Source organism: Arvicanthis niloticus, chromosome 24, assembly GCF_011762505.2.
Source record: "Arvicanthis niloticus isolate mArvNil1 chromosome 24, mArvNil1.pat.X, whole genome shotgun sequence".
In the NCBI taxonomy this organism is placed as follows: Eukaryota; Metazoa; Chordata; class Mammalia; order Rodentia; family Muridae; genus Arvicanthis; species Arvicanthis niloticus.
In genome coordinates, this window is record NC_133432.1 from 26,961,056 (window position 1) to 27,198,619 (window position 237,564).

Sequence of the window (237,564 nt, forward strand, 5' to 3'; positions counted from 1 at the left end):
TGTCCCACAGAAGGAGACAGAGCCAGGGCTACAGGGAGTGGGCACCTCAGGCAATCTCTGACACCCACTTCCTTGAGACTCTGTCTGATAGCTGGACCCGCCATACTGCAGGGGTCCTGGCTCACTAGAGACACGGGCAGTCAGTGCAGAGGTCAAAGGGGGATCCCACGGGTTAAAGAGGAGGTGCGTGTGGGAGGAGCATTCACCTTCCTTTCTCTTCATTCTTTCTTCATCCCCTCTCTGAGCCAGAGTACAGTGGTGATAAATAAAACCAGTTAAAACTGCATTGAGTTCAAGAGGAACTTATGAGATCCTCTTTCAAAGTGAACAGTAAAAATGTGTCTGCAGTTGTTGCTCAGAGGTAGAGACCACCTGACTTTACTCCCTGAGTGAGGGGCTGGGGGCGTGGCTCAGTGGTAGAGCCCCTGCCTAGAATCCCCCAGTGAGGGGCTGGGGGAGTGGCTCAGTGGTAGAGCCCCTGCCTAGAATCCCCCAGTGAGGGGCTGGGGGCGTGGCTCAGTGGTAGAGCCCCTGCCTAGAATCCCCCAGAGAGGGGCTGGGGGCGTGGCTCAGTGGTAGAGCCCCTGCCTAGAATCCCCCAGTGAGGGGCTGGGGGCGTGGCTCAGTGGTAGAGCACCTGCCTAGAATCCCCCAGTGAGGGGCTGGGGGCGTGGCTCAGTGTAGAGCACCCGCCTAATCTACTTGAAGGCCTGGGTTCAGTCCTCAGTGCTGCAAAACAACAACCACAAAACAGTTTAAGACCTTCTCGATGTACTTCTACCGTCTGTGCTGCTTGCTGTGGACACAGGACCTTTGCTTATGCTAGTTCTTCTGCTTGGAATTTCCTTCCACTCTTTCCTTCCACTATCTTACTCCATCCTGGCTACCTGGTTGCAGCTCAACTCAGCCCTGACACCTGCAATAGGTTAAGGACCTTTCAGAAAATCAGATACTGAAAAATGTGTATTATTACTGTGTGTATGTGTGTGTTCATGCCCACACACCTGTTTGCATGCTCATGTTGATGTCAGAGGACAATGTGTGGAAGTTGTTTTTTCTCCTTCCTTAGGACAGAGTTCAAGTTGTCAGGCTCTTGAACAACACCTTTCTCTACTGAGACAGCTACCTGGCCCACCAGGTACTTCTGTTGGAGAAATGTAAGTCCAGAAGAGTGGGAATCAGATGGAGTTTTGATCACTACAATACCTCTAGACCCCACTGTAGGGTCTGGTGTGTGACAGGCCTAGTATATGGTAGAGTCAGAATCTACCCAACCTTCCGATACCCAGAGAATTAGCCTGCAGTGAGGCTGCAGCCAGGCCCAAGGAGGCCGCTGCAGTTATGTGCCCCATGTGGCCAAAGTTGGTACTGCATTGAGTTCCAGAGCCCTCCCTTGAGGTTCACCTAGCCTACCGGGCCAGTCTCTAGTCTTCAGTCTCCCCATAAGAAGAATGAACTCAAGTGAATCTTGGCCTCTTAGGGACTATCATGGCTCAGGGTAGCAGAGAATCCAAGACTGAAACCACTTTTCTGTTTTTCTTATAAACTGGCCAAACTGGATCTCCTAGAATGCCTGGTGAACCCTGATCAGACCTGGTAGGGGATGGGCTGCAAGCCCAAACAGGCTTTTGGGTCCCCAGAGAGCTGGGGTAAGAAACTGGCCCTGCCCTGGGCCTCAGCCCGCTCCCCCAACCAGCTGTATCTCATTGGGGATAATTAGCCCAGCCAGACGCCTGGCTCTCGGCCTCTCATTTTCCACTCAAGATCCATCCGCCGGGGGCCTTCGGACAGTGGCCCCACATATAAATCAAGAGGGGGTCGCTGTTAAGAGAATGGGGACATTCTTTCCACCCGTGTGGCTGGCTAAATTGTCTCCAAGAGCAGATTCTGTCTTGGCGCCCAATCAAGAATGGTCAAGGCCTTTGAAGGCCCTTCCAGCAGGAACCCCAGGGGTTTGAAGCTGACTGAGCAAGTGGGAATCTCTGTGGGAGCTTCTGCTGACCACAAAAGGGTGGGGCCTCTAAAGATGGTGAGACAACGTGATAGAAGAGGGACAGACCTTGCCTGACACGAGGCACCTCCATTATGGAGTCTCCATAGCAACTTTGGAACTGACTATATCTCGCTATATTTTTTGATTGTACGGGGAAATGGAACCCAGAGTCTCTACATGCTAGGTAAGTAAGGGCTCTGTCGTTAAGCCACGCCCCCAGCTCCTTACTTGGGGGCTCTAGGGCAGTGGTCTACATTGAGCCACACCTAGCCCCTTACTGGGGGATTCTAGGCCAAGTGGTTTATCAGTGAGCCCCACCCAGCCCTTGCTGGGGCACTCAGGAATTCTCCCACTGTCTCTCTTTCCTTATTTTTGCTGTGACTGAGCTGCACCATGAAGACCTATCTCAAAACTAAATAAATGTAGGGCTAGGCGCACATCTCAGTCGTAGAACATGTGTGAAGACCGTGGATTTGCTCACTGCCACTCCAAAAAGAAATAATTAAAACCAATAGATACCCACAGGTTGATATTAGTAAAAAGATGGATGTATATTTAGCGAGAATAAAAAAATAGAATCATGAACGTGACGGACCTAGGCCCTCTGCACATGTTACAGTTGGGCAGCTTGGTCTTCATGTAGGCTGCTAACAGAGGGAGCGGGGCTGTCTCTGACCCCGTCGCCTGCCTTCCGCACCCTTTCCTGCTACTGGGCTGCTCACCCAGCCTCAATAGAAGATGCACCTAGTCTTGCTGCAACTTGATATGCTAAGGCTGATTGACACCTATGGGAGGCCTCTCCTTTTCTGAAGAGAAAGGGAGGAGGAGTGGAGGCGAGGTGGGGAGTACTGGATGGAGAGGAGGAAGGGAAAACTGTGGTCGGGATGTAAAGTTAATTAATTAACTAATTAAAATAAAACAATCATGAAAGTGGAATGGGAATCACTGAGGTTTTGCCTGTAAGTTCTAGAGAGAGACTCTGTTGAACGAGGACATTTTAGAATTTTCTGGAACACTGCTTCTAGAACTGTCGTACTTTCGCCACTGAATCCGAAATTTTGTCTCAACACTAAATTTCTTTTTTTAAGATTTATTTTTATTTATGTAAATGCGTGTATGTTTGAGGGGGGTGTGTCTGTGCACATGGGTGCAGTGCCCGTAGAGGCCACAAGAGGGCTCTGTCTGCTATGGATGTTGAGAACTAAACTTGGGTCCTTTGGTAGGGAAGTACATACTCTTAACCACTGAGTCATCTTTCCAGCTTCCTGAACCCAATTTCTTTCAATAGTGAAGTTCAATCCTGAATCCCACAGTGTCAGGTTGGAGCCAGGGAACTGTGGCTGCTTACAGACAGACAGAAAGATTCCGGGTCATGTGGAGTTAGTGGTCTGGTATCAGCATAAGCTTGGAGTTGATCTTGTAAACTAAACTTTCTGTTGAATTAAACACCCGCTCAGGGCCGTGGAGTCGAGCATTTTGCACACGACACCTGGCTATTCCTTGAAGTTTTTTGAAGCCACGCCCCAGTCAGTACCTCATACTCGCTCCTAGTTTGCTGTGGCCCTGGCTCTCTCATGCTGACCCCATGCTGGTTGGATGGGGCGGGGTGCGGGTGTGATTGGGGGATGAGGAGGGTGGGTGGGTCCAGTGTCCTGAGAGTGGCATGACAGGGTCGTAGCATACCTTTGTTTTTATATCTTCGACTTGTGTCCCCTAGTAGCTTAGCTCGGTTGCCTCAGAAGACAGGGTTATATTGGTGGCCGGGTAGGGACACAGCCCTTGGACAGCTCTGACACTCCTCAAACAGTGAGATAGATGTCCTCAGTGCCCTCTTAGCCTTTCCGTGATCCAGCTACAATCATGGAGTCCACAGCAGGCAGGGACAAAAGGGCACACATAGTGGCTCAGGGACAAGGCTCAGAAACCAGCTCAAGTCCCAGCTGCTGCCCTCCTACGTCCTTATCCAAGACCTGTTGTCCGGGTGCTGGGTGCTAATGTCTATGTTTGGAGAGGGTGGGGCATTGGGACCCAGACTTCTTGGTGCCATGGGGACACTGGATGGGAGCGGCTGGTGGGCACACGGATAGGAGAAACAGGCCATGTGGAGCTATGGTAATCCAGAATTTAGCTTCAAAGCCCGTGCCTTCAATTTCATTGGAATGTCCACCCACAAGGGTGGGGACAGGCTAAGTCTGGCTCCCATCAAACTTCAGACAGTTACTGTGTCATGTTTGCCTGGGGACTGAGGAGACTGTCGCATGGGGTTACAGATCGGGGATCTCAGTTGGGGTATATAGGGTCAGGAAACCCTAGTACAGCCTCTTAGGCCATGTTACCTCTAGGTCACTGACTACCTGTTTGGTCCCTCATCTCGCCCCCCACCCCCCACCCCCACCCCCGAGAAGGATGAACGTCCCACCCACCCTCCACCCCGCTCACTCCCTCAGCTTGCTGCAGAGCTTGGCTCCTGGGTTAGGGACTCCAGTTGGCCTCGGGTGTACAGGACGCACGTAGGCCGCTTTTGTGGCTCCACAGCGCCATCTACTGGTGTCTGCGCCACCCTGCCGGGCTTCTGTTTCTCCCAGGCGTCTAGTCAACGCACAGAGTTTTAGAGTATAATTTTGAGGCCAACAAGTCTGAATGAGAGTTGCGGCTGCCTCAGCTACTGCTGAATCACAGGTTTAACCTCTCTAAGTTTTCTGTAAAAATAAAAAAAAATAGCTTGTGGGCTGGGCTTAGTCGGTAAAGCTTGCCTTGCAAGTGTGAGGACCTGAATCCCATCCCTAAAACACATGTAAAAAGCCAGGCATCAGAACCTGTGCTTAAGGTGAAGACAGGTTAAATCTTGGGCCTTGATGGCCAGACAGCCTAGACTGATTGGCAAGTGCTGGGTCAATGAGAGACTCTATCTTATAGATAGATAGATAGATAGATAGATAGATAGATAGATAGATAGATAGATGTAACTATGTCCTTCAGGAAGGCATGAGGGTTTCCTCTGGCCTCTCCATGCTCACGCATGGGCCCTCACATAGATGCACCTTCACATGCACATACACAAACATGCATTTAAAACTAGCTTGCAAACTTATAGCGTGGTCTTTAAACTTTCCACTGTGTGCACACAAGACCACATTACAGCCCTGTAATTACATCTCTAACTTTGGGCAATAAGAACATTGAGGAGCTTTTACAGATACCCAGGGCGTGGACAGAGGCTGCAATGATACATGGATAGAAGGCACCGGATTGCCAAAGCCTGCTGGATGCACACTTTCCCACAAAGTCATCCGCTTTCAGCATCTTTTCCTCCGGGCTTCCAAGGACCATGGCACGTGTCCTGGTCTAGTCTCCGACTTGGAGCCCCAGCTGATTCCCGTGACAAAGGCCTGCCTTTCTCTCTCTCTCTCTCTCTCTCTCTCTCTCTCTCTCTCTCTCTCTCTCTCTCTTTCTTTTCTGAGAGGATTGTGTGTGTGTGTGTGTGTGTGTGTGTGTGTCCCTGGCTGTAACGGAATCGATCTGTAGACCAAGCTAGCCTCGAACTCAGAGATCCTCCTGCCTCTGCCCTCCCAAGTGCTGAGATTAAAGGCGTACACCACCACCATCCCACTTCTCAGTTTCATCTATTGCTGTGATTAAAAAAAATTAAAAAAAAAAAATTCTGACAAAAGCAACTTAGAGGAGAGTTTATTTCAGTTCATGGTTCCAGGGCTACCGTCCATCCTACGGGAACATCACAAGGGCAGGAACACCCAAGACAGCTGGTCACATCACATCCATAGTCGGGGGTGGGGGTGGGGGCCGGAGAGGAGAGGGAGATGAATGCGGATGCGTGTACTGCTTAGCCCACTTTCTCTAACAGTCCAGGATCCACATGGTGCTGTCTGCTTTTAAGCTGGGTTTTCCCACATCAATTAGCACAGTCAAGATAATCTCCCACAGACATGCCCACAGGTCAACCCGATGTAGACAGGTTCTCACTGAGATGCTCTTCTCAGGTGACTCTGGGATGCACCAAGTTGATAATTAAAACTAACCTGCACAATGGGCATGGGAGGAAGTAACCCATTTGGATCCGTATCTCTCCCCAGTGGAGCTCCCCAGTGAACAGCTCTTCTCTCCGTGATTGCTGGCTTCTTGTGTGGCGGGTGAATTGTCAGGGTCATTTTGGCCGCTTCTACTGTCTAAGCCCTGTCCTGCTTCTCACCCTACTGTGGGTGAGGAGGTAGAGGACACACAGTGGGAACCAGGAGCTCAGGACAATTCTCATCCTCACCCCACTCCCAAAGCGGGGGACTGTGCATCCTGGAGTCCAGCCTGATTCAGCTTGGTGATACCCCACCTCTCTTGGAAGTCGTGTCTGCCCCGCGTCACCTTCCCCAGCTCCACGTCTCCTTCTTGCTAGAGCCTTTAAGGGGCTCCGGGAACAAAATAGCTTTAGGGACCCACTTCCAGTGGCCTACTTCCTCCAGATAAGCCCCGATTCCTACAATGCTCCTCCTCCCCAAGTAGTGCAACCACCTGGGGGATGTAGGCTTTAGCACGGGAGCCTGAGGCAGGGATTCCACATTCAAACTAACTTGACCGAGGCCCCCTGCTGTGCAAGGCCTTCAGCTTGTCTTCCTGCTGCTGGGTGCTGTCCTGCTGTCTTCTTGATGCCCAGGGACTCTGGTGTGGTCCCGGGTGAGAGAGGTGTAGTGATGCAGAGCAGTTGACACCAGAGTGGACAAGAAGCCAAGAGAAGCCATCGGCCTGTGGTGGACAGGAAGCAGCAGGAGACTGTCCTCGGGTGGCATGTGTTCAGAAAGTAAAGACTGTATCTGTCAATAGGCCGTGGCATGGCTCTTAATATAGAGTCCCGAGGGTATAGGAGGTAGAGAAGTGTTTATTGCTGGAAGAGAAGGAAGCCAGCCTAGGTACTGATGAGCAAGGCTGCCAGGGAGCCAGCAGCCAGACTGTCACTGCTGCGGCTACTCAAGTGGTAGGAGGTGGGAGCCGGATTGAGCAAGGCTCCCAGAATCAAAGACGGGCTCTGGGGCCTCCAGTCAGTGCCAAATGGTCAAAGCCCCAGGAATGTATAAGACAGCTTTGACTCCCCAGAGGGGACAAATAGGAGGCACATACATCAGTCTGCAAAGGTGGTGACAGGGGCCACTGATACACACGGGGAGATGGCAGCACGCGCCCTGTGAGGACTGGAGACGGTGGAGGTTGCTAGCTGTCCCTCAAGGGTGCAGCTGTGGGGCCATTCCAAGAGGACAGAGGGAATTGGTTGCTTAGCTATCTGGGTTCTTTGCGTGCGTGCGTGCGTGCGTGCGTGCGTGCGTGCGTGCGTGCGTGCGTGTGTGTCTGTGTCTGTGTCTGTGTGTGTGTGTATCGTGTCTTGTGGAGAGCGTGTGACTGTGTGTGCAGTGTGCCTGTGAATGTGTACACGTGACTGTGGAGGCCAGAGGTCAACCTTGGGTATGGTTTCTATGGCACTGCCGATCTTGTTTGTTTGATACAGGATCTCTCGCTAGGACCCGGGGCTCACTGATTACATTAGACTGGGTGGCCAGTGAGCTACAGGGGACCCCCCCCCCCACATCTCTAGCTTCCTAGCACTAGGATTATAAGCATGCAACACCACACCTAGTTTTTTGGGGGGAGGTTGGTTGAGTCTCACAATGTAGCCCAGGCTGGTCTCAAACTCACATTCCTCCTGCCTGAGCATACAGAGTTCTGGGGTTACAGGCCTGTGGCCTCACACTTGCTTATTTCCGGTCACATTAAACCGTGAAAGGCACTCATACCTGATGACTTATACAGAAGCCAGTAAGATGGCGACTGTTTGAAAGAATCCTGTGACTAATATTTTTTAAAGTAAATGAATACTTAAAAAAAAAAAAAAAAACAACCAAAACCTTGGCAAGGGATGTGGCTCAGTTTGTGGAGTGTTTACCTGGCAGGCAGGAATCCCTGGATTTCATCTCAGCACTGAGGAGGTGCAGGTAGGAGAGTCAGGAATTCAAAGTCATCCTTGGCTCTTCAGTGAGTTCAGAGCTAGCTTGACACATCTATTTATATTAGGGCTGGAGAGATGCATCAAGTGGTTAAGAAGGGTTGCTTCTCTTGTAGAAGACTGGAGTTAAGTTTCCAGTGGCTATTTCTGGTGACTCACAATCACCTGTAACTCTAGCTCTGTGTGTGTGTGTTTGTGTGTGTGTGTGTGTGTGTGTGTGTGTGTAGGGGTCCAACTTCCTCTTATGGCCTCCATGGGTCTGCACACATGTGGTACACACACACACACACACACACACACACACACACACACACTCAAAATAAATACTTTTTTTTTTCTTCAAGACAAGGTCTCACATGTAGCTCTGGCTGTCCTGGAACTTTCTCTGTAGACCAACCTGGCCTCAAACTCATAGAGATCCTGCTGCCTCTGCCTCCTGAGTGCTGGGATTAAAGGTGTGTGCCACTATGTCCGGTCACATGTTTTTTTGTTTTGTTTTGTTTTGTTTTAGGAGAATTAAAGGTTCCCCATTCAGGCTCTGCCCACATGGGAGTCATACCCTGCACTGTGCATGGACTCTGAGCTGGAATCTTGGATGCAACTACACAAGCTGAACCAGGAGCTTCTCTGTACTTTGGATTTTTCTTACAGGGCAGCTTCCTCTCTGAGCTCTGGCCAAGATAACCAGAACATAACAGCTGCCATTGTCACTTCTGATTGCTTGGCCTGGGTCTTTGGAGCAGGGTGGATGGGAAGCTTCACTTGGTATTCTTGGGCTCGCCCGAGTTCTTGTCTATGAAACAGGCCCAGGTCTCCTGAGGATTCACAGGGCTAAGGTGTTCAGTGGTAGTGACAACAGCTCAGTCCAGTCACTAGGTCCCCACTTGGTAGCCCAGAGACTGACAAAGCAATGTTTAATATATGTTGGATGACTGAATGCACCCTCAAATTCCCGCAGCTTCCCAAAAGTGCAAACAAAGGATGAACTGGGCAGAACTGAGTGAGAAAAGTGCTTTCCATGAAGGCCTGGGGATCCGAGTTCAGCCTCAGAAACCAGGGAAAAAGAATGAGCCTGGTGAGTACAGTGAGCCGTGCCTGTAATCCGGCACTGGGAGGCAGAGGCAGGACAATCCCGGGTGCTCTCTGGCCAGCCAGCCTAGCCAAATGTTTTGCCAGGTTTAGTGAGAGACTGCCTCAGAAAACAAGTCCGTGGTCTCTGAGAAACACCACCAAAGCTTGTTCTGTGATCTCCAAACTCATGGAAATTTATATGTGCCTGTACACACACAGACACACTCACACATAGACATAGACACACAAACACACTTACACACATACACAACACACACACACTTACAAACACATACACACACATAAACATACAGTCACTCACACACATGCACACAGACACATACTCACACATAGACACACAGACACACAAACACACTCATACACATATACATATGGAGACACACAGATACACATACTCACACATCACACACATAGACATACACACACTCACAAACACATACACACGGACACACAAACATTCACACACAGAGACACAGATACACACACTCATACACAAAGACACATATACACATATAAATCAAAATTTAGAGGTTGGTGAAAGTTAAACGTTTGGAAGGCACAGGTTCAAGACAGGAGTGAGGCTGAGACTTGTGGTCACAAGGCTGGCCCTTTCCTCAGAACTCTTGGCTTGCCGTCCCCCTCGGGGCCTCTACCCAGAGGAAGCAACAATGGCGAATCCAGAATGCAGAGTCTAAGGGTCAGCTGAGTCCAAGCTGTGCCACTGGGGGTGTATAACAGAAAGATAGCTTTGTTTGTTTGTTTGTTTGTTTGTTTGTTTGAAAGCACATTTGGTTTTAGGCCTCTCCCTCTAAGTTGTGAGGGCATCATAAGGCAGAGGTTGGTAGTGTGGTTCTGGGTCCAGGCACAATAGCTTCCTGGTTACTCTCTTGAGGTGTGTGTGTGTGTGTGTGTGTGTGTGTGTGTGTGTGTGTGTGTGATAAGAGTGTGTGTGTCATAAGATCTCATATAGCCCAGGCTGGCCTCACACTCAACATGTAGCCAAGGATGGTCTTGAACTTCTGATGCTCCTGTTTCCTCCTTCCAAATTCTGGATTAATCCCAGTACTTGGGAGGTGGAGGTGGGGGATGTCTGTGAGTTTGAGGCAAGCCTGATTTACAGAGAAAGTTCCAGAACAGGACAACTAGGGTTACACAGAGAAAACTCTGCCTTCCCCAGACCTGAACAAAACAACAAACAAATAACAACTCCACTACCTACACCAGTAACAAACCAACCAAACAAACAAACAAAAGAACACCCAAAACCCCTAAAACATCGTCTTGTAACTTGTTGCTTCCTGTCTCCACACACACTCAGACACTCTGTATTAGTTATTTCTGCATTGCTGTGACCAAATGTCTGAGAGAAGCAGCTTGTAGGATGGAGCTAATTTGGATCATTGTTTCGAGGCCTCCGTGGGCATCCCGTGTCATGTCCTTGAGCGGAGCCCCCACCTCCTAAAGTTTCTGGATCCTTAAAAAAATAGGACCTCTGGCTGGGAACCAGATCCTAATTCCTGTGACCCCAGTTGCTTAAGCCTTTTTGAAGGGAATGACCTGTCTACACCACAATACTCTCCTAGTTGGATCATTTGATGGGTGAGTGGATGGATAAGTGGGTGGACAGACTGATGGAAAGATAATGGATAGGTGGGTGCATAGATGGATTATTGAGTAGAGGTGAGGTGTGTGTGTGAATATGTAATGTGGGTGGATGGGTAGACCAGTGGATGGATGGACAGATGGAAGGATGCATGGATGATAGATGGACCATTGGATGGGTGAGTAGATACATAGCTGGATGGATGGACAGGTAGGAAATGAATGTGAGCAGATGCATAGATCGCTGAATGGGTAAATAAATAGAATGAGTAGCTGGATGGGTGAATGGATGGGTAAGTGGATGGCTGGATGGAGGGATGGATGGATGGATGGATGGATGGATGGATGGATGGATGGGTAAATCCCTTGGTAAGCGGATGGATGAGCAGAGGGACGGTTAGAGGGGACATCACCTCTTGATACAGTTGCAGACCTCCCTCAACTCCTTTACTGTGACTTATCATCACAATGGACTTCAGAGTAGGGATAGACTTACCAGCCCCATTCTATAGAACAGAAAACCAAGGGTCAGCAAAGAAAACGACCTTGTTACTCACACAGGGAGTGACTGGAGCATAGATGTGCCTTTTGAATCCTTGCTCCTGCTGGTGTGTGTGTGCATGCACACATGCATCACTCCCCCTTGCGGGATTTCTGATGATTGAATTGCCAGGCTTGTCACTCACTGTCCCACCATGTTTTGGGGATATGAACTGTTACTGAGAGCTGCAGCTTACTGGCTGAGCTAGACTGTCTGGCCAGTTAACTCCTGAGAATCCTCCTGTCTCCAGTCCCCCAGTAGTGGTAGCAGAGATGTATGCTCAAGTTTCTCTTCTGTCAGTCATGGGGATCGAACTAGTATCCCCACGGTTGTGTGGCAATCACACTGCACACTGAGTTAGTTATCTCCCCAGCCCTCCTGGTGTTTCTTCTAATTAACCCTACGATTCCCTCTTTATTTATCCAGACTGCCATGGTGGCTGGCTATTGTGGACACCTCTCCTGAACCACCTGGTGCTGGGTGAGCTGGAGATGGAACCCACTCTCTGGGGAGTCAGCTCCTGAATACCCAGGGAATAGGTCAAGTTGATGGTTTTGCCTAAACGCTGGTGACATTGTGGGTTCATGTGGGTGGAATCTGACCTTATCCTTGGGAAAGGAGGCAGAGGAGAGGCTGTTTGTGCTTGGCAGGTATAGAAGACCTTGTTAATGCCAGGCCAAGGCTGTGTAGGACCCGGGTCACCAACCCAGCTTCTATCTGTGACACTGAAGCAAGAGGTGGGCAAGACCTGAAGCTGTGCGTATGTGTGTGTGTGTGGGGGGGCGGGGGCGTTATCTGCGAGAGGTGGAGAGCGTCCCCACAATGACAGGAATAGACTGATTCCCATCCAGGCCCCCCTCAACCCTCTTATCCATCCAGCGAGCCCTGGGCAGGGAGCCACACAAATTGCATGACCCCACCAGGCCTGTGGTCCCAGGTCCCGCCTCCCTAAGGCAGCGGAAAAGGCAGCCAGGGCCATGGCCCACCCACGACTGCCCACCTTGGGCGCTGCCCTCCGCCGTCCTGGGAGACCTTGGGTTGGGTTGAAGGCACAGCCTCAGAAGTGGCCTCCACGGGCGCCAGGTGCAGCACGGTGGCGCTCATTAGGCCTCGGAAGGCGGGCCAGGCTTAGAGCCCAGTCTTCTGAGAATCCCCAGAGAAGAAAGGAATCAAAGGCTGGGGATTGGGAAACAAGGATGAGGAGATAATGAAACAAGATTCCTATCTGAAATAATTTCCTCTAATTGCTGGTAAGAAACATTCATTTTCCTTTTGAAGCTCCCGGGGCCCCGGGGCGTCCTGGGACGTGCCAAGATGGCAGCCCGTCTAGCCGGATCGTCTCAGTGCTGCCTGCGGGGGCTGGCACTGGGCCACGGCGGGGCGGGCAGCAGGGGTTAAGCTCCACTTGGATGGGGTGCCCAGCTCTCTGCCTAGGGTGTGCAAGAGGCCTTGGGAGCGCGAGCCTTTGCACCAAACTCCTGGTTTCCCTTTCCTGTTTGAGATGGACACACTACTCTGACCCCGTCCCCTACTTTGTGCACCCACTGGGTGCACTGCTAGGTGAAGATTGATAATCTGCTTTCCCCCACCTTTTCTACTGATCACTACAAATTGTGGCCAGTAGGGTCATGCCAGGATGAGAGAGGTCCCAGTGGGTGTCTACATGCCCACAGCGCCCCCTAGCTTCTCCAGGGGAATTGCAGACTTCGTGGTGCTGCCCGTTTTACAGATGAGGAAGTTAAAGTCTATTCCAAGAATAGGACTGGACCCACTGAGAGGCATGCTGGGTGCACACACTCTAGCAGTGTCTTAGGCTCCAGCCGTCTTAGAGTCTGTCTTTTGATATGCACAGGTTGCATATCATACCGGGTGTTGCAGAGAAATGACGCTCACTTGAGGCTGTGGGGTGTGGTGCTTCTGGGGGAAGGAGAAGGAAGCTCCCTGCATCTCTCCCGTAAAAAGATTTTTCATTCTCTTTGATCCCTGTTCATGTATGAAGAATAGAATGCACATGTTCCTGGTTACTGTCTACAGAAATCATGGAACTATTGACTGATTTTTTTTCTTGAGGAGTCATTTTTATGTGAACATTTCTTTCAAAAAAAATTTTTTCCCAAGCATCTTTGCCCAGGAAGCTGAAGGGCTTCTTTGCTTCCCATGAGACAGGATGGGGCAGTGTTACAGAAAAGACCATAGTGTCCCTGCTTCTCTGGAATTTTGGGACAAGGCCAGAGGGCTGCCTGGAGGAGGTGTTACCTGGTGATAGACAGACTGCTTCCAAGTCTAGGTTCTTTAGCTTACCTTCAAAATGTCCCCTGGGTCATTCTCTTCTCAGTCCTAAACTGGCTTCTCCAAACTTGCAGTTACTTCCAGAACATACTAGTTCATTCCTGTCTCCATCTTTGTACAAATTCCCCCCTCTGCTGTGAAAGTATTCTTTGCTTTTGGTCCCAAGTGAACTTCTATTCTTCCTTCAATACCCGGGCCCAAGTGCATGCCGTCTGTCCAGTGCATACCTCACCTCCTCTTCTAGGCAGCCTCCTGTATTTGACCTCAGCATACAAAGAAGGGATTCCTCATTTGACTCAAGGACCTTGGACGGTACCACCTGTGACCTGCCCCCAGAGTCCTCTGACCAGAGTGTGCAAACGCGAAAGTGGAGAGAAAGTGATAGAAAGGCTTAGATGAATCCTCCCAGATGAAAGCTGAGTCCTCCCAGAAGAAAGCTGAGTCCTCCCAGAAGAAAGCTGAGTCCTCCCATGTGAAAGCTAAGTCCTCCCAGATGAAGCTAAGTCCTCCCAGATGAAGCTAAGTCCTCCCAGATGAAAGCCATGCACATTATTTATTTTTGGTATTTTATTGGAGGATGAGAGATGGAAAAACAGAATTCTACCGTGACAAGTCTCAGATCTCATCATTAGGGCGGGGGGGAGGGAGATTTAAACACAGCCCCTGTGGGACAGGACTAACCCTCCCCCATCCCAGATCTTGCCTGCAGCCAAAGTCCCAGGGATACAGCTGGTGCTTAAATCACAGGGGAGGGTCCTATGACTCACATCCTCCCTCCATTCCTATATCTAGACCGCAAGAGATTTGTAGCCTGTAGAATTGATGGGAAGAAGCTAATCCTATTTTACAGATAGGTAAACTGAGGTCTAGATATGCTGGGTCTCTGTGACTTGCTTTGAGAAAATGCTGCCGTGAATTCTCACTGCCACGATTGGCCCTGATATTCCTTGTAACTAACCATGAGCCAAAATGAGTCGTCCCAGGAAGGGAAGAGAGAGAGGAAAGGAAGGGGAAGGGGAAGGGAAGAAAAGTTGTGCTTGGGTTCTGGTCCTTGTCTCGCTGCTGACTGAACAGGTGGCCTTGAGTCTACCCTTTACATATCTTGACCTTGGACCAGCCATGTCCATAATATTGGATTGAGTTTCTGAAGCTAGTGAGGAACTGAAGGAGTGACTCAGTGGTAGAGCCCCTGCCTAGAATCCCCCAGTGAGGGGCTGGGGGCGTGGCTCAGTGGTAGAGCCCCTGCCTAGAATCCCCCAGTGAGGGGCTGGGGGCGTGGCTCAGTGGCACAGCATCTGTCTAGCAGACACATGGTGTTGAATTCAGTTGCCAGCACCTGGGGGGACTTGCACATTGCTACTCAGCAGTCAGACTTGTGTGAACTGTGATGTGTGTGTGTGTGGGGGGGGGCAGGAGTGGCTTCTTTCAGCTGTTCAGAACTTATCAGGAGAGTCCTAAGACTCAGCAGACACTGGGCCCCCCAGGATGATGGTAGGATGCAGTCAGCCACATGATGGACGTGCTGGGGACAGGAAGACAGTGTGGGGGGGCTAGCTGTCCTGTATGGCACCTGGTAAGTAACGGATGGCAAGTAGGAGTCATGGGACTGTGGGGAAGAAGGCGGAGATAGGTCCTGATTTACAGTCACTGGGGAGGGAAATGCAGGCAAGATTTATAGACACTCGAGTGACTTGTTGGAGCCGAGTTTATTATCCATCACAGGCATCTGGATGTGTATTTATGGCCTTCCGAACCATCCTGTCTCGAAGAAAAACCATCCACAGCGACAAATCTATAGAGAGGGCCGAGGCAGAGTGAAGTTCAAGGCTTTTTCATGGTCTCTCGGGGATGCCCCGGGCTCGGGTTTCGGAAGCAGACATTGACCAATGGGCTCTGGTCAGGATCCTGTGCAACTGCCTGGGTGCACACAGAAGCATGCTCGCTGCGGCCTTGCCAGCGCCCGCTGTACCAGGAGCAGACCGAGGGACTGCAGCTGTACACACTGACAAGGCGGGGGGGGGGGGGGGGGGAGGGGGCGGGGGCCAGCGCAAGTGAGGACAGGAGACTGCTTCCTCCCTCTCGTTCTTTCTGCTTCCCTCCCTCCCTCCCTCCCTCCCTCCCTCTCGATTTCTTTCCTTCCTTCCCATCTCCTCTCTTCTCTTTTTCTTTCTCTCTCCTTCATTCTCCCCTTATTCCGTTTGAGACAGGGTCTCAGGCATCCCAGGCTGGCCTCAAATTCACCAAATGACTGAGAATGACCTTGAACTCCTGGTGTTTCTGAGTACACCTCCAGAATGCTGGAATTCTAGGCATATCCAGCTATTGCAGCGCTGGGGTATAACTCGGGTCCTTCCTGTATTCTAGGCAAGATCTCTACCGACTGGGCTACACGCCCAGGCCCCTTAAGACAGAGTCTTGTTATGTAGGCCCCGAACTCATTATCCTTTCAGACTCTGTCTCCAAAGGATGACTGACAGGTGTGTGCTCAGTCTCTTACCTCTTAGTTCTGTCTCTTATGAGACGTGAGATGGCCCAGGACGGTCTCATCTATGCAGGTGGACAAATAGTAGCCATGTGCATGCTGCCTAGCCTGTCTAAGTCTCAGTGTGCTCACTCTGAAGTTAACAGTAACTACCTGGGCAAGGAGTCCTGAGGCATACAAGATACCGCATGCACGGCCCTTACCACAGTGCTCTGGCATTCAGTAAACCCCCATAAATATTTCCTATCCCATTATCTTAGTTATTACCCAGACATCCCAGGCCGTGTTTGGCACAACCTGACCACCAAACAAGATGAATTTTGGCTGCAGCCCCATTCAGTGGAAGGCAGACTACTTAACTGCTATGTTTGTCCGGATTCCAGAGAGGTAGATTCTGGCCAGTCTAATACCCACCTTGGTGGCTCTGACCTTGGAGCTTGGAAGACGGGTGAGAATGGGGACCTTTTGTAGATATTTTGTCTAGACCTGAGCTTGGTGCACATAACAGCAAGAGCTGGCATTTTGCCAGCAGCCCCCCCCCCCCGTCTTTGTATTTCCCTTTGTGTGTGTGTATGTGTGTGTGTATGTGTGTGTGTATGTATGCATATGTGTGTGTGTGCATATGTTTGCATGCATGTGTGCAGGTGTATGTGAGTCTGTGTGCTGTTCACCTTGGTTTTTTTTTTTCCTTTTTAGGGGAGGTTGATTTTTTAAGCAGTTCTTTGAGAATTTTATACAATAAGTTTTGACGATATTCACCCCTTCCCCAAGTCCTCCCAAAGAGGCAGGGTCTCTCCCTGGCCTGAAACTCACCAAATAGGCTAGGCTGACTGGCCAGTGAACCCCAGGAATGCCCCTGTCTCGACACACACACACCCATATTAAGTTTACAAAGTGCACACCACCAGACCTTGCTTAAACTTTTAGAAATTACATTTATTTATTTATTTATTGTGTGTGTGTGTGTGTGTGTGTGTGTGTGTGTGTGTGCATGCGTGTGTGCCACAACATACTTGTGGAGGTCAGGGGAACAACTTGTGGGAGCTGGTTCTTTCCACCATGTGCTCCCCAGAATCGAACTCAGGTCATCAGGCTTGGCAGCAAGCACCTTTTCCCACTGAGCCATCTCGGTGGCCCGTTCTTTGAGTTTTGCTTTCCGTCTTCAGTTGACTTCCTCAGTCTGCAGAAGGCTGCTTTGTGTATTCTCAGACTTTTGTTGTACTCCATAGGAGAGATAGGGAGGCATATGTTTACACTTCCTTGACCTGACACCGAAGTCCTGTGGCTGAGTTTTGCACCCTAGTGTATTCATGTCCTTGAAGTTGATTGTCTTAGATTTTTAATTTTTCCTTCCCTCCCTTCCTCCTTCCCTCCCTCCTTCCCTCTCTCCCTCCCTCCTTCCCTCTCTCCCTCCCTCCCTCCCTCTCTCCCTCTCTTCCTTTCCAGTGTTGAAGCTGGAACTTGGAGTCTGGCACCCTCTACCAATCAAGTTGTATTCCCAGCCCCCAGGTTTTTTTTTTTAATGCAAAATAATATCAGAATAACAATTCAGGGTTCCCCCACCCCTTTTCCCCACCCCACCTCATGCCATTTTCTCATCTTGCTGTGGGGTTTGGCAAACATGTATTTTAGGGTTCACAGCCCACATGGCTTCTGTTGGATCTGTTCCTCGATGCCCAGTGCTGTGCTACAGTGGCTTACATAGGCAGTGCGTAAGTGAGCGGTCATGGCCGACTTCCAGTATGACTTGATGCACAAAATCCCTCCCAGGAGATCACAATGGGCATGCCTGGAATCTACTCCTTTGCAAAGGTAATGGAAACACTAACATAAACAGTCATAATCGATTTTTTTTATAACTCTGGAAAATTAGCTAAAACCTTTCAAGAAGTCAAATGTTTCTATTGTTATTTGTTTTCTTTTGTTTTTTTTTGAGACAGGGTCTCACTGCAGCCTTGGCTGTCCTGGAGCTTTCTATGCAGACCAGGCTGGCCTTGAACTTGTAGAGAACCCTCTGCCTCTGCCTCCTACACACTGGGATTAAAGGTGTGGCCACCATGCCTAGAGACTGTTAGTGTATTTAAAACATGGGTCGAGGGCTGGCAAAAGGCACAGCTAGCAAAATACTCACCATGCAAGCATGAGAACTGAAGTTTGGATCCCAGTCCCTGCTTAAATGTTAGTGGGCGTGGTGGCCTGTAATCTCAGTTTATGAGAGGTAGAGGCAGGGGATCCCCAGAACAAGCTAGCTAGCTTGACCGGCCCAGTCAGCAAGCTGTGGTTTCAGATGGGAGACTCTACTTCTACTTCAATAGGTTAAGATAGAAAGCAATCAAAGACACCAGTATCAAATTCTCTCTCTCTGGTAAAATGCACCCGCTCCTCACCTGGCCCACAGGGTACTCAAACACATGAGGAAAGCCTCTTCACCTCCATTCTGTCTCTGCTCCTTGTCTTTGGGTCAGCTACTGTACGAATTTCTTTGCCTATTTCTATGACAAAATAGTTAAGGGAAAGAGGCTTGTTTTAGCTCACAGTTCAAGGTAAGATCATTATGGCAGGTCAGTCTAGGTGACAGGAGCTTGAAGTAGCTGTCCACACCCACCATCAGGAAGCAGAGGGAGGTGAAAGATTGCTGCTGCCCTTTCTCCAGTCGCACACAGCCAGGGAATAGTGCCGCCCACAGTGGGCAGCTCTTCCCACATCAATGAACATTGTCCAGATAATTCTCTACAGTCGTGCCCCACCCATCCCAGGGCAGGGTGGGGCTCTTCCAGCTGATTCTAGAACCAGTCAAGTTGACAGTTAACAATAACCACCATAGTCATTTATAGGCATGTCAATCACTCACTCTCTTCCAGACAGAAAGTACAGGGCAGAGTCTCACTGAAGACCCTTAGTGTTAGCGTCACACAGTCCCATTCCAGAACCCTGGAGACTGCTTATGCTAAGCCTATAGTCACCTTGGACTGTAGGAACAGCAGAGGCTCACAGACAGATCACCCCATGGTGAGATCACCCCCAAACAGGAGTGATCATGCTTTGAGAAGCAGCTTGTCCTCTCAAGCAATAAGGATTTAATCGGGTCACCCTACAGAATCAGATGATGATCAACATGACCCAGGACATGCCCCTGTCCCCTGCTGCAGTTTTTTTCCATCTAAACCTACATCTCTTGTCAGAGCCCTGAATATTGACTCGGGGGTCACTGAACCCCTTTATCTTCTCTTCCCAATGTGGAGACACTGATTAAATCTCCCTTTTCTGCTTTTTACCGTTAGTCATTTCTTTAATTAGAGAACTCGGGCTGGCGAATCATCTAGTCTCTTGGTGGCTTTCATAGCTAGAGTTTACCTTAAACTCCTGTAACAAGGAGCCAACAACCAGTTGGGTGGCAGACGACTGTGAAGCTACCAGTCACAGGCATAGGACAAGTGAGAGGGCCTGTGAGAAAGCAGAGTCCATGAGGCTGGAGACACAGGGTCATGAGGAAGGACAGAAAGAGTGTAGGACCTAGAGGGGCCAGCAACCTGCCTCCGTGATACTCCTGTTCCAGCCACGAAGGTCCCCTGAGGTCCTTGTGGCCTACAGAAGTCCCTACGATCGTATCATCTTGGTTCCTTCCAGGAATTTCCTTATTCCCTGACTTGAGACAACACGGTTTGTGCCTAAGGACCTTCTGGACTTGTGCTATCCCCTCTAAAGTCCCAGAAAAACAGAACAGCTCATGAGCTTCAGTGACAAGTGCACTCATCCGACAGATGATGCATAGGTAAGTGGATAGACAGATAGATGATAGACAGATGTTTTGTCTTGAGATGTTGTGGTGGTTTGATATGTTTGGCCCATAGGGAGTGGTCCTGTTAGGAGGTGTGGCCTTGTTGGAGGAAGTATGTCACTGTAGGAGGTGGGCTTTGGAGGTCTCCTATGCCCAGGCTCTACCCGGTGCACAGAGGAGCTTCCTCCTGGCTGCCCGAGGATGCCAATCTCTCCTGGTTGCTTTCAAACCAAGATGTAGAACTCTCGGCTCCTTCTCCAGCACCATGTCTGCCTGCGCACTGCCATGCTTCCTGCCACGATGATAATGGACTGAACCTCTGAATCTGTAAGCCAGCCCTGGTTAAATGCTGTCCTTTATAAGAGTTGCCTTGGTCATGGTGTCTCTTCACAGCAATGGAAACCCTAAGATAGATGTCATCTTGCTATGTCCCCTGGATAACCTTAAACCCTCGATCCTCCTGCCTCTGCCCAAGTCCTTGAATGACCAAGTATGTGCCACAATCTCCCAAGAGCTGGTTTTTCACAGGCAGCCTGCTCAATCCTGAGTCTTCCCCCCAACATCACCCTTACTTAACTCTTATACATCAAGCCAATGTCCCCCTGTCATAGACCTTCCTTTTGCCAGATATGAGGCAGGTTGACTAAAACTTGGTATGTAGCTGAGGATGACCTTGAACATCAGATCATCCTGCCTCCATCCCTCTAGTGCTGGGATTGTAGGTGTGTGCCACCAAGCTACATGGTGTGGGGCTTGAACTCACAGCCTCGTGTGTGCTGGGCAGAGATCTAGCAGCTGAGCTAAAACCCAGACCCATCACTGGAATTCTAATTGGGCCACAAATCCTATCAAGAGGAAAGTGGGGCATGATGAGAAGCTAGTCTGGGCTATGTAGTGAGTTCTGGAACAGCCTGAGCTACATATAAAGAATAACATTGGATCAGATATCAAGGTACTCGGTGAACCATAGAGAAGATGACCAAATTGCCCTTTGCTGTGTTCCGTCGGGAGCAATAACCAATAGTTCCAGGTGCCTGGAACCCTGAAGGAGACCCTGTGACCCTCCTCCAGTGTTGGGGATGCTGGACACACGGTTGTCAGCTGTAGAGGGAGGGACATGTATCCCAGCTCTCTACCTCAGCACACATGACAGGCTCATCCGCTTCACCAGCCCCCTCCGGAAAAGGTATTTAATTTGCCTTTTACAACGTGCCAATTGCGAGTTAATTAACTGGCAATTGAGAGTTATAGGGCGGCATTAGAATTTATTAATAACATTGGAAGTAAATCTCCCTGGGAATTCAATTAATTGAAAAATCTCGTGAAACTCTCCATAAAGCAGGTCTGTGAGAGACTGTGGTTAGAACTGCAGGTGCTGGCTCTCCTCGGGGTGGGGAGGGGTTTGTGTTCTGACTGGGGCTGCTTTGGGAAGCCTTTATCCCTCTCTTGGCCCGGCTCCTTCTCACATTGCCTTAAGGGGTCTGGACAGGAGGTGATCTCATTGCCCAGGTCCTGTCAGGTAGGGGGTCAGTGATCTGACACAGTGGCTCACTGTGTTGTACCCAGCTAGCCTGGGGACTGAGGACGGGGACATATTCCTGCACCTGGACATCCACAGTTGAGCATGGAAGGGTGAACTATGGGGTGATTTTTGGTTCGAGTGAGTCACAGGCTTGGTTGGGGGGTCCTTGGCTATATCTTTATTACCCCTGCTGGGACCCAGTGCCCAGCTGTTTCCACCCCTACACCTCATGGTTTGGGGGAAGGCTGAGAAGAAAGGACACAGGTGAGACCTACTCAGGATCAGCAGTCTTTGAGCGTTCGCGGTGGCTGGAAGCTGTGGAGGGCCAGGTGGGGTTTGTGGTTATGGAATAAGCAGCTAAGAAGTTGTGTTCAGGCCATAAAGCTGGGCCTCTCCCCCAGTCCCCCTTGCAGGAGCTCCTTTGAGCCTCACAGCGTGCGCATGCACATGCGCATGCGCATACACATGCAGGGTCATGGAGGAAAGGCGAGGAGGGAAGAACATAGGTTTCTGAATCTCTTGCCCTCGGGAAGGAACAAAGACGTCTGCCATTCTCCATCCATAACATTCTTGAGCTTCCTGTTTTCTGTCAAAGTTCAGCTTCAAACACATCCTCCCCCTCCCCCGCCACCCCACCCCCGTCTCCCAGTACTGAGTGATCCTGGGCTAGCTGGGTCCAGGACCGGGCGGGTAGAGGAGAACCACACACCTACCAGGTCTGGGAACAGGTCTATAGCCAACGTTCCAGTACAGGCAGGTGACATTCCCAACCGTGTGTCTCTTGGTCTCCCTCATCTTTAGCTTTTGGTTCCGGACTCTGTAGCTCAGAGCCTCTGCTTTCTCCATCACCTGGATATTTGATGTCCATCTTCTTTGCTAGATTTGAGCTCTGGTTTCAATGTTAGCGGACATCAGCTTTGGTTTGCAGAGGACGAGGCACACAGCAAGAACTTGATGGTACCAAGGTGACCCAGCAGCCATTCTTGACCCCACTCTGATCCAGGGACCTTGCTTCTTGAGTATTTGGGTTTTTCTGAGGTTCTAGCAAGGAACTAATTTATTTGCTGAGCCAGGCCTGGGCAGGAACAGGAGACAGGGTAAAGGGTGCCCTGGTACAGCCCTAGTCGGAATAACTCTGCCTCACAGCAGACCACTTTTTAACTGTCCTACATCCCAAAATGTCACAAAAGCCATCTCTCCCATGACTAGACATTGCTTGCCGAGACGAGACCAGCAGACTCCTTGAAAGAGCAAAGGCAGATACCATATTAATGTATAGTATTCCTAGATTCTGAGTTTTAAGTTTATATTATTATTATTTATGATGCATTGTGGGCTGTACATGTCACAATGTACATGTGGAAGTCCGAGTTGTCACAGGACAATGTTGTGAAGTTGGTTCTCTCAGCTCACCTTTATGCCGGTTCTGGGGATTGAACTCAGATCTCCAGGCTTGTGCAGTAAGTGCTTTTCACACTGGCTGCATAGTCTGGTTTACTGTGTTTGGTGTGGTCTGAGGTCAGCGCTACTGCTTGGACACTGAGTGTGTCCTACACTAGAGCTTGAGCAAGTTCTGTTGACACTTAGAGCCTTGTGAAATCAGAGCTTGGTGGGCGGGTGATTGACAGCTAAGAAGGTGGAAATGGAGCTGTCTGTATTTTCCCTCTTCATAAACTCATCAAACTCATCAAGATAAGCTTGCTTGAATCATTCTTTAGGTTGCTGAGCTGTCGCAGTTAGGAAGCAGGTGTTAATTAAACACACCCGCCCGGAGTCATGAAACGCCTGGCATCTCTCAATTTAACCCTCCACCTTATAGACTTATAGCATGGTGACATGTGCCTTTAACCCCAACACTCAGGAGGCAAAGGCAGGTTGATCTCTATGAGTTCAAAGCCAGTCTGGTCTACAGAGTGAATTCCTGGTCAGTCAAGTCTTCATGGTGAGACCCTATCTCATAAAACAAAAACAAAACCACATTTCTGCATTGCTGGGCTGGGGCCCCAACTTAGTTCAAATTCAGCCTCTTCTTTTCTTTCTTTTAAAAAAATTTATTTTGTTTTTATTTATGTATGTGTGTTTCTGTGTGTGTTCAAGTGTATTTTTCATCCTCACGTAAGTTTGTATGTGCACATGTATGTGGATAACTGTAGAGGCCACGAGAGGGCATTGGCCAGCCTGGAGCTGGAGTTTCAGATGGTTGTGTGCCCAACGTGGGTGCCATGCATGGAACTTGGATCCTCTTGCAAAAGCAGACAGCTGTAGTAACAACAGAGCCATCTCTCCCGCCCCATCTTAAAATATAGACATATCGATTCTTTTACATGTAGCAGTGCACATCTGGAGGTCAGTGCACATCTGGAGGTCAGAGGACAACTCGCAAGAGTCAGTTCTCTCCTGTCACATGGGTCCTGAGGATTGTACTCAAAGTCACCAGGCTTGGTGGCAAATGTTTTTACCTATGGAGCCATCTGGGCTACTCTGAGAGGCCATTTCTGAGGGCTACCTCCCCTAGTCTACTTGCTTTCTTGGGTTCCTCTGCCTCAGAAACCTTAAAGTTGCCTGGAAGCTGGACACAGGTGTTTATCCATTCTCTGGCATTAATTATCTGGGTGCAGTCCAGCCTCCCCTCCCCCACAGCTGCCAAGCTACACAAAGACCACAGTGGAGAGAGCACCTTTATTTAAAACAACATCACAGGCCCCTGATCACCACTTGGAGACAGAGAATAGCTCAGGGAGAGCCTACAGGGCCCAGTGGGATCAGGTAACAGCCTCGCATAGCACCAAGGACTTTACAGACGGTCACTCCTGCCAGGCAGGGAGACACACCCGAGGGTGGCACTTTCTGTCCTCTGAGTGTCAGGGCCATGGCCCGGTTAGAGGAGCACCAGGGTAGGGCGGTCATAAGAGACCAAGCACCAGCCAGAGAGGCCTTCCGGGCTGTGGAGCCGTTCTTATGTGGAACCTGCCCGGACCCCAGCCTCAAGGTGTGTGGGCGTGGCCTCTAGCAAGCCTAGGATACAGGCAGTTTGACTCTGTTAAGGGGACACGGATTTGTGTCGTCCATCAAAATAGGAGGCTCTAGAGATAGTCATGAAAGAGTGACTGTGTGGAGGTTGTAGGTTCCACCCTGGATGGATGGTCTCCTTAAATGGTCCTTCCTTCTCCATGGGGGAGGGCAGGTAAGGACCAGAGGGCTCAGCAAGACTGGGAGACATTAGGGAGCATCGCCCAACAGACTCAAAGCTCTTTGCCCTTCTCATTCTCAGTAACTCTCCCTCACGGCCCCAAAGTCCCCTCTTGGAAGAGACCCCTACCCGCAGCCCTAGGAGATGACCAGAGGAAGAGAGACAGGCCCAAAATTCTGTAGTGTCCTGATGTCTTTCCAGGTGGCCCTGCCTCCTGGCAGCCCAGCTGCCTCAGAAATCCTCTGGGCCACATACCTCATGGAGAGGGATGTAGGTCATGGCTTCAGCAACAGTGAGACCTGGGTTAAAATCCACCCCTGACACCCTCACATCCAGAATCTGGGTCATGTGTACTCTCTGCACATCGGTCCCCAGGCTGAGTGGGAATCACAGACCTACCTTTTAAGGGTTAAATGAGACAATATAGGGAAAGCGTCTGAGCTGGCCCCAACCCTGACTGAGCAGGGGCTCAGCCATTGAGAGTTATGATTTTTCTCCCACCCATCCAGACCCCGTCTCCAGCGGGAGTGGGAGGTAGGGGGCAGGGGCAAAAGAAGAGCTCTGTCAGGGTGCTTGTCAGCACTGGGCCATGCCCCTTGGAAGCACCATCTCTCCCCAGGGATCCCAGGCTCCCAGTGTCCTCCACAATCGTCCCTGCCTGCTGCCCAGTCCCACATGGGGAATCTTCAGGATGCAGCCGCTGTTCCACTGCAGGGCTGGGCTCGCACTGGAGAAAGGGACTCTTACTTCTTGTCGCCAGCCTGGTCTGCACTCTTTTGTGCAGGGTCAGGGCCCAGCAGGGCAGCCAGGATGCCATCAGGTCGAGGGCCTCCTCGCTTCATCTTGAGGTTGGCTCTCAGGGCAGCATCCTGTCCAGACCCCCCCTCAGGGGAGGCCAGGGGATCTGGAAGGAGGACAGAAGGAAGAGTTGCTCAGGACAGTCTAGGTGTACACAATGGCCTCTGCTTCCGGTGAGAGGAGGCAAATAGGCTCTGTTCCTCATTCATTCATTCATTCATTCATTCATTCATTTATTCATTCAGCAGCATACACATTCATTCATCTATTAATTTGATCACCCATTCACACATCCAGGTCCCCATTCATTTCCCCATTCATTCATCACCTTTCCCATTCATTCATTGTCTTTCCCATTCATTCATCTAGTCATGCCACCATTCAATCACTTTGCCATTCATTAATTTCCCCATTCTCTCATTTGTTCATCCACCAGCCCATTCTCTCATCCACCCACTCGTTCTCCCAGTCATTCATTCCCCTGTTCATCCATCTGTCTACCTACACATTCTCCCACTCATTTATCCACCTTGGCACCGTCCCATGTGTTCAACCCTGCATTCATCAGATCTCTGCACCCGCTCACTTGTTCTTTAGCCAATAGCAAGTGGCCTGAGCTCCAGACCCTGCAGAGTCACCAGCCACCCCTAGCTTGTACAAGGGGTCCCCAGGGTATCAGGAAGACACAGGGAAAACTCATTCCATGATGAGAAGGGAGATAAGGAGAAAGAAAGCTTCCCCAAGGAGCATGTGCTGATGTGGGAGTTAGCGGTTAGCAAGTGGAGGGACTGGCCAGAGCGAGCAATAGAGATGGGAGGCAGGGCATGGCTGAGTGTGGCTGGTCATGTGATGCTGGAGATTAGGGCTTAGACCCTGATTGTCCTTAAGCAGATGGGGGATGGGGAAGCAAAACCAGAGGAGCCATTGGCAACAACAAGGCGGGGTCCCTGAAGCAGGAGACCACACAGCTTTAGCAGCACCCCCCACGGGGGTAGCGGGTCATGGGAACGTGGGAGGCCTTGTTGTTACTCACCATGGACTCCAATCATGTGTTCCAGGATAAGGACCCTCTCTGCCAGGATCTTCAGGGCCTCACGAAGCTGCTGCACACCTTCTCCCTGGTGGGAATGAAAGGCCAGGTTCAGGGTCTAGTCAGCCTGGGGTGGGCACACACATAGGCTATGCAAACACAGTGGGCATCCTCACAGCCCTGCCTCTCCTGCAATGTCCACACCGCTACAATCCGACGTCAAAGCTCAGCGCTGGCTGTGGACCAGGCTGGTGCTCCAAAGAGGATTCACCAATGAGAAACCTGGAATCCAGCCAGTAAGCATCTCCACAGTTACCCAGCATGAACTGGCTTGGGCTTCTACTCTAGACCTGGTGGGCTCAAGCCTGTTTTTCTCCTGCCATGGTTTTTCTAAGGACTCCTTCCCAGCATGCCCTGGGATAATCTTTATTTTTGTCAATATGACACAAGCTAGACATATCTGGAAAGAGTAACCTCAATTGAGAAAATGCCTCCATCGGATTGGCTTGTAGGCCAGTCTGTGGAGTAAAATTAATCAAATTGATGTGGGAGGGCAGAGCCCACTGTGGGCGGTGTCACTCCCTGGGCAGGTGGTCCCAGATTGTATTAGAAAGCCAGCTGAGTAATCTATGAGGAGCAAGCCAGTAAGCCGTGTTCCTGTATGGTCTCTGCTTCAGCTCCTGCCTCCAGGGTTCCTGCCTTGACTTCCCCCTGATGATGGACTGAAACCTGTAAGGTGAAATTAACCCTTTCCTCTCCAGGTTGCTTTAGGTCATGGTGTTTATTGCAGCAATAGAAAGCAAACTGACATGAGTAGCCTGTGCTCTCAGCTGCTGAGCCATCTTCCCTGCCCCGATTCATCATATATTCTTGAGGGACACAGTTCAAGCTCCAATTCTCACCATGTAAAGGATTATCTCAAAAAGGTCATGGACCTGAATGTAAGAGCCCAAATCATAAAGCCTTTAGAAGGGAACGTAGGTGTCAGTAATTGTAACCTTGGATTAGGTGATGGTTTCCTTGAGGTGGTACTTAAAGTACAATGGCAAAAAAAAAAAAAAAATTACAATGTCCAAGAACAAAGTAGACAATCAGATGTCTTAAAAGAGGTTTTTTTTTCTTTCATAATGAGGAACAGTAGCAGAATGAGATCTCACTCATAAGATGAAAGATAAGTTTGCAGTTATTGGACACCATATTGGACTGGTTTTAATCCAGGATATATGAAGAACCCTTTCAACTTTGGCCTCCCGTGATGACGGACTGTAGACCAAAAGCTCGTGAATCTGTTCTGCAGACAGTGTTTACCACAGTGGTGGATCAACCCAGAACACCCACCTTCCAGACAAGACCAAGAGGCCAGAGCACCCAGCTCAGAGGCCTGCAGGTGAACACCGAGATCTGCACCTGCCTGGGTTGTCTGTCTGAGAGCACTGGCCAGATCAGCTTTGTGGAGTAGGCTGGGTCAGGCCAGAAAAAGACTAGAGACAGCTGAGCCTCCCCAGGCTGCTGGTAGGAGCTAGTGCCGGGCACATCTCCAGAACCCTCCTTCCACGGGGCTTTGAGTACTTGACCGCACAAAGTAGGCTGCTGACTTTTGAGACACAGACACCAAGGCAGAGGCTACACCAGGTGGCCAAGGGGCAAGGCCCCCACCCCAGAGCAGCACAGGGCTGGTGTCAGGGCAGGTGTGTGGTTTTGCCTGTGGAACATAGGGGTTTGCTGTTCCATCCAGAGTCAAAGATTGTTTATTAGATGTTTAGAGCGAAGTTCCCACCAGGAGACAGAAGATAACTGTGTGCAGAATCCATGCCTCCTAGCTGGGGAAGGAGCTCTGGGTGGGGAACTGGGGTCTTCGCCGTCTCTCAGTCAGAGACCCAGAGAAGCTGTCCTCTCCTCTCCTCCCCTCCTTCCTTTTCTTTTCTCCCCTTCCTTCCCCTCTCTCCTCTTCCTCTCTCATCTGATTTCCTTTTTCCTTCCATTCCGTGTGTGTGTGTGTGTGTGTGTGTGTGTTTTAATTTTATTTTGTTTTTGAGACAGAGTCCCATTATGTGACCTGGGCTAGTCTTGCTTTTCCTAAGTCAGCCTCCTGAGCACTGGGATTTTCCTTTCCTTAAGTATAGCAAGACCTTCCTAAAGCCCCTACTCTGCCACGCTTTGGCTCAGCCTCACTCCTGTAGCCCAGGCTGCCTCCCCCCTGTTCCAAATCTCCCCACTGACTCTTGAAGCACACTTGACTTTGCCGCAAGCATACTTCCGGCACGTACAGGAAGTCCTCAGCAGGCGCATCCCTTCCCAAACTGTTTTTGTTCTTGTCGTTTATTTTTTGGCCCCCAACTCAACCCAGTCTTCCAAGGTCTCAGGATTCCCGTGCAGGCTGTGGACAACCTTGAACTTCACGCTTGTTAGGCAAGCGCTCTACCAGCAGAGCCACAGGCCCAGCCCTGTGTTTACAGCTTCCCCTGAGGACCCCAGCACCCCAGTTCCCGTTCCTCCCCCTCCAAGCTCTTGTCCCAGCTCCCACTGGCTCGCCCCAATCTTTTCCTGTTCCTATCCTCCTTCATTAGGGTTCTGAGTTGAAACCCCCGCCCCTTCTTCCACCCATTGAACCCCACGCCCACCAAGTCAGTGTGGCGACTGCTCTTTGTAACCGGGCTTGTTAAGGGGCAGTGTCTTCGCCACACGTTTATGCCCCGCCCCCACCAGCCACTCCTGGCAATGCTCCTCCCATCCCAGCATCCAGCCTCAGTCACCCCAGCTGAGGCAAGCCCACAATTGCTAGAGAGAATTCACTGTCACCTTGCTGAGCTGGAAACTGCCAGAGGAAAAAGGAGGACTCTGTCCTCGGCAGTCAGTACCCAGCTCAGGACTGGCCTTGGGTGCCTGGCTTTCACCTCTAGCACAGGAGACATTGCCAACAACCGTAGTTACCTCTGCCGTGGTGGCTTTGTCCTCTTCTTCCTTCACACGGGGCTCACCCTAGGAAGCAAATCTCATGGTCAAGACAGTGGGAGGGGCAAGGGCACCTCTCCACCCTCGGGAACATGCAGAAACTGAAGACAGATGGTCTGGGGTGACACAAGGGATGGAAGGCATAGACCAGGACATTACTTGTTCAGTCTGCCATACGGAGGTATATAGAGTCATCCCAAAGATTGCTCTGAAACACGGGGACTTGGGCTTGGAACTTGGAGAGCTCACATGTCAGCTTTTGTGAATGTTCATTAAATCACCTCTTTATCTCTGGGCTCTGTTTCCCAGTCTCTAAAATGGGGCCAGTAAAACCAGCATCATAGAATCCCATATATACGGCCAATGACTGCTTTGTAGCTTTGAGTGATGTTAACCTCTCTGTGCCGATATTGTTCATCTCTGAAAGGTGACTAGTAATAATACCTATCTTGCTGCTATGAAGGAGATAAGTAGATTAATACTGAGCCGGGGTTTAAACTATTCTGAGTTCCAGAAGTGTTGTCAAAGCTGGTGCCGCCATTGGTTACTAGACAGAGGCTTGGGAAGAGGCAAGCCATTGGAGGTTGACAGACATTCCCGAGTTCAAATCCCAACTCTACTGTTGTGCTGTGTGGCTTTGGGGAATTACTTAATCTCCCTGAACCACAGCTGTCAGTTCTGATAAATCAGTATAATAAACCATAGTCTGGATATGTGGTAGTGAGGCTTAAACACATGGTGACAGCTACTCCTATTGTATTAGTAGGTATTCAGCAGACATACATTCTCCACCTCCTGACCTTGGTTTGTGGCGTTAACATGAAGGATTAGCCTCTTTGTTTCATCTTAGAGACTGTAGCTGAGACCCATGAATCCTTGTGTCTGAAAGGGTCATGGAAGTCAGACTCTGGGAGGTCCAGAGAACCAGAGAGACCTTTCTGGTTACACAGATTGTGAATCTATGACTCTGGGCTATGCAGCATTAATATGAAACTCCAGACCACTTGGTACATTAACTTGTGTATAAGCTATGACTAGACCATCCCAGGACAACCCCCAACTTGAGGCCATTTCTACTGTTGTCACATTCTCAGGAAGGAGTCCCACCTCTAAAAGTTACCCCTTTCCTATTGGGACAGTTCAGGCTGTATGTACCTGGTTTGTGCTTTCAGATCCCTCCCCTAATTAGGATAGACAAGCCTATGTTTGGGGACACTATGGAGCTGGGTGTAGACATGGTCCCCAATTTCCCGGTGCCCAGCCCATACTTACAGCTGGCCTTGCCACAACCTGCTCATCCACCAGGCCCTGAAAATAAAAATCAGTAGTGTTCTTCTGTCTCGGATGTTTTCTGCCTCTAGCTCCACCCATACTGAATCCCAGAAGAAGAGGAAGCTAGAAGTTCAAACTTGGGAGCTGACTGGGTCTGCAGCCTCACCCACAGCAGAAGTCTGATACTAAGCCTTGGGTGAGCTTTTGGTCCAATCCATTGTACAATGAAGCAGTGCCAAGCATGGGCATCATGCAGAAGGGGGAAGCACAAGACTTAGCACTTGAGCAGAAAAACCTACAAGCAACGGAGGCAGAAGAATGGCTGTGTATGCGCTGATCCAGGGTTTATATGTGCCAAATCCAGGGCTCTCAGTCATATGCTTATGTGTGCAGCTGTCTCCTAACACCCAACTGCTCACAAAACACTGCTCAATCTTTCACTAAAATGAGACCCTAGTTCTGGCCTCACAGAGTGAGCCAGAGGGACCTTCTGAAAATGCAAACAGTAGCATGACTCCCAACTCAACCAGTGCCATCTATATGACAGAAACCTTCAGAGGTCCACAGATAAGACCCAGACACTTTACCTAGTCTCACATCCCACTCTGTGCTTACTACCAGCCTTGTTCCTAGATCAGGGCATCAGCACCTACCCTCCCTTCTCTAAACTGATGGACCACATGGATAGAGAGGCAGAGCAATTCCTAGAGTTTGGGACTGTCCAGTCAGGCTTCCTCTCCCATAGGTGATTCTCAGGAAAAGAACAAGGATTCCATTGTCACTGGGTGATCTCCTGAAAATGTCTGTGTGGCTTCCAGCAATGTCTAACCTCCCTGGGATTCAGCTTACCAACAAAATGAGAGTGGTACCACACTGGAACATTGACGTCCTGAGACTACACCCTATACTACACTAGAAATGATCGTGTCCTTACCTGGGATCCAGGTGCTCCTGGTGGTCCTGGGGGACCATGTGGTCCTGGGGGACCTGTAGGTAAAGTCATTGGTGAGTACCTGACATCTGAAAAGGCCACTGATCCCCCATCAGATATGAACAGAGACATTCCCAGCATCCTGACCCTGCCCTGGGTCTTCCCCCACTGGTAACAAATGTAAGTTTGATGAATGGACATCGTAAAAGACTCACATACTCCAAGCTTCCCACCCTCAGATCTCACACACTCACTTCTATCCACCCACGTCCTTCCATTCCTAATCCACATGGTTAACCTAATCCTAAAACCAGGAGATTGAACAGAGAGCTAATCCAGAGTGTCCCAGCCCAGCCTGTTTGTCCCCTGCCAATGTGGAAACCTTGAACCAGCCCCTCTGACAGCCTCCATCCATTTTTCCTTTTTTTACCATGGCTGCTCACCATGTCCATCCAAATCACACATTTAGAAATGCTCTGTTAGGGGCCTCTGAAGCCCCTGCCAATTCTGGATACCCTTATAAATATAGAAATAACTCTAGAGTCATATGAGAGGAGATGCCCAAACTAGACTGGTGTGTAGGCATGCCTGGGGGATTGTCCTAACTATTAATTGATGCAGGAGAACCCAGCCCACTGTGGGTGGCACCATTCCCTAAGCAGGTGGTCCTGGCTGTACAAGCCTGAACCGGTTAGCCAGCAAGTAGAATTCCTCCATGGTTTCAGCTTCAGTTCCTACCCTGGCTTCCTTCAATGGCAGACTATGCCCTGTAAACCAAAATAAACCCTGTCCTCCCCTAAGCTGATTTTTGTCACAGATGGCCATGATATTTGTCACAGCAACAGGATAGAAACTGCAACACTCCCAAGTCCCCACCAGGCCCTCTTCACCTCACCTCGCAGGTGCCCTTCTGGAAGGTTTCACTGGGCTGTTTCTTCCCATCAGCTGATAATTGTCTTCATTATTATTTCTTGGTTCTCTTAGCAGCACTGGCTAAGAGGAATCCCAGGACGTCTCCCTTTCCTCCTCCACATAAATCTTTGGTGTGGGCCAGGCCCTGCTCATGGCCACTGTGGGCTTCATGCCTATTTCCCCCAATAGCCCAGGGGATATCCTGAGGACCAGGCTTTCAACCCTTTTCCCTGCATTGACCTGCACTTCTTCAGTCTTAGGAAGTCTTCACTACAGTGTGCCCAAGCAGTCTCCTCAGGAGAAGACAAACCAGGCCACAGTCTAGTTATAAAACAAACACCATCTCTATATTCCAATGAGGCCAGAGATGTGTAGCATGTCCACCTGGAAGTCCTCAGTACCCCACGTATCTGCTGCCTCACCCTTCTCAAATATAACCTTCTGTGTGAACCCCACTCATCTTTACAAAGCTGCGTCTCACCATTGCTTTCTTCTGTTCTACAGAGGAGTGGGAAGGAAATCCAGGTCCTTGTGTATGTCATCACTGGGGGATTCTAGGCAGGTGCTCTACCACTGAGCCACGCCCCAGCCCCTCACTGGGGGATTCTAGGCAGGGGCTCTACCACTGAGCCACGCCCCCAGCCCCTCACTGGGGGATTCTAGGCAGGTGCTCTACCACTGAGCCACGCCCCCAGCCCCTCACTGGGGGATTCTAGGCAGGGGCTCTACCACTGAGCCACACCCCAGCCCCTCACTGGGGGATTCTAGGCAGGTGCTCTACCACTGAGCCACACTCCCAGCCCCTCACTGGGGGATTCTAGGCAGGGGCTCTACCACTGAGCCACACCCCCAGCCCCTCCCTGGGGGATTCTAGGCAGGGGCTCTACCACTGAGCCACACCCCCAGCCCCTCACTGAGCCATGGCCCCTGACCCCAGGACAGAGGTGAGCTGCAAGGAGGTGTCTGTTTACCTGCATTTCTACTCTGTTCATTTATGGAGCCCTTGGGGCATGGCATGTGCATCTGTGTACACGGAAGGTCTGTGAAGGATGGGAGATCCCCAGGCTCTCTCTTCCCATAGGAATCTCATTTCTGCTGTCTACTGTACACATGAGCTGAATTCTACTCCAAGGTTCCTAGTCCCCTCTGTTGCCCCAGCCTGGCCGTGGTCTGGGTTTGCATGGTCCCTGGTGCACCTCTCATTGTGGCCCCCACAAGGACAATCTGGGACCACTTCTTTCAGACATCTGTCCTGTTCTAGTAGACCTGTTCAGAGTTGATGTGTCCAGTTGTGTCAGGATGGGGATAGGGGTTCACTGTAGACCCCAGGTGCATCTGGACACTATAGACTGCCCAACTGGACTTCTGTTTTCCCACGACCCGGGCTCAGGGCTAAGGATGAAGTCGGTAGAGTGCTTAGCTGGGTTGGATACCTAGCACTACATAAACTAGATGTACTGGGGGCACATCTGCAATCCCAGCACTTGAGAGCTGGAGGCAGGAGGATCAGAAGTTGAAGGTTATCCTTGGCTACATAGTAAGCTGGAGGCCAGCCTGGGCTACATACCCCAACTTTTTAAAAAATGTAGGAAAAAAAAGACCTTTGTACTCAGGACAAACCCAAAAAGGAGTCTTTAATCTACTCACCAGGGGGGCCTGGGGGACCCCGGGGACCTGGGATGCCAGTCAGCACTGTGTCCACAACAGCAGGGTTCAGCTGGGAGTCTCCATCTGCAGAGAAAGTCAAATGATTGTAGTCAGGTGGAGTGGGGTAGCTAATCCTTAGGCTGAATCTGAGAGTCCAGCACCCCCCCCCACCTTGTATGCAAATGGACACACTTAACTGCTCAGAATTCAGAGTAAGGGGTGGGGGAAGTGGGCCAGTGGTTAAAGAACTTGTCACACAAGCATGAAGGTCTAAATTCCAATCCCCACCATCCACAAAAAAGCTGGGAGTGGTAGTGTTTGTAATCCCAACACTGGGGCATGGAATGCCAGACTTGCTGGGTTCCCAGTCAGCAATCAGCAAGCTCCAGGGGCAGTAGGAGACACTGTCTCAGTAACAAGGTGGAGGGCAACGGTGGAAGACACTCGATGTCAACATTCGGCCTTTACCGACATGCACACACGTATGCACACACACATGCGCGCGCACACACATGCGCGCACACACACACATGCACACGCGCATGCACACGCACACACAACATGCACACAGGGGCACGCGCGCGCACACACACCTCCACACACCCAAATGCACAGATCTCAGGAGGATCCTCTGTTGGGCTCATTGTGGCTTAGGGACATATTTCAGTAGCCAATAAGGTCAAGGGCAAATGTTCCTTCTCCCTAACTAGGAACATTTCTTCAAGGAAGCCCTGGCTACAGACCAAGTCAGAATGGGTTCCCTGCCCCACCAGGCACTCTTTGAAAGCACCTGGACTCCCATCATGCCTTGGGGCAAGCCTCTCTCCTACTGCAAGCGCTCAGAAACTGTGTCAGTCTCCAGAGTGGTTTCCTTAGAGAATATAGCCACCCAGCTTTACAACTGGGGAAACTGAGGCCAGGATTCAGAAACAGTTAACGGTGCCCAGGAAGGTTTGTGTTATGTATATGGGGTGCTGAACAGGGGTCTCCCCAACCCTGTTTCCATAACAACAGACCCATACTGTCAATCGTGTCACCAACCCATTCTCTTCTTCAAGATTTTATTTTTTGGGGGCTGGCAAGATGGCCCAGAGGGGAAAGGCACTTGCTACCAAGGCTGATGACTGGAATTTGATCTCCAGGACCCACACGGAAGGAGGAAACTGACCCCCACAAGTTGTCCTCTGAACTCTACACCTAAACTATGGCATGCCCCTATCAATAAAAAAATATAATAAATTTACTTTAGTGTACTCTTCTTTTTTGATGTAATTTATTTTTGAGGTATTGGAAATTGAACCCCAAGCCTCATTCGTACTATGTAAGTGCTCTACCACTGAGCCACGCCCACAGCCCCTCCCTGCGGGATTCTAGGAAGGCTCTCTCAAGTGCCCCAGACCTACTTTTTTTTAAATGTGCTTTTTTTGTTTTGTTTTCTGTTTGAGACAGGGTTTCCTTGTATAGCTTAAACACGTCTTGACTTTGCTGTATATCTCAGACTGACTTAAAGCTAGCATTGAATCTACTGCGACAGCCTCCTGAGAGCTGGGGTGTAGGCTTGTGACACCATGCCCAACTCCTCCACGATTTTAAGATAACCCCAGGGCTAGGGTTGGGGTGAGGTTAAGGTCAGGGTTAGAGCGCTTAGCCAGAACTGTTCCTTCTTGGCACTCTCTCCCTCATTCTGGTCCCTGAGATCCAGAGTCTCTGACCTCATGGTCTGTGTCCCCACAATTGAGGGGTTTTGTTTGTTTGTTTGTTTGTGGTCCGTGACTCACACAGGTCACACTGTGGTCCCTGAGAACAAGCAGGTTTTTTTTTTGTCACTTTGTGTCAGTAAACAGCTGTTGGGTATCTTACAGTGAGAGTCCATAGGGAAGGAAATGTTTCAAGGGGTGATCCTGGTGGGGGAGCCTTGTCAGCTGGTAGAGTTGACTGTAGGTGGAGGCGGGAAGTGTCAGACCGAGAACAGGGTTGGAGACAGTCTCCATGAAGGAGATCCTCTTCAGGACCCAGCCTCCTTTTCTGGATGGTCCCACATTGGTGGACACTCGGCTTCTCTGAGATCCTTCAGGAAAAGCTAGTTTCCCTCAACAGACAGCTTGGCTCACCCACCCCTGACCCAAGGCCCAGTACTCACTCTCCTTGTCTGTAGGTGTCTGCAGGGAATAGAGGACACCTTGGGGACTGTTTGGTAAGAGGCCAGGACTGCCAGCTGGGCCAGGAGGGCCTGGTGGACCAGGGCGCCCCATCTCTCCAGGAAGCCCACGTGGCCCTGGTGGCCCCAAGAGACCTACAATGGAGAAGAAAGGCTTTAGGCAAGGCAGCTATGATGTTACAGACAGAGGAACTATGGCCCTGAAGGCGAGAGGAGTGGCCAGGGACATTTGTCCAGCCAGTGACAAGTCTCTAGACCCACGGTCCTCCTGGCAGGTCAATGGGACAGCTTTCTCTTTCTGTCACAGGGACAGCAGAGGGTAGACATGATGGAGTTAGGAGTGGGATCGGCGCGGGCTCCAGTCAGAGATGTCTTGGGACTCAGGAGTAGTTTAGCTCAGGAGCAAGGATGGAGGGTGAGCCAGCCCTGAGGGGGTGTTGGTGCTCTGCAGCACGCAAAGGATCATGGGATTCCTGGGTGGTGGTTCAGGTGCTTGGAACAAACCTCTGGGCCTTAGCAGCCCCAGCCCCACCCAAAGGCCCTGTAGACTCTTGTCTGCCACACCTCTGAGGTTGGGGAGAGGAGGAAGGTGAGAGAGAGTAATGGATTTGGGGTAACAAGCAAAACTAGGGTACACAAAGTGTCACCCATGCACAGGTACAAAACAAACTCCAGTTTCTACTCCAGGGGACAAGGGCTCCTTACCTGGAGGTCCCACTGGGCCCTTCTCTCCTGTCTGGCCCCGGTCACCTTTAGAACCTGGAGGCCCTGCTGGCCCAGGTGGTCCCATCTGTCCTGGAGGACCTGAGGAGAGAGTAATAGGAGAACACTGTGGATGCCATGGAGGCTCCAGTTCTGGTGCAGATGGTCTACCACTGAGCCACGCCCCCAGCCCCTCACTGGGGGATTCTAGGCAGGGGCTCTACCACTGAGCCACACCCCCAGCCCCTCACTGGGGATTCTAGACAGGGGCTCTACCACTGAGCCACGCCCCCAGCCCCTCACTGGGGGATTCTAGACAGGGGCTCTACCACTGAGCCACACCCCAGCCCCTCACTGGGGGATTCTAGGCAGGGGCTCTACCACTGAGCCACGCCCCCAGCCCCTCTCTGGGGGATTCTAGGCAGGGGCTCTACCACTGAGCCATGCCCCCAGGCCCTCACTGGGGGATTCTAGGCAGGGGCTCTACCACTGAGCCATGCCCCCAGCCCCTCACTGGGGGATTCTAGGCAGGGGCTCTACCACTGAGCCACACCCCAGCCCCTCACTGGGGGGATTCTAGGCAGGGGCTCTACCACTGAGCCACTCCCTCAGCACTCAGGTATACTGGTCATGTGAGTTAACAAGCTGTCTTTCCCTGTCTATGATTCCAGTAACTGAGTTTGTTCGCCCCTTTTACACGTGGATAAATGGAGCAGCAGAGATACATGGCCTTCATCTCCCAGCCACAGAGTCAAACTGTAGCTTGTTTTCTCCACATCCTTTCTTCTTGCTATCTTCTTGCTCAGGGTCCAGAGCTGCTGCTGAGGCAGCTGAGCCCAACCTTAAGTGAACGGTCTTCAGGGTCAGGCCTTCCCCTTGAACCACCTCTGGAAATACGCTAGAGGCCTAAGTGTGCAACCACGGAGCTGGCCCACGTATCCCAGCACTTAAGAGACTGAGGCAGGAGAATCAAAAGTTCAAGGATAGTCTGGGCAAATAGTGGGACCTTGTCTCACTGTTAAATCAACTGAGAGCCGTGCAGGTAGCTCAGCATTTAAATTGCATTTGACGCTGGTCAGTGAGGAAGAGCTGGAGGATTCTGAATAGAACCTCTTGCTAGAAAAACTCAGGGAGGCAGGAAACCCGGGAGTCACCATTAGTGGGTCGTGTCTGCCACCTGCTGGCCATTCTTGGAACTTCAGGTTCTCTGAAAAAGTTCCAGCCAGGAGCATCGATGAGTTTTGAGACAACAAAGTGGATTTGGGGGGACCGGGATCAGGGACCGATGTGTAAATTCTAGAGGTGAATCCTGGGGTTCGCTGGGAGAGGAGGAAGAAGGTACTAGTTTATATCCTCGGGACCTCCAGGCACCTACCTTCCTTGTCTGCGCTTTAGTTGCTCTCTCTCTAACTTCGCTGTTCACAGGCTTTGATAAAACGTTGGGAATGGCACTTAGAGCCAGGCACGGCTGCCGGCACTTATAACCCCGCACTGTTGGAGCGGGGTGGCAGAGACAGGAGGATCATGGGGCCTTGCTGACCTCTAGCTTAGCTCCAGGGTCAGTGAGAGACCCTGTCTCAGGGGAATAAGGTAGACGGTGGCAGAGGACACATGATGTAAACTTGTGAACTTATGAAAATGTCTAGTGGGGACACAGTGGGGACAGTGACCCATCTAGAAGGATGTCTCACCCCCCACATCCGCTGCTGCCGATACTGCCACCTCGGTATACAGCCTGAGGCCAGCACGACCCAGGTGTCCTAGTTAGCTCTAACTGTCCATGTCACAGCCTGGAGTCAGCTGATAAGCTAGAAACAGCCGAGATAGGATTGGCCTGGGGTAATCCCGACAGTTGATTGATGTGAAGGACCCAGGCCACTGTGTGGTGGCGCCATCCCAAGGTCCTGGTTTGCCTAAGAAAGCCAGGTAAGCACGAGGCTGTGGGTGAGCCAGCAAGCAACCTTCTCCTGTGGGTTGTTTCCCATTCCTGCCCTGACTTCCCTCCGGGGCGGACTGATTTATAAACCGAAACCAGCCCTTACATCCCCTAAGCTGGTTTTGATTTAGAGTGCTTCATCAGACGACAGAAAGGACACCAGGGCAAGCTGACATGACAACTACAGCTGTGTCGGCTGTGAACAACGGCAGCACTCTGCAGCTCGGCCACAAGGCCTGGACCTCTGACCTCTGACCTCTGACCTCTGAGGAGAGTCTATAGGAAGGACATTTTATTTTTGCTCTTTACACGAGGCCAGGGATAGTGGCCCAGGTCTAACCTCTAGCACGCAGAAGGCTGAAGCAGGAGGATTAGGAGTTGGACAGCAGAGTTTAAAATGGAGCTACAGGGCTCCGTGTGTCTTAGGGGCAGCTGCATGTTTCCAGGACTTTTTTTTTTTCTTTTTATTTATTGCCATCCTGGGAGATGAAATAAATCTCCCAGGTACTCACAAATACTAGGCAGGGGCTCTACCACTCAACCCTTTTATACTTTTTTTTTTTTTTTGGTTTTTCGAGACAAGGTTTCTCTGTGTAGCCCTGGCTGTCCTGGAACTCACTCTGTAGACCAGGCTGGCCTCTAACTCAGAAATCCACCTCCTCTGCCTCCCAAGTGCTGGGATTAAAGGCGTGTGCCACCACCTCCTGGCTCCTTTTATACTTTGAAATGGAATAGGATTTTGCTAAATTTCCCAGGCTGGCTTTAAATTCACTCCATGGCTCAGATGAACCTTAAACTTATAATCTACCTGCTTCAGACTCCCAGGTAACTAGGATCACAGACCTATGCTACCAGTACTGGCTAGATCTTTCACCATTTTAAAGAATGTGAAATTCTAATATTATGCTTAATTTACCATTTTTTTTTTTTTTTTTTTAGTAATTAGTTCAAGTTTCAACACAGCACATAAGCAAATTAGACCCAGGAGGCCAGGCTGTGGCCTATGTGTAGAGGCCCTTGGTGCCCACTCTGACCTCATTCCCTGGCCAGACTTCTTCCCTGCGGCCCTGCTCACCAGCTGGACCTGTGGGTCTTCTCCTCCGGGGCCCTGGATGTGCAATCGGAATTGCGTCTGGCAGGAAGTCCTCGTTCCAGGTGGGCGGGGTGCTCTGTGGGGGTGGCAGGTCATTGTCTGGACTTGAAGGCTGCTCAGCTGCTTCCAGCAGGAGGACCTGGCCAGGGAGGGTAGACAGTCAGGCCTTAGCCAGCCAGGACAGGGGTAGACAATAGACAAGAAGAATGAGGTCCAGATACACGGTGGAGTATTATCCAGCCATCAAGATGAATGCCATTTGCAGAGAGATCGTCATATTTAGCAAAATAAAACAGACTCAGAAAGACAAGTACTGCATATTTTCTCTCATAGTCAGGATCTTCCCACCCCTTCTCTCTTGAATTGAATACAATTAAAATTACATAAAAAATGTAGCACCCATTTTTAGACAACTTTGGTAAAAAAAAAAAAAAAAAAAAAAGGGCTGGCGAGATGGCTCAGCAAGTAAAAGTGCTTGCTACCAAACCTGAGACCTGAGTTCGATTCCTGAGTCCCCACATGGTAGAAGGAGAGAGTTGACTCCTGCCTATTGTCCTCTGGCCTTCAAATGTCTGCTGTGGCATGTGCATGCCCCTACGACACATTCATAAGAAAATAGACAAAACGTTTTAAAAGACTTAATGTAAAAGAAAGACTGGGCATGATGGGAATACCCGTGTGCCCAATATTTGGGTGGTGGTGGTGGTGACAGAAGTTCAATTAAGAGTTTAAGAGTTTAAGGCCAGCCTGGGGTACATAGGCATTCAAGGCTAGCCTGGGCTACACGAGACAGTGTGTGTGTGTGTGTGTGTGTGTTGCTGTTGTTTGAGCAGAACAGGGTCATGGGTATACAGGGACACATGACATGGCCCCTAATGGTCCCTGAGACCAGTTGTCTCAGGGATAGATAGAAGGATGGATGGATGGATGGATGGATGGATGGATAGAGGAGTGGTTAGGTGGGTGGATGGACAAGAAAGAAGGAAGGTGAACATGGCCTGACTTGGTCCTCTGGCATCTCTTGGCACTAAATGGGGGCCGGGGCTCCTTTGTACCCCCTGCCCCGCCAGCTCCCTTCAGTGGAATTGGGGCTCAGAGATGACAAATATGGCGAGCCTGGTTTCCCTTGATTCAAGTTTTCAAGCGATGTATGGAAACACTGTAATAAAACCCATACTCTGTGTGATATTTTTGGAGCTTTTGTTTTTATCTTGTGTGTGTATTTTGCCTGCCTGCATGTCTATGCACCATGAGGTCAGAACGGGGCATCAGAACCCCTAGTAATAATAATAATAATAATAATAATAATAATAATAATAATAATAACAATAACAATAACAATAACAATAATAATAATAATAATAATAATAATAATAAATCCCCAAACCCAGTGAGCCCTAGCTGTTCCTGAAGTGTCCATCAGAGGGCGCTGTATACCTGGTCTGAACACAGGGCAACCCCTGCTCTGGGCCGCAGGTGTGGAGTCTGATGGATCTTAGGGAAGAGGGGTTACTCTGGCAATCAAAGGAACAAACAGCTATTTTCTCTACCCTGGAACCTGGCTAGCCTGAGGTTTCGTGGGAGGTATGCCTTTCCAATTCAGCTACCTGGAACTCCTCCCCACCTGGCTCTAGGGCCACTCCGCTAAGCCACTCTCTTTGATTCTTGAGTCAGGAAGGGTCTGTGCATCTTCTTCATATGTGACCTGGAAACCAAGACTCAGAGACTGCGCTTAACAACTCTGAGGTCAGCCAGTGAGCGGGTGGTCAGACCAGGATCTCAGCCTCGGATCTCCTGACACCCTCCCCGCCCCGCCCCCCAGATTTCCCACCAGAAAGGGAAGTTTCTGAATCCTGCTCAGCCTGTGGACATCCCAGAGCTCTGGCTACTGCGGGGATGCTGCGGCTGTAGAGGGGAAGGGGAAATAACGGAAGGAATGTGCGTCCGTGGGTGGCATGGGATGGGTGAGTCAGCACAGTAGACCATGGCGTGACAGAAACCTCACAGCCCAAAACAAAGCCTCTGTTAGGGATCGGGGAAGAAGGCTCAGTTTTGCTTGGTTACTGAGAACACAGAGTTGTGTCGTCCATTAAACAAGGTCAGCTTGGGGTGCAATTGATAAGCAGTTTGGACGCACTATATCCCAGCATCCTCCAGGGTCCTAGAGATGAGCAAGGGGACAAGTCTCAGGTACCTGAAGCTGAAGTAAGGCCATGTGGGAGGACAAGGGGGTGTGTGTGTGCGCGGGCCTGCGTGTGTGTGTGTGTGTGTGTGTGTGTGTGTGTGTGTGCGCGCGCACGGTGGCGGGGGTGCAGTGTGGAGGGGCGGTGCTGTGTGGGAGGTAAGATTGTTGGGGACCAGGACAAACTGCAAGCCAGAGGGATCCGAGAAGTGTCTACCCCATGCTGCTAAGAACTGACCAAGGTACTCTTCCTGCTAATTCTGGGCTTTCTCAAAGGGACCTGCCTTCAGCTCCTTGCTTTGTCACAAAATGCTTGGCTGGCTCCTTCTAGATGCTTCCACGTAGGCTCCATGGCCCACAGAGCCCCCGAACCTAGGCAGAGGTGTCCCGGCCTCGGTCAAATCTGAATCTGCCTCAGCCTGAGCCCCTGCACTCCTGGCTTGGCATGGCTGATCTCTTAGGTGGGGAAATCCATCCGTGCCCAGACTGGGTTTACAGGGGTGACATGGATGGAACACAAGTCCAAGAAAGCCAGAGTACGGGCTGGTGTGATGGCTCAGAGGGTAAAGGAGCTTGCTGTCAAGCCTGCGAACCTGAATTTGATCCCCAAGATCCACCTGGTGGAGGGAGAGAAGCGACTTCTGCCAAGTTGACTTCTGCTCGTTCACACACACTGTGGCATGCGGACCTGCACTCACGACCATGCGACCATGCGTGTGCACATGAAAGGAGAGGAGACAGAAGAGGAGCCAGGGCCCCGATGGCCTCTTGCCCATCCTGCCAGGGACAAAGGGAAGCCCATCCTAATGGCCACCTGTCCCTCAACTTTCCCTTCATACCTTGCTCTAGAGCAGTGGTTCTCGACCTTCTTGATGCTGGCACCCTTTTAACACAGTTCCTCATGCTGGGGTGACATGCCCCCCCCAACCATTTTCAGTGCTACTTCATAACTGTAATTTTGCTACTGTTATGAATCACAGTGTAAATAGCTGTGTTTTCCAATGGCTTTGGGTGGCCCCTGTAAAAGGGTCATTTGACTCTCAAATGGGTCGTGACCCACAGGTTGAGAACCATTGCTCTAGACTTTCCAATTGTGTAGTGTCTGTAGTGTGTGTCCCAGAGAGGGTTGGGGAAACGTAATTAGTGATCGATCACAGCTGCCTCTTTCTGCTTTGTCACATGCTCAGCTTCCTGGCTGGTGACCTCTGGCCAACCACACAGCCCAGTGTTGGCCCGTGAGACACAACGAGTCTGCTGGGCATTCTGTCTAACTTTTGCCTTTTCTGTATTATTGATCTAGTGTGAGGATGGGGCACCTTTAGCTGTGGCAGTCACTTTAGAATGTGTGGCACCACATGGAAGCTCAGAAAGCGATTCACTGGGAAGCCCGAGCAGGAAGAAGGCCATAGTGATCCTGGGTCCTTTGTCACAGGACAAATCCCAAGACCGCCAATCCCTGGATTCCATTTGAACAAACACTTAGAGAGTAAGCCCCTCTTTGGCTGTGTGTCTGTCTATTTTTCTGCAATTTGATGCGCCACACAGTGGTCTTGTTTCTTCTCCTTTCTTTGTTAGGAGTGCTCTAACTGCATATATGCCTGCAGGCCAGAAGAGGGCGTGGGAGATGGTTGTGAGCCACCATGTGGTTGCTGGGAATTGAACTCAGGACCTCTGGAAGAGCAGCCTGTGCTTTTAACCACTGAGCCATCATCATCTCTCCAGCCTCCACCACACAGCAGTCTTATCTGAGAAACTAGACGTCTTAGTCTCTAGGCCTGTGGCTCTCAGGCAGGAGACACATGAACACCAAACAGGAAGCTGGAAAATGGCTCAGGGGTGAGTCAAGGGTCCTCAGCCCTGACCTGAGCACTTGCGAATCTGTTTTAAGCATCCTGTGCCGAGGAGTTGGGCTCCGTCCCAGGGTGGGCCCCAGGCTCCCCAGATTCAAGCTAGTTCCTTAGGCATCATGACCTGAGCTTCTGGACACCCTACCTCATCTTGGAGCTGCCTCTTTTATGGTACCCTGAGGTCCCTCTGTCTCTTTGCCAGCCTGAAGGACAGAGGGCAAGCCTTTGGTGGTTGTGATGTAGGCTGTTAAGGTTCTATGTCCCCTGTGTGGGGAGTGGGGAGGTGGGGCGGGGGGGATTGCTCTCAGCCAGAGGGCATATATGAGAGCCAGGTGCGAGGGAGACAGCTGGCCCCCCAAAGCTGTGAGTTTTGACACCCAGAATGCTGAACTGGAGCCAAGCGGAGCCGTCAGTTTTTCTTCCGTGCCAAACCCTTCCCATGGCTTTGGAAACCGCCTGTCAGGCCAACCTCCTGCCCCTGCTATGAAACCTTAGGGGCAGAAGCTTGTCCCAGACTCTTCCCCAGCACCCTCCCTTTCTCAGCTCTGTACCCCACATACCCCCAAGTCCCTGAAGAGATGCTGACTCCAGAAAAAAAAAAAAAAACCAGACGGTCCCTACGCTCTCAACAGTGCTCTGGGGCTGTGCTGGAGACCCTGCCTGCTTCCATAGTGGTCTGATTACAGTGAACTGTACATGTCCTGGGGCCTTGAGAATTCTAGATTCTGCAGAATGTTTCCCACAACCTGTCCCTTAATTTGTTTTTTTAATCATGTGTGTGTGAGTGTGTGTCTGAGCTGTGATGGGGCACACTTGTAGTTGGAGGACAACTTGTAAGAGTTGGTTCTTTCCATCTACCATGTGGATGCCAGGAATTGAACTCAGGTCATCAGAAGCAAGTACCCACTGAACCATCTCACTGGTGTCCCTGGCCCATGTTTTTTTTCTTTCTATCTATCTATCTATCTATCTATCTATCTATCTATCTATCTATCTATCCATCCACCCATTCTTTTTTTAGATAGTCTTGCTATGTAGCTCAGCTTAATATTTATTCCCTCCTTCCCTTTTTCCCTTCCCTTCCCCTTCCCCTTCTTCCCCTTCCCCTTTTCCCTCTTTCCCCCCTTTCCCCCTTTTTTCCCCTTTCTCCCTTTCCCCCCTTTTTCTTCTTCCCCTTTTCTTCCCCTCTTTTCTTTCTTTTCTTCCCCTTTTCTCTTTTCTTCCCCTTTTTTCTTTTCTTCCCCTTTTCTTTTCTTCTTTCCCCTTTTCTTCCCCCTTTTCCCCCTTTTTCTTCCTTTTTCCCACTTTCCCCCTTTCCCCCTCTTTTCCCCCTTTCCCCTTCCCTTCCCCTCTTCCCTTCTCCTCTTCCCTTCCCCTCTTCCCTTCCCTTCCCTTCCCTCCCCTCCCCTCCCCTCCCCCCTCCCTTCCCTTCCCTTCCCTTCCCTTCCCTTCCCTTTCTGACAGTCTTGCTGCATAGCTCTGGCTAACCTCAGACTCACAATCCTCCTGCTCCAGCTTCCAGAGTGTCAGTGTGACAGGGTTAGGGTCAGGAGTGTCTTCTATACTCTTGCTCCCCAAGTATGCTCAGCATTCCTATTCTGTGCACACAAATATGTGGGGGTACACACGCATCTGTGCATATATGTATGTGGGGTACACATGCATCTGTGCATACATGTATGTGTGTGCACACATGTGCATACAATTGTGTGGAGGTCAGAGGATGATCTCAGACTCAGGTGTGTCTCAGGCCCTGCTCACCTTGGTTTTTGAAACAAGGTTTCTCTCTGGGACCTGGGGCTCACCATGTAAGCTAGCCTAGCCGGCCAGTCAGCCCCAAACATCCTCCTGTCTCCACCTTCCAGCATGGGATTATAGATGTACATGACTAGATTTTTCACATGGGTGCTGGGAATCAAACTCAGGCCCTCATGCTTACAAGGCAAGTGCTTTACTGACCGAGCCAGATCCTCAGCCTGCACCACTTGAATTTTGACTCGTTCACAAATGATGCAAATGGAAACTTCAGGCTGGGTCTTCCCTCTCCAGGCCCCTGGATAGACTCCTCTTCCTCTGGAGTTTAGGTGAGTCCTGTTAGCTCTTCCTAGACAGCCAGGCCACTACAGAAGTCCCTATTCCTTTAAAAGGTTCTGGCATCTCAGCGGGACACTCCCCAGCCCCTTCTTGCTCGATCACCCAGCCCTCTGGGTGTGGTGGGAACAGAATATGACCCTTTGAGGGACATGATATAGGCACCTTTGATCCTGCCCCCTGCTTTCTGGCCACAGAGGCACTGTAAAGCAAGGCAGGCCATGGGAGACTCTGGGGAAACCTCATCCCGTGGAGAACAAGAGAGCAGCTGGTTTGGAAGTTCCTAAGTAGGTAGACTTGAGCATGCGCTCCACAGCGCCCCCAGGAGGAACTGAAAGGTAGGGTCTTATCCCCTGGAAAGGATACTCTACCCTGCTAAGCTGCCTGCAGGCTGCAGTATGCTCCAGGTCCCAGCTCTGTGAGCTGTCACACAGCTGTGCTGGGCTTAGCTGTGGCAGCTCCCCTTGAGCCACCGTTCCTGTAAGTAAGCTCTCACCCACATTCCTGTGAATAACCCCAACAAAACTCACTGGCTCACCAAGTTACACCTTGGTGGGATCTGTACTTTGGCTTGTCCTGGGCTCCCTGTCTAGGGTAAGTAGATGTGTGTTGTGTCTCCCCAGGATGTCTTGTCACACAACCCCCCCCCCCCAGTGGAACCACAATGTGGAGCCCCAAGGCCTGGGCAGGTACCCAGTTCGTGAACACACCTGTCCTATGCACAGGGTTCCCTGTACCCTTCCTTGCCCTTTCTCTGCACGGGGAGGTCACAAGTCCTCGTGTCCCTAGGGCACCCACTGAGGACTTGACCCTCCGGTTGCCAGTCCCTCCTCCAAGTCTTTTACTATAAGTTCCCCTGTGCCCGGTCCTGAGCAGGTCCTTAACTGGGGAGCAGCAGCTTTGGAGAGCTGGTGACTGACTTCACTAACCCAGCTCCCTAGCATGCCTTGGGAGGATAGTGCCCGAGACCAGCCACATCCCCCATCTTCCTATCTCAGGAACTGAACCAACTGAGGTTACGGAGCCACAAAGGCTCAGTAGTTCTCAATGCCCGAGGCCAGGCTGCTCAGGCCAGGCTGGCTCCTTGGAAAGGGGCTTTCGTTAGCCATGTCCAGGATACATCTCACGACCCTCCATCCCCACTCACTGTCGGCTTCCCAGGCCACCAAGCTGGTCTAACCTTGGCCTCCAGCGTGGTCAGACGCTCACTCATGTCGCTAAGCCGGGTACAGTTCATACATTCTAAAAAGAGAGAGAGAGAATAAAGTGAAGGCACATTATTAGATGCCCAGGAGAGGGACCCTGGATATCCAGGCAGCCAGGATATCCTCTAGTGACAGATGGGCAAGATATTTTTAATAATATTTTAATAATATTTTGCCTGGAAAACTCCTATCCATCCCTCAGAACCTTATCCTTGAGGCCCACTCTTCTTCTTGCCATCTGCTGTGCCTGAGCCACAGCTACTGCCTGGGTAGGGAGGAGACAGTCAGGGAGGACACTATGGAGGTTGTGGTGTCTGATGGGAGGATGCGTGGTTGCTGAGACCCAAACAGGAGGAAAAGCAGGAATTAGCAACTCTATGTGGCCATCCTATCTGGGGAGTGTGGGAGATGGGGTGGTAATGTGGCCAGCATTGGGTTCTCACACCAGGAGGCCTGGGAGATGAGTTTGGCAGTATCCGGAAGCCTGTGGGTGGCACTAGAGGGCCTGGGGAGGAAAGTGAAAGTTAGGTTTTAAGGCTCCTTCTGTGGGCTGGGATAGGGCTCGGCCTGTAGGGCCCTTGCCTGGCATGCATGAAGACCTGGTTTCCACCTCCAGCACTGAGGACCAGGTGTGGTCCAGGCCTGGGATCCCAGCACGAGAGGTGGAGGCAGCAGGTGTGTTTAGGATCACCTCAGCTATGGATCAAGTTCAAGGCCAGCCTTCGATACGTAGGACCCTGACAAAAACCAAACAGCTTCCCCTCACCACTACCCCAGCCCCCATAAATCCCTCCGGTCTGTACATAGCAGCTCGTACCTATGATTTCAGTACTTGGAAGGCTGGACCACCAAGAAGTCCAGGCTAGCCTGGGCTACAGAACAACTTCCAGGCCAGATTGGGCTGCACAGCTAGATATCCCCCCTCCATCCTTCCCTTCCCCCCCTCTCTCTCCCACACACACACACTCACACACACACACACACACACACACACACTCACACACAGCCACCAGTCACAATGCCCCCCTAGGCCCTCACTCCTCTGGACTTTAATTGTCTGTTTATGTCTGTCTCCCCAGACCAAAGCTCTTTAATGTGGAAAAGAGACATTCAAAGCCACTCTGGAGAGCTTTGATTGCTTCGACCCCAAGGCTTGTCTCTCAGCCCCTCTCTCTTCTCTACCCAGTTCAAAGCCTGGATTTGCAGGAACCTCTTCCTGGAGAAACAGATGCCCCCACACTCGGGAGGCTTGGCTGTCTGACTCCATAGCTGCACCCGGGTAGCTGCCAGAGCCTTGGACACAGGCTGCCGTTGAGGAGGGGTGCGGAGGGGTGCGGAGGGGTGTGGAGGGGTGCGGAGGGGTGCGGGCAGGCCTGGTGTAATGAGTGTTAAGACAAAAGCACTAGTTCTCTGAGTGTGCACAGGCCAAGCTGGGCCACCTGCCTCGTGTGTCAATCAAAGAGTGAAGAAACCGGGCACAGTGGACTGGGACTCATAATCCCAGTCCCCACGGGGGGGGGGGGTGAGGGGAGAGAGGCAGGGGGATCAAAAGTTCAAGGCCAGCCTGGGCTCTATAAGCCTCTATCTTTAAAGTAAAGGTCAAGGAAGTGGCTCAGTGGGCTAACAGGAGGCCCTGAGTTCAAATCCCCAGAACTCTTGTAAAAGCCAGGTGTAGAGCCAATAGGTTGGCACACCAGGTAAGTATGCTTTCTGCCAAGCCTGATGACCTGGGTTTAAACACTGGGACTTACACACTAGCAGGAGAAAACCAACCACAAGTTGAACTACGACCTTTGTACACACACATGTGCACATACACAAATGTTAAAAAAAAAAAAAAAAAAAAAGCATAGTGCGGGGTTGCCTGTCATACCAGTAACCCCAGTGCTATGGGGAGCATGGCCTAGTCAGGGAAACAGTGAGCTCCAGGTTCAGTGGGAGGCCCCGCCTCAAGAGAGTAAACTGACGGATGACAGAACAGGACATCTGATGACTTCCGCTGGCCTCTGCAAGCATATGCCCAGGTGCACAAACCTGCACACACATGTGTACATGTGTCACACGCATACACATGCATAGAAATAATAAAACAAAATAAGACACCAAAAAATGCAAAAAGAAGACGAACACTAATAAGAAACTGAGAGAGGGTTTGACCATGCGCAGTGGGAAGAGGACTAGGTCTCGCGGTCACGTGACTCTGCCAGTCTTTGAGCTCTTGGCTTAAGGGAAAGGATTAGGGAAGGAAGGAAAGCCATGTGCTGTGGTCAAGGTAGGGTCTGGTTGGTCGCTGTCTGGTTCTGTGAAGAGGTCCAAAAAAGGCCCTTGTTGCTTGAGGGGAACAGACTAATTCTCAGATGCGAGTTACTTAAGCATTAAGCTGCAGCCTCCACTTCGTGGACTCAGGCAGGGGCTTTGTCCCACTTTTTCTGGAATTCAAGAATTCAAGGTGACTGTAGGTTTAAAGGTTTTTTTTTTTTTTTTTTAGATTTACTTTAGATTGTATGTCTGTACGTATGATTCTGTGTGTCTGTCTGTGTCTGCGCATGTGAGTGCAGGTGCCAACAGAGGCCAGAAGAGGGCGCCATATCTCGGGGAGCTGCAGTTACAGGAGGGTGTAACATGAGTTCTTGGAACTGAACTTTGTCTTTTACAAGGAAGACAAGTGCTCCTAACCACTGAGCCATCGCTCCAGCCCCATGACTACAGGTCCACAATGACTGGCGCCTCTGCCGGGTCTGGAACAGGAAGGTATATGTGCTGACAGTAAGGTGCCCTGTGACTCACCCGTTCACTGTGGACAGTGATAAACTAGATCAAGTATCACCAAGTTTTAGATGGATGCTCCTGCGTGATTAATGGACCTACAAGCAGAGGTAGCAGCTGACCCAAAGTAGAGGATGAGTGCAGGATGAAGACAGAGATACCAAGCTTCCAGCCTGCTTTTACTTAGTTGCCTTGTAGACCTGGGTGAGGAGTCTGTGCTTTTTAACAAATGAAGTGCGAGTATCGAACTGTTGTTTTGTCTTGTTTTTGACATACTGAGGGTTGGACTAGAGTAAGTGCTCTACCACTGAGCCACGCCCCCAGCCCCTCACTGGGGGATTCTAGGCAGGAGCTCTACCATTGAGCCACGCCCCCAGCCCCTCACTGGGGGATTCTAGGCAGGAGCTCTACCACTGAGCCACGCCCTCAGCCCCTCACTGGGGGATTCTAGGCAGGGGCTCCACCACTGAGCCACGCCCCTATATTATCTCACCAGGGGATTTCTGGGCAAGTGTTGTACCACTGAATTACATTCATAGCCCTGAACTACATTCTCGCATGCTGGAGGAAGGCTCCAGGGAAGTGCTCTACCACCAAGCTCCATCCCCAGGTCTCTTTCTACTTTGTATTTTGAAACAAAGTCTCACTAAGTTGCTCAGGATAGTCTTGAACTCATTCTGTAGTCCAGTCTGGTCTACAACTTTCCACCCTTTGCCTCAGGCTCCAGAGTAGCTGGGGTGACAGGCGTGTGCCACCTGGCTCAGCCCTAAGTGTCTGTTGTTTATGGCAGGATTCTGAGCATAGGTGAGTCAGTCTGTGTCCTCCACTCCTATCCTCCAGGCTCAAACTAAAAATCACTTAGCAAGAATGGCACCCGGCCCACCTCCTGCTCCCAGCCCTAGTGACTCATTGGAAGGAACTGTATGTCTTGCATGGAGAGCTCCCCGAATATCTCTCTCTCTCTCTCTCTCTCTCTCTCTCTCTCTCTCTCTCTCACACACACACACACACACACACACACACACACACACACACTCCTATCCCAGGCTGCTCCACATCAGTGGTTTATAAACAAGTTTTAGGAACAAGGACTCTTTCCCCTCTCCATAAAACCCTGTCGTTCCAATACAGAAACCAGATTAAAGAGCGGTAAACACTGACTATTAACACAAGGAGAGGAATGAGGAATGTGTACAGTATCCGAGGCGGGAACCAGACAGGACTTCACAAAGGAAAAGCAAGAGGAGGAGGTGGTTTGTTGTTTTTTTTTTTTTTCCTGGTTAAATGTGGTAGATTGAATGCACATGGTCCCTAGAGGGAAACTGGAGGTAAAGAAGGAAAGAAAAAAAAAAGAGCAGCAGCAGAGAGCAATGGGAGAGGCTATCTCAGCAGATGTCTGCACCGGTAAGCATCTCGTGAGATGGAAGGCAGTCAGGCGATCGGTCTCATCCTTGGAACCAGGAGCCAGGAGGTCACAGCCATTAGACCCTGCTGTGGTTGGAACAGAGAGCAAAGGGTCCTCTGAAGGAAGAGACCAGCCAGTGGGACCAGCCAAAAAGCAAAGGGCCATGGACACTGGAGTTCAGGGAGGGCCACTGATGAAACACTGGGTCCTGAGAGACCCGCCTACTCCCAGTGTCTCCTTCCTCTCTCACAGTCAGTAATTTCTGACCCTTAACAGGATGGGCAAGAACCGAAAGGAGCACAGGACCATCTGTACACAACTCCAGCCCTGCCTTGTGTCCTTGTCACCCAACCCTCATCCACCCCCCCGCTGAAGTCCTCACCCATGCCCACCCATCCCCATTCCCCGAGCACTCCCACTCATTCCTTACCCACCCCTAGCCCATGCCCCGCCCACCCACAACCCATGCCCCGCCCATCTCTTGTATTATCCGCTACCCATCCCCTACTTACTCCCTAAACATCTCCCATGTTTCTCCTACCCATTTGTCATCTGCTCCCTCCTCCCACACCTCAGACCCCCCACCTGTCCCCACCCTTATCCCCTATCCCCCCTGCCTATCACTCTTCCCTCACCCATCTCCCCGTTATCCTCTTCCTCCCCCATCTCCACCCACCCCATCCCCTCCCTCTTCCCCTCTCCCTACAACCCCCCCCCAATAGCTCCCGATCCACCCTGAGCTCTTTGCTTTTTTTTTTTTTTTTTTTTTTTTGAGACAGGGTTTTTCTGTTTCTCTGTGTAGCCCTGGCTGTCCTGGAACTCACTCTGTAGACCAGGCTGGTCTTGAACTCAGAAATCCACCTGCCTCTGCCTCCCAAGTGCTGGGACTAAAGGCGTGCACCACCACTGCCCGGCTTCCTGAGGCTCTGTAAAGTCCATAAGGCCTTTGGTGGAGTCATCAGCTCTAATGGCCGTGGGTTAGCAGGACAGTGTGTATGTGTAAGGGCCCGTTTTGTGTTGTCCAGACTGGCCTTGAACTCATTATAAAGACAAGGAACTCCTGAGCTTCCTGCCTCTACCTCCTAAGTGCTGGGACTAAAAGCATGCATCACCACACCCTGCTTGGCCCGTGTTACAAAAGTGATTTTCACCTTGAACCTTGGCAACCGCTTCTCAGACTAGGATGGCCCCACCCTACCCCAGGAGGCCATCATCACAAACATCCAGAAGGCCACAGTGGACCTGGCTCCGGGTAAGCTAGTGCCTTGGCCTTTCCAGGGATCTGGGCAAATGGCACATTCCAGAGGCCTCTAAAGGATTCTAAGGCTGTTTCCAGGGTCCAGAGCAACAAATAAGACCCTTTGCAGGAGCAAGGGCAGCTGAGGGAGAGAGCCTTAAGGTCTGCAGGGACCGGTTTCTGGAAATGTGTTAGGTCCAACCCAGTCCAACCCAGTCTGCTTTGGCTTTCTGTTTGGCAGGTGCACAGAGGCTTGGCCCTAGGAAGATACTGGGTGGGTGAGGTATGTTCCACTTTCCAGCCTCAGGGGGTGTCTTAGAGGTCCAGCCATCTTGGACACCCCTGGCACCAGCCTGAGCAGGCCTTGCACATCTGGTTGGTTTATAGCTCCCCTGAAGCATGTCACCAACAGGCAGTTAAAGCCAGTTTGTTTAACTTGTTCTAATTACTAAGCAGCGTAGGTGGGGCTGTCCCCTGGCTCTGGGACCCACCCAAAGACATATCTGCCTTGCTCTGGGCCTCAGTGGCCCTCAGTAAGATGCTGGCCTTAACTTTGAGGAAAGATTTTAGCTCATCCTGATTACAAGGCCGGCCAGGAGGAGACAGGACCAAGGACATTCCCAGGACCTAGAACAGAGATAGTCTGCTGGTCCCCATGAACCAAGCTGGGCTGAGGAGATGGTCTCTCAGGAAAGTGCTTGTCTTACAAGCATGAGGACCCAAGATCAATCCCCACGGGCCACCTAAAAAAAGACAAGCTTGAAGGTTGTGCCCATTTGTGGGCCTCTGAGGCAGACTAGTCACCTAGGTCACCAAACCTGCTACATTCCAGGCCGGTGGGAAGCCTTGCCTCAGAAAATCAAGTGGCCCATTGTGGTGGCTCATGCCAGTAGGACAGGTGGAGGGAGAGAGGCAGGAGGATTCTGAGTTTTCAGGCCAGCCAGGGGACTAGCAAGATGGCTTACCGGCTAAAGGTGTTTGCCTTTTCAATTCCTGGAACCCAAAATAAGGTGGAAGGAGAGAACTGAACTAGAGACTTGTTCTCTTCTGGCCTCCACTTGACCTCTAGCTTCACCCTCCCAGAGAGAGAGGGGGAGAGAGAGAGGGAGGGAGAGGGAGGGAGAGGGAGGGAGAGGGAGAGAGAGGTATCAGGTGGCTAACCATGGTAGCACACACCTGTAATTCCAGAACAGAACAATTACTGCAAAATGAAGTAAGCCTGGGCTAAATAGTATGTTTAAGGCCAACCTGTGCTACATAGTATGTTCAAGGCCAGCCTGTGCTACATATTGAGACCTTGGGCTTGAGCCCTCTCTTACTCACTGCAGGGTGACATCAGTTGCCCCGCCTGTAAAAGGTTTCCACATTGGGTAGCATCCAGGGCCTTGGGCAGATTCCTGAGGTCCCCTTCATCCTTGGCTTCTCATGAATACACTCTGGACACCCACCCACAGCAAGATAGGAGTTGCTACATCCTTTTGCTACCTCCGTTTGTCTGGCACTGCTGCTGGTGGTGGCTGTACTCTCAGAACTCAGTCCTCACCTCCTGTATGAGGCTGGATTCCTGAGGGTGGGCTCTGAGAAGGGCTTTGTCGATAAGGTAGGAGTTGGCTACAGGAGGAAGTTTAAAGGGGTAGCAGAATCTTACTATGAGACGTTAGTCATAGACCCTAATGGGTCGTCTAAGGGGACAGTGATCCAGCTCCCCGGAGGCCAGCCTCCTCTGTTAGAGGCTCCAGAGTAGATGCCCATGGGTGCCTTCAGGATGCTGTTACCAGCTGGTCAATGCAACTGAGGCATACTTCCAGGAGATCCTAAGACCAACACGACCCTCGATCCCAGTCAAGACTCCCAGGCCTTGTTGAGAGAGGAAGAGTCCAAGCAAGGCCACAGGAAAAGACTGTGGTGAGAGGATAACAAAGGAACAGGCAGCCTAGAGTGCGCTAGTTTCTCCAGCTTGACAGCCTGCAGAAGGTAGAGTGGCCTGTCTTAGTTCACATATGTTAGGCTTCATCCACCTTGCTGCATGGAGTCAGCTGTGCCCAGCCCAGGAGACCAATGAAGTGACTCTATCCTCCTCTTCCTCCTCCTCCTCCTCTTCCTCCTTCCCACTCCTCCATGGAGTCTCTGAGGACTTCCCTCTACTGGTCACCCTTGCTGGACAGCCTCCATGGTCCTCAGGAAAAAGTCATGGCCAGGCTCACTGTTCCTGTGCCTCCTCACCCCTCAGCCACCCTAAGGACGCCATGATGCCTTCAGCTGGGCTGTGCCCCTCCCTCTGACTCACGCTCTCAAAACTGGGCCACCTCACCATTTTGGCCACTGCTTCTCCCCCTACAACTTAATGTCACATCCCCTCTTACTTGGACACGCCCTCCCCATCTGGGCCACGCCCCCTCCACTGGGCTGCCGCTCCCTCTGGCTAAGGCACGTTCCTCTCCTTGGCATATGCACCCTCAGCACCCAGCTGTATCTCCTTCAGCTGAGCTTCACGCCTCCCAGGATATACCCCCCTTTAGCTAGGCCATACCTTCTTCCTTTGGGCTACACCCCCTTCAGCTGTCCACCCCTTAGAGCTATGCTACATCCCTTCCCACTGGGACATGCGCTCTTACAGTTAGTTCACACACTCTTTCAGATAAGCCACGCCCCGACAAATAGAACAAGCCCTCTACAACTGGGCCACAACTCTTCCCTGTGGATCACACCCCTCCTACTGGCCACACCTCCTTTCATCGTAGCTAAACCCCTCCCCTTCGGCTAAGCCACGCCCCAATCAATAGAGCCGCACTTCATTCTACTAAGCCACAACCCTCAGCTATGCCCTAGCCCTTCTCTCAGGGCCATACTCCATCCATTCAACCCATTCCGGCTTCTGTCCTTCCCACATAGCGTTGCGTCATAGGAGCTATTCTCCATCTTCCAGTCTTGGCAACGGACAGTCCTCTTCCCTGCCTCTTCCCTTGGCTCACAGTTCATCTTCGTTCTTAGAAACATCAGCTCTGGCCCAAGTAAAAAGACGCCTCCGTTGCCAAGAGGGGAGCAACATAGCCCTTGGCAGTTGTCTGGACACAGAGTAGCTTCCTTCATCCCTTATCAAAACTCTAGGGAGAGGAAAGCCGCAGGACAAACGCTAAGCTGCATTGGAGGAAGCGTGTGAAGAGAGAAGGTTCTCACTAGCGGTACTAGCTAAAGTAGTACACTCACTTTAATAAACCAGCACTTGTCCAGCAGGCGGCTTCCATGGGGAACCCCAGCAGCCCAAGAAAGCTGACCTGCAAGAGTCGTGACTGGGCAAGGCAGGACCTTCTCACAGAGAAGCCCCAAGTTCTAAGAGAGCAAGCCTGGCATGCCCAATGACCATTCGACACATAAATATGGGAGACAAGGACCAGGAGAGGAGAACACAAATTCAGAACAGAGCATGAGTAAACAGAAGAAAACAAAACCAAAAACAAATGAGTCCTCCGAATCCCTAAAGCAAAAATCACAGTGTTTTTTTGTTTTACTCAGTACCCTTAGAGAGGTGTGAGTATACTGTATCCCTGTTGTGATTGTTTTTTACATTTATTTGCTTTGTGTGTGCATCTGGGTGTGTGGGCATGTGTGCTGCATACATGTGACGGTCAAAGGACAACTTGCAGGAGTCTGTTCTCTCCATGTATGTCCTAGGGACTAGACTCAGGCAGGTTCTCAGGCTTAGTGGCAAACACCTTTACCCACTGAGCCACTCACAGGCCCTGAACTCGGCAGGACCTGTGATCACCTTGGAGCCAGACATCTGCATCTGCCTGAGGGGGATTATCATGACTAAGTTAACGGAGGTGGAAAGGCTTCCATTGACCTCAATGAGACTGTTTCCTGGGCAGGAATCCAGGGCTGCATAAAATAGAGACAGTGAACTGAGCATTGGAAGATTCATTGCTGGTTCCTAACTGCAGGTGGGATGTGAACCAGTGGTTTCAAGTTCCTGCTACTTTGACTTCTCTCCCATGATGTACCTCCAGTAAAAAACAACAAAAAAGCACCAGCAACCCACAAACAACCTTTTTCCCCCAAGTTGCTTTTGTTACAGCATTTTGTCACAGCAAGAGAACAAAAATGCACATTCAGAAGTGAAAAATTTAAAAAGCTGATAGAAAATTCAATAAAAGATTGAGATCTAGGGATGTGTTTACAACATTGTAAGGGGAAAGTGTGAATATTGGAGAGAGAGAGAGAGATAAAAACAAATCTTTAAAATGCCATATAATCGCAAAATTTCAGACTCTCTGAGGTAAGGAAAATAATAAATGTTTTCAAAGATAAAATGAAGCCTGTAGGAAATGTCAGAAATGGGTTAGTGTTGGAATCCTAAGCAGTACCAAATAGATGAAGTGGGAAGTGGAAGCCACCAGTGTTCTTTTGAAAAAGATGATTTTTCTGGCTACGATCCTATACCCAGCACAACTATCACGAAAGATTTGAGACTGGAATGAAGATCTCCGTTTTAGACATGCACATTCTGAAACATGTATTCATACCCCACCTGCCTCCTCTCTGAAAGATAGAGAAGGATGAACATTACCCGAAGAAGAGAGCAAACTAGAGAGAAGGAAACACAAAATATGAATAAGGAAAAATATGCAAAAAAGATGCAAAACTGGGGAGTTCAACATGGCTTTGAACTCCAGAGGCAAGGATGATGTCATCTTCCTGCCTAGGTGCTGGGATTATAGGTGTGTGCCACCAGGTGTGGTTTCTGCAATGCTAGGGATGACACCCAGGGCTTTGAGTGTGCTGGGTAGGTAATCTTCCAACTGAGCTACATCCCAGGCACCCACTTCCCTTTTTAAAAAGTTTAAAGCCTTGAAGAGCTGACTTTTCCCCATAAATGATACAATTTGAAAATGCTATTTTTGGTGTTGGCATTTAAACTCAGAGCTTCACGTGGGCTTCTATGTGTCCTCCCACTAAGCTACACCCATCCTCATGACACAATTGCATTTTTTTTAAGTGGGGAAAAAATCAGTGCTATATAAAGAAATGGACAAAATTGGATCTGTATTCTGTTTGTAATTATATAAAAGATGGATAGTCAGGGATGGAAGATGAGGGGGACAAACAGAAATAGTTGCATCGAAGTGGGCAAGTTTTCCCCCTTTTTTTATAGAACTTCTGGGTGATGTAACATTTTGGCTCAGGCTGCTGGTCTAAAAATAGGGTTGGCCATCTCTACCTCATTAGAATTGTTATATGGGCTGGGAGAAGTCAGGAGGAAAAGGGGTGTCTAATTTCCTCATTTCTCCCTCTTATCCTCCTTTCTCCTGTCTCTCTTTCCTTCCTTCTTCCCTCTCTCCCTCCCTCTTCTCTCTCTCTAAGACAGGTTATTGATATGTAGGCATGGCTGGCCTGAAATTCACTATATAAACCAGGCTAGCCTTGAACTCAGATATTTCCCCAATCTCTGATATGTCTTTTTTTTCCTAATTATGTATATCTATACATAAGTTTGTCTGAGGGTTTATTGTATGAGCACGGGTTCCTGCAGAGGCCAGAAAGAGGGTATCAGATTCCCCTAGAACTGAAGTTATAGGCTGTTATGAGCCACTTGATGTAGGTAGTTGGAACTGAACTCAGGCCCTCCGATTGATGCGGGGAGTGCCCAGTCTGCTCTGGGTGTTGCCACCCTTGGGTAGGTGGCCAGGGTGTCCTGAGAAAGGCAACAGAATGTAAGCCTGAGAACAAACCAGCAAGCATCATTCCTCTATGGATTCTGCTTCAGTTCCTGCCTCTGGGTTCTTGCTTGAGGTCCCTTTGTGAGGGACTGTAAAAAGTAAACTGAAATAAACCATCCCTCCCCGAGTTGCTTTTGGTCATGGTGTTTATCATAGCAATAGAAACCAGACAAGAGAAAGCAGTATGTCATACTCCTAATTCATTCTCTCTCTCTCTCTCTCTCTCTCTCTCTCTCTCTCTCTCTCTCTCTCTCTTTCTCTCTCCCTTCCTCCCTCCCTCTCTCTCTCCCCTTCCATTTGTTGCTTTTTGAGATAAAGTCTTATGTAGCCCAGGTTGACCTTGAACTCATGTAGTTTAGAATGGCTTTGACCTCTGATCCCCTACTCTACCATTGAGTGCTGGGATTACAGGCACATGCTAACCACACCCTGTTCACACAGCACTGGTGATGGCCGCCAGAGCCTCCTGCATCTAAGACAAGCACTTGCCCACTGAGCTGCATCTCCTTAACTCCTGTGTCAGTCTTGACTTTGGTTCTTTGCCTCAGCCCCTGAGATGCAAAGCTTGTTTTTAACACAGGTCCCTACGGGTGACCAGGATTCAAATACCCAGTCTGAGTTCCAACTCTGAGCTCCTGATCTGGTGACTTCCCATTGTGGGCCTAGTGACACTCTGAGGACATCTGCCTGCTCAAGTGCTTCTGGTGGCTTCTGACTGTCAGGTTGCAATAAACAAAAAGCCCTGACTTCACATTGAGGAAGGAACATGGTAGGCTTTTAATGGACAACCATGGTGTCCTACTTAGAGTTACTATAGCCATGATGAAATACCATGACCAGAAGCAAGTTGAAGAGAAAAAAGTTTATTTGACTTACACTTCTACTCACTGTTCATCATCAAAGGCAGTCAGGACAGGAACTCAAACAAGTCAGGAACCTGCACGCAGGACTTGAGGCAGAGGCCATAGAAGGGTGCCGCTTACTGGATTGCTCAGCCTGCTTTCTTATAGAACCCAGAACCACCAGCCCAGGGATGACCCTACCCACAATGGGCTGGGCCCTCTCCCCTCAATTACTAATAAAAAAAATGCCCTACAGGGTTGTCTACAGCTGGATGTTAATGGAGGCGTTTCCTCATTTGAGGTTCCCTCCTTTCAGATGACTCCAGCTTGTCTCAAGTTGACATAAAACCAGCCAAGACACAGGGCGGGGGTGGGGCTATAGCTCAGCAAGTGGAGTGCTCGCCTAGCATTGGGAAAGTCCTTGGCTTCATTCCCACCACTGCATAAAACAGGTGTACTGGTATATGCTTGTAATCCCAGCACTTGGGAGGTGGAGACAGGAGGATCAGAAGTTCAAAGTTATTGGCTACTGGGAAGGTTTAGGGACATCGCGGGTTACACGTCTCAATCAAAACAACAAAAATAGAGGCTAGGGAGCTAGCTCTCTGGTAAAGTCTGTGTGGCCCAAATGTGAGGAATTTGATGTACCTAGCCCATGTAAAAAGTCACACACTGGTGATTTTAATTCCAGGATTGGGAGGCAGACTGGGGGTTCCCAGAGCTCACTGGTCAGCCAGTTTAGCCTACTCGGCAAGCCTCATGCTACCGAGAGACTCTGTCTCAAAAAGCAAACATGAATGGCACCTGAGAGATAACAGCATTTGAGATTAAAAATAAAAATAAAAAAATGAACAAAGGGCTGAGGAATAGGCACAGTGCTGCCCTTGCAGAGAACCTGGGTTCTAGTTTCATGACCCGCATGGTGGTTCCTAACACCAGTTCCAGGGCATATGACGCCCTCTTCTGGCCTCCTCAGGCATCACACACACGGTGCACATACATGCATGCAAACGCTCACACATGTAAGGTGAAAATAAGTTAAAAAATCGAAGTGGGGGTGGGGTGGGGGATGGGGATAGGGGATGCCATCTGAAGTGTAAATAAAATATCTAAAAAAAAAAAACAAAAAACAAAACAACAACAACAAAAAAACAAAACAAAAAACAAAAAAAAATCGAAGTGGACAGCACAGAGGAACATCAGGAGAGGTTGATCTCTGGCCTCCACAGCATGCGTGTCCATCAACACGCTCACACCAACATGCACACACACCAACAGGTACACACACCAACATGCACACACCAACAGGTACACACACTAACATGCACACACCAACAGGTACACACACTAACATGTATACATATCAACATGCACACACACCAACACACACACACACCAACATGCACCCACCAACATGCACACAGCAACATGCTTACACCCCAACATGCACACAGCAACATGTTCACAGCAACATGTACTCACTAACATGCTTACATGCCAACATGCACACTCCAACATGCTCATACACCAACATGCACACACACTAACATGCACACACACCGACATGCACACCACACCAACAGGTACACACACCAACATGCACACACAAACACCAACAGGCAAAAGAAAATGTTCATTCCTTAAGTGGCCGTATGTCAAGTATTGTGAACCACAGCTGAGGCCACAGAGATGAAACATTAACTAATGCATTTGAATAGATGACCATCAAGTACCCAAGGACCATATGAAAGGCTCAAGTTCATTATCCATAACTGACAAACGCAAAGGAAACCACACCCACCAAAATGGCGGCTGCTGACATTAAATAGATCAACAGTACACTCCAGGGGAGGATTGGAGCATCTGGGAACCTCACACCTCACAGGCGGTGTGCAGTCACTTTTGAACTATTTATTATCTCATGTACTTATTATTTGTGTGGGGGCATGTGTGTGTTTGCGTGTCATAGCATGAATCTGGAGCTCAGAGGACAGATTACACGAGTCAGTTCTCTCCTTCTACCCCGTGTTTCTGGGGATTGAGATCACATCATCAGGCTTGGTAGCAAACACCTTTACCCACCGAGCCGTCTCACCAGCCCTTGATACAACCACTGCTAAAGAGCTTTCTGTCCTTTTCTTTCTCTCTCTCTCTCTCTCTCTCTCTCTCTTTCTTTCTTTCTTTCTTTCTTTGGGGGGGGGGGGTGAGAAAGGGTTTCTCTGTGTAGCCCTGGCTGTCCTGGAACTCACTCTGTAGACCAGGCTGGCCTCCAACTCAGAAATCCGCCTGCCTCTGCCTCCCAAGTGCTGGGATTAAAGGCGTGTGTCACCACTGCCCGGCCTTTTCTAATAGATCTAACTATAAGCTAACTTGGCTAACATATCCAACAAAATGAATACATATATTCATCAAAAGGCAAGAGACTGTGTGTTGCCTTGCTCATGGTAGCCCACATTACAAAGGATCCCAGTTCTAGACTTGTAGAGGTACCCAGTGGGTGAAATGCTTGCCTCATAAGAGTGAAGACTCAGGTTTGAATCGCCAGAAGCCACATAAGTCTGGACGTGATGGCACACACAGAACCCCAGGTTCTCCATCATTATGGGATGATGGAGACAAGAGAATCCACAAACCCTCTCAGGCTGGCTAGCGTGGCACATACAAAGCATAGACAGCAAGAGCCCTCTCTCAAACAAGGTGGACGGTAAAAACCAAGATGTTCCTGAGGTTGTCCTTTGACCTCCACTTATGTGCTTGATGGCATGCATGTACTCAAACACGGGTGGGGGGCGGGGCTGGAGAGGAAGCGAGAGAGACAGAGACAAAAAAGAAAAAGATTGATGCCCAAATCAGAAGTCCAGCATGATGGTCCAGTCCTGTAATCTCAGATACTTGGGAGGCTACTTCCATAAGAATGGCCAGCAAAGCCTGGGGGCGTGGCTCAGTGGTAGAGCCCCTGCCTAGAATCCCCCAGTGAGGGGCTGGGGTGTGGCTCAGTGGTAGAGCACCTGCCTAGAATCCCCCAGTGAGGGGCTGGAGTGTGGCTCAGTGGTAGAGCCCCTGCCTAGAATCCCCCAGTGAGGGGCTGGGGGCGTGGCTCAGTGGTAGAGCCCCTGCCTAGAATCCCCCAGGGAGGGGCTGGGGGTGTGGCTCAGTGGTAGAGCTCCTGCCTAGAATCCCCCAGTGAGGGGCTGGGGGCGTGGCTCAGTGGTAGAGCCCCTGCCTAGAATCCCCCAGGGAGGGGCTGGGACAGTTCAGCAGCAACATGCTTGCCACACAAACATGAAGACTTGCATTCTATCCCCAGGCCTATGCATGGTGACGCACGTCTGTAATCCCAGAGATAAGTAGGTCTTTGGGATTCCCTGGCCAGTTAGCTAATCAGTCAGTTCTAAGCCAGAGGGATACTGAGGAAAAAAAAGGAATTAAAAGAATTGGAGTGTGTCTGAGGAATGAGGTTGTCCTCTGGTCTTGCACTTGCACACTCACCTATGTGTGCACATGCGCACGTACGCACGGACACACACACACACACATCTGAGGAGCTGGTGAGATAGTTCAGGAAGAAAGGATGCATCTTAGCTAGGAGTTTCTATTGCTTAATAAAACACTGTGACCAAAAGCAACTTGAGGAGGCAAGGGTCTAGTCAGTCTGCAGGAAAGTCAGGGCAGAAGGCAGACAGGAACCTGGAGGCAGAGCTGATGCAGAGGGCGTGGAGATTGCTGCTTACTGCTTGTTCCTCATGACTCACTCAGCTGCTTTACTGTACAGCCTAGCCCCATCTCCCCAGGATGGTCACTGCCCAGAGCGGGCTGGGTCTCATCAATCACTAATTAAGAAAGTGCCCTACAGGCTTGCCTTATGGAGGCATTTTCTAGATTGGTGGCTCTCTCTTCTCAGATGACGCTAGCTTGTATAAGGTTGACATCATCATCATCATCGTCATCGTTATCATCATCATCATCAGGACAAAGTACTTGTTGACTAGTCTGATGTTGGCGGAAGAAGAGAAATGCCTTCTTTGAGTTGCCCTTTGACCTCCACAGGTGAAGTGCCCCCCCCCCAAATGCAATGAATAAACAAACTTAAGGGCCACATTTGAACAGCAAAGCCCTTTATGCAGCATCTTCCCTGGGTGTCCAACTGTTTAATCCTCTTGGATCCTGCTCTGGCCAAACTGATCAGAAGGGGAGGTTGACAATTAACTTTTTTGTTTGTTTGTTTGTTTGTTTGTTTGTTTTCGAGACAGGGTTTCTCTGTGTAGTCCTGGCTTACAATTAACTTTTTAAACTCCTGGATCCTCAGTTGCTAGGTTCCTGAGAAGGTGAATTGACCGTGGTGAGAACCTTCCGCTGGTTAGGAGTAGCCGATGCGTCTGTCAAAAGTCTGGTTTATCACATTTGAGTAGTGGGGGACGAAATGCGGAACCCTGTTTTCCTTTCCCCTCTAGCCATTTACAGTCTAGCAAGAATGAATCTTTTCAGTACCACGAAAGTTACAACGTTTCAAAAAGTACTTTTTCCCATGATCCGCTCCTCCTGTAGCTGGTGAATCCTCGCAATTAATGAAAAGACAAGAAGAGAGCCCGACCACACAGCTCAGGGAGAGTAAATAAGTTGGAAATCCAGACACTCCGGATTTCCACTCACACCTGTGGCTGAGTTCGAAGAAAATGAAGCTTGGGGGTTTCTAGGGCAACAAGGGAAGCTTCCACCCCATCGTGCCCCAGGGGCTTCTGGGAGTCCAGCTGGATTCACTAAGTGGTAGATGGGAGGGGGTTTAGGTTAGAAGCAGGACCTTGGTCGGGGAATTGGGGAGCCAGGTCGAGAATTGCTCCTGTGTGGAATGCCTGCTCTCTGCTCACAGCTGGGCTGGAGCGTGGGAGGAGCAGGAAGGATGAGGTGGGGAGTGGGGGAGCCTGCGAATTCCTCAGGGGAGAGTCTGCTCAAGGGCAAAATGGACAAGTTATCACGAGTCCCTTCGTCTGCCTCTCCTGTCCCCTAGCTCTTCCTGGTGGTGTGGTTGGAAAGCACATTTGGCTGCTTGGGAGGAGGGGATCCAGCTGCCGGCAGATTATGGCGTAAGACCCCAAAATAGAGGCTGGGAAAGTGGCTCAGTCGGTGAAGTGCTTGCCTTGCGAGCGTGAGGGCCTGCGTTTGAGCTCCGGGACCCATGTACTCGATGGCCTGCACTTGTCATCCCAGCACGGGGGAGGCAGAAACCGGAGGGTGCCCGGGGCTCATCAGCCAACCATCCTACCCGAATAAGTGAGCTCCAGGTTCAGTGGGAGACCGTATCTCCAATGAGGCAAAAGTCCTGGAGAAATTTCTCAGCTCTTAAGATGGCTTGCTGCACAGTTTGAACCTGAGTTCGGTTTCTACACCAGCAGCTCTCAATCCCCTGTAACTCCAGCTCCAGAGATAACATCGCCCTCTTCTGGCCTTGGTAGGTACTGTATGCACGTGCAGGAGCTGGCACACAGACACCCACGCGTATACATATTTATAAGGAAATATTTAAAACTAAGGTGGAGAATAGTGTAGAAAGATGTCTGGGGCTGGAGAGGTAGCTCAGCAGTTAAGAGCACTGTATGCTCTTCCAAAGGTCCTGAGTTCAATTCCCAGCAACCACATGGTGGCTCACAACCATCTGTGATGGGGTCCGATGCCCTCTTCTGGTGTGTTTGAAGAGAGTGACAGGGTACTCATACATACACAAAATAAATAAATCTCTTAAATTATAAAAGAAAAAGAACGATGTCTGGTGTCAACTGCCAGTCTCCACCCAAGCACATGCACGTTCAAACATGAAGACTCAAACAGCATGGCTCTCCTGACTGCTGGGCTCTTGCCCGTTTTCCCTTTCCTGCTAGGTCAGCCCTGGCTGAGTGCTAAGCTAGACGTCAGGATGAGCCTGTGCCGTAGAACCTACCAGCTCCAGCACTGTGCTCTGCCTGGTACCCAGAGCTCAGGGAGGCAGCTATCTCGGGGTTTAACATCACTGCCAAGCTGGGGAGGGTGAGAAGGCATCTTGGTTTGGCTTGAATTTGCGTTTTCTTTTTACATGCTTGTAATCTCACCGCTGGGGAGGCTCAGGTGAGGAGATCATCATTTTGAGTCGGGCAGGGCTACCTGGTAAAATCCTGTCTCCAAACGAAAGAATGAAAGAAAAAGAAAAGAAAAAAGAACCACACAACTAAATAAAGCTCAGTGATTTTTATTTTCAGTTGTGTATCTCTCTCTCTCTCTCTCTCTCTCTCTCTCTCTCTCTCTCTCTCTCTCTCTCGTGTGTGTGTGTGTGTGTGTGTGTGTGTGTGTGTGTGTGCGCACACGCACGCGCGCATAAATGCAGGTTCCCACACAGGCCAGAAGAGGGCGTCAGATCTAGTGGAGCAGATCTGTTACATGCAGTCGTGAACCGCCTGCAGTGATTCAGAAGAGCAGCAAGCACTCTTAAACACTGTCTGCCCCTCCAGCTCCTGAATCTGTGTTTTCCGATCTGTTGAAGAGGCTGCCTCTCTCCTCACAGTGTGTATTTGCCATTTCTGTTCCCTCCTCTGTGTCCGTTTGCATCCCTGAATCATTTCTCTGCTGGATCGTTCTATTCCCCCTCATATCGGCTCACGGGTGTTTGCTCTGGTTTTGAGACAGAATCTTTTGTAGCTCCATGTGACCTCAAACTCACTATGAGGTTGAGTCTGACCTTGAACTCGTGATCTTCCCACCTCTACCCCCATTATACTGGAATCATGGGTGGGTTATAGGCATGTGCAATCAATCCCTGCTTGGGTTTTTAAAAATGGTTTTAATTTTTCATTTATCTCATGGTGCGCGCGCGCGTGCGTGTGTGTGTGTGTGTGTGTGTGTGTGTGTGTGTGTGTGTATGCCATTGTGTATGTGTGGAAGTCAGAGTGGATGGAATAGTATCTTTAGTTATCATTGGTAGTCTGTCTCGGGGCAGGTCATGTATGTGTCGAAAACAGCCATGCCTGGTTCTTTATGTGTGTTCTAAGGATACAAACTTGGGTCCTTTGTGTGTGAAGTGACCACTGTACCCACTGGGTTCTGCTCGGTTTGATTGGTTTTGTTTTGTTTCATTTTCATTCAGAGGTGGTACTGTACCAAGTAGCTCAGCCTGGCTGTAATATCATGATCCTCCTGCCTCAGCCTCCCAAGTCCTGGGATTGTGGGTGTGCACCCCCTCACCAAGGTATGTGGTGCCAGGAATAAGACCAGGGCTTTGTGCATGCTCGGCAATGCTCTACCAACTGAGCGATATCCCAGCCCTTCGTGCAGTTTAATGTGCCAAGCCAACGGTGTGCAGCCACCAGACATGCACTTGAAGTTGGTCAGGAGCTCCATAACAGAAAGGGAGAAAGCCCAGGCACTTTAATTACCTGCTGTGCAGGCTCAGAAAAGCCCTCAGCACAGCAAGAGGCCCAAAGCCAAACACCAGGCTGCTAGAATATTCTACCACTTCCTCTCCCCCTCCCCTCCCCTCCCCTCCTCATCCTCCCCTTCTTCTCCCCATCCTCCTCCCCCTTCTCCTCTTCCCTCTCCTCTTCTTTCTCCTCCTCCTTCCCCTCCCTCTTCCCACCAACCCCTAGCTTGGCTTAGAACATTCTGAGAACATGAAAGGACTCAGCCACTTTCACGGGACAGCAGGAAGCCGTGAAAGCAGCCAGGCCAGTAGCTCTGTCCACAGGCTTCAGTGAGACACCATCACTCACGGTTCCCTGAGGGAAGAAATCAGAGCACTTGTTGGGTCCTATTCTCCAGGCTGCAGGAGTCCCAAGGATTCCTGGGCCTCGGGTTCTCTTTCGAGAACACATGCCTGACAGGACTGGAGAGATAGTTAAGTACAGACTGACTCTTGGAGACCGGACCAGATCCCAGCACCTATGTAAGCAGCTGGCACCTGTGCTTGCCTGAAACACCAGCGTCAAGGGGGGGACTGAGAACAGAAGGCTGCTAAGTCTTACTGGCTTCTAGCCTAGCTAAGAAAGCCTAAGCCCCTGCTTCTGGGAGAGACCCTGCTTCAAAGGAATGCAGCTTGGTCAAGATGGCACAGCTGGTTCACAATACTACTCAGGCTTTAGGCCTGGCCGGCTGATAACTCCCACTGCCTGTCTGCCTGTGACACCCCCCCCCCATTATTTCTCTGTGTGCACATTCATGTGTGCAGATGCACATATTATGAAGATGCCCGTGTGTGCATGTGAGTAGAGGCCAGAGGTCAACCTCAGGGGTGTGCTTGTGTGTGTGTGTGCCTGTGTGTGTGTGTGTGTATGCACGTGCGTGTGTGCGCATAGAATGTGGCACATAGAATGGGGCCAGAGGAAGTCAGTTCTCTCCTTCCACCAGTTGGCTCCTGGGGATTGAACCTGGGTTGTCAGACTTGCCAGCAGGTGCCTATATTCACTAAGCCACTTCACCGACCATCTTGTTTTTAGAGATAGCATCTCTCACTGGCCTCTGACCCTCAGATGCGGCTGGGCTGGCTGGTTGTCCAGGGAACCCTAATGACTCTCTTGTCTCTTCTTACCTAGTTCTGGGACTACAAGCATGTATCATCATACTCAGCTTCTTACCCTCACACACATGGGTTCGAGAGGATTTGAACTCAGGTCCTCAAGCTTGCAAAGAGAGAACTTCACCCATGGAGTCTTCTCCACTGCCCTATAGCAGGTTTTTAGCACACAACCATGAGTGAGGACTGCCTTTTTCCTTTAAAGGACTTTCCGGGGAGGGTGGGGGGACTCTGTGGAGGTGACACTGAATAACATAGCCTTTCCCACAGAGGAGTGAGCTCCTCGGTGCTCCAAGCTCTAGGGCTGTAGGTGGCGATAGCCACAGTATCTCCCAGTCCCACACCTCACCCCGTGGGACAGACAGCTGCAGGGAACTGGTGACACAGCCCAGTTTAGAAAGACCAATGACAACGAAAATTTGGTCTGACACCATCTGGCTTCAGTTCCCAGAGACTAAAATTAGGCAGGAGAAATTTAGGATACACTTCAGATATCCAAAGAAAATGGGGGCGGGGCCAGAAAATGAATCAGAAAAGAATTCGGGTGACTCAGCCCCAGCTGTGGAGAGCAGGCAGGCACGAGCTCCGAGCTCCGCTTGTGGGAAGGAGCAAAGGATGCCTTTCTTCCTTCAAAAGAAGACTGAAGGTCCCCCCAACCTCCCACCCGGCACTCCCCACCTCCCATCCCCTCAGCTCCCCCCACCCCCAATCAACACATTCCCTCACAGGGGTCCTGCTTCAGCCTCACTTCCCAGCTGGAAGAAAGAGATGCAGGGCTCCAGCTCCTGATTAACAGGAAGCTTTTATTTCAAGCCACCCCTCTCCCAATGCACACACACCTGGTTTCCTCTCTTCATAGGAAGTATGGGAGGATCTTAAATTTTAATTGATTACTGTGTGCCAGGCACATGTGTGGAGGTGAGAGGATGACTTGGTAGAGTCTACCTGCCTACCTGGGTTCCGTGGATTGAACTCAGTTCTCCATGATGGCACGCCAAGAACCTTTACTCACTGAGCTATCTCAGTGGCCCTTGTTTGGGGTCTTCAATGGACTGCTACCTCGTCTGGACTAAATGTATCTGTCCCCCAAATCCAGCTGAGAAAGGGCTGGACCACCCCTGTGGGTGGGTTTCTAGTTTCCTTTCTGTTGCTGTGATCCAATATCTTAACCAAAAAGCAACTTAGAGGAGAGAAGAGATTTGTATAGTTCATAATTTCAGGTTAGCCCATAATAGCAGGGAAGTCAAGGCTGGAAACTGAATGTCATTACATATCCTCAGTCAAGATCGGAGAGAACTTAATGCCCTGTGTTTCTGGTTTGCTTTTGTTCAGATAGCTTTCTTTAGGTCAAGGCTTAGGGAATGGTGCTGCCCACAGAGGCCAGGCTCTTCCGACATCAATAAACTATCAAGACAATCCCCTACAGTTAGGCCAACAAGACAATTTGGTTTGGGTGAGCCCCTCAAATGAAACTCCCTTCTCAGGTGACTCTAGGATTTGTGGACACCTAAAACTAACCCACACAGTAGTCAACACCAACACACACACACACACACATACACACACACACACACACACGGGGCGGTGGGCTGTGAGAGGCATCGGGGTACCTAGTTGAGCCTGCCTCAAACCCCAAAGACCCTAAAGGGACAGTAGGAATTTGGTGGTACTCCTGGGCCCCATGGTTCCTCTCACTTAGCTTCAGCCCTCCACAGCCCCTCTCACAGAGAGGTCTATGGCCATCAGTCATGTAGACACAGTGCCTCAAGCTCTCCCACATGTAGATGAGGTACTTCCAAACTCTCAGACCAAGGGAATAGGAGTAACCTGCTGCTAGACCCTAACCTACCCCAAAACTATATATAAGAACATTATTTGGGAGAAGTAAAGGTGTGTGAGAATCATCCCGTCGTCTGAGAGTTTCTGTTGCAAGAGCTGTAACACTACCACTTGGGAAGAGATCTGCTCTCCCAAAGTGTCTTCAGGACCCTTCCTGCAGCCCCTGGACTCTGCACAGAGTGACAAATGCAACACCTGGGAGCAACTAGGTGGCAACAGTGGAGACAGTGGAGGTGATTCCCCCTCCCTGCTCACACTCTATCCCCTTGGCCTGAACCCTCGTACCAGGCCGGGCTGGCACCAAGACACATACATACACACATTCACACACATACACACATGCACACACAGAGACACATGAATGAGGCCCATCAAGGATTAGGGCTCTCTCTCTCTCTCTCTCTCTCTCTCTCTCTCTCTCTCCTACCATCTTATCTTGAAGACCTAAGATCTAGATTCAGTGAGTTTATAGAACCCTCTAGGATCCCAATAAGCAAGAGTCCCTGTAGGGGACATGTTTTAGTAAACAGGACAGAAGGTTTTGTATAATTCTTAGTGAATTGGGCTATGTGACCCTAAAGTCTTGTTTAATTAAACCCATCCTTTTGTAATTTTATTTGCATGTGAATGAGTGTGGAGGCTGGAAGTCAATTCCCAAGTGTCTTCCTCAATCCCTTCCCTCCACCTTTCAATAATAATAATAATAATAATAATAATAATAATAATAATAATAATAATAATAAAAGGATTCATTTTGTTTGTGTATGTGCATGTGAGTATGAATGCCCTTGGAGGCCAGAGGCTTCAGAGCCCTCAGAGCTGGGGTTACACAGGTAGCTATGAGGCCCCTGACATGGGCTGCGAACTTAACCTGGGTCTCCTGCAAAAGCAGTACACCTCTTAACTGCAGAGCTTACTTTTGTCAACTGTGAATGGTGGCATGCACCTGAAATATTACCATTCAAGAGACTGAGGCAGGAGGATTGCCACAAGTTCCAGGACAGTCTAAGCCATGCACAGAGTTCTAGGCCAACCAGAACTTTACAGAAAGATCTAGTATGGACAAAACATGTAGAGGAAATTCACTAAAACTAAAATTAAAACAGAAAGTCTTGCATGCCTAAAAATTTCGCAAAGTAGAAAGATAAGCTATAAAACAGAAGGATATTCACAAGTCATGTGACCAACGACATAGTAATATTCACGTAATATCCAGACCCTGTTTTACATAGCTCAACAACAAAAAAGCAAGCAGCTAGCTCAATTTAAAATGAGAGATTTGGGTGAGGGTGGGGGAAGTGCGAGTGTGTGTGTGTGTGTGTGTGTGTGTATACATGCGCACGCATGCAGTTCCTGTAGAGGCCAGAAGAGGGCACTGTATCCCTTGGCGCTGGACTTAGAGGTGGCTTGAGCAGCCTGACATAGTTGCTGTGGTCTGAACTCAGGTCTTCTGAAAGAGCAGCATGCATTCCTGACCACTGAGTTGCCCCAACAGCTCAATTTTTAAAGTTTAAAAAGACATTTCTGTATAGAGCTCTCTCCAACAAACATGAAAAGCTGTTTAGAGTAAACCCAAGTTTCAAAGCACATACATGCACTCCCTATTCCTCTCCCTATCCGTCTCCCTCTTCCCCGTCTCTCTCTCTCTCTCTCTCTCTCTCTCTCTCTCTCTCTCTCTCTCTCTCTAACACACACACAAAGTCAAATTTAAAATAGAAACAGTTTAAGACACAGGTAGCTACTAAACAATGTAGTGACTGTAGCTAACCATGCTTAAATTACCTCAAAGTGCTTTTGTTCTATGTGACTCTAACCTCAGTAAGTTATTCTAAAAGCCAACCACACAAGACTGTTACTATTACATCCTGTCCCTCTTAGATGAATGAAACACTTGGGACTAGAAATGTCTCACATTTTTAGGGTTAAGACTTGAGAATGTTTACATAGACTTCACCGACTGAGCTTGAAAACCCAAAATGTTCGAAATGCTGACGTTTCAGCATTTCAAACCGGGAACAGAACATCCTTCTCCAGTCTGGATGGACCCCATCTCTTTTTAGGCTCCTCAACCAATACATTTTCCCAACAGTTCCAGAGAAACACAAGCAGCTTTTTCCTTTAGCTAGAGATAAAAGAAAGACATGCAAATTGGATTTCCTAGGCGTTTTGTTTTTGTGTGTATCAGTTCTACATCAGAGATGACAGAGAAAGATACATTGCAGAAGAAACAGGATTTGATGTGAAGCAACCATATTTCTGGTTTAGATGACACTGTCTCTGGCTTTAAATATGGTTGTTTCCAGTTTAAATCTGACCATTTCCAGTTTGAAGGCATCTATATTTGTTTTAAAATCATGTCTTTCTTTTTTGAAATTTAACCTTTCAATTCTGGGCTTTCATTTCCTGTTGAAGGGATAACCACCAAGCTTCTTAGAGATTTCCTTTCCACAGATGCTTCACCCTGGACTTCAGAAGGACAGCTTGTCTTTGGAGTCAATTTACAAAGTCTTCTTTCCCCAAAGGCAGAAGCTGTCTGGAGAGGTTAGTGACCTTCCTGTGACTGTGCAGAAGCCAGGGGCAGAGCTGTAACTTGAGCCCAGTCTGCTGAGGCCATGCCCACTGTCTTAGCTTTGCCTGTCAACATGACACCTCATGGACATTTGACAAGGGAGTGTCAATTAAGGACTTGCCCTGATCAGATTGGTCTGTGTGGATAAGTCTGTTTGCTGTTGTCTTGACTGTTAGCTGACATAAGAGGGCCCGGCCCACTACAGGCAGCTCCATTCCCTAGGCAAGTGGTCCTGGATGCTATATTAGAACACTAAGCATAAGCCTGTGAGTGAGCCAGCAAGCAGCATTCTCCATGGTTTCAGCATCTAGCTCCTACCTGAGTGCCTGCTCTGATTTCTTTCAATGCAAACCCTTCCCTTCCCTAGTGTTTTTATCACACCAACAGAAATGGAACCGGAGCACTGGACTCTTGGTCTAACAGTCCTACAGTCCTCTGAAGGATAGTCTTGCTACCATGACAAAACCAGCAATAGGCTTGTCCTTCCCATCGTGTGGGCCTCACTCTCTGTTGTTTTTCCTCAGGGCTCCACGCTCTGCCTGCCCCCTCATTTCCACCACATTTCTAGGATTCAAAGCAGGAACCAGTAACCCCCAGATAGAGCCCCTTACCTGGCTGAGGGATTCCAAGCAACTTAACCTCAAAGGCTGGCCAGTGCCCTCAGCTGCAAGTGTACCAGCACATCAGGTTGTTACAGATGTTTTAGAGGGTTTTGTTCGTTTGTTTTGAGATGGGATCTTACTAACTCAGTGAAAGAAGACAGCAGTGCTCTCTGTGGTGGTCAGTTCATGTCAGGCCTTTGTGTATATATGTACACATGGGAGTATGTATTCATGTAGTGTAAACATGCATCTGTGTGTGTGCATATGTGTGTGTGTGTGTGTGTGTGTGTATGCGTGCGTGCACATATATGGAGAACAGAAATCTTTCCTCCGGAGCTATCTACCTTGTTTTTTTTTAAATCAGGCTTCTCCCTTACTGGGACCCGAGGCAGGGTTACTGGGCTGACTGGCCAATAAGCCCCCAGGGATCCACTGCCTCTCTGCGCCCCCCCAGCCCCCCAGCATTGGATTTACAAAGTACACACAACCATAACCATCATGTGAGTTCTGAGTACCAAACTCCGGTCCTCATGCCTACATAGCTAGCACTTTACAGACAGCTGTACATAGATGTAGATATAAGTATACTGCAGACACATATAGACATAGGTATAGGTATCACAATGCAAAGGATGGAACCCAGGCCTGTCCCCACACTGTAGTGTTCAACCTCCCTTCTGAGATCAGAGCTACACTAGGTCCTGGAAGTTCAAGGCTCTGTCCCTGCAGACGACAGGTTTACTCACAGCTCAGAGGCATCAGAAGGCATTAAAGCTAGGCATGGTGGCACATGCTTGTGATGCCAGCATTTGGGAGGCTGAGGCTGGAGGATCATGAGTTCAAGGCTAGCCTCAGCTACACGGTAGCTGTCTCAAAACACAACATCCCCACAAACAAAAGGGCAACTGGGGGTCTAAGGCAGCTTGCCTTAGGAGGCGCGTCCAGGGACTGTGGGCAGCCTGGAGGCAGAATGGAGGAGTGCCACCCAGCTCGTGATGAAAAACTTTCTGAGCTACAAGGGAAAGCCAGTCATAAGAGGCAGGGTGGGATGAGGTAAAGAGCTTCCAGCAGGGGGAATGCAGGCAAAGAAGACAGATGAGAGCCCAAAATAGGACAGGATTAATGTAGCATTTGCAGTGGGTCAGGCCCTAGCTATCATGTGTCACACATCTATCTTTCTGTCTGTCTGTCTGTCTGTCTGTCTGTCTGTCTATCATCTGTCTGTCTGTCTGTCTACATATCATCTATCTGTCTGTCTGTCTATCATTTATCTGTCTGCCTGTCTATCTATCTATCATCTATCTATCTACCTATCATCTGCCTGTCTATGTATCATCTATCTATCTATCTATGTATCATCTATTTTCAATCTATAGATCTATCATGTTTATTAGCTATCTATGTATCTATTCACTATGTATATATATATTGTTTTGTCTCTTTACATATCATATCAATATATAAAATATAATTGATAATAATTACCATTTGAATTGCATTAATGTTTATTATTATTATTATTATTATTATTATTATTATGCATGTATGAGATGCAGCGAGTGGAACCCAGGACTAGCTGAGTATCTTACTCGGTAAGGGAGTTCCCACGGGCTCCACCCTAGGTCCTCAAGGCCTGTTTTAAACACTTCACAAATATTTGCCCAGGTAAACTTCACCACATCCCTACAAGGAAGGCGTTACCAGTATTTCCATTTTATAGGTGAGAAATTGATTGTTCTTAAAAGGAATGCAGTCTGGGGGAACTGAATTTTTTTTTGTTTTTGGTTTTGTTTTGTTTTGTTTTTTAGAAAGTGTCTTACAGTTAAGTCAAACTGATCTTGAATTCCCCATGTGGCCAAGGACCACTTTAATTTTCGGATCCTCCTGCCTTTGCCCCACTTCCGAGAACAGGAATTATGAATGTGCACCACGGTGCTAGACGGAGCCCGGGGTCTTCCCAATTGTAGACAAGCACTCCACAACCGAACGACAGAGCCATCTCTACAGCTGGGAGTCTGCCTCTAAAGAACTCTGCATGCCTATCTGCCGGGTTCACATGTCCTTGGTGAGGGAGCAATAGCTCTGGGTCATTGGAAGAGAAGATATGAGCAGGGCCCAAGGTTACTGAATCCAGGCGCTGAACCTGTACGATCCCGGCTAGGTCCCATGGATTTCTATGGTCAGTGCCACATCCGTCCAGCAGGTGGCAGCCACGCACCTCTAGGAGAGGTTGTCTTTGCTGGCTTTGCACAAAGACACCTGTGTTCTCCAATAGTTGTTTGGCTTATAGCCAAGCAGAGTGGAGCTGGCTTTCTGTTTTAGACAACTTACTCTTGATGAGGTGACACTGATGCACCTGAGGTGGTTCAAAGGGGCCCCACAGACAGCAGAACAATAGGCTAGCAACAGACAAAAAACAACAACAACAACAACAACAACAACAAAAAAACCAAAACCAAAAAACAAACAAAAACAAAAAACAAGCAAACAAACAAACAAACAAAAAACACCAGGGCTTTGAGATTGCAAATTCAGTAGCCAATGGGTTAGACCAGGTGGTGCTTGTCACCAAGCAAGAATTAGAGGTGTTTCTAGGGAACACTTGTTTGTTGTGTTTTGTTGGGACAGGTTCTCATGTAGCCCAGGCTGGCCTTGAAATCACTGTGTGTCTGAGGATGGCCTTGAATCCTGTTCCTTTTGGATCCACCTCCCATGTGTTGGGATTATACGGTGTGTATCTATATGTGCCATCGTGACCAGTTTGATGTGGCGCTGGGGTTGAAACCTAGGGCTACGGCAAGCGACAGAGAGTAGCTTCTCAGTGTGTGTGGAGTGAAGGGACTATGGAACACCCAGGAAGGATGCTGGACATTGAGGGGGGTCAGGATGCAAGGGTATGAATCTTAGTGTGTCATGGCTGCTGTCTGGCTGAAGCTCTATTCTACAGCACAGATCCTGATTTAGCCAGAATGCCTTCCCATCCTATCACAGTGGGACTTTGAATCACTGTCTGTTTCCTGGCCTAAGATCTGATTATTTTTATGTGTGTGCATGTGTGCATGTTTGTGTGTATGTGTGTACATGGGCATGCATGTGTGCATGTGTGTGTATGTGTGTGTGTGTGTGTGTGTGCATTGTGTTCATGTGTGCATGTGTGTGTTTGTGTGTGCATGTGTGTGCATTGTGTTTGTGTGTGCATGTGTGTTTGTGTGTGCATTGCGTTCATGTGTGCATGTGTGTGTGTTTCTGTGTATGCATGTGTGTGTGTGCATTGCGTTCATGTGTGCATGTGTGTGTTTGTGTGTGCATGTGTGTGCATTGTGTTTGTGTGTGTGCGTGTGTGCGTGTGTGTGTGTGTGTGTGTGTGGTGTATGTGTGCTCGCAAGCACATGCATGTAGACACACAGAAGCTGGAGGGCAACCTCAGCTGTCATCTTTTTCAGACACTGTTTACTTCATTTGGAAACAGGGTCTCATACTGAACTGGAACTCCTAGGTAGACTAAGGCTTCCTGGACAGTAAGTCCAGGGGCTCTGCCTGTCTCTGCCTCCCTAGTGCTGAAATTACAAACACACTGCCATGCCTCTATGTGTGTGTGGTTACATACATGAGTGTGGTATATATGCACACACGCACGCATGGAGCCCAGAGTAAGAATGCCATGTGCCCTTCTTTATTACTCTCTCTCTCTCTCTGCTTTATTATCTGGGTCAGAGCCTCTCCCTGAACCAGGATACTTGTGTTTTCAGCCAGGATAGCAACCCACAAGCCCCAGCCTTCCTCCACAGTCTTAGAGTTAAAGACATCCCAGGGACCATGCATGACTTGTTATGTGGGATCCGAACCCAGGTCCTCATGCTTGTAAGCAAGCACTTTTACCCACTGAGACATCTCACCAGCCCCCCTGGGCCAAGGTCTTTAAATATACAATTTCCATGAAGCCCTAGAGACTGAAAAAGGGTTTGAATTTCCAGAAGTAAATGGAGATCCATCTGGTTCTCCCAACCCCACCCGAGCCCCTTACCCCAGAATCCCTTTCTGCATATGGAATATGGGCTGGGACAGCAGAGGCAAGAGATCCGATGTCCCATGAAAGGAAAACCCAGGCTGACATGAAAAACTCCAGCTGATAGACCAGCATGGTCTGGGGGAGCCTCTCTCAACTGCTTCAAGCCAGAGCCACTGTCCCAAGAGACAGGCAGGGATGATTTGGTCTCCGCTAAGAGGCCCCCACCACCTCTTTGATTAGCAGCCAAGACGCGTTTCTTTCCAGGTCTGAACGAAAATAAAATAAAGCATGTTACAGAGTGCCTCCCTCTCCTCAGATTCATTTTTAATGTGGTTTTCAGCACTGGCTTACTGTGAATAGGCCTGTGTGTATAAGCACATGTGCTCACAATATGCCCGGAGACAGAGGCCGCCGGCCGCTAGCAGCCAGAATCAGCAGGGAGGAAAACCAGAGGCCTAGCTCTGAAGATCCCATCACCGAGAACTGAGGCATCTGTCCCAAAGACTGTGGGGAAATGTGCTTTCATCTAGAGACTTTGACCTCTGATGGGAGCTGTGATCATCTCCAGCCTGGTAGAAGAGGCAAAAGAAGGATGGATGGATGGACAACTCGAGTTCTGGCCTCCAGAGTAGGAGACAGCTCAAGAGTGTGGCCTCTGTTCACTTGCCTCACAAGCGTGTGGACCTGAGTTTGGATTCCCAGAACCCACTGAAAAAGCTGGGCACAGGAGGTCTCAGACGAGCCTGGCAGCTTACTCTGTTTCAAGCAAGATGGAAGGAGAGGGAGTTACTGACTTCCACGTGTGGTTCATTGCATGTACACATGTGTGCACACACATGCACACACATGCACACACGCACACGTACACTTTCCACATGTACACATGCACACGCATCTCGTATCACATATGCACACACACACGCACATGCACACAGACATATGCACACACACATCCCGCACACACATACATGCACACACACACATGTGCATGCACACATCCCTCATGTATACATGTACACACGGACACTCATCTGTATGTGCATACATACGCACAAGCTTCTTAGAGCCACAAGAATTGGAGCAAGGTGGGCAGGAAGCTTTTCCTACAGTGGTGACGGTGGGCTGGTAAGTCAGGATGCTGGGCCATCTCAAGTAAGTGCCTGTCCATCCCTTAAGCTGTCTGGCCTGTTTCCCCCATCCACGAGTTTATTTGGTGCTGGTGAGATGGCTCTATCACTAAAATCATTTGTCACCAAGGCTGACAGCCAGAAGGTGATCCCCAGGACCCTCAAGGTGAAAGGAGGGAGCTGACCCCTGCAAGTGGTCCTCTGACTTTCACAGGCATGCCATGGCATGTGAGGGCACATACATACACACACACAGACACACACACACACACACACTGAATAAATAATAAATAACTACATAATAAATTATAGAGGTACTTGTCTGAGATTTTTTTAAAACTTTCATTTATTTTTTTCTCTTCTCTTTTAAAATTAATTTTTAAATGTGTTTGAGTGCTTTGCCTGCATAAACGAATGCACACCATATGCATGCAGTGCCGAAAGAAACCAGAAGAGGGCGTCAGATCCCTGGAATCAGTGATACAGAGGGCTATGAACCACTATGTGGGTGCTGGGAACCCAAAGGACAACCACATACACATATCTTTCTCAGGAACACTATCCAACTCCTTTGAAACAGGGTTTTCTATTGGCTCAGAGTTCACCAATTAGATGAGGTAGGTCGGTCAGTGAGCCCAAGGAATGCTCCTGTCTCACGCCCCCAGCTCTGGGATTATGAGATCCCACCACCACGAGCAGCTTCTTACACGGTGGCACTAAACTCAGGGAACCCAGGTCGTTGTGTCTGCTGAACCATCTCCCCAGCCTGTCCTCTCGGTCTCTCACAGTCTATGCTTTCCCAGGGAGGTGACGTGAGGGTGAGGTTGGTGCCAGTTTCTTCCGGAACTCGTGATTTCTCTGCTATTCTGCAGCACCGAAGGGTGCTTATGTATCATTGACAACACACTCCATGTATGTTCTTTAGCTCTTTGCCTCAGTTTCTCCCTCCTGCCAGTTTGATTTTGGTGTCTCTCTGGAACACGAAGTTCTTGCCTCTCAGGACCCTGACCAGGATTTCTCTTAGCTGCTGTGACAGACAGCAGGTTTCTCTTGAGTAGATGTGGAACATGACTCTGGGTCATTATTCCTTTATTTCAGATAGGCGGGTGGACCAGAGGATGGATTGGGTGGGGGTTGGAAGGTGGATGGATGGATGGGTGGATAGCTGTATAGATGGATGGATGGGTGGGTGGGTAGGTGGGTAGGTGGGTAGATGGATGGATGGATAGATGGGTGGGTGGGTGAGCAGATGGATGGGTGGGTGGGTGGTCGAATGGGTGGATAGGTAGGTGGTTTTATGGTATAGGATTGCACTTAGGACCTCAGGCATGTTAGGCAAGCACTCTACCACTGAGTCTATCCTGTTAGCAAAAGCTTGGGATAAAGAAGGTATTCAAGGCCAATCTGGGCAACTTAGTAAGAGTCTGTCTCAAAATTTAAAAAAGCTGAGATATAGTTTGGCTCAGTGGTAGAGCCCCTGCCTAGAATCCCCCAGTGAGGGGCTGGGGGCGTGGCTCAGTGGTAGAGCCCCTGCCTAGAATCCCCCAGTGAGGGGCTGGGGGCGTGGCTCAGTGACACATGAGACCCTAGATTCAATCCTCGCCATAAATAAGTAAATACATAAATAATCGATCAAACAATCAATCCAAGCTCAGACCTTCACACGTAGGCACTGTGAGTGATTCCCTGAATTCCTCTGAACTCAGTGGCCTCGAGTTTGAAATGAGAAAGTAAGAACATCATAAACCCCATCCTTGCCTGTTGGGCCTCACGAGGCTCTGCAGAAGGGTGGAGAAGATGACAGGAAGGCGTGTTTTCTGTATCTCAGACCCCAGCGTCTAGTTCCTCAGCAATGGCTTCAACATCTTCCCCACATATGGAAATGGTCGACTTGGAGCAGGGCAAGGTGTGAATTTTCAATTCAGAATCGTCTCAGGTACAAGAGGTAGCAAGGGCCAGTGGGATGGCTCAGTGGCTAAAGGGGCTTGCTGCCAAGCCTGACAATCCGACTTTGACCCCAGGGACCCACATGATAGGAGGAAAACAAAAACCAACAATTCCCAGAAGTTGTCCTCTGACTGCCACGTGTGCCATGACACACGCACCCACCTACCCCATCCTACCTCAACACAAACCAAATAAAACTTTAATAGAAAGAGAGAGAGCCTTTGTCCCTAGTCCTAAGAGACGGTGGTGAGCTTTGGTAAAGAGGGTTTGCTGGCTTACACAGGGCAGTGGACCCACAGGGACCCAGGAATTTGTCATCTGGAGGAGGCCAATAAAGATCTGCTTAGCCTAAAGCCACCTTAACCCTTCGGCTCTCTGGCATCAGAAGGCACCTGTTCAGGCCTCTTGTGTGATCCATTTCTTGGAACCTGCCCTCCTCTCATTTCCAAATAATGGCCTGATTGTAGATGGGTCTCTGTAGGTGGTATAGTTAAAGCAAGAGGCCCAGAGTCAACGTACAGGGTCTTCTGGCTTGTCACTATATTGACATCTTTGCTGTCCCTAGTGTGGTCCAGACCAGTGGAGTGTGCTAGGAGCTGCCTAGAAGGCCAGGGCCTAGCTAGAACGACCTCTTGCTGTGGGAAGCCACAGGGGCAGATTGGAGAAAGGGGTGGCCCGTGGTAAAGACCGTGAATGGGTGGTGGTCATCCTTGTCCTTGGAGAGACCATTGCTTTAACTATATCAACTACAGCCGGCCTTGCCCACTTTGTAAACTCCAGGTTATTATTGAGAGATCATATCTCAAAAACATGAACAGAATCTGAGGGACAACAGCAACAAGCACAGGCTCCGAGCCTTTAGCCCTGCTCACTCTGAATTTCTCGTGGGACCCCTAGGTGACTCCTTTGCAAGGATGTTTGAAAGACGCCGCTGTCTCAGATGGTGTCTCCAGCCAAGGTTTCTAAGGTATGCCAACCAGGAACATGTGAGAGACTCTGCTCTGCTTCAGGAAGAAATGGGATGTGGAATCTCCAAAGACCTTACAGCTCAGGCCCAGTGCTATAAGGAAGTCCCAAAACTGATGACAGAGAGAGAGAGAGGGTTCAGGAAAAGGTTTTGTGATGGAAGAGACCATTGCACATCTGGCCCGAGGTCCCGTCTTTTTACAGTGGTGGGCACAGAAACAAGGTTGCAGAGGAGCAGGCAGGCTGGACCTGGGAAGCTAAAGTGGAGCCAAACAGCTCTCTCGGAGGGGGAGGGGATGGAGAAAGGGGAGGGGGAAGAGGAGGATGGAGAGGGGAGGATGGGGAGGAGAGTGGGGGGAGAGGAGGAAGAAGAACAGGGGGAGGAGATGAGAGATGGGGAAGGAGGGGGAGGAGGAAAGATGAGAGGAGAGAAAGTGGGGGAGGGAGAGGGGAGAAACAGGAAGGGGAGGAAAGAAAGAATGAAAGGCAAGGGGGAGGCAGAAGGGAAGAAGAGAGGAAGGGTGCAATGAAGGGGGATAAGGAGAAGTGGGAGGAGTGGGAGGATTGAGAGGAAGGGAGGAGGGAGAAGAGAAGAGTAAGAGGAAGGGGAGGACATAGAAGAGTGGGAGGAGGAGAGAGAAATGGGAGGAGAGGCAGGAAGAGGGGAAGAAAGGGAGGAGGAGGAGGAGAGAGAGATAAGTGGGAGGAAAGGCAGGGAGAGGGAGGAGGGGGAGGTCTAGGTTGCTTGTCAAAAAGGCAGATGGACCTCCCTTCCTCAGCTCCCCTGGGTAGACGTCATGCAGGCCAGGCCCCTGTCTCCTCGGGAATGATCCCCAGGCCGAGCAGGAGCCAGTACACATCTCTAGAGCTGCTCAAAAAGACGTTAGACAGCCATCTGGGGGCATGCTTGAAAGGGGGGCTGCTCCCCTAAGATCCCAGAATCTGAGCCCCCATCTCCCAAAGGCAAGTTACCCAGCTGTGAGAAAAGTGACCAATAGAGTACATAACAAAGATAAATCTTTTTTGTTTGTTTATTTAAGATAAAGTCTCATTAGGTAGCCCAGGCTGGCCTTGAACTCCAAATCCCCCTGCCTTAGCCAGCCTGGTGCTGGGACTACGGGTGTGTTCTACCCACCGGACTTAACTGTGCTTCATTCAGTCCTAGGTATAAGATAAAAAGAAGGACCCTGGGGGTGTCCTGTGGTCACAAAGTAGCTCCAGTTCCAGTCTGAGATCTGATTTTCCAGTCATTGACAGATTGGGCCTTCCTTAGTTTCTGAACCTCAGTTTCCCCATCTGCAAAGCAAGGTGCTCCTCTCAAACAAGGCAGGAGGAGATGACTGGCACTGGACTGTTGTCCTCTGACCTCTACAAGTGTGTTGAGTCATTCACACACACACACACACACACACACACACACACACACACACACCAAGTTCAAGACTAATTCTAGGAGATTCTGCTAGTCCCTTGCTCAGCTTCTCTCTCTCTCTCTCTCTCTCTCTCTCTCTCTCTCTCTCTCTCTCTCTCTCTCTAGCTCTCCTCTTTCTCTTGCTCTCCTGTGCAGTGTGTGTTTGTGTGAATATCTACATGACAGCGTGGTACCCCTTAAGGCCAGAAGGGGGATGTCAGGTGCCCTGGAGCTGGAATTACAGGTGCTTCTCAGTTTTGGCATGTAGATGCTGGGAATGGAACTCAGGTTCTTTGCAAGGACAGCAAGCACTCTTAGGCACTGAGCCATATATATATATATATATATATATATATATATATATATATATATATATATACTGGTGTTTTCGTGTTAGTCTGTTTGTTCAGTGCTGGGAATTGAGCCTAGGGACTTGAAGTCAGGGCCTCACTTCAGTTGCCAACTTGATACAACCCAATCTCATCTGAGAGGAGTCTCAACCCAGGGACTGCCCAAATAAGACTGGCCTGTGCCTATATCTATGAGGAACTGTCTTGATGGTTGTTGGTTGAAGTTCAAGCCACCGTGGGCAGTGCCATCCCTTAGGTAGATGGTTCAAGGCTGTTCAAGAAAGCTAGCTGAACACGAGCCCATGAGCAAGCCAGTAAGTACCCTCCTCCATGGCTTCTGCTCAGATCTCTGCCTTGACGGCCTCCTGACCTGACTTCCGTCAATGTTATCTGTGGGAGTGTAAGTTGAAATAAACCTTTCCCCACTCTTCCCTCAAAGTGGCTTCTGGTCATGGCATTTATCCCAGCAACCAAACAACTAGAACAATAATCACATATTCTGCCTACATCCTCAACCTGAACAGGATCTGAATGTGAAAGGATGGGAGGATGGGAGCCACAGATGGACCATCCACAGAGGAGCATTACCCTGCATCTACCCAAGGGATGAAAGAGGTCTGCGAACTTCCTTACATGGCAGCTTCCTCCTTGAAGCCTCCCTTGCACCAACAGCTCGTCCTCCTTGAGAAAGGCGCATGCTCCTTCAGTCTGGAAGGCCTTGAGAGGGAACGGCTTCATCTCAGATGCAATCATCACACCACCCCTGGGGAATGTGAACTCCAAAATGAAATCTCCGTCAAAACTTTTGAGAATGTTCCGTCTTTCTGCAGGGATTGGCCTACATTCACGTTTTGCCGGTAAGCACTTGATAAGGACCAGATTCTCAGGGTGTGGCGTGGAAGATAACCAACCCCCAAACCTCCTCCCTCTGTGGACCTTGGGGAATCTGTCTTCAACCTGGGTCTCCAAAGGACTGCAGGACAGCAGGACAGCAGGACAGCAGGACAGCAGGACAGCAGGACAGCAGGACAGCAGGACAGCAGGACAGCGGGACAGCAGGACAGCAGGACAGCAGGACAGCAGGACAGCAGGACAGCAGGACAGCAGCCTTTGTTGTGTTTCAGGAAGTTTCTGAAGCCTACAAGACTCACAAGGCCTCTCTCCAGATGACAACTCACAGCAGCTACATCTCTGGAGTCAGAGAGCCCTCCTTCTGGGAGATGATTGCACATCCCGAGAAAGTCACCTCTTTCTAAAGTTGTTATAATTTTGCATTTTGGGGGCAACCATCAAACAAACATTAAAAAAAAAGGCTTGAGGAAATTCCTGGAGTAACTCCACCCCCATCACTTTCTTGGAGGGAAATAGAGCAGTGACCACCATTTGCCCCTGAGTCCCCTTCCTGCCCTGAAATCATAGAGGTATCCCATGACTGTGACACACCCTGCTCGATCTGCTGTGGTACCCAGCAGGTCTATACTGCAGTCAGCCTACATTAGTAGCTGTGGCACAATCCACTCCTTCTCCTAAGCACCCATGGTACCTGTTACACACACACACACACACACACACACACACACACACACACACACCAGGCCTTCTTGTGATCCAAAGCCATCCCTCGTGAATGCAAGTCCTTTGAAGTCTTCAAGGCAGAAGTGACTAGATGTGGTGACATCCGTGTCCCAGGTGGCCCACAGTGACTGACTGCTTCCTTGTACCTCCGCAGGAAATTTATAGTTTAAATGGTTTCTCTTTGACATAAATAAAGGAAAATCGAGGGGGGTGGGGAGACAGCTCTGTAAGTAAATTGTCTGCTACACAATCGTCCGTCCGGGCCTGAGTTCTGATCTCTGGCGCCCACTAAAAGTAGCCATGTAGTCATGATCACGCATGACTACAACCCTAGCGCTCTGGGGACAGGGTATAAGCAGGAACTGAATGAGCCCTAGGGTTCATTGGGCAGATTAACCTAATTGGTGACCTCAGGCCAGTGAGAGACCCTGACTCAAAAAATAAGATATAGAAGACAGTGGAAGACACCCCACGTCCATCTCTGGCTTTTGCCTACATCGGTGAATAGTCCCTGTCATCCACCCCAAACAGAGAGGAGAAATCAAGTCAGCATGCTTGCTAGAGTTTGCAGCCTCTGGAGCGGACTGATATGAAGGCTACATTCATGACATCATGGTAGATAACTTTATAGCTCTCTGTACTCAGCAGCTACAGCTGAAGGCTGGCGATGCCTCTCTGAAAGCCTGACATTCACAGGTAATAGTGTAATGTCTCTTTAAGACAATAACATTTCAGGTCTCACCCCTACCCCCACAGAGACAGAGTAGCATCAGGTTGAAGACTTTCTGACATCGAAGCATTTTCTTCCGCTGTCCTCCCCAGAAGGAGAGTCTGAAGCTTCAGGGGAAACCCAGGCATAAGGAAGCCAGGCTTTTCTCTGCAGAGGGGATGGGTCACGGTTATTTGGGGGGCAGGGAAGGGAATCAGCACTGGGGCTTGCTTTGAAACCTGTGGAGGTGCTGCTTATCACCCATGTGGGGTAAAGCCAAGTCACGTCTGTCTTACTGAAGAAATGGAGCTGCAAGAGCCAGGCCTGGCCCCCTGCCATACCTTCCTGGACTTAATTCTCTCGCTCGCCCATTCAAGCAAACCCCGGAGAGTCGACATGTCTGCTGAGCACAAACCGCGTTATTCGAGATACTGAAAATACAGACAGAGAGCCTTGAGGGATCCTGACTCTGGAACTCAGGTTCACAGCTGGAGCTCGTGGGGGGCCAGCGGGGAAACCAGGGTTTGGCGAATACTAGAGACACAGCTCGGTCTGTAAAGTGCTTGCTTGCTTGCAAGCACGAGGAGCTGACTTCTGACCCTGGTACTCAGGAACCATGCCAGGCATGGTGGCATACACCTGTAATCCCAGAGCTGGGGAGGCAAGGGCAGGTGGACCTCTGGAACTGTCTGGCCGGTTTAGCCTAATTGATGAGTTACAGGCCAATGAGGGACTCTGTCTGAAAAGAGGAGGATGGTATTCCTAAGGATGACACCTGGGGGTTGCCTCTGGCCTCCACATACATGTGCCTATATTGTCATGCATACTGCACACATGTGCACCCACACATACATAGAAACACATGTGCAAAATAAATGAATAAGTAAATAAGTAAATCAGGGGCTGGTGAACTTGAGAAGAACTAAAATTATGGGTCAGTAAGGTGGAGCACTCACGAAGCTAAGGCGGGAGGACTGCAAGTTTGAGGTCAGCCTGGGCTATGTAATAAAACCTGGTCTTGTTGGGAGCCTACTAGGAGTGTGGGAGGGGCCACCATGTCCAAGACCCAGGTGATGCTTGTTTTCATCATATGCAATGTATCCTGACAGCTCAGAGATAGTATCCAGAGGAAATCAAGTCTGCAAATCCCCCCTTACAGAAAAAAAAAAAAAAAAAAAAAAAAAGCATTTTTCCAAATAACTGAACCAAACAAAAGCATGCATTATTTACATTTCCCTAGCAAATGCTTTTTGTCATTGGTTTTCTTCTGTCTTAATAGCTTTTTTTCTCATGAACCAAACAAAGGCCCAATGGCTGAAGGAATTGCTCCAAGAACCCCAAAATGTGTGTTTGCTACACTGAGGGTGCTTGCAGCCCCCAGCCTCTTTGCTCTCCAGGTCACTGGGAGGACAAGGCTGGTGCCACTGGCCTGTGATTGTGACCCCAGACTGGACTTTGTTTTGTTTTTTAAATTATGCATGGGGGGGGGAGAGGGAGACAGACAGACAGACACAGAGAAACACAAAGAGACCCCCCCAAAATGGAATATGCATATTTACAGGTGCCTGGGGAGGCCAAAAAGGGCATGGGGTCACTTGGAGTCGGAGTTAAAGGCAGTCAGGAGATGGCTGACTCGGGGCCTGGGAACACAATTCAGGTTTCTGCAGGAGCAGTAAACACTGCTAACCACTGAGCCATTTCTCCAAACCCAAAGGCTGCTCTTTTGACCTTTCCGAGACTCTGTATATTCATCTCTAAATGGAGGTAGTGTTCATACCCACCTACACTTCACAGTCCGTCCCAAGGGTCAGCAGCGGCTGGCCACAGGCATGAAAGACATGCACCAGGCTTGCCAATCTGAGCCCCGAGGTACAGTGAAGCAAGTTGGTCTCAGATACACACATTCTCTCTCTCTCTCTCTCTCTCTCTCTCTCTCTCTCTGTCTCTCTCTTTTTCTCTTTCCACCGTGTGTGTGTGTGTGTGTGTGTGTATGCACACGTGTGTATGTGTTTTCTGTATGTAAGTGCACGGCAGACTGCACCCGTATATGCACACGTAGAGGACAGAGTCCAGCTTTGGCAGTCACCCTCAGGTGTTCTACCTTGCTTTTTGAGGCTGGGTCTCTCATTGGCTTGGAACTTACTGATTGAGCCAGGCTGGCTGGTGAGACCCAGGGATCCACCTGATTCTGCCTCCTCGGCCCTGGGATCACAGACACAGGCCACCACGCCCCCGGATCAAACCTACAGGTTGAGGATCAGATCAAACTCAGGTCCCCATGTTTGTAAGGCGAGCGCATGACTGATTGAGCCATCCCTCCAGCCCAAGTCCCCTTTAACTCTAACTAGCTGACCCTGTAATATTATCGCTTGCTCCCTGAGCGAGGGAAGTGAGGATATCATCTGGGACCTCTTTCTTTAACCGTGACAGCTGAAAGGGCTCCACGCCTTGTCCTCCCCACAGCTGAGGAGGCCTGGACTCCAGCCCAGATCCTTGACTTCTTCACCTATCAAATAGAAGCCATGCCTGCCTGCGAGACTGGTTCCAAAGAATGGGAGAGCAGGGGCCATTTCTGTCCCTAGCTGCCTAGCTGCATAGTCTGCCCTCCTACAGATGGAGACTCTCAGGGGTTAAACCATAGCTTCTCCAATTTGGGGATTAAAACACTGACCCTTAGCTGGGTTGAGGGACTGTGTATCTGGAATTCCATCACTTGGGAAGAGGCAGGGAGATGAACATTTGAAGGCTGGCCTCTTAAACATAGGGAATTTAAAGTCAGACTGGGCCACGTGAGACTGTATAACAAAACCAAAATAGTGTTGGAGAGGCAGCCCACATACCTGCCCCGCCAGCACATGAACCTGAGTGTAATCCCCAGAACCCACATTTACAAAGCTGGGCATGGTGGTATGGGTATATCATCACAGTGCCAGGGTGGGGGCAGACATATGCAGATTCCTGAGGCTCGGTGGCCAGATGTCCCAGCCTCCTTTGGTGAGCTACTGGCCATTGAGAGGCCCTGTCTCAAAATGCAAGGTGGTGGTGAATGGAAAGATAACTCATCGATTAAGAATGTGCACTGCTATTGAAGTGGACCTGGGTTCTTAGCACTCAACATTGGACGGCTCACAACTACTTGTAAATTCCAGTTCCAAGGGGGCCAAAGACATCTTCCAGCCTCTGCCGGCACCCGCACACATATGGTGCACATGAACCCACACAGGCACACACATAGAACAGAAATAAAAGTAAAGTGAATAAAAATCTTTTTAAGAAAACAAAGTAGGGGTGGGGAGGATGCCTCAGGGGTTAAAGTGCTTGCAGCGTAACTGTGAAGGCCAGAGTTCAGATCCCAGAAACCACACAAGTGCCAGCTAGTCAAAGAGGACCAACTGCAATTCACCTCGGAAGGTGGAGACGGGGATCCCCAGAGCATGTTGGCTAGTGAGATCGGCTGTCCCAGCAAGCTCTGGGTTTGACCAGGAGACGCCATCTTGAGGAATGAGGTAGAGGATCTACAGATGATAGCTCCTGATGTCAACCCCAGGTCACCACATGCACTTACACACATGTATATATGTACCCACACACATGTAAAACAATGCATACACACAGAGATGCACACACACACACACACACAGACACACGCTCGCACTCATGCTTGCACACACGCATGCACGCACATACACATACCTGAGCACATCCAGTTATCACAAAAGCAAAACATGGAGCTTTCACACCAGTGTAAAAGTCCACCTCGGTTTCTTAACTAAAAGAGGGCTAGAGCCTGAGAGATGCCTGTCATAACCAGTGCAAAGGCAAACGCACAGAACTATGGGAATGCAGTTGCTACAGGAATGCCAAGATGAGCAGATGGATAGATGCAAACCAGGCGCATCCCCGGGGCCCAAGCAAGAACATTCCACAGGACGCAGTTAGCTGGCGTGCATGTGGACAGGGGTCGTGCACAGCAATTCTGACAGTCGTACAACTTCACAGGGTTATAAAATCGCTAAAAGACCATAAAAGGGGGAGATAACACAGGAGGGTGTGCTGGAGAGAGAACATCTGGTAATCCCCTCTCCGCTTAAAACTTTAATCAGGGTGGTGGGAACATTCTGGAGACGGCTGGCCAGTGGTGACAGTTGAATCCACTATGCAAATGCGCTTGATGGTACTGAGTCACACACTTAAAAGTAGCTAAACTCACTCTCAAAACAGGAGAGATAACTGAGTGGCTTAGGGTGGTCTTGCAGAGGACTCAGTGTAGGCTCCAAGACCTGAGTTCAGCCACTCGAAAGCAGCTGTCTCGCCGGGCAGTGGTGGCACTCCTTTAATCCCAGCACTCGGGAGGCAGAGGCAGGTGGATTTCTGAGTTCGAGGCCAGCCTGGTCTACAGAGTGAGTTCCAGGACAGCCAGGACTAAACAGAGAAACCCTGTCTCAAAAACCAAACCAAAACCAGACCAAACAAAACAAAAACCAGAGGCAGGCATGGTGATATGCCGTTGAACTCCGGTGCTGGGGTTGTAGAGACAGGACAAGCCTGGCCAGTCAGCTTTAGCATACTTGGTTAGTTCCGCTCTGTTAAAGACCCTGCCTCAAAAAAAAAAAAATTGTAGATAATGACAGAAGATTTGCACCTGAGACTGTCGAGCGGTCCCACATATGCACATATGCACAGGTGCATACACAGAGAAAATAAGATGAGTTGATCATTTTGATTGGTTTTTAGATTTATTCATTGACAGTACATATATTTGTGTGCATGGGTGTGTAGGTGCGGATGCAGGAGCACAGGTGTGAGGTGGACTCAGAGGCCAGAAGATTCTGTTGGATCCATGGAGCCTACATCTGTGTTTTGTTTTGTTTTGTTGGTGATTTGCTTTCATTTGGTTTTTTGCAACAGGGCTTCTCTGTGTAGCTCTGGCCAGCCTGGAACTCACTGCATAGACCAGGCTGGTCTCAGACTCACAGAGATCCACCTGCTTCTGCCTCCCGAGTGCTGAGATTAAAGGCGTGTGCCACCACTGTGCAAACCTGGGTTTGTTTGTTTTTTTTTTTTTTTTTTTTTTTTTAACATGAGCTCTGGTGACTGTATCTCCAACTGAGCTGTTTCTTCAAGCTGGTATGGCTGCAGTTTCATCTACGTAGACTTTATCCCCATTAAAGAGAGACTGAGGGATGCTCAGGGATAAAAGTGCTTGCTGCACATGTGTGAGACCCTGGGTTTGGATCCCTATAGCCCAAAAAAGCAAGACACAGTGGTACATGTCTGTAATCCCAGCACTCCTATGAAAAGACATGTGGCAAAGACCATAGACATCCCAGAAGCCCTCGGGCCAGCTAGCTGGGAGTACTTAGCAGCTAACATGAGACCTGGTCTCAAACAAGGTGGGCCTCCAACCTTTACAGATATACCCACAAACACACCATTTTATAAAGAGAGAGCTTACGTTCAGTTGCCAGTACCTGCAACTGAGTGGCTCAGCATCCCATGGGTCCTAGCTGTGGCTTTATTGTTGTGAAGAGACACCATGACCAAGGCAACTCTTATAAAGGAAAAGCTTTCATTGGGTCTGGCTTACAGATTCAGGCGTTCAGTCCAGTATCATCACGGAGGAAACCACAGCAGCGTGCAGGCAGATATAGTGCTGGAGAGGCGCCCAGAGTGCTACATCTGGAGCCACAAGCAGTAGAAGGGGACTGTCTCCAGCAGGCAGCCAGGAGACTGTCTTCTGCACTGGGCGGAGCTTAAGCATAAGAGGCCTCAAAGCCCGCCTACCCCGTGACGCACTTTCTCCAATGAGGCCACACCTCCTAATAGAGCCACTCCCCATGGCCAAGCATTCAAACACAAGAGTCTGTTCAAACCACCACACCATATAACTCCAGTCCCAGGGGTTCCAAAGCCTCTGGCCTCCAGGGGCACCTGCACTCATGTGTACATACCCACACGCAGACACATACACATAAAATAATAATAATACAGAGACAGGAAACACTACCCTATGCTGCCCAGTGGTATTGTGGCATTGTAGCCTTTTCTCTTGGTCTTTTCTTGTGATGATGATGATGAGGAGGAGGAGGAGGTGGTGGAGGTGGTGATGGTGGTGGAGGTGGTGATGATGGTGGTGGTGGTGATGATGATGATGGTTACATTTCTGCACCTTGACCTCAGGGCTAAGCAAGCACTCTACCAACAGGCTCTATCTTTGCCCTAATACTTCCAGTTTTATTTAAGACTAGAATAGGCTGAGCTGGTAACACAGACAGGAACAATGGCAACAAAAGTCCATGATGTAAAAGCCACTCCATAGCCCAACTGTGACAAGTAAGTTTGCTTTGTGTCCTGCCTCAGGTGCTGTCTCTCCTACCCAGAATATCTCCAGACCTTGTAACAAAGATAATCTTCTCTCAGATGGAGAGTGACCAAGCAGAGGGCTGGGGACTCTGGGGGCACAGAGTACTGGGCCCAGGGTCTCAGGTCTACATGTGAACGTGGTAGATCTTACCAGGCTCAAAAGCACATCCCCAAACAAGGAGTCTTGCCCAAAGTTTCACCTTCTACAAGAGCCCCCTTGAGAGTGTCTGAGGAGTCCAGGGTGGCTAGAGAGAGTACCAGATACCACAGCATAAAACAAAAAAGTTGAAGGAAGGGGGTTGGGGAATCCCTTCCCCCAGGGCCACATTAACTGGTGGTCCCAAAGGCCTCAGGTGAGGTCTGTGCTCGGGGTCAGGGCAAGATGATCATATGTGCCTGAAGATGACTGCATCTTCAGGGCCAAATCAGAGAGAATTCCTACAGATGCGTGCTTCTCTGGGATGTGGTTGGACTGTTTACCATCTAGTGCTCTCTCTCTCTCTCTCTCTCTCTCTCTCTCTCTCTCTCTCTCTCTCTCACACTCTTATCTCTCACAATCTAATCTCTCTCTCTCTCTCTCTCTCACTCACTCTCTCTCTCTCTCTCTCTCTCACACACACACACACACACATGCATACATGTCTCATTACCCCACTGACCAACACAGACAGTCCCACATTGTGATGTTGAAATAATCCCTATTGTGCTGGGGAGACAGCTCAATTGGTCAAGCACCTGCCTCGAAAGCATGGGACTGTGAATTCAATCCCCAGAACGTTGAAAAGCCAAGGATGGTGGCATGTGCTCGTAATCCCCTTGCTGGGGAGGCTCCCCCATCCTGAGTGGCCAGCCAGTCTAGAGGAAGCAGTGAGCTCCAGGTTCAAGGAGAGATTCTGTCTCAAAAACGAATGTGGTTAAAGAATGGAGGAAGACATCTCAACTGAAACCAAGGTCTTCCACACACTCCATGCCTATAGGCACAAACTACACAGGTGAGTGTGCAGGTGTGCACACACCACAGGCACACAAACACAAACAGATCACACAGATACACACATACACATACCACACAGGCACACATCACACACACACACACACACATACACACACACACACACCAAAAGTAAAAGAAAAGTCACTGCTTATAAAACTATAGTGGATCCACTCTGGGTGGGGACACACTGGGAGATCCACTATGGGTGGGGACACACTGGGAGATCCACTATGGGTGGGGACACACTGGGAGATCCACTATGGGTGGGGACACACTGGGAGATCCACTATGGGTGGGGACACACTGGGAGATCCACTATGGGTGGGGACACACTGGGAGATCCACTATGGGTGGGGACACACTGGGAGATCCACTATGGGTGGGGACACACTGGGAGATCCACTCTGGGTGGGGACACACTGGAAGATTCACTATGGGTGGGGACACACTTGGACAGCATTCTAACCTCAAGATTCTTCAGGGTCTTTCCAGATCTCTCTCCCCCTTCTTCCAGTCTGTCTGTCACTGTCTCTCTCTCCCGTCCTCCTCCTCCCACTTTCTGTCTCTATGACTCTTTCTCTGTCTCTCTCTGTGTCTGTGTATCTTCTCTCCTCTCTCTCTCTCTCTCTCTCTCTCTCTCTCTCTCTCTCTCTCTCTCTCTGTGTGTGTGTGTGTGTGTGTGGTGGGGGGGCGGTGTGCATGTCTGTTTGGAGGCCAGAGGTTGACTTTGACTCCCCCTTGTTTCTTTAAGAGGGCATCTCTCCCTGAGCCTGGAGATGTGGAGATGGCCGATTCAGCGGGATGGGCTGGTCCACCCGGAAGCCTCTGGGATCATCCTGTCTCTGCCTTCCCCAGTGGCAGGGTTGCAGATGTGTTCCACCAAGGCCATATTTTACATGGATGCTGGGAATCAAACCTCAAGCCCACATGCTTGTGCAGTCAGCACTTTACCCACTGAGCCTTCTCTGCAGCCCGTCCAGTGGCTCTGGAAGTGGTGTCCCGCTTTACCTGAGTCATATCACCTCGTCCTTGCCTGGTACCAGACTCCAAAGGTTACTTTGTCCATCATCTAGCCCCGCCACCCGCCCCGCCCAAACACCCGTGCCTGCCTGGAATTCCCTTAAAATCTGGAGTTGTGGATATGGGTTTCCTTCCTCCCGCTCCTCCAGTGCTCCCTGCCCCTCCCCAGAGGACTGGTCCCAGGTTTCTGATTCCGGCTGTGATGACCAGGGGGCGAACATGAGCTGGATATTTGCCCAGAGACTTCAGAATGAATAGCCGCAGAGTCCGGTTCCAAAATAGCATACATTAACAACCTGGAATCCATTCCGTCCTGATCCCGTTAGGCGGGAGGAAACATGGTCTGCAGCCAAATAAAAGACACCCTGGAACCCTTATGGCCTCCTCCATGGTAGACAAAGGCAGAGCGAGGACATTATGGGATGGACGTGCCTAATAAACGACGTGTTGGCATCTCCCTTCCACCGGGACGTGGATTAACAGCAGATGTTCTACACGCATGTCGACTTGTACGCTAATCGAAAACAACTGTGAGGCTTTTGCAGACAGGAATTCCATAAATGCAGACCGGGGCCTGTTCCTGCAGTTGCCGGTGGGATGGCTGTAGAGGCAGAGCAGGCTGGCAGGGGTAGGGGGGTGGGGGGGAGGCTCCAGCCCTCCCCTGGAAGACCCCTAGCTCAGGGTCAACACTCCAGTTCCCACTCTGCTCCGGGACCATGCTGAAGCTGTCTTGCAAATCTCAAGGGGATGGAACAGGACACTGAAAGCCTTGGGTTCCAGAGAATGCAAGGCAGAATCAAAACTCAATTCAGTTCCTCAATGGCAGTGGTTCTCAACCTGTGGGTCGAAACCCCTTCAAGGTACGAAGGACATTTCACAGAGGTCACCTGAGACCATCGGAAAACACACGTTTACACAAGGATTCATCAACAGCAGGAAAATTACAGTTATGAAGTAGCAATGGAAATAGCATTATGCTTGGGGGTCGCCACAGCGCGAGGAACTGTAGTAAAGGGTCCCAGCGTTAGGAAGGCTGAGACCCACTGCGCTATGGGATGGTTTGGAGACGACATCGTGGCATAAGCCTCTGTCCTTCACACGTGCACAGACAGGTGAGCACACACACATCGCACGTGCACACACACAGAAGAAAACAGTCACGATTTATAAGGTATAGAGGATCCAGTGGACAGTGTGGTGGGGAGCATGCTACCCTCAGAAGAAGAGTCTCCAGACTTTTCTAGAACCTTCACAAGCATCCGACGCTTTATAGATTTTGCCCAGGCTCAGGAATGGATTTCATCAGAGGACCCCAACTTCAGAGGGTGAAGATGGACTTTGGACCCCAGATAAAGGTAGACCCATTGAGACCTCTTTGCTTCCTACACACTGCCCTCTGAGATGAACATCAGGAGCGCAGGGAGAAGATGCAACCATCCTAGGCCGTATGGATGCAGCATGAGATGGAGGCCCACCAGGTGCCCCTTACCTGCTACCTCAGGCTGCTCTCCCTACAAGTGCAGAACCTCCCCAGGCCCCAACCCAGGCAGGGCTATCTAGAAGTCGCAATCTGTCTCAACAGTGTAATGACTAATCTTAATTATCAGAATGATGGGACTTAAATCACTGTGTGGAAATGGACCTCTGCACGAGTCCATGGAGGATTATCTAGATTAGGTGAGATGGTTCATTGAGTAAAGGTGCTCGCTGCCAAGCCTGACAACCTGAGTTCAATCCCTTAGGACTCACGTGGTGGAAGGAGAGAATTGATATCCACAAGTTCTTCTCTGACCTCCACAGGTGCATGTGTGCATGCAAATACACACAAATAAAATTAATGCAATTTTAAAAATTAAATAGAGCGGACAAAGTGAGGATAGCTATCCTAGATCTCTCTCTGTCTCTCTCTCTGTCTCTCTCTGTCTCTCTCTCTCCCTCTCTCCCTCTCTCTCTCTCTCTGCTTCCTGACTGTAGATACAATATAACCATCTGCCTTTGGCTCCTGCCACCATGCCTTCCCCACCATGATGGACTGGACCCTAAAAATGGGAGCCCAAGTCAATTCATAATTCCTTAAATCTATCTATCTATCTATCTATCTATCTATCTATCTATCTATCTATCTATCATGTGTATAACGTAGGGGCTGTGTGCGCACACACCACGGCATGCATGTGAAAGACAGAGAATAGGTTTCGGGAGTCAGTTCTCTCTGTACACTGTGCACTCCAGGATGAAACTCATGCTACAGGCTTGTGTGACAAGCACTTTTACCCACTGAGCCACCTCTCCAGATCCTTTTCTTCCTTAAGATACTTTTTCATGCATTTTGTTACAAGAGAAAAGTAACTTATATGTGCTGACTGGTCTTATGTCAACTTGACACACAAGCTAGAGTTATCTGAAAGGAGGGACCCTCAGTTGAGAAAATGCCTCCATAAGATCCGACTGTAAGGCATTTTCTTAATTAGTGATTGATAGGGGAGGGCCCAGCCCACTGTGGGTGATGTCATCCCTCTGGGCTGGTGGTCCTGGTTTCTATAAGGAGGCAGGCTGAGCAAGCCATGAGGAGCAAGCCAGTAAGCAGCACCCCTCCATGACCTCTGCATCAGCTCCTGCCTCCAGGTTCCTGCCCTGTCGGAATTTCTATCCTGACTTTCCCTTCAGTGATGAACTTTGACCTGGAAGTATAAGCCAAGTAAACCCTTTCCTCCCCAAATTGCTTTTTGGTCATGGTGTTTCATTGCAGCAATAGAAACCCTGACTAAGACACCGAGATAGGTTTCTTCAGGGCACAGGTGGATGAAATACAGTGACCAAGGCAACTATCAGACACGGCAGCCATAGAAAAGGAAGATGATGACAAACCAGGACAAAGAAAGATAGGCAGGGGACCACAGCTTTCTATTATCTCCCGAGCCTGCATCCCAGGGGAAGTTCAGTGTCTCTTGCAGAGGGGTCACACTGGTATGTCCGTATGAGTGTGGTGCCCTTGAGTGTGGGCACGCGTGTACATGTGGAGAATGGTCAACAATAGCCATTACTCTTTAGACACCATCCATCTGGGTTTCTGGAGTTTTAAGTTTTGTTTTGTATTTTGTTCGTCCTGTTTTTGAGACAGAGACTCAGTTGGTAGCCTTGGCTGGCCTGGGACTTGATGTGTAGACCAGACTGGCCTTGAACTCACAGAGATCTTCCTAGGACAAGGATGACAGTGTCTGAGACTATGCCCAGATTTTTTTTAATGTGGGTTGTGAGGATGAAGCCTAGGTCACCATGCCTGCAAGGTAGGTCCTTTACTGACTGAGCTGCTTCCCAAGCTCCGAGTTTATATCTCGAGTTCATGCCTGACTGTGGAAGGTGGCTCTAGATATGTACCTGGTCTTGGAAGACAGCCCTTGGCAGCCATGCTGTGTAATTGATTCAAAAAACAGTGCATCCTGGGCTCAGTGGACACAGCTGGAGCTCAGATTCCAAAAGCCAGGTGGGAGCAGAGATAGGGGATCCTATTATCCATGCTGGCTAACCAGACCATCCAAACTGGTAAGCTTTTTGTTTGGTATGAGACATGCCTCTATAAATGAAGTAGATAGTGATTGAGAAAGATACCACATGCTGACCTCTGGTCTTCAGGCACATGTACTTAGGTATAACACACACACATGCACACACACACATGCACACACATACATGCACACACAAATACACACACACCACAGCCTACATTCACATGAAAATAGTTGTATCTTTGATTGGCCTTAATGGTGCATAACTGCATGCCCAGCATCCCAGAGGCTGAGACAGGGGTATAGGATCATGAGTTTTAGAGCAAAACCCTGTCTCGGAGAGCCAAGGGCTATGCTCTGGTACAATGGTACAGCATTTGCTCCGTGTGTGCAGAGCACCGGGTTTTATCCCAGTACCATAACACACACTCCAAAAATCTCCAAAAATTATTACATTCATTTGTTTTGTTTTGCGCTGGGTGAGGGGGGCACATGTGTGTGGAGACCAGAGGACAACTGAGGGAGTCAGTTCTCACCTTCTACCAAGTAGGTTCTGGGGACCAAACTCAAGTTATCAGGCTTGGTATCGAGCACCTTTAACCACTGAACCATCTCACTGGCCTGCAGTCCAAAGATTGTCATGAGAGCCAATCAGTCCAATTTTCATGAGTTAATACATAGACAATAATCCACAAGTCTTTGGAACACCAAAGACAAAGACAAAATCTGGCAAATTAACAACAACAAAAAAAGAGTTGCCTCCAAAGACATTTGAGGACGCCTTTGAAAAGCAACTACAGAGGCCAGAGATAATGGCAGACTGACTCCGAAAGAACAGAGAGAAAAATCTGTGGACTAGGAGGGTGGTTTTATCTTTTATTTTTAGATGTATTTATTTTATATGTATAACTGTTTTGCCTGCCTGTACCATTTGCCTGTACCATTCACATACCTGGTGTGCACAGAGGTCAGAAGAGGGTGCCAGATCCCCTGGAACTGAAGTTAAAGATGGTTGTGAGCCACCAATTGGGTGCTAGAAATCAAACCCCAGGTCCTCTGGAAGGGTATCCATTGCTATTAACTGCTGAGCCATCTCTCCATCCCCTGCCCATGAGTTTTATACACAGCTAAACTATCCCTCAAGAGTAATGGTACAATTCAATAATTTGGAGATGAGAATGAAAGAAAGAAAAATTGTCCATGTGTTAGAGAAATGCAAAATTCAAACTGTGTTACAACCTCTCATTAGTGAGTTGACAAAACTTAGTCTGGGCCCAGTGAGAGGTTCAGCAGATAAGATGTCTGATGCTAAGCCTAAGGACCTGAGTTCAATCCCCAGGACTCACATGGTGGAAGGAGGGAGCAGACTCCAACCTGTTCTCTGACCCCCACATGTGTATCCTGATATGTGCTCCCACATACAAACACATACACAATACATATAAATAAATAAATAAATAAATAAATAAATATTTACCTAAAAAAAATTAGGAAGCCTGACAACCCCAGATATTGGCTAGGCTATGGAGTGTTGGAGAACTTGTGTTCACCGCTGGCCGAGTGGAAGTTGGAACATGAGCTTGGAGAAGAACTGACAGCATCTACCAGAGTTAACGACAGAGGCAGGCAAGATAGCTCAGTGAATAAAGTGTCTGCCATGTAAGCACAGCATCTGGGTTCATATCCTCGGTATTCAGGTATAAGCAAGCCTTGGAAATGCACATCTGAAACCCAGTGTGTAGGCAGTGGTACTCTCTGGCTAGCCAGTCTAGCCAATCAGTGAGCTCCAGGCTCAGCGAAAAACCTTGTCCCAAAAATTATGGTGAAAAGTGATCAAAAAGGCCTTTGATGTTTGTATGCACACACACACACACGTGTACACATATCCACACATACACACTCGCAATACCCAAACGTATGTGTGCACACACATGCACATATCCCACACACCTGCATGCATACTCACACACCTGTGCACACACACCCTACATATGTACACACACACCTACACACATGTGGATACCCCCCACATACATGCATATATACAGACAAACGCATACCTACACACCGTAAAACAAACATACAAAAAATTAAAAATAAAACACAACAAAGTTCAGCCTTGGAAGTTTCTTTTTTTTTTTTTTTTAATGAATAAAAAGCCCCAAAGTTGAGCAGATGAGGTGATGCTCGCCTTTAATCCCAGCCTTCAGGGGGCAGAGCCAGGCTGATTTTTATGAGTTCAAGGCCAGCCTGGTCTACATCGTGAGTTCCAGGACAGGCAGGGCTACATTGAGAGACCCTGTCTCAAACCAAAACCAAAAAAGCTCCAAAGTCGTTCCCTGCAAATCCACTCACAATGGTAAGAAAATTAATTACCTTTCAGTAAGTGTCAGATGAACCAACTATAGTATATCAATGTCGGGAAATACTATAAAGCAGTTAAAAGTCATCTAGAGGGGACAGAATCTATGTGGATGGACCTCACAAATGTCTTACATGAAAACGCCAAAATGTGAGCAGATGACTTCAGCAAAACTTCAATGTCTTTTTAAAACAAACAAAACAAGGTTCCGCAAGTCTCAGGCTGGCCTTGAACTCACTACACAGTCAAGGATGACCTTGGACTCCTCTCCTGATCCTTCAGTGTCTGCCTTTCTATTGCTTACAGAGATTACAAGCATCCAAAACCATTCTTGGCTCTATTATAAAAATTCATATATGACGCAAAAGCACAAAACTCTGTCTGAGAAAGATACACACTAACCATAAGTTACTGTTCTGTTTAGGAAAGAAAGCGGGAAGGAGCCAGCAAGATAGCTCAACTGGTAAAGGAGCTTGCTGACAAGACTAAGGCATGAGTTCAATTCCTGGGATCCATGTGCTCAAAGGAAAGAACCAATTCCCAAAATTTGTTCTCTGACCTCCACAAGGGTATTGTGGCATACACACACACACACACACACACACACACACACAGAGAGAGAGAGAGAGAGAGAGAGAGAGAGAGAGAGAGAGAGAGAGAGAGAGAGAGAGAAGGTTGGAGATATGGCTCAGTGGTTAAGAACACTTGTTGGTCGTGCAGAGGACCTGGGTTCAGTTCCCAGCACCTGCGTGGCAGTTCACAGCTGTCTGTGACTTCAGTTTTGAGGATATGATGTCTCTTTTGGCTTCTGAGAGCACTGTATGTATATATGCAGGCAAAACATTCATCCAAGTGAAATAAAAATAAATAAATCTTTTCTGTTGTGTTTTTCAAGGCAGAGTCTCTCTGTGTAGCCCTGGCTGTCCTGGAACTCACTCTGTAGACCAGGCTGGCCTCGAACTCAGAGAAATTCACCTGCCTCTGCTTCCCAAGTACTGGGATTAAAGGTGTGGGCCACCATGCCCGGCTAAATATTTTTTTTAAATAAAAATAAAATTAAAAAGCAAAAGCACACAGGATACAGTTACAATTATACAGCCTGGTATACATAGCAAGGCCCTGTCTCAGAAAGAAAAATACATTGCCCTGGACTTTTTCAAAATAAAAGTCAAGGAAACATTGAAGCAAATATGACATAATGCTAACAGCTATTTAATCTCAGCGGTTGGTATATGAGTATTTTATGGGGTGTTTTATGTGCTTCTTAGCTCAGAAATATTTCTTACATAAGGTTTAAAAATTAAGAGTTTAATATTACCATCAGGATGTCAGAAGGCTGTGCCCGGCTGCCCCGTGCGGTGACCTGCCTCTGCAAGGGGACATTCCATGGTTCCCTTCTTGGTTATTTTTGGCACGGATGGTAGATGCTGCCACATTTTCCTGAAACCCCACTGAGGTGACATAAGGGATTAAGTTTAAAAGATAGAAATTGACAAAGATAAAGAAATCCAACATGGAAACAACAAAAAGGAAAAAAAGAAAGAAAAGAAAAATGGCTGCCGACTATGCTCCATCTGGGAAAGCAAAGTGGCTTCAGTGTGCACACCAGTGATAGCAACACTTGGAGGTGAGACAGTGTAGAGTGCTTGGGGGAAGCCTGGTCTACAGGGTGAAACCAGGAGAGGGAAAGGGGGAAGAAGACAGAGACAGAGACAGGTGCCAGCCGCCAACCCTAATGTCCTGAGTTCAATCCTCAGGACCCACACAGTAAAGAACTGACTTCTGAGCATTGTCTACACACATACACACACACACACACACACAGACTAAAAATGCAAAAATAAAAACAAGAAAAAACAACTTGCTATTCTCAGTAGGAAAGTGGGGATAAAAAAGAATGTAGGTAAGAAAGGAGAGAATGAGAGAGAGAAAGAAAGAGGAAGAAAAGGGGCTGAAGGGGGAACAACAGGAGGGGGAGGGAAAGGGAAGGGAGAGAGGCAGGGAGAAGTTACTTAGTTCAGCCCTGTTTCCTTGGCAGGGAGGGCTGATAAACCCTGGACCCCGTAGAACCCCCTCCCCAGTGACGTGCTTCATGTACTTAGACTTAAAGGGAGAGAACACAGAGGTGCTTCGTGCAGGCTGGTTTCATGCAGGAGAACGTCTCTGGGTACTGTCCTCCCCCCAGGCAGAAAACTGGATTCTCTGCAGAAGGAAAAAGCAAACTGCTCCCTCCTGAAGGATGCCAGCCATGGATGGAGAGCATGGTGAGACCAGGGAATGAGGTGTGAACTGATACATTGGGTTGTAGGAAAGACCCACGCCCTTTATTCTCCCGGCTCCGCTTCCAGGTGGCCTGTGGCCAGACACACCCCTCAGGTACAGTTAGACACCTTTTCTATGGAGAATCTGATCATGCCAAGAGGAGGTCACCCACGGCAGAGAGAGCCTACATGCTGTGCAGCGGTACCCACACACAAACACGTGCACACAAACAGACGTGACACACTCATCCTTCATGCAGAGCTGGTATATCCCAGCCAGACGCACAAGCCAACATATAGGCAATGTTCAGCTTACAATGAATTTATATCTCAGTGAGTCTATCGTGGATTGAAAATACCATTAGATCAAAGGCATTAAATATGGCAGGGGTGGGGTGTAGCCCAGTTGAAAAGTGCTTGCCTGGAATCCCTAAGTCAGAGGCGGAGGGTGTGGCTCAGTGGCCGAGCTTTTGCTTCAGTGTCTGAGGTCCTGAGTTCAACCCTGAGCACCCGGGGTGAGTGTGGGAGATGAGGACAGGGATGTCCCAATAACAAGCAAGAAAGCCAAAAGGATCAGAAGAGTCAGTTCAGACATTGACCAGCTGGGAAGACAAATGTATAGGCAATTAAAGAAGCAGCAAGAAAACTGCAAAGTTGTAAAGTAAACTGCTGAACAAGAGTCCTGGGCGATAAATGACTGCATTATAAAAGGCAGAGTGAGGCACGAGATTCTGGAACATTCCAAACCCACACTGGGGACTGCAGGCGATGTTTGGCCATAAAGAACATTCAGGGGTTTCTTGTGTGAACTAGGAACCAAGAGCCAAATGTGTCCAACCCTAGGACACAGAGCTAGGAACTCCCTAGAAGAAGCCCCCCAAAACACGTTAGCTGCTGGGGAAGGGGTGAGGATCTGAACCATGGATTTCGGGCTTTGAGAGCTCCTAAGAGCATGTGGGCATTTCACAAATTGGAATGAACAGTGGGACAGCTGGCTAAGTAAAGGCCGTCTTCATCTCAGATGTACCTTGTCCTCCTGGAGGGTACATGAGATTACATGACCTTTGACACAAGATTCATATGAACTAGAATCACACAGTTTCATGAGTGGTTATACCCACCCACAGGTCACCACTGTGAGACTCCAGCCACTGAGTTTAGATGCATCACTGTGGCAAAGCCCAAAGTCAACTGACAGGAAAAAAGACCCTGTGTGAGACCTCATTAGGAGGCCAGTGCCACCGGATGTCACTGTTAGCTACGAGGGTTTCCTTGGCCTTTTGCCTCAAAGCTAAAGCTCACACAGGAATCTTCTAAATCTTATTTGCTAAGATATTTGTTTTAAAAAGTGCTTGTGTGTGCCTATATGAACTTTATGTGCACCTTGTGTGTGCAGATTCCTGGAAGGCCAGAAGATGGCGCCAAATCCCTTGGAAGTAGAGTAACGGACAGTTGAGAGCCACCATACGGATGCTAGGAACCAAACCCAGGTCTACTGTACCTCTAACCACTGAGCTATTTCTTTAGCCCTTGCTATTTATTTATTTATTTATTTATTTATTTATTTATTTTCTATGTTTGGTAGAGGGAGAGAAAGAGAGAAAGAGAGAGGGAGAGAGAGAAAGAAAGAGAGAAAGAGAGAGAGAGAGAGAGACAGAGAGAGAGAGAGAGAGAGAGAGAGAGAGAGAGAGAGAGAGAATATGTGTTTGTACCAGGGTACACATGTAGAGGTCAGAGGACAACTCTTAGGAATTGTTTCTCTCCTTTCAATGTGTGGGTTCCAAGGATGAAACTCCCGTCATTAGGCTTGGTAGCAGGTGCCTTTACCTACTGAGCCATATGTTTTACATATATACATACATATTTACTTATTGTATATATTGTGTATATGTGTTCATATATACAGGTATATGTCTGCATGTGGAGCCCAGAAGCCCTCAGTGAGTGTCTTGTCACTCTCCGCTTTATTTTTTGAGACAGGATCTCTCACTGAACCCCAAGTTTATCCTTTTTACCAGGCCAGCTGGTCAATAAGCTCCAAGAATCCCCCTGTCTCTGCCTCCTAGGTATTGGAGTCACAAGTGCATGCCCAGCTATTTCCCATGGCTTGTAGAAATTGAAAACCAGGTTTTGACTCTTGCATGCCGAGCAAAACTGCAGAGCCATCTCCCCAGTCATCCAGTCAGCCGTCCTTATGATACATGAATACCAGCTTAACCTTTGCATATCTATCATGCTGGCTAGTTTTTATGGCAACTTGACACAAGGTAGGGTCATGTGGGAGGAAGGGATTGTAATCCAGAAAGTGCCTTCATATCATACAGTCAGCCTGCAAGCAAGTCTGTGGGACATGTTCTTGATTGATGGCTGAAGTGGGAGGGCCCAGCTCTTGGTGGGTGGTGCCAACATGGGCAGGTCATCCTGGTTGGCATAAGAACTGGCTGAGCAAACAATGAGGAGCAAAGCAGAAGCAACACTCCTCCATGACCTCTGTGCATCAGTTCCTGCCTTAAGGTCCTGTCCCAACCTCCCTAGATGATGGACTACAAGCCGTAAAGCCAAACAAACCCTTCCGTCCCTAGGTTGCTTTTGGTCATGGTGTTTTATCACAGCAATAGGAGCCCTAACAAAGACGCTCTTAACTGTCCCTCCAGCTCTCCTTCCTTCTTTTTATTCCGTCCAGGACGCCCAGCCCATAAAAGGCTGCTGCTTACATTTAGGGCAGGTCTTTCTAACTCAATTAACCAAAAGTAGAAACTCCCTCATAGACATGCCCAGAAGTTGTCTCCTGGGAGATTCTAGGCCCTGTCAAACTGCTGAAGCACATTAACCATCACAGCAGAACTGGATGCCAGAAGGAAACATAATGCAGTCCATTTCTTTATCTATAAAGACTTTCTTTCAGCCGGCACATGTAGCTTTCAGCCTGTTTCAGAGGAAGGGAGTCTGGGATTGTCAAGGCTGTTTCCGTCATAATTGCCTGGCTGTTCAAAGACAGCAAAGCTATTCCGGTTTTTGGTTTGTTTGTTTGTTTCTTTGTTTTTCTACCAGAGGCCTGGGAGACGGGCTTTAAACTCAAACCAGCATTCCTTGCAAACAGCAGATGTGTATGCCTACCGAGGTACTCTGCCAGGTCGTAAAGGATCAGGGGTTGGAAACATCTGAGCTGCAAGATTCTTGCCACAGCCTCGAATTTACAGATAAGAAAACTGTAGCTGGGACAGACTGTAGCAAACTTGCCCCTGCCAGGTCTATCCACACAGCAGGTCTGAGCTCCAGCTGTGGGGAGATAAAAGGACAACTGTGTGTGAGCACTGTCATCTCAGAGCAAAAGCTGCAAGTTGAAGCCCAAGCCACAGCCCATTGCTAAGGCCTTCATCTCCTGTGTAGTTCCTGAGCCCCCATGAAAGAGGAAGTTGAGGCTAAGACTATGGCTCAGTGGTAAGCACTTGCCTCGCATGTGTGAGGCTCTGAGTTCAATTCCAAGCACTGGAATAAGTAAATAAATTAGATAGGTAGGTAGGTAGGTAGGTAGGTAGATAGATAGATAGATAGATAGATAGATAGATAGACAGACATGGATAGACAGATAGATATGGATGGATAGATAGACATGAATGGATAGATAGACATGAATGGATAGATAGACATGAATGGATGGATAGACAGATATAGATAGATAGATAGATAGATAGATAGATAGATAGATAGATAGATAGATAGATTTGGATAAATAGATAGATGAATAGGAACTGAGAGGTAGGTAGCTGAGTTGATCTGGGTTCAATCCCCACCACCCACATGAAAGGCCCGAGCTCGGTGGTGCAGGTTTATAATCCCAGTGCAGGGGAAGCAGAGACAGGTGGATGCCTGGGACTTGCTGGTCAACCAGCCTACCTCAGTCGATAAACCCCAGGTCCCAGTGAGAGACCTTTTCTCAAAAGACATGAAATGGCTCCTGAGAAACAACACCTGAGGTTAGCCTTGTATACACACACACACACACACAAAGGTACACTGCACAAATGCCATGGCATGGACACACATGTGCACATACATATGAATAAAATTTTAAAGAGAAACACTTTACAAATATAAAAGAAAAGAAAAACGTGCATATGGCTGAGGCTCCGTTCTGAAGAGGCTGCTCTTCCAGAGGACCCAGGTACAATCCTCAGCACCCACGTGGTGGCTCACAACCATCTATAGCTCCAGTCCCAGAGGTTCTGGTACTGTCTTCTGGCCTGTTCAGATACAGTATGCATGTGGTGCATAGACATGCCTTCAGGCAAATAGTCATACACATGTAATAAAAACAAATAAAAGGAGAAAAATGCATATATGGAGTTTCTTACAGAGAGAGAGAGAGACAGAGAGAGAGAGAGACAGAGACAGAGAGACATAACCAAGGTTTTAGGGTCAATTATGGCCCAAAGCATCCATAATCTGAAAGAGAAAATTCCTAATCCAGTGTCTATAGCCAGACATGGTGGTACACAAGTGTAATCCCAGGACTTGAGAGGACGATGATCAGGAGGAGGCCATCTTTGGCTACGTAGTAAGTCTGAGATGAGCCTCCAAACCTCGGCCTAAAGCAGCAACAGCCACAACAAACAGCATGATTCAGCTGCCTAGCGTGCATGGTGTCCGGAGTTCTGTCTCCGGCACTGTGTAAAATCAGCCATGGCGGTGCATGCCTATTACCCCGCCACTCGGGAGGCAAGGGTAGGAGGAGCAGACATCCAAGGTCGTACGAGGGTGGAAGTCAGCCTGGGCTGCATGAGATCTTGTCTCAGAAAAGAAAATGGGCTGGGGGTGGTTCTGTGGGTAAAGAATTTGCTGTGCAAGCATGGGGACCTGGTCCCCAGCACCCCACAGAAAGCTGGACATGGTAACCCATACCTATGGCTCCATCACTGAGAGGGGTTAGAGTCAGAAGGATTACTGGGTCTTAGGTCTCAGCTTAGTTCCAGGTCTCAAGGAAATTGGGCAGAGAGTGACGGAGCAGGTCAGCGGGTCACCTTATGTTTCTCTGGCCACTGTATGTGGACCTAAGTCCACACATATGTACACACACACGGGGGGGGGGGGGGTTGGGTTTATGAGCCATCTGAAGGGGCCTCCGGGATGTCCAGCCACAACATAAACCCCACACAGTTTTGTTGGCATCCGTTCCGTGGTTGAAGGCTGGAGACATGGGCTCAAGCTCACCTCCCAACAGCTTCCAGGAGTCTGGGGCATCGGAAAGTGCCAGAAGACAGGATGCATGGTCCCTTCAGCTGAACCTCATCCCCAATACCTGCACCTGATTTTTGCCAGGTCTCCGTGGAGCTCAGGACCAACCCCCACTCCAGCCTTTGTGTTCCCTGAAGCCAGAGGTCAGGAGGTCCCTTGGAAGCAGTGTGATGGACCATTGACCAGTCATGGAGACCCCAGGTAAAGAAGTTGAAGTAACTAGGAGATGAATTTGAATGTTAAAAATCCTTCCTGAGGGCTGGAGTTTAGCTCAGGTGGTAGAGTGCTAGTCTAGCATGCAGAAGCCCTGGGTCCCATCCTCAGACCCACATAATCTGGGTTCTGGTACATGCCAGTGTTCAGGAGGCAAAATTGAAATGGCCGGGGATCTTCGTTAGCTACAAAGAGAACTCGAGGCCAGCCTGGGATACATGGGACCCTGCCTCAATAAACAGGAGGTGGAGGGGAAGAGGGAGGGAGCAGTGGTTCTCTGAAGCTTAGTGCCATGACACACACCTGTAGTCCCAGAATTCAGGAAACTGCAGCAAGGTTTTGAGTTTGAAGCTAGCATACACACACACACACACACACACACACACACACACACACGCACACACATGCATGCACATGCACACACACATGGATGCACACACATGCACACATGCACACACATATGCACGCGCATGTGCACACACATACATGCACATGCACACACATGTGCACACACACACAGAATGCCAGCAGTCAGGTCCTATGAAACATCCCCTTCACTTGGGCCAATCTGGCAGCATCAGTGGCATCTTCTCAGGTGATCAGAGTCACTCAGTGTCAACTTCCCCAATGACCTAAGCAGGACCTCACATAAATAATACATTTCTTGGGTGATGGTGATACATGGCTTTAATCCCAGTACTCAGGAGTCAGAGGCAAGCAGATCTCTGTGAGTTCAAAGTCAGCCTTGTCTACAGAGTAAGTTCCAGGATAGCCAGGGCTACACAGTAAAACCCTGTTTCAATAATAATAATAATAATAATAATAATAATAATAATAATAATAATACCACCATTTGTTATTGTTGTTCCTCTTTGTTTTGTTTTTCCAAACAGGGTCTCATGTAGCTCAGGCTGTCCTCGAACTTGCTTTGATGACCCTGAACTCTGTTCTTCCTGTCACCCAGGATTAGCGGCATGTGCCACTGTGTCTGGCTTATGTGATACTAGGAATGAAAATCCAGACATTTGTGTATGTGAGGAGAGCATTACCCACTGAGTTATTAATACAGCTCCAACCCCAGGCAACTTGGTGAGTTCTAGGCCTGTGGGAGAGCATATCTGAAAGCAGACAAGAACAAGAAGAGACTCAAGGTAGGTTGCACCTGAGGAAAGGCAACCGGAATTGTCCTCTGGCCTCCAGATGCATGCTCGCACATGAGCGTGCACACCTGCACACACGTGCATCTGACTAACACCACAGCCACTCAGACTCTCCCGGGGAATGAGCCTCTGTGTAGGGTGTATTCTGCTGCTCACTTGCAAGGGGTGGAACCCAAAGCTGGAATCTTCAGTGAATGAATGAATGAATGAATGAATGATGCCACAGAGCCACCTTCCCCATTCATGAGGCCATGTAATAGTTGTCCTCCTTGGCTCTAAGAGAGGAGAGGTTTTACTTAGGCTCGTGGTTCAAGGGATGAAGTCCATCATGGTTGGGAAGGCATGATGATTCTGTCTGATAGCGTGACTTGTTAGATATTGGAGGACCAGGAACAGAGACAGCTCCAGCCATAAACATGGCCTGGATATATCCCTGAAGACCTCTTCCCCCACCCATGATCTACCCTGACAACTGAGCCCCCATGACCTCCCTGAACAGCATCCACCCCCAAGTCTTCAAACACTGAGTCTATGGGGGACATCTCACATTTCAGTGATGATGAAAAGTCTGGAGAATGGGTGCGCGTTCATGATCTCCATGGCCAATGAGCCAGAGAGCCCTTTGCTTTGCTTCCCCATCCTGCCCAATTCTGCCCATTCTGCCTTGGTTTTGTGTGGGTTCTGAGGACTGAACTCAGGTCCTTGTGCTTGAATGGCAGGCGCCTTACCTATTGACCCATCTCTTTAGCTCATCATTGTTTTTGATTTGTGTGGCAGTTTATATATGCTTGGCCAGGGAGTGGCACTATTAGGAGGTGTGGCCTTTTGGAGGAGGTGTGGTTTTGTTGGAGGAAGTATGTCACTGTGGGGGTGGGCTTTGAGATCCTCCACCTAGACACATGGGATACTGTCTTCGCCTGTTTTCCTTTGGAATGAGATGTGGAACTCTCAGCTCCTCCTACCCCATGCCTGCCTGGATGCTGCCATGCTCCCCCCCTTGATGATAATGGCCTGTGAGCCATTATCAATTAAATAACCAATTAAATGTTGTTCTTTATAAGAGTTGCCTTGGTCATGGTATCTGTTCATGGCAGTAAAACCCTAAGATAGTTTGTTTTCTTTTAAATTAAGCAGTATCTTTTTAAAAGATTTTTATGTGTACGAGTGCTTTGCCTGTGTATGTGTATGTCCACCACATGTATGCAGTGCCTGAGGGAGCCAGAAGGGGGTGTTGAATCTCCTGGAACTTGAGTTGTAGATGGTTATGAGGTGCTGGGAACCAAACCCAGGTCCTCTACAAGAGAAGCAAGCAGTGTTATCTGCTGAGCCATCTCTTTATCCTCCGGACAAACGTTTTCTATTTTCTGTAGCTTATGTAGCGCTGCCATCTTGGGAGAGGGTACAGATCATACGAACCTGGAGACGGACTGCCTCCCAGGGCTAGCTAATTCCTTAAGATAGAAAACAACTCTCTAAGAAGAACATAGCTCATGGGCAAGCCATCATCTTCCTCACTCTCCTGCCCCACATCCTCTCAGCACCAGGTACCAGGCTCCTAGAGTCAGCCTCAAACACTGCCAACAATAAACCAATCTGGCATCCCAACTGTTTATCCCACCCTGTCTTGTGTTTTCTGCAAAAGTCCACTAACAGCTCTGGTCCAGGCTTTCTCTTCAACCTCAATACAAAGAACCAGTGTTTTTTGCATGGATGCCCTAAAACAGCATGGTATCGCCCCCCCCAGCAGGGCCTCTACCACTGAGCCACGCCCCCAGCCCCTCACTGGGGGATTCTAGGCAGATGCTCTACCACTGAGCCACGCCCCAGCCCCTCATTGGGGGTCTAGGCAGGGGCTCTACCACTGAGCCACGCCCCCAGCTCTTAAGATTCTTCTCTTGATGGTAAAAGCACTAATGGGAAGGAACTAGGAGGAAAGAGATAAGAATTTTTTTAAAAAGGAAATATGGCAATAACCAGGAAGTAGGGTCCTATGAAAATAAGTAGAAGCCAGAGGGTCAAACCTGCAGTTTCAAGAACCTCACCCGCCGATCTCTATCCCTTTTGGCTCCCACAGCAAGTCAAACAGCCATTCAGTTAGGTCCTTCCCTAACATCAGATCCTCCACTTACTCATTTAGGGACATCTTGTAACCCTGTACTGGGATGCCCAAGCTTTTCCCTTCATCATTGCAACATGAGCGTCAAATGCAGTCCCTGGAACCCCTAAGTCTGCCATACACTCGCTTATGTCCTGCTTTAATGGCAGCCGTGGAAGACAAGCCATAAAAACCTCCTCAGATTCACTAAGAATCATTTTCCTAAAATGCTGAGCTCAGCAGATTGGCCAGGGGTGACCTCAGCCCCTCCCAGGAGAATTCCTTTGGCTTTGAATGCTCTGCCATTCAAAATACAAACAGGCTCGTACACAGAGCAGGGGCGAGGTGAAAGGGCAGCCTCATCTGGACTCAACTCAACCAGCTCCATACTGAAATGCACAGCTAAACCCCTCTGCCCCAGGCCTGCCTTGCCCCTTATGGGGACCCTGGAGATTCATTTCCAGCCATCCTAGATTTATTTCCAGCTGGAAACAAAGAAAGAGGTGAGGGGAGGACAGTTCCACACTTAGGTTAAATTTACCTCCAGCTGGTTGGGGCCCTTAATTTATCTGCAAATCCCCATAACGTTCCATTAGTTACTTTTCTGGTTGCCGTGACCAAATACCTGACAGGAAGTTATTTAAGACAAGAGGGTGTTATTTTGGCTCATAGATTCAAGAGATAAAGTCCTTTCAGAGAGGAAGGCACGGAGGCAAACAGCTCCAAGGCGGTAGGAATGTGTAGCTGGGAAGCCCCGCTTCCTCACATCTCAGAGGAACAGGAAGCAAGGAGTAGACCGGAAGTGGGCTGTAAACTAGTTTCACAGCACCGTCTCGAGCCAAACAACCACCATTGTCGTAGGACCAGCTGTGCTTGCTCACAGAAGGTCATCGTAGCTGTGCTTGTTGAACGCTGACACTCCGAAAAGAATGATATGGGGGAGGGGGGAGCATCAGACCTTCATCTGAGTATCTTCCGCTCCCCACAGTGGTTTCTACTTCTGCCCTAATTCCACATGGCCTTGGAGATCTCAGGGAGGGGCTGGAATACATAGGCTTAGGAAGACTAGAGGAAGGGGCTCATCGGAGCAGCCATGGGAGTCGCCATCCACGCTGGGTACAGACCTGCCAGTGAGACTGCTTTAGGGGCCAACATCTGGCCCCTCTCTCCATGATTTATAAGTAAACCCAACAAACTCATTAGTTCCCCGGGATGAACTTCGGTGGAATGGAACATTGGTTTCTTATTGGGACGTCATGAGTGGGGGTAGACATTGTTTAGTCTGCCCATCGAGGAGACAAATTTTACCACAGACCCCCAAGCCCACTTTACCTACCCTGACCCCCACCCCATATGATTCACTTTCTCCATAAAGTCCCCACATCCTAAAGATCCCACAAGCTACAAAGCGGTGCCACCGCTGGGAATCTGTGTTAGAACACGTGAGCCCATGGGGACTGCTTCCCATTCAAACCACAACAAGCACCCCTAAAGCGGGAATTTCTGGCTTTGCTGGAGACTCAGTGGTGTCACGGGATGTTTTTCTGTAGACTGTCTTAGGAGATGTTTTGCTGAAGCAGACACGTGGTGTTTTTTCTGGAAGTTGCCTGGTGAAAGGGCATGAGATGTTTTGCTGGAGCAGATGCTCGAGAGGACCTGATGTTTACAGAGTGTAAGTATAACCCAATGGACAGTTGGACAACGCTCTAGCATTGGTTTGCCTTGCGACTCTTTAATGGTCACCACTGGAGTTTGCTGAAGCTGCTCTTCGCTGACGATGCTGTGTGGTATTGGTTCGCCTTGCTTTCTTTGCTGATCTCTGCTTTGCAGAGAGAAACTCACCAAAGACCTACTGGTGGTGTTCCTGCTGCTTGCTCAGACTCACGCTGATTGGCAGAGCCTCTCGGTTTTTTCTGGACTGAGCTGCTGCTACTGATTCATGTTTGGTGTTTGCCGAGCTGACTGGACTGCCTCTGTTGATTCGTGTTTGCTGTTTTGCTATTGAACTGGACTGCTGACATTAAAGACTGGAATTACCCCGAAGAACTATTTCTAAACAGGTCCACAACCCCTGTTTCCCGTTAACCTTTTTTTTCCCCTACCTCTGGTGGGTGATGGGCTGTGGGGCGGTGGACCATGAAAGGAAGCCTGGTAATGTCGAACTAAGGCCCCAGGGACCCTGAAGGGACAGTAAAAGTTTTGCCTGCTCAGGACTCCAGGCCCATATCATGCAGCCACAGCTGCCCCATAGAGAGAATTGCGGCCATCAGTCATATAGGGGCAGCGCCCACAAGTCCCTCCTCATGTAGATGAGACATCTCAGGCCAAGCCAATAGGAAGCACCTGCTGTCAGACCCACCCCACCCCAAACTGTATAGAAGATCCTATCAGAAGGAGTAAAGGTGTGTGAGCATTGCTCCATCATCTGAGAGCTTCTGTCACAGGAGATGTAACATAGCCTGGGAAGAGGTCATGCTCCTGAAGCTTCCACCACCAGAAGCTCCCCTGCACTTTGCTCACCGGCCAGCTTGGCTTGGCTCAGCACAGCCAGTGCAGCCTCACAGAGCAGCAGGGGGACTAGATCGGCAGAGGAGACAGTTGAGGCACTTCCCCCTCCCTGCTCATGCCCTTTCCCCTTCACTTGACCCCTCCCACCGGGTCAGGCCAAAGGTCTCTGTGGATAGCCTCCAGTACACAGACCGACAGTGGGCTAGAAAGGAGGCTGAAATTTTAAAGAACCCTAATTAATGTAGGTTTGGAAAAATCTAAGCTTACATACCCCAGATGAGAGCTGGCTTCTGAGTTGCTAAGGACAGTGCCATCCTGTATACGGGGGTGGGGGTGGGGAAGACTCAGTCCAGGCTTTGGTGGCGATAACTTTCGGTGAGATTTCCCTAGACCTTCAAAATTCTAGACAGGAAAAAAAAAAAAAAGCTGAGTTCCAGCTCTGAGTTGGGCACTAACTCTCTTTCTGTCTCAGAGCCTCAGTTTCCCCACATCGCAACAAGGATCATGTGTAACACTGGGCTGAAAGTCCTTTCTTTCATGTATCATATTCAAGGTGAGAAATGTGCACGTGACTCCCTAGAGGGACACCTGTTGGTAGGACATGGGATCTATTTTACTTTTATTTATATGTGCACGCAGCTGTATGTGTGGGGTGGGTGCATGCCTTATGTGGAGAGCTCAAGGAGGCCAGAAGGTGTCAGATGTCCTGTAGCTAGAGTTATAGGTAGTCGAGACCCACCGGGTGTGGATGCTGGGAATGGAACTCCAGACCTCTGCAAGAGCAGCCGTCACCCTGTAGAGTCATCTCCCCAGCCCTGCGGAATCACTCTTAAACCAGACCTAGCGAAGAAAGAATATTCATGTTCAATGATGCTGCCTCCTGCACTTGGCTTTGGCAGAAATGAAGATTCAGGTCCCGTATGAGTCTGAAACTTTCTTAAATGTCTTAAGGCTATGGCTCAGTCTATAAGGTTCTTGTATCTGCACCCATGAGAACCTGCATTGGATCCCCAGCACCCATGGAAAAGCTGCGCACAGCCATGAGGGCCTGAAATCCCATCACCAGAGAGGCAGAGAGGGATTACTGGAGCTGGCCAGGCAGCAACACCAGCCCAGAAAATAAGGTGCAGAGAACTTGAGACTGACACCCAATATCAACCTCCTGCTTCCACACACAAACGAGGATGTCATCTAGATTCTGGATGTGAGAGGAAGCACATATCCATTGCCTCTCAGAGCCTGGGTGGTTTGGCTCAACATGATGTTCTATGCTTCATTCATTTCCTGAAAACAATAGAATTTCATTCTTCTTTCTGGCTCAATAAAGCCTTCTAAGTATGCACGCCCTTCTTTGTCCATTCATCCACAGGTGGACATCTAGGCTGACTCCAGAACAAAGGAAATATTGTTTCAATGTAGTAACAACTTGTCACTCCCTTCAAGGCTCAGGGAACACCTGAGGAACAGGGGAACAGAAAGAAAGAACTTGAGCTGGGGGGAGGTGCGGGTGCCCCAGGATGCTGTCTTGTGGGTGTAGCGGCATCTGGACTCTTGGACTCTCAGGGCCAGTCAGGTGAGTTTACCTGAAGAGACCTAGACTAGGCCCATCAAGGCCCCATCCCAGAGGAGGGAGTGGCTCAGGAGGCTCCATATTTCCCTAAAGATCTGCAACAGTGGGTGGTTGCTGGGGGAGGGAGAGGCAGTTTCTTCAGTTGTAGCCTCCGGTGAGCTATGCTCTCTGCTAGGCTCTCACAAGCAGCCCTAAGGAAACGCATTGGATCCCAAACAAGCAAATAAGAGGACGTGAAAAGTTATGAGTAGGAAGAGGGCTGCGGCTTGTTGGTTTCTGATCAAGCTGAGAAAACACAAGAAGAGCCCTCAGATCCAGGGAAAGACCCTGCCTCAAAGAAGCAGGGGGAGGAGCTCAAGAGCTGGCTGTTACAGGCTGCTCTTGCAGAGGACTCAGGTTCAGTTCCCAGCCACCATGTGTCAGCTCACAGCCATCCCGAACTCCAGTTCCAGGGGTTCTGACACTCTTTTCTGGCCTCTGTGGGCACCAAGAATGCACATATGATACACAGACACACATTTAATCAAAACACCCAAGTACATAAAGTTAAATTGAGAGGGAGGGAGGGAGGGATGGAGGGAGGGAGGGGGGAGAGAGAGAGAGAGAGAGAGAGAGAGAGAGAGAGTGAGAGAGAGATGAAGGAAGGAAGAAGTTGCAAGAAGCAGATGAAGAGTGATAGAGGATGCTGTGATGGTTTGACTAGGCTTAGCCCAGGACGTGGCACTATTAGGAGGTGTGGCCTTGTTGGAGTGGAAGTGTGTCCCTGTAAGGGTGGGCTTTGAGAGCATCCTCCTAGCTGCCTGGAAGACAGTCTTCTTCCTGGCTTTCTTCATATCAAGACACAGAACTCTGGAGCTCTGTCTCCAGCACCATGCCTGCCTGGATGCTGACATGCTTCCTGCCATGATGATTATAGACTGAACCTCTGTGACTCACTGTAAGCCAGCCCCAATTCAGTGTTGTCCCTTATAAGAGTTGCCTTGGTCGTAGTGTCCCTTCACAGGAATGGAACTAACTAAGACAGATGTGTAGCGCCCTCTTTTGATCTCCACACTTACTCACAGGTACATGGAGCACACACACACACACACACACACACACACGGGTGTGTATATACAAATAACTAAATAAACATTTATGCATTTAATTATTTTTACTTAAATATTTACCTCATTTAAAAAAGCTATTTACAGCGATGTTATGCAAAAGCTGGAAATAACTCAAATATCTTATATTAGGTGTTAGGTTAATAAATGGTGTGTGTTTACATATTCCATAACCACAAAAAGTTATAGAAGGAGATGTCCTTGAAAGTCACTGAATGGTCGGTACGTAAGTGCACGTGTGCATGCGTGCACACACACACATACACAAAGTCTCAAGTTTTGTTGTTACCACCTTTTGGTTTTGTTTTGATTTTTGCCAAAGGGAGATAGGAGGCTACTTTGAAACATGTTATTCTAGATGCTTTAACACTGAGTATGAACAGACGCTTTTTGACTTATAATAGACAGTGCACAGATATACTTACCATAAATATAAAACATCAAAATGTATTTGAGGGCCGGGCGGTGGTGGTGCACACCTTTAATCCCAGCACTTGGGAGGCAGAGGCAGGTGGATTTCTGAGTTCGAAGCCAGCCTGGTCTACAGAGTGAGTTCTAGGACAGCCAGGGCTACATGGAGAAACCCTGTCTCGAAAAACCAAAAAAAAAAAAAAAAAAAAAGTATTTGAGGGTCCAGAGGGGTCATGTGGTAAGGTCTTGACCGGAGTATCACTAAGCTGGTGTGCTGGTGTACACTGGGGAGCTGGAGGCAGGGGGGATTCCTGTGGCTCTGTCCAGCCTACCTTAATCACCAAGCTCCAGTCTCAGTGAGAGACCTTGTCTCAAAAGAACGAGGTGGATGGCTCCAGTGTCAACCTCTGATCTCCACATGTGCACACATTCGTGTGTACCCACCTACACATATACAAAAAGATATATGTATATATCCTGGTGTCTGCCTGTTTGTACCGGATTAAATTTCATCTGCATTTGCTTGGCCACAAACCGCTAGTAGTAGTAGTACCTGTTCCGGTTCTGAATGTGTCAGAGCCAGAAGGAGAAACAGGCTATAAATCAAATTTTCTCTCCGAGAACATGGCTTCTGAGGCTCTTCCACTTCCTATCCAAAGTGTAAATAGGAACCCAAGTCAGGACCCACAAGCATGGCGGACCACTTGGGCTCAGGGATCGTTAGGAAAGTGAACTCTAGTTCTCGAAGCGCATAGAAATGGAACCAGCAGGCACAGGGCACATGGGGGTGAGGACAGAAACACCCATAGCCCTTACAGCCTAGATGGCTAACGCCCCAACTCCTACTTACCCTCCTCACAGTTGCTTCCGGTAAATCCAGGGCAACACCTCCACTCCAGCGCAGTCACCGTGCGGTAGGAAACTCGGTAGGTCGGTCTAATGAGAGTCCTGTAACTAACACAAGGACGCGGTCAGTGGGGCATGCACTCCTGCCCATCCACGCCAGACTGGCTGCTGAAGGTACCGGGTCTACTTAGAGTGTGGAAGGCCAGCAGGAGAGTGGACCTGTCGCCTCAGCTTTGTGCTCACCGGCTCTGTAGTTAGAGACAAATCACCAGCCCTGGAGACCCAGGCAGGGTTCAGAGACCCTTCCAGATTGTTCTTCCTTCTCTTAACCCCTCACTAGAGGATGCCAAGCAGGTACTACACCACTGGGACATCCCTTCCCCACAACACTTTATTGGGGGATTCTAGGCAAGTGCTCTACCACTGAGCCACGCCCCAGCCCCTCATTGGTGGATTCAAGTGTTCTATCAGTGAGCCACGCCCCCCAGCCCCTCAGGGCGCGCGGGGGGGGGGGGGCATTCTCCCAATAAACATCCTCAAGCCTCTTTTTAAGATGGGGTTTTAAGTTGCCTAGGCTTGTCTCAAACATACTCTGTACTGTCCCGGGTAGGCTTTGAACATACAATCTTCTGGCTTCTGCCTCTGAGTACCTGGATTGCTCACCCAGGCACGTAACACCAGGCCCTGCTCATTCCTGTCTTTCTCTAGCTCTCCAAACACAGCCAGCTGTCGTGGAGAAGTGTCTCACAGTCTTGAGTAAGCAAGACTAGGGTTGCATTGTGATCGGAACCGTGCTCACCCTCAGCAAATGCGTTTTGATTAAAACTCAGCCACATTAGAATCCTTCCTCAGTTAAAACGCTACCGTTTAGGCACATCAAGAAGGTTCAAAGCATGGCTTGGGAGACAGCGTAGTCGGTACAATGCTGGTCTTGCATGCACAAGACATGAGTTCAAAATGCAGAGCGCAGATTAGAATGCCAGATGTGAGGATGTGCATGCATGGTCCCAGCACTTGGGAGGTGGACACGAGAGAATTCCTAGGGCTTGCTGGCCAATCAGTCTAGCCAAATTGACCAGCTCCAGGCTGAGTCTCAAAAACAGAGGTTAAAGAGCTGGTGTAATGGAATGATGGGTAAATAGACATTTTCTGTAAACATCATGATCTGATTCTGATTGCCCCAGACTCACACGGTGGAAGGAGAGAGCCAATTCCCAAAGGCTCTGACCTCTACCTGGGCACTGCGCGTGCATGCCCGCGTGCGTGTGTGTGCGCGTGCGCACACATCAAAAGACACACACACACAAAGAACGGTTAAAAAATGAAATCAAGCCCAGAGTTATGGCGCACAGCTGTGATCCCAGCACTCGGGGAGGCTGAGGTTTGAGGAGGTCGTGTTTGAAACCAGTCTAGGCTCTTCACAGTGGGACCCTGCCTCAAAACAAAACACCCCCCAACAAACAAACAAATGAAAAGAACAAACAAAACAAAACCTGTATGATCAAAGACCACAAGTCCAGGCTCATATGTGTAACTCCAACTTTCTGCCTTAACATGTCTGCAGCAATCCCCCTTCCAACAGAAGACTGCATGGCTTCACAAACATTTAAATCCACCGACACGGGGTGATTTAATGGGCAAATGGAGAGATGACGAGTTAATTGGTAGCAGCATCTGGAGCTACCCTGTTGACAGGAAAACTCACAAATCACAGCCATTTCTAAAATTGGATTTCAGGACTAGGGCTCTGCTTCTGGGAATTCTTGAACGTTCCCTCCGAGTTGCACCTCGTGAGCATTCCATAAGCCAGAGGGTCTCCGCTGTTGAGCTACATGTCCCTGCTCTACTTGGGGTGGGACAGCTCCCTATACACACTGCCCCTCCCTCTCCCAGCCTCTGGCCCCTGAGAGGTACTGCAGTCCACATTTTAAGTGATGATGCTGGTCAGAAGCCTAAGACGGGGCTGGAGAGGTGGCTTAGCTGCTAACAGGCTTGCTGGTTAAGCGTGAGATCCAGAGTCCAGAGTTCGGATCCCCAGTACTCGTACTCGTGTAAAAATGTCAGGTGCCGTGGCAAGCACTTGTAATCCCAGCCTGTGGGAGGTGGAGTTCGGAGAACCCCTGAGGTTCACTGGCCAGCCAGTCTAGTCTACTTGCTGAGTTCCAGGCTAGTAAGAGAATCTGTCTCAAAAGAGATAGCCAGGGGGTCTGGAGAGATGGCTCAGTGGTTAAGAGCACTGTCTGTCCTTGTGGAGGACCCAGGTCCGGTTCCCAGCACCCTACTTACAGCCATCTCCAAGGACAGTTCCAGGGCATAGACTCCCTCTTCAGAACTTGGAGGTGGCACATGCAAGGTGCACGTATACACATGCAAGCAAAACACACACACACACCATAAAATAAGTAAATCTTTTAAAAGTGTTCTCAGAGACTGGAGAGATGCCTCAATCATTAAAAGTCTGTACCGCTCTTCCAGGAGACCTGAGTTTAATTCCAACACCCACACTGGGCAGCTCTCAACTGCCTGGAACTCCCATTCTGGGGCTCCAGTACCTCTGGCTTACCTGAGCTAATGTGCACACACTCACACCCAGACATACATCCTATACTTAATTTAAAACAATTAAAAGTCTTTAATTTTTTTAAAAAAAAGTGAACAGTATCAAGCGCATTTGCATATGGACACAAAAATAATTATTACCCCAAAACTGAACATTTTAAAATAGTTTCTTATTATTGTGTGGAGAGCGCTGAGCACAAGCTGCAGCACACGTGTAGAGATGATGGAGGGACAACTTTGAGGGATCTGCTCTCTCCTTCCACTGTGTGTGCCTCAGGAATCACACTCCGGTCCTCAGGCTTGGCAGCAAGCACCTTTCCTTGTTGAGCCGTCTTGCTGGCCCAAAGACAGTGAATTGAGTGGTTTATATATGCTCATGTAGAGAAAGTCAAGAGAGATAAATTTGAGCTTGCACATGAGGAAACTGAGGCAGAAAGCTCTTTAGCAACTTTGACAGCGCCAGTGCTGGATGTCCATGGCACTGTGGACTGAGCCAGAGGAATCAGTCCAGGACCCAGCTATTCTGCTCTGACCATCTGGTGCCAGAGAGCACTTTTCCTTCCAGAAGCTGCCTGCGGCTGCTGCTTTCAGGCTCCTGGACTGCAGGGGGAGAGCTTGATCCTCCAGCACAACTCCCCTCTGGTCCACTCTGGACCACTCTGCTAGTTGGTGGCATTCAGACTCTGTAAAGCTCCTAGCCTACGCCAACGACAAGCACAGGCTCCACCAGTGGGTGGCGCTGTTTCACCAGCCTGGCTGACCAAGGCTAAGTTTGAAGGGCAACTTAGTCTCCTGGATATCCAGAGGGCTTCAGTATGAATTTGTGAGCTACCTATCCCCCTAAGACAGAACCTAGGGGTGCTTCATCCTCCTCTGTCAAACCTGGTCATGCACACAAAAGTTCCCCTCCCTATATTCCCCTCTTTCTTCTTCTCAAAGACCCTTCACATTGAAACTCAAGTGCTCCCTCCTCTAGGAGGCATTTCTGTCCTCCGGGCAACATTGACAAGCTCCCCCTTCTTCCCCTCCTACACATCTTGTAAGAGAGCTTGGTTATAAGTTATCCATACACTCAGCAAAAAATTCCCAACAGCCTGCTTTATGCAGGCAAGGGGATTGTTAGCATGAACAAGGAGCCAGGCATGGAAGTGTACACCTTTAACCCCAGGCTCTCAGGAGGCAGAAGTCTTCACAGAGTCTGTAAGACTTTACAGAGTCTGAATGCAACCTCTCAGAAGGCTGAAGCAAGTGGATCTCTGAGAATTCAAGGACAGTCTAGTCTATGTGGCAAGTTATAGGTCAAGTAGGGTCATGTAGTAAGACTCTGGCTGTCTATCCTGCTTAGGGGTACTATTGCCATGATGAAACACCTTTACCAAAAGCAAGTTGGGGAGGAAAAGGTTTATTTGGCTTATACTTCCATATCTTAGTCGGTCGCTGAAGGAAGTCAGGACAAGAACTCAGACAGAAGAGGAACCTGGAGGCAGGAGCTGATGCAGAGGCCATGGAGGGCTGCTCTTACTGGCTTGCTCTCTGGTTTTTTTTTTTTTTTTTTTTCAGTCTGCTTTCTTATAGAACCCAGGACCACCAGTCCAGGGATGATACCTCTCACCATGCGCTGGGCCTTCTTCCGTCAATCACTAATTGAGAAAATGCCTTAAAGCTGGGTCTTATGGAGGCATTTTCTTATCTGAGGTTCCCTCCTCTTAGAAGTCTTTAGCTCACCGGGCAGTGGTGGCGCATGCCTTTAATCCCAGCACTTGGGAGGCAGAGGCAGGTGGATTTCTGAGTTCGAGGCCAGCCTGGTCTACAGAGTGAGTTCCAGGACAGCCAGGGCTATACGGAGAAACCCTGTCTCGAAAAAACAAACAAAAAAAAAAAAAAAAAAAAGAAGAAGAAGAAGAAGAAGAAGACTTTAGCTCATGTCAAGTTGACAGAAAACTATTCGGCACACTGAACACAGGACAAAAAAATGCTAGACAAGGCAGACACGTAAGAGTGAGAAGCCAATACCAAGTGGTGTGGTGAAACTAACTCTGCCCCAGCTTTGTTCCTTTTATGTGTACGTGTTTAGGTGTGTGAGCACACCACAGTGTGCACAGGTCACAAGACAACTTGGGGGAGTCGGTTCTCTCCGTCTACCATGTGGGTCCCAGAGATCAAACACAGCTTGGCAGCGAGAACTTCTCCCTGGGAGGGGGAACCTGACTCACAATGTGCTTTCAGGAGCGGTCTCCCGCATGAGGCCAGACAGAAAGGATAGAAAGGCATGGAAGGGAGTCAGGGGCTGCTAAGTGAGAAGTAGGGACCCAGCAGGGACAAATAACCTCACTTAACAAGAAAAATTGACACCCAGAGGACAATGAGGTCAGGCTCAAAGTGGCATCCGTTTGACAGATTCAAGCCCCCAATGGGAGCAGTGAGTATGCTCCTATCTGCCAATCCATATCTCAAAGCTCTTTGCTGGAGTCTTATGAGATGGCTTAATGACTAAGAGTGCTTGCGATGCAAGCATGAAGACCCGAGTTCAAATGCCCAGCATCCAAGAATAAAGCCTGGGCCTGACTGCATGTACCTGTAACCTCAGCGCTGTGGTATGTTGAGGCAGGGGACTGCTGGGGCCTGATGGCTTCCAGCCTAGCTCAGGTTCAGTTAGAGGTTCTGCCTTAAAGGAATAAGGACAGAAGTAACAGAACAAGACATTCAACGTCTTCCTCTGACCTCCACACTGGACCTGGACCCTGAACAGTCAGAGGCCTTGTCTCCTGCAGGCCCCTGATCCTGCAGTGACCCTTTGATGACTGTCAACTTTACAGGATCTAGGGTCAGCCCAGAGACAAATGTCTAGGTATGACCATCATAAAATTTCTATATGAGGTGAACAGAAATGGAAAGACTCCTCCTGAGTGTGAAAGGCACCATCCCATCGGCTGCGGTCCAAGGCTGAATTAAAAGGAGAAGTCAAACTGAGCCCCGGGTATCTGTCACTTTCTGCTTCCTGACTGCAGCTGCAGTGTGACCAGCCACCTCACACTCCTGCTGTCATGTCCCCACCATGATGGACTTGTACTCCCTAACTACGAAACAAAAATCAACCTTCGTGGGTTATTTTATCATAGCCATGAGGAATTTAACTGATTGTACTGTCTGGTTGGTTTTCTGTCAATTTGACACAGGCTAGAGTCATTGTGGACAAGGGGACCTCAATGGAGAAAATGCAGCCCATTAGATGGGCCTGTAGGTAAGCCTGGGGTGCACTGTCTTGATCGATGATTGACTCGGGAGGTCCAAGCTCACTGTGAGCAGAACCACCTCTGGGCTGCTGGTCCTGGCTGGGTGCTGTAAGAAAGGAGGCTGAACAAGCCACGGGGAGCCAGCTGCTAAACAGTATCCTTCCATGGTCTCTACATCAGTTCATCCCTCCAGGTTTCCTGCCTTGACTTACGTGGATGATGGACTCTAAGCCTGTTTCCTCACAAAAGAAAAATGCTAACCAAGATACTAACATGCCCTTCAAGGACACACAGGTCGTCCAAAGAAATGGTCCAAACCACAGTTATATGGCATGCAAGGAACTCAGAGGGGGTCCTGCTACAGACCCAAAGGACTCTCAGTGACTGTCCTGAAAGACTGCAGAAATGCCCAAGGTGTCCCCCAAAGCAAGTTGCTTCAAAGGAGATTAGGACTGGCAAGATGGCTCAGCCAGGAGAGGTGCCTGCTGCCAAGACGGCGGACCACCTGAGTTCAATCCCCAGGGCCGACCTACATGATGGAAGGAGAGACCTGACTCCTGAAAGTTGTCTTCGGACCACCACATGTGTGCCATGGGGGCATGTGCATGTATGTACACACACGTACATGCGCACACTAAATAAATACATGAATAAATAAATTTTTAAAAGAGAGAGACTTGAAAAAGGTGTTCCTATCAGGGGTGAGATATCCAGTTACTGAAGATAGATCAGAGCACATAACCCTCTGGCCTTCGAAGGCCATCCCCCTATAGTAACATGAGGTCTCTTAATGGGAGTCTGGGTGCCACCACAGTCCCAGAGTCCCTAAGTCCTCACCCAGAGTCTTGCATCCCTCCCTCACTGGCCAGGTCAAGCCCCCTTGCCTGCCTGGTCTTCTGATTCCTCATCAGAGACCTTAGTAAAGAGAAACAGGCTGAGGGGTAGCAAAGCCTCAGCAGAAAACATGGAGGCACTACTCAGAGGGAAGGAGAACATCTCCTGGTGAACAGCGGAGCACCAGCAGGGAGGTTGGGGGGCGGGGTGGGGTCCCACTGCAATCCTGGGGTAGGAGGGCTGTCTCTGGCCTCTGGCACTCCCCAGTGTCAGAAGGAAGAGGCAGCAACAGACAACGCAGGCAAGAGAATTTTGAGTTTGACATCAGCCTGGGCTTCCTGGTGAGAGCCTGTCTCAAAACAATAAAACCAGATGGGGTGGGGGTGGGGGGAGGGAGAGGGAGAGAGGGAGAGAGGGAGAGAGGGAGAGAGGGAGAGAGGGAGAGAGGGAGAGAGGGAGAGAGGGAGAGAGGGAGAGAGGGAGAGAGGGAGAGAGGGAGAGAGGGAGAGAGGGAGAGAGGGAGAGGGAGAGGGAGAGGGAGAGAGAGAGAGAGAGAGAGAGAGAGAGAGAGAGAGAGAGAATGCTCAGTGGGTTAAAGTGATTGAAAATGATTAGGACCAGAACCTGATTCCCAGGACCCATGTGAAAATGCTGGCTCAGTGTGTGAAGGGCTTGCCATACAGGCCTGGAGACCTGGGTTCAATTCCTGGGAGCCCATACAAATGTGGAAGGAGAAAATTGGCTCAACAAAGTTGTCCTCTGGCCTGCACAGTTTGATGATGATGATGATGATGATGATGATGATGATTTAGCTGGTGTGGACACAGGTGGATACCTGGGCTTGCTAGCCAGCTAGCCTGACCAAATTGGCAAGTGCCAGGCTACATAAGAGATCATGTCTCAAGAAACAAGATGGAGACACTAATGCCTCCTGAGATAGACCTGTGGCCTCTGCGTGCATATACGCATGACCCTGCACACATACACACATAAACACCAAGGAAAACGGAAAAGACAGCAGCCCCAGCAGACAGCTGTTTCCATTGTAGCTCAGGCCCACAGAGGTGGGGGACATCACCCAGACAAGAAAGCCTCCACAGTCAGGGTGAGGAAGAGGGAGGAGAAGGGGAGAAGGAGGAGAAGAAAGGACAGGGAGAAGAAAGAGGCGGAAGAAAGGGGGGGGGGAGGGACAGGAAGGCAAGCCCACATCTTAAAGTATTTAAATCAGAACTCCATTTAGCCTGGCAGGCGTCTGCCCCCTGAGCAGCAGGCAACCCCACCAAAGCAGGAGGCCGGCCAGCAGGGGATCGTCTGGCAGGGGCGGAATGGGGAGGCCGATGACGCCCTAGAGAGTTCCTCCAAAGCCCTCCACTCAGCACATCTGGAAAAGGTTGTCTGGAATGCCATCAAAGTCCTCAGAGGAGCTAAGGAGTCCGCCAAGGGCAGTAGAGGCCTGGTGGAGCAATGCTACCCACCCCTCAGTGCCCATGTGACTCCTCTGAGTCTGGCAGACCTCCTGCACCCAGCCCACCACTGCCAATAGTTGACTGAGAGAGGTTTGGGGGCACCCAAGGGTAGCGTCCAATACCATCTGACATCCACTGTAAGGGACACACAAGCTAAGCCTATCCCTACTCCAGAGCAAGACAGAATAGGGGACACCCCCATGTCCCAACTAGGAAACTGAGGCACTGAGCAAGGAAGCCCAGAACCAAACCTAAAGGCAGCTGGGCGACTGCAGTCAGGAAGCAGGGGAGACGAATGTTGGTGTTTGGCTGGCTCTCTCCTTATTTGTTTTAAATTTATACTTAAATTTATTGCATTCCTCTTCCTCTCTCTCTCTCTCTCTCTCTCTCTCTCTCTCTCTCTTTCTCTCTCTCTCTCTCTCAGTGGTGGTAGGGTGAGGGGGCCGGGGTAATGACACAATGAGACCAGCTACAGAGAGGCAGATGAACTTTACTTGGGGTGATCAGGACTTATATAGTTCTGGGGACTGGGGATAGAGACATCCAGGATGGGCAAAGGTCACGGGCTGAAGGCTTGGGGTACCGGAATGCCTGCCTCATCAGCATTGCAAGAATCTCAGGTTCTAGCTGAATGGGTTCTTCTCAGGAGAAAGGAAATTGAGCCCCTAATCTAACTAAAGCTACCTGACATTCTTCAAATAGAGGTGGGGGGGGGGGGCAGGTAGTTGAACTTCCCAGACAAGGTCAGAGAAGGGGAAGCCCTGGCAGTGAAGGGGGTCCTCCAGATTGCATCGAGCTCAGAAGGCTATCCAGTCAATGGTAGAGTTCAACTTTAATTAGCAGGGCAGTGGGTGTGTGTGTGCAAATACCTCATGCATGTATGTCTGTAGAAGCTGGGTCAATCATCCATGCTGGTTTTGTTTTGGAGACATGGTCTTTCGCTGGCCTGGAGCTTGCCAATTCATCCAGGCTGGCTATAGGCTAGCTAACCAGTGAGCCTCAGAAGTCTGAATGTCTGCCCCTTCCCAATCTGCGGTTACAAGTGGGTACCACCAAACCCTGTTTGTAACCTGGCTCCAGGGGATGGAACTCAGGTCCCTATACTTGGGACTCAAGTGCTTTATGACTGAGCCATGTCCCTCAGTCAAGTCCTGTCCTTGCTCCATTCACAGGAAAATGTCAAATTCTTACTTTAAGTTTCTCCCTGCTTAATGCTGTTTCCATCCTCATACCTACCATGTCTCCCCAAATGTACATAGACCCCCAAAATGTAGGTACCACCTTTCCCAGTAACTCATCTGGTGCTGTGCCTCTAGAGAGCCAGAGGGCAGCAGGTGTCTACCTCCTTCTGCCTGCTCAGTGCTGGGCTTACCAGCGTGTGCCCAGCTTTCACCATGGGTTTTGGGGATGGAACTCGGGTCTCCTCTTTATACAAGCTCTGTTTGTTTTGTTTTGTTTTGTTTTGTTTTGTTTTGTTTTTCGAGACAGGGTTTCTCTGTGTAGTCCTGGCTGTCCTGGAACTCACTCTGTAGACCAGGCTGGCCTTGAACTCAGAAATCTGCCTGCCTCTGCCTCCCAAGTGCTGGGATTAAAGGCGTGTGCCACCACTGCCCGACTATACAAGCTCTTTACCAACAGAAACAAACTCAGTCTAATTTCTTTTTCTTTTGGGACAGTATCTTGATGTGATACTTCCGGTTGGTCTGAAGTTCGGTCTCCCTGCCTTAGCTGTTGAGTGCTGGGATTAATGGCACCCAACCAACCTTCCCCAGAGCACTCTATCTCTTTCCCTCTGTCTCTTTCTTTGTCTGTCTGTGTCTCTGTTTCTCTTCTCTTGCTTTTAAAAAAAAATTTTTTTTTTGACACAGGGTCTCATGTAACCAAGGCCAGCCATGAATGTGCTATGTATCAGAGGATAGCCTTGAACTTCTGACACTCCTGCTTCTGCCTCTGAATACTGGGATTCTAAGCATGTTCTACTGTACCTAGTTTATGCAGTGCTGGGGATTGAAATCAGGATTCTATCCTTTCTGGGTGAGTGCTTTAAGGACCAAGCCTCATCCCCGGCCCCTTGCTGTCTAGGGCAGACCCACGATCTAGAAACTAAAGTGACATTACTACCATAGACAAAGCAATCGAGCACCAAGGGAAGCAATTTGCAACTGATCCTAAGCTCAGTGAAGTGCCTTCTGTCTTCTGTTTTCCCTGCACTGTTCTATGCCAACACAAATCAAGGCGCCCAGGAATGCTTCAAAGGATGGGGAGAACCACAATTAGGCCCCATACGACTTCAGAAAAATGGGAGGCGAAGCAGACAAGAAATAGGGAAACCTGAACGCTGGTGTGTAAATGCCGCGGTTGAAACGTGGCCAGACACGCTGAGCAAGTGGGGTTCTAAGTGAAAGAATAGGCCGGAGTCAGCTTGGGATGGGGCGGGGGTCCTGCGAGCCTTTGCTTCCCTAACCTCAGAGTGAGGAATGCAGACATGCAGCTTGCTCAAGCCTGAACCACACCAGGAGCTGCCCGCCTCACCTCCAACCCCTGCGCGCCCTTTCCCCCAGCCCCTTCCCCCCCCCCCCCCCCCCCCCCCCCCGAGAACCTGGAGTTGGCTCCTAAACCTCATCAAAAGCCTGCGTCTCAGAGTTGATTAGAAGTTAGGTTCCTGCGGGACTTCCATCATGAAACCTCATCTCCTCCAGCAATATCTTGAGGCAGTATTCTGTCCCCTCCATTTTAAGGTAGGGAAACTGAGGCTTGCAGGACGAAGCCCAGCCAATGAGACATCAAGGGAAATCTCTAGGAAGGCAGGATTGTGAGGTGGAGCTAGCGAGCTGTGAGAGGGTAAGAAGGATGACTGGGAATGGGCGTGCTTGAGGGGTGGGGCTGTGGCTTTTTGAAGGGGCGTGGTTTGGGAGGGTGTGTCTGTGAGAGGCCAGAGCCACAAGAGGGCATGGCTGTTGGACGTGGTGGCTGTGGTAGGGCACGGCTGTGGGACGGGACGGTGTGGCTGTGGGAAAGTGTGGCTGTGAGAGGACTGGCTGTGGAATGTGTCCTCAAGAGGGGTGTTGTAATGGGGTGTGGCCTCGAGTGGGTGTGGCTGTTAAGAGGCAGCTCTAAAAGCTAGATTTCCAAGCCCATAATTTATTTACTTTCGTCGTTAGGCCCTCCATCCCTCTCCATCTCTCATCTCCTCTGTCCCTTCCGGAAAGCATCGGCAATAATCCCGAACAGTGACACTGTAGGAGCCTGTCGCATATACACCTCACTCCCTGTTCGTAGAATCTGTGCTCAACTCTCTTTTCCAAGCATCAGGGCAGCCAACCCCAGAACTGTACTTGGGTCACATCATGCAAGGGACACAACAGAAAGGCAAGACAGAACAGGGCACCCTGGGTGCCTTTACCTCACGAGGTTGGCACAGGGCCCAGGCCACCGGCAGCTCTGGTAGACTCGCTGGACCACCGTCTCGGAGCCGTTCTGCACCTGGCAGGACACTGTCCTTGTCACCGTGTGATGGCACCAGTGCCTGTGGGGACAGCAACAGTTGTGTTAGCCTTGGTTTCTCCCAGAGGGCCCAGAGGCAATGTAGAAGAGCATGCTATGGGGGAACCGGGTACTGTCAAGATGAACAAAAGATATGTCTCCTAGGTGATTCTAGATTCTGCCAACTTGACAATCAATATTAACCATCATAATCAGGCCTGGACCAGAACTACCTGCTGTGGGACTCTTCCTAGAATAAGCACTCCGACAACAATGAGAATGGAAGAGCGATATCACCAGTGTAAAGGAAGCACTGCTTAGAGTAACCATGGGAGAAACCTGTCAATCAAGTGAGCGGGTCACCTGGAATGCCAGAATGTCAACCTGGTGATTCTTAACTATTCTATTATGCGCCAGCCTCCCGGGAATCTCCACTAATATCCTGAGTATTGTGTAGGCCCTAATCCTGAGCTTCATCTCTCAGTGATCAAAGCCCATCCTTATGAAAGAGGTTCCGTGTACTTTACATTGTCTACCAATAGAATGTATCCTGATGCTTAGGACGGCTCCATCCTCTCTAGACCCTAAGCCCTGAGCTCTGCTATCTGCCAGTAGAACTCATTGTTATTGTAAAGGTCACAGCGTGTTGCTACTTTGCTAGGGAGTTTCTATGTAGCTCTGCCTACGGCTTTGTTGTGATAATTGTTACATGGTAATCTTTCCCCGGAGTTTTCCTATGCTTAGCTGTGTAAGAAGAATAAAACACAGGATCAGACTCTGGAAGTGTTTGACCCGGTGCCTGCAGAGATGTACCGACTTGAGGTTTGTTCTTGACCTTGTATGGATCGTCTCCCCACCAGCCTTGAGGCTTATGGGGTTGCTGAAACCAGCGACCAAACCCTGACAGCTCCTGAAAGGCTTCTAGGTGGGGTAGGCAAGCAAGTAAGATTTTACAGAAGTCTCAGCAGGTTGTTAGGGGCAATGACCCTTTGTTTCAGCTATTCCTCCAGGTCATTCTGTTCCAGTAGCAAGTGATGTCCTGCTAGGCAAACAGGCAGAACGAGCAGTGCCTTAAGTAAGTCACTATATAAGTCAATATCTTTTTTCTTCTTTCTCTTTCCCTCTCTCTCTTACTTTCTTTCTTTCTTTCTTTCTTTCTTTCTTTCTTTCTTTCTTTCTTTTTGGTTTGTTTGTTTGTTTGTTTGTTTGTTTGTTTTTTGAGACAGGGTTTCTCTGTGTAGCCCTGGCTGTCCTGGAAATTGCTCTGCAAGGTTCTGAACTCATAGAGGTTTGCCTGCTTTTGCCTTCCAAGTGCTGGGATTAAAGGCATGCACCACCATCCAGCAATAAGCCAATATCTAATAACTGGTCTTTTCTACCTTACTCTACTTCACGCTCTTTTCTTCAAACTCTTAGTTTCTCTGCACCCCATCTCCAAGACACAGTCTCACTGTACATCCCTAGCTGGCCTGGAACTTGCGACACAGACCAGGCTGGCCTCCAACTCACATAGATGTACTGGCACTGTCTCCCCAAGTGCCGAGATTAAAGGCACTGTAGTACCATACCCAGATGAACTCTTGGTTGACACTGAACTGTGTTTCTGGCCTGAAAAGGTTAATCTTTAGAATCACATGGAAAACACATCTCTGGGAGTGTCTGTGAAGGCTTATCAGAGAGGTTTAGTTAGGGTGGGAAGACCCACCGTGAATATGGGAGCCACCATCCAATGATCTGGGGTCAGGGACTGGATAATCAAGAGGAAACAAGCTGTTTGCTTCTGTGAAGGCAGTGTGAACAGCTGCCCCAAAGTCCTGCCCACATCCGCACCTGAACTGATCCAATGTTGAAACTCCCCCACAGAGACATCCAGTTTTGTTTCCATGTACTTCTAGAGTTGACAATACAAACTATCAGAGACCCTCTGTCAGGGACTGAGGGGAGGCAAAAGCACTTCAGGCTCTAAGCCCCAGTGTCCTCTCAGTCACTGACCTGTGGATTCCGTGGAGAAGACTCAAGCCCACCTTGCCACTGAAGCATGACAGAGAAGGACCTGGTTACAGAAGAGGTCCAACCTCCTGATGCGCACAAGGAACTACAGGAACACAGCAGGGTCAATTCTAAAAAAGGCTACCAGCTAAGCACCCAACGATCAGTCCATTAACTGCAGTTCCGTGGGCCATCAAGGGAGAGCATTAGCACAGAAGGATAGATGTGGGCCACAGCAAGGCTGAAAGAGACAAAAGCAGGTCAGAAATCCCTGTACAATTAGAAGTGTCATGAGAGCAGGGCCTAAGGACACCGGCCTGTCCTGGAAGATGGGACCATGACTCAGTGGCAGGGCACTAGATCCCCAGTGAAGGGCTAGGGACATGGCTCAGTGGTAGAGCTCCTGCCTAGAATCCCCCAGGGAGGGGCTAGGGGCATGGCTCAGTGGTAGAGCCCCTGCCTAGAATCCCCCAGTGAGGGGCTGGGGGCGTGGCTCAGTGGTAGAGCTCCTGCCTAGAATCCCCCAGGGAGGGGCTAGGGGTGTGGCTCAGTGGTAGAGCCCCTGCCTAGAATCCCCCAGTGAGGGGCTGGGGGCGTGGCTCAGTGGTAGAGCCCCTGCCTAGAATCCCCAGTGAAGGAACAAGGGTATGTGTGACTCATCAGGACAGTGACTGGCTACAGGAGGTAGGAAGGAAAGCTGGGCAAGGACAGCAGAGGTGGACAAGTGGAACAGAACAAACTGTGGAGATCGGGGTAAGATGCCCAGCAGGAACATGCTCCCATCCCCTCCACCTACCAGCAGATCCTAGAAATTTTCAAGCTAAAAATAAGCCCCCAGCCGCATTAGAAGATGAGAAGCAGTGGGCTAGATGTTTTGAGGCATCTGGGAGAGACAGAGAACAGATGGGAGTAATTTGGAGGTGGAGAGCCCAGCCGGAAATCTGCAGCCAACGGGACCAGCACTAATGACGGGGACAGCTTCGGAGCAACACATGCGGTCAGTGTGGAAGGGAAACCAGGTGACTGTCAGAGGCTGCGGCAGGCGCAGAGTAGAAGTGGTAAGGGGTAGCTGTAAGAGCCAAGTGTATCCCTGCTGGTATCAAGAGTAAGGCACTGCCTGGCGGTGGTGGCTGCAGAGCGCGCCTTTAATCCCAGCACTCAGGAGGCAGAGGCAGGTGGATCTCTGTGAGTTCAAGGCCAGCCTGGTCTACAAAGAGAGTTCCAAGACAGCCAAGACTACACAGAGAAACCCTGTCTTGAAAAACTGGGAAAAACAGCAACAAAGCACCTGGCATTGTAGAGAATGGTGGTACATACTACAGTGTTAACACTCTGAAGGCTGAGGTAAGAGGGTTGCAGGTTTGTAGCTACCTGGGCGGTACGGCGAGTTCATGGCCAGCTTGGACTATAGCACAAGACTATATTAGCACAAAGCCTCAGAAACTATTGGCCTTCATTATACCCTCGAGGTCAGATAGCTCGATTCTTCTGCACACCCCCCCCACACACTTTTTTTGCCCAAATCACCAGTGTACCGAAAGTCAAGTTATCAATAAACAGAAGTAAACTCATAGAAAACAAACAAACAAAGAAACAAACAAATGCCACGACTTAAATTATTTGAAGAGAAAGATACAAAGGCACCGACTCAACAGGCAATAAATCACAAGAAAAAAACAACAGAGGAACCAACCAGATAAATGGAGAGAACATTCTTTTAAAGACAGGGTCTCATGTAGCCCAGGTTGGCCCCACCCTCGCTGTGTATATGAGGGTTACCTGTAACTTTTGATCCTTCCATTTCTACCTCCCAAATGTTGGGATTGCAAATTTATTCTGCCATATGATGCTGGGAATCGAACCCAGGGCTTTTGGGATACTGGACAAGTATTCTACCAGCTGAGCCACATTCCTTAGCATGGAGAGAGCTTCTAAAATCTTAATATCCTCAAAGAGGTAAAGTAACGTACCACCTGTAAAATTATGAGATGAAAACTTTTGATCTCTTAGAAATGAAGTAAACCAGACATGCTGGCACACACCTGGATTCTAGGTACTGGAGAAACAGGCAGGAGGATCAGAACTTCCAGAATAGCCCAGGCTAGCTTCTCAGTGGGTCCTTTTCTCTAAAAAGTATAATAAGAGTATGAGGAATGGCTCAGTGGCTGAGCAGGCTTGCTGCTTTTCCAGAAAGTCCTAGATTGGTTCCCAGCACCCACATGAGGCAACTCACAACTGTCTGCAACTCCAGCTTCAGGAAACCTAACACCCTCTCTGTATGTCACCACATACATGTGGCACACACACAAAAATACATATAAACAAAAATAAATCTTTAAAAAAAAAAAAAAGCTCGTCATTGGCAGCACACACCTTTAATCCCAGCACTCAGGAGGCAGAGGTAGGTAGATCTGGTAGGTCTTGAGGCTAGCCTTGTCTACAGAGAAAGTTCTAGAACACAGGGAAACATTGGAAAAAAGAAACCCACAAAGAGACCAACCAGGTTTGATGGCACACACCTGTAATCTTAGTACTTGGGAAGTAGAGGCAGGAGGATTAGGAGTTCAAAGTCATACTCAACTACCTGTTAAGTTTGAGGTCAGCCTAATCTACATAAGACTCTAACAGAAAGAAGGGGAAAAGAAAAAAAGAGGGGGGATAAAGAAACTGAAAGAGACAGAGAACAGTATAGAAAATTCACCAGAAGAAACACACAAGGTATAGAACTCCACTAAGCTACACTAAGTTATACTATGGCGAAATTTTAGAGCAATTCAGGTGCAAAGAATATATTAAATGCCATAGAGAGAAAACGAAAAAAGAAAGCTGAAACTCCAGCTTCAAAGGATCTGGCGTCCCCTTTTGGCCTCCAAGGGTACCTTCACTCATGTGCACGGACACACACAAAGACACATGTATCATTTTACACCCTAAAATTTCGAAATCTCGGTAGTGATGCTATTTTGAAAGCTCTTAGAAACCTCAGGGTGAAAGACCCGTCTAGAGGAAGCAGGTCACTGAGGATGAGGTGTGAGAGTTACTCTCATCCCTTACTCCTTGTCAGTTTCTCCTTCCTGGTTGGCCACGACGTGAAAGCAACCTCTGTGCCATGTGTCCCCACAGCGATGGATTGAACTGTTTGGAACCACCAGCCAAATGGATCATTCTCTCTCACGGCTTGGGCCCACATTATGGCATGCCTGTAGAGGTCAGGCAGCGACTTTATGTGGGTCGAGAGGATTGAACTCAGGTTTCCAGGCTTGTGTGACAAGCTCCTTTACCTGCTGAGCCATCTCGTCTGCCCCTACCCTTTTTCGTCATAAAATAGCATGGGTTCTATGTCACCACTCTGTACGTGTTACCAAAAGGACAGAGAGATGTGATTCTATTCTAAATAATCTACTGCCAATCTGAGGACAATGCCCAACCTTGAAACCCATTCCATGGACACCAGAACAGACAGAGAGTCCAGCCACTTCTAGATCACACAACATCACCTCCACAGAAAAATGAACTGCAAATTGGAAAACATTTTCCAATGGCTTGAATCATCTCCTTGAGACATCTGATATTTTCATGGGCTGTCAATGGTTTCCAGAAACCAGAACCTGGCCCAAAACAATAAAGACAGCCAGAGAAAGAGGGCTCTGGGCAGTGATATGTGAAAACCCAGCTCATCAGTGCTGGGAGGCAGATCGGGTAGTGAAGTGATTGCCCCAAGAACATCTGAACCTGAGTCTGCCACCATAACACCCACAGGAAAAGTCGCCAGGACCAGGGCACCTGGAACCTTAGCACTGGAGGAACAAAGCCAGGGCCATCTCTGTACTTGCAGCCAGTCTAGTTGAATCAGTGAGCTTCAGGTTCAGTGAGAGACATCATATCAAAATAATAGAGTGGAGAACAGTTAAGGAAAGTACTGACAATGACCTCTGACCTGCACACACACACACACACACACACACACACACACACACACACACACATACACCATGCACACACAAATTAAAATGAAACAAAACAAGACAGTTCATCCTAGGATCTCATAGTTCTGAGGCCCACTATGGCCTCCTTCCTAGAATCCCTGTATCCTGTGTTGTCACCTATAACTTCTGTTCCTTGAGGGATGGAGGGGTACTCACTGCCTACCCACACACCCCAAGTCTTTCTGTACTGCAGGATAATTCTAGCCAGAGTAGTGTGTCTCCTTCCTGACACTCTTTTGAAGATGGACCTGAACACACAGAGAACTTGGGGATGCCTGTTCTCTCTCTCTCTCTCTCTCTCTCTCTCTCTCTCTCTCTCTCTCTCTCTCTCTCTCTCTCTCTCTCTCTCTCTCTTATCTCTCTGTCTCTCAACAAAATGGGACTGGAGAAATGGCTCAGCAGTCAAAAGCCCTTGCTTCTCTTGCAGAGGATCTGAGTTCTGATTCCAGCACACATATCCAGCAGTTCACAACTACCTGTAACTCCAGCTCCAGGGACTCTGATGCCCCCTTCTGGCCTCCCAGGGCACTGCACTCATGTGCACATACTCCACACAGACACACCTGCCTACACATAAAATAAATCTTTGGAACTTGCACCTTAAGCTGAGAGGAAAAAATAGAATCTTGGTTTATAGAAATGATGACACTCTTTGACATTATCTGAGCAAAATATGTTCCCTCTGACCCCGAGTTTGTGTGTGTACATATGTATACATGCATATGCATGTGTGTATGCAGGTATGCGTGTGTTGGTATACATGTGTGTGCATGTGTGTATATATGGAGGTATGCATTCATGTGTGTTGTAACATGTGTGCATGTGGAGGTCACAGGTTAACATCAGATGTTCCACTGTCAGAGGAAGGCATGGTAGCAGGAGCGTGAGATGGCTGCTCACACTGCATCCTTGATCAGGAGGCAGAGAGAGATGCATCCTGGTGCTCAGCCCACTTCCTCTTTCTTATCCAGCCTGGGATCCCATCCCATGGGATGGCGCCAAACCTCTCCAGTGTGCAAGCGTGGGTAGAAGACAGAGGCCAACCTCAACTGTCATTCCTTGGGTGCCGCCCATAGGGAGGTGGTGGTGGAGGTGGTTGTTGTTGTTTGAGACAAGGTCTCAGGCTGGCCTCAGACACATAGAGATGCTCCCACTCCTGTCTATTAAGTAGTGGAACTGTGTGGCACCATGCCCAGCCCAATAACGAGTGGAGCCTACTAACAGTCAAATTTAGAAACTTCCAACACAGTCAGACACAGTATCCATTGTGCCTTGGTCCCCTCATCTTAGTGTTTGAAGACAGGGTCTCTCACTAGCCTGGGGCTCCTCAAGTAGTGTGGGATGGCTCGCCAGTAGACCCCAAGGAGACTCCTGTCTCCACCTCCCCAGCACTGGGGTTGCATGCATGAACCCTCATGCCCAGTTTTGTTAAACATGTATGTGTTATTGTCGTGAGGTGGGTTGAGAGCATGCATTGTGTGCATGTGCGGGCATGTATGTCACGGAGCTCAAGGGACATTGTGGGACTGGGTCTTTCCTTCCTCTTTGACAGGGTCCAGGGATCGTCAGGATTGTAAGGCAAATACTTTTCCACCTGAGCCATCTTCCCAGCCCCAAAATGCTGATTTCAGACAGAACAGATGCTGACCTGAGAGCTCCATGGCAACTGCCCAGAAGAGAAGGCGGTGACGTGGCTTCTGGATTCTGGGATCCAGGACCCAGCACTGAGGCTTAAAGGATAAAGAACACGGATGGAATTGTGTCCCATGGGGGTCACTACCTTGCAGTGACCCCACAGAGAGAGCAAGGTGTGTACCTTCTTCCTACCCCTTCAGTGTTCCATGTATTCACTCCAGAACCTTCCACGGTGAGAATTCCTGAGCCCACTCCATGTGAGGGTCCTTCAAAGATCATCAATTCAATCCCAATATGTTGGTCAGCCAGAAGGGTAGTTAGACTATTTAGGAATCAGATCTCCCAACCACCCCGGCTGCAAAGAGGACTAGGACAACACACCTATGACCATTTATGAGCATTTCAGAGAGGATGTGCTGAGAGAGGGAGCCAAATGCTCTCCATGGGATCAGCAGCCCCCACGACACAGTCAGGACACTGAGGAACAGGGCCTGGTTGGATCTGGGTGGAGCCCACAGAACGGGAGCTGAGCTGCTATCTCCTGTTTTTAAACTCTGGACCCAGAACTCAGGATCTAGGCAAGTGTTCTACTAATGAGCCTGTGAGTCCTGGCTGCTCACTGGAGGACTCTAGGCCAGTGTTCTTTGGTTCGGGCACAGCGCCACTAGCCACAGCCCCTTCCTACAAGACAGTAGAAGGGAGATTATCTGGGGAGAGAAAGCATCATAACTGGGAGTCTGAGGGGTAGCAGGAGCTAAATGTTATCAAAATACACTATACAGGGTCGAGGCGACGGCTCAGTGCACAAAAGCAGTGCAAATGTGAGGCCTTGAGTTCGAATCCTCAGCACCCATGTAAAAAGTTGGGCATGGCTAAGACAATCAGGAGCCCCAGGACTGAAGGAGCAGACAGAGAAGGATCATTGGGGTTCCCCAGCCAAGACCCAGTCTCAAGGGAATAAGGCGGGAAATGAATATAACAGGGACACACACACACACACACACACACAGGTACACACACGCACATGCATGCACGCACACATGTGCGGGGAGATTGGGTCTAGTGTTCACAGAGGAAAAAAGAAGAGACTAGAAAAGAAAAAAAAGAAAAGCTGAAAAGAATCTGAGGAATTCCAATGAGGACTAACAGGATACCACCACGGAATGTTGTATCTGAAACCCAGGGCTGCTGTGGTGGCTGGGAAGGTTGCAAGAAATGGCAACCAGGGTGTCTCATCATGGGCAGGGCATCTCCTGGTCCTGAATCCTGAAGAACCCCCGTGGGGGCTGGGGAGATGGTTAGTCTATAGTGCCCAGAGGACCTAAATTCAATCCCCAGAATTTATATATACAAAAGCCAGGTGTGACATGCATGCCTCTAATCCCAGCACAGGGGAGGCAGAGACAAGAGAATCCCTGGGACTTGCTAGCTAGCCAACCAGTCCTAACAAACCAATGATCTCCAGGTTCACGGAGAGATGCTGTCTGGGAAAATTAAGAGGGAGTTGAGAAGATGGCTCACTGGTTAAAGCACTTGCCACAAAGTGTGGGGACAATGCTTCAGATATCCAGAACTCACATCAATGAAAGAGTGAATGAAAATTCCAGAATCAATCTCGCTTTTTCTGAGGCTAGCCTTTTGTTTCTCTCCAAGCCTAGCTTCTCTTCCCTGCCTCTTTGAAGGTGGACATGTCTGGTGGTTCATGAAACTTCAACCTATGAGTTCAGACATGGCTGAACACTTGAAGATCCTATAGCTGCCAGGCATGGTGGCACACTCCTTAGATCCCAGCACTTGGGAGGAAGCTGAGAGTTTGAGGACAGCCTGGTCAACAGAGCTACAAAACAAAACCCTGTCTCAAAAACAAACAAAAAGATTCTACAGCTGAAGAATCTTCAAGGGAGCTGATTCTAAAGCCTTGTGTTAGGGGCCTGCTGTGGAAAGACTGTGTGACTTTGTGTGGGGCTATCCCTCTCTGGGCTCCTCATCTTCCTGTAGCCCACGGGGCTGGAAGAACAGCCTTACATTTGGGAGAAGCTTCAGAGACCATCACAGTGATGTGCGAATGACAGGGTGGAACGCTCTGACATCTCTCCCAGATGCTGTGCAGATAAAAGCCAAAGCGGCCAAGCAAATAGTTTTCTGGGGACAGGTTTCCCTTGTCCGTGAGGTTCATCACACAGGGGTCACTTTGGGCTTACCCTGCAAATATCTGACACGGTGGAGATCGTCTCTAGGTCCACAGGGACTTTGTGACAACTTGCAGCCAAGCGGTGTCAACTGGAACAGTGTTCCTGTGTCCCTTCCTTCTAACTGTCACTTTCAGTGAGCAGATCCCTGAGTTCTGGTCCCCTGCTCCCCAACCCAGGGTTGGCTTAGGATACACATTGATAAATACACATGTGAAGAGAGAGGCGGATCTAGCCCTCCTGAAGTCACCACAACTGAGTCCTGCCTGGTCCTCTGGCAGTGCATCTTGAAACACAGGACCCCAACCACCACCACTCAGGCTGAGCTGGACCCACATCCAGACTTCCATTCCACACAGATTCGTCCAGAAATAATACATTCCCCTTACCACCCTGCCTCAGTGAGAGATACCTACTGTCTCCTCCACAGTTTGTCAACAATGACCAACAAGGGTTCCTGGATCAAGAAAGTACACACTGCTCCCTATGGAGTCCCTCTGAACATGCTGAAGCCACTCTGGGGAGTGATAACAGTGAGATAACTGAGTTACTTTTCAGGACACAGAGAGGGTGAATAACTCATGGGGCTTTTTTTTTAATTGGAGGAGAGGCAGCAAATATGTGTGTGCATGTGGGTGCCATCACCTGTGTGCGTGTATGGAGACCAACGATTGATGTCAAAATATCTACCTCTGTCACTTTCCACATTATGTTTCAAGACATAGTCTCTCACTGAACATGGAATAATATATTTCATAACAATAAAGCCATATCCTCGATTCATCACTGTCATATTCTTGGCAAATATTATACAGTTGAGCCACGCCCCCAGCCCCTCCCTGGGGGATTCTAGGCAGGGGCTCTACCACTGAGCCACACCTCAGCCCCTCACTGGGGGATTCTAGGCTGGGGCTCTACCACTGAGCCACGCCCCCAGCCCCTCCCTGGGGGATTCTAGGCAGATGCTCTACCACTGAGCCACGCCCCCAGTACTTCTCAACCTTTCTAATGCTGCGACTGTTTAATATACTTTCTCATGTTGTGACCCAACCATAAAATTATTTTTGTTGCTACCTCATAACTGTAATTTTGCTACTGCTATGAATTTTAATGCAAATATTGGATATGCAGCCTGATCGTAAGTGACCCCTGTGAAAGGGTTGTTTGAACTCCCAGAGGGGTCGCGACCCACAGGTTGAGAAGCACTGCCTTAGACCCTCATGGGGGTGGGGCCGGGGGCTGAGGGGAGGTCTAGGCAGAGCACTTAGAATACACAGGCCCTGAATTCCATCCTTAGCACTGCAAGATAAACAGACAAATAGATGAGGGCTTCCCTACTCTAGGTTCCATGAACAAAATAAGAATTTGAGGGAGAAAAAACAAAACAAAACAAAACAAAAAAAAAACAAAAAAAAAAAAAAAACAACTAAAAGCCCCAGAAGCGTAGGGAGCAGCTCTGTAAGGCTAGAGTGCCTGGTTAATGGGGGTGCGAAGTAAGACTGGGCCTGGATCAGAACAAAGCCATCAGAGAAGGACTTGGATGCTGGGCTGGTATTGGAGCCCTGGCCTGAGGCTATAGGAAGTCGTGCAGGGGCATTTAGGTAAGGGGACAGGGCCCAAACAGAGACAAGCATCAGAACGTTTTCTCCAGCCTCCTCCCCAGGCACAGTGGCCTGGGCAGCTGAGACCCCGCCCCCACTGCAGCAGACTGGAGAAATCTGAGCCGCCCTCGGTCTGTTACAGGCAATTAATTGCCCCCCTTTGTTCTCAGCATTGATTAAAGGCAGATGTCCCTCTGGTGGAAGGTTCAAGGAGCCCACCTCTCCCCTCTCTTCTCCCCAGATTGCCCTGACCAAGTACTACCGGCACCATGGGGGCCCCACCACTACCACAAGAAAGACCCAGAATCACCCAGCGGATCTGCAACTGTTTTAAGGTCTTGATTCGTCCCTGTAGAGCCATCCTCCAACCCACCCTCCCTCCTTCCCATGCCACACACCCTGCAGTCTCCCTGATTAAAGGGTTTTCCTTCCAGGAACCCCTGCAGACCGCGGGGCGATTCCCACAGAGCGCTGGAGAAGCCCGGGCTTCCGCACCTAGTCCTGGGAGCCACTGCAGCGCTTGCTTGTGGGTTTCTCTGTGAGATCAAACAGAAAATTAAATCCATCGCAGGCTGCAGAATGCGCCGAATTAGGCTCATCCGTGAAAAATCTGAACGCTAATGACTTGCAGTTCTTTTACCAGAAAGGTTTCTTTTAATCAATCCCCGGGTGAGTTCGCTAGGCTTTGGGTTAGAATTCTTTGGGATAAGTTTCTATTCCCGTAGAGGGGAACCTCACAATGGGACATTTGAAACGGTGAAGTCTTAAAAGTGCTTTTCCTCCTTTTCCTCCTCCTCTTCCTCCTTCTCTTCCTCCTCCTCCTCCTCTTCCTCCTCCTCTTTCTCCTCCTCTTCCTCCTCCTCCAGGGTTCCAGTTTCCATGACTAGTCACCAGTGCTGGGGTGGCCTTTGGATCATCCCAGGCTCCTTTAAGTAACCCCAATAAACTCACTCGTTCAGCAGTTTGGACCGTGGTTACGTCTCTTCTCTGGTCTGTCAATGTTTTCCTGTCTTTGGTAAATAGGTATTTGGGTCAAGTCTCCCCAGGAACAATGTCACCCGATAGCATCTGAGGTTCACATCAGTAAAGTAGCACCAGTGCTATCCCCCTGCTAACTGCAAGCATGGTTACTTCTTTTATTACATTTTCGTCTCATTTGATATATTTTATATGCACATATGCACGCGGGTGTGCATGTGGCGGTCAGAGGACAACCTGCAAGAGTCTCTTCCCTCCTTCTACCACGTGGGTCCCAGGAACTGAGCTTGAGTGTCAGGCCCATCAGCCAATGGCTTTTCCCTCTGGGCCATCTTTGCGTTTCTCGCCTCCTGCCCCACTCCAGGCCTTACCTCTGTGTCCCCTGTGTTACACCCTTTCCTCTGGATACATAAATGTCACTATACTTCATTTTTTCTACTGTGGTGTGTGTGTGTGTGTGTACACTTGGGTACATGTGCTCATGGAGTCCAGAGGTCAGGGTAAAGTATCGTCCTCAATCTCTCTCCAGTTTTTTGAACATAGTCCCTCACGAAACCTGGAGCTCATCAGTTTGGCTAGACTGACCAGCCAGGTACATTCAGGACTGTGCCTGTCTCTGCATCCCACCCCATAAACACTGGGGCTGTAGCCAAGCGGCACCATGCCCAGCTTTACACAGATGCTGGGAATCCAAACTCAGGTCCTCATGCTTGCACAGAGAGCACTTTGCCACCCCCACCCTCGCACACCCCCGCACACCCCCGCCCATCATCTCCTTAGTGTGAGGATACTCTGTATCTCAGGACAGGCTGCCACTCCATCCATCCACATGCAGGCTGTAAGATGCAAAGAGGTAGGAGGTACAACCCATGTAGCCAGAAAACCCAGGCTCTGAGCTTGGCATGAAGCACAGTTGGTAGTGTGCTTACTCCATACTCATGATGCCCTGGGTTTGATTCCACGGGACCACATGAACTAGGAGATGCGGTGCGCACCTGTTTTCTCACACCTGGGAGATGGAGGCAGGAGGTTCAGAGGTTCAAGGTCATCCTTGACTACCTAGCCAGCCTGGAGGACATGAAACCTACATTTCAAAATAAGAAAAAAAAACCCAACCCATATCAAAACATAGGTTCCAGCCCTGCCTGGCTCAGCCATTCTTTAGGTGTAAGACTTTAGCTAAGTCCTTACTTGAGGCGAAGAGCCCTTACTCCCACAGCAAGGGACACACACCAGCAAGCAACACACCTCCAGCTGTGGATGCCTGCAAATGGTCTAGTGCATAAAGTTGCTTTCTGCCAAGCTTGACAACCTGACTTCGATCCCCAGAACCCATGTGGTGCAAGGAGAGACCTGAGTCCCCAGAGTGGTTCTTTGTGCTCCACAGGTGCATCCTGGCACAAGTGCCCACACAGATACACACTCGCTAAACAGAAGGATAGGTTGTTGGGTTTTGTTGCTGTTGTTGTCGTTTTTAATCTTAAAAACTCCAGCAGTGAGCTCTTATTTTCACACTAACGTCTGCAGAGTTCCGTATGTAGGTCTTGAAAACGTGTAAAAATAAATGGAGTCCAATTTCAACAACTGCCTCCTTCCCAAGTCTCAGGGAAGATCTGTAAGGACCAGATGGGGAAGATGTGGTTCCCCTTTGCTCTGGAAATTTCCTGGGCCCAGCCATCATTCAACAGGACCTTGGCTGACGCTGCACAGGATCCTCCAGGCCTTGGGGCGGGTCATGGCCCCTGCCCTGGAAAAACTGACAGCCCAGACAAAACCAGATCCTGCAGAATATAAACAAGAAGCCTCTCAATCAGGCTCCAGTACACACCCAGAGAAGAGAAGGTGACCCACTCCCTCCACACACAGTCATCTGTGAGTAAACCCTACAGCCAGAAATACTGCAGCCTTGCTTGGAACCGGATGCCCCAGAGAGGCAAACAAACCCTTGTTTTTCTTCACCATCTGCTCTGGCTCGATGAGGGCTGGGGCCCATCCCCCATTCCTTCCTGCTGTTCTGTCACCAGCCTCAGAGGGTCCTGTTACCACAGGCAGGCAGTGCACTGACCTCAGGACAAAAGGCTTTGGTTAGCAGGTCAGGCTAGAGAGCGGAATCCCTGGAGCTCAATGGCCATGGCCAACTGGAGAGCTAGAGTCAATGACAGAGCTTGTCTCAAAAGATAGTAATAAAATGTGGAGAGGGACTGGGGAAGACACCTCACGTCCACTTCCGGCCTCCCCATGAACGGTCACACATGTGGATGACATACAAGCACAAGCCTGAAAAATAAAAACTCTACTGGAAAACTGTTCTGGTTGGGCACAGTGCAGTCAGGACCCCTGAGATTACAGACCCACCCCTGAAAAGGAGAAAGTGTCTCATTTCTCAGAGCTGGGAGATGGCAGGGTTGACAGGGGAACTGGAAGTGGGCTGTGTGTGTGTGTGTGTGTGTGTGTGTGTGTGTGTGTCACTCCCTTTTGTCCTCACCGGTCACCAACTGAAGTGACCTCTTTTGTGGCTTTTGACTCAGGGTCTCACTTATCCCCCGTCGGCCTTAAACCCCTGATCTTCCTGGTTCCATCTCCCAAGTACTGGAATTACAGGTGTGCACCACCATGCCCAGTTTTCTTCAGTGCTTCACTGCTGGGCTTCACACATGCTAGGCAAATGCTCCACCCACAACCCACATCCCATCCTTGGGCTGAGGTTTGCATCCCTACAGTTCCGTTCTTAGATCCTGTGGGTATCTGATCCCTACCTAGCCTCAGATACCTCACAGTCCCCAGCACAGAACACACATCACACACACATACACACGCACACACGCTCACATGCACACACACATGCACGTGTGCACGAGCACTCACACACACACACACACACATTCAAATAAAAATAATAAATTAAAAAATATAAGCACAGAGCCAGGAAGATCCTAGCCTGGGCTAGGAAAAGATGCTGGGCCAGGAAAAGCAATTGCCATACATAAATGCTGGGCGAGAATGGCTGCCATCCTAGAACTCAGGAGGCAAGAAATGGGATCCCCAAACTAAGCCAGCTGAACTTTGGGCTCAAGTGAGAGGCCCTGGCTATATATAAGGTGGAGAGTGATTGGGGAAGTCACCTGACCTCAGTCTCTAGTCTCCACATGCAGACATATGCACCCTCAAATGAGCAAACCTATTCATATGCATTCAAACTTACCATATACATACATAAATCCCAGCATTTGTGAAGCAGAGGCAGATAGATCACTGTGATCTCAAGGTCACCCTGGTCTATGTTAGCAAGCTCCAGGTTGGGCAGGGCTACACAGTAGCCTATTTCAAAAAGGAAAAAAAGTGTGGGTACATACTTATACACACCACACACAGGAGCATTAAAATATAAATATCATTTACTTCATGGCTAAGTTGGCAAGAAAGGAGGCAAGGGCTGGCAAGATAGCTGAGTGTCTAAGGGTGTTGGCCACCAAACCTGGCAATCTGTGCTCACGTCCCCAAAACCACATAGGGGAAGAGAGAACTGATTCTTGCAAGTTGTCCTTGGACCACCACACAAATGGCATGGCCTGGATATATGCGCGCATGTGCGCTGTGCACACACACTAAACAAACAAACAAACAAATGCAATTAAATATAAAAGGCATAAGTTCCTATAAGGGCAAAATCAATGGATGTGAATTCACAGGAACACACTAGCCTTTATCTCCGCGGTGGCTCAGCAGAACTGTTTCTGAGACAGAGGCTGGAGATATGCTCCACCTCAGTGAGGGAGGAAAGCAAAAGCCAGTGGCTAGGAAATGCCGCAGAGAAGCAGAAGGGAGAGACTTGTCTCAAAGACAGAACTGGGACGCGGGTGAAGGCCAATTCCCAAACTGTCAGTCTAACTTTAGATCCTGAGCAGATGAGAGTTCAAATCCAACAGTAAGGCATTCCAGAAGACAAATCTCGAATGCATTGTCTGGAGAAAAGCTGCACAAGTAAAGGGCTGGGGTCAGGAGATGGTTTAGAACAATCCAACAGAGAGCCGAGTGAACAGGAGTCAGGAAATGAAGAAGGTGAAAAGGGTTGGTAGAGCCCCTGCCTAGAATCCCCCAGTGAGGGGATGGGGGCATGGCTCAGTGGTAGAGCCCCTGCCTAGAATCCCCCAGGGGGGGATGGGGGCGTGGCTCAGTGGTAGAGCCCCTGCCTAGAATCCCCCAGTGAGGGGCTGGGGGCGTGGCTCAGTGGTAGAGCCCCTGCCTAGAATCCCCCAGGGGGGCATGGGGGCATGGCTCAGTGGTAGAGCCCCTGCCTAGAATCCCCCAGTGAGGGGCTGGGGGCGTGGCTCAGTGGTAGAGCCCCTGCCTAGAATCCCCCAGTGAGGGGCTGGGGGCGTGGCTCAGTGGTAGAGCCCCTGCCTAGAATCCCCCAGGGAGGGGCTGGGGGCGTGGCTCAGTGGTAGAGCCCTGCCTAGAATCCCCCAGTGAGGGGCTGGGGGCGTGGCTCAGTGGTAGAGCCCTGCCTAGAATCCCCCAGGGAGGGGCTGGGGCGTGGCTCAGTGGTAGAGTATCTAATATACATAAAACACTAGGTTCCATCCATAACAGTAAAAACAAACACACACACTCGGCCATCAAAGGCAGGAGGATCAGAAATTCAAGGTCATCCTTTGCTACTTAGTGAATTCAATGATAGTGTAGGCTACATAAGACTGTGTCTCCAAAAATGTTAAATTAAAATAATAAGAAAAGTTCAAGTTGTGACTCAATAGTGTAATATTATATGTTTTAAATACGGTTCTGTTGATCCTTCAACTTCAACATAGAACAATATCTTACACCAGATGTGGTGGCACATGCCTTTAATGTCAGAACTTGGGAGACAGAGACAGGCACATCTCAGAATTCAAGGCGAGCCTCATCTACAGAGTGAGTTCTGGGACATTCGGGGCTACCTACACAGAGAAACCCAGTCTTGAAAAACAACAACAACAACAAAAAAAAAATTTAAAAACCAAGTGGACAGTGGTTTGGGGTTGGTTTGAATTTTTTCAAGAGGAAGTCTCACTATGTAGCTCTGGCTGTCCTGGATCTCACTGTGTAGACCAGGCTAACCTCAAACTCACAGAGATCCACCTGCCTCTGCCACCCAAATTCTGGAATTAAAGTTGTGTGCTTCTCCATGGGTTCCATGTTCACTCTTTTGTTTGTTTGTTTTTATTTTTTCTCTTAATTTATTTTTTATTCACTTTACATCCTGATTGCAGCCCCCCTTTCCTCCCCCCAGTCTCATCCTCACACTCCCTCTTCTCATTCTCCAAGGGAAGCCCCCCGCCCCCCGCCGCCCCACCATGGGTACCAGCCTGCCCTGGCACATCAAGTCACTGCAGGACTAGGCACATCCTCTCCCACTGAGGCCAGACAAGTCAGCCCAGCTAGGGGAAAGGGATCCAAAGGCAGGCAACAGAGTCAGAGTCGGCCCCTGCTCCAATTGTTAGGGGACCCTTATGGAGACCATGCTGCATATCTGCTACATATGTGTAGGGGGTCTAGGTCTAGCCTGTGCATGCTCTTTGGTTGGTGGTTCAGTCTCTGTGGTGGTCCATGCTCAATCTTAATCCCAGCACTTGGGAAGCTACAGCAAGAGAATCATGGTTTTGAGACCACAGAGAATTCAAGGATAGTTTGGGCTACCAACACCATGTCAAAAAAAAAAAAAAAAAGTAGCTTCAAAAACCCCTAAAGGTCTTATTAATACAAGACAAAAAATAATAATAATAAAACTCTTAGAAGAAAACACAGGGAAGAGTTTCATGACATTGGATTGGGTGAGAGGTTCTTGGCTATGACACTAAAAACACAAACAACAAAAGAAAAAGCAGATAAATTTGATTATGTCAAAATTAAAAACATGTGGGGTCTGGGGCGGCAGCTCAGTCAGTGAGGGAGTTGTTCTAGTTGAACAAGAAGCACAGAGGTATAAAAGCCAGGCAAGGTGGCGAGTGCTCGGAACCCCAGCATTTGGGGACATGGAAACCAGAAAATCTCCGAAGCTGGTCAGTTTTATCTAATCAATCACTGATCTCCAGATTTAGGTAGAGAGCTTATCTTTATAAATGGGGCGTGGCAAGTGATAAAGGAAGAAACCCACCATCAACCTCTGGTCTACACACACACACACACACACACACACACTGCATACAGTCTTTTTAAATCTATACTTAGGTTCATTGGTGTTTTGCCTGTATGTACATATGTGTACCACTTACATTTCTGATATCTATGAAGGCCAAAAGGGACATTGGATTTCCTGGAACTGGAGTGACAGCCAGTTATGAGCTACTGCGTTGATGCTGGGAACTGAACTTGGACCCTCTGCAAGAGCTCCAAGTGCTCTTAACCACTGAGCCATCTCTCCAGCCTCACTTTAAAAAAAAAAAAAAAAAAACAAGATAACAATGCACTCCTGTGATCTTAGCATTCAGGAAGCTGAGACAGGAAGATTATGAGTTCAAGGCCCACCTGGACTAGAAAACCATAGTATAAACCAAAAAAAAAAAAAAAAAAAAAAATCCCACAGAAAATGACAAACAAATTTTTACTGTTATAGGGACTTATAGGGACAGAAGATGTCACAGGCACTGTGAAATGGGCCCTCAGAAAACTGAAATTGGTGTTATGATCTGGCAATTCTGTCTCTGAACACGCACCCAAGAGAGCTCAAGGAAAGGAAGAGAAGAGATGCTCCCCCAACTGCCACCTTAGCAGCAGCATGCTACAGCCAGAAGGGCTCCACTGACATAGCAAGCAAGAGCACGTGATACACACACATAAGCACACAAAGGCACACACACACACACCACACACACACACGTGCAGAATCACAGGTTTGGAAAATACCCCAGAGAGTAAGGAAGCAGGAAGACCTTAGTTTCATCTCCAGAACCAATGTAAAAACAAATGTTGGTCGTACCGGTACACAGCTACAGTGACAGAGCCGCGGGGACAGAGATGAGCAGATCCCTAGGATTTGATGACCAGACAGACTGGCTTATTCAGTGAGCTATGGGGCTAGTGAGTGACGTTGTCTCAAATTGATTAATCAATTAATTAAACAAACAAATAAATAAATAAAGTTGGGAGAGGGGCCCTGGAGAGGTGGCTCAGTAGTTAAGAGCACCCATTGCTTTTGCTCCAGGAGATCTGACGCCCTCTTTTGGTCTCTGCAGGCATCTGCATGCACATAGTGCACGCGGGCAAGTAGGCATGCACCCACACATGCACAGGCATACACACAATCAATCAATAGACTAAAAATAAATTCCCCCCTTTTTCAAATACGAGGCATAAAGTTGAGTAGCAACACCCACTGTTGACTTCTGGTCTCCACACACTGGTGTGCACACACACACATGTGCCAGGACTTTTAAAAATAGAACATGAGTGAGCCTCACCTACACATGTGTCCTGGCCCCAGGAGCCTGCACCCTTACAGCTGCCCAGCCTGCTAAGCCACAGACACCCACCAGCTTCCTCTACCTGACACCAACATTTGGCTTCCATTTCTGGCTTCTCACAGAATTCTTGGAGACCCGCTCTTGCAGGGTTTCATGTCCAGCGGAAGCCAGAGGCTCTTGGGAGAATCAGTTTGCATCTCAAGGGGTGGGAGGTGGGTTTGGCAGGGCCAGCCAGTGGGCCGTCTTGCCCAGCCACCCCCTGGCGCCCCAAGATCCCATCCATCCTGCAGGCTCCCCACCCGCTGTCAGCAGGGCAGGCACACTTCCTGGTGCAAGGTAACCTTAGCCGGCTCTGCTCCCCATGGGCTTGGCTGAGCTGTTATTAATCTCCGGTAGATCCTGTGTCCTGAAGCTGAGACAGCTGTCCCCATGTGCAGCTGTTCCAAGACCAGAACTAGCAGGCAGACAACTTCCAGTGTTATCGCTTTTATGGAAAGAGGGGAAAAAATTACAAAAGTAGATGTGAGCCATTTTCCTGCAGCAGTCTAGGAGGACCCTGTTGGGGTGCTGTAGTTCCCGTCTCCATTTGGCTGAGACTCATTTCTAACCACGGGTTCATCAGTGTTCTACACAACTCAGTCTGAAGAGTGAATGCAGCAGAGTCCCGTCCATCGAAACTGAATTAATAAGGAATTGCTAGGACATGACTCAGTGGTCAAGAACTTTCTTGGAATCCTCCAGTGTGAGGGGCTGGGGGCGTGGCTCAGTGGTAGAGCCCCTGCCTAGAATCCCCCAGGGAGGGGCTGGGGGCGTGGCTCAGTCGTAGAGCCCCTGCCTAGAATCCCCCAGTGAGGGGCTGGGGCGTGGCTCAGTGGGAGAGCCCCTGCCTAGAATCCCCCAGGGAGGGGCTGGGGGCGTGGCTCAGTGGGAGAGTCCCTGCCTAGAATCCCCCAGTGAGGGGCAGGGCTTCGCTTTAGTCCAAGCCCTGAGCTCTGTCAGTCCTTCCTACATTACCTGCTAAGGCCCATGGCTCAGTGGTTAGAGTGCTTGCCTACCATGCATGAAGTTTTAGGTTTGATTCCTAGCACCACATTAAACCGGGTGTAGAAGCTAGAGAGATACCTGAGCGTTCAAGAGCACTCGCTGCTCTTCCAGGAGACCTGAGGTCAGTTCTTAGTACCCACATTAGGCGGCTTTCAGCTGCCTATAGTTCCAGCTCTGGAGGATCCAACACCTTCTTCCAACACCTTCATTCACATATACATACAGACACACACACACACACACACACATACACACACGCACATTTAAAAATAAGACACATTTGGTCAGCATAGTGGAATACTCCTCTACTCCCTGCACTCGGGATGCAGAGGCAAATGAATCTCTAAGTTTGAGGCCAGCTTGGTCTGTATACTGAGTTCTGGGTAAGACTGGTCTACATAGACATCCTGTCTCAAAATTAAATAAGTAAATACATAAATATTATTATTTTTTAAAAGAACAGGTAAAACTGGAATTAGTCTCATGCATTGTAATCCCAGCATTCAGATAGTGTGGGCAGGAGAGTCAGAAGTTCAACTTGACTGATGGGTAGAGTGCAATTTTCTGTGGTCACATGGTATGTACTACCATTCCTGGGTCAAACAAGGCTTCAAGACTTTGGTGTGTGTACTCACTCGCGGTACAGACACACACACACACACACACACACACACACACACACGAGCATACGCGCCAGAGAGAGAGAGATTATAAAATTTTCTCCCTCAAAACCCCAAAAAAAAAAAAAAAAAAAAAAAAAAAACCTGATCAAACATTAAAATAATTAAAACAATTTCTCGAAAGTAGTCTGGGTCTGGTGGCACATGCCTTTAATCCCAGCACTCAGGAGGCAGAGGCAGGGGGATCTTTGTGAGTTGGAGCCCCCTCCCCCAAGACTATATAGTGAGACCCTGCCTCAAAAAAAAAAAAGACCAACTTTTTATTCTTTTATTTTATGTGCGTGCGTGCATGCGTGCGTGCGTGCGTGCGTGAAGCTAGTTCTCTCCTTCCACCTTTATGTGAGCAATGGACACAGAACTCAGGTTGCTAGGTTTTCGGGACATAAAGAGCTTCTTAATTGGCATGTGCGAAGATGGCTTAGTGGGCAAGAGCACTTGGGACGCAAGCCTGCGGACCTGAGTTCAGATAGTCACTATGTAGAAAGCTGGGCATGGCCATGCCCATCTGCCCCACCCATCCACCCACCCAGTGCTGGGTTAGTGGCGGGACAGGAGCATCACTGGGGCTTGCTGGCTGCCTCCCTAGCTCCAGCTCAGTGAGAGACCGTCTCAAAAGACTAAGATGGAGAGCGATAGGTCAGCATACTCGAGGTCCTCTTCTGGCCTCTGCACGGGAGTGGGTTAGGCACAGGCGCCACAGGCACAGACACACATACAAAGTCTCAGGATCGGAGTGAATTGTCATTAGCAGCTGCAGAACAAAGGAGAGGGACAGATGAGGCCCATTCCTCAGCAGCCGAGGATCGGATCACCCCAGAACTGGGTGTCCAGAAAGTTCAAGACCTTTGGGAGGCCAAGGACCAGCCGTATGGCCGAGTCAATCACAGGGGCCCAGGAAGAGGACTGTAGACAGGGCCCTCCAGGGGGACAGGAAAGACAGATGTGTCAGAAGCCAGAGATGACCTGCCTGGATGTAGTCAGTGGAACTGAAGCAGGAAGAAACTGCACCCTAACAGCACACAAATTGTCAGCCCACCAGGACCCCCCCATCGGGTGGGCTGCAGGTCAGGTTCCAGGGAACATTCTAGGGGCGTGGAAAGCCTGAATCATTCACAAGGCTCCAAGGAGGGAGATGATTCAGTGGCTAAAGCACTTGCAATGTCATCATGAGAACCCGAGTTCAAATCCCCAGCACCCACATAAAGCCTGACCCGGTAAGACGTGTCTGTAATCCTGGTGTTCCTATGGTAAGTTGTTAGGGGGAGACAAAAGAACCCCAGCATCTTGCAGGCCAATTTAAACAGTGACAGACAAGAGACCCTGTAACACACTAGGTGAAAGGGAAAGATCCAAGGCTGTCATCTACTCTCCACACACTGAGACACATTCACCTCCCTCTGCCTTCCAAGTGCTGAAATTAAAGGCATGCATCACCACCACCGCCAGCCAGGAATGTAGATATTTTACTTATTATTTATTTGTTTGTGTATTTAGGTTTTGTTGAGACAGCGTTCCTCTGTGTGGCCTTGGGTGTCCTGGAACTCACTCTGTAGACTTAGGCTGGCCTTGAACTCACAGAAATCCACCTGCCTCTGCCCCGTGAGTGTTGGGACTAATGGTATGTGCCAGCACTACCCTGCAAAGATATTTTAAAGAGATGCTAGTGCCCCTTCCTTTAGCTACCAGGTTATTGAGACAATGGTCCACAAGAGACTGCAATTTCCCCAGGAATTGCTGGGAGAGGAGCTGAAGCCTGGTGCCAGTCAGAGGTAGAAAGTATCTTTGAGGAAGAGACTGGAGAAGAGACTTGAGCCAAGACGATGATAGGTAAGTGACAGGGGAGAGAGGACCACACCTTGATCAGGACTGCTTAGCTGGCCATACAAACCTTTTACCCTGACTTAAACCAAAAGCTATGTCAGGATACCAAAGATAGAATTTGGGATGGAGGGGTCATTAAACCTCTGTGTTCCCCTTCCCAATGTGTCCAGCTGAATAAATCTCTTTGGTTTTTGCATGTAGTGTGTGTGCACGTGTGTGTGTGTGTGTGTGTGTGTGTGTGTGTGTGAGAGAGAGAGAGAGAGAGAGAGAGAGAGAGAGAGAGAGAGAGAATTCCTGTACATGCTGTGCACATCGTGCAGGCTTCCACAGCGCATGTGTGGAGGCTAAGGGACAATTTACAGGAGTTACTATTTCTTCCCACCGGGTGGGAACTCAGCTTGTCAGCCTCAGCAGCAACCATCTTTGTCCACTGACCCATCTCACCAACCCTGAATTAATCTTTTTCTGTTTTCACTGTTGTATTATCTTTCTAATTGACAGATCGAGGGACTAGTGTCCATTGCTTGTTAGAGCTGCCTGAACCTAGGCGGCTCTGACCCTCACAACTCAAGTTAACAGTGTCAGACAAGGGGATGCAAGAAGCCAGAGGACACACCTGTCCACGATTATGACCGGCTAACCTGTACTGAATGTTGCTTGTTCCAAAAGGAGAGGCAGTTAGAAGGGCGGGGGCCCCCAAGAGAATCAGAGGACCGTATATGGTGTGTAGGTTTGCTCCCTTAGGCACTTGTGTGAACATTCTTGAAAATCCTCTAACAGTTCATTACAGAGGCTCGGGTCACTGCCCCAGGGGCGGCTGGTCTGCGTCCAGATCACACACTCTCTGAGTGGCAATGAGGTGTGGGACCAAGGAGAGCCAAGAGAAGCTAGTGAGGATTTTTACTGCCTCAGCGATGCTTTCTCTGGGAACAGCTTTTTAAAATAACAGACAAGCTGAAAGAACACAGAAAGGAGACGGCGAAAGAAGGAATCAGAATCCCTAGGGCTTTGCGGGAAGGTTCGCCCGAACTCCCCAAGCCCAGATACATCTATGGAGACCATTCTGGGTGATTTAAAAAAAAAATTTTTTTTAAGTCCTGTGCTAGAGGAAATGTCTTAGTCAGTAAAGTGCTTGCAGGAGTATGGGGATCTGAGCTTAGTCTCCAAAACCCAAGTAAAAGGCTAAATGTGGTTGGTGTGTTCCTAATCTCAGCGCTGGGGAGGCAGAGACAGGAGAACCCTTGGGGCTCACCGGCCAGCCAATCTAGCTGAATTGGTAAACTCCAGACTCAATAAAAGTCAATGTCTCAAAAACTAAGGTGTCAGGCCCATGATATAGCTAGGTGGGTGGAGGTGACTGCCGCCCATCCTGACGGCCTGAGTTCGATTCCCAGAACCCACATGGTGGAGGGAGCCAATGAACCTCCACAAATTGTCCTCCGGCATCCACAAGCACTATAGCACATAAGCTCACAAGCGTGCACATACATATACACATAAATAAATGAATGTAATTTGTTTTTTTTTTCTTAAAAAAAAATCTGTAAGTATGTGTCTCTCTTTGTGTAGCTTCTCACATGTGTGGATAACTGAAGGAGTCAGAAGAGGGTTGCCAGATCCCCTAGAGCTGAAGTCACATGCAGTTGTGAGCTGCCCCACAAGGATGCTGGGAATGGAACTCCAGTCCTCAGCCAGACAGAGCTCTAAATCACGGAGCCATCTCCTCAGCCCCAGTAAATGTTATTTTAAAAAGAATCAGGTTTCCAGTCCTGGATAAAAAGGTGTGTGCACCTCCAGCCCCTTTTACCAACCCCAAGGCATGTGTTTCTGCCCATGTGCAACCACTAACTATGGGGTTATCTTCCCACCAGCCAAGGGCTCCAGGTCCACTGTGGGAGGCCCTATACAGAGAAGTCCTGCCAGGTGATTCAGGATCTCCAAGTCACCAAGGGTATCACAATTGCTCTGGAAGGCAAGAGACAGGCTAAGTGACACACTTTCCAGTAAGTGCTATGGTCTCTGAGTGTACTGTAGCACTGCCAGCTCCGGCCAGGGGCCACAGTCAGAATGCCTTGAGTTGGGGAGCCTATTCCCTTATCTCCCTGAACCACACATCTAGAACCCAGAGACAATAGCCTTCAGTGGGAGGTAGAGAGGAGAAACCAAGGTGGACTTGAGAGACTCCAAGGTGGAGTGGGAGACTAGAAAACTATCTCTTGGGTAGCAATTCCTCCCATTTTAATACTCCATCCTTGAGTGAAGCTCTTTAAAACTCAGTAAGTTCAAAAGGGGGGCTTCTTAAAACTCAGGAAGTAAACAGGTAAACACACAAGTCTCAGGAAGTTTCTCAAACTTAGCAGATTTCATAATGGCCCTCCCCACCAAAGGTTCTATAAGCAGTAGACTGCTGAATAGAGGACACAAGCCAGCCTGCTGATCTGCCTGCAAGTAATCCAGAGAGCTCCATCTTTCATGAGCCATCACCCATGCTCTCAGGGATGCAGCTGCCATGAATAATCCATGTTTTTGTAATTAACTCCTCACCCACCTTCCTGTGAGGAAGTACAATTAACTCATTCTTTCACCAAGTTGGACTTTGATGGTGCCTTTGCTATGGTCTCTGCTGGTTCCATATTTTGGGTATGTAGAAGTCTGTTCTCATCTCTCTTGAAATAATGTTACAGAACACCATCCTAGAAAGGCCAGGGGAAGGCAAGAGGTAGCATATCTCCTCAATGGATAGTTAGGTCATCAGAGGATATTTCATTGACCCATCAGATGTTACACAAAGTTAAAGAGAAGAATATTGAGTATCTGGGAGATGGCTCAGCCATAAAACTGCTTACTTTACAAGCCTGGGGACTTGAGTTTGACCCCCCAGAACTCAGCTTGGCAGTGGTGGTACATAGCTTTAATCCTTGTGCTCTGGAGGCAGAGACAGGTAAATCTCTGAGTTCTAGGGCAACCTGATCTACAAAGAGAGTTCAGGACAGCCAAGGCTACACAGAGAAATCCTGTCCCCACCCCACCCCTACACACACACACACACACACACACACACACACACACACGCCTGGGACTGGCTAAATGGCTCAAAAGGTGAAAGCACTTGCCACCAAGACTGAAGATCTGAGTTCAATACCTGGGGCCCACATGGTGGAAGAAGAAACCAACCACCCCCAAACGATCTCCACCTCTGACAGTGGAGACCTGGCCACTGTGCTGGGAGATGTCCTCAATGCTGGTCATTTCTGAGGAGGCACAAAGAAGGGTAGAGATGGAGGGGGAGACAGAAGGAGCAGGAAAGAGGTAAAGTGAGGGGGGATAGAGGAGGAGGGAAGACAACAGAGGAGTGAGGAGAAGAGTGGGGTTACAGCCCTGTCGTCACATTGAGGCTCAGAACCTGTCCCAAGCAGACCTGTCAGACAGTTTCCCAGTGGGACACAAACTGGTTTCAAGTTCTATGTTCTCTCCACCCATTTGTATAGACGACAGTCAGGAAACGGGCAAAAAGTTTACAATTTGAGCCAAGATGTAACTGAGTTTCTGTGTGTGTGTGTGTGTGTGAGAGAGAGAGAGAGAGAGAGAGAGAGAGAGAGAGAGAGAGAGAATGTGTGTACATGCACATGTGAATGTGAAATCCAGCACCAGTGAGCCTATTGTCTCTACCGGCCAGGGCGCTGGAATCACAGGGAGCACATAGCCACAGTCAGCTTCTTATGTGGCTTCTGGGGATTTGAACTCAGGGCCAAGTGTATAGCAAGCACTTTAACTCACTAAGCCATCATCTTTCCTGGCCCAGTAACTGAAATTCTACAAGAACGGTAACCTGGGGTCTTCCCTAAGTCAGGCTCCGCATCTTCTCTGAGAGGTAACTGTGCCTTCTAACCCCCCTCTAGGATGTGTTGGACGCTGAAACCCCAGAGCCTACAGCAGTCAGTAAAGCTATGATTCAGGAGAGCTCAGAGTCTGTGCTGGGTGCTGGTGTCACATGCCTTTAATCCCAGCACTCTGGAGGCAGAGGCAGGTGGATCTCGGAGTTTGAGGCCAGCCTGGTCTAGAGAGCAAGTTCCAGGAAAGCCAGGCCTACACACACACACACACACACACACACACACACACACACACACACACACACAAAACCAACCAAAAACCAAAAAAAAAAAAAACCTGTTTTGAGAGAGAGAGAGACACAGAGAGAGAGAGAGAGAGAGAGAGAGAGAGAGAGAGAGAGAGAGAGAGCTGCCTGGCCCTTCCCCCTCAGGTGGGGCTGAGCAGCCTGCAGTAGGGCAAGGGACAATGAGCCATAGCAAGAGACACAGGAGGCTATCTCAGAGAGAGGACTGAGCACAAGTCTAAGCAACTCTGACTCTCCTGATGGGAGCTGGGAACAAGACAAACAAGAGGCCTGAGGTTGTAGTTCAAGTTGTAGAACACTGCCCGGCATGTAAGAGGCCCTGGGTTCAATCCCAAGCAATGCAAGAACCAGGTGTGTGAGTGGACACTAGCAGCCCAGGGAGGATCAGGAGCATAGTGTCATCCTAGCCTGGAGCATATGAGGCCCTGTGTCAAAAAGTAAAAAAGAGAGGTCTGGAGAGAGGTCTGGGAGATACCTCAGTCATCAAAGTGTTTGCCTTTCAAGAGCAATAATCCTCAGATTCCTGTGGTGGGGGGTGGGGGGGGGAGAATCCAGATGTGGTGGTACATGTTCAAACTTCCTGTGCCAGGGAGACAAACAAGGACTTGCACTCATTGGACAACCAGCAAAGCCTACTCAGTGAGTTCCAGGACAGTAAGAAACCCTTTCTTAAAAATTAATATAGATGGTGTCTCAGGAAGGATGCACAAAGTTGTCCTCTGTCCACCACATGTGTGTGCTCACTGAGGCATTTGAACATCCATGTGAAGGCCTGTATATATCAACATGTGGGCGTGCGTACACACATAAACAATTGGGAACATGTAAAAGTGAAAGAGGTTAGATGGGTATTTGTCAAATCCCCAAATCCTTGCATCCCCTTGTGCCACCGGCATCTCACGTCCACCATGGTTTCCATGGCAACCTTATCATATGGAGCAGAAGACAGGTTCCAGGATATTAAAGGACTTGTACAAGACCATTCATTGGGGGGCAATGTCGGGGGGCAAGGATCCTGAGAACAGACCACTGAGACTGTACTTAAAATGACCTTTCTTGTAGCTTTCCCAAAGCAGCTCCAACACAGAGATCCATGCTGTGCTTCTAACAGAGGTGACCAAAGAGAGCCAACATGGACAGATGATCTGGGTCATTGAGGGCTCAGATGGCATCATTACAGCTTTATAGTTTAATGGTGGAATTTGGAGGTAAGAGAGACCAGGGGTGGAACAGGATTTCCCCTGGCATATACCTGGGTGTCCTGTCAGGAGGGTACATGAAACCCTGTTTCTAAAAGGGGAAATAGAGCCAGAAAGATGCTCAGTGGTTAAACACTACACCCTCCCAAAACACACACACAGACACACACACACACAATATGCACACACAAAAATGAGAAAAGAGAAAAGAAGGGCCAGGGATATAGCCCAGTTGGTAGAGTGCTTGCCTTGTATGAGGCCTTGGGTTCCCTTCTCAGCAACACACACACACACACACACACACACACACACACACACACACACACACACAACTTATTTTCCAAGCCAGGCACAAAAGTATATGCCCTTAATCCCAGTGACTCGGAAGGCTGAGGCAGGAGGATCATAAGACTAAAACTAATCTTCACTACATAGCAAGTCCAAGACAAGCCAAAGCACTCTAGAGAGACCCTATCCCCAAATTAAGGAGGTTTACAAAGGAGCTGGAGAGAGAGGTCTCAGTAGTTAAGGGGGCTTGCTGCACAGCCATAAGAACTTGGGTTTGAATCCCCAGGGCCCACGTAAAACACCAATATGGGGGAACACATCTTTAAGCCCAGCACACACACGCACACACAGCACACACACATAGGGCACACTCAGACACATACATACTAGCTAACAGGGTTTTTTGGTTTTTTTTTTTTAATAAAAGTAAAGGAGAGTGGATATAGAGCACCTTGCCTAACATATACAAAGCAGTGGGGTCGGTCCCTGTACTACAGGGGCGGCACCTCTTTGTTGCATAAGTGACACCACACCATGCAGACTCCTTTACAATGTATGAAACTTGTTTACCTCTATCTTCACATATGGACGCATACGAAGTCCACACTTTTGTGGCTGCTTGGAGATCTCTCCCAACAGAAACTTCAAAAAGATATTTTCGAGCAGAAGGAAAGCGATAGAATTACAGGCAAACCTGTGTGTGTGCTTGGAGAATCCTTCTAATAGAAACTTCTGGAAAATATTTCCAAATAAAATGAAGGCAGTCGAGTTTCACTTGAGGTTGTGTGTGTGCACATTTTGGTGTGTGTATACACACGTACCAGACAGAGGTCAAGGCCTGGTGTCATTCTCTATGGCGCTCAACTTTTTTGAAACTGGCTCTCTCACTGAACCTGGAGCTCACTAACTCAGCTAGCCTTGCTGACCAGCAAGTCCCAGGAATCCTCCTGTCTCAGCCTCCCAACCCCTGGTACTGCAGGCACAGTCATTCAGTACTCCTTCTGAACCACTCCTACTGACCCAGCAAACACACTCTGGCAAAGGAAAGGGATCCTCCATCCACTCTATCCACGAAGCATCCATGGCTCCCAGCACAAACTGTTCTGGTCTCCTTGCTATAAAATGCTGATAAAATTCCTGGTCATGCTCATTGAGTCTGGTATCTACTTATCCAAACTTGGCTGAATCCCGAGATGCAAATCTATAGATTAGGGGAAGTGTGTGTGTGTGTGTGTGTGTGTGTGTGTGTGTGTGTGTAGTCGTCCTCTGGTTTAGTCCCAAGACTCTCTCTATACTTGATAACTGCTCAAAAACAGTATCACAAACACACACAAGAACTACTTTCCAAGCCAGGCCTAACAAAGCATGCCTGTAACCCTAGCTACATTGGAAGTTGAGGCAGAAGGGTCACCAGGCTGAGGCCAGCCTGTGCTACACAAGTATAAGACCAGCTCAGGATCCTTAGTGAGACTCCATTCCATATTTTAAGTTTTAAAGGGAGCTGGAGAGAGGGCTCTGTGGGTAAGACAGTTTGCAGCACAAGCGTGAGGACCCGGGTTTGAATCACCAGCACCCGTGTTTGGTTTTGTTCCAAAATGAAATCACAGCTCACATTACACAGAATGGTCTACAACTTCCAAATCTTGCTTTCACTGCTATCTGCACACACGGAAGTGTGCACAGTCCACACTTCCGTGGGTGTTTGGAGCTCTCTCCCAACAGAAACTTCTAGAGAGTTATTTCTCAACAAAATATAATCACAGGCAAACTGGCAATAGGACCTGGGATCTAGTTCCTAGCTTCCATAAAAGGGGTATAATAGAACACGTTTGGAGAACGAAGGTGGCAGTCAATCCTGCGTGTTGACAGTGAACTCGAAGAGCAAGACTCTCAATTTAGAAAACAGTGTTATTTTTGTAAAATGTGTGTGTGTGTGTGTGTGTGTGTGTGCGCGCGCGCGCCCACGTGTGAGTGCAGTACCCGCCCTCAGAGACCAGAAGAGAGCCTCAGATTCCTGGAGCTGGAGATATGGGCAAAGGAGGTGATACTGTGAGACCCTTGCAGTGGATGCTGGGAACCAAACTCCGGTCCTCTGCAAGAGCAGTAAGATAGTAACTTAATTCTTTAATCCTGTACAGATGCTAGGATTGAAGAGATCGTCAACTGGGAAAGCGAGATTCTGTAAGATGCCCAAACAACGCAGTTAGTAACATTTATTTGGGTGCGCTGCTTTTTCTTTGAGAATTCAAAAACCAGCAAGACAGCGCTAAACCACCGGAGGAGGGCAGCGCGCCACCTGGCGGTAGATGGAAGCAGCGGGCGGGTCCAGGCACTGAGGGCTGAGTGACCCCGCGCCTCCACCAAGCCCATAGCGGATCCCACCGTGGGATTGGGGTGCGTACCCCGTCCCTGCGTGAATGGGAAGTCGCAGCCAAAGTTTCTTCGGCCCCTCGGGCCCCAAAGACCAGATGGAATGGGCTCTCCAGTGTCGCCAAGCGGCCAAAATGACTCATGGCCTTGGTAACTCTGGGAACTGTGGAACACAAAGCCAAGGCCGCGCAGGTGAGCCTTGGCAACTCCGTGGAGGCTGAACCCAGAGTCTTGTGAGTCCCAGGAGCTCCCTCTACGACTCCCGGACGCAAGTCGGTGCCATCTCCATTCGAAGCCCAGGGCCCGATGGGTACAGGGCAAAGAACAAACAAACAAAAAAACAAACAAAAAAACAAAAAAAAAAAAACATGATGGGAATAGACGGGGTGGGCGCGACCGGAGACCACCAAAGCTGGGGCCCCGCGTTTCCAAAACTCCTCTCACACAAGTTGGCGTCCCGGCCTCCTTAGGCCCGGGTTCCTCAGCAAATGATCGAGATATCCATTTTCTCTTTCTGCCCCCAGCTACGAGGCTCCTACAGTCGTGCGTTCCAGGCATCCGCAGTCCCCAGGCCTGCGTCCTTAGCACCGGGCTACTGTGCCTCTGAGGCAACCCCACTGTTCCCCATCTCGCTTTCAGTCTCCGTGCCCCCCAGGCCTCGTGGTACAAGCCCAATGTCCTTCCTTCCCAATCAACTGATCCACTTCGCCTCTTGGTCTCTGTGGTGCGTCCCCAAGCACAGAGCACTCAGCATGGGGTCACTGCGCCTTGGAGCGCGCACTGGCTCTAATTCTCACGCCCCCACCCCGTGTCCTGAATCCCCCAACACCGAGCCACCACTCCTCGGAGTCCACACTGTCCCTTGATTTAGCTCCTGCGCCCCCAACACGCAGCCATTGAGCCTCGGACTCCCCACTGCCCGGCGATTCAGTTCGGCGGCGCCCCAAACTCTCGACCCCAACAACAAACAGACCTCAACTCCTGTTGTCCCTCAATCTGGCCCTCACGCCGTCGAGCCTCTGCTCTCCTAACATTCGACCACCGCTTCTGTGGGACCCCTCAGTCTCTCGACCCAGTCCTTGGTCCGCTATCCCGCGCCCCCAGCACCCCGGCAATGTTCCTCATAAACCTCGATGTCGCTGGATCCAACCCTCCGCGCCCCTGGCCCACTGTCCAGCGTTACTAGTACGGAGCCACGACTCTTCTGAGCTCCCGCTGTCCCTAGATCCAACCATCGCACCCCCAGGCCCGGCCACTGGCGTTACTCACCGGCGACTCGAGTAGCCGTTGCCGGGGGAGCCCGCGCCCTGCTCTGGGTAGCCGTGCTGCTGCAGGGCTGCTGCCGGGAAGGGGTAGAGGAAGCCGGTGGCCAGCGCCGACCCGCACAAGCAGCAGCACGCCCATGGTAAGAGCAAAACTAGCTTCATTTTGCACGGCTCTCCCGCGGGTACCTAGGGTCCCGGGAGCCGCAGGACGATTAGGAGTGCCCCAGACGGCTGGACTGACCCTGTTGCCCCAAGCTGGAGCGCAGGGAGCCAGCTGGTGATGGCGTGAAGTCAGGGTCCGAGGTGGAAGTCGTCTTGGGGGGGCGCCCACGCCTCTCCAGGGCCGCCTTTTCAAATTCAGCGAGGTGGGCTCTGCGCAGTCAAAGGGGGCGTGGGTCTTTCTTTTTAACCCTCAGCGGTCCAGGACTGAGGAGGCGTCTACTAAGCTGGGGGTACCCCAGGGACGCACATGTTTCCGAACACCAAATCTTACATCGTGGGCCCTTATACACATTTTGAACTTTTCATACTAAGGTGGAGGAGGACTCAGTCCCTCTTCGGTACCCAGTCTTTGATCGAGCGCCATGACACTATGAGATATCACTATCTCCATTTTTCAGAGGTAGAATCTGAGTCTCAAGGAAAGTTGGTAAAAATGTGTGCTACAGAACTTGAGTTCGAATCCTGAACACCCATATAAAAAGCCAGGCTTGGCATCTAGCCCCATCCTACAGTCTCTAGCCCTGGGGCTTGCCGCCGGCTTCTGTCCTGGTTCCAGGTTCAGTGAGAGAAACTCTGACTGGAAGTAATAAAGTCAAGAGGAATAGAGCAGGTGCCCTATGTTGCCCTCTGACCTCCACACATCCATGCACACGTGTGTGCATACCCTCCCCACACACACACACAAGCACACTTAAGCCTATCTAGTGTGGTGGTGCACCCCTATAATCCCAACACTCCACAGGCTGATTGTAAATTTGGGGCCAGCCTAAGCTTCATCGTGAGCCCCCGTGTCAGCCGTAACCCAGAAAGTACAAACGGTGTTCCTCTCCTGATAGTAGCGCCCACAGCACGGGCCAGTTGACAGCAGTATGGAATTTTCTGGTCTTTCTCATTAGTCAAGGCATGGAAGGAGGGTTGGAAGACAGAGTATTTTCAAATCCAGGGGAAGAGGGGTCTGTGACCTAACCATCTGTTGAATGTAGCCAGGGCTCATAAAGCACACTTCAGTGTCCTTTGGGAGGAGGCACTGAAACGACCCCCTCCCCATAAAGCAGGATCTCCAAATCTTTCAGGGCTGGAGGGAGACATGGATTGGGAGTGGGAAAAAAGATCCTAAGTCTAAGTCACACATCCCGTGAAGGGGCCATCTATTCTGTGAAGACTTACCCCACCTCCAAGACTCATGAGAACTTGGGAAGGATGGACATTCTGCAAAATAAAACAGAGCCAGGCTGAGCACGGCAGTGGGTACCTGTGATTCCAGCCCTAACAAGAAGATTGGACAGCCTGGGCTACATAGCAAGACTTGGTAACAGACAAACAAAAGAACAAAGTTGGGATTGGAGGGAATCTCGGGGGACAGGATGGGCAATTTAGGGAAGAAGGAGAAGAGAGTTGAGTGTGATATATTGGGGTACCCATGCTAGAAGGTAGATATGGGTTATGTGTCTTTGGGGCTATGTTGGACCAGATAACAAGTCACCAGAGTGGGTGGTTCATGATACTTAACCTAACAACAGTCCTACAGCCAGATAGTGTGGGAGACTGTAATTCTAGCCACACGCAATAGGAACAAGTCTAGCCTGAGCTATATAGTGAGAATCAGTCTCAGATGGGGGCAGGGTGGGGAGAGATCCCTGAAGATGGACCTAGGAGTTAGAACTCTTGTCCAGAATCCTCCCAGCAAAGTACTGGGCTGTGGCTCAGTGGTAGAGCACCTGCCTAGAATCCCCCAGGGAGGGGATGGGGGCGTGGCTCAGTGGTAGAGCCCCTGCCTAGAATCCCCCAGTGAGGGGCTGGGGTGTGGCTCAGTGGTAGAGCCCCTGCCTAGAATCCCCCAGTGAGGGGCTGGGGTGTGGCTCAGTGGTAGAGCCCCTGCCTAGAATCCCCCAGTGAGGGGTTGGGGTCTGGCTCAGTGGTAGAGCCCCTGCCTAGAATCCCCCAGTGAGGGGCTGGGGGCGTGGCTCAGTGATAGACTGCCCAGCATGTACAAGAATGTAGGTCAGATTCCTAGTCTCTCTCTCTCTCTCTCTCTCTCTCTCTCTCTCTCTCTCTCTCTCTCTCTCTTTCTCTCTGTACAGGCATGTTCTACAGCTTCTCTATCAAAGACATTTTACAGGTTGGGGTTACCCACTCTTGGCAGGGTTGGATCATCTCAGGGTTAGCTCAGTCCTCGGGACGATACTAGGAGAGCCAGTAAAGGCTCCCAGCCTGTGGAATCAGAGCATAGGCCAGGTTTCCTGTCCCATCTGGTTTGAGGCAGGATACAGCCCAGTAAAGATTTAGGGTCGTGCTAGCCTCGGGCCCAGTGAGGTCTGGAACTCAGTGTTTCCATCTGTAAAGCATGAGACCGGGGAATGGCTCAGCGGATAAAGGTGTTTGCCGTCAAGCCTGACACCCTGAGTTTGAGCCTCAGGTCTCACGTAGTAGATGAAGAGAAGCAACACTTGTGGACCATGGCACACTGATGTGCGCGCGCGCACACACACACACTTCAACGCAGTTAAAACTAAGATGTAACGCAATAGATGAAGACATCTACCATCCACCTCTGTCCTTCACACACGCACGAACACAGCCTCAGGAGCACATAATCCACCACACACAGAGGCACAAGAACACGAGCTTTTTAGGTAATTGTTTTGTAATCCGATTGTGCAGTTCTCCAGCATGAATGTAGATAGATGATGTCATGCTTTGACGTCATCAGTCTACTCCTGTCTCCAAGACAGCAGTGGGAGCACACATTTGAAGTTGTGTTTGGTTTCATTTGGAGTTTTCAAGATGGGGATTTTCTGTGTAGCCCTGGATGTCCTGAAATCAGCTCTGTAGACCAGGCTGGACTCAGACTTACAGATCAAATTACCTCTGCCTCCCAACCACAGGACTAAAGGTGTGCACCTCCGTGCCTGGCAGGTCTCCTTTTCTTGACTGTTGGAATGACATGATGTGTCACGTCACCACACCTAGTTCATGCAGTGCCAAGACCTTAGCTCAAGGCTACGTGCATGCTAGGTTAGGTGAGCAGGCCCAGGCCAGGTTGTCATTATTTTCTAAAGTAACTTTTATTAATTGGCAAACAAGGTGATGGCTTTCACTGTGGCACTTATACACAAGACCTGATGAGTGTATTCGTTTGATTTTCTATGAGCAAGGATGCTCAGAGAGGTTGAGTGACTCCTCTAAGGTCACACAGCTGGCGCTGTGGAATGGGCCTCACCAGCAGCTGTTCTCTCTGGAGGAGGGAGAGCAAATACCACAGATGCTTTCTCCACTCTCCCATCCCCCACTGCTGGGTGGTGCTGCATCTGAAAAGTTTGTCAAGGGGAGAAACTTCGGAGCCTGGCGGTAATGGCACACACCTTTAACCCCAGCATCCTAACACTTGGGAGGTAGAAGCAAGCAAATCTCTGAGTTTGAGACCAGCCTGGTTTACAGAGGGAGTTCTAGGACAGCCAGGGCTACATGGAGAAGCCCTGTCTTAAAAACTCTATCTTAAAAACAACAACAACAACAACAACAAAAACAAAACAAAAAAAAAAGGAAAGAAATGGAGACAAGAGTATCAGGAATTCAAGGTTATCCTTGGCTACATAAAGAATTTGAAGCCAGCCTGGGCTACGTGAGACCTTGTCTCCCTAAAATAAAATAATATTAACAGCATCTAATTTATGGACTTGCTTAGGGGATCAAATGAATTATTCAGACAATGCACTTGGAACCATGGGCCTGAAATCTGATAGCATTAATAAATTCTAAGGAGCACTATTATTTAATTGAAGGACACCTGGTGTCCCAACATGTGGGAACAACCAAAAGTCTCAGGCAGAACACAGGCTTTCTCAGAGGACCAAACTCAATACAACTTTGTTTATGGGTGGTGCCGGGAATTGAACTCAAGACTCCGAATTCACGGCAGACAAACACTTTATCAATTGAGCTATCTCCCCAGCCCCTGGCACATCTTTTTTGTTATAGTTGTTGCTGTTCTGTAGTAGTGCACATCTGTAATCTTAGCACTGGGAGTCAGGGGCAAACAAAACAAGTCCTATTTATATGACTTGTTATTCGACGCTTATTCTTTTTAACTGAGGGGAGAGGGCAGAGCACAAAGCAGACCGCATGTGTGGAAGTCAGAGGGTAACTTGTGAAAGTCAGTTCTTTTTTTTCCCTCCATGTAGCTCCCAGGGATTGCATGGCAGTGGCAGGATAGGTGGCAAGCACCTTTATCCCATGAGCCACCTCTCCCGTCAGAATTCCATTCAAAGATAAAGCGGCATACAGTGGTGCATGCCTGTAATCCCGAATTTGGGGTTGGGAAAAGAAGATCAGGAGTTCCAGTCGTCCTCAGATGCATAGTGAGTTCAAGGCCAGGCTCAACTCTGTGAGGACTCTGTGTTGGAAAAAAAAAAAAAACAATAACAGCAAACAATAAAAAAATTTTAAATAAAGGATAAACTCTCTAAGTGCTGGGCAGAAACTTAGGGACATTCCAGCAGCCTGGGAGTCCAGCACTCCTGGGAGAAGCCAGCGAAAGACAAATGCATTCTCTAAACGAAAATGTTCACAACTGCTGTTGCTACAGCTGCCATCTCCACCCCCGCAGCGCTGCCCCAGGGGCCTCTGATCAGTTCTCCACACGGGCATTTGTCTGTGTTTCAGAACTGTGTTCCCAGCATTCCTGAAATACATGGGAAAACTTCCGGAGAGGCGGAAGCCATTGTTCATTTTCCAAGAGCCCCAGAAATCTAACATCCAAAGTCTGGAGCTGAGAGCAGATGCGGGTGCTGGTAAAGTGTTTGCTTTGCAGGCAGAAGGATTTGAGTTGGATTAACCCCCACCCCCCACCCCTCAAAAAACTAACTGGGGGCTGGTGAGGTCCGTGGGTAAAGGCGCTGGCAGCCAAGTCTGACCTACCACATTACATCCCCAAACCACATACATGGAAGGAGAGAGCTGACTCCCATAGGTTGTCCTCTGACCTCCACACATATACCAGGCCATATGCACATGCACTCAATAAATAAAACATAATTAAAATAAACAAAATCAGGGCACAGCAGTGCAGGCTTGTAATCCCAGCATTAGACAGGAGAATCCCTGCACTGGTGGACTAGCCAGCCTAGCCCCAGGTCCCAGCGAAAGATTGTCACACACACACACACACACACACACACACACACACACAAAAGTAGACGATGTGTGAGAAATTCCATTCAGTCATCTGGCCTATACACACGCACACTCGCACACATACACACACATACACACTTGTGCAACAATGCCCTGTGTGGGCAGGTCAGAGCTTGCAGTGTCCCTAACTGACAGACAAAAGTGACTCGTCCAGAATCTACTCCTTCCTCTCCTTCCATGATGAAAAGCCAGCTGCTGATGCAAAGGGGGTGGGGTGAAGGGTTGTGGGGCGGGAATCGGGATCAGAGTCTTGAACACTCTAGACAAGTGCTCATTGTGAAGACTAATTTGCCTGCTTCTGTTCCTAGCTGGAGGTTGGGCTCCATGGTGGTGTATTTGTGTAGCATACACATATACAAGGGCCTGAGTTCCATCTCCTGCACAAGAAAACAACAACAAACTACAAATATTCTTTGAGCTAGATATGGTGGTATAGAATTGTCATCCCAGCAGTCAGGAGGCTGAGGCAGGAGGATCATGAGGTCCAGAATTAACAAAAAGAAAAGAAAAGAAAAAAAAAAAACCCACACCTTGGAGAAAGAGAGAAGGGGGAAGAGAAAGAAGGAAAGAAGAGAGAGAAAGAGAGAAAAGTAACGTATTACAGAAAAAGCAGGGGGTTTTTTTGTTTTTGTTTTTGTTTTTTTTTTTTTTTTTGCAAACACTAGCTTGCCAGCTCTTCTGATAAGAAAATCTCACCAGCATCCTCTCCAGCCCACAGAAAGCAACCGTTCACTTTTGCTGAAGTCAGCAGACCGCTGAACAGAGAAGTAACTAGTGAGCAAGCTGAGGCCAAGGTAAATAGTGACCTCTTGGCATGATAAATCTTACTGTTAATCTAAAACAGGAATCTCTCCCAACCACCACCATGGGCCCCAGATTGCCCCATAACAGGACACGGATTCCGCAGGTCTCAGGAAGGCGGAGGGAAGCTTCCAAACTCTGCTTTCTCCTGATGCGCGCCACCGGCTCCCAGCTGTTTCAAGTCTCAGGATAATGGTCTGGCGTGCACTCGCAGGAACAGCAAAGCCAAACCCGAAGGGCTTCTTGCTTCTGCACCCGGTAATCTGTGCTTGACTGTGGAAAAACAAAGGCCGACTGTGGGTATCACAGACGAGCCTGTCTTGAGTTTTCTTCTCTGCCTGGACTCCCCAAAATTCCACCCAGCCCCTATGAAATCAATGGCCCCTTTGCGGAGTGCTTCTGTTAAGTGGAATCGGCCTCTTTGTCTAGTGCAGCCTAGTGAGAGGGAACTAGATGACCAGAAGGCAGCTCCTGAGGGTTTGGAGTGAGACCAGATGGTAGAGGACTTGCATGCTTGGGAGGCAGGAGTATCAGGGTCATTCTTGGCAAAATAGCAAGTTCGAGACCAGCCCGGATTACATGAGACTCCATCCCCAAAAGAAATAAAATAAATAAGTAAAAGTTAAAACTCTGTCTGAGACTATCTCAAAAAAAAAAAAAAATTACAAAGAAACAAGAGGACAATGAACTTGTCCGCCATTGTGATGGTTATTTTTGATTGTCAAGTTGACACAATCTGGAACCACTTGGAAAGAGTCTCAGTGAGGATTTTCTTGATCAGGACTGTGAGCATGTCTGTGAGGCGTTGTCTTGATTAATCGGATAATCCAGCCCGCCGTGGGTGGCACCATTCCCTAGGCAGAGATCCTGGGTTAAACCAGAATGGAGGAAGCCAGCTGAGCATCCGCATGTATACATTCATTCATTCCTCTCTGCCATTCATTATTCTCTGCTCTTGACTGTGGGTGTCATGTGGCCAGCTCTCTCAAGCCCCTGCTGTGAGCCAAATAACCCCCCCCCCTTTTTTGTGTGTGTGTGTGTTTTTTTGTTTTGTTTTGTTTTTTTTTTGTTTTTTGTTTTTGTTTTGTTTTGTTTTTTTTTTGTTTTTCGAGACAGGGTTTCTCTATGTAGTCCTGGCTGTCCTCGAACTCACTCTGTAGACCAGGCTGGCCTCGAACTCAGAAATCCGCCTGCCTCTGCCTCCCAAGTGCTGGGATTAAAGGTGTGCACTACCACTGCCCAGCGACCCTTTCTCTCTTAAGTTGCTTTGGTCAAGGTACTTTATCACAGCAATAGGTAAAGTAGTTAATACAGTTGTCCTGTATTACCCAGCGAGTGCCAATAAAATAAACATCTTTTTCCACTTGTTTTTTTTCTCTCATTGAAAGTGTTTTTTTTTTTTTTTTTGGTTTGTTTTTTGTAATGTCAAGTCTTTATCAACTACAAAACTTAAAAGGCATAAAATAATAATCTAGTTTGAAAGGGCGGGAGAGATGGCTCAGAGATTAAAAGCACTGACTGCTCTTTCAGAGGTCCTGAGTTCAATTCCCAGCAACCACATGGTGGCTCACAACCATCTGTCATGGGATCCGATGCCCTCTTCTGGTGCGTCTGAAGGCAGCTACAGTGTACTCACATTAAATAAATAAAATCTTTTAAAAAACAAAAGTGCCTATGAATAAATATCTGCCATTAATTTCTCCATAGATTTACACTCTAGACAATTCTTTGTGGGTTTTCTTTTGGTTGTTCTTGTATATTTGTGGTCTATTTGCTTATTATTAATCACAATGTTTTCAGTTAAATTTCTTCAGTTAGTGCAAGGTTCTCCACTTCCATCACTTCAGGCTTTTTATGTATTTCTGAGACAGGGTCTTATTTAGCTCAGGCTGGGCTCCTGTTTCCTGTGTAGCCAAGGTTGAGCAGACTCTCTTTCCTCCACTTCTTGAATACTAACTTCATAGGTGTGCACAACCATACCAGACACAACCTCTTTTTTAAAAAATTATTTATTTATTTTATGTATATGAGTACACTGTAGCTGCCTTCAGACACACCAGAAGAGAGCATCGGATCCCATTACAGATGGTTGTGAGACACCATGTGGTTGCTGGGAATTGTACTCAGGACCCCTGAAAAGGCAGTCAGTGCTCTTAACCACTGAGCTATCTCTCCAGCTCCAGACATAACCTCTTTAAAACAAACAAACAAACAAAAAGGGTTATTTTTAATTATTTGTGTGTTGTGTGTGCACACGCATGTACACTCGTGAACACATTGCAGTACCCGCCCAAGAAAGTACATATGGATTATATATATACCTATGGGACTATATTGAACTGGAGTGGCAAGTCACCAGAGTAGGGGTGTCCCACCACATTTTCCTAAAAACATTCCTACAGGCACGTGGTGTGGTAGACTGTAAGTCTGGCCCTCTGGAGATCCAAGCAATAGGAATCAGACATTGATTCCTACCTACCCTTGGGAGCTAGAAGAGGGTATTCGATCCCCTGGAGCTGGAGTTTCAGGCTGTTCTGAACCTCCAGACATGGGTGTTGATAATTGAACTCAGGTCCTCTGGGAGAACAGGACAGTACTCTTAACCACTGAGCCGTCTCATAGCCTGTCATAATCTCTTAACTTTAACAAATATACCATAATTATGTGAGATTTTACTATCAGGGAACAACCAGGTGAAGGTGGAACTCTTCTATCCGCGTTATGACTTTTCTATAAAGCTAAAAATCATTGCAAAACTTTTTAAGGCTTTTAAAAATGAAGCAGAGAGACTTTAAAAATATAACATCTGGGGCTGGGGAGACAGTGCAGTGGTAAAGCACCCTGCCACATATGCATGAAAGAGCTGAGCCACCATCCTTAGAACCCATGCAAGGCTGGATGCACTACACATCTGTAGTCACTGCACTCCTGTGGAGAGATGGAGAAGCCCTGGAAGTTCACGGACCAGCTGGTGTGGAGTTCAGAACAGTGAGCAAAGGTTCCTGTCTCAAACAAGGTGAAGGGCACGTGCATCATAGCACACGAGTGCTCAGGCACACACTTTTGCATGCTCACTTAAACATACATGCACACACGCAAACACACACACATAAGTATGTGTGCCGTCACGTCCGAATACAAATAGGCAGCCTTTGTTCAAGTTCTAATTTTGAACAAACCAACAGAAAGCATCTTGATGGCAGAGAAATTTGAAGGCAGTCCTAATACTGAATAACATTAAGACAACTTTAGCCATTTTATTAAGTGATAATGGTGTGCTCATGTGTTTGCATGAAGCATCTCTCTTGGAAGCACATGTAGCTAGTGGTGAAGTGACAGGCTGTCTGAGATTCCCTTTAAGCTATGGAGGAGCTGGGCATGGTTCACGCCTTAGCCCCAGCACTTGGGAGGTGGAAGCAGGACGGTCAAGGCTCAAAGGAGAGCTCCAGGCCCACCTGGCCATGTGAGACCCTGTCTCAAACAAACAACAAGAAAGAAAGACCAGAAAAACAGAGAGACTACTAGTACGTGAACAAAATGAGGCTTGAACATGGCTGAAGTCATTGTTGACACAGTTTTTAACTCTAGACCTGCCGGGCGGTGGTGGCACACGCCTTTAATCCCAGCACTTGGGAGTAAGAGGCAGGCGGATTTCCGAGTTCGAGGCCAGCCTGGTCTACAGAGTAAGCTCCAGGACATCCAGGGCTACACAGAGAAGCCCTGTCTCAAAAAACAAAAACAAAAACAAAAACAAAAAACAAAAAACAAAAAACAAAAAAACAAAAAACTCTAGACCATCACGATGGCTCAGGTGGTGAAGATGCTTGCCACCAAGCCTGATGACCTGAGTCTAAGCCCTCCAGAAATATGTGATGGTGGAAAGAACTGACTCCCAAAAGTTGTCCTCTGACCTACACGCACACACACACACACACACACACACAGAGAGAGAGAGAGAGAGAGAGAGAGAGAGAGAGAGAGAGAGAGAGAGAGATTACATAAATGTTTAAGAATTTGAAGGGCTGGAGAAATGGCCCCACTGTTAAGACCTTGCGCTGTTCTTCCAGAGGACCCAAGTTCAATTCCCAGCACGCACATCAGAGGGCTCATAACCACCTATAACTCCAGCTCCAGAAGATCCAATGTGTTCTTCGACCTCTCCATGGCATCTGCACACAAACACACGAGCACGATGCCATCATCATGCTTAATAAAATGGCTAATGATGACTTAATGTTATTCAATATCACATAGTCACATACGTATACACACCAATGCACTTAATTAAAATAAATATTTACACATACACACATACATACACACACACACTTGGAGCTGGAGAGGTGAAAATCGGTTGTTCACATTCCCTGTGAAGAAAGGAGGAAGGGAAGCTCTCTGCTGTGTTGTTAGAGGTGCATTCTCTCCCAAGCAGATCCCTGGGGCTTGCTAGCCATCCACCATCATCACTTGCTTGAGAAGTGCAAATGAGAAACAGTCAGGTGGTTTCCGGGTAAGCCTTGGGAGAAACTGAAAGTTGAAAGAAGAGAACTGACCCCACTAAATTGTCCTCTGGTCTAAACAGAAAAGCTGTGGCAAATACATGGGCATAGAAACATGCACACATACAGACATACACACATGCACACACACACACACACACACACACACACATGAATGCACACACCAATAACAATAATAATAATATATTTCTTAAAAATTTAAGTAAAAAGAAGCCAGCCAGGACTGGGGAAATGGCTCAGTGGTTAAAATTTTTTTCCTGTGTTTTTGTTTTGTTTTGTTTTGTTTTTCTTAAGAGTACTGGTTGCTCTTCCATAGAACCCACATGGTACCTCATAGCTGTCTGAGACTCCAGTTCCAGGGGATCTGATGCCTTTCTCTGAATTCTGCACATACTGCACAGACATATATACAGGCAAAACACCCATACATATAAAATTAATTAATTAAAAAAAAAGAAGCCAGGCATGGGGGCACATGCCTTTAATCCCAGCTCTTAGAAGGTACGGGCAGATGGATCTCTGTGAGTTCCTGGCCAGCCTGGTCTATACAGTTTTTGGAACCTTGTCTCAAAAAAAAAAAAAAGAAAAAAGAAAAAAGAAAAAGAAGGAAGGAAGAAAGAAAGAAAGAAAGAAAGAAAGAAAGAAAGAAAGGAATGAATGAAAGAACAAGAAAAATTTAAAATTAAGTTGAGGACTGGCAAAAGAGCATTGTGGGTAAAGCTACTTTGTCACCAAGCTTGATGCCTGATTCCTGATTTACTCAACCCCATATGGTGAAGGAGGGAACCAACTCCTACAAGCTGTCCTCTCACCTGACATGTGCTCCATGGCATGAATACACACACACATACACACACACACACACACACACACACCTAGAGAGAGAGAGGAATAAATGAGAAGGAGGAGGAGGAAGAGGAGGAGGAGGAGGAGGAGGAGGATGAGGAGGAGGAGGAGGAAAAGAAGAGGAAGAAGAGGAGGAGGAGGAGAGGAGAAGGAGGAGGAGAAGAAGAGGAAGAAGAGGAGGAGGAGGAGAGGAGAAGGAGGAGGAGAAGAAGAGGAAGAAGAGGAGGAGGAGGAGAGGAGGAGGAGGAGGAGGAGGAGAAGAGGAGGAAGAGGAGGAGGAAGAGGAGAGGAGGAGGAGGAGGAGGAGGAGAAGGAGGAAATTCTTTAAACAGCACTCAAGGAACGATGCCTGAGATTGTTCCTTGGCCGCTACATGAACATGCACATACATGTAGTTATACCACACTCACACAAACATACACCACAATAATAATAACAACACCTACTGCATAGGCTGTTGAGCGTTTTAAATTAGGACTCAGTAAAATGGTTCAGTGGCTTAAGGCGCTTGATGCCAGGCCTGACAGCCTGTTTGATCCCCAGGGACCCAAATGGAGGAAGGAGAGAGTTTGTTTTCAAGAGGGAGTTTCGCTGTGCATCCCTGGCTGTGTAGATCAAGCTGGCTTCAAACTCAATGATCTGTTTGCCTCTGTCTCCGGGGTGCTGGGATTAAAGGTGTGTCACTTCACCTGACTATTTTTAATTTTTGAAATGAGCTGGTATGTTCAAAGTTCAGGTGAAGATGCAAAACCCTTTACAGATCTCCTGGCTGTTACACGGATAGTTCAGCACAAGGGTTCAGCTGTCACAGCATGTACACTCTGACGGCCAGGGAATGCTTGCATTTCAGCCTCTCCTTGGATCCATAACGCATCCCATATGAACCTAAGAGTCGCCTGCAGCCATCTGGCCAGAACCGCGCCTCGTCGTCTATCCCATGCTCCTCATGTTCAAATTAACTTCTCTTGTTTTCACGGTCATTGTCAAAAGCAATTTGACGAATCCTTTTCATGGCCTCGAAAGTCTTCGCGTAGGGATCCCAATCTGCCAAGCCTCTTTTCTTAGAACCGACCGACAGCAGACATGGTGGGGACATGGATTTCCAGTGGGTCATTTAGCAGGGGGCAAAAGGGTCTGTCTGTCCCTGCATCCTTCACTCTGGTTACAATGTCCGTTTAAAAGAGAGCATGCCTTGAATTACGATCTGTCTGGCATCCTGGAGCTCTGCATCCTGTCCACCCTTACAGCTGGACCACGAGCAGAATGGGGGATGTTCAAAGAAATTCTCTCCTAACATATGAAACCTCCCTGGAGCAACTAGCTGTTTGCAGCATATTTAGTTAATTGGTTTATGTTTGATTGTTCTACACAGTGCAATCAAGCCACTTCCTGGCTCTTCCAAGCTTCTAATTCACAACGATCCTACATGCTTTTCTTTGGGGGTTTTCTAGTCTTCTACAGAAAAGACTGGCCCGGGAATACAAACAGCATGCTATTATGGACTCGGGCCAAAATTTCACATTTATAAAAATCTAATGCGGAATGGCTAGAGAGAAGGCTTGGTGGTTAAAAGTGCATACTGCTCTTGCAGAGTTCAGCTCCGTGCACCATATCAGGTGGCTCTCTGTAACTCCAGATTTGTGGAGCAGGGTAGGTGGGGGAGGAGCAATATGACGCCCTCTTGTGGCCACCTTGTGTACCTGCACTCGTGCAGATACACATTAGATACAAATGATTCAAAAATGACTTTAAAAAAAATTTTTTTAAAGGATTCAAAAATGACTTTAAAAAAAATTTTTTTAAAGACCTAGAGACCTGCCTGACTAAGAGCGTTTCCTATGCAGTCATGGGGACTTGGAGTTCAAACTCCAACACTCGTTTAATGAGGTCTATGTCCTGCTCAAGCCTGGAACCCAGACCTGGAACCCAAGCTCCGAGGTGGCTGGAGACAGCTGAGGCTTGGCAGCTTTCAGTGTAGGAGGAAAAAACAAAAGCTGCAGGTTTAGTAAGTAAGACACCGTACCTCAAGGGAATAGATGTGGAGTAATGACAGAGAAAGATCTCCATCAATCACCCTCTTCTAGCCTCTGAGTGCAAATACATGTGCTCATGCCTCCACATGTGTGTATAATCAGAAATATATGAATGAACAAATACAACTGTAAAAAGAAACAGCTTGGTCCCATGAACGGGGCTAAGAGTTCAAGGTATCAAGGGCTGGAGAGATGACTCCACAGTTAACGGGGCTTGCTGCTCTTCTAGGGGACCCGAGTCCTGTTCCCAGCACCTGCATAAAGTACTCAGAAGCACCTATAACTCCAGCTCCAAGGGATCTAAGGTCCTCTCATGGTTTCGCATGCCAGAGGAATTTACACTCACGTGAACAGACACAGACACACACGCGCGCGCACACACACACAGATACATGAATAAAAATAAAGTAAACAAACAAAGGAGAAAGGAAACCAAACATTGCAGTGGTGGTGTGACATACTAACTGCTGCACCCTGAGGCAGGGAGATTGTGAGTTCAAAGCCAGCCAAGGTTAATTCGAGTGACCCTGTCTCAAAAGCCAAAACCAGACCTGTAGAGACCGATCAGTCTGTAAAATGAGATACGCAGACACAAATGATTCAAAAGTGACTTTTAAAAAAAATCTTTTTAGGCCGGGCGGTGGTGGCGCACGCCTTTAATCCCAGCACTTGGGAGGCAGAGGCAGGTGGATTTCTGAGTTCGAGGCCAGCCTGGTCTACAGAGTGAGTTCCAGGACAGCCAGGGCTACACAGAGAAACCCCTGTCTCGAAAAAAACCAAAAAAAAATTAAAAAAAAAAAAAAAAAAAACAAAAAAAAAAAAAAAAAACAAAACAAAAAAAAAAACAAAACAAAAAAAAACCTAAAGTGTGGAGGCCTGACTGGCTGAGTTTGATCCCCAGAACCAACATTTAAAAAAAAATCATCCAGGTTTGGTATTACAACCCTGTAATCCCAGAACTGAGGGGCCGTGGATCACTGAGGCTTGCCGTCCAGCCTGCATAGCCAAAGCACTGAGGCCCAAGTCCCAGCAAGAGAGCTTGTTTTAAGAAAAAACAAAACAAAACAAACAAACAAACAAACAAAACAACAAGGTAGCTAGTTCCTAAAGAAGACACCTAAGGCTGACCAATGGCCTCCATGTGTTGTAGAAATTATTTAAGTCCAGGCAGGGATTTTTAGCTTGCGTTTGTATTGAGTTCCCGGATGAAAGACGCACTCACAGCCTTTATATTTATAATAAGCCCTGAGCAGCACAAGAGCTGGGCAGGTATCTACTCTCCACGCTGTTAGAATCTACTTTCCTATCGATAACCCTGAGTTATTACTGTGTTTCATCTGGGCTGCTCTTAACTCCCACTGGCCGGCCCTCAGGGCCACGCTCTCTTGACCCTTAACCTCTGGTGGTTTCACCTTCCTCCTCTTCTGCACTTTCTTCTTCTCCCTTCCAATTCCAAACCCAGAAAACTTAAACCCCACCTGTGTCTCTTCTGCCCAGCTATTGGCTGTTAACATCTTTATCACCAATCAGATTAACTTAGGGGCGGGGTCACAGGGGCTACATGCAGACTCCCGGACTTGGGGAGTCTTACACTAAGCATTACAATAGACAGTAAAAGACACACGCACACACCAGCACAGACTGGTTCCTCTGTGTACACACAGACACACATACAGAGAGACAGAGACACACACACATACACACACAGAGAGAGAGAGAGAGAGAGAGAGACAGAGACAGAGACAGAGAGACAGAGACAGAGAGACAGAGAGACAGAGAGACAGAGACAGAGAGACAGAGACACACAGAGAGAAACAGACAGAGATAAAGAGACAGAGAGGCAGAGACAGACAGACAAGAGGGGGAGACTACCACAAATCTAATGTTGATGAGCCATCAGTGTCTCAGAGCTAACCATTGGGGCAGCCAGCTCTCCAGTTGCGGATGAAGTTTTTCTGGCAACTATAAAATGGATCAAATCATTTTATAATTGGTTTTGTTGCCACTTCTATTGTTGTGTTGTTTTGTTTTGTTGGGGGTTGGGGGGGCTGGTGGCTATTTTTTCTAAGTATTTTTCGCATCCCTGTCTGTGTGTGAAGCAGCTTGGTACATAGTATCTGATTTTTTACATTTTAAATCTCTCTCTCTCTCTCTCTCTCTCTCTCTCTCTCTCTCTCTCTCTCTCTCTGTGTGTGTGTGTGTGTGTGTCAGAAGACAATTTTCCAGAATCAGTACTTCTCTTCTTCTGCTTCAAGGGTCCTCTTGAGGATTGAACTCAGGTCACCAGGCTTAGCAGCAAGCACCTTTAGTCACTGAGCCATATTGCTGGCCTATGGATATTGTCCAATTCTCTATTCATAACCGTCTATGACACACGGGTTACTAGTCCTGGTTTACAAAGGCTCTGCCAAGACTTGCACTTCCCCAAAGTCTAGCATTCGGAAGAAACAAAACAGGGCCCGAGGCAGTGGTTCATTTAGTACAACATCTGCCTGCCGTGCTGGAAGCCCTGGGTTCCATCCCCAGAACTGCATAAACCAGATGTGGTGGTGCACTCCTGGAATCCCAGCACTTGGGAGGCGTTGACAGGAGTATCAGGGGTTCAAAGTCACTCTTAGCCATGCAGTGAATTTGAGGCCAGGAAGATGGCACTGTGGCTAAGGACACTAGCCACTTGCTGCAAAGCTGGCCACCTGAGTTCGATTTCCAGGGCGTGTGTGGAAGAAGAAGAGAACACACTCCTAAAAGTTGTCCTCTGACTTTCACATGTGTATCCCAGCATGTATGTGTGTGCAACACAGACACATGCACACGGAAATAACTAATAAAAATGTAATAAATAAGAATAAGCAGGGCATGGTGATGCATGACTTAAACCCCAGTACTCGGGAGGCAGAGGCAAGAGGATCTCTTGAGGCCAGCCTGGTCTACAGAGTGACTTCCAGGGCTGTCTCAGGGGGAAAAAAGAAGAAAAAAAAAAAAAAGAAAGAAAAAGAAAAAAAACCGACTACAGTAGAATTAGGAAAGAATAGAAATCAAATAGAATAGAGAAAAAATAGAACAATAAAATAAGTAGAAACAATAAAAATGCCCAAACCTTTGGTTTGCAGACCGGAGACATGACTCAACCTTAAGTTTCCACTAAAGGTCTTCACAGAGGTTGGAGGAAGGAGGGATCGCAGGCTAGCAAGGGCCCTTTCCCAGGGGCCGCCAATGGAGCAAAGCCAGGGAACCCGGCCTCTGGCTCGGCCTTACCTTACCATGTGCCTCAGACATGAGGAAACCTGTCTCCTGTCCAAACCCCGTTGTGAATGTTCACCAGATAGCAGGGGAGGGGCACAGGCTTTGAAGATAGGGCTTCGGGAAGCAGGAAGCACCCGCGTGTTTGGGTTGGTTCCCAGGGGCTTCTCAAGAGATTAAGGCTGATGAATCGGTCGGCTCAGGTGGTTAGACGCCTTTGTGTGGGAAAGGAGTCAGTTCCCACAAACTCTCTCCTCCGGAGACCAACCAAACCACCCAGCCCTATTCCCCCACTGAGCCCTGCCCCCCACCCAAGCATGTCTTCCTTCAGACCCACTGGTCTATACGGAACAGGAAATTTCTTCAAACGATTTCATCTATGCACTGGTCCATGAGATGCGGCTCGGATGTAGTTTCCAACACGTGACTTTGGGTGAGAGGGTGGCGCACAACTTTAGTCCCAACACTTGGATAGCAAAGGCAGGTGATCTCTGGGAATTCGAGGCCAGTCCTACGGAGCAGGTTCCAGCCCAGCCAAGGCTGTCCTGGAACTCACTCTGTAGACCAGGCTGGCCTCGAACTCAGAAATCCGCCTGCCTCTGCCTCCCAAATGCTGGGATTAAAGGTGTGCGCCACCACCGCCCAGCGATCCTGTCTTTAAATAAAAAGTAAAGACAGGTGTGGTGGCACATGAAAGCAGGTGGATCTCCGTGAGTTCAAGACTAGCCTTGTCTACATAGTTGCAAGTCAGATGACACTCAAAATTGCAATATAAATAAATTAAATAAATAAATAAATAAATAAATTTAATTTAATTTGAACTAAAAAGAGGGTTAGGAATATAATAGAGGTAGAGCTCCTGGCTAGAATCCCCCAATGAGGGGCTGGGGGCGTGGCCGTGTGGTAGAGTAGATGCTCCACTATTGAGCCACGCCCCCAGCCCCTCACTGGGGGATTCTAGGCAGGGGCTCTACCACTGAGCCACGCCCCCAGCCACTCACTGGGGGATTCTAGGCAGGGGCTCTACCACTGAGCCACGCCCCCAGCCCCTCACTGGGGGATTCTAGGCAGGGGCTCTACCACTGAGCCACGCCCCCAGCCCCTCACTGGGGGATTCTAGGCAGGGGCTCTACCACTGAGCCACGCCCCCAGCCCCTCACTGGGGGATTCTAGGCAGGGGCTCTACCACCGAGCCACGCCCCCAGCCCCTCACTGGGGGATTCTAGGCAGGGGCTCTACCACTGAGCCACGCCCCCAACCACCCCCACTTCCTTTTTATTTTTAAAGGATGACAAATAGTTATAGAGAATGAAACAGATCCAGGATACAAACCATTCCATGAACATTCCCATCTTTGAGAGCTGAAGTGAATAGGTTGTACAACCTCTGTGTTGTACAAAGAAATTCTTGAAGACCGTTTTTATTCTCACGAGTCACAGGAAATCCACAATTTTTTCTTTGGTTGTAAAAACAGCATGTATAGTCATTTGCACCATGAAGGGTCAGCTCAAATGACAGAATTCTATGACTGGTGGTTATATTTAATATTTTCAACAATTCATAGAAAGGACTTAAAATACGTCAGACTTCTTTCCTCCTTTTCAAATGAGAGACTTTATGGCTTTGATCACAGAAGTGGGGGTGAAGCTGCGCTCCTCCAGCCCTTGCCCCTGCTGATGTCACCTTGCCCCTTGGGACCAAGCCATGAACCACACATAGGAAGTTAACCTCAAATGAACAAAATGAAAATCTTAAAGGATTTTAATAATTTATAATGATGATGATAATCCTAAATTTAAATAGTGTATATAGCCAAGAAAAGCAAAACCCTTCACCTTTTTAATTCTCTCACCTGGAAACAAAAACCGAAATGCCTTGGCAAGACTAAAGTAACGTTCATTTTCATTGACTTAAATATTTATATAAAGGGCCAGTGGACGTATAGGGTTGGAAAGATGGCTCAGTGGTTAGGATCACTGTCTGCTCTTCCAGAGGTCCTGAGTTCGATTCCAGCAACCACGTGGTGGCTCACAGTTGTCTGCAATGGGGTCTTCTGGCATGCAGGCATACACGCAGATAGAGCACTGGAGTATACGATAAAACATAAATAAAATCTTTAAAGAAAAAAACCTTTGGAGTCAATGAATTGGTATGTGTTTCTGCATTGGTATGTGTTGAAAGAGAAAAAAAGAATTACTAAGTACTTATTGTATGATAAACATAAATGAAGCCCTTCAAAGAACTGGAATTTATTTTTCCAATTTTGGCTTGGTGCGTGTGTTGTATGAATGAGTACATGTGTGTATGCAGGTGTTGTGAGCATGTATGAACATGAATGCGGAGGTCAAATGTAGTGTTCAGTGTCTTAGTCTATCATCCTCATTCATTCTCTCTCTCTCTCTCTCTCTCTCTCTCTCTCTCTCTCTCTCTCTGTGTGTGTGTGTGTGTGTGTGTGTGTGTGTGCGCGCCTGCCTTGGTCAGTTTTTGACAACTTAACACAAACTAAAGTCACCTGGAAAAAGAGACACTCAGCTGTTGAATTGCTCAGATCAGACTGACCTGTGGCCATGCCTGTAAAGTTCTTTCTTTCTTTCTTTCTTTCTTTTTTTCTTTCTTTCTTTCTTTCTTCCTTTCTCTCTTTCACCCTTTCTTTCTTTCTTCCTTCCTTCTTTCTTTCAAGATTTATTTATTTCATATATTCAGACACACCAGAAGAGGGCATCGGATCCCATTACAGATGGTTGTGAGCCACCATGTGGCTGCTGGGAATTGAACTTGGGACTTCTGGAAAAGCAGTCAGTGCTCTTAACTGCTGAGCCACCTCTCTAGGCCCTGTGAAGTACTTTCTAAGTACTGTGTTGGAGATTGGTGCTAATGCTTTGATTTAATCGGGAATCTGCATGTCCAAATGCTAAAGGTCCTTGTTCCCAATTGGGTTTTGATCAATCAATAAAGACGCCAATGATTAATGTGTGGGTACGAGGTGGAACCCTTTGAGTCACGCCACGACTCAGGGTAGAAGGATGGGATGCAGGAGCGGCAGGAGATAAAGCCAGCCAGTCATGTGAGACCAGGTAAGTGGCCACTGGCTACTTCCCTGATTGGGCCTGGGGTAGCAGGGGAAGATTTAGGAATGCCCAGCCTTTGAGGTAGCCAAGGCATTTTTAAAATAAGCTAATGTGTGTGTGTGTGTGTGTCTTTCATTTGAAGATCTAAAGATAGTTCCTTGGCGGGTGCATGAGAGCAATCTCCCAGGAGGCAAAGCAGTGTAGCAAAAACCAACCGCTACAATACTGGCTGATGTGGGCGGGCCCAGTCCCCTGTGGGCACTGCCATCTCTAGGCAGGTGGGCCTGAGCCATGCAAAAGAAGTAGCTGAGCAAATCAAGGCATGGAGGCCGTCAGCTGCCTTCCTCCACAGTCTCTGGTCGCCGTTCCTGCCCTCAGGTTCCTACCTTGAGTTCCAGCAATGGTAGACTAGAATCTGTGAGCTAAAATAGCCCCTTTCCTACACCACCTTCATTCTGATCCAGGTTTTATCACAGCTTTAAAAACTTTAATTCCAGCATCCAACAGGCAGAGGCAGGTGGATCTCTGAGTTGGAAGCCAGCCTGGTCTACAGAGAAACCCTGTCTCAAATGCTACCTCCTACCCCACCCCTAAATAAAGAAAGGAAGAAACGCAAACTAAGACACACACATGCTCAGTGCTAGTGCCTGAGGACAGAAGCGGGTGTTGAATCCTCTGAAGTTAGAATTACAGGTAGTAGACAACCACATTTGGAACCAAAATCTGGTCCTCTGCAAAAGCAGCAAGCGCTTTTAACTGTTGATCCATTTCTCCAGCTCCTCCACCATAGTTTTTGAAGTAAGGCCATTCAAGACACCTGGAACTCATTGATTCAGCAAGACTTGTTGGTCATTCTCTCCAGGGATCTGCTGCTTCAGTCTCTGAAGCAGTAGGGTTACAGGTGCTTGCCGCCACCCCTGCCATTTTATGTGAGCGCTAAAGGATACAAACTCAGGTTCTCCTGTTTATATAATGAACATTTTTACTGACTGAACCACCTCTGCCACCCCATTTGGGGGGTGGTGTTGTTGTTTAAGATGCAGTTTTGAGTTGACCTTGAACTTTTACATAGCTGAGATTCTGACCTTGAATTCATGATTCTCCTGCCTCCACAACTGAGTGCCAGGATAACGTGGGCATGCACACTGTGCTTGGCTTTTTCTAGAATGCTCAAGGATGGAATACACTACAGATTTCCCAGTATAATAAATGAACACCCAGGCTAAAGCAGCCTGGGCTCTGGACCAGCCAGAACTAGGTCAGAAAGGAAGGACGCCATCCCTGCACACAAAGGCATTTTTGCGTGTAAGAGGGGAGATGGGAGGCTGGGGACATGGCCCAGTGGGTAAGTACTTACTTACTACATAAGCATGAGGACTTGAGTTTAATCCTAGTGCCTGAGTAAAAACCAGGCACAGTGGCAAGCATCCTTTGTCTCAGTGACAGGAGGAGGACCTTGCTGATCAGCAGAGATAACAGAAATAGTGAGCTGCATGTTCAGTAAGAGACTCTATGTCAAAACTTAAGGTGAAGGGAATCGAGAGATGACTCAAGAGTTAAAAAGCACTGGTTGCTCTTCCAGAGGACAGGACCGGGGTTTGATTCCCAGTCCCAGAATGGCAGTTTACAGTTTAGCAAACTATCGGTAATTTCCGTTCCAGATGGAAATCTGCCGCCCTCTTCTGGCTTCCTCAAGTACTGCATGCAAATGGTGCATATACATGCAGGAAAGACACCCACACAAATAAAATTAAGGATCTTGAAAAAAGGTGGAGAATGATAGAGGACACCAGATATTTACCCCGACTCTGTATGCTGTATTCATGCATGTGCACAAACAAACATGTATATGTATTGTCATGGGCACACATATACACAAACATGGGTATACACATTCATGAACACACATAGAAAGAAGGGAGTGGGGGGAGGGTAGCTGGAGTGTTGAACAAAGCCTGTGGCTCCAGCTTCCTTACTGCTGTCAATTCAGACACAGACTCCTTACATTGTGCTAGTTTCTTTTCTGCTCCTTAAAGTCAAACCACACACTTTATCTCTGAGTACCAGCTTGGGTGGCAATGAAAACATGACTCTAGAGATTGAGGAGATTGTTGTAAAAGCAAGAGGAACTGAGTTCTAATCCCTGGTATCAACATAAAAGCCTAGTGGTGGCACTGGAGGGGGAAGAGGCAATGGGACCCCAAGGAGCTGGCAATCTAGGTGAAACAGTGAGCTCCAGGTTCAATAAGAGACTTATTGAAGAGGAGGAGGGAAGGGGGAGGGGAAGGGGGAGGATGGAGAGTGATATGGAGATATACAAAGCCAACCTCTGTCCTCCACAGGAGCCCAGAGAGACAAGCATATGCAGGCATGACTCTACAGGAATATACCCGGCAAGGAGAAACACGCTGTGTAGTTTGTCTGTCGTCTGAAACGGAAACTTGAGGTGGGAAAGGAGCCAAGCAGTTCCATCTCTGAACACAGTGCTGCCCAATGACCTGACACCAACTTCTCCTAAAGCTCAGGCCAGTGTGTTTAGTGCCAAAAGTCAGAGCCAGGAGCACAAAGTTCCCTTCAAATTTTCCAGGTTGTGTAAAGAAATAATTTTTCTGAAGGGGTCTCTTGTCTCTTTTGAAACTTTTAATTGTTTTCAATGCATGCAAAAGAATGTATATAATATATCGCCATTCTGGAGGAAGAGCAATAAAATAAACCACCCGCGACTAATACGACGGTGCTAAAAAGTATGAAAGACAAGGCTGAAGAGATGGCTCAGCGGTTACAGCACTTCCTGCTTTCGGGGAAAACCTGAGTTAGGTTCCCAGCACCCCTTCTATAACTCTACTCCAGGGCACTTCCTTCTGGCTGCCACAACCACCTGCACTTTTGTATACACGCTTGTGTGTGCACGTGGGCATACACGCTATTTTGTTTTTAAATATGAAAAAAAATCAGAGAATGACTGAATGTCAAAAAAAAAAAAAAACAAAAAAAAAACCCCACAGACACTGGGTTGAAGAAGCTCCTCAAGGCCAAGAACAATCTCAACATCAAAATAAATAATGACAGGGCTGGAAAAGTGGCTCACCGAGTAAAAGCCCGTACCACCAATCCTGAAATGGATCCTAAACCCCTATGGTGGGAGGAGAGAACTGAGTGCTATGGCTTGTCCTTTGATCTTCATATGTGTGTCATGGCAGATGCACATACACATAGACGGATAGATAGATAGATAGATAGATAGATAGATAGATAGATAGATAGATAGATGTATGTAACCTTTTAAATTGTTGGGGGTCGGGAGTGGTGGCACATGACTTTAATGGTATTAAAGTTGGGAAGCAAAGGCGGGCGGATATCTGTGAGTTCGAGGTCAGCAGGTCTACATAGTGAGTTGGACTAGGGGTGTGGTTCAACGGCACCGTGCTTGCCTAGAATTTATGAACACCTGAGTTCAATCTCCAGCATTCACCCGCGGAAATAAAAGGAAAACGAAGTCATGGTCCTGTCTTCCAGCCAAGCCTAGCAGCTCCCTTAATCCATGGAGCGTTCAGGAAGACCGGGGGAAAAAGAGCAGATTAGAGCCTGACTCTTCTACCCCTTCTAGAATGCACAGAATGCAGTCAGCAGACCCAGCTTTGCGTTTTCTCTTTTGGTCCTCCTCAGCTTCCATCTGAGGCCCACCGTTCCAGACTCCCGGAACTGGCAGAGTTTCCTGGGCTACTGCGCAGCTGTTCCCGGTCGCCGTGGAAACCGGTCAGCCAATCCGAGCGTGCGGCCCAGACTGGCGGACGCGGCGGGGAGCTTTAGCGCGCTTTGGCTGTGGGCTTCCGCGGGTTCTTGTTAACGGAAAGCGATGCTGAAGGCTAAGATCCTCTTCGTGGGCCCCTGCGAGGTGAGCCAGGGTTCGGGAGCTCCCTGGAACTGGGGTTGTTCCCAGGAGGTGCAGCTTGGTACCAGCAACCCCACTGAGGGCGGCAGCTGGCGCTACGGTGACCAGCGGAGCTGCCAGGCCTTCATCCAGTTCACCTCACCCAAGTAGTGGAGGAGAATATTGAGGTACCCAGATCTCAAGGCCAGCGGGAATGACTCCCCCTCTGAACCTTCCCTGCGAAAGGAATATGTCTATGGGATTAGAAAACTAGATTTTTTTTTTCAATATAGGGACTTGGAGCAAGTGACTAGTAATATGAGGGAATCGCTATATATGTGATTCACACTATACACCAAATTAAAGTTCAGATGGACCGAAACTAAACATGCAAATAAGTTAACTGTAGAAGGAAGCTGGGCGTAGCGTCCCATGCCTGTAATACCAAGACTCAGAAGGCAGAGGGAGTATGGTCACAAGTTTTAGGCCAGCCTGAGCTATGTATTGAGTTCTGGGACAGCATGGGCTACAATGTGAGATACTGACTCAAATAACAAAATTAGATATAGATAGATAGATAGATAGATAGATAGATAGATAGATAGTAGATAGATGGGTCAAATTCCTGGGTCCCAGGTCAGAAGGTTAGCTTATGTTAGGTTTTGATATTTGATGGCAATGTCTTGCTACACAACCGGGGCTGGCCTTGAATTCAAGATCCACCTACTTCAGTCTCCCAAGTGCTGGGACTATAGGCTGCATCACCATGCCCTGAACACCCTAGTTATAGTTCCTAAGTAGGTCTGGGAAGAATGTAAGAATTCTGATTTTGTGCACAGTAACTTTTAATCATATGATCTTCATATGAGGTTATTGGCCCATAAACCAAACACGAGAACCACTGTACATTCGTAGGTGACTATATGGCGAAGATATGTTTTTAATCTTAAGTTAGGACGCTGGGGGTGTAGGTGGATGATAGAATATTTGCCTAGCATGCAGGACTCCCTGGGTCTAATCCACTTCACCATATAAAACCTTCATGGTGGTACATACCTCAGTTTCAGTGTTTGGAAGGTAGAGGTAAGATGATTGACAGTTCAAGGCCACACCCCCGGCTACAATAGCAAGTCTGAAGCCAGCCTGGAATACATGAAACCTGTCAGAGAAAAAAAAAATTATAAGGTAGGGAAGTTGCTAAGTACATACAGAAGCAAAGAAGGATTGAGCCTTGTGTGACGGTGCAAGCCTGTCACCTCAGCATACAAGGGTTGCCACAGGTTTGAGGCCAGTCTGGGCCACATAGTGGTTTTGAGGCTAGCCTGGGGCAGAAATGAGAAGAAGGCTTAAAAGAAATGAGGGACTGGAAAGATGGCTTGTTGATTAAGAACACATACTGCTCTCACAGAGAGATCTGAGTTTGGTTTCCAGCGCCCATGCCAGCTGGCTCAACTGCCTATAGGTGCCAGTGGCAGGAGACCTGAAACCTCTGGCCTCTGCGGACACAGGCACTAAACATGCACAGACCCACACATGGACTGAACATAATGATGTGTGCATTTAATTCCAGCACTGAGGAGGCAGAGACAGGTAAATCTGAGTTGAGGGTCAGCCTGATTAACATAGTGAGTTATGGGCCAGCCAGGGCTACATAGTAAAACCTTGTATAAAATTTAATTTAATTTAATTTAAAAGGGAGAGAATGGTTGTAGTTTGGAGAGAGTTTGTAGAATATGTTACAAATCTAGGGTTGGTGATGCACACATAATTTCATCATTTTCAAGCCCGAGGCAGAAAGATTGGTACCCAGCCTGAGCTACATAACAAGTCCTTACCTCAAAGCAAGCAACTTAGAGAACAGAGTATAATTGCGGAGAGTTCTGTGTCTTTGTCTTTGGTTACTTGGTGGTTTGAAGGTTTTTGAAACAGGATCTCATAAAGCTTAGAATGACCTTGAACTCCTGATCCTCCTGCCTCTTCTCAACCTCTCCACCCTTCCCCTCCCTTTCTTTTCCTTTTATCCCTCACCTCATCCCTCTCTCCCATCCTGTAGAGTTTTATCAGGGCATCAGGGCTCACTCAAGTTCAAAGATTGACTTCTGAGGAGAGAGGACCTTTGTTTTATATTCAGGCATATTACAGTATTCAGGCATACACAGGATGGTGCAAAAACGTAGATGAGGTCTGAAAAGCAGATCATAGCTCTAAGGAGGCAATGTGTGGATGGGGGGATGGATGAGTGGGTTGGTGGATACATGGATGGATGGGTGGATACATGGGTGGATGGGTGGATACATGGATGGATGGATGGATACATGGATGGATAGTTGAGTGGGTAGGTTGATACATGGATGGATGGGTAGATACATGGATGGACGAGTGGATACATGGATGGATGGGTAGATACATGGATGATGGATGGATGGATGGATAGATAGATGAATGGATGATGGATGGATAGTTGATGGATGGATGGGCATGAGTGGGTAGGTAAGTAGGCAGGTGGGTAGAGGGGGGTCAGTAAGTGGTTCAATTGATGGATGGATGGGTGAATGGATGTTTGAATTGGATGGATAGATGGATAAATGGATGGAGGTGAGTGGGTAGTTGAGTAATAGGTAGATAGATATATAGGGTAAGTGGGTGGTTGAATTGATGGATGGATGGATTGATGGGGTGAGTGAGTGGTTGGATGGATGGATGGATGGATGGATGGATGAATGGATGAATAGAAACCTGGTTTGGGTAGAGGGCTCAGAAAGGCTGTCTTACTGTCCTGTTGACTTTTTATAGGAAAGGTGATTACTAACATAATACATAGGAAGAAGTGGGTTGCTGACTTGTGACCCAGCAGCCAAGAGTCCAAAAACCTGGGTCTCAGTGTTGACCTTGATCCTCTTCATGACCTCATATGTGTAACAGACTGACTGGAGCTGTGGAGAGAAGCAGGGCAGGGGTGGTGGGACACACACTTACCTGGGGTGCTGCTGCTGCTGTTGTTGTTTGGTTTCTGGTTTTCTGTTCTCGGATAAGTTAACTGAATCCCAGCCAGGCTGTAAGGAAAGGCATGCTGGGTCCCAGTCCAAGCTGTGCCCGTTGTGCTAGGTAGGGTAAGACAGCATGCTTCCAGACAGAGAGAGCTCTCTGTCCTCGAGATCTCAAGGAGTCATGGCCAGTATGCACTACACCTAGCAACCCATGCTAGCCTGGAACTTGCCTTCTTGCTACCTAGCCACCTGTGTGCTAGGGTTGCAGGTGTGTGCCAGCATGCATGGTAGGTGAGGGCTCCTGTGTGGTTTCTCTCTTGGCTCCATTTGCTCTTGCTTTTACAGAGCGGCAAAACGGTGCTGGCCAACTTTCTGACCGAATCTTCGGATATCACTGAATACAACCCAACACAAGGTGTGAGGTGAGCCTGCCCCATAGGAGTCTCTGAAGCAGCTGTGAGGTGTCACCCTTCCCTCCCTTGGGTGCTGTGCATATTCTGAAGCTGCTTCCTAATTACGGGCCTGCTGTGCTATCTGTGTTTTCAGGATCCTAGAGTTTGAGAACCCACATGTCACCAGCAACAACAAAGGCACGGGCTGCGAATTTGAGCTCTGGGACTGTGGTGGCGATTCTAAGTGAGTTTCCTTTAACACAGCTCTGCTTTCACAGGTGACTGACAAAAAAAAAAAAAAAAACCGTCAGAGTTGGGTGGCTCAGTGGTAGAGCACCTGCCTAGAATCCCCCCAGGGAGGGGCTGGGGGCGTGGCTCAGTGGTAGAGCACCTGCCTAGAATACCGCAGTGAGGGGCTGGGGTGTGGCTCAGTGGTAGAGCCCTTGCCTAGAATCCCCATTGAGGAGCTGAGGGCGTGGCTCAGTGGTAGAGCCCCTGCCTAGAATCCCCCAGTGAGGGGCTGGGGGCGTGGCTCAGTGGTAGAGCCCTTGCCTAGAATCCCCATTGAGGAGCTGAGGGCGTGGCTCAGTGGTAGAGCCCCTGCCTAGAATCCCCCAGTGAGGGGCTGGGGACGTGGCTCAGTGGTAGAGCACCTGCCTAGAATCCCCCAGTGAGGGGCTGGGGACGTGGCTCAGTGGTAGAGCACCTGCCTAGAATCCCCCAGTGAGGGGCTGGGGACGTGGCTCAGTGGTAGAGCACCTGCCTAGAATCCCCCAGTGAGGGGCTGGGGGCGTGGCTCAGTGGTAGAGCACCTGCCTAGAATCCCCCAGTGAGGGGCTGGGGACGTGGCTCAGTGGTAGAGCACCTGCCTAGAATCCCCCAGTGAGGGGCTGGGGACGTGGCTCAGTGGTAGAGCACCTGCCTAGAATCCCCCAGTGAGGGGCTGGGGGCGTGGCTCAGTGGTAGAGCCCCTGCCTAGAATCCCCAGTGAGGGGCTGGGGGCGTGGCTCAGTGGTAGAGCCCCTGCCTAGAATCCTCCAGTGAGGGGCTGGGGGCGTGGCTCAGTGGTAGGGCACTTGCACTATATGTGTGAAGTCCCCAATGCTGTAACAATAATAATAACAACAATAACAGTAATGAACATTGAGAAGCGAGGGTGTGCCACAGCTCTCTCCTAACTTCTGTCCGCATCAGGTTTGAGTCCTGCTGGCCCGCGCTGATGAAGGATGCTCATGGCGTGGTGATTGTCTTCAACGCCGACATCCCAAGCCACCTAAAGGAAATCGAAATGTGGTATTCCTGCTTCGTCCAGCAGCAGTTCCTCCAAGACAGCCACTGCATGCTTGTGGCCCACCACAAACCGGGCTCCGGAGGAGACAAGGGCAGCCTGGCTCTGTGTAAGTACCCTGGACTTTCTTCTCCTGCTTTTTGTCTTCAGTGTTTGAAGCTGTGTGTGAGTGTGTGTGTGTGTGTGTGTGTGTGTGTGTGTGTGTACAAGCATAGGTCACGTGTATTTAGAGACAACAGATCAATCTTAGTGTCATCCACAGAAAAACCATTCACCTTGGATTTTTTTTTACTTTTGTTTGTGTATCTGCTTGAATGTATGTATATGTATTCATAGAGGCATGAATTAGCAGTAGTAAGGTGCTTGCCTAGAATCCCCCAGTGAGGGCCTGGGGTGTGGCTCAGTGGTAGACCCCTGCCTAGAATCCCCCAGTGAGGGCCTGGGGTGTGGCTCAGTGGTAGACCCCTGCCTAGAATCCCCCAGTGAGGGCCTGGGGTGTGGCTCAGTGGTAGACCCCTGCCTAGAATCCCCCAGTGAGGGCCTGGGGTGTGGCTCAGTGGTAGACCCCTGCCTAGAATCCCCCAGTGAGGGGCTGGGGTATGGCTCAGTGGTAGACCCCCTGCCTAGAATCCCCCAGGGAGGGGCTGGGGGTGTGGCTCAGTGGTAGAGCCCCTGCCTAGAATCCCCCAGGGAGGGGCTGGGGTGTGGCTCAGTGGTAGAGCCCCTGCCTAGAATCCCCCAGGGAGGGCCTGGGGGCGTGGCTCAGTGGTAGAGCCCCTGCCTAGAATCCCCCAGTGATGTGGCAGGGTACAGCTCTGTGACAGCACTTGTCTAATATGTTCAAGCTTTGGGTTCCTTCTCTAGCACCACACAAAGCCAAAACCAAGGACCTGCCAGTGCCTGCTTTGGTATCTTTCCTATTGCAAAGGGGTTTTTGTGTTGTTGTTGTTGTTGTTGTTGTTGTTGTTGTTGTTGTTGTGACACAGGGATTCTCTGTGTAGCCATGACTGTCCTGATACTCGCTTATAGACCAGGCTGCCCTTGAACTCGGAGATCCACCTGCCTCTGCTTTCTGATTACTGGGATTAGAGGTGTCTACCACCACCCAACTAAGGGGCAGGTTTTTAAAACCACCTGTCAAACAGGTTCAGACTTGAGACGCTCAGTGCATCGCTGCAGTGCTAGTGCACGTGTCTAATCTCAGCACTGGTGAGGCTGAGCAGGAGGGCCGAGAGTTCCAGGCGTGCCTGGGGTACACTGCAAGACCTGCAAGGGAGGGGGGGAGAACAGGAGAGAGGAAGCAGGAGTGGTGTTCCAGAAGCCTAGCTCATCATAAGCTAGAAAGCGTTCCTTGTTCAACCTTCCAGCCTAATTAGCCTCCTTTCCCCTTGGAGCTCCCCCCTTGAACAAGCTGAAGCTGGTGCACTCAAATCTGGAGGAAGACCCCGAGGAGGTCCGGGTGGAATTCATCAAGTATCTGAAAAGCATCATCAGCTCCCTGTCGGAGAGCAGGGACCGTGAGGAGATGCTCATCATCACCTAGCAACCCTGCGCCATCCATCGCCTCCCAGAGGACGCTGCTGCCCCAGGCAGAGCTCATATCCCACCCAGCCGCTGACACACCCTCCTGCTATGGCTGCACAAGTGTTCCTTATCGTCTCCAAGGTTCCAGGAAGAGTCAGGCATGGTGGCACACGCCTGTGATCCCAGCTCTTGAGAGGCTGAGGTAGGAGGAGGGTTGAGAGTTCAAGGCCAGCCTGGGCTACATAGGGAGCCCTTAACTCATCTCTTCTCCAGAAACAAAAAGCTGCCCTGCTTGCCTGTCTTGGCTGTCATGTATAAACATATCCTTCCGGCAGCCCTAGTACTGTATTTTCAGGTTGAGCTTCTTACTGGTGATTAGTGGGATGAAGTGGCCCAAAGGTGTCCCCAAATGCAGCCAGGGGACATGTGTAGAGCGGCTGCTTTCGACTTTGCTGTCAGAGACAGGGAAGTGAGATGGCTCACTTGCTGCCAAGCCTGACAACCCAAGTTCAATCCCCAGAATCCACTTCAAGGTGGAAGGAGAGAGATCTGACCCCACAGAGTCCTCCTCTGTCTCCACTGGTGACATGGCACCCCCACAACACACACACACACACACACACACACACACACACACACGCTATATGGAGCTGTGGTCAGGAGAGCTTGTTGCTCATGCTGAGGTCCTGAGTTCAGATCCCAGCTCCCATGCTGGGCAGCTCTGATTGTGACTCTGGGTCTAGGAGATCCCACTCCTTCCAGAGGAAGGACCAGAGGTCCTGGGTACCTCCCAGACACAGCACATGCTCACACACAGACTGTATTAGACACCACGACAAGGCAGCTCACAGAAGACTTTATTAGGCTTACAGTTTCAGATAGGGGGACATGGCAGCCAGCGACAGGTGTGGCAGCAGGGACAAGAAACTGAGGCTCATATCGAACCACAAACACAAACCAGAGAGCACAAAGGGAATGATGCCATCAGTCTGTGAACACACAAGCCCACTGCTGCTGACATAACTCCTCAAGCAAGACCACACCTCCTAAACCTCCTAAACCATGCCATCAGTTGGGAGCCCAAGGCTATGAGGGATATCTCATTCACACTAGACACAAATACAAGCATAAATCACTTTAAAACAAAGGAGTGGGGTAAACTGTGTGGCTTAGAGCCCCACTCGGGTTAGGGGTGTGGTGTAGAAATAGCACCAGCTTAAAGTGTATGGGACTGAAAAGAAAAACAATCTATACAAAGTGTCTTTAGAAGGAATACAAGGGGCTGGGCGGTGGCTCAGTTGGCGTGGAAGCATAAGGACCTGAGTTCAGTCCCCCAGACCCATGTGAAAAAGCTGGGCATTGTGGCGTGTCCTTACGATCCCAGCTTAGGGGAGGCAGAGACAGGCGGGTCCCTTGGCTTGCTGGCCAGCCAGCTTATGCTATTGTGTGAGCCTCTCGCCCATGGACGATATTTTCTCAGAAATAATGCTGTGGTCTGTGGAGACAGCTCAGTGCTCAGTGTCCTGGCCCCACAAGCATGAGGACTGGATTCAGAGTCCCAGAACTCATGTCAGGCAAGTATGGTGGCTGCCTGTAATTCTGGTACAAGAGACGCAAAGACACGATCCCCAGGGCAAGCTGGCTGGCTAGAGTAGCTGGAATAGGCCAGCTCTGGGTTTAGCTAGAGACCTTGACTTAATAAGTAACGTGGCTTAAGTGGGCCCCTGAAGGCACGTGCACGCACATGCACGCACATGCACATACACTGAGGCACAGACACAGAAAAATAGATGTGGTGCCTGAACGACCAACTACCAAGGCTGTCCTCTGAGCTTCACACGCATGTGCACACACTCACAAAGGGACTCTTGTTATCTTGGCACATGCTCGTACTCATCAGCTGCTAGGACTTGAAAGCAGGAGAATTGGGACTTCATGTCAGCATCAACTATATATATAACAATTTCAAGGCTAGCCTGGGCTACATAAGACCCTGGAAGTTTCTAAACAAGAAAAAACAAAACAAAACAAAAACAGGACCTATGAGATCCACTGATACTGTGACAGAGGTTCCTATGATTGTGCCCAGTGCTCACTGCGTCTCCATTCTTGTAACTTGATGGAACGTCACTAAGAGTGACAAGTAAGGCTGGTAAGATGGCCCGCGGGTGACGGTGTGTGCCGGCAAGCCTGGCGACCTGAGTGGCAGGGAATAGCTAACTCCTGTACTCTGATCCCCACCCCCAACCCCTGCCAACACACACGCACATCCCTCCGCATGCTCACAAGTGTGCAGAGATCCAGAAAATAAAAAATAAAGTAAGCAAGAACCCCAGCTCTATCTCTTGGCTCATCTGAGACTGGTCGATACTGGAGGTCAGAAGTCCAAAGTTGACCCCTATGGGGTCCAAATCGAGGTGCCACCAGGGCCATACTCACTCTGGAGGAGCCAAGAGAATTATTTGGTTTTGTTGTTGTTCTTTTGGGGAGGAGGTGTTGAGATAGATCTCACTCTGTGTTCCTGGCTGGCCTGGAACTCCCTTTGTAGACCAGGCTAGCCATGAACTCACAGATCTGCCCGCCTTTGCCTCCCCAGTGTTGGGATTAAAGGCGTGCCCCAGCACTGAGTCTCCATTTCCCACTACTGTTAGCTTCTCCCAGCCGTCTGCACTCCTCTATGGTCACACCACCCTTGTAGTCCAAGGAGAATGGCAAGAGAGACAGGGATAGGACTGGATCCCAGACCTCTTCCCTCTCCTATGATCCAATGGGCGTGGATTATAGGTGTCTCCCTCAGAGACCAGAACTACTAAAGCACCAGCCACCACAGTGCTGTAAGCTCTGGGCCTTAAATGGCCCAGAGGCCCAAGTATTAAAAAGGGTTAAGAAGCCTGGTGCTATTGGAAGATGGGCCTTTGAGAGGTCAGTCGTAACAGGAGCTTTTAGGTCATAGGGAACATGTCCTTTGAGGGGATCATAAGATATCAGTTTATCATGTACTTTTCTGTGGCCACCTGGAGGAGATTTGCCCCACCTCTTGCTTCCACCACGGTATCTCTTTCCATAGGCCTCAACACAAGTTGAAATGAAACCTGGGGAGCCATGAGCCAAAGAGCAACCTCTCTCTTAACCTTACCTGGGTATTTTGTTACACTAACAAAAAACTGACTAACACCACTGGGAACAACAGCAGGGTGAATAAGGACCCAGTCAGAAAGTGGTTTATAGGTATCTCCCAGGAAAAACTAGCATCACATTTCTTTGAACCAGTCAGGTGAAGGGGGTATTCTCAAGCACTGGCCATCGTATAGAAAATGATGCCCGGCTTACACATTAATCTGAATGAACATTTCTTAAATGATCAGGCAAACACCCTGGAGATCATTATCTTCTTGTGTAAGGTCAGCTAAATTGCTTTAACGGAAATATTTAGGTCACAGAGCACATAGACCCATGTTTTCTGTGTATGTGTGTCACGGTGCATGGCAGGAGGAGGTCCCTAGGTCTCTGCTTTAAAAACCAAAACTAAATGCCTGGAGCGGTGACTCAGCCATACTTGCTGCTCTTGCAAAAGACCTGAGGTTGGTTCCCAGCAGCCTCTTGGCAGCTCACAAACATCTGTAATCTCACCTTCGGAGGATCTGATGCCCTCTTCTAGCTTCTGTGGGTAGTGTGCCCATGTGGTACATATACATGCAAGCAGGAAAACACTCTTACACAAGAGAGAAAGAAAAAGAAAAAGAAAGAAAGAAAGAGAGAGAGAGAGAAAGAGAAGAAGGAAGGAAGGAAGGAAGGAAGGAAGGAAGGAAGGAAGGAAGGAAGGAAAAGAAAACCAAGTCACCTAGTCACCTGGTCTACAGAGAAAATTCAAAGCTAGCCTGAACAACAACTTTGTGAGATACTGTCTCAAAAAAAAAAAAAAAAAAAAAAAAAAAAAAAAAAAAAAAAAAAAAAAAAGGCTGGAGATGTAGCTCAGTGGTAAGTGCTTGCCTAGAGTCCTCCAGTCTAGCGCTGGGGACAGATGGTTCATCTGTAAAGTGCTTGCCTAACATGAAAGAGGTCCTGAATTCAACTGCTAGACAGACAGACACACACACACACTAAATGAGGGAAGGCATTCTTGCCTTTACTATGAAGAGGAATGGTTTTGACGTCTTCGATGTATCAGTGAAATGGCTCTCCATGTGATAAGATGGGAATCGGCTTTTCTGCTTCGGTTACAGCCAACCGTTCCCACTGCAGAAGGAAACGCCCCTGGCACTCCGAAGTGAAAACCACCTCCTATTCATTCTGCTCTCTCTCAGTTCATCCCAATTCAGGCTTTTGGATTTATTTATCGAGTCCTGGGTAGCCCAAGCTGATCTCAAACTCCCTATGTAGCAGAGGATAACCTTGAATCCCTGATCCTCCTGCCTCCACTTCTCACAGGCAGCCACCCCATTTATGTGAGGCTGCAGATGGGACCCAAGGCTTCCTGTTAGTGAAGTACCTACTGAGTACTTCACTACAGGCCTCTAGCCAGTTCTTCATACAGACTTGGAAAACATACCTCTTCTTTCCAAAGCCTCCATGTGGACTTATTCTTCAGCCCAGATCTACTTAGAGATTCTAGAGACTCAACCTGTGAGCACCAAAACGAGCCTCATCTTCCACATCCACAGTCTCACCAGAGTTTTGTGCTAACTTTCTACTAGTGGAAGCCTGTTTCAACTACACATCAAGAACATGTATCCTTCTGGGAGCTGGGAAGATGGCTCAGTCAATACAGCACCTGCTGTGAGAGCATGAGGACCCGAGTTCAGATCTGTAGCCTTAGATGTACAGCAGCCTGGCGTGATGGTGGCTGGTGGCACCTGCAATTTCAGAGATGGACAGATCCCCACAGCCAAACTGATGACTTTCAATAAATATCATACGAATGTATATGTGTGTGTGTATGTATGTTTATGTATGTATATACGTATACACACACACACACACACACACACGTGTGTCTGAAACGGCTCCGAGGGTAAATATAAAGAAGGTATATTTGAGTACTATTCAAGTACTTGTAAGGCAAATTCTGTGTTTGAATTCTCCTTAAAGGCGGGGCTAGTAATCAATGGACTACGTTTCCCATAGCTCCTGTGGCAGCTTCTCTTGTATTTCCTAGAGAGCTGTTCGCCCTTTGCTCTGGCCCGTGGGAAGAAAAAATAGCACTGTACCAGTCAGCATTGTTTAAGTCAAATATCGTATTCTGTCCTTTATCGTTCCCCTAATCTGGCTTCTGCTCCTTCGCTCGCTGGCTTCCGGAGCCCAAATAATCTGAGAATGGTCTTGTGGCAACAACAACAGTTAAGCAGGAGGTTGTGCGTGCCGAAGCATTCTGGGAGTTGTAGTTCTGGTTTCCTTACAGGCAACGGCTTGTCTTGCTCTGCCTCCTCCCACACCAGAAGTGAGCGTCAGGTGGTGGCGAGCGCGTGGACAGGATGAAAGCTGTGATGGTTAGTGACAGATCTATGATCACCTTGCTGGTCACTGGCCACCACCACCGGGGAGCCAGTGAATTTTCTGTCGCGAGCCCACCTGGCCGACCCGCTAACGGGCTTGCCGCTGAGAGCTCTGGGAAATGTAGTTAGGCACGAGCAAACTGCCGTTAGTTGCGAGTCTGCGGCGGGAACCGTGGCTCCGCAGGTGTTCGCGGCTCGGATCGCCTTGCACGGTGAGGATTTTCCGCAGGGGATATCAGGACCAGACCCGGAATTGGTCGCGCAGGCCACCTCTCCAGTCCTGAAACCCTCGGTGATGTGCCTCTGGGTTAACCGTCTAGGTTCCTTCATTTTGTCCAGAATAGCAGTATGGATCCTGGTGGTCGGAGCGAATCTATTGAAGGGGCCCGATTGGAACAATTAGATGCTGTCCATGGGCTGGGCTGGGGAGATAGATGATTTAGGGGTAAGAGAGCTTGTGCAACCTTGAGGAACTGCTCGAATCCCCGGGAACACCTCCCCCCCGCCTCAGAAGGGACAGGGACACACAACCCACTTGTGGGATCAGAGACCCTAGCGAGGATCGAGGATCGCTGGGGCCGCCGGCCTAGCCTCCCTAGCCTCAGAGACTCTAGGGAACGAAGTTGGGAGTGATAACTTCCTCTGGCCCCCACAGTTACAATAGCATTCAAGCTTATGCACATATGTTAGCATACATACATCACATACAATAAACAGTGATGGGTGCCGCCCCTGCTATAGTCCTCTTCTCTCATCTGTATTTAGGGGGAGGGCATGTAGTGGTCAGATAAAACTTTCTGGGTTCAGAAATTGATCCTTTCCTTTCGCCATGGGGTCTTGGGGACTGAACTCAGGTGGTCAAGCTTTGCAACGATCTCATTTACCTGCTGAGCTAGCTCACCACCTATCTTGGTTTTTTAGGTGTTTGTTTGAAACAAGGTCTATATATGTAACCCTAGGCTGTTGGAACTTGTAGTCATCCTCCTGCCTCAGCTTTCCCCAGTCCTGGGATTTCAGACTTTAGGGGGTCATGATTAAAAATAAATAGCCAGGCTGGTTGCGCATGCCCGTGATTCCAGTGCTCATGAGGCAGAGACAGGAAGATCAAGGCTATCCTGAGGCTAGCCTGATCTACATAGTAAGATCCAGACCAGGCAGGACTACATAGTGAAACCTTGTCCCGTCCCACCACCACCACCAAAGAAAGGAAGAAAGAAAGAAAGAAAGAAAGAAAGAAAGAAAGAAAGAAAGAAAGAAAGAAAGAAAGAAAGAGTTGGGAAGTGAAACGACCAATCCTGTGAAAGCGCTTGCCCCCAAGCCTGACAGCCTGAATTCAATCCCCAGGACCCATATAACAAAGCAAGGCATGATGGGCCACACTTGTAACCCCTGGGGAAGTTGGCTGCCAGCCACCCCAGTAAAATCAGGGATCATGAATTAGGATATCAAGAGACCAGGTCTCACAAAACAAAGTGGACAGTGACTTTGGAAAGTCATCTAGGGCTGACTTCTGGCCACCACACGCCCCTGTGCATATAGAAGCACAAGCTAACATTTGTACATGGTTTCTGGATCTCCAGCTCAGGCATTTGATGGGACCGTCCATCCCAACACACCCCTCACCCCAGACCAAATGACTTCCTTTTCATATATGCAAATGACATTTCCTTTAAAGCTTTCTAGTTTTTCAAGCTATAATATTAAATTTTGAATAATTTAAATCTAGATTGTGTCTGAGAGATAAGACTAGGAAGGATTTTTTTTTTTTTTTATGTCTCTCCCCCTCCCTTTCAGTGTAGAAATTGAACCCAGGGACTTTGACATTCAGAGCAAGTGTTCTCCTAAACCTACTGGAGCCCTGTCTTTGATCGTTTATATAAGGCTATAATTTTTATTATTTAGTAGTAGGTGTTTATAGTATATTAACATTTCTTATGTAGCTAGAAAGCTGTTTTTTGTTTTGTTGTTTGGTTGGTTTCTTTGTGGGTTTTGTTTGTGATTTTTGCTTTGTTGAAACAAGGCTTCTCTGTGTAGCCCTGGCTGTCCTAGAACTCACTCTGTAGACCAGGCTGGCCTCAAACTCAGAGATCCACCTACCTTTACCTTCCGAGTCCATCCTGATTAAAGGCATGCCCCACCTCCGCTGGGCTGTTCCTGCTGAAGACCTGAGTTCGGATCCCAGCATCCACATTGGGTGACTAACAACCACTTGAAATCTCATAGCCAAGGGATCTGGCGCCCTCTTCTGGACTCCATGGCACCTAAACACACATGCATATGCTCACACAAACACACACATAAAATAATGAAAAGGAAGTATTCAATAAAGAAAAATACATGGTGGTCGGGGTTGGGGATGGGGAGCCCAGTGGCACACGCCTTATCCCAGAAGCAGAAGCAGATGTGGGATCTTGCACAAGTTCAAGGTGAGCCTGACTATACAGTAAGAACCAGGCCAGTAAGGACCACGTGGGAAGACCCTATCAAAATAACCAAAAACAAGCTGGGCATCGTGCTGCATACATTTCGTCCCAGCACTCGGGACTGTGAGTTCAAAGCCAGCCTGGTCTATGTTTGGGTCTAACAAGAATTTAAAAGAAGTAGGGCTGGGGACATGGTACAGTCAAGATGTTTACCTGGTGTACACAAAGCTCTGGTCCCATCTCCAGCACCACATGGACTAGGTGAGACGGTGCCTGCCTGTAATCTCAGTACTTGCAGAGTAGAGGCAAGAGGACCAGAAGTTTAAGGTCATCCTTGGCTACATAGTGAGTTTGAGGCCAGCCTGGGCTACATAAGACAAACAAAACCCCCTCAGGGTCATAAGCTTGTAATTCAAGGACTTGCCCAGGTAAATCATGAAAGAGGAGGAAAGATAAGAGGAAAGGAAGGGAGGGAAAAGGGCCACTCATCCACCCGATGGCCCTTGTTTTTTTTTTTTTTCTAGAACTCCTGAGGTCTTATCATTCCACATGGTCTACAGTTCAGGAAGCTTCTGGAACATGCGGCACCTCTACAATGGAAACGAGGTCAGCATGAGCAGCTCCAGATGCGTTCCTGAAACCCTGGTAAGAGCAGGACCCACAGGAGTCTGCGCCCCCTTTGCCCTGGGCTGAAAAGCAGTTGAACTCTCCACCCACTCCAAACTCTGAGATCTGTGTGGAACCTGGTGTGGTCCTCACAGGAGGTCCTGAGGTGACCACCAGAGTATGGAGGCCCTCATGTCTGTCATCTTTATGTGACTGTGTCCCCTGTAGCCCCCAAGAGTGGCTTTAGGACCAGGCTCTTCCCAGTCATCATCCAATGGCTTCCTAGCCAACCCTCATGCCGCGGTGTGACTCAGGAGCAGGTCTGTGGACAGTGGTATCTCTCCTTTGCTTCACAGAGCCTGAATTCAGTGTCCAGCGAGTTCCTTGTGTGCTGCCAGCTCCTTTCTCAGGAGTACACTGGAGATCCTTTCCAGTGAGAGAGACAGTAGACTCAAGCTAGGTGTGGGGTTTCACAGCTGTGACCCACTTTGGGAGGCAGGGGCAAGGGCATTGGTGGGAGTCTGAGGTCAGTTTGACCTATGTAGTGAAACTCTATCTGAGACAAAACCAGTGAGAGCCACCATAGCCACACCCTCTGGGGACCAACCCGTGGTTCAGCACATAACGTGGCCAGGACTCTTCTCCAGTACTGGAGCAGCATTTGTTATACTAGTCACTGGATGCGTGGAAATCTCCAGCTTCTCAATAACTTCAGTGTTGTTGACCAAAGCCACTCTCCACCTGCCCAGCCCAGTGATGCACAGCCACTGGTTAGAATCATGCTCTGGCTCACTGTGCATAGTTGGACACACTGGGGCAAGTTCTTGAGCTTCTCTGTATATGAGTATCAGATAAAATAACAGATAAGGATTGGGGGCGTGGCTCAGTGGTAGAGCCCCTGCCTAGAATCCCCCAGTGAGGGGCCGTGGGCGTGGCTCAGTGGTAGAGCCCCTGCCTAGAATCCCCCAGTGAGGGGCTGTGGGCGTGGCTCAGTGGTAGAGCCCCTGCCTAGAATCCCCCAGTGAGGGGCTGGGGGCGTGGCTCAGTGGTAGAGCATCTGCCTAGAATCCCCCAGTGAGGGGCTGTGGGCGTGGCTCAGTGGTAGAGCCCCTGCCTAGAATCCCCCAGTGAGGGGCTGTGGGCGTGGCTCAGTGGTAGAGCATCTGCCTAGAATCCCCCAGTGAGGGGCCGTGGGCGTGGCTCAGTGGTAGAGCCCCTGCCTAGAATCCCCCAGTGAGGGGCTGGGGGCGTGGCTCAGTGGTAGAGCCCCTGCCTAGAATCCCCCAGTGAGGGGCCGGGGGCGTGGCTCAGTGGTAGAGCCCCTGCCTAGAATCCCCCAGTGAGGGGCTGGGGGCGTGGCTCAGTGGTAGAGCATCTGCCTAGAATCCCCAGTGAGGGGCTGTGGGCGTGGCTCAGTGGTAGAGCCCCTGCCTAGTACACACAAAGCCTTGGGTCTGATCTTGATGCCTAGATAATATATTAAATAAGTAGTAGGTTTAAAAGAATTTGGAGTGCTTAACACATAGAAGTTCTTTTTTATTATAATTTACATGTGGTTTTGGTTTTTTGTTTTTTCTTTTTGTTTTTGTTTTTGTTTTTGTTTTTAAACAGGTCTTCGCTGTATAGACTAGGTTGACCCGAAACTTGTGATTGACTTGCCTCAGCTCCTAAACGTGGGGTCACAAGTGTGAGTCACACGCTCAGCTCATTCCTGTGTATGACTTGTGTCTGCTCTTTGCCCAGCAGCAGTATCAAGCCCAGCTTCCCCATCTCTCTTGCCCTTGATCTTCTTGCAGCTGACCCAGACCTCTCCACGTGTAGCCGCCAGAGTCTCCTCAGCTCTGAGCAGCGCTCCGCCCTGTCTCACAGTGGCAGCTGTTCCCTGACTGCCTACCAGGACTCTGCCCTTGGGAGTCACTAACCAGCACCCCATCCGGCAGCCTCCCCAGCTCGTGCCAGCCACACCTTCCACTGGGCGGCCAGCAGAGCTCATGTTCTTCCTCCCAAACCCCTCACACCTCCCTCACCTCAGACCTCTCCTCCTTCATCCCCTATCCCCCTGCCCTGCCCCCACCAGGTGTGTGAAACCATCCTTGGTGAGCTTCCCCATGAATTTAAAAGAAATCAACTGAGCCTAGAAAAGAAAATGAAAATAAATTGTAATCTCGCTAAGAGTATCATGGTTTATAACCTCCTTTTAACCCTCAACCGGCTGTGCCCGATGTTTTCCTTAACTTCGGAGACTGAGGCAGGAGGATCTGGAGTTGGGGGAAAAAAAAAAAAAAGAGGGCCTGGAAAGAACTCAGTGGTTAAGAGTTCTTATCATTCAATCATGAGGGCCAGAGTTCAGAGCCCAGCACCTACACAACAAGCCGAGTATCACTCATGCCTGCAACCCTAGCCGCAAGGAAGGGATCAGAGACAGGGGGATTGCTGGGACTTGTCAGCTCTCAGCCTAGCTGAGGCGTCATGAGCCCCAGACCCTGCCTCTACACAGACACCCAGATACAGATGCACACAAATAAGTAATAAAAAAAAAAATCTCTTTCTAAGAAGGCCTGGTAAATTGTGCCTTTAATCTCAGCGCACAGAGGCAGAGGCAGGCAGATCTCTGGGAGTTCAAGGCCATCCTGGTCTACCTAGAGTGGTCCAGGCCAGCCAGAGCTACACAGTGATGCCTGGTTTCAAACAAAACCAAAACCCAAAAGGTGTCCATCTTGGGCTGTGGCTGTGGCAGAGGATGGATGGGTCACTAAGTGACTGCGGCTATGGCTATAGCCCAGCAGGCGGAGTGCTTATCTAGCCCGTGTGAATCCCAGGGCTCCATCCTGGGTCGACATAAACGGGGCGTGGCGCTACACACCTGCAATCCTCATGTCAGCAGTGGAGGAGGCAAGAGCATCCCTGGTGCTGGGCATGATGGTGCATTTGGGAGACAGAGGCAGGTGGATCTCCTGAGTTTAAGGCCAGCCTGAGCCATAGCAGACCTTGTCTTAAGCAAACAAACAAAAACCCTGATCCCTTAAGGTTGTACCAACTTAGACCTCATCGCTGTACTGTATGCAACAGGTACGATGGGTCCAGGAGGGAAAGGCTTATTCACGGGCCTCTTTGTTGAGGTAACAGGATGGCATGTGAATCTTCTGCTTGTAAGAGCTCACCTTGCCTTGGCAGCTGTCTGAAAGTTAACCCTGTGAAGGGACCTCAAGCAGACCCTCTGCAGAAGTCTTGTGGTGCCCCTGCCAGAAACATTGCAGCATGTTCGTCGTCTGCCTTCCGCCAGCCTCTGGATCTCCTGGAGGGAAAACTAGCTCCAAGCAGGAAAGAAGAAGGAAGAACTCTGAAGGATACAAGAGCGACCCAGCTTACAGTCCAGGTAAGTCCCTTGTTTCAGTCAGCAGACCCATTGTGTGACACATGTGCATACTGCATTACAGGGTCTGAGGGAGGGGTTCTGTGGGGGGGGGCAAGAAGGGGTCTATTGGATGACTTAGCTGCCACCGGACAGGAGAGGATGGCTCTGCCTCTCAACAGTGCTGCTCCTTTATCTCGGGGGAGAGAAAGCGCTGAGCCACGAGTGTGAATTACTTCCTTCATCCCCATAGCTAAAATCCCTGACAGGGCTGGTAGGATGGCTCAGTGGTTAAGAGCACTGGCAGCTCTTGCAGAGGACCCCAGTTTGGGTCCCAGCACCCACACTGGGTAGTTCACAACAACCTACAACTCCAGCTCCAAAGGATCTGACACTCTTCTCTCGACTTTGAGGTCACAGTGGCATACATACATAAACACACACACAGAGGGAGAGAGAGGGAGACAGAGAGAGAGTTTATAAATGCACTATCTGACAGAAAGCAACTAAAGAAACAAAGGCTTTCTCTAGACTCGTGGTTAGAGCAGGCGGTCTCAATGTGGGGGTCAGGACCCCCTCAGGCTAAATGACCCTTTTGCAGGGGTCACCTAAGACCATCAAGAAACACAGATATTTAAGCTATGGTTCATAACAGTAGCAAAATTACAGTTATGAAGTAGCAATGAAAATAACTTTATGGTCCAGGGTGAGTCAGCACACCACAAGGAGTTGTATTAAAGGTCACAGCCTCAGGAAGGTCGAGAACCTCTGGTTTAGAGGGTTCGGTCCGTCATACCAGGGAGTGCATGGCAGAGCTCGCCAGGAGGATGTGACAAGACTTCTCACATAGTAGATAAGGAAGAGACAGAATAGACTGGGAGCAGACATGAGGAGAATCCTCGAAGGCCTGCCCTGAGTAACCTACTTCCACAGATCAGGCCCCTCCAACTAAAAACCCCACAGCCTTCAATCTAGCACCACAAGGTGCTGGAGAGACGGTCTGGCAGTGAAGAACGCTTCCTGCTCTTGCAGAGAACCTGAATTTGGATCCTAGTAACCACCTTGGGCAGCTCACAGCCACTCTGATGCCCTCTTCTGACTTTCTCAAACACCAGCACTGCCTCCCCACACACATAGCACATAAAAATAGATCTAAAAAGAACAGCGAATGATCATTCTGAATGTGAGGACATCTCAGATTCAAACAGTAATCCCACAGATTGTGGGAAGTCTTTCTCCCTGACCACTGTCTGACCTGGCAGAAAACCACACTTGGGAGTAACGCACAGGTGTTATGCACATGGAAACCCCATGTTTGTGGTCAGTCCCTGGAACACCCTTTTGGAGTCTGCAGGCCATTCCAGGCTCATCATAGGATTGACTGGAAGCTGCACCTATTCCACAGGGAGCTTTCAGAGAGAGACTATAAAAAGACCATAGCCAGGGCTGGATGCTGACAGCTGGGTGTGGTAGTGCATTCCTGCAGTCCCAGCACTTGAGAGACAGAGGAAGGGAGATCTCTGTGAGTTCAAGGCCCGCCTGATCTTCATAGTGAGTTCTAGGCCAGCCAGAGTGGTATAGGGTGACCATGTCTCAAAGAAAGAGGAGGAGGAAGAAGAAGAGGAAGAGGAAGAAGGGGAGGAGGAGGAGGATGACAATGAAGAGAGAGTGGGGGTGGAGACTGATTGCTGGAAGCCAGGCATGATGGCACACGGTTGTAATCACTGAACTCAGGCAGCTGAAATAGGAGGACCACAAGTTTTGAGGCCGTCCTGGGCCAAATGATGAGGAGAAACCAAAGATCCCCCTAAGGGCTCAGCTGCATGAAAGATGCCACAGACCAGAGATCTCAGATGACAGGACTCCAAGCATCAGAAGTCCCTGCCCCTTGACCCTTGTACTGTCCCTTGTCCTGTGCCACTGCTGGTCCACCCTGATGGAAAATTGACCCAAGCTGTCTGATCCCAGAAGACGCCCTTTGAACCTAGCTGATATGCTGATAGGGACCAGCAAGGGATGGGCACAGAAGCCTTCCCTTGGCTCCAGGTTCCCGAAGGCATGATGAGACTCTGACTCACTCGTAATCTAGACTTGAGTCTCAGTGTACAGCTGAGCTTGGACAAGCTTGTTTTCAATTTAGCCCTTGTTTATGTGTTTTTATATGTATGTTTCTCTCTCTCTCTCTCTCTCTCTCTCTCTCTCTCTCTCTCTCTCTCTCTCACACACACACACACACACACACACACACACACGTACCACACACACACATATTTTTGCAACAGTACTTTTTTTTTCCTGCAGGGACAGGGTTTTTTCTCTGTAGCACTAGCTGTCCTAGAACCCACAGAGACCCGCCTGCCTCTGCCTCCAAGTCCTGGGATTAAAGCCTGTGCCACTACTGTCTGGCTACAACAGCACCTAGTTTATAATTTACATAACCTTCCCTGTAACTTTATAGGAAAGGCAACCCCTCCCCCTCCGCAGGTGTGTGAGCTGAAGGGACCCAAGGAACTAACCAGAGAGGACCAGTGGGCAACTGTTAGTCTGGATTCCAAGCCCCTGTGTAGCTTTGTGACCAGCCTGGTGTAGAAGGAAGCTGGAAGCCACCTGAATGGTGGCTCACATTGCAGCAGCCTGGCTCCCTCCTAGGTACATCCTTGGGCTACTGATCTATTGCTTCTTATCTTTGTGTGTTTGGGAGGTGTGTGTGTGTGTGTGTGTGTGTGTGTGTGTGCGCGCGCAGGCTTGCACATGCCAGCTTTCGTGAGTTGGCTCTTTCTACTGTGGGTCCTGGGATCAAACCCAGGTTGTCAGACTTTTCGCAGCAGGTGCCTTTGCTCGCTGCGACATCTCGCTGGACCATTTTTGTTCTTTTTTACTTTTGTATTTCTCTTTCTCTGTATCGAACAAAAGCTAAAATATTAGTGTGAGAAAACTTCAGATCGCTATTGTAGAAGAATCATGGGTGACATGAATACCTGTGGAACACCTGCTGACTAGATGAACATGCGTGTGTGTGTGTGTGTGTGTGTGTGTGTGTGTGTGTGTGTGTGTGTGTATTTATATATTTTCCCTGTTGATCACCAGTAAAGGAGGATTCTCAGGCCATCAGAGCCTTACAACCCTGGCACGGGGTTCCTAGAATAGGCCCCTTGCCTGTGTTTATCAGCAAGCGGCGGCTTGCTCTTCTTGCAATACCGCTATTGGCCACAAGAGGGCGATATTTGTCCATGCATGTCCTTCACAAAGCCTGCTTTAAACAGCAGCCAGGGCACTAGCTTTCCTGCCCTTCTGAGCCTCCTCGAGGGGACAGAAACCAGTGGGTGTTTTATCGAGGTCACCCTGCGCCACTCCCAGCTAAGCCTGCTCTCTGTACCTATAAGAAACCATCTTGGGTGTTGGGTATGATTCATGCTGTGAGACAGGCAGGTAGATCTCTTGAGTTTGCAGCAATTCTGATCTGCAGAGTGAGTTCCAGGACAGCCAGACAGGGTACAGAGTGAAACCCTGGAGAGAGGGGATCCGGGGAGGGAGCAAGGGGGAGGGAGAAGAGGTCTTCTTGGAGACTGGGTTGATAGCTCCTTTGGTAAAGTGTTTACCTTACAAGATTGGATCCCCAAACCATCTAAAAAGCCAGCCTGGTGGCCTCATACTGGTGATGCCAGCAATGCGGAGGTAGTGCAGGAGGGTCCCTGAGGCTCTCTGGCCACCCAACCTAGCCTAATGCTTGGCCACTGCCTTAAAAGAGACAAGATTGGGGTTTAGTGGTTAAGAGCACTGGCTGTTCTTCCAGAGGACCCTGGTTCAATTCCCAGCACCCACATGGCAGCTCACAACTGTCTATAACTCCAGCTCCAGGGGCTCTGATATCTTCACATAAACATACGTGCAGAAAAAACAACAATGCACATTAAAGAAGTAACTAAATGTGTGTGTGTGTGTGTGTGTGTGTGTGTGTGTGTGTGTGTGTGTTAGAGACAGTAACAGAAAGAGATGGAGAGGGAGGAAGGAAGGAAGGAAGGAAGGAAGGAAGGAAGGAAGGAAAGAAGGAAGGAAGGAAGGGAGGAAGGGGATGGTACCTGAGAAACAAGGTTGTCCATGCACACACACAGACACATACACAAACACACACGAACCTTGGTTCACAAGGAGAAGAACTCACTCATTTACTCTGACCCTGCCTACATTGGACAGATCTTCCTTCAGTGTGCAGCCTTGGGCTTTAAAAGGAAAGAAAAGATAACAGAGCCATGCAAGCTGCTCCCCTCAAGCTAACACCCTCCACAACCTCCCCACTCCTCCTAAGGATTGTGTCTGAACCTTAGCAGGGTCCCTGGGCCGGGCAGACCCTGACCCCTCCTCAGCCTCGAGCTTGCAGTTCCCTGAGCTTCCCGGCATACACCACCATACCCGCTTTCCTCTGTGTTTCCTGGCAGCCTTAGGCTTTCTTTAGCCACCTCCATGCTTGTCTGTCAACATCAGCTCCCGCCATGCACTTTCTGGAAGGTTCTTCCCTGCCTTTCAGCAGAGAACACCTTCCCAGAAGTCTCTGTGGCTTCCATCTGTCAGATGATGTCATTCTCCCCTGAGCTCCCCTGGGGCCCAGCACTTCCACTTTCAAAACACTCAACAGACCAGACTGCCTGCCTTCTAGAATGGGAGCCCAGGAGAGCCTGGGTCAGGCTTGTCTGTTCCCTTCCCCAGTGCCGTGGTGCCTAGTCCCCCGTGAGGCTCAGGAGAGGTGTGCTAAGTGGGTGTGTGTCCATTTCAGCCTTGACTTTCCCACTCACATGGCTTTCCAGTGCCCCCAGAGTCTCTAGAAACACATCCCGAGTAGCAGTGTTACCAGTTCTGCCCCTGGTCCCTTGTGGTGATTGAGAGACCATGTGGTTTAGTCTGAGGTAGGTACAGCGTCAGTAAGGCCCACCCACTCACAGGTTCTGCGTATACATCTTACTTTCTTTTGCTTGGTTTTTGTGTCTTTATTTTTGCCTGCCTTTTAACCCATGCTAGCCTCAAACTCATGACACAGCTGATGACGGCTTTGACCCTTGACCCTCCTCTTAATACCCTCCTAAATGCGAGGATTACGGTCTTTGTTTGTTTGTTTGTTTGTTTTTTGTTTTTTGTTTTTTGAGACAGGGTTTCTCTGTGTAGCCCTGGCTGTCCTGGAACTCACTCTGTAGACCAGGCTGGCCTCGAACTCAGAAATTCGCCTGCCTCTGCCTCCCAAGTGCTGGGATTAAAGGCGTGCGCCACCACTGCCCGGCTGAGGATTACAGTCTTGAGCCACCACATTTGACTGTACAGCTCAGGCTGGCCTGGAACTAAGATCCTCCTGCCTCAGCCTCCACAGGTGCAGGGACTACATGCCTGCACCACCACACCCAGCTTTGTTTCTGATATGTAGAGAGCTGCTAAGAGACCAAGCGCAGCGTGGCCTGCAGGTCTTAATTCTGGCATTTCTCTCTTCTAAACCCTTTTCTGAAACCTTTGGACATAGGTACCCCATAGAACCCCAAGACCACCTGGCCACTTGTAACTGGCCCTTCCTTCTTTGTCTTGTATCCCAGCACCATACAGGTGTCCTGAAGATATTTACAAGTGAACTAACCACAGCAGCGGCGTCTGGGACACACAGGTGGCTGGGCCTTCCTGCCTATCACAGGCAAGCAGAGTTCCTGGAGATGAGGCATTAGGAACCCTCACAAAACCAAGGCAAGGAACTAAAGAAAGCACCCAGAGCCAGGCGGTGGTGGCACACACCTTTAACCCCAGCACACGGGAGACAAAGGCAGGCTCTCAGATCTCTGAATTCAAAGACAACCTGGTCTATGGATCAAGATCCAGGACAGCTTAGGGCTACATGGAGAAACCCTGTCTCAAAAAACCACCAAAAGGATCCAGATTTTACTGAGTAGTGAAGAGAGGAGAGAGGCTGTGAAGAAGGCATGTAGCCCGAGGGAGGAGGAAGCTTCAGGAAACCCAGAACCTAGATTCTCCTCTTATGTACAGGGTTGGAGACTTAGTGGACCCCAAGGGCTGCCTGCGCAGGACTGTGTATCATATGGAGCTCTCTGTCTTAAAGGCACCAGTATCCCTTAAACCTAGCCTTTCTGTTTCCACTCCCACCCCCACCCCCACCTGCCTGCCTCCCTCCCTGGGTCCCATGTTACCCAGACTGTCTTCATTTAATATACAGTCCCAGATGACCTTGAAGTCCCAGTGTCCCAGTCTCTACCTCCCAATGCTGAGATCACAGGAATGCATCCCTGAGCCTGGTTTATGTGATGCTGTGGATGGAACCCAGGAACCCGGGTCCTGAGCCTCACGGGGAACCAGGCACTACGGCACTGGGGAAGGGAACAGACAAGCCTGACCCAGGCTCTCCTGGGCTCCCATTCTAGAAGGCAGGCAGTCTGGTCTGTTGAGTGTTTTGAAAGTAGAAGTGCTGGGCCCCAGTGGAGCTCAGGGGAGAATGACATCATCTGACAGATGGAAGCCACAGAGACTTCTGGGAAGGTGTTCTCTGCTGAAAGGCAGGGAAGAACCTTCCAGAAAGTGTGTGGCTAGCTTGAGGCTAGCATGGGTTCTGTGAGGATTAGTTGAGTGACAAATTAGTAGGTTAGACAAGCACTCTGCTAACCCAACTACTTTTCTGGTTTTGAGGCAGGATGTCTATGTAGCCCAGACTTGGCCCAAACTCTTTCTTTATAGTAATTAGTTTATTTATTTACTTATACTACTTTTTTATTACAGCTATTTATTTGCAGATAGTGCACATCCTACTGTATGGGTGTGGAGGTCAGAGGTCATCTTGACTCGGGTCATTTGTGGTGGCAAGCACCTTTACACACTGAGCCACCATCAGCCCCACTCAAACTCGTGACCCTTCTGCCTCAGTCTCCCAAGTGCTGGGATTGGAGGCCTGCACCACCACGCCTGGCTCTCCATGTCTTGTCTGCTGCTGCTCTGAGCATAGGGGCCATCAGGACTACCCTCTAAGTCAGTCTTCCCCGTCATGTGTTTCTCTTGTGTGAACACTTTAGGTCATAAGCGCTCCAAGTCTCCATCACCGTCCAGGGGGGTGGAGGTGCTTCTTTGGTATCTATCTTGTGAGAAAGGAGTGCCCGGAGCTTCGTCACCGATGGTGAGCATCCACCCTCAATCCAGCCGGAACCTGCAGCTGATGAATAAGACTTGATTTCTCCCCTGAACCATTACCACCTCTGATTCATTCCATTCAAAGGCTTTCGCTGCAAATGGCTCATCTGACGCTGGGTGCAGTGGGGCCCCCCTTGGAACTCCGCTTTCACACGTGGAAGATGTGCGTTCTCTTCTGTGACGCTCTCCAGGGTGATGAGCTCTGACGTGGGTTGGAGCCTATTCGGGTGCTGTAGCCGCCCTGTGATTTTCTCCTCTCTATGGCTGCTTGCCTCCATCCGAGGCGCTTCCTCCCTCCCTGCATTCATCGGGAGTCTCTCCAGTATGAATTATGGAGTGAATGGAAATTTTCCCTTATTCATAGTTTACAAAGATTCCCACTGCTGGGCAAATTTGTTGGTTTTCTGCTGAATCCCATCCAAATGTCTGGGCAGAGCATGGCCCAGCGCGAGGACGGGGCTGAGTCTAGTTTGCTTTCTGCTGCTGTCATAAATACCATGACCAAAGGCAGCTGGGGAACAAAAGAGGCCATGTGTCCCACAGGCTGAGTCCATCATTTGGGAACTAAGGCAGAAGCTCAGTGCAGGAACCTGGAGGCAGGACCTGGTGCAGAGACCTTGGAGCAATGTGGCTTGCTTCCCTTGGTTTGTTCAGCTACCTTTCTTATACAGCCCAGGACCACCTATATAACCCAGACTGGTCTCAGACTCTCCAGTCCCCTGCTTTAGCCTACTGCCTGCTGGGATTACAGGTAAGAGGCGGATGCCTCTCAGTCTATGTTGCCAACCTGCCCAAAGCCTACCTCTTCCCGAAAGCCCTCCAGGATTCTGTGAGCCTGTGCACTGAGATGTTTCTGTGAGGATCTGATGTCTACAAAAGGTCCCTCCATCTATGGTCCATTGATACCTTTTTCCTTCTTCTCTGACAGACAATATTTGAAGGAGAGCCACATCTTGTCATTTGAATTCTCCGTGGAGCCTTCCAAGTGCCAAAACACTGAGGACAGGGCTGTGCCTTGGTAACTGTGTGTCACTATGGACTCTGTGGTACAGGGAGATGGCTCTGGCCGTTTGCCTTTGAAGATGAAGTTCTCTTTTTCTAGGTGGTTTTCACACAAGGCGGTAGGGGATTTCTTATTGCTTCCCCTCCCGACCTATCCCCGAACCTCGCCACCAGGCAGCCCCACCATATTAGCTCAGAAGATCCATAAAGGGGCAGGAGCCCCTGTTCCCTCCCCTCTGCTCGAAGGTGTTATTAGTTGGATAGAGTGGAGCTGGAACATAGGAGTGACCTTGGGAAGGGGCACTTGGTGACTAAGCAAGAATGGGCACCGGAGTGTCTACACACCACACCCAGCTTGCAGGGGAGGCTGGCTCACAAACCACCCTCAGGGTGACCTTGGAGGTCTGCAGGCTCAATTCTCACGGCGCCTAGCCCCATACCTGTCGAGTAACTTCCAAACTTAGTAGGCAGTTTATGGAGGTAACACATAGACATGAAGGAGAACACTGAGCTGTCCCCCAAGGGGGAGCCCCAGGCAAAGGTCACATCCCTTTCTTTCTGCATATAGCTGAGTTCTAGGTCCCACCAAGGGTAGAACTCCCCTTCCTTGTTGGCTATGAAAATTTCTTATCTCCTGTATAAAGGGAGGGGTGATGACAAATGTCTCTAAGTCCCAATTTCTCTATGACCACAGCCCCCTTCCAGCCTTCTTCTAAAGCAAGTACGCTAAGGGGTGGAGATGTAGCTCAATTGGTAAGGTGCTTGCCTAGTGTGCAGAGAGAGCCCTGGGCTCCCTTTTGCAACGCTTCAAAAAACCAGGTGTGGTGGTGCATTCTTGTAATCCCAGTACTTGGGAACATGTGGGCAGGCCGCATTCAAACCCATGGCATCCAGTGGATCTACTCTGGCCCTGGAAACGTGGTGCTAGTATTGTAATGTGTGCTGAGTCTCTGGAGAAGTGTCCCGAGCCGCACCTATAATGACGGTCCCAAGCCACGTTCAAGAAGAAATGGCACAGACAGGTAGGAGAGACGGAAGCTGAGAAAGTGCAGGCTCCTGAAGGACCAAAGGCCCAGGATGAAAAGTAATCCTACATCCATTGTAAAGGGAGCGCTAAGTTTCTAGGAGCCCACTCGAGACAGTCTAGAAAGCTGTAAAGATTCCCCACTTGCTGATTTTGGCAGCACACACCTGCAATCCTAGTACTTAGGAGACAGAGGCGAGGGAGGGCACTCAAGAGTTGAAAGTCATCCTCGGCTACAAAGTGAGTTTGAGGATAGCCTGGGCAACATACTTGAAATCCTTTCTCAAAACAACAACAAAAAACAACCTGTTTAAGCCCCATGCTGCGTTTCTCACTGCCCTACTCCCAGTTCTGAGGTTGCCAGCAGGGCTCCCAGGGCTCCCAGGGCTCCCAGGGCTCCCAGGGCTCCCAGGGCTCCCAGGGCTCCCAGGGCTCCCAGGGCTCCCAGGGCTCCCGGCTGTTCCTTTGAGCCAGCTGTGTCTTCATTGAGGTCCCTGACTGTCCTCCTGCCATCCCCGGCTGGCTTGGAAGTGCTTTCTTTCAGTGACTTGTGGGTCCCAGGCCTTGCACTCATTGAATCTTCTCACCCAGCTTTGGAATAAGTCTTTTGTGGGCCCCCTGTTACAACTGAGGGAAATAGATGCACAGAGCTGTGCTCAGCTTGCTCCTTTCATGCAACTCCTGCGTCGAGGAGCCAGGACTGTGTCATCCCTGCAACCGTGACGTCAGAAGTCCTGACGTTGGGTTGCAGGAGTTTCACTTCCATTTGCTGGGATAAAGCAGCCCGCTTGCTGGACTCTGTGGCCTTTTGGAAATGGTATTGCTTCCACAATCTCTTCTTCAGCCTGCCCAAACCTATCTAATGCTTTACAGGAACATATGTGCCCAAGAGAGACATGCGCTTCCCACCAGCAGACACTAGCATATCTGCTGTGGGAATTGAGGGGACTCTTGAGTTGGGGTAGATTCAAGAGCCTCTGGTCATGCCATCAACTCTGCAAGGCGGGCATTGTTATGGTTTATTTCTGCTCCACTACGTCTGGGACCTCCACCAGATTGGCTGGAAATACTGAACATGGTCCAAAGAGGGCTGGCTCTGTGTCTGGAGCCTTTATTCTATCTGCCAGCTGGGTTCCTCTTCTCCCTGTGATGTCATCTGGGGCTCAGATGTCTGAAGTGGCTCTGGCACGCAGGCCCCTAGTACCTCTACTTTCTTTTATGTGTTCACTGTCTTCAGAAGAGTAGCTTCAGCCTACACTGTCTGGGCTATCAGAGCACACAATATCAATATCCTTTTCCATTGCACTCCACTTTACCTAGTCTACTTCTAGCCAGTGCTTTCTAGATGGCAGTGCCATATACTACAAGATTCTGCTTCTGTGTGTGCATACTGCTCTTTGAACTTGAATCTAATACAGGCTGGCCAGGAACTTTTGAAGTCATTTGACTCAAAAATGGAAGGAAATCCAATCAGGCCAGTTAGTTTCTCCTCCTGCCACCCCACACCCACCCCATTTGAAGTCTGAACCTAAATCACACCGATTGAGAGTATGTAACAAGGTGATAAGTAGGGCTTTGATGGTCTGATGTTCCGGCCAAAATCACCATGAAGGAGAAAGCTAGTGAGAAGGTTATGATACGGAGAAAATCCACTTACTGTGGAAGAAGAGAAAATAAACCTTTCTCTGGAACATAGGAAAAGAAGAGACTGCTTAGAGTAGGGTTGTGGCTCCTGAGCTACCCCTGCAGCCCTGGAGCTCAAGCCAGTTCATCTTCACAGCGATGGAATGTGAATCACTGTACCAAGCTTGTATTTTGCTTTTGCTGTTGATTGACATAGTCGTGGTCATGTGATTCAATTCTGCTAATCCACTTATGGAGAGATGTTTGGGATAACCTTGAATCTATGCGGGATCAAGACCAAGGGGATGACAGCCGGCTGGGGATGACAGGACAGGTGATGAGCAAAAGGGGCCTGGGTTCCCCGGAGTCACAATGCCTACCCTGGAACCGTTTCCTTCCAGCCTAATTGCTGTAGGAGCCTATTGTCTCCTGGGTCCCATCCTTCTCTTAGGACCTGAAACATTCCTAAGCTCTCCATAAAATGTCCCTGCCGTCATTGTTACATAGTGGGTCTTTTTTGTAGCTCTAAATGAAAAAAACAACCCAGGTTGCTTTTCTTCCTAAGTGTTGGTGGGAGAAATTCTGCTGAGATGATAAAAAATGGACAGGAACAACAAAGAGGCAGGGCCTTCACAGGCAAAAGAACAGCCCCGGTGATTAGTCCCCCAGCTCTCCTCAGACCCGGTGGACACAGACCAGGAAAGATAAATAATTCTGAAAATGTCCACATGCCCAAGTCTCCTCAGACAGGGCTGAGGAATAACTCTTAGAAAAAAACATTGCTGGGGGCAGGGGGGAACTATTAATGCCTAAGATCCAGAGCCCAAAGAGTGAGAAGGCAGGTTAGGTAGGATGTGGGTAGATTCTAAGAAAGTGTCTATGGCTGGGTGTTGGGAACAATGAACTGAAACAATTTGCTGCAGCAGGAGCCAGCAGGTGCAAAGGGGTCGCACTCAGGAGACAGCCTTGGGGTTTGAAAATGGTCCTCTTGGTCCTCTTAGGAGGAGGGCAGTGCTAAATCGTACCTGCTGGCCTTCTCTGTGCTCGGGCATGGGCCGGCTTCCTTCCTTACCTCCCCTCCTCCCCTCCCTTTTTTCTTCTACCTTTTGTTCAAGTGAAGGCAGGAGCTAGAGGCACATACAACCCTATCCAAGTTTCTTTCTCGCAGCTTGTGGGACGAGGAGGCTGGGGATGGGGCTCAGTTGGCAGAGTGCTTGCCTAGCAGGCACAAAGCCCTGGCTTGCATCCCCAGCCCCACATAAACTAGGTATGGTGGAGCACGCTTGTAATCAATCCTACCCTTGGGAAGTAGGGGTCAGAAGATAAGTCTAAGATCATTGGAGAAACTGAACTCAAGGCCTGGCTCTTCCTCTTGGAAGAGAAAAAAAAAAAAAAAAAGCCAGGCTTCTCCTGGTACCCCAAGTGAGGCTGACAAATGCTCATTACCCTGTTATAAGCAAACTAGAAAAAGCCGCCCTCCCTTCTGGTGTATCTCGGAATAACCACAGAACCCCACCACAGGTGTGCTAAATCTGAGAAGTTGTGACACAGATTCTGACACCAGCCCTCAGTATATAACTGGTGCTCCCCCACATGGTGTATGCAGCTGGGTCCCTAATGCCAAGGCTGATAGCTCACCAGCAAAGTGAGTCTCAGCTTGTAAGGAGAGCAAGGGAGATGTGACCCCGGAGAGAGAAAAAAAAAAAAAAAAAAAAACTCATGGGGATGAAATCTGGGCTTGGGGGCAAAAAGGAAACATTTAAACGTGTACCTTGTGAAGTACATCCCCCCCACACCCCACCACCACCAAATTGTGTATGTAAGGTACTGTAGATTGAACTCTGGACCTCACACATTCTGGAAAGTGCTCTACCACTGAGCCACGCCCCCAGCCCCTCACTGGGGGCTTCTAGGCAGGTGCTCTACCACTGAGTCACACCCCAGCCTCTCACTGGGGGATTCTAGGCAGGCACTCTACTGCTGAGGCATGTCCCCAGCTCTCTTTTGAGTTGATTTTGAGACAAGGTCTTACTGGATTGCCTAGGCTGGCCTGAATCTCACTCTGTAGTCCAGGCTGGCCTTGGACTCACATTCTTACTCCTGCTTAGCCTGCGGAGCCACTGGGATCATAGACTTGCCTCGTTATACCTGTTATTAGCAGTGGTTATTAGCTACTGCTAACCCTTTTAAACCACTCTTTCCCACCCCAGAGAGCTTCCCTAGAGATCATAGTTTAGTATTCTCTTAAATCCAATCAAGAGAACAGCAGCTTTTCCCTGTTCCTCCACGAGAGCACTACACCACCCAGCCATGGGGTGATGTGTTGAAGCCTCTGATTCAACCTCTATTGGTGCATTTCTTTTCTGGTATTCTCTGATGAGAAGCACTGGGCCACCTCTGCATGGTTTTTCTTGCCAGTTTCTCTTGTAGCTCTCTCTTGGAGCACACAGCCACATTCAGCACACCGCCCACTTGGGCACTGCCATGGCCATTCCTTGTGACTGCTTTAGGGGCCAGATGACTTAGCTGACACCGTCTGCAGTGAACGCGCTGATACTGTGTGTAGGTTAGGATTCTGACCAAAGGGTCTTCGAGGCACTAGAGAAAGGGACTAATTGACACACCTTCACGAGCGCAGGCTTTTCTCCAGTGTGAATTCTCTGACGTTGAATGAGTTTTGTGACCCTGAAAGCCCGTTCGTGGTCACTATTGTTGGTAGATTTCTGTTGCATGAGAAGTAGCTGGATGTATGGGATGTTGGCTGACGCCTCCCACACCCAGGATGAATGGTGCAGCAGGGTTAGGCAGGTCGGGAGCCTCTGGGAAACTGTTCTGTAGTCACAACAGTGGATGATGCTCCTGCTGGTACACCTGCTACACTGTCAGACTTAATCCGGACTCAGCTACATTTACTTACACTCTTGTTTGTTTTTGAGACAGGGTTTTTCTATGTAGCTCCAGCTGTCCTGGAACTCACTCTGTAGACCAGGCTGGCCTCAAACTCACAAAGATCCACTTGCCTCTGCCTCCCAAGTGCCAGTGTGGGGATTAAAGACTAGTGCCACCACCACCACCTAGCAAGAAATATTTATTTCTTCTAAATATATTTGGCCTGTTCCTAATCAGTACAAACATTGTAATGCTGAATAAATTTGATCCAGACTCAAGATGTAGGTCGTACTTATTTTTTAAAAAATATATTAGGCCTTTTATGGAGGGTTCTGTGGGTACATGTGTGTACATGAATGTGTGTATAGGTCATAGGTCAACCTTGGACGCTGTTCCTCCAACACTATTCACATTGTTTCTTGAGTCATAGTTTCTCTCCAGTCTAGAGCTCACCAAGCAGGCCAGTCTGGATGGTCGAGGTAGCCCCAGAGACCTGCCTGCCTCTGCTTGACTTAAAAGGTCATATCACCACACCCAGGAATTTCACCTGGGTTCTAAGGGTCAGACCAAGGTCCTCGTGCTTACACAAGCATTTCATCAACTGAGCATCAGTGGCTGCCCTTGAACTTGATCCTCCTGCCTCAAGCTCCTTTGTGCTGTGACAGCTGTGTGCTGCGTGTCCAGCCTTCCCTGTGCATGAGCCCCTGCCCAGAATCCCCCAGTGAGGGGCTGGGGCGTGGCTCAGTGGTAGAGCCCCTGCCTAGAATCCCCCAGTGAGGGGCTGGGGGTGTGGCTCAGTGGTAGAGCCCCTGCCTAGAATCCCCCAGTGAGGGGCTGGGGTGTGGCTCAGCGGTAGAGCCCCTGCTTAGTATATAGAAGGCTCTGGGTTGGATCCAAGTAGAATAAATACCAATTCTTCCCCTTTCTCCCATGATTATCCAATTGTTACAACGCCATCTAATGAGTACCTCTTTCCCAACTATTTTGAAATCCTGCCTTGTTAAATTCCTGTTCAAGTTGGCTACTTCCCTTGAGTCTGCTTGAACCTACTCCAATACCTAATTATTTCACTGTGTAATTTGCTTTGGTATCTATCTGATACAACTGGTTCCCCTCTTACTGTTTCAAAATCCACACAATGAAAACCGGGCAGCTAAGTTAGAGCGAATGAGGGTCATTGTTCCGAGGCTGAAAACATCTTAGCGAGCTGTTGTTATCTGTGGCCAGTTGTCCACAGAGCAAGACACTAGATTTTAAAACAGGGTGAAACATATAATTAAAACGACAACAACAACAACAGAAAACAAAAGCCAGGCATGGTGGCACACACCTTTAACCCCAGCACTCAGGAGGCAGAGGCAGGTGGATCTCTAAGTTTGAGGCCAGCCGGGTCTGCAGAGCAAGTTCTAGGACAGCCAGGGCTACACAGAGAAACCTTGTCTTGAAAAAATGAAATAATAATAAGTAAACAAAAATTAATGTGTTTGTCATGTCAGGAACTGCATAAGATGCCCCAGTATAGACAAGAGTCTAACAATCTTTTTTATTTTAAGCTGTGGTTCTTTTATCCACAGTGTATTCCTGGGACCATTTTGTTTAAGCAAAGAAAAAGAAAGAAAGAAAGAAAGAAAGAAAGAAAGAAAGAAAGAAAGAAAGAAAGAAAGAAAGAAAGAAAGAAAACAAAATCATGTTTTTGATAATGACCCTTGATGAGAAACTTAGTTTCAAATGAGATTTCGGTTATAATGCATCATACAACAGTGACTCGAGGTCATGTGACATGGCTCCGTCTCAGGACTGGAGACTTCACAGACCTCCCCATACTGCCACCATGCCCAGACTGTCCTGTCTTTCTATCTCTTCTAGAAATAGCCCCGTAACAGAACCAAATATAACATTGGCTACTGTGCCTCCCTTTCAGGCTTCCATGAAATCGTGAGAAAACGGTGTACCAGCTGCTCAGCTCTTTGAGCATTTCCCAGAAAACAAACGGCTTTCTCTGTCATCTGACAAAGTCCCCTGAAGCCAGCAGGCACCTTCAGAATTCTCTCATGAGTCTGCACCATTTGAGGAATAACTTATGTCTTCGTGGGACAATAAGTTTTGTGTGGTTTTTTTTTTTTTTTTAAAGAGATTGTTTTTATTTTGTGTGTATGAGTGTTTTGCCTACATGTATGTATGAGCAGGCTTGCCTGGTACCCGTGAAGGCCAAAGGAGGGCACTGGATTCCCTGTAATTGTAACTGTGGATGGCTGTGACCCACCACGCAGGAACAGGGACCTGAGCCTCAATCCTGTGGAACAGCAACAAATACTGTTCTGTTAACAACTGAGCCGTTTCTCCTGTCCCAGGACAGTGGTTTTGAGTTCAGCAAGCAATTGAATGTGTGCCCCCCCCCCGTGTGTGTGTGTCTGTGTGTCTGTGTGTCTGTGTGTGCGCGCATGTGCATGGGCATTCCTTTCCCCTCCCCTCCCCCAATATCCTTTCTGTCTTTGTATTCTGCCCCCCACAAAACTCACATGAAAGTAGTTTCACAGTTATGATTTATTTCAGCAGATACACTCAATCTAGACACAGTAGGAAAGAGCTATTAATAGCTGGAGGGTGCCGGGGTCAAGCACACACTTTCTTGTTTTAAGAGCAGGGGCTGGTTTGGGATGTCCTTGTCCTGGAAATCTCACTTATGTCCTAGAGTTGGTCCCATACCTGTTGTGTGACCACCAAGATCCCATACAAAGCCACAGGTGAGTATAGTGACTCCTCATACCTTCTTTAAACATGCTGTGGGACTGGAGAGACGGTTTTATGGGTAAAGGTGATTGCTACAAAAGCAGGAGGACCTGAGTTCAAATCCCCAGAGCCCACATAAAACAGTCAAGGCTGCACTGTAACCCTGTAAGCCTGGTGCTGTGGAGACAGAGATAAGTTCTGGGGCTTGTCAGGTGCCAGCCTAGCTCCAGATCCAGTGAGAGAACCTGTCCAAGGGCAAAAGGCTGAAGGCGATAGAGCAGGGCCCTCTGCATTTGCAAATGTGGGTACATACACATATGCATACACATACAAAGGGCTGGTGAGAAGCACCAGTAGGTAAAGGCACCTGTCACCAAGCCTGGTAGCCTGAGTTTGAACCCTGGGACCGCATGGTAGAGCGAGAGAACCTACATGCACAATCAAACATAATCACACACACACACACACACACACACACACACACACACACGCACACAATCACAAATTTTTAGAAGTAAACCTGCTGTGTTAGCTTTTTGTTACTTTGACAAAATACCTGAGATCATCAACTGGAAGACCATCAAGCTTGGGTTTCAGCCCAGTCTCTTGACTGCTTAGGGTCAAGGCAGAGGTCTTTCATGCCAGGAAGCAGGTAAGGAACAAAGCTGCTCTCCTGATGGAGTCTGGACCAGGGATGCTCTAAGTGTTTACAGGTCTGAAGTGATGGACTCCCTCCAACCAAGCCCCACCTCCAGCAGTTTATCAGCTCCCAGTCTTCAACATGTGAGCCTCTAAGGACATCCCAGGCCCAAACCAGAGCTACGAGGACAGCCTAGTTCAATGTTTTGTTAAATTTCCTGTAGATATGTTTCTTGTATGTGCTCACATGTGTACAGTTGCACATGCCCATGAGGAGAGGTCATTGGCTGTCCTACCTTATTGACTTGAGACAAGGTGTGTCATTACATTCCATGTGGGAGCTAGACTGTTGGCCAGCAAGTGCCTATGAACTCCTGCCTGACCCCCGCTCCTGTCCTGGGGTAACAGGCATGCAAACAGCCATGTTTAACTTTTACACCATGCTGGGGATTTGAACTAAGATCCCCATGCTTGCATAGCAAGTACTCTTGCCCACTGAACCATCTCTTCAGCCCTTAGTTCATCTTTTTCACCACGGGGTTGTATGGAGCCCAGGCTGGCCTCAAACTATGTAGCCCAAATGAACTCTTTATCCTCCTGCCTCCACCTCCCAAGGGCTAAGATTACAGGTGTGCTTCTCCATGCTGGTTTGCAGCCTGGTTCCTCTTGGTTCTATTTTGGGCACAGAAAAGAATGTCTTACCAATCTCTCTGTGAGGATTCTAGTTTAGTTCTCAGAATTTGACCAGGGGTCATTGCCATGGCTACAGAGATATGTGAAACTGTGCCGGAAAAAAAAAAAAAAAAAAAAAAAAAAAAAAAAAAAAAAAAAAAAAAAAAAAAAAAAACCCTCTCTGTTAACTCCAGCCTTGCACTTGAAACAAAGGAACTCTCCAGGCCTGACAGTTTCATGGAGGAATTCTGCTCATATCTGAAAAAATAAACACAGTGGTGCAAAGCCATGATTCCAGGTCTCCAGAGGCAGGAGGACCAAAAGTTTGAGGCCAGCCCAAACTCTTTGAAGATCTCTTGAGATCTCAAAAGAATTTTTTTTTTTTTTTTGAGACAGGGTCTCACTATTAATTCTGGAATTCTCTACATAGACCAGGTTTACCTAAGACTCACAGAGATCTGCCTGCTTCTGTCTCCCAAGCCGAATTCTCTTGTAATGAATGTATAAACGGTCTGGGGAATTGGCCTCTGGGGTAGAGTACTCATATTACCTCATTTGTGCAAAGTTCCCCCACAATACTGAAGAAGAGCTAAAGAACTCGGGGCCAGCATAGCAATAAAACTCCATAAAACCATAGCCAGTTGAGAGTTCTTGCCTGGCATGCAGGGGATTCTGGACTCCATCCCCAGTCCTACGGAGCTGCACACTGAGGCCCAAGCCCATACTGATGCTCAGGAAGTGGAGCCAGAGGATGAAGTGATGAAGGCCATCATGAAGCGTCTTAGCAAGGCAAGGTCAGCCTGGGTTACCTAGCAACTCCTACCTCTGGGACATACTTGTTGTGACAGGTTGTTACCTGAAACTATGAGCTAGATTAACGTGTCTCCCCTGAGTGGCCTTTTGTTGGGGTTTTATTTGCGTTTTTTGTTTTGGTTGTTGAGGGTTTTTTGGGGGGAGGGTTGGAGACAGGGTCTAGCTAGTCTGGAATTTCTTATGTAAACCAGGCTTAGCTCAAACTAACAGAGATCCTCCTGTCTCTGCCCACCTAGTGCTAGGTTTAAAGGCATGTACTACCACAATAAGCTTGTCAGGGCATTTTTGTCACAGTGACAAAAATTGCCAGATGACAATCCCTCAAGGGCTCTCAGTGGTTACCTGCCTACAATCTCCAAGTGAGGGGCTGGGGGCGTGGCTCAGTGGTAGAGCCCCTGCCTAGAATCTCCCAGTGAGGTATTGGGGTGTGGCTCAGTGGTAGAGCCCCTGCCTAGAATCTCCCAGTGAGGTATTGGGGTGTGGCTCAGTGGTAGAGCCCCTGCCTAGAATCTCCCAGTGAGGTATTGGGGTGTGGCTCAGTGGTAGAGCCTCTACCTAGAATCTCCCAGTGAGGTATTGGGGTGTGGCTCAGTGGTAGAGCCCCTGCCTAGAATCCCCCAGTGAGGGGCTGGGGTGTGGCTCAGTGGTAGAGCCCCTGCCTAGAATCTCCCAGTGAGGTATTGGGGTGTGGCTCAGTGGTAGAGCCCCTGCCTAGAATCCCCCAGTGAGGGACTAGGAGTATAGTTTAAAGGTATCACACCAGCTTTGTTCAGCCTAATTGGTGAGCTCCAGGCCGGGGAGAGACCCTGTTTCAAAAAAGGTAGATGCTGTTCTTAAAGATGACACCTACACCAGCACTATACCAGCATACACATATGCAATACACCCACAGGTTTTTGGTTTCTTTTCCGAGATGGGGTTTCTCTGTGCAGCTGTGGTTGTCCTAGAACTCTCTGTAGACCAGGCTGACCTCAAACTCACAGAGATCTGCCTGCCTCTGCTTCCTAAGTGGATCTCTTATATATAAGAGATCCGTAGCTCAGATGAGCCCCGCCCTACCCCCCCCCCCATGTTCCTGGTAGCTCAAGGTAGGACACCTGCTCTGTAAGAGGCTGAAGTCTCAGGCTAAGGGAGAATGATCAGCACCCTAGAAACTGAAGCAAAGGGACTCAATTCCAGGCCAGCCCAGGCTATGCAGCAAGAATAAAGAGAGCCTGAAAGATGCCTCAGCAGGCAAACGTGCCAGCCGCCGAGCCTGGTGACCTGAGTTTGATCCCAGGGACCTACTTGGTGGAAGGAGAGAAAAGACTCCTACAGATTGTTCTCTGACCTCCATCCTTAAGTGCTAGCATGTGCACACGTGCCTCTTCCCACCCACCCACCCCCACACACAAAACAAAGATTAAAGGAAGGGTTGAGGGAGGGAGGGGGCAGGAGGGCAGGGTAGGGGTGAGGGCAGAAAGAAAATCCTAAATATAGTCTATTATCAGGTTCCACAATTAGGACTTCACACTCTGTGACTTTGGGGAGAGAAGATGGGACACCATTCTGCCCATAACATATATAAAGCTCAGGGTTTTGTTCCATATTGAACAAAAACCTTCTAAATATATAGTGGCAGGGGGTGGGAAGTCTCATCTAATGAGAGATGTCTTCGCAATTTTCCAGTGCCTTCATCCCATCTTCAGCTGTTTAAATCAATAAAAGTCTCTGCGGTTTAAAAATACTTAGACAACTTTGACACTGGAGAACACTCGGTGCTTAGACTCGCTCTGCTTGATGGGATCTCATTTTCCAGAGGAAGCAGCCTCCACTTAGCTCTTAGTCATAGCTGGCCTTCTAGAACATCTTTCCTTAGCACCTGAGCATTTCCCAGTGGTTGGGGGTGGCTGGGGCATTTGGGGTAACAGGACTATATTAGCTTTCCTCTTCATGAGTGATGAGTTCCCCAGTTTTTCTTAAAACAAAAACCAAAACCAGAAGCAGTTGCGTTCGCATTACAGTGACTTTTCCCCTCCCCCACAAGACAGGGTCTTGTGTCTCTCTGTGTAGCTCTGGCTGTCCTAGAACTTACGCTGTAGGCCAGCCTGACCTCAAACTCAGAGATCTGCCTCGTCTGCCTCCTGAGTGCTGGGATTAAAGGCATACGCCACCACTGCCTGGCTACAGGGAATTTTCTTTTTCTAAGATTTATCTGTAGGGTGTGTGTGTTTAAGAGGCCAGAAGAAAGAAGCAAATCTCTGCAGTTATAGGTGGTTGTGAGCCACCCAACGGGCATACACATGGTGGACAGGCGTGTGCAGGTAAAGGAGGAGAAGGAGCTGGATGTGATGACACACATCTTTAATCCCAGCACTCAGGAGGCAGAGGCAAATGGAGCTCTGTGAGTTCAACTCTAAAGTGAGCTCTGGGACAGCCAAGTCTATTACACAGAGAAACCACCCCCAATAAAATTAAATAAAACTCCAAAAAGGAGAAAGAACGGGCTCAGTGGGTATAGGAGCTTGGCATCAGGCCTGACAACTTAAATTCAATCCCCCCAAATTCCACATAGTAGAAAGGGAAGAACTGACTAGTGGGGGCTGTCCTCCAACCTTCACATGCTTCCTGTGGCACTCATGTGCTTGCCAACACAAACATGTACACAAATTGAAAAAAAAAATATTGCACTAAGGTGTGACTCAAGCACTAACTATTAAAACATTTTCCACCCGAGGAACCCCTTATTGATGTAGAATTGTCACCCAGGGAGTAACCACGTGTGTAAGACCACGATCACAGACAGCATTAGCAGCCACAGTCTGTTATGAGATCGCCTTTGCCTTCATTTGTTTTGTATTGCTGTGTCAAAATACACACAACTGCACACCTCATAGAGCAAACAGATTTATCGATCTTGAAGTCTGGGAGGCTGAAAGTCCAAGGCCAGGCAGGACCACTGATGAATGCCTTCTACAACATGTGGGAGGTGGCACTTCATGGCAGAGCCGGTCATTGGTAAAAGAAGATACTAGGGGTCAGGCTCACTTCTGAAATGTTCTCTTTTAAATTATGTGTTTATGGAAGTGTCTGTGTGCAGATGTGTAGAAAGGCTCTTATGTGATGTACTGTGTGGAATATAAAAATAAAAGGCCTTTGGCCAATGAGCTGAGGCAGGATTTGAAGGTGGGACATCCGGCACAGAAAGATAGGATTCTGGGAAATAGACAAGAGATTTGCCCAGCCCTCTCCCTCTGAATGCTGATGGAGACAGCTGCATGAACCTGGGGAGAGGTAGCTAACCACATGGCATGACTTAGACTAGTTATTGTTGAGTTATGAGCTAGAGCTAGCGGAAACAAGCTAAAGCGATTGGCCTAGGCATGTATTCATACAGAAGTCTCAGAGTCGTCGTTTCCAGGAACAAAGAGGCAGGTGGAAAAGCGCACGGTTACACAGAAACGTCCACATGGGTGCAGGTGCCTGCAGAGGCCAGAGAGGACATTGGGTCCCTTCGAGCTGCAGTTCTAGTCATCCAGCTGTGAGTCACCCAGTGATGTGGGCGTGGGGAAGAGAACTCGGGTTCTCTGCAAGAACAGAAAGTGTTCTTCCCAACTGAGCCATCTCTCTAGCCCCAAGGCTTGTTCCCCTCTAAGATTCCATTCTCACTTCTGGAAGGCCTACCTCAGTCTCCTGGGTCCCTTCGCAAGGGTGGACTGACCCAAAAAGCCCCCCCAGGACCTCAGGTTTTAAAGATCCCACTAATGGAGTCATACAGAGAGCCATGCTCCCAGCATATGCACCACCGAAGGGTTCTATGCAAGGAATGTCAGCTTTCAAAGAACCAGAGGACAAAGGGTGTGTGCCTGCTAGTGTTTGCTTTACTTTCTCCATCCTGTACAGTCCAAGATACCCCCTGCCCAGGGATTAGCACCTCATACCATTATGATGGGTCATCCTGGACTGGAGACACAGTAGTTAAGAGGGTTTGCTGCTCTTCCACAGACCTGAGTTCAGTTCCCAGAACCCATGTGTGGTGGTTTGAATGAAAATGGCCCTGATAAGCTCACAGGGAATGGCACCGTTGGAAGGTGTGGCCTTGTTGGAGAAAGTGTGTCACAGGAGGCAGGCTTTGAGGTTTCAAAGATACTCAAGCCAGGCCTGTGTTGTCCCAGATGTAGACCTCTCCGCTCCTTTTCCAGCATCTGCCTGGATGATGATGAACTAATCTTAGCCCCAGTTAAATATTTTCCTTTATAAGAGTTGCCATGATTATGATATCTCTTCATGGCAAAAGAAACCCTAAAACACCATGCCAGGCAGCTCATGACTATAACTCCAGCTCCAGGGGGGGAATCCAACACCCTCTTCTGGCCTCTGTCGTTAATCTCCATTCATATGCACATCACACACACACACACACACACACACACACACACACAAAATAAATAAATACATAAATATCTTTTTTAAAGGCCATGCCTTTAATCCCAGCACTTGCCTGATCTATACAGTGAGATCTAAACTAGCCAGGGCTACATAGCAAAGTCCTGTCTCAAAAAAGAAAGGGAAGAAAAAAGAAATAAAGAAAGAGAGAGAGAGAAGAGAAAGAAAGGAAGAAAGGCAAGAAGAAAGAAAGAAAAGAAAGAAACTGTGGTGATTTGAATATGTTTGGCCCATAGGAGTGGTACTGCTAGAAGTGTGTCACTGTGGGGGTGGGCTTTGGATGTTTCCACCCAGTGTGGAGAGAGCATCCTCCTGCTTGCCTGAGGATGACAGTCTCTCCTGGTTGCCTTCAGATCAAGACATAGAACTCTCAGCTCCTTTTCCCCATGCTGTCCTACACGCTGCCATGCTTTCTGACACAGTGATAATGGACTAAACCTCTGAATCTGTAAGCCAGCCCCAATTAAATGTTCACCTTTATGCCCAAGAATCAATGGGGGTGACCTTAGCTGTGACTCACAGCATTGGAGATATGGAACCTGAAGAACTCACCTCCTGTAGCCAGGCAGGAACCCCAGTAGAGCGATAGGGACACAAACCCACCCACAAAACTTTCAACCCAAAATTTATCCTGTCTACAAGAAATGCAGGGATGTGGGATGGGGCAGAGACTGAGGGAATGGCCGGCCAATAATCTGCCAAACTTGAGACCCATCCCATAGGCAAGCACCAATTCCCAACACTACTAGCGATACTCTGGTATGCTTGCAGACAGGAGTCTAGCATGGTTGTCCACTAAGAAACTCCACACAGCATCTGACTCAGACAGACACAGACACCCACAGCCAAACAGTGGATGGAGCTTATGAACTCTTATGGAAGAATAGGAGGAAGGAATGTGAGCCCTAAGGGAATAGGAACTCCACAGGAAGACCAACAGAGTCAACAGGTGTACCTTTGGGTTGAACTACCAACCAAAGAGCACACACGGGCTATACCTAGGCCTCCCCGCACATATGTAGCTGGTGTGCAGCTTGGTCTTCATGTGGGTTCCAAAAAACTGAGCAGAGGCTATCCCAAAAGCTGTTGCCTGTCCGTGGGGTATGTTCTTCTAGCTGGGCTGCCTTGTCTGATCTCAGTGGGAGAGGATGCACCTAGCCACGCAGAGACTTGATGTGCCCAGGTGGGGCAACACTCAAGAGACATGCCCCCCTTAAAGGAGAAGGGGAGGGGGGAAAGATTGTGGGAGGGAGTCCCAGGGAGGGGGGGGATGTGACCAGGATGTAAAGTAAATAAAAAAAAGTTTGCCTTTCTAAGAGATGCCTTGGTCATGGTGTCTCTTTACAGCAATAAAAACACTAAGAAACAAAGAAATAAGAAAGGAAAACCTGTTTTCCCACATCGATTAACCTGATTAGGACAGTCCCTCACAGACAAGCTCAAAGGCCCGCCGTATCTCAGGTGGCTCTATGGTGTTGACAATTAACTAGTCATCACACTGGACAGGAAGTAAAGACCAGGTTGTGTACCCTTCAAAGACCAGTCCGTTGTGACCTACTTCCTCTAGCTATGCCCCATTTCCCAGTGTCCAGAACCTTCCAAGACAGCATCACCATCTGGGAGCCAAGCATTTTGGCCAAGATCAGGTCCTATTGACCTCAGTGTGGCATCCCCAGTCAGGTCAACACAGAAACAAACAAACATGCAGGGTCTGAGGAAGCCTAATGCATGCTGGAAAATCTCCTCCTCCCCTAAGACGGGGTCTCCCTGCGTAGTCCTGGCTGTCCTAAAACTCACTCTGTAAACCAGGCTGGCATTGAACTCTCAGACCCACCTACCTCTGCCTCTAGAGTGCTGGGATTACAGGTGTGCCCACTACCACTAGGGGCTCTGTTGTTAATTACAGTTTATATACGTGCGTGTGTTTGTACTGTGGAGGTAGAGCAAGAGCAGAGAGCTGAGGCTGAAGGAAAATAAAAAGTTCTGTCACTGGAGCTGAAGAAACAGCCAGCAGTGAAGAACACTTGCTGCTCTTCCAGAGGATCTGAGTTCGGCTCCTGGTGCTCACATCTGGCCCTGGCAACTGCAGTTTCAGAAGATCCACACCATCTTTTGGCAATTTTGGGCACATGTGGCATACACAAATCCACTCAGGCACACCTACATACACATTAAATAAATCTAAAAAGCAAAACACAGGCATCCGTCAGTGGAGGAACCTTCAGGGAGCCGTCATGTCTTAAGAGCCAATGTCTCAGACACTCCAGGCCAGAGAACAATAACATTAGTGACATCCGTACAAGGGGATACTGAGATGAAGCGTTAGAGGTAAGGGGTTAATTAGAAGTACTAACGCCATGGACAGACAGACAGCAGCATGTCACAGTAGCATGGTGTGAGCTCTGAAGATGTCCTGGCCAGCAGGACATTAAACAGGGGTCCTGGGAGGTCACCTGGAAGAGAAGATGGGGGGCAGGTGAACGCAAAGAAGACGGCTTGTCTATAGGCTGATCAAACCGTAATTTTTACTTTTTCACACAGGGGTTATATACACAAAAAGGCAGGATGTGGGGAAGGGGATGACGCAGGAGCATAAGTGTTTAGGGGGAGTACAGATATCTTCCAGAACAGAGTGTCAGCTGGGTGAAGGTTCAGAGGACAGGTCACTCTGACTCCGCCTAAGAGTCACTTGTCCTAATCTAAATTGGTACTATCTACCAAGGTCACCTATCTACAAGGTCTGTGACTAGAGTCTGACAACTATCTACTAAAGCTGTTTGTTTACAATAGCTTCTAGCCATCTGTTCTAGTGTTTTTCCACAGAGACCCAAGACTTTGTACTAGCAGGCATGCATGTTAGGCCTACCGCTGTCTTCTGGCCTATGGCTGATTCCAGGCCTTCAGTGTATAGACAGAGATGCCCCTGACATGAAGAGAGGACTGAGGTCCACTTAGCAGGACCAAGGACCTAAGGAACTTATGTGTTCCTTAGGACGGGGCAGGTTTCACAGCAAGAGCCTGCAGCCGGATCTCCGATTTCCCGGGCAGGAGGGAGGAAAGGGTGGGGAGCAGGATGTGTGGCTACCCATGCCCATGGTAGCTTAAGCTCACTTTCCGGGTTTGTTAACCAGGGACTCACGCTGTTTCTACAGGGTGCCTGTGGGGGTAGTGTGTGGGGGTGTCTACGTCTGCGCATGGTGGGAGGCAGGGCGGGGCGGGGCACTGCTGCAGGTCTCCTGCAGCCAGCAGCTGGATTCTAACACATTCCTATAACAAGCTGTTCTAGGAGCTCAGGGCCCCAGTACTTCAAAACTCGTTAACAGATGCTCCACGGCTGCTCACTGCTGCTAGAAGCCAAAGATTACAATATCTGTCAAGTTCCAGTGACTCTGCTGGTTAGAAGTTAGTGCAATAAGCCCTGAACTGTGTACCTAACAGCCAAAGTCAGGCTTCTAAAACCTGGATCTATCAACACTAGAGGAACTTCTTGTCAGCTACCCAGTTTCTGTTTTCTCATAAAGCAAAGGACTCCAGCCAAAAAGCTGGAGATGACTGCCTCTAAAAGTAGCTTCAGGTTTCTTAGTGACTTGTAGGAAACTGCCTGTTAGCTTTCATCTCCAAAGGGTGGGAGTCACTCTTTCGTGATCTTTTCTCTATGAACAATCATTATTTGTGAACTGGGAAAATGGCTCAGTTGGTTAAGTGCTTGCCACGTAAGCTAGAGGAACTGAGTTTGGATCCCCAGAGTCCACATAAAGAACTGCGCATGGTGAGCAGACATTTATAATCCCAGTTCTGGTGAGGCAGAGACATGGGAATAACTGAGGCTCAGTCAGATTAGTCTATTTGGTAAGCTCCAGGTTGGAGGAACCTGTAGTTTCCACAGGCACTATGCACCACACACACACATATAGACACCTTAATTTAAAATAATACATCATTTTCATTACATTTTATTTATTTTGTGTATGTGCGTACACCACAAGGTAGATGTATGGCTCCCTCCGGTCACCATAAGACTCCTGGGAATCGAACTAACGTTATAAGGCTTGACGGCAAGCACCTATACCCGCGGAGCTATCTCGTGGGTCAGTAAGAATCTTTTTAAAAATCTGAGGGAGGGAAAGACCCTCTTCCCAGCATCCGGTAGCGCCGTGCCTCCTAGTGTCGCCCCGCCCCTTGTGGAGCAGTGCGCGGTCACTGGCCAGAGCGATCCTCTCGCTCTTGTCTTTGATCCTGCTCGGCCCCGCCTCCCTGTGGAGGGCAGCTACTGCGCAGACTCAAAACCTCTCTCTTCCCAGTGGAGCCGCTCCGGGTCCTCCAGAGCACTGAGCGGACTTCCTAGAGAAGCCCCCAAGGAGGCGCCACCCGGAAGTTCAGGCTTCCGAGAGGGACCCCAGCGTGCTTTCTGTAACCCCTGCCGTTACTCCCTCTACCCTGAAGCTGACCTCAGGGGGCTGTTCTTTGTCAGAAAAGATGAATGAAGCATAGTAGCTGTAGAATGAACGGTTATAGGGTTGCGTGTTAAGGGATGAACCCCCAAAGTGCCCGTAGAGAACAGCCCTGGGCCTATGTCCTGGCCGCGGTGCAGGATGAAAGGCTCCGGTTGATAGATCACTACGGATAAAAACCAAAGAAGGCTGTCATGAGATCATCCTCGGGTGCAGGGTTACATGGACGCCCAGAGAGGAAGCTGCGAGGGTAAGTGGGGTCTATTCTGAGGGTTGACATTTTCATTTTCAAACACTTGTGTAGCTTTGGGTGTTTTGTTTTATTTTGTTTTTGTATGTTTGGTTTTTTATTGTTTTGTTTTGTTTTGTTTTGTTTTTGAGACAAGGTCTTGCTGTGTAGCTTAGGCCAACCTGGAACTCACGAGTCCCCCTGCCTCAGCCTCCCAAGTGCTAGGAGTCATAGGCATGCATCACCACTACTCTCGGCTGTTTTTAATGAGAACATCAGCGCTCTGATTGATTTGGGCCATGAAATGTAGCTGGTGCCAGGCTGGGTTGATGGGCTGCAAGCAGGAACTGGCTGATTATATAATTTGTTTTCATTAGCAGTTCAGGCTCTTCCACTACGGTTTACCTCCATGACTAGCATGAGAAGAATGCTTGGCATGTCTTAACTGGTGTGTGAGAGGATTTACTCTTGTTAGGACATCTTAACTCCCCGCCTAGCCAGGGCAACTGGGAAGTAGAGGGGAGGTGACTGCAGGTTGGAAACCAGCAGAAATGGAGTCCAGCTCAGGAGGATTTGTACAGCACTCCTGAACTAGCCACTGACAACAGGCTTCGTGGTCTCGAGGGAGGGGCTTGGGGCCCAGAACCCGGACCATGGCTAAGTTTAGTCTCACCCACCATCAGTATCCCTCTCTTTCCTGCTCACACAAATCCCAGAGTTGGAAAGTGTTTTTGTTTTCCTTTGACTATTTCCATCTACACGCCCCAAACCAATGCTTGTGATGTTTAAGTGTACGTAGCATCATTTAATAAAACGATCCCGGGTAGCTTCTCTCTCGAGTGATGCAAGAATAAATGTCTTCATGCCTGCCTTTTTCTTTTCTTCACCTTTCACTGACCATCTCCTTAGCCAAACTATATTGTGACTTCCCCTATATTATGTTAGAACTTTCCAGAAAGCTAACAATGAAGCTGGGCATGCTGATGCACACCTATAAACCCAAAGTTGGGAAGTGGAGGCAGTAGAGACAGGACTCTGAAGCTCACCTGGGCTATTTTGACCCGACCTCCATATATGGGGGAAATGTATGTATCTATCCATAGAGACTTGTGCCGTCGAGCGTGACAATCTGAGACTGGATCCCCAGTCAGCACTCAAGTAAAAGCCAGATTTGATTATGCCCATCTGTAACCCAAGCGCTGGTGGGAGGAGAAGAGAGGTGTCAGTGAGCCCTTGGTTCTGAGAGAAGACCCTGTCTTGTAAGATAAAGGTGGGGGCAATAGTGGAAGGCATTGGATGTCATTTTCTGGCCTCCACATTCACACGCAGATATGCATACACATGCACACTAATAGTGATAATTATTAAAAAGTTAATTATGAGGGAATGGAGAGTTGGCTCATAGATTAAGAACACTTGTTGCTCTTGCAGAAAACCCAAGCTAGATTCTCAGCAACAAACTGTGGCTCACAACCATCTATAATTCTACTTCCAAGGGATCCAGAACTCTCTTCTGGCCTCTGAGGACACCGTACGTGTGGCACACATACATGCTTGCAGGCAAAACATCCATACTCACAAAATGAAAAATAATTGTTTTTAAAGTTAGTAATAACAAGAATCTATTTCCTCAATAGTTAGGACTTGAGTGTCTACTACCCTTAGGCACTGACCTGGGCTCCGTAAGAGCAGACAGACAGAGGTCCTGCCCTCACAGAACTCCTAGTCTAAGTCAGGAGGCCAGGATTAATCCCATCATTAACACAAATGGCACACTGAAAACCAGCACAGAGCAAACAGCCTCCGTAACCATGAGGGTGACGCTGGATTTACAGTTCCGATAGAACTGGAGATGATGGCGTGCAGAGAGGGACTTTACTACCGAACCACCTTTAAAAAATCGTCCTTGGGGACTGCTTTGCCTTTCGGGTTTAGGGTTAACCTGTGCTGTTACTCCCCCTTCCCTTACTGATCACGGTGAAGCCTGCAGTGAGTGGAAGTGAAGAAGTAATTACAAACTTAGGAACTGGCAAGATGCCTCGGCTGTGTGCTGGTTAGCTCTTTGACATTGTGACACAAGCAAGCCAGGGTCATCTTGAAATGGGGAACTTGAAGTGAGAGGCTGGCTCCATCAGATTGGCCTGCCGGCAAGTCTGCAGGGCTTTCCCATGTTTTGTTTTGTTTTGTTTTGTTTTGTTTTTTTATGTGGTCGGCACCAGCCCTGGAGCAGGTGGGTCTGGATTTCTGTAAGAAATGAGCAAACCATTGGGAGCAAGCCAGTAAGCAGCATTCCTCCATGGCTTCTGTTTCAGTTCCTGCCTCCAGGTCCCTGCCCTGTTTTCCCTCCGTTAAGGACAATGTTTGGGATATGTAAGCTGGAAAAAACCCTTTCCTCCCCAAGTTGCTTCTGGTCATGGCCTGTTACAGCAATAAAACCTAAAACCAAGCTAACTAAGATAAGGAGAGTAAAGGCAGTTGCCACCAAACCTGATGACTTGAGTTTGATCACTACATGGTGGAAGGAGAGAAATGACTTCTGTGGGATTTCCTCTGACCTCCAGGTGCACGCATGCGTGTACACACACACACACACACAAAGACATACACAAATTTGCCAGCCATGGTAACACACACCTTTAATCCCAGGGAGGCAGAGGCAGAGTCAGGTGGATCTCTATGAATTTGAGGCCAGCCTGGGCTACACAGGTGTCAGGAAAAGAAAAAAAAATAGATTACAGAGTGAGGCATTTATTTTGTTATAGAGGAGTAACCAAACTATATGTAATGGTTCGTGTTGACTACCTTTTGTTTGAGTTCCTCTTGTGGTAAATATTATTTTCGGGTTATTTACCCCACTTAGACCATAAAGTTCCCAAATAAACTACACAAAACCTTTATAAAAGCCTCAATGCATTAGAGCTGGGCAGAAATCAATCCTCTAGCCGGGCAGTGGTGGCGCACTCCTTTGATCCCAGCACTTGGGAGGCAGAGGCAGGTGAATTTCTGAGTTCGAGGCCAGCCTGGTCTACAGAGTGAGTTCCAGGACAGCCAAAGGCTATACAGAGAAACCCTGTCTCGAAAAACCAAAAAAAAAAAAAAAAAAAAAAAAAAAAAAAAAAAAAAAAAAAAAAAAAAAAAACAATCCTCTATGATTTTCTTGTCCACTTCCCTGCCAATAACCCTGAGATATCACTTGCCATGTGTGGCCTGGGCTTCCTGCTCCAACTGGCTGGCCTTCATGGCCATGCGCTCACAGTCCAGCTACCCCACAGCGGCTTCCTCCTTCCACTGTGTCCTGTTCCCCTCCCGGGGTTCCTGGTCTCAGACCCCAAGCCCAGGAGCCTTTGCTCTGTCCCTTCTCTTCTGCCCAGTCTAGGCTGTAGGCATCTTTATTGTCCAACCAGGGATAACTTGGAGGCAAGGCTTACAGAACAAAAGCTGGCATACGTGAGGACCTCTGCATCTTGGAACAACCAGATCTTGGGGTACAGAATTTAGCATTAGAATATATAGCAGCACCAGACCAACCCACTACATTTTCCTCATTTTGTCTAAATAAAAAGGCTCTTACTCTTATAATAATAAACAGCATACAGAAGGACCGATCATGAAACAGTGATGAAAAGTATTAGATGAGACCTACATTCAGAAAGTCCAGTCTTTATTTGGCAGTCTTTAGATAAAGTATTTTATTATGTACCCTACTTGGTAAGTTCAGATTTCTGTATTTAAATCATTTTTCATTAACATCTTAAGCATTTTTTTAAAAAGATTTATTTATTTTATGTATACCATTGCTGTCTTCAGACACACCAGAAGAGGGCATCAGATCCCATTACAGATGGTTGTGAGCCACCATGTGGGTGCTGGGAATTGAACTCCGGGACCTCTGGAAGAGCAGTCGACACTCTTAACCACTGAGCCATCTCTCTAGCCCCATCTTAAGTATTTAAGTTCTCTAATTTCAGGGTTGGGGATTTAGCTTAGAGGTAGAGTGCTTGCCTAGCAAGTGTAAGGCCCTGGGTTCGGTCCTCAGCTCTGAAAAAAAAAAAAGACAAAATTCTCTAATTTCATAATTTACAGTTACCTACCTTAAGACATCCATTTATAATTTCCTCTAACCTTCATAATGTGTATGTATCACATCCTAAAAAACATCTCCTTAGATCTTAAAACACTTTCTAGATCCTTTATAACAATTGTGAGGCTACAACTATCTAGTCTTCAATTCCATCGGAGACCTGAGAAGGAATAAATATTACCTGAGTGTGCAGTAAGTGCAGAAAAGCACCTTCCAAAAGTTTAGAAAGGACAGCGGTAGCTGACTGCCTGGACTTAGCTTCTCCAGGCTCCATGCACATCCCTCCCCTCCTGTCTCTTAAGGTCTGAAGTGGCAACGAGAACCTGGTGTAGAAATGAAGGCAGCTTTGGTTCAAAGCAAATAGAAAAAGAGGTTCCTGGGGATGGTAGCGCGCGCACTTGGCACGTGTAAAATTCCGAGGTCACTCCCCAGCACCACATAAACCAGGAGTGATGGTTCCATGCCTGTAATTTTAGTATCTGCGAGGCAGAGGCAGGGAGATCAGGAGTTCAACGTCAGCCTTAGCTACTCAGTGAATTCCAGCCAGCCTCAGCTAGAGACTGGGAAGGAAGAGAAGGAGGGAGGAAGAAAAGAAAGAGAAAGAACTTAAGGTCGGACTTGGACTAAAACTCCCAGGTCCAAGGTTAGAAAGATGGCCCAGCAGGAACAGAACTTACTGAATAGGTCTGATGCATGAGTTTGACCCCACCACCACCACTGTAAAGCTGAAGGAGAGAACCAACTTCACAAAATTGCCCTCTGACCTCCATACTTGTATTGTGTAGCCTTGACATATGCATTAGACACACACATAATTTAACAAAAACTGATGATAATGGTCTGGATTTTAAAATGATAACCATAACAAACTTAAACCCAATAATATTAAAATTAAAAATAAAAGTAAAATTCTCTGTGACATTGGACAGGTGACAGAACTTTCTAGAACCTGTTTCCTTGTGGCTCAGAAGGCCTACCTACACCAAGGAGGCATTGAATAGGTGTTCATTAGGTCTGCCAAGGCAAAAACCTGTTTGTCAACCTGGTCTCCTCACATACAATTTTACCAACTCTCTGCTGGTCAGACTTTCCTGAAGTCCTTGTTTGTTTTTGTTCATTGCTAGAGCTGGAACTCAGCATATGCTGGTCAGGGGCTCTACCACTGAGCCACTCCCCCAGCCCCTCACTGGGTGATTCTAGGCAGGGGCTCTACCACTGAGCCACTCCCCCAGCCCCTCACTGGGGGATTCTAGGCAGGTGCTCTACCACTGAGCCACGCCCCAGCCCCTCACTGGGGGATTCTAGGCAGGTGCTCTACCACTGAGCCACACCCCCAGCCCCTCACTGGGGGATTCTAGGCAGGGGCTGTATACCAAGTTGTATCCTCGGCTTTTTGTTTGTTTGTTTTTGAGGCAGGGTCTCTCCGTGTACTTTCAGCTGTCCTAGAACTCACTATGTAGACCAGGTTACCCTTGAGCTCATAAAGGTCCTCCTGCCTCTGCCTCTTGAGTGCTGGGATTAAAGACATGCACTGCCATACCCAGCTTTAGTTTAGTTTTGTTTTGTAAATATTTTATTGGGGGCAGGCAGGAGAAATGGCTCCACAGTTAAGAACACTTGTTGCTCTTACAAAGGATCTAGGTTTAGTTCACGTCACCCACGAGGTGATTTGTAAACCATCCATAACTCCAGTGTCAGGGGATCTGATCCTCTCGTCTGAGTTTTGAAGGTACTCGGGCATGTACATGTTGCACGTATATACATGCAAAAAAAATACGTGTAAAATAAAACCAGTTAGTTATTTTTATTATGTGTATACGTGTGTCTGTACGTGTGTGTGCACATGAGTGCAGGTGCCCTTGGAGACCAGAAGAGTATGTCATATCTCCTGGAACAAGAGAATTAAGTTCTCTTAACCATTGAACCAAGTCCGCCCCCGCCACACACATTTTTATCTGTTGTGGATTGTTCACGAATGCTGCAGTCTGAGTGCAGAGATGAGAGGACAGCATGGTGAAAGTTGGCTCTTTACACCATATGGGTCCTGGGGACAAACTCAGGTCGTCAGGTTTGACAGTAAGTGTCTTTACTGACTGAGTTGTCTTTCTGTGTGAGTGACCAAACCCAGAGCACATGCTTACTAGACAACACTCTGCACCCTGAGCCCAGCCCCCATCATTTAAACCAGAAAATGATTCTCCCAAAACGTCTACCAACACCTGAGCTCTCCGGATCCTAGGTGGTGCTCTGCTTCATGAACCCTGTTTTGGGGGTGGGGCAAAGCATCTGTCCTACTGTTCAGTGCTGACACTGTCTCACGTGAGCTGCCGTCTGAGCCCACAAGTTAGCCTGCTTCAGACAGCCTTCACAAGCCCCAGGTTGCCCCCAGCACCTCTGGGTGGCTGGTTTCACATTGAGTGTCTGAGTGGATAAAGACCTGTAACAGCTGGGCATTCCAGGAAGCACTTGGCACCTCTGGTTTCTTAGGAAAAGGTGTAACTCAACGTTGGCCAGTTGGGCAAGGTGCATGGGCTGTGTGTGGAGACAGACAGTTCATGCACGGTTTTCATGATCCGTCCACGTGATTACCAGCACAGGAGCTCTGACTCCTGCAGTTGAGAGCCTTTTATGGGAATCTTTGCTTGATTAATTATTAACTCAGTCTCCAGCCCGCTCCCTTCCCTAATGAATGAAGGGTGGATAAGAAACAAAGTTGCAAGCTTTTCATCTGGATTGGGTTCTGTGACCAGCTTCCATCCTGAAAGCTACTCAGGACCTGGCAGGTCCCATCTGATGAGATGAAATCGTTCTCCTTCCTCAGGAAGATGAAGGGATTCAGGACTGCAGTGCTCCTCTGATCCAGGTCAGGGAGCCTCTCTCGGTGTGGTAGCTCACACCTTTAATCCCAGCACTTGGAGGCAGAGGAGGAGGCTTTGTTCAGTTTAAGGTTATTCTGGGCCACGTAGGCCATTCCAGGTGAGCCAGGGCTACGTAGTGAAAGCCCTGTCTTAGAATAACCAAAACCAGGAGTCCTAGGAACCTTGGGGCAGAAGCCAAATTTTATTTATCTATAACTTTACTACAATGTTTGGGGTCTTGTCTGCTTTTCATTTTAAAAAGATTTGTTTTTTTTATTTTTAGAGACAGGGTTTCTCTGTGTAGCCCTGCTGTCCTGGAACTCACTCTGTAGACCAGGCTGGCCTTGAACTCAAAAATTCACCTGCCTCTGCCTCCCAAGTGCTGGGATTAAAGGCATGTGCCACCACTGCC

The 237,564-nt window shown here is 49.0% G+C and overlaps 2 protein-coding genes and 1 long non-coding RNA gene across 9 annotated transcripts; 1 reads left to right on the plus strand and 2 right to left on the minus strand.

Moving 5' to 3' along the window:
- Positions 1-23,960: 23,960 nt before the first annotated feature.
- Col26a1 (collagen type XXVI alpha 1 chain) lies at positions 23,961-161,025 on the minus strand. 5 transcript variants are annotated; one of them, XM_076923246.1, is made up of 13 exons: positions 160,699-161,025; positions 127,993-128,115; positions 116,502-116,599; positions 47,222-47,283; positions 39,904-40,060; positions 36,896-36,994; positions 36,173-36,325; positions 34,033-34,116; positions 31,477-31,529; positions 30,543-30,578; positions 29,250-29,297; positions 26,322-26,406; positions 23,961-25,394 (listed from the first exon to the last, which is right to left on the minus strand). In XM_076923246.1, exons 1-13 carry the CDS (start codon positions 160,854-160,856, stop codon positions 25,234-25,236), a joined length of 1,317 nt encoding a protein of 438 aa, XP_076779361.1. In that variant the 5' UTR covers positions 160,857-161,025; the 3' UTR covers positions 23,961-25,233. The 5 variants fall into 5 exon arrangements, with proteins under 5 accessions (XP_076779361.1, XP_076779360.1, XP_076779364.1 ...); XM_076923245.1 differs by having other exon boundaries at positions 116,502-116,605; XM_076923249.1 differs by lacking the exon at positions 160,699-161,025 and adding an exon at positions 147,959-148,178.
- Positions 161,026-164,825: 3,800 nt separating this feature from the next.
- On the minus strand, positions 164,826-177,611 carry LOC143437929 (uncharacterized). Of its 2 annotated transcripts, XR_013107100.1 has the most exons (3): positions 177,407-177,611; positions 166,938-167,183; positions 164,826-165,309 (listed from the first exon to the last, which is right to left on the minus strand). It is a non-coding gene; the product is annotated as an uncharacterized LOC143437929 (long non-coding RNA). The 2 variants fall into 2 exon arrangements; XR_013107099.1 differs by having other exon boundaries at positions 164,826-167,183.
- A 6,739-nt stretch (positions 177,612-184,350) lies between these two features.
- On the plus strand, positions 184,351-195,602 carry Ift22 (intraflagellar transport 22). Of its 2 annotated transcripts, XM_076923250.1 has the most exons (5): positions 184,351-184,512; positions 187,821-187,897; positions 188,022-188,111; positions 189,062-189,264; positions 190,550-195,602. In XM_076923250.1, exons 1-5 carry the CDS (start codon positions 184,474-184,476, stop codon positions 190,696-190,698), a joined length of 558 nt encoding a protein of 185 aa, XP_076779365.1. In that variant the 5' UTR covers positions 184,351-184,473; the 3' UTR covers positions 190,699-195,602. The 2 variants fall into 2 exon arrangements, with proteins under 2 accessions (XP_076779365.1, XP_076779366.1); XM_076923251.1 differs by lacking the exon at positions 184,351-184,512 and having other exon boundaries at positions 187,870-187,890.
- Positions 195,603-237,564: the final 41,962 nt, after the last annotated feature.

Coding starts and splice junctions, on each gene's coding strand:
- Col26a1 (XM_076923245.1), bottom strand. CDS start 160,856: ATGAAGCTAGTTTTGCTCTTACCATGGGCGTGCTGCTGCTTGTGCGGG. Junction 116,606..127,992: donor CCCTGTGCCAACCTCGTGAG/GTAAAGGCACCC, acceptor TCCTTGTGTTAG/TTACAGGACTCTCATTAGAC. Junction 36,995..39,903: donor AAGACCCACAGGTCCAGCTG/GTGAGCAGGGCC, acceptor CTCTCTCCTCAG/GTCCTCCAGGACAGATGGGA.
- Ift22 (XM_076923250.1), top strand. CDS start 184,474: ATGCTGAAGGCTAAGATCCTCTTCGTGGGCCCCTGCGAG. Junction 187,898..188,021: donor AACCCAACACAAGGTGTGAG/GTGAGCCTGCCC, acceptor CTGTGTTTTCAG/GATCCTAGAGTTTGAGAACC. Junction 188,112..189,061: donor GACTGTGGTGGCGATTCTAA/GTGAGTTTCCTT, acceptor TGTCCGCATCAG/GTTTGAGTCCTGCTGGCCCG.